The following is a 288358-nucleotide window of genomic DNA, read 5'->3' as shown; positions in this document are numbered from 1 at the left end:
AGTTATTACATTCCCTCCCTGGGAATCCCTACCTGTGAGACCTCTAAGAGGTCTCTGGGAGGTGATCAGGCTTCCCTTCCACCCTGACGATGGGTGGGCCTGTCTGGGTCCTGGGTCCCCAGGCCTTACCAGAATCCAACGTCAGGACCTGGTCCCCACCTGCCAAGTCTCCTCGAGTCCGGCAGGAACAGCAGAGCGGGGCCAGCCCGAGGCAACCGGGGTGGGAGACTGCTGAAAATTAGGCAGGGCGCACCTTCTCCGTTACGATCTCTCATTCCATCACTGCCCCGCCGTTGCCCTCAAACTGGTGGCAACAGTGGGCCAGTGTGGTTGGGTTTCCCAGTCAGGGAACCAAATGTTACAGAACCTGGACTAGATCGCCCGACGGAAGAACCAAGTGGCACCCAAGATCTTGGAGGATAGGAGGATTATTTAATGCTGGTGGGCTCAGAGGAGAGTGATCTCCAAAGGTCTGAGCCCCAAGCACAAACAAAGGGGGTAATTTATACACTTCTACTTTCGCACACTTGGCACTTTTGGCACGTGCGCAAAGCGGGGCAGGGAGAAGAACCCGGAAGAGCCCCGGGGCAAGGACTGGGACTCTTTCGCTGGCTCGGTCGGCCATCTTAGGACACAGATTTTTCCTTATCACCAGGAGAAGCTTTATGAGTTTCCTCTTTCTCCTGGCATGGAAGGGGAAGGAAGGACGTCAAGTGTGGAATCTTGGAGCTTGGGAGCCTGGAGGACACCAGTGCATTTTTCACTAAGAAGGCAATCATGCAATCCAGTTCACAAGGATAAGACAAGTAGATTCATCCAAATGGGGTGCCAAGACAGTCTAGAACTGCACTGTCCAATATGGTAGACACTAGTCACACATACCTATTCAATATAAATTCATTATGATTAAATAAAATTAAGTGTTCAGTTCTTCAGTCTCACCACATTCAGATGCTCAATGGCCATATGTGGCTGGTGGTAGCATTTTGGACAACGCAGATATTAAACATTTCCATCATTCCAGAAAGTTCTCTTGGACAGTGCAGGCCTAGAGCCAGGGAAATGTGAAGCGAGAGGCAGGATAGCCAAGCTTCAAAGAATCCTCCAAGACCACTGGCGTGTTGCTGTAGCTGGTTTCTAGATGTTTCCTGTAGCAACAAGGCATCCCAAATCCAAAAGGGATTTAATTGCTTTAACAAATATACATTGAGCCTCTGAAACAAATACATTATATGTTAATAAAAAAAATTTAAAAAACACAAATATACATTGAGGACCTACTGATACGTGGTTAGATGACATAAAGGACACAGAAGTGAATCAAGCAAATGCCAGTTGTCAGGGAGCTTAATGCTTCCCGGAGGGGAGAAAAGATGTGTACTCAAATAATCATAATGCAAACTAAAAGATGAAAAGCATCCTAAGAGAGGTACAATGAAAGCATGCAGAAGTTCAAAAAGGGGCAGATTAGTTCTATTTGGAGTTTTCAAGAAATTCTCTAAGATAGGCTTTAGAAGTTCAAATAATGGGGGTGCCTTGGCGGCTAAGTCGGTTAAGCACCTGACCTCGGCTCAGGTCATGATCTCAGGGTCCTGAGATCGAGCCCCATGTTGGGCTCCCTGCTCAGCAAGAAGCCTGCTTCTCCCTCTCTCTCTGTTGCTCTCTCTCTCTTTCTCTCTGTCAAATAAATAAATCTTAAAAAAAAGAAGAAGTTCAAATAATGAACCCTTAAAAGGCAGAGTGGGGTGTGGTGGGAAATCCCGGAAAACCAAGAGATAATCTGTAAGCTCGGTTATGCCCTCACTGTGTGACCTTGGGTAAGTCAGGGCGCAGACCTCAGTTTCTTTAGAAATTGAGCAAGAGGGAAAAAGGAGATGTTAATTTCCAGATGGAATGACCAACACAAGCAAAGGTGTGGGGACAGATGTGTGTGTGTGTAGGAAATGGAATAGTCAGACCACCTTATAACTTTTTCCAGAGGTTATGTAATTCAAAGACAACCCCTCAAAAATTTGTTTTAAAAATTAAAAGCGGGCTCCTGGGTGGCTCAGTCGGTTAAGCATCTGCCTTCAGCTCGGGTCATGATCCCAGAGTCCTGGGATCAAGTCCCACATCAGGCTCCTTGCTCAGTGGGGAGTCTGCTTTCCCTCTCCCTCTGCTGCTTCCCCTGCTTGTGTGCGCTCTCTCTCTCTCTCTCTGTCAAGTAAATAAATAAAATCTTAAAAAAAAAAAATTAAAAGCCACTGCTCCAAAAACAATAGCTAGATTTTGGTAATGACATTGCCCCTCCTCCAGCTTCACTGCCATACAACATTGTGTAAGTTAAAATCATACAATGATTTTATACACTCATCAATTGCAAAATAATCACCACCATAGTGTTAGCTAACACCTCCCATCATGTCACATAATGACCATTTCTGTTTTGTGGCGAGAACATTTCAGATCTACTCTCTTAGCCACTTTCAAGTACGTAATACAGTATTGTTAACCATAATCACCATGCTGTACATTAGATCGCCAGAACTAATTCATCTTATAGCTGGAAGTTTGCACCCTTTGACCAGTGTCTCCCCATTTCCCCATTCCCCAGTGCCAGCGCTAACCACCATTCTACTCTCTGCTTCCACGAATTTGACATTTTTAGATTCCACACATAAGTGAGATGCAGGATTTATCTTTCTCTGACATTTCTCTTAGCATATCACCTTCAAGGTCCACCCATGTTGTTGCAAATGGCAGGATTTCCTTCTTTCTCATGGTTAAATAGCATATATATGATATTATGTATCATGCGATATATATGATCATATGTCATATATTATATATCATGTATATATTGCATCTTCTGTATCCATTAATCTGTTGACGGACAATGAGGTTGTTACCATACCTTGGCTATTGGGAACAGTGCTGCACTAAACACAGGCGGGCAGATCTCTCTCAAGATTCTGTTTTCCTTTTCCTTGGATATATATCCAGAAGTGGGATTGCTGGATCATACGTTAGCTCTACTTTAATTTCTTTTCTTCAAGAAAGTTTTTCAATGATATGCAAGTTAATATCCTTTTATTTTACTTGTAGCTTCTATTACAAAGGTCTTAAAATTACTATAACCCTGAGAAAGATATTGGCATGCTTTGTAAGTCCTTCCAAGTTTTGAAATTTACCTTATATTGTGGGTAGATAAATAGGGAAGGATTCCTTTCCACTTAGGGAATACTGACTAAATGTTCCAATATTTAGCGTAGTTTTAGTTTTTACTTGTTGAACATGATTTGGGCCGTAGATATGTAAACATTTTCATCTACCGAAACAGTTTTAATGTTAGTTGCTCCGGAAGATGTTAACTTCTGTGAAGTTCACTGAGGACCCTCCCTATCTTTGTCCACGGTGGCTGCACCAATCTACATTCCCACCAACCGTACCCAAGGATCCCTTTTCTACACATCCTCGCCAACACTGTCTCTTGTCTCTTTGATGATAGCCATCTCAACAGGTATGAAATGACATCTCACTGTAGTTTCAATTTGCATTTCCCTGACGATGAGCGATGTCAAACAGCTTTTTCTGTGCCTGCTGGCCATCTGCATGTCTTCTTTGGGACAACGTCTCTTTAGTTCCTCTGACTTTTTTTTTTTTTTATTGTTTGCTATTGAGTTGTATGAGTTGTTTATAAATGTTGGATATGAACACCTTATCAGATATAAAATTGGCAAATATTTCCTCCCATTCCATAGATTGCCTTTCCATTTTGTTGCCTGTTTCTTTCATTGTGAAGAAGCTTTTTCATTTGCTATAGTCCTGCTTATTCATCTTGGCTTTTGGTGGTGGTGTTTTGCCAAAAAATTGCCAAGACCAATGTCAAGGAGATTTCCCCCTATATTTTCCTCTAGGAGTTTTATGATTTCAGATCTTACATTTAAGTCTTAATTTTGGGGAGTGGTGTAAGATAGGAGTCCAATTTCATTCTTCTGCATGTGTTAATTCAGTTTTTCCAACACCATTTATTGAAAAGACTATCCTTTCCCCATTGAGTATGCTTGGCTGCCTTGTTAAATATTACTTGACCAGATACACATGGATCTATTTCTGGGGCTTTTGATTCTGTTCCATTGGTCTATGTGTCTATTGTTATGCTAGTCCCATACTGTTTTGATTACCACAGCTTTGTAGTGTAGTTTGTAATCAGCAAGTGGGATGCCTCCCGCTTGCTTTCTTCTCAGGACTGCTTTGGCTATTCAGAGTCTTTTGTGGTTTCATTCAGTAATGTTCTGATACTTTAGATCATATATGAGAAGCAAAGCAAAAAAAAAAAAAAATGGAAGTGATCGTATTTGCATTTATGGCTTTTAGGTGGAGCTGGAGAACAACTCGAGACTAATTGGGTCCCCTTTGGGAAAAGGCTGTCATTTGTGGAAAATATGAGTGAGAACCACACTTCAGGAAACAATAAATAAAATTGCAGGACATTTCAGGGGGCGGAGAAGCAAGTCAGAGTCTGAAGCTAAGAAATCACTATTACAGCAGCTGTTGAGGGCTAAAGCTGACATGAAAAGAACAAAGCCAAGAACCCGGTAGTTAAAGTAAATTTTAGATCACATGAGGAATGTGGAGTCCCTTGTTAAGAAGCTGACAGAAAATAGAGCATAAGTGGAATACCCACTCCGCAGGCTTGCAGATCTCTATCTCAAGAGTGAATATGAATATATAGAGAATTATGTCATCTGCAGCTGTACCAAAGCATCTGTCAGTAGCCCCATTATCATTCTCTTATATGTATATTTTTATAACTACACAGAAAGATTAGAGCAGGTAAGAGTACGTGCTCCATATGTACAAGGCCACTAAAGATTTATTTATTGGTTAAAATCAAAAGTTCCTAGAAATTGTTTTTCTAACTCCACAGCCCCCCACTGGCTAAGAGTACATTTCTCCATCTCTTGCTCTTCATCTAAAAACCTGAAAATAGGGGCGCCTGGGTGGCTCAGGCAGTTGAGCATCTGACTCTTGGTTTCAGCTCAGTCATGATCTCAGGGTTGTGAGATCGAACCCCATGTTGGACTCCATGCTGGGTGTAGAGCCTGCTTAAGATTCTCTCTCTCCTTTTCCCTCTGCCCACCCCCCAACTCTCTCGAGCACGCTCTCTCTCTCTCTCAAAAGAAAAAAAAAAGTAAAATAAATAAAATTTAAAAATAAAAATAAAAGCCTGAAAATAGTGTCCAATATGAGTCAAGGGAAGAGACTTAGCTATTGTAAATAAGGATATTATATGGTCATCTACCCATCTAAGTCTTTAAAATACATTGAAATGCTACCCTGTCCAAGATTTATAGAATTGACTTTAAAAGTACATGTGAATGTGAATTGTGTATTAAGTATATGGGTGAACTTCACACCCATATTTGTGCAGGAGCCCTTAAATCCAGACCGATGTCACTTTTCCTTCACTGACCTGTTGCTACAAGACCGCTGTCATTACTGTATGAAACCAGGTAAGATGAATTGTTAGGTTAAGTAAGTGGAACTGGCTTTCACTTGACAGAATCTGTGACTCAATTGCATGTTCTTTCTGTCTTTTGCTTTATTTTCTTTTTCTAAAACATGAACTCCAGAAGAGAGCATTTAAGATCTAGTCAGGGTCGATTCAAAGGGAAAGACTGCTATAGGAACTTACACATCAAATGGGGCTCCAAATTTTTCAAATCACTAATATATATCTTCAAGAAAATGATCCATGTTTTTTAAGTTTTCAGATTGGTTGGCATGAAGTTACTCACAGTATTCGTTTTCAGGGTCCAGTGACTTGTGATTTTGTAAACCCACTCTGTGTCATGTCTGTATCTTCTTCATGACTCCTAATATTGTATATTTGTGCCTTTTTGTTTGATCAGTCTTGTATTAAAGCTAGATTTTTTTCTAATAACTTTTGGTTGTATTTATTTCTTCTATTCTGACTTGTTTTCTATTTCAGCATTTTCTGCTCTTATTTTTATCAATGCTTTCTGTGATGGGTCAAATTGTGCCCCCTTCTCCCCCCAAAATATTGAAGCTAATTCCCTGTACCTCCTAATGTGACTTTATTTGGAAATAAGGGTCATTGCAGATGTGATTAGTTAAGGTGTCATGAGGTCAAACTAGTGTAGGATGGGCCACTAATCCAGCACATGTCCTTATAAGAGGAGGGAAATTTGGACCGAGGGAAGAAGTTGTGAAGACCCACAGGGAGAAGGTCAGGTGAAGAGGACTGGAGTGATGTGTCTACAAGGCAAGGAATACCCGGGGCTACCAGAGCTAGCAGGGAGCTTGGGACAGTTCCTTCCACTGCACCTTCAGTGGGAGCATGGCCCTGCCTCCACCTGGGTCTCAGACTTCTGGTCTCCAGAACTTCGAGACAATACATTTCTGTTGCTCAGGCCAACCAGTTGGTGGTCCTTTGTTATGGCGGCCATAGGAAACTAACTAATGCACCTTTTTTCTCTACTGTTCATTTCTTACTCTATGATTTTTCTTTTTTTTTTTTAAGATCCTATTGAATAATTTGAGAGAGAGAGAGAACATGAGTAGGGGGGGCAGAGGGAGAAGGAAAAGCAGGCCCCCCACCGGGCAGGGAGCCCAACATGGGGCTCGATCCCAGGACCCTGAGATCATGACCTGAGCCGAAGGCAGACGCTTAACCAACTAAGCCACCCAGGCGCCCCCTCTATGATTTTTCTACCTCCTCTGTTGGATGGTTAACTTGTTTATTTTCAATCTTGTTTTCTTAAATACATTTAAGGATATACATTTACCACTAGATAGTTCATGATTCATTTTTGTAATTTTCATTGTGATTTCCTTTTTAACCTTGAGTTATTTGGCTGTAAATTTTTAAGCTTCAAAACATGTGGAAATTGGGGCACCTGGGTGGCTCAATCAGTTAAGTGTCTGCCTTTGACTCAGGTCATGATCCCAGGTTCCTGGGATTGAGCCCCGCATCAGGCTCCCTGCTCAGTGGAGAGTCTGCTTTTCCCTCTCCCTCTGCCCCTCCCATTGCTTGTGCTAGCTTTCTCTCAAATAAATAAATAAAATCTTCAAAACATGCAGAAATTTAAATTACATTTTTAGTGTTGATTCTGATTTATTTGAATTCTAGTCAAATTATGGCCTGTAAGATATTGATCTCTTAAAAATTTGTTGAGACTACTTTTTAAATCTAGTATTGTGATAAATTTCTTTTGTAAAAGTTCCATAGATAATCTAAAAAAATATAGTGTACATATTCTTCATTTGCTTGGTTCAGAGTATTGTATGTACTTAATATATGCATTAGATCAAATTTTAAAGTCTTATGTTCAAATATTCTGGGTAGTTGCTAATTTTTTTATTCTTCTAGAGCTATCAAAAGTGTGTTAAAACCTTTTACCATTATAATAGGCTGGTAAATTTCTCTACAATATGGTCAGTTTTTGAGGTGTCCACAGGTTTATGACTGTATGTTATGAAGCAATGTTGTGTTAATATATATTTTGTCCCTCTTTCTTGCTATTAATTTTTATGTTTTTAAATTTTATTGCATCTGATATTAAGATATCTATATCAGCTTTCTTTTTGTTAATATTTTTACTGTGAGGGGCACCTGGCTGGCTCAGTCAGTAGAGCATGTGACTCTTCATCTCAGGGTTGTAAGTTCAAGACCCATATTGGGTGTAGCAATTACTTAAAAATAAAATATTAAAAAATATATTTTTTTACTGTGAATCATTTGCTATTCCTTCATTTTTTATTTCTCTGTATTGTTTTGTTTTAGATATGTCTCTTGTATGCAGTATATAACTGATTTGGGTTTTATTCATTCTAATAATATCCTTTTTTTTTTTAAAGATTTTATTTATTTATTTGACAGAGAGAGACACAGCGAGAGAGGGAACATAAGCAGGGGGAGTGGGTGAGGGAGAAGCAGGCTTCCGGCGGAGCAGGGAGACCGATGTGGGGCTCGATCCCAGGATCCTGAGATCATGACCTGAGCTGAAGGCAGACGCTTAACGACTGAGCCACCCAGGCACCCCCTAATAATATCCTTTTTTAAAATCAATTTTTATCATCTATGGTTGCAAAGGTAATTACAATATTTGAATTTATGTTTAACTCCTTTTTTTATTTTTATTTTTATTTTTTTTAAAGATTTTATTTATTTATTTGACAGAGAGACACAGTACTGCTTCTCCAGCCAAAAAGAAGGAAAATCACGTCCCTAAAGAGGTCGTTGCCCATGCGGCCAAGGCGGGGCCCAAAGCCAAGGCTGCTGCTCTTCCCAGGGGTGGTGGGTCTAAGACAGTGCCTGAACCCCTGGCCAGGAAGACAGAGGCCCCCAAGGGCCCAAGGAGGCCGGGCATGCCCACCAAGGCCTCATTGTCCAAACTGGCCGGTAGGAAGGTGGAGGCTGAAAGCTAGAGCTGGGGTGGAGACACGGAGATCCTGCCTGAGTTTTTATTCCCCAACAAATCGTCACTCTATTTATTTCATTGTAACCTATTTATCAATAAAGGCTTTTTTTTCCCTCACAAAAAAAAAAAAAGAGAGAGAGAGAGAGAGAGGGAATACAAGCAGGGGGAGTGGGAGAGGGAGAAGCAGGCTTCCCACAGAGCAGGGAGCCCGATGCAGGGCTTGATCCCAGGACCCTGGGATCATGACCTGAGCCGAAGGCAGACGCTTAACGACCGAGCCACCCAGGCACCCTAACTCCCTTTTTTTAAAAAAAGATTTTATTTATTTATTTGACAGAAAGAGAAAGCACAAGCAGGGGGAACAGCAGGCAGAGGGAGAGGGAGAAGCAGGCTTCCCACTGAGCAAGGAGCCCAACGCGGGACTCGATCCCAGGACTCTGGGATCATGACCCGAGCCGAAGGCAGACACTTAACCAACTGAGCCACCTAGGCGCCCCAAACTTCCTTTTTTTTTACTTCATGTTTACCATCCTTTGCTTCCCCCCACACCTTTCCTGCCTTGTCTTGTATTAAAAACATTTTCTGGGGGCACCTGGGTGGCTCAGATGGTTAAGCGTCTGCCTTCAGCTCAGGTCAAGATCCAGGGTTCTGGGATCAAGCCCCGAATTGGGCTCCTTGCTTGGTGGGAAGCCTGCTTCTCCCTCTCCTTCTGCTGCTCCCTCTGCTTATCCTCTCTCGTTCTGTCAAATAAGTAAATAAAACCTTTAAAAATTTTTCTGTATTCCCCTTTTCCTCTTCTGCTGACTTAGACATGATATTTTATTTATTTTAGTGGTTGTCCTGAAATGGTTAACATACATACTTAACTAACCATTTTCTAAAAACATCTAAATTTATTCAGCATTTTTGTCCTTTTTCCTTACATGACACTGATCTTCGCATATATTAACTTCCCATTGAATAATCTTCATCTCTTCCCATCCTTAACACCCTGTAGCTTTTTTATTTTTGTCTTGAGTTGTGTCTAGAGTTCATTCTTTTTTAAAAAAGATTTATTTATTTATTTGAGAGACAGAAAGAGAGAGAACATGTGGATGGGGAGGGGCAGAGGGAGAGGGAGACAAGCAGACTCCCTGCTGAGTGGGAAGCCCAACTCAGGGCTTGATCCCAGGACCTTGATAGCATGATCTGAGCTGAAATCAAGAGTCAGATGCTCAACAGACTGAGCCACCCAGACACCCCTCCCTTTTTTTTTTTTTTTTTAAGATTTTATTTTTAAGTAATTTCTGCACCCAAGGAATGGCTAGAACTCACAACCTGGAGATCAAGAGTCGCACACTCCACCGACTGAGCCAGCCAGGCGCCCTTAGAGTCCATCCCTTCAATAAATGCAAAAATGGTGGGGTTTGTGAGAAAATCAAATTCATTAACTAGTTCATCGATTTCTGTGTTATCATTTTCAACCACTGTTTGTTTCCTTCTGTTTTTGCCAAAATACAACCCTGCTAGCTACTTTCATGAGGGCCTAGGAATTGAAATACCTCAATCACTGTATTTTTGAAAATGTCTTTAACTGCCTCTCACTATTGAATAAAAACTTAAAGAGGTATGAGATTTTTGGTTCTCAGCCACTTCCCTCGGCACACAAAGACGTTGCTTCCTTGACTTCTCTGCCCGTGAGAAGTTAGCTATCGGTCTAATTCTCATTCCTGGGAGGGTGATGCATCTTTTTTCTTTCTTCGCGTGGATTTTTTCTATGTATCTTTGATGTCACACAGTTTCACTGAGATGGGAGGATTCATGTGTCTCTTGCTTGGTACTCCCTATGACCCCCCCACCTCAGACCTCAGATGGTTAACTGTAGAAAATCCTGAGCTAGTGCCTGTTGGGAACTGCTTCCCCACCACGGAGCTCACTCTCCCCCTCGTGGACGCAGGTGGGGGCCCATCAACCCATCCCCTCTCTTATCTGCCTCCTACATTTTCATCCCCTGTCTCTGTCCCATTTTCTGGGGGAGATCCTCAGCACCCTCTCCAATTCACTAATTTTCTCTTGAACACCTTCCTGTCTAGAGCTTAGTTTATCTATTACATTTTTATTGTGCTTTTAGGTACCCATGCAGTCTGACTCCATTTATGCTGGTGTTTTTCTCATCGTGTTCTTACTCTTTTTAAAATGGAAGCTCTTCCTTCATATATCTCTGAACGTTCTAAACACATTAGAGGTTTTCCCCGATGGGTCCATAAAATTACTGTCAATGGGAATCAATTCGTGTTTTTGTTTCATTTTGTTGGCTGCCTTTCTTAGCATTGGGTTTGGGTTAAGAAGATCATTTGGAGACCAGGCTTGCATTCCCTCTGTCTCTGTTTTTCTTCTCCTCTCTACCCCCAGTGCTTTCCCCTCCCTGTCTAGTGGGTTTTTTGTTTTGGTTTGGTTTTTTTGATTGCCTACACTCTGCCTTTGGCTGCCTAGACCCCAGTTCAGACCAGTCTACTAATGGAGCTTCAGAGATGCAGCCCACAATGATACAGAGGACAGCACAGGTCCGAGTACCAAGCCAGGTGGTGGACTGACCCCTTTCCTAGTCATGTGGCAAGGTTCTGTCTGTGTCCTCTCTCCCCTAAGTCCACGGTTTGCTGAAAGCTGTAGGCCAGGCAGAAATAGCTTCTATTTTTTTTTTTCATGAGTAGGAGGAGACTGCCTCTGCCTCTGGCTTCAAGCAGGGAGCCTGGCTTCAGTCTCCGATCTCAGCATGGAACCCTTATTTTAATTTACTCTGGAAAAGCCAAATTCTGGTTAATATTGCCTGGTTCCAGACCTAGAGCCCAGGAAGCTTGTGGGTTTCGCTTTGCTCACAGCTTTGTGTTTCTGTCCCAATTCTGGGCCACAGAAGTGTTTATTTAGTTTTTAAGCTTGATAAATTTCATTTGTCATTGCTATGTGTTTGGAGTAAGACATGTCAGAGAACAAGCTTTTAGAACCGTCTGGACTAGGTCTACACGCTGACTTCTTTAGTAAATTCATGAGTCTGCAATGCATTCAGGTCAATCTTTGGTTCACTTTCACTCAAGACCAGGACTCAAGTCTGTGACTACATGTCATGGCCAAAAAATGATTTTATCTTAACACCTGAGTATCTAATAATTAGCTTGTTTACCAGATGATCTAATCCAGTTGTCATCTTATTGAAAATGTCAAACTTTTCACCTTCCAGTTAAGTTTCTTATCTATAATATTCATGGAATAGCAAGCATTTATTTTTTTTAATGAAAAACCAAGATGGGGAAAATGTCAACTCTCAGCCCCTGAATTCTGGAATCTTCTAATGATATTTCCACCAAGTAAATAAACCCAGGAGTAAATGAAATGTGGTTTACTGCTTATGCTTCCTGGAATTTCTTACGGTTAACTCAGAGTCGGAAGAAATTCCTCATATGACCACATTGAATTTTTTTCCTGTTGGTCTGCATCAAATTTGTGAAGATTAGTGACTAAAAGGCTAAGACTTTAGGGAGTCCTGAGGCAAAGGTAAAAGCTCCCTTCAAAGGAAGCTGAGACACTCAGCTGGTTTCTTGGAAGACCATTCATTTTCATGGAAACGGTTCTGAAACAGAAATGGTGCCAGAGAGAGCAGAGAAGTTTGGTTCCCCCTTCATTCTGCTAGGAATGGAGTCACAGTGCTAGGGGTGGCTTTCCCAGGAAAAAAAACCCCAATTTATTTTATTTTATTTAAAACCAATTAATTAACATGTAGTGTATTATTAGTCTCCTTGGATTTGCTCATTACAGGAAGTGCCCTCCTTCATAGTGTTTGTTAAGGTCTGAGGTGTGAGCTCTCCCACCACAGCTGACTTCAGACCAGTGTGTCAAGGCTGAGCACACAATCAGGAGATGCCCGCAGTCAGGGTTCTGGGAGGACGGGAGGAAGCTTCAGCATCCACCGTCCCAATGCCAAAGCCAGGGCTTTCAAGGTCTCCCCTGGACCCTCACTGGCATTCAGCACAGTTGCTTGCACCCGTGTTGTCAGCCTTTCTGTCAGCCATGCCTCCTCTCCCCCCACCTGCCCAGGTTCCTCAGCACCCCCACCTGCCAGCTCGTCATCCTCCCCTCCACCGCTGGCATTAGAGGCAATGGGCTCACCTCTCCTTGGTGGGTCGGGGGGGCTGTTTCCCTTCTCTCCTTACAGTCTCCCCCCCGCCCCCCACCCCGGTGATCTCACCCAGTCCCACAGCTTTAAATATCACCCCAAGGCTGTTAACTCTCATATTTTTAATCTCCAGCCCAGACCTTTCTTCTGAGCTCCAGGCTCACAAATCCAACTGCCTCCTCAGCTATCTCACACTCAACTTGTCCAAAATTGACCTCGGGAGCCTCCTCCTCCCATCCTCCTTATCTAAATAAATGGAACTACCATCTGTTCCTGTGCTGAAGTCACAAACCCAGGGGCATCTTTGCAAACTTCCTCCTCTTTTTGCTCATTAAGAGCTAACCTGTTACCAAATGCTACTGATGCCACTTTCCACGCATTTCACAGATCTGCCCATGTGTCTCCAACTCCAGGGCCCCCACCACCTCTCGACTGGAATACTGCAACATGTTCTCCTCCTGGCCCCTTTTCCTGTGCTCTCCACAGTGGCCCAGGAGGTCTTTTAAACATACTGTAAAACCATCACTGGCTTCTCCTTGTATCTAATGGAAAATAAAACATCCTTACATGGCCTACAAGGTCCTGCCTGATCAGATTTCAGTTTAATTCCGGAACCTCATTTCTTCCCATGTTCCTCTTCATGGACCACACTCTAGCCACACAAGTTGCTTTAGGCTCTTAACACACAAACTCTTGTGTGTTCTTATCTCGTGTCCTTGTAATTCTAACTATCAATCGGATGGCTTATTTCATGTCTGCCTTTCCCCAGAAGTGCGGGGACCACGTCTGCTATGCTCACTCTACACCCAAGGCTTTGCCACGGTTGGTCCTCAATATTTGCTGAAAGAAGTAATAAATCAGGGCACCTGGTTAAGTGTCTGCCTTTGGCTCAGGTCATGATCCCAGGGTCCTGGGATCAAGTCCCTCATCAGGCTCCCTGCTCAGCAGGGAGCTTGCTTCTCCCTCTACCCTTCCCCCCCCTGCTCGTGATCTCTCTCAAATAAATAAATAAAATCTTAAAAAAAAAAAGAAGTAATACATCAATGAATGAATGAAACATCAGGTTTTCAGGTAAACCTTTTTGGGTGACAAAACTGGATGTGGATCAAGGGGACATTAGAGTGGCCGTTGATAGGAAGCTTTCAGAATGCTGGGGTGGGACAAAAATTCAGTCGCTTTGAGGATGGCACTCTCAGAGCAAAGTAAAGTTGGAATAGGGAATCTGGAAAACAACCGTGGGAAGGGATGAACGGCCCTGTGTGCGATTAAAATTCCAAAATAAACGACCAAGCAATACAGTCACCAAGTATCTTTATTCCTATGCAGACAGGTGCTAGAGGGGGAGGTCTGGTGCCGAGGGTAGACCAGTTGCTCCACCGTCAGAGCAGATTCTTGTAAACCCTCGAGCCTCTCTGCCCTCATCTGTAATACAGGGACATTACCATTACGTACTTCTCGGGGTGTCCCTGAGCTGATGGATGGCAAACACATTCTATCACCAGATCTGCTCTACCCTGAATTTCCTTAATTTCTCTGAGCCCCTGTACTCTCATGTGTTAAACAATGGTTTTCTACCTAACTTCTTTTAAGCCCCTTTAGATGTAAAGACTCTGTGTTACTCTAAATAATTTTAGTGCTCTAAGGCCATCCTGACTCTCTGCAGATGTGTGGAGGAAAGGCCCTGCCCTGTGAGGGTCTGGATGGTCACGGGGGCAGGAACACTGGGCAGGTCATTGGGCGCCACTGTGAGGGGACTGCCTGGCCATGCCCCACCCAGGACACCAAGTTCTAGAATCAGCTTTAAATACATGTTTTCAAAGTAGCTCTGGGTTTTTCTCCTTCTTTTCCAGAGTAGTACATGCTAGGAAACGTGCTCCAGTAGATTAGGGTGGTAGCCATCCCTTTTGTTCTCTTTTTTTAATGTATTCATTCATTTTATTTTTTTAAAGATTTATTTATTTGAGAGAGAAACAGAGACAGAGCACGAGCAGGGTGAGTGGCAGAGGGAGAAGCAGACTCTCCCTGAGCAGGGAACCTGATCTGGGACTCGATCCCTCGACCTTGAGATCATGACCTGAACCGAAGGCAGACACTTAACCGACTGAGCCACCCAGGCGCCCCTATTCATTCATTTTAATGAGGTTTATTTTCTGCAGCAGTTTCAGGTTTATAGCAAAATTGAGCAAAAGGTACAGATTTCTATGTGTGGCTGGGTGGCTCACTGGGTAGAGCGTGTGACTCTTGATCTCAGGGTCATGAGTTCAAGCCCTCCATTGGGCGTGGAGACTAATTTTAAAAAATTAAATAAATAAGGGCGCCTGGCTGGCTCAGTCAGTTGAGCATCGGACTCTTAGTTTCAGCTCAGGTCATGATCTCAGGGTCGTGAAATAGGCCCTGTGTTGGACTCTGCACTCAGCAGGGAGTCTGCTTGAGATTCTTTCTCTCCCTCTGTCCCACCCCACTCTCTCTCTCTCAAAATAAATAAATAAATCTTTAAAAAATAAAATAAGTAAAGAAATAAATAATAAAACTTAAACAAAAGTAAAAAGGTACAGATTTCCCATATGCCCCCTGTACCCCCCACACACACAGCCTCCCCCACCAGAGCGGGACACTCTTTAAAAGTGACGAACTTACATAGACACATCATTATCACCCAAAGCCCGTAGTTGACATTAGGGTTCACTCCTGGTATTGTACATTCTGTGAGTTTTGACAAATATATAATGACATGTATTCACCATTATATTATCACATGGAGTAGTTTTACTGTGCCCCTCCCCCACCCCTGGCTGCCACTGATCTTCCACTGTCTTTGCCTTTTTCAGAATGTCACGGAGTTGGAATCATAACGTATGTAGCCTTTTCAGATTGGCTTCTTTCACTTAATAATGTGCATTTCAGGTTCCTCTGTGTTTTTTCATGGTTTCATTTCTTCTTAGCACTAAATGATAGCGCATTGTCTGGATGGACCACTGTTTATGTATCCATTCACCTGCCAAAGGACATCTTGGTTGCCTCCAGTTTGGGCACGCATGAATAAAGCTCCAATACACATCTGTGTGCACGTTTTTGTGTGGACATAAGTTCTCAACTCCTCTGGGTAAATACCAGGGAGCATGATTGCTGCATCCTACGCTAAGAGTATGTTTAATCTTGTAAGAAGCCGCCAAACTGTCTTACAAAGTAGTGGTGTCAATTTGCATCCCCACCAGCAATGAATGAGACATCTTATTGGTCCACTTCCTCACCAGCATTTGGTATTATCAGTGATCTGGAATTTTGGCCATTCTGATACGTATGTAGCAGAGTCATTATTTTAATTTGCATTTCCCTGAAGACATAGGATATGGAGCATCTTTTTATCAGCTTGTTTGCCATGTGTAGATCATCTTCAGTGAGATGTCTGTTAAGGGCTTTGGCCTATTTTTAATCTAGTTGTTCATTTTCTTATTGTTATTAGTCTTTTTCACTTTTTTCCACCTTTTCTTTTGTGGGGGGATGATTCCACCAGGACTTGAGCCCGGAACTCACATTTATTTTTATCCAAATGATGCTTGCACATACTTTTGAAAACCATCAAATGATTTATAAGGCTTATTATGAAAATCAGCATTTTTCTGAATCCACCTTTGTTTCCTACACCTTAGTAGCAACACTTTCAACTGATCCTTCTAACGATTACTTCCATATTTCTAAAAAGGAGGCTTATTTGCTACTTTGTGATTTGTAAGTTGCAGGTCTTTGTTATTAACTCCCCACTATTAATTTCCTCCAGTAATTTCATCTTCACGAAGAAGCCTTTCCTGGAAACTCCTGATCCACTTCCGTCTGGATCGGCTGCTCTGTAAGCTGTCATCTTGGGTTTTTCCTTTCCCATCTTCCAGAGGATTCCCTGAGCTTCCTCCAGGTTGGATCTTCTGTTTCAGGGATCCCATATCTTCCTCTTTGGGTTTATCTTCCTTTTTGGTGAAGAAAAATTGGGGAGCGCTTACGTGTCTGAAAATATCTTTAACCTACCTTCACACTTAACTAAGACTGTGTCTGGGTATAAGATTCTAGGTTTTAGGTTATTTCCCTCAGAATTTCGAAGACATTGTTCCATTGTGTTCTGGCTTCCAGGGAGACTGCTGAGAAGGCGGTATTGCTCTGATTCCTGATTCTTTCTGTATTACCTATTGTTTTCCCCTCGTGGAGTTTTTTCCTGTCTCTAGTCTTGAGGTTTCGTGTGGCTGTGAGTCTGTCTCCCTCCAACAGGGAGGCACTCAGTGGGCCCCTCTTATTGGCAATTCATAGCCTTATGCTCTGGAAAACTACCCTGGATGTTTCTTTCTTTTTTATTTTTTTCTAATAGTATCCTGTTCTTATTTCATGGGTTTAAAATCTTCCCTTATCACTCTGAGGATACTAATTACAGCTTTTCTTTTGAATTATTTTTCTCTTTTCATCTCTGTTTCATCCAAATTGCTTTTCCTGTTTGTTTTCTGTTTTCATATTAGAGGTTTTCCTCAAATGTCTGGGGACTTCTGGGTGTCCACTTATATGTAAGAAAAGCATACAAAGAAACAGATTGGAATCTGTATGCGCACGTGGGGCTTGTGAATGGTGGGTCTCGCTGCAGAGCCACATAGCCAGGCCACATTATTAGAAGACATGACCCTCCCCCTGCCCATATTGGGGTCATTAGCTCTTTTGGGTTCTAATGGGCTGGACAGATTCTCCAGAGAAGACATGCAATTTTCTGCTAAGCTGGCTGCTGGCAGACTAGAAGCTGATGAACAGAAGAGGTGATATATGGACCAGCATTCAGTGAGCAACATTTTACTTAGTATCTCTGGTTTTAGTGTGGTACCCCCACCCTGAACTATGTCTTGGTTCCCTAGTCCAGAAAATATTGTCTTGGGCAGCAGAGATAATAGGGACATCCAACTGCTTTATTTAAACAACTTTATTGAAATATAATTCACATACCATACAATTTCACCCATTTAAAGCGTAGTATTCAGGGACGCCTGGGAGCCTGACAGTTCAGCATCCAACTCTTGGTTTCGGCTCAGGTCATGATCTCAGGGTCCTGGGTTTGAGCCTCGCATCTGGCTCCGCACTCAGCATGAAATCTGCTTGAAGTTCTCTCTCTCCCTCTCCGTCTGCCCTCCCCCCTCCACACTCTCTGTCTCTCTCAAATAAATAAATAAATCTTTTAAAAAAGGAAACAAGAGGAGATGGTTTTAATCTGATTTTATAAAATACACAGAAATAGTATAAAAATTATCAATATCATAAAGCAACTATAAATAGTTCACTTAGAAAATATATGCGTACAACAAGCTCTAAATAATACACAGTGTGGCTCTGGTTTTCATTTTAGACAAATATGGCCGATGACAACATCCCTGGTCCTCCCTGACCTCCCATTGCCCTGGCTCGTTGTTACCCACTGATCCTTTCCTGTGTCCCACACTGCCTTCCACACCCTCCTCCATCAGGAAGTCTTCCTGGAGTCAGGAAGCATTTTGCAGAGAATTCCCAGTCTCTCAGGCCACCACTGCTCCCCTAAGTCCCCTCTTCAGTGCACTCTCTGCGTCTAGCCATGCACATTCCCTCTTTCCTCCTGAACGGTTCTACATACAACTGAGGCAGAGGGATCTGCTCACCTCCAAGATCCAGCAAAAGGGACTTTGGCATCTGCCCCCTTCCCGGGGACAGTGTGTTTTCAGTTACAGCAGGTGATCTGGCCGATTACACAGACCCTGTCCCTGCAGTGACACTCCCACTCTGTCTCAGGTCACAGGTCATACATACGTCGCCTAAGAACATGACACAGGGAATGACAGGATCAATTATCGCATAGTGGTGCCTCTCGAAGACAGCTCCCCCCAATATAATAACCACTGATTCTGTTACTTCCTGTGTCTTGTTCTTAAGTATGCGACACATGATGCATGACATGATCCTATAACATACCTTATGTTTGTCGTTTGCTGTGTAAATCTTCTCACAGCTGAGATTAGGGTTACCCATGTTCTATCTGAATTATAACATGTCCTAAATTAGAATAATCCAGGATAAAACAACTTCATGGCGACTCCACCCCAGCCAGCGATCATCATTCCACCCAGGCATTCATCCCTGTGGGGACTCGCAGTCTGGGGTCTCAGCTGCCGCCTGTGGCTCAGCACAGGTCTGCGGGCTCAGCATTTCGGAAACCATCCTTAGGAGACCAGGTTTACAGACCCGGGGAGGACGTGGGAATTCTGAGTCCCAATCCAGGCTCTTCCAGCTTGCTGTATGGCCTCCCACGAGTCATTTCCCATTCAAGCAGTCATTTGGGCATTTCAACATGGAAATCATGTCCGTTAGGTTCTCAAGGGCATCATGAGAAAGGGGCAAGTGCTGGTCAAAAAGAAAATGATCCGAAAGTACCAGGACCTCCTCGGTAGCGCTGACCTGCCTTGAGACATGAAACCAGGCAGAACCAGAAAGCCCAGCCTGGACACGGCCAAAACCAAAGGCGTGTTGTTGTTACAAAGAAAAAGGAACAATGTCTGATTTTAACATTCACACATTCCAAACCACAGTCTTCCAAGCCTGTGTCCTGCAGCCAAGCCACTTGGTGAGAGCCAGGTCTAGGGGAAAGTTTCCAGAAAGCAGATATTGGCAAAGGTTGCCTTTAAACTTGCAGAGAATACAGTTCACTCTTGTTGGGTCTGTGTGTGTGTGTGTTTAAAGAACATTTTCATTCCTTTTTGTCACAGAATTTCACAGGCTATGTTTACTTTTCCTTTTCAGGTTATAGGATATGGATTTTTCAAAGTCAGATAAGAGGAACAGACACATTTCTTTCCTTCCTGACAAAATTCTTCCGACTTGTAGGTGGAGCCAGAATCTGAGATGATATTTTAGATACTTGTTTTTCTTACGTTATCATTAAATTACTTCCAGGAAAAAAAATGAGGTATGAAAATCCATGATTCTGACTGCTTTGCAACGAGGCTAACACATGCGGAGTGAAAGGAATGATTATTGATTTTAACGATAGTCCTTGGACAAAGGGCCTATGCGGCCCAGAGTCCTGGTGCCCAGAGAGGGCAATGGGCCCTGGGTCTGTTTCCAATAGCTTCGTAAACCAAAAACGGCCACTGCAAGTGCACTGGTTTTAGAGAAATGTCCAAGAAAATTGCCCTCCTTCTACTCATAACGTGTCATTGCAGAAATATAGAAGCCCGTACACTCCAATCTGATTTGCATTTAACTCTGGAAGCCTGTAAATGTTGCCATGAGGTAAGGGGCTGATTCCAAGCTCCAGAATCATTTTGGTGCCAAAGATACTATTTTAAAGTGGATCTTCCTTTGGGTTTCTCGGCATTATTCCTCCTGGGTCATGGAATAAATGGGGCTCTCTCAGATGAGAACTCCCAGTCCTAGTAAACAAGAACAGAAGGGCCTGGTGGCCAAAGCAGCAGCCTCGGATTTTAAAACGTTCAAGTTCAAATCTCGTGGGTTTACACTTGAGTTAAAGTACACACGTCTGGTTGGAGAGGCAGTAACATTGCACGATGAAATCTGGCCTACCCACAGCTAAGTTCTGGCTACAATTAATTAAACAAAAACTTCCTATGGAATTCTTTACCTCGTAGATCCTCAACAAAGGTTCCACATTCCAGAAAGCGCAGGAAAGCTTTATTCTCCAAGCTTCCTGCCCCCTACAAGATAGACACTTGAATTCCAGCACACAGACTAGAGTTCATACTTGACACATTTAAAAATTTTTGATACACCTGTAACCCTAGGCCTTCCTTCCTCTCTTCACTTTCTTTTCTCCTGATTTTTCCAGGGAGATAATAATTTACAGATTTAAAGGCATGCTCTTGGCACTGACGACACATTGGAAATAGACGCATTGGAAGAAAATATAACCGGGGCACCTGGGTGGCTCAGTCGGTTAAGTGTCTGCCTTCGGCTCAGGTCATGATCCCAGCATCCTGGGATCGAGCCCCACATCAGGCTCCCTGTTCAGGGGAAAGCCTTCTTCTCCCTCTCCCACTCTCCCTGCTTGTGTTCCCTCTCTCGCTGTGTCTCTCTCTGTCAAATAAATAAAATCTTAAAAAAAAAAAGAAAAGAAAAGAAAGTATAACCCTGTATTAGGGTATTAGGGCCTATAATTATATTGGCCCAACCTTCATAATATCTTGTTTTTCTATAGCATTTTACCTGTTTATAAAGCACTTTACATATATGATCTCCTTTTATCCTCATAGCCATGGGTTAATGTAAATATTGTGCCCCATTTACAGACCCCAAAAAATGAGACCTGCTCCTAACCCTGACCTTTGCAGTTCTAAATGTTTTCATTACCACAGTGGAAGTGCCTCTACTAGCCAAAAATTGCTGTAGAATCACATTCATATTCTAGATTTTGTTGCTACTCCTACCCTACTGAGCTATGCTTGGCAATGCCACTGCCATCAGGTAAGGAAATATATACCCAAGTTCCCGGCAGATGCTGAACATTTATTTTTTTAAATTTTTTAAAAGATTATTTATTGGAGAGAGAGAGAGAGTGGGGAGGGGCAGAGGGAGAGTCTTAAGCCGACTCCACGCTCAGCCCAGAGCCCGACTCAGAGTTCTATCTCATGACCCCGAGATCATGACCTGAGCTGAAATCAAGAGTCAGAGGCTTAACTGACTATACGACCCGGGCACCCCCAGATGCTGAACATTCAAACAGTACCAACAGTTGAACTGATTTAATTAAATCATCCACTACCCCATTCCCTCCCATACACCCACAAAGAAAGAGAAATAACTAACTTTTTATTCTTGCTCCAAGAATACCTGAAATTAGAATTATCCCAGTACTGGGTCCTGAAGATGTTTCAATAGGAACTTCTGGTTTTTTTTGTTTTGTTTTGTTTTGTTTTGTTTTGTTTTTTTAAAGATTTTATTTATTTATTTGAGAGAGAGAATGAGATAGAGAGAGAGAGCATGAGAGGGGGGAGGGTCAGAGGGAGAAGCAGACTCCCCGCTGAGCAAGGAGCCCGATGCGGGACTCGATCCCAGGACTCCAGGATCATGACCTGAGCCGAAGGCAGTCGCTCAACCAACTGAGCCACCCAGGCGCCCAGGAACTTCTGTTTTTTAAATTCAAACTCCAGTCACTTTCTTTCCAGGGGCCCTTATTGCCAATGGGGCTTGGGACAAATAATTCCCAGGAAAGTGATCTGTGTGTATATACGGGATGAAGACAATACTGACACCTGCTCCTTACCTACCTGGCACAAGTGCTGGGAAACAACCAGATAATGTGTACTATATGCTTTGAGTGCCTAGAAAGACGGTAAGGCTTATGTGCAAAGGTGCAATTCTAGTAAGTCAACATGACAGCATCGTCCATGTTTTACATGCGTGCTTGTTGCCTAAGACACCGAGGAGCAGAATGCAGCTCTCATGTTTGATGTTCTAAGGACATGATGATGTTACAATACATTTACAGAAGAGCTAAAGTTGGGAAGGTAAGACGACCTCTTCTTTTTAAAAATCCCTGTGTGACTGGTATTGATTTTAGGCTAACTTCTCCAGCTGGTTCTACGATGGAGACAGCCCCCAAGGTCCACAAAGCACTCCTTCCATTTCATCATCAGTCACGTGATGCCATCCCTAGGAAGGGCCAGGATGCCATGGCGAGGGGTGACCTGGAGAGGAGAGAAAACCTGTCCATTTCCCCCGGGGGCCGTGCTGCCAAAATTTGAAAGCCCAAATGTTGGATTTCTATGGCCATGCTTCTAGAAAGTCTCTGCCAGTCAGGCCTGTCCCCCAGAACAGCGTCCTGCCCCGCACCTAGCAGGACCACACCAGATGACTGTCCCACAACCACCATTTGAATCTGTTTAAAAGAATAATGCCAAACATCTGTATCAGCTTCCTATTGCTGCAACATTGAATGACCACTTGCTTGGTGGCTCAAAACAACAGAAATCTATTCTCTCCCAGTTCTGGAGACTAAGAGTCTGAAGGCGGTTGCACTAGGCTGAAATGAAGGTGTTGGCTGGCCAGTGCTCCCTCCTGAGGTTTGGGGAAGAATGGGTTGCTTTCCTCTTCTTCCAGCTTCTGGATGCTGCAGGTGTTCATTGGCTTGTGGCAACATCACTCCAATCTGTTTCTCTGGTCACACTCCTTCTCCTCTTCTGTCTGCCATGCCTGCCTCTCATGCAGATGCTCAGGACTGCACCTGGAGGCCACCTGGACCATCTCTCTATCTCGAGATCTTGACCTTGACCATATCAGTGAAGTCTCCTTTTGCCATACAAGGTAATATATTCGCAGGTTCCAGGGATGAGGACATGGCTATCTTTTTTTTAGGGGGGAGCGGCAGGAGGGGTATTCAGCCGATCACACCACCCCTGTCTGAATCCCTGAGTCTCCAGAACAAGCCTGATTCATATCTCAATTGAGTCTCTCTTTCCTTTCCTTCAAGAAAGCAGAGTAACTCCTCTTCCTTCTTTAGGGGAGAGAACGATGGGAGAGAACTTTTATGGAGCCCCTACTATGTGCTCAATAATTTACAGACACTCTTCATGACAGGGGTGTGGGTAGCCATTTCACAGATGTCGTCTTGTCGCCATTTTACAGATGAGACAACGGAGGCTCATAGGGGCCAAGTAACTTGTCACAGTCTCCCAGCAAGTAAATTGTAGCAACAGAGTGGGAACATGGCTCTGTCTGGTTTCAAAGCCCATGTCCTGTCTACCCCACCAACATTCCTCAAATTCCATTCACACTGACACCTTGTAAAGGAAAAGCAACTCTCATAGACCCCAGTCAGAGAAACAACTGACTTCAAAAAACTAGAGTTTTAGTCCAAGAAAACATGAATTTACACATTCTCAAGGTCTCCCCAAATTTGGGGAGTAATGTGTGAGAAGTACTAGGAGAACCAAGGTATCCCCCATCTTGAGAGCTCCACTTTAAGGATCCTAATATTAAGACCCAGAACAGCTATATTTCTTTTTTTTTTTTTAAGATTTTATTTATTTATTTGAGAGAGAGAGAATGAGAGAGAGCACATGAGAGTGGGGAGGGTCAGAGGGAGAAGCAGACTCCCTGCCGAGCAGGGAGCCCGATGCGGGACTCGATCCCGGGACTCCAGGATCATGACCTGAGCCGAAGGCAGTCGCTTAACCAACTGAGCCACCCAGGCGCCCCAGAACAGCTGCATTTCAACCATGTCGCTCTGCTGCTTAGGAAAGGCTTTAATGCAACAAAGCCTTTACTGCTGATAAGATTTTAACACTCACAATCCCCCAGTATTCTGGGTGTAAGTTAATGATTTCCACCACAGAGACGCTCGAGGAACTTTAGTCACACGGAAGTTAGTGGCTGTGGCATTTTCTGAGCTTAATCTAAATGAAAGTTTACCTAGATGTCCCACGAAAGCTTTGTAGATTAGAAGTGTCACCCTCGTTTTGGCACAAGCTAACAGCTATAGTAACGTTGAAGCCTAATGCTTATCACACAATTACTTGATTACAATTCCTTCTGTGCCAGGGACTGCTCTAAGCACTTCACATGAATTAACATATTTAATACTCATGAAAATCCTGTGAGGCTGGTCATATTCTTCTCTTCCTTTTACAAGTGGTAAAACAGACACAGAAAGATTAGGTGATTTCTTAAAGTCACACAGCGAGTAGAAGGTGCAGAAGTAGGATGACACACAAGTCATCTGATTATAGCTGCCATGTTTTAACACAGCTAAGAATGAAGACACTCACTCTGTGCCTAAACCCATTTCCTGGGCCCAGGCCCGAGATAGGAAGTGTTACAGAGAGCATGCACACAAGCACGGTCCCTGTCCCCACCCCCACTTGTCCATGGCAGTTTTGCCATCAAACTCTTCCTTGAAGTCTTCTGCTCCCTCTTCACTGTCCAGTCACCCAAGGACACAGCTGAAGGTGAAAGGCCATTACTCTTGTATTGGACTCTAAAACTTCCAATCTGCTTTACAGAACACCTGTTCCCAACAGCCTCTACGGTGAAGGGAAAAGTGGAACGTCCCCTCCACCCTCCCACACTGTCTCCACTTCAGTCCCTCAGTCTATCTTTTGGGAAATTTTGCTTCAAAGGTTTCCTTGGAGAAATGTTGGGGTTACAGACAACTGTTGCCTTGTCTCAACCTTCCCAGAAATGAATGGGCCTCCAGTTCCAAGAGACCCCCTTGAGTTCTTAAACATTTCTTCACTTTTCATGACCCATTCGGTGTTCTTACAACGGATCATTAAATCTCGTATATGGCAGTGGGATCCAGTTCCAGGTGATCAACGACCTGCTCGCACTTATGCTGTCTAAGTATAGCACCTTCTCACACTCCTAAAGATCTCATCTTCTCTTTCTAGAATGCATTCCTAGGGAGACTCAGACCCCACTGCCAAATGTGCAAGAACTCATTCTACCCAAAGAAATGAACTGGTTTGTTTTCTTCTTTGCATTTCTGAGAGGTATATCCTTGTTCCCCATCAATGGAAGAGTCTGCTCACGTGAGGTGGGAAATGCCTTTTCTGTGAAGATATTGACAGTCCTCAAAAGGTCCCATCAACAACGGAAGCTGTGCAAGGGTCTTGACACTCGAAAGAGAAGCAACTTGCAACTTGGAAAATTATAATAATATAGACATTTTATATAAAGTCAACTTCCTGAGGTTCTCAAACTATACCTCACTTACTCCAAGGCGAGCATATCCATATTAGTTCCAAAACAAAGGGATTTTTCTCATTTTTTAATCACCGACTTCCAGTTATACTCCTAAGACTCCAAACTTGGTTGTGATCAAGCCCATCTAAGAATTTGACAGCAGCCACAGCCATGTTGACTCTCTGCCTGGACCTCATCTTTCAGTCTCTGGACTCAACCCCAATGTTTGGACGCTCACAAGCAGGAAGAGATGTTCCTGGAGGAGGAAGTCAATGAAAGACCCGTGTTCACACTGTCTACTCCTTTTCCGTTCCTGGGCTTGTAAGGTCTTTGTCTGAGGTTGTATCTATTTAATCAGCTTCCCTAAACTGTAAGTTCTTCAGAGAAAAAAAAGCAATCCTTCCACTGCTTCGTTATTCCTTCATTTCTCTTGGTTAGTGCCCTACAAACCATCCATGTGGTTGACCAACAGATAAGTCACCAACTAGCCTTGAGTCAGATAGGCATTCTATAATTGCCTCCTGGTTCCTCTGAAAAATGCTAATTCTTATTTTATTACTTAGTGTGGTTTTTATTGAGGGGTCCTTTCTTCTTGAGGGGCAACTGATTGAGAAATATGGTGAAAGCTTTCCATCTTAGGAATCCAGGTGGAAAGAAGACCATGCATCATACAGCTCCAGGAGAGTGAGATCAACTCTGAACATGGCTGGTCCCAGTTTGCCCTGTCTCTCCAAGATCCTAGCAGCTTTTACAGAATACCTAAATATTATGCGTGTTGGTCATTCTGGCTACCCAGCCTTTAAATGACCTTGCCATATGGGGGGGAACCTCAGAACAGAGGGAAGGCGGGACTCCTCTCCCTACTTTAGGAGCCAAAGAGGGGCTCCTGGGTGGCTCAGTCGCGGTCTGCCTTTGGCTCAGGTCATGATCTCAGGGTCCTGGGATCGAGCCCTATGTTGGGCTCCCTGCCAGGTGGGGGGCCTGCTTCTCCTTCTCCCTCTGCCCCTGCCTGTGTTCTCTCTCTCTCTCTGATAAATAAATAAATAAATCTTTAAAATAAATAAATAATAAAGTTTATTTTGTTTCTCACCCCAGATACAGAAATAATTCATGCTCATTGTGGAAGATATAGGGAAAACAAAAATAAGAAGAAGAAAAAAATTGCCTGTCATTCTACCAACTACCAGTAGTCACAAATGAAATTTCAGTGTTTCTTTTCTAATATTTCTTCTATGGAAACTTCTCCATAGCTATGCTCATCCTCATCTATTGCCTGCTAAAATTCTGAAAAGAGCAGAAACATTGCCATTTTATGCTGATATCTATCAGAAACATTGCCATTTCATGCTGTCCAGGTGCTAAAACCAGGACAGTAAACTTTACCTTTTGGCTGAAAGGAACATTTCTCAAAGTGTGTCCCTTGGAACACTTACTCCTTCATTTGTCATCAGATCCTGAAGATAGACTATAAAAAGAGTTTTTCTTGACCAGAAAAGTTTGGGAAATGCTGAGATCCTGAAACACTGAGAAAACACGTTTCTTTATTGCTTGAATTTCCAGAGCTCTGAACACATCGGAGACTCTCAAAGATGACAGCTTTGCCAAGCATATTGGGCCACAGGAATCCCCTTTGAAGATATTTTTCTCTGGACCAGTGTTCTAGGGAGTGCTGACCCAGAAAACTTAGAACTTTGTATCATTTTACCTTCCTCCCACACCATGAGTGAAGACCCAGTTCAGAGTCCATAGGGGAAAAGGAGAATATATCTCAGATCTATAAAAAGCACAATTTGGAAAATAAATGGCAGAATGGGACCTAGGAAGTAATTTTCCTTTGTGGAAATGTAAGACATGTAAGAACATGTCCGAGGAAATGGGGTTTACAGACAAACATCACGATTCGTGCCTGAGAGAACTAAGACCAGAACAGTGCTGAACTCTAAGGGAGCAAACTTGTCTGGGGAAATTTTACTGCATAAATGGTTTTATTCACATTTTGGTAGAAAATCCAATTAACTTACTAGAAGGCTGCATTTCCAGACTAAGGAGATTAACCTCATGTTACTCAATATCATTGTAGTATTTTCCCCCCTGAGAAAGGACAGTTCTATATGGCAAAAAAAAAAAAAAAAAATATATATATATATATATATATATATACACATATATATATATATATATACACATATATATATATATATATATTTAATGACGCTAGCAAGGACAAATGAGAAAACAAGAAAAGGCAGAGGTGTAAGACAAGGAAAACATCCTCACTGGAACAAAGCATGGTGGACCCAAGAAACTTCGGCCAGAAATCCTGTTCTTGCCCAATCACTTTCCCCAGCTTTACTAATGTCTGGTCAGACTCCACGTGGAATCTGCCACAGAATCTGGGGTTTCAGTCTCAGAGTAAGAATGAAACATGGCTTCTTCCATTAAGCCAACACATCCGAATGCCCATTGTCAGATGCAGAAACTGAGTTTTAAGGAAGTTTTTAAAAGCCCTGAAATGGGGTGATGTCTCCTAACACACACTTTATGTAACAACTTGGGGTCTGCTCTGTGAACTTGCTTTGGGCCAAAACCCAGCTGCAAGGCTCCTGCAACACTCCTGAGCTTGATGTCTGTCATTTTTGGAATAAACTACGTGTTTAGGAAAGTCTGGGAATTACCAGAGTTCAAAAGTTCCTTCTTTCTGTGAAGAAGCCTAAAGGATCTTCTAGAGCAACTTCCTGATCCTTTGCCTAAGGCTTTCGTGGTGCTTCTGTTCAGTGAGCTGCTCAGCAGACCCCCCATTACTGAGTTGGACAGTGAGAGCTCAGTGACCCTCCAGGGAGAAGCGGAATCTGAGAAGGTCAAAGCTGGAAAGGACTTTCATGATCATGTCTATTAGCCCAACCCCCTCTATTTACAGATCCCAAAACATGAAGCCTAAAACCCACCCAGAATCCAAGAGCGAATGTGCTCTCCCCCTCCTTCTATTTGTGCGCAAATAGAATGTTTCCCATGGCATCCAGCCAGAGCCTCTACATAGTAATGTCTAGAGGATTTATGAGGCCACACGATCCTCTGGGTTTCTACGCAGACCTAAACAGGAAACCCACACAAGGAAATGCTCTTTCTGTTTGCAGGCCGGATTCCCAGGATGCTTTCACCAGAGTGCCCTGGCTGGAACAAAACCAGGGCCTGGCCCCCAAAACGCCCTTAGATCCCGAGGCAGAGGTGCCGTCCCCACCCCTGTCCACCCTCACCCCCCTCCACCAGGCCTGCGATAATTTAAGGAGAACACAATTTGCTTCTCTCAGACCTCGACGTCAGGTGGCTCCATTGGTCTAGATGCCAAACAGGGGTCAGTCAGAGACACCCACCCCTCCTCCGATCTCTGGCTGAGTTCAAGACTTTGCTTCTCCTCACCTACGTGACATCAATTAACCTGGGGAAGTTAGGCACCCCGCTCACCAACCCCCATTCTGTCTGCATGTTGCATTTTGCCTCCAGAAGATGCCTCAGGGCTGAAAAACTATGTGCGTTTCCCAGCCCAGGGGCATCCAGATGCTTCTGGGTCCTTCTGAGTCATCATTGCACGTGACAGATGGACACTCAACCTAACCCAGCTCTGCTCTCCTTTGCTGCAACCTCAACCCAGTGTTCTGCCAAATCTCCTCTCCCCGGGTCATCAGTCCATCTGCCCTTGTGTCCAGCCACTCCGGCCCAGGATGGCATTTTTCATTCTTTTCAGCTCTCCATGGAAGATTTGGAACTTCGGAGGCTGCTGCTCAGGGCTGGACAGGAAGGAAGTGTGCGTTGCTGCCCCCAGAACGGAACAGCAGTGCTGGTGACCCTGCTCCCCCTCCTCAGGCGTCCCCCTCGGGGCTCACACTGAAAATAGACTCTGTTCTCCTTGGTTACCCCCCACCTCCCCCAGGAGAGAAGACACAGGCTTCTGGTGAGCTGGCGCTGTTATCGGGACTGACTGTATTTCAGGAATTACCAGATGTTGGGAGAGGATAATGTGTCACTTCCTCTAACAAACAGTCTGGGCATCTGTGCATTTCCTTTTGAGCCAGCTCTTTAGGAGACTATGATGCAGTGATGTTGAAGGACAGATCACTCTGGCCTCCGCTCTCGGGGGGCTCTCCAAACTATTTGGTCCCTATCCTTCATTAAGAAACTGTTTCTGGGGGTACCTGGGTGGCTCAGTCGGTTGAGCATCTGCCTTCCGCTCAGGTGATGATCCCAGGGGGTCCTGAGATCCAGCCCCAGGTTGGGCTCCCTGCTTAGTGGGGAGTCTACTTCTCCCTCTCCCTCTGCCCCTCCCTCCACTGTGCATGAGCTCTCTCTGTCTCTCAAATAAAAATTAATAAAATCTTTAAAAAAAAAAAGTATTTCTATCCTCTGTATGCATGGGTGACACCATGAGGGGACACCATAGGTAGTGGTTAAAGTCAAGGGCTCTGGAGGGTCACCTGGGTGGCTCAGTCAGTTAAGTGTCTGTCTTCAGCTCAGGTAATGATCTCAGGGTCCTGGGATCAAGCTCCCCATGGGGCTCTACACTCCATGGGGAGTCTGCTTGTCTCTCTCTGCCCCTCTCCCTACTTGCTCTCGCTCTCTCGCTCTCTCTCTAAAATAAATAAATCTTAAAAAAAAAAAAAAAGGCAAGGGCTCTGGAGACAAGATAAAGGTGCTAAGGGAAAAGGACAAGTAGCCAAGAACTCTAGGAGGGGACTTGGAGTAATCAAATTGTCCATCCATTGTGGTCTCAGTGGGGGACAGGCACAAGCCACGTTACTGGGGAGCTCACCCCACCACCCCAGCCAGCCCTACTGAATCTGAAACTCTGGGGATGAAGCTCAGCACCCTCTTTTGAGCCTTCCAGATGGTTCTGATGGGCCCTTGAGTTTGAGAATCCCTGACCTGGATAGATGCACATTAGGGATTTCTCAGCAGCCAAGAGAAAAAGAGATGGTTACCCAAGAAAATGCTTCAGCAACCGCACAGAGGTGGGACTTAGGGGGGAGGCTATCTTGGCAAGAGAAAGATCCTACAAATAGAAATGAAGTGAACTCAGAGAAAATAATTAAAGATGTAGTAATATCCCTCTGCTATACTGGGCTAGTTTGTAGCACTTCTAGAATATGGTTTAACGGAGAATATATTCATAGGATATTTTTCAGATTAAAGACAATGTACAATGTGGGCCCAATTATGTAAAATGTGTGTGTATATCAGTTCAATAGGAACAATATTGGAAAATTACATATGAAAATGTTAACAGCAATCAACCCCCGGTGATGGATTATGGATAGTTATTATTTTATCCCTTAAGCTTTTCTGTTTACACCCCCAACTTTTCCATAGTAAGTAGGGCTTTTTATAACCAAATTTTTTTTTTCAATACCGTGACAAGTTTGTTGGGTCAAACAGTCCTTTAAACAAATTTGTATGGCCCTCTGCAGAGGCTAGCTCGCCAAGAATTTATGTCACAGAGATAATTAGCACCACCTGTTACGCTTGGGCTAAAAGGGGGCCTTGAACAACAACAAATGAGGGGACTGTGAAACTCATCAGCTCCATTTCAGACCCTCACAGCCGGGAGAGACCCCCCACCCCACCCCACCCCCTCCCACAGCACCTGCCGCCTGGGCCCTGGGCGCCGGTGAGCGTGGCTCTGGGGGTGTTGGGCGTTGTCAGCATCCGCGGGGCGCTGCCCCTCCGCGCCGCTTTGTGCGAAAGCCCGGCGCCTCTCGGTTTTTACACCCCGATTTCCAGCTGGGGATAAGCTCGAGGCAAACACAAAGCAAAACAAAAACACTGAAAGAGCCCTTAAAAGCCTTGAAAGGAAGAAAGGACAATGAAACGTGATGTAAGAGCCTCCGCCGAACAGCCAGTGACTCAGCGCTTCTGCCCCATCAACACCAGCTGCAGCCCGCGGAGGCTCACAGAACAGTCCCCCCCCCCCTCCACGCTGTGACACACACACACACACACACACACACACACACGCTGTGCAAACACCCCACCGCCTGGAGCGGAGCAAAAATTCAGCCCTTGCACAGCACCGCAGACAAGACCCAAAAGATCTGCAGCTGCTGCAGGGCAGAATGGCTAAGGGTGTTTCTTGCACGTTAATTCCGCTATTAACATCTTTTATCCAGACTCTATCCCTAAGGAGTTGGACGCGTGTCCCTGGGAGCAGAGTCAGCAAATTGGAACCAGTACCTGCCTGCAAGCCCGGCTGTCTCTCCTCTGACACATCACAGGGTGAAATTTGGTTAGTGGGGTTGGTTGGAGTGCTGGCTTCTGCAGGAGGCTGGGCTCAGAGGGGATGGGGGAGTTGCGTGTTCAGTCCCCACCCTTTGTGAGTCAGGGAGGGGGCTGGGAGAAGATTTGCACAGACTATAGATGGGAGTGGGAATCTGTCCCGAGGGATTTTGACTCAGGCAGTGACTCTGTCTGCAAACGGATCATCTTATTAAAAGTTGCATTTTTAAACTCAGTCCTTACCACAATTCAGAGTCGGTTGAAGTAACCCCTCCCATGGAGTCGGCTTGCCTTGGCCCCGCTCTTCCCAGATGGCTCTGCTACCACAGGGCCCGCCCCAAGGAACTCTGCCCATGAGGCTGGTCCCTGAGGCCTGACGCTTCCATCCAGCACCACATCCACATTGCACCAGCCACCGCTCTCGAGATTCGATCCCAAAGCAGCTTTATTTCTGTCACCCGGGGCTCCTTCAAAATGTATTCCACAGGGAAAGCTCTCTCCTGCCGTTCGATGAAAAACCCCATGAACTCCAGAATTTTTCTGCTGGCTCAGGTATGAGATCATTCTATGGACGGACATTCAAATCACAAAACACAGTCTTGTTTCAGAAATTAGGTGTCTGGGCCAAGAATCCCAGCAAACATTGTAATGTTCATTCCAAGGTGGGGCTTCCCAGCACTTCCTGTGCCCAGTACGGTGGGAAGGAGCAGGGCTCCGGGGACGGCATGGTTCTTATCAGGCTAAGGACGTGGCAGATAGTTGAATGGACTCTCTTTCCTGGATCTGCTTTTTTGTTTGTTTTGGTCTCAGGCACCCAGATGCTATCCTCAGGCTGCTCCCCCTGCACAGATTCTCCACCCCCCCCCCCCCGACTTCCCTCATCCCCTCACCTCTCAGGCCAACTCTTGGATCAAATTCAGGATGTCACCTAGCCTGCTCTCTCCCTCCTGAGGCCCACACAGGTTGGTCCCTGCTCTCTGTGGGGTGCAGTTCTTGCTCAAATGAAGCCCTGTTTTCTCTTTCTTCTACCTCTTCCCACTGCCAGGGCTGCTGCTGGAGGTTTCTGGGCCATTCTGCAAACGCAGGTCTCAGAGTGGATCTTCTCTTGCGAGATGTGAGGGAAAGGAGGTAAGAGCCCCAGCCCCATCCCTCTTGGGGAGGCCAGTGCAGTCATGGCTTTCCTGACAAATCCCCCTCTCCTTTTTCTTGATCCTTCTATATCCCTTCATGGGTGAGGGTTTCTGAGGGCTGTGAAAACCAGTTTCTGGACATTCCCTTTGAAAATCTGCATATGGTCTGTGTGACAAATACACATGCCTCAAATGAATATACTGTTCAACCAGCCACCTGTCTGGGGCACATAAGAGTCGTCATCTATAAGGTGGGAGTAATCCTATCTGCGCTCAGGAAGGCTCCAAGCATACCAGTCTGAGTACATGGCCCTTAGGTGAAAACAGTGTTTACATTCACCTATTAATGGTGTTATGAACTCACTTCACTTTCAGCTTCTTATAATTTTGAGATCAGAAACCTTTATCATATCACATTGAGTATGGAAAACCTCTGCATATTTTTTATTTTTAATTTTTTAAAAGATTTTTATTTATTTGTCAGAGAGAGCACAAGCAGGGGGAGTGTCAGGCAGAAGGAGAAACAGTCTCCCCTCCGAGCAGGGAGCCTAACATGGGACTCGATCCCAGGATGCTTGGATCATGACCTGAGCTAAAGGCAGACACTTAACCAACTGAGCCACCCAGGCATCCCACCTCTGCCTATATTTAAGTTTGCATTTTCAAATATAAGCTATAGTTTGTAATTCTTAATATTCAACAATAAACATTATGACACCATAAAAAAAAAAAAATACTATCTGACCTCCTCACCCCCTAGACCTGTTGGGATTTGGACAAGACCAGAGAAGCTCTGGGAACTCGCATGCTGTCAGTGGTGGGTTGGAGTCGGTGCGTGTCTGTTCCCAGCTCCCAAGTTCTGGAATATCACATTGGTAGTTTGAGATTGGCCGTGGTGAGAGTCCATTTCCACCATGTATTTGAGCAAATGCTGCAAGTTAGAGCTTTCTCTCTCCCTTCCCCACCCAAAGCTGATTATTAAACACCCATATACCGCTGCATGCAATTATAATGCAATAAATTTTATTGCTATATATGGTCTATATCTGGAGGCCTCACGTGACGTGGCTGGAAGATAAGGCTCCTGGGTAGAGCCATGATAAAGAAGAGAGCATCAGAACGAAGGCTTTGCCTCCCATAGGAATATCCCTGGGAGTGGCCCCAGAGATGTGCCCAAGGGCAGGACAATAGGGTTCTCAGGGCCTGAGGAAGCACCTGCTTTCTGGGAAAAGTGATTTCCTAACAGATGGGGGAGAGGAGTGAGTGTGTGTTCCTCAGAGTGGGAAGGCAGGCTGGGATGGCTAGAGTGGCCCTGGGAAGCAGGGTGGCCCCATTTTCAGGCCTAGACCAGTCTCTACTCCTGCAGGTCCTCCCTGATGCCTGGATGCACAGAAGGCCACTCCAGCCCCACAAGCAGCATGGCCTCTGTGGCCCCAGAGCTGGGCTCCACCTCCTGGCCCTTAAAGGCAGCAGAATCTAGGATAGTGAAGGCCACCCCACGAGAAAGGAACAGAGGGGGCATCAGTAGCCATCTGGGATGACGGAAGCCTTCTGGGGAGCTGGCAAAGGTAGGCGGGGGTGGGGGGTTGGCTAGGATTTTGCTCCTCTGGCTTTGACATCTTACCTCAGGGTGGTAAGGATGGCCCAGACTCAGAGCACAAGGCCAGGGCCAGTGAGCACCCCAGGCTCAGGGTGTGGAGGGCCAGTCCCTGACAGTGACAATTATGACGCTCCCTGGAGGGGCCTCAGGAACAGAGGAAAGCCTGTCACTAACAGTGACTCGGCCTGCAGCAATGACCCAGTGAACGAGCAGTTGGGCGTGGCCAGCCTCCTAAAGGAGCATGAGTGTGCTGGGGGGAGGAGTCAGAGCCCAAACAGGTGAATGGCATCTACAGATCTACACCCCCGGGGTCCATCTGAGATGCCGTCTGTCACCCTGGTTCCTAAGGCAGGAAAACTTCTGCTCCGTTTTCTCTATTGCTGCGGATTTTGTTTTCTTCTCAGAGTATCTTTACAGAAACTGCGTCTAATTGGATTGTTGTTGTTGTTGTGTTCTACCAGCTGTGGAGAAGCCCCATTCGCTTTCTAATACTGTTCGAGAGTCTCAAGTATATGAGAAATTAAGCCATACTTGCCATTCTTCAAAATGTTTAAATTTCCATGTAGGTCCCATTGGCCTGGTTTTCTTTTGTCCTCTTGGGGCACAGAATCCCGAACAACACTACCCTCTGAGCTGTGGCAGAAGGAAGACAGCAATGTCAGAGAGCAGTGGACTGTTAATCCTGACGAGGGACAGACCAGAAAAGCCACTGCTTCCTTCCCGGTCACACGTCCTGTGGGAGAGAAGCTGCCAAACATGAGCCTTGCTTGCTTTTTAAACCTCAGCAAAGGAGAGCATAGACATAAGGAAGGGGAGATTAAATTCTAACGGAAAGATAAGCATTTATTTTTGAATGTTGGATACACAGCAGCTCCATCAGGGAGTAGTGATAAATTTTACATTTTGACATCCAAATCTTAAAAAGTAGTGAAGTCCAAACCTGTTCTGAGCCTGGGTGGCTCAGTCAGTTAAACACCTGCCTTCAGCTCCGGTCATGATCCCGGGGTCCTGGGATCGAGTCCTGACTCGGGCTTCCTGCTCAGCGGGAAGCCTGCTTCTCCCTCTCCCTCTGCCACTCCCCTTGCTTGTGAGCTCTCTCAAATAAATAAATAAAATCTTTTGAAAAATAAATACATGATAGTTATTCCAGATCTGGAGGTAACATGGCTTCCACTAGTAAGATTATGTAGCATCAGTCCCCAGTCTGACTTTCCATGGAGTCTTGCTCAGGACAGAGGTCCTGGGCCCCAGTCCACCCTGCTGGGGCTGACGAGAACCTGATGATTCTACTAAACCAGCTTACGTCTCTCTGAGTTTATTTAAAATGGGTGAAGACCCCCAAATTGTCATGTCCATTACTATACTGCCATCTAATGGCGAGGTGTATTAAAACACAAATGTCAGGGACCACTGACCACTCAAGGTTTTTTTCATAGCAAACAGTTATAATGTATCTCTTTGTCTCTCCAGATAAGTCACCAAATGGCCCCCATAGTTCACAGAAAGGAAAGTCATGAAGTCTCTAATTTGACTATCTGAAAAAAGATTGTGTAAGCATCAGTGAGGACAGGAGGATTTCTAAAACACTCCCAAAGTGTGCATGGTAAGAGAAGACTGCTCTTTTAAGAGAGTTGTTTACACTTTCCTGCATATGAGAATTTAGGAACAACAGAAGGATTTGTACAATACAGTATGTGTATAATGAATTATTATCTTACAGAAAGGAGGACAAAAATTTCAATCATAACCCCATGCACTCTCCGCTGCTCTAAAAATAAAGTCCCACGGCACAGATTAAGTTCCATTGCTATATAAGAAAACACTGATATATTACCAACCCTTTGCCCTCTGCTCCTGCTGGTCAAGATTTTAGATTACTGGTTTTCCTCAGTGCTAAATGTTGGAAGTGGATATTGGGGGAAATTTACTGAGCAATGAAAATGAAGACTGCCTCTCCCTTCCCCATGTTCCCCACTCCCCCTGCTCCTAATACACAGGACACACATATCAGGGATTTTTCCACTTCCTGAGCAATTCCATTAGTGTCACCAATAACTCAACTCTAAATCACATCAGAAGACAGCTTGAACCCCGGGAATTCCTGGGTGCAGCTAGCTGGTCCACAGTGCACAGAGGCTTGCTGCAGAACCCCCAGGACTCCAGGCTGCTGAGAGGCTGGCATAGACTAATGACAACAGACACTCGACCAGCTTCAGGGGAATGAAGGGCCATGAGAACAGCAAGCATGATGGGTAGGTAAATTAGGATACCCTGAAACTTGGCTTCAAACACCAAGTATGCTGTGTAATTTTGAGAAATACTGTTAACGAACTTAAAACAACCTAAAAATGCAACTTGCAAGTTGACTTCCAACCAGGGAACGGGGCAGGGATCACCGTTAGACCAGAGAAAATACCTTCTGGGGTGAGATCCATATTGTGTGCCCTTTCCCAAACAGCGCCCCTCCCCAGCTTTTGGAGCACAGAGTGGTAGAAAGGTGTGCTGTTAGGTTGTTTTTGTGGGTTTTTTTAAAGATTTTATTTATTTATTTATTTACTTACTTACTTATTTATTTATCAGAGAGAGAGACAGCATGAGCACAAGCAGAGGGACCGGCAGAGGCAGAGGGAGAAGCAAGCTCCCCGCTGAGCGAGGAGCCCGATGCGGGACCCGATCCCAGGACCCTGAGATCATGACCTGAGCCGAAGGCAGATGCTTAACCAACTGAGCCACCCAGGTGCCCCAGGTGTGCTGTTAGGTTATAAGCATACCTAGAAGCACAGAACTGTACAAAACTACCACATCTCCTCCCAGTACACGGATACAACAAAACTACCAGGCACATCTTATAAATCCATGATTTTCTTTTTCTTTTTATTTATTTATTTATTTGAGAGAGAGAGAATGAGTGGGAGGGCCAGAGGGAGAAGGAGAGAATCTCAAAGCAGACTCTCCGTCGACCATGGAGCTCGACTCGGGGCTCGATCTCATGGCTCTGAGATCATGATCTGACCCGAAACCAAGAGTCAGTTGCTTACCGACTGCACCACCAAGATGCCCCTAAATCTGTGATTTTCTAAGTGCTGACCCCAACCAGCAGCAGAAGCTTCACCTAGGAACTTATTAGAAATGCAAATTCTCAGAGCACCTCGGTGGCTCAGTCCATGAAGCACCAACTTCAACTCAGGTCATGATCCCAGGGTCCTTGGATCAAGCCCCACATTGGGCTCCCTGCTCAGTGGGGAGTCTGCTTCTCCCTCTCCCTCTGCATGCTGCTCCCCCAATTGTGCTTTCTCTCTCTCTCTGTGTCAAATAAATAAATCTAATAATAATAATAATAAAGAAATGCAAATTCTCCAGCCTGACACCTGACACTAGTCCTACATACAGAGTAGGAAACTCTGGGGTGGGTACAGAAGTCTGTGTTTTAACACATTCTCCGGGGGATTCTGCTACAGACATAAGCTTGAGAACCACTACCTGAAGGATGCAGTTTGTTGGTTAACAGATGGCAGGCGAGGTTGTGACCAAATAAGTTTAGCTGGAACCTGAAGCTCTGGGATCAACGTTTTGGCCCCCGTGTCCTCAGCTCCCTCAGTGTCAAGCAATGCGTCATCCTGGCCCCGAGCACCCCGGCAGTTTTAGTAGGTTCTGTCTACCTCCGGAGCCTGCTTCTTCTCCCTGGGAATGAGCGAAAGCCACTGGAGCGACGCTAGTCATCCACGTTGGAGCTCAGCAGAGACATCCCCAGGGACGCTCGATCACCTATCTTGTTGTTTAATCTTTAGCATCGGTGGTTTGCTTCCAGGTCCAGCAAGAATGGTTGGCAAGCACGGTTGTTAGGTGGGAGAACTGGAACAGGAGATCTCGCTGTGCTCAGAGGAAACCGCGCGGCCAGCCAACCGCTCCAGGGACGGAGACAGCAACAGACCCAGCATCACTTCACGAAGAGGACAGAAAGCGACGGATTTTAGGGCTTTTCTTTTTTTTTCTGATAAAGTTACAGAAACGTCTAAATACAACTTGAAAACCCACTTTCCCACCACCTAAAATGAACGACTATTAACATTGTGTCTGCAGATGAGCTGGGAGAACAGAGAGCAGTTGGAACAGGGCGAAGCAAGGAAGTTTTTCTGAAGTAATTCTTAACAAAGGACGTCCTCGTGCTTTTATCAGAAAACATTTCCACTGTGAGGTTTCCACATAGCTGCTAATAATAACTTGTAAATTTGCCTAGCTGGCGGCTGGAGCATTGGAATTTACGAATAACAAAGAGCAGAAAAAGAACTGAAGAGGAAGCCAGCTCTTTTCCTTGGGAATAAACACAACTTGCTTTTGAACAACCCTCCCCTTTCCTCCAAAGAGAGCAGGAAAGAACTCAGGCTAGTCCAAGGACAAGCAGGCTATGGATCATTAAAGTGGAAGGCTTTTCCATCCCTGTTAGTGGAATCAGAGCCAGAGGCAGGAAGCCCAGAAGCGAGAACCACCACCAAGGGCACGCCCCTCCCTGGCTCTGACCTTGAACTATGTTTGGTGTCACCCACAAACCCGAGAGGCAGTAAGAATGCGTGAAGTCAAGTTCATGAGCCCTGGTGTTTGTTCCCAGGGTGGGGAAAGGGTGGAGGTGTCACGGCTGGAGGGCTGGTCACCAGAGAGGACAAAGCCTTGCGGGGGCCTGAGCTGGCCAAGGCACAGGGCGAGGGGCTGTCATCCCCACTCTGACCCAGTTTCCCAGCAACATGGAGAACCTCCGAATGAAATCACCTGTGGCCCTGAGGACCTGTCTTCTATTCTTTGATAAGCTCACTCCACCTCTAGAGGCAAAAAATACATAGTAAAATACTCATCCTCCCACTTAACCTCGACCGGGAACCTCATTCTTGCTTGGAGAAACCTGTTTCCCGTTTCCCGTTTCCCCGGCAGGCAGAACAAAGTTGGAGGGGAGCAGAGGAGTCTTCAGTCTGTGCAAGAGGGCGGGGGTGCCTAGACCAGATACCCACTGGGCATCTCCCTTTTGTGTACCTATTGGTGAAATGAATATACTCATTGGCGAATTTAATAAAGTTAAGCGTGCAGCTCAGCTGAGCAGCCTCAGCAAACTTTCCCGCACCCCCACCCCCGGCAGGTGCACAGTTGGGTTTCTAGCACCCGGCGCCCCACTTCTCAGAGCAACGCTGCATGACCTCACGGTTCCAGGCTTTATGATGCCCGCCTGCTCCCCCACCCACCACACACACACTGGTTGTGCTTCTTCCCAGATCTCTCAGAAGCTCTTTAGAGGCAGTGGGAGCCTGTTTGCAGCTGCCAGAGCACCGTACCGAGGAAACCTGCAGAAGCATTCGGGCCCATCAAAAACCAATAACAAGAAATGGGTTTTTCACCTGGTTTCCTATGGAAAAAATAATATGGGGGGGGAGGTGAGTTTAGAATACACGCGTGGGTGGATGCATGTGCATGTTCTTACGTCGATTAGAAATTCTTTCAGCCAATAAACATTTCTTGGCACCTACCATGTACAAGACTCTGTGCTCTCTGACAACAAACGTGAGTGAGACACTGTCCCTAACTTCCAGGAGCTCACAATCTAGAGAAAAATCACCCTTACAAACTGGAAAATCATATCATAAGTCCTATGATAAAGGCTCATTCATCTATTCAACAAAGATGGACTGTGCACGATGTGCCAGCTTCAAGGATGAACAAACAGTTTTGAGAGCACAGAGGCCAAATGTAACTACCATTCCTCTTCCGAACACAAAGGATGTGATAGGAGAGCCGCCATGCACATGCTCTTCAAGGAGAGGGTCCTTCTTTTTGCACAACCATCCCACCTGGTGTGTGCCCACAAACATCCAACATATCCTGCTTCCCAAGGATGGATTTCCTGTCCTCTCATTCACTAGTCAGTTTCAACCCGATCTTTGTTGGAAAGAAGGCTTTCTGGAGGGAAGCCCGAACTGAGTCTCAGAGGATGTGTGGGAATGAAACCAAGTTGTGTGTGTCAGAGGGACCGCTCGAGAAAGACAGGAGAGATGCCATGTGGGCACGGAGACCACCATGCAATCCAGCCTCTTGAGCATAGAGATTCCAAAGCCTTGACCTTGCCGGAGTTGTTTGCAGTTTGGCAAGCTTCCGGGAGCCAACCCCATTCTTGAAGGATGGCATAGCAACTAGAAGGCCAACTTCTTAAGTCAGAGTAGCTCTGGCCGGTGGGCCATGCGGCTTTGGAATCTGGATAGATGCAGAAGGATGCTGAGTGAGCAAGAAATTGGAGCAATTTGCAAAGTCAGTGATCTTGTCATCAACTGAGGGCAGCTGCGGTCTCTTTGTGGCTCCCACCTCTGTCCCCTCCATGCAGAGCCAAGTTTCCAGGAGCTGCACTTTGCTCTGCTCCCTCAGCCCCCACAGCCCGCACCCCACCCTCCCCTGCACCTGCCTCTGCGAAGGCCACAAGTCCCTCTGGTTCAGCTGCCATTGATATGGCCTAAAAATTCCCAAATCCCCATCTACAGCTCAAATGCCTTTTTTTTTTCTTTTCAGTGTGATAAAATACATTTAACATAAATTTACCATCAGAACCATTTGGGTTTTTTAAAGTGTACAGCTCAGTGGCATGAAGCACATTCACACTGTTATGCAACCATCCTCACCATCTGTCTCCAGAACCCTTTCGCCTCACAAACCTGAAACTCTATACCTGTTGAACATTCCTCCCTCCCCCAGCCCCTGGCAACCACCGTTCTACTCTGTCTCCGTGAGTTGGATGACTCTAGATACCACATAGAAGTGGAATCACACAGTATTTGTCCTTTTGTGACTGGTTTATTTCACTCAGCGTAATGTCCTCAAGGTTCATCCGTGTTATAGCAGGTGTCAGATTTCTTTCCTTTTTAAGGCTGAATTATACACACATACAAATAGACATACTACATTTTGTTGATCCCTTCATCCATCGATGGATACTTGTGCTATTTGAATAATCCACTAACATGGGTGCACAAATAGCTTTTCGAGACCCTGTTTTCAATTCCTTGGGATAAATACCCACAAGTGGAACTGCTGGATCACATAATAATCCTATCTTTAATTTTCGGAGAAACTGTCATACTATTTTTTCCCACCACTTTACATTCCCACCAACAACGTACAAGGGTTTCAACCTTTCCCCATCCTTGTCAATGCTTGTAATTTTCTGGTTTTCTGATATTAGTCTTCTTCATGGGAGTGAGATTCCAATGGCTTCTATCAATGCTAGACTTGCATAGCCAGCTCCCTACTGGACATTTCCATCTGAATACCTCAAGGAACCTTGAACTTGACTTGTTCGAAACTAATCTTTTCCCCCCAAACCTGATCCCCTCTGGAGTTCCCTGTGGGAGCAAACCACCACTGTTCCTCCAGGTGCCAGAGCTGGACGCTGGAAGCTACTCTTGTCCATTCCACCAATCCTAGCTCCTTGGTACGTCCTGAACCTTCCCTCTTCTCCCCACTCGGTCCTAATGCTTTCATCTGAGCTGAGGTCAGGGTCACCTCCCCTGGGAATGCCCACGCCAGTCCCTGCCTTCTGTCCCGCTCCCGCTGACTTATTCTTCCCACTCCAGCCCGAGTTATCACTTTAAAATGCGAATTGGATCCCATCCTCCCGTTTAAAATCCTTCAGGGGCTCCCCAGTGTCTTCAGGATAAAGCTTGAAGTTGTTAGAATTACAACTCCGTAGCCTGGCCCTTTCAGATCTGGACAAACCTTAGCTCTTAACACTTCCCGGCTTTGTCCTTCGAGTGCATATTGAATGGCTAGCAGTGGCCCAAATGTGCTACAATTGCAATTCCTCTCCCCAAGAATCCTTACCTGGAACACCCTCCCCCACTCCAGCTTCCTCCAGTACCTAACCCTGTTGAAATGTCACCTTCTCTGGGCCTCTGGCTCCTCCAGCTGGGCTGGGACCCCGTCCCCTAGACGTAGAGCACATTGAGGTTCTGGACTATGCTCTATTTATCTTTGCATTCCAGTGTCTGGCTCAGAGTTTGGCACATACTAAACACCATCTGGGCAGCCAAAGCAGGCTTCCTGGAGGAGATGACAACTCACTTGAGTCCTAACAAATGGCGAAGAATTGGCCAGATGGAAACAGGTCAAGGAATATCTCAGGAGGTAGAGGCAACAAGCAAAAAAGCATGCAGGCGTGCGGTTCAGACCAATGCATCGGAGAAACATGGGTCGTGCAAGGTGGCTGGGTGGCTAGGTGGCTGGGGCAAAGGGAGTGGCAGAGACGAGGCCAGGCACGCTTGTCAATGGACTCACAGCAGAAACACCTTCGGGCCGTCCTGGCCAGGGCTCCAAAGCATGGAGCTATTCTGTAAGACTAGTTAGGGGTGACCTATGAGCCCTGGTATTCAGAATTAAGGCGCTGATGACAGATAAATGCATTATCCTCCCAGAGTATGCACACTTGAATTAAGTGGTGGATCGGCCATTCCCCAAATAGACCTTCATGAGGCCATTGGTTGAATTGAACTGACAAAAAGCATTAACACAAAAAAAATATTGATAATAATAACGAAATGTCTTATATCCATGAAAATATAATAAGATAGTATTAATAAAGTTATGAAATGAAATTTGGGTGCTTCCGGAAATCAGTCAGAGGCTAAGGGAGAGACATGTACGGGCTGGAGATGACAAGGCTCCTAAAATTGGGAAGCACCAGTCCTTCCCACAGTCTGAAGATCAAGAAGTCAGAGGAGGTAAGGAGTGGAAGCAGGATAGGTGGGAACAAGAGAGGAGAGGTTAAAAAGGGTCAGATGGTGAGCAGAGAACAGAACCAGTGGGTTTGGGGGACCTTGCTGTTTCTCCTACACAGCGAAGCCCTTCACACAGTGTCCCCTCAGTGACAAAGGCTCTGAACAATGGTGGACGGAGTCCTGATGTCACATATGGCCCCGGACCATTCCATGAGTCTATAGAAACCAGTCCCCAGCATTGGGTAAGATGGTTCTGGATTCTCACCTGTGATCCTCGTATAGCTGGGGTGTTGGGGGTGAGAGCACCTGGCTCCGGGGTCCCCGACAGACCAGGTTCAGCCACTCCCTGCAGACAAAATCAAAGGCGGAGAGTGGAGTGAAACAGGAAAGGAATTTATTTTAGCAAGGCCGACGCCGGGCTTTGCCACCTGCCCCTGACATGACTGGGAAGACTCGCGTAGACATGGCCTGGGATGCCCTGGCAGCACCAGGAGGAGAGAAGAACCATCCTGCGTGGCCCATCGGCTTCCCCTGGGTGCTCTGTGAGAGGCGGGAAAGGGGGACACTGAAGCCTCGGTAAAACCACGGCCCTGGCCCCACAGGAAAAGTTCCCTGGTGAGGTCACACCCTCCACGGAGGCAGCTCAGAAAGGCTGGGGAAAGAGGTCTTCTCTGGGAATTGGGCATGGGGGAAAAGGGCCACAGGGGGTCAAAAGCCAAGGCTGCAGGAAACAAAGTGCGGGTGGTGGGGCGGGGGGGGGGGGGGGGGGGAGTGACCGGCTAGTGTTCGCGTGCTGTCACCTCCCGGCGGACTTCAGAACTGCAGAGCCGCCCTGCTGGAACAGAAATGCACCAAGCGTGCATTAATGGGGCACCCGGATGTGGGCGGCGTAAGACTTGGTCCCCGACCTTGCTGACATTGCGGTTCAGGATGAGAGAGACAGTAGCAGGTCGTGTGTGGTAAGTGCGAGCGGCAGAAGAAGGTGTGCACGCCAGAATGGCGGGGTATTGCCACCTCCACCCTGTTATCCAGTCCTCCAATTCCAAGTCACAAATACTCCCTAGATCCACCCACTTCTCCCCGCTGCCACTTCTCTCCTCATCCAATTCTCATTTTTGCCTAGCCTCCTCTAAATATTCGCTTTCTTTCCCTCAATCGTCCACATCAGCCTGCTTAAAATCTTTTAGTGTTTTATGATTGCTCTTAGGATGGAGACCAGGTCAGGTGGGTGCTCACTGGGGTCCCTCCTCCTCACCCTCAGTGGGATGCTTTAACCACGGTGGCGTCTCCCTCCGAGCCTTGCAGTAAGACTCAACACTATTCCATTCTGAATGGATGGTCCCCAGGGAGGGTCACTGGCAGAGGGAGGGTGAGATTAATGGGGGTGGGGGGTGAATGTAGGGAAAGGTAGTGGAGAGAGACCATTAAAGTCAGAAGACCTCCAGGCTGATTACCCCTAAAGCATGTGAAGTGCACACATAACTTTCTCTGGGTCTCAGAGTGAATGATGTTGTGCATACATTGCGGGGAGAGTGTCCTAATCACCTACTTGGCGTCCTACCCTGGGGCTCTGGCTGGTTGGATTCATTCATTCTGCAACCTTTAGGGAATTCCTGTCATCTAAGAGGTTATACCCACCCGTGGCCCCCAGAGGGCACTGTAGAGGCGCTTCTGGGCAGCTTGTCCTGCACTCAGGTGCTGATCAACTTCAGGGTCAGTGGCCCCAGATGTGAAAGCTGCTGAGGTCAAAGCAATCTGATGATTATGGAGCAGGGTGGGTGGAGGAGTGTGGGAGAGTGAATGTCTACTCTGTGAGCTATCTGAGAGTCCTTGAACAAACATATTTTGTTGGGTTAGCTCCTTGCAACCAAGGAGCCACAACATGTTATCTGGTTCACATCTCCTGGTTGGCCAACCACAGATGGTGAGCAACACATATTGTACAAGCCTTGGATGGTAGCTGCCAGAGGAGGAGGTGGCTGGGAGCTCCTGAAATGTGCTCAGGAGTCCATCGTGGTGCTTGGGGGCTAGTCGGGAAGGGTAGACGGAATGGCTGGGAAAGAAATTACACCACCTTGCTGAAGACATCTCTTACCAGTGGGAACGAGCCAGGAGAAGATCAGCAAGAAAGGGTGAAGATGAAGCACAGAGCACACATATTCCAGGGACATTTGGGACTGGAGAACGTACTGCGATCCTCAGACCGCCCCAGGACAGAGGTCAGCGGTGGGGCCACAGTGCGGGATGTCATCAGGCAGACAATGGAGAAGAATGTCCCTTTCTAAAAGGGCCCTCTGACCCCTCTTGTGGCCAGATTCAGAGAAAAGTAGGCACAGAGGAGGCCCCCCTCTTCTGCTGGAGAAATCATTCATTCTCAACAGCGTGAAGCTAGCCCAGGTCCAGATAAGCCGGATAACAGCGGAGGTGGTGGGTACTTGGCCGTGCTGGGGACAGGAATCCGAAGTAGAACAAAAAGTAGGAGTTCTCAAAGAAATGGCTCCCCCTTTATAGGGTGCAGGGGTGGTGGGTGATACACTAAGCTCTGGACATGCTCCTCCCTGGGAGATGGATGGCGAAGGGCTCATGAGTCACACACCCTCCCCAGGGGTGGTGGCAGTATCCACCTCGCTCCAGGTGGCCCCGGGTCTTCTGGAAGCCTGTTCTGTCAGACCAAGGCTTGCTCCACAATGTCGCAGGTCCAGAAAAGCAGGGCCCTCCCCTTCCCCCCTCCACCCTCAGGGCTCCAGCAGCCTGCGGAACCCTCCTCTGGGGCCCAGCCTGCAAATGCCATCTTGTATCACCAGTGTTTCCCATGGTACCTGCCATTTAGCAAATGCAGAATAAATAAATCTTGATGGCATGAATTTGAATGGGCCTGCCGACTTTGTGCAGCACAGCCCTGAGAAAGCGCACTTCCAGATTCTTACCTGTAGCAACAGAAACCAATCCTATAGCAGGTTAGTGGGGAAAACAGATCCATTGTGAGATGTGGAGTAGCTCAGAGAGTAGCTAGGACAGGAAGGGACAGATGTGGCATAGACCAGCACAGAAATGAAGGCCCAGACCACCGCGGGAGAAATGAGGGGAGGACCCCGCTGATGCTGCCCACGTCGCGAGTGGGTGCCATGGCCTCCTTGGGGGACACTGGAGTCGGCGTGGCTGTCACCTTGTCACAACCGGAAGGACCCCTTGCTGCTTCGCTTCACTAACTCCAAATTCTGACTCTAGGGTATGCTTCAGATTGGCTGAGTCTAGAAAAAAAAAAAAAGAAAACAAAGGAATTCAGCATAACTCCCTTCTACCTCCACGTAGGCTCATTCTTTGCTTTCCTTTTATCATCCGAATTCTTCCATGCACGTGCTTCGAAGAAGAAATCTTGCCTGCCCCTCTGTTCTAGAGGCTGAAGTACCACCCAGACCCTCCTCCCAGCTGACCAGGGCCAGGGACTGACAGCTCACAGAGGCCCCTTTGCCTCCCTTACCGGGGGAGCTGCCCGGCTGAGAGTCCTGAACCTTCTTCCCCCTGAGGAAGGGGCAGTTCCAGACACTGACTGACTGGGAGGGGGGCACAAACGTTGGCCCCTGGCCTCAGGGCAGGTTATGTCCCAGAGCACTCCTCCATCAGCCTTTACCTGAGACCACTCCCCTCACCTGAGCTACTCCTTCCCTGAGATCCCATCTTCACCTGAGTTAGACCTTCCCTGAGACCCCAACTTCACCTGAGTTAGTCCTTACCTGAGATCCTATCTTCACCTGAATTAGTCCTTACCTGAGACCCCATCTTCACCTGGTTAGCCCTTACCTGAGACCCCATCTTCACCTGAGTTAGTCCTTACCTGAGACCCCCCATCTTCACCTGAGTTAGTCCTTACCTGAGACCCCATCTTCACCTGAGTTAGACTTTATCTAAGCTCACACCCTTCACCTGACTTAGACTTTCCCTGAGATTGCATTCTTCACCTGAGTTAGACTTTACCTGAGATCACATTCTTCACCTGAGTTAGACTACCTAAGATCCTATCTTCACCTGAGGTAGAATTTACCTAAGATCGCATTCTTCACTTGTCAGACTTTACCAGCGATGCTATCTTCACCTGAATCAGACCTTACCTGAGACCACACCCTTCATGTGACTAATTACCTAAGATCACGTTCTTCACCTGAGTTAGTCCTTACCTGAGACCCCATCTTCCCCTGAGTTAGACTTGACCAGAGAGCCCATCTTCCCCTGAGTTACACTTGACCTGAGATCCCATCTTTCCCTGAGTTAGACTTGACCTGAGATCCCATCTTTGTCTGAGTTAGTCCTTACCTGAGATCCCATCTCATTTGAGTTAGACCTGACCTGAGATCCCATCTTCATCTGAGTTAGTCCTTACCTGAGACCCCATCTTCACCTGAGTTAGTCCTTACCTGAGATCCCATCTCATTTGAGTTAGACCTGACCTGAGATCCCACCTTCACCTGAGTTAGTCCTTACCTGAGATCCCATCTTCACCTGAGTTAGACCTGACCTGAGACCACCTCCTCGCTTGGTGCTCCTTTTCCCTGTACCTATCTCGCTTTCCTTCCTCCCTTACAGGATTTTCCTGAGAATAACCCCAAGGTAAATCACAAGCACCTGCTACTGCTACCTGACTCAGGCTCTGCTTCCCCAACTGGCCTCAGGCACCCCTTTGCCATGGTCACCTGTCCCTCCCCTCACAGGGAGCTCTGCAGTCTAAGGGTCTCCTCTTCTGCTTCTGCACTGGAGTCACAGGAATGAGGCAGGGGCACACGGGGGGCCAGGGAACCAGGCGGACAGATTTGGGAGAACTTTATGTGTGACACTGGCAAGATTTGGTGAAGGATTTTATAGGGAGGGGAGGGAAGAGAGGGAGGTGTCAAGGATGACATCTGGGTTTCTGAATTTAATAACTGGGAGGGGTTGTAGGAATTGGGGGAGGCAGGAGGGCAGGCTCACCATAGCCTCTGCATTCCTCGAGGGTGAAGAGAGCCAGCTCCATGATACTGTTCCCACATTATCAACCAGTACATGTGGCTGGCCCTCCAACATGTTTTGTGTTACTTACCACCATTGTCTTGGGCAACAAATGGCTTCCCTCCACGATTGGCCCTGTGTATCTGGTTTGAGTCAGCATAGATGACAGGGCTGTGAGGGGGAAGGAGAGGGCAGGGCTGTGGGAAGAGGGGCAGAGGGAGGCCGGCAGTGTGGCTTCTCTATGTGGAACAGGTCTTACCTCTGCCTGTCCTGGCTCATCCTCTTTTTGTCACACGATCTGGAGAGCCTCAGGGCCTTTGCTGTCCCCTCAACCCCACATTCTCCTTCCCCCTTAATTGCCTCAGTTTCTAGAGCAGCTCTTACTGATCACTCCATCCAAATTTGTCTGCCTCTGCTTCCGCACCAACTCTGTCACCCCAGCACCCAGCCCAGCATGAAGGACACAGGGCACCAAATGCGTTTTCTAGTTTTCTCTCTGCCCACTTGCAAGCTGTCAGTTGGCCAGACTTGCCGTCCACTTGCCATCCTTATGTTCATTCCTGCCAGCAGACCTTAGTTAGAACCACCCCAGTTCATCAGAAGACTCAAAATAGAAGTAGGGTTGGGGTCGGGGTCTCCATCCTTCCTCCTTGAGGGTCTATGTCCTGACCTCGGGGTAGCTACAGAAGCAGATCCTCAGACACGAGGCTCTTCTATTTCACGCAGAGTTCCTCATTATTCTGACATGATTTCTTTCTTTCCTCAATTTCTCATTAATGCACTTTACCCAAAGCGACATGTGAGAACTTGATTTTAACGTTGGGAGATTTTGCAAGGGACTAAGTGGGGTGGACAAAGGTTTGGCAGAAGTTTGAGCAAAAGATAGTGATGGTGACTTTGATAATCTCTTAGCAACTTGCTTGAAAACATTGTTGAGAGAGAAATCAAACTCCAGCTTCTCCTGATTAAAAAAAAAATCTGTGATAAGCTCTATTCATATCAATAATTCCAAAGACTTGCAGGGGCACCTGGGTGGCTCGGTCGGTGAAGTATCTGCCTTCGGCTCAGGTCATGATCCCGGGGTCCTGGGATCGAGCCCCACATCAGGCTCCCTGCTCAGCGGAGAGTCTGCTTCTCCCTCTCCCTCGGCCACTCCCCCTGCTTGTGCTGTCTCTCTCTGACAAATAAATGAAAAAATCTTAAAAAAAAAATAGTTGATACTATAGAATGTCACTTAAATCTTGGTGTTTGCCCAGATCTTTTTGTGAAAATGAGCCCCTGGAATTGGGAGTCCTTGAATGGACTAGTCAGCTGCGAAAGATTAGGGGACACCAAATGGGGAAAGAAGACAGGAGAGCAGAGACCCAGGACATCTTGGCTCACCAGTGATGAGCTGGCAACTCTCTTGGTCGCCAGGAAGGACAGAGCTGAGAGTCAGACACCTGATCCTTGGAGCCATCTGTGTCTCACCAGGTATCCAGCACCTTGTCCCATGCATTTCCTCATGCAGATCTGTTACTTCCCAACTGTAACTCCACTTATTCATTAATTCAACAAGTATTGAGCACCAGCTGTGTACCAGAAAGCACACTAAGTGCAAACAAGCACCCTCAGCGCATGGAAGTTACATTCCAGTGAGGAAGACAGGCAATAAACAAACAGACAAAACCAAGATAATTACATATCTTAAGTGCAGTGAAGAAATACCCAGGTGATGAGATACATGAGGGGGAACAGGAGCACTTTAGAAAGAGCCATCAGGGAAGTTGTCTCTGAGTGGGTAGTATCTGAGCTCTACCTGATGATGAAGATGAGGTCACAGACACAGAGGATCTGGCCTCACTAAATTCCCAGAGGAGAGCATCCCACACAGAGCAAAAAAAAAAAGGTGCTTAAAGCCCAGGAGACAGGAAAGAGTTTCCTAGTGACAGACGTCAGGCTGGTACAGCTGAAGAGCAGTGATGGAGGAGGTGGAGGGCTGTGTTAGTGGGACTGGTAAATTCGGAGGAGGCAGATCGTGTGGGACCCTATTTTGCTCAGGGTCTTGTCGGGGGAGAAATCACACCAATTATTTTAACAGGGAGCATTTGGTGTGCAGACTCATTGACTAGGTAATTGAAGAGACAAAACCATACAGTAAGGTACCATGAAAGTAGCAAGTTCAGGAAGCAGCTAACATCCTGAGAGCTGAGGGACCAAAGGGAAGAGGTCGGTATTATTAAAATGTGTGAGTCTAGAGGAGGACCCCACCAGGTTGACACTCAGACATCCAAGAAGGGGGCACAGCTGGGTTCATGTCAATGTCTCTAAGGTCAGAAGAGCGGCCTCCTGCCTGGACCGAGAACTCTGAGGAGGAAAAAGCCAGCTAGTCCTGGTATTTCTGTGGGTCGTGATGAGGCCGGTACTGGATGCATTGGAAACACTGCAAACGGGACCCAACTATTGCTATGGGAAGAAGCTGCCATTGAGAGAGTGGAGTGATGTTTCCAGAACTCTTGCACCCTACCGGGCACTGAAAAAGAAAACAAAACTGCCAAGTGCAGAAATATAGTTCTTAAATTCCCAAGCCCAGCAAAACAAAGTTAGAAAAGAAGGATGGGTTTGGAGCTGAGAGACAATAGCCAAAGAACCAGCACAGACCGTGTATGCCACAAAATGGGAACTTCAGTTTTATTTTAAAAGCAATGGAGAGTCACTGGTTGGTTTTATGTAGAAACTTGATATAATCAGATTTCCCTCTAGAGAATATCATCCTGGCGACTGTGTAGAAATGAAAGTGGAGAAAAGGCAGGATCAACAAGATCAGTCAGGAGGTTCCCAGCATTGACTCTCAGGAGACATGGTGGTGGTTTGAGCTAGAGTTGTAGAGGAAGAGACGTGGCTGGATTAGAGATGCGGAACGGACAGGACTCACCTACAGCATGGATATGGAGCCAGGAGGGATGGCAGGAATGATGGACACCTGGCTTTCCTGAAGAGTTGGATGCTGACGTCATTTACAGAAACAAGAAGGCTTGGAGAAGTGAAGGAAGACAGGGAAATCCAGGATACCATTTTGGATCACATCCCATTTTAACATTCCCATTAGACAAGCATGTGGATAGATCAGGCAGGTAGTTTGATATGAATTAGATTATGGAGCTAAGGGGAAATGGCTGGACACTACCATGGGTGACATGACTGGGCAGAAGAGGTCCTGGGACTCTTCTGTGGGTCGTGATGAGGCTGGTACTGGATGCATTGGAAACACTGCAAACGGGACCCAACTATTGCTATGGGAAGAAGCTGTGACAGTGTCTAATCTGGGCAGAACACTGGGGGAAGCTCCTGTACTTGGTTTGTGCAATATTTTTATTATAAAACTTCATGTGTTATATAGGCTCTTCCAGTTGCAGGTAACAGATGTTTGCTCAGATTAAGTTAGATAATTAAGGTTTATTCTCATCATACCCAGGAAAATAAAGGTGAGGACTTTAGCCCATAGCTGACCTTATGGTAACCCAGGGACACACAAAACTATATTATTTTTTTTAATTTTTTTTTTAAGATTTTATTTATTTGCGAGAGAGAGAATGAGAGACAGAGAGCATGAGAGGGAAGATGGTCAGAGGGAGAAGCAGACTCCCTGCTGAGCAGGGAGCCCAATGTGGGACTTGATCCCGGGACTCCAGGATCATGACCTGAGCTGAAGGCAGTCACTTAACCAACTGAGCCACCCAGGCGCCCAAAACTATATTATTTTAATATAGTTTGGAGGAGGTTAGGAGGAGCTAAGAGGAGTAGGAGGAGGACCTAGACTTCCATGGAACACAGATAGATAAATATCAGATGATTCTGAATACCCAAGAAATTGATCTGAGGACTGACAGAACAAACCACAAAACTAGAGGGAGAAAAGAGGCCAGTCACACTGTGGAAGGTAGGAGGTGTGGAGAAGTGATTTGGGGGAGAAACGGATCATAGATGCTGTGGAGAGGAGGGGCCTCTGGTCATGGAGAGAGGAGGGGGGTGGGGGGGGAAGGGGGGAGAGAGAGAGAGAGAGAGAGAGAGAGAGGAGTACACAGGGATACGCAGAAGGAAAACACTTCCCTAAAGCCATTGACTGGGAAAATGAGAGGGGCTGATTATCATGAGTTTTTACAAAGAGTGGGGGTTCAAAGACTGGAGTTTTAGAGGTCCAAGGTGTGGTTGGTGCGTGTAGAGCCCGGTGGGCACTGTAGTGCTCCTGTGGAGAAGGAGAGCAGAGGCCCAGGAGAGGACAGCACGATCTGAGGATCCCCTGGGACACACTGGGAGACATGGTTCCCCCTTATTGAAGCCCATCTGGGAGAGGTGGCATTGCCTCTCAGGGGACAAAAGAGCCAATGGGCACCATTGCACTCCCCTGCCCCTTGGCACAGGCAGAGACACCTGCTGAGGGCAGGTAACCTGGACACTGGCCTTTTGCTGTGCATTACTCCAAACCCCACACTCCTGTGCACTGGTGTGACCACCCTTCTGGGACAAACCTGCATGAGTCCTAGCACAGCAAGACCCTCCCCCAGAGGACCAGCATGGGTCCCCCCTATGCCAGGTCCCTAAAGTTTGGAGTTTTAAAACCTGGTTGGCCTGGCTGGGATAGAATGGGGGTGCACTGCCAGGCAGGCAGACAGCCTGGACACAGACAGGGTGAAGGTAGGGACCCGAGGGTGCCCAGGACACCCAAGGGGAGATTGTTCACTCCTCTGTGAGAGTTTCCCAGGCAGTGGCAGGCAGAAATTCCCTTCTCCTGGGATGAGGGAGAGAGCTGGTGCCATTTTCCTCCCAACTCCCCCACAGCCCTGGAAGCATAAGCTAACTTCAGTAAGCAGCACAGTGCCAGCGGTGCCAGTTAAACTGCTTACACCAGGTCCCAGCTCTCTGTGCTCCGCAGGTGCTGCTTTTCTGGGGCAAGCGTGCCTGAGAACCAGAGCAGCAGCCCCCTCTCCCAGAAGACCAGCACAAAACCCCCCACACCCCACATCCACTGATCATAGGGTTGTGCAAAGCTTCAGCTCCAGTGGAAACGGCATCAGATCTCTTCTAACAAGCAGAGCAGAGCACACCTAGTTAAAACTCGCCACACACTGCCCACTGCAGGCAAGGAGGTACTCTGCAGAGGACTAACCTGAGGGAAAGCACAGTGCACACAGCATACACCAGGACACTGCCTGAAGTGCCAGGCCCTGGATGGCATATAACCTCTTCTCACTAAAGCCATTACTCTCAGGAACAAGAAACATAACAGGCCTTCCAAACCCACAGAAGACAGAAACGTAGACAAAATGACAAGAAGGAGGAATTTATCCCAAAAGAAAGAACAAGAAAAGGTCATGGTCAGGGATCTAATTGAAACAGATAGTTTAGAAACAGATAATATGCCTGAACCCAGAATTTAAAGCAACAATCATAAGGATACTAGCTGGGCTTGAGAAAAGCATAGAAGATACCAGGGAGTCATTTACCACAGAGCTAAAAGACCTAAAAACTAGTCAGGCCAAAATAAAAATGCTATAACTGAATTCAAAACTGACTGGATGTAATGACCACAAGAGAAATGAATAAGTGACATAGAAGATAAAATTATGGAAAATAGTGAAGCTGAAAAGAAGATGGAAAGAAAAATATTGGATCATGAATGTAGACTTAGGGAACTCAGTAACTCCATAAAACGTAATAACATTCGTATCATAGGAGTCTCAGAAGAAGAAAAAGAGAGGGCAAAGGGAGCAGAAGGTTTATTTGAAGAAATTATAGCTGAAAATTTTCCTAATCTGGGGAAGGAAACAGACATCCAAATCCAGGAGGCACAGAGAACTCCCAACAAAATCACAAAAGCAGGCCAACGCCAAGACATATTGCAGTTAAACTTACAAAATATAGAGACAAAGAAAAAATCCTAAAAGCAGCAAGAGAAAAGAAGTCCCTAACTTACAAGGGGAGACATATCAGGTTAGCAGCAGATCTTGCCACAGAAACTTGGCAGGCCAGAAAAAAGTGGCATGATATGTTCAACCTGCTGAATGGGAAAAATAGACAGCCAGGAATACTCCATCCGGCAAGGCTGTCATTCAGAATAGGAGAGATAAAGAGTTTCCAAGACAAACAAAAACTAAAGGAGTTCATGACCACTGAACCCGCCCTACAAGAAATATTAATGGAGACTCTGAGTGGGAAAGAAAGACCAAAAGCAACAAAGACTAAGAAGGAGCAGAAAATCTCCAGAAACAAAGACTTAACAAGTAATACAATGACACTAAATTCATATCTATCAATAATTACTCTGAATGTAAATGGACTAAATTCTCCAATCAAAGGACATAGGGTGTTAGAATGAATAAAAAAAAAACAATACCGGGCGCCTGGGTGGCTCAGTTGGTTAAGCGACTGCCTTCGGCTCAGGTCATGATCCTGGAGTCCCGGGATCGAGTCCTGCATCGGGCTCCCTGCTCAGCAGGGAGTCTGCTTCTCCCTCTCATGCTCTCTGTCTCTCATGCTCTCTGTCTCAAATAAATAAATAAATAAAATCTTTAAAAAAAAAAACAAGACCCATCTATATCTACCTACAAGAAACTCATTTTAGACCTAAATCACCTGCAGATTGAAAGCGAAGGGATGGAGAACCATTTATCATTGCTAATGGACATCAAAAGAAAGCTGGATTAGCCATCCTTATATCAGACAAACTAGATTTTAAACCAAAGACTGTAACAAGAGGTGAAGAAGGGCACTATATCATAATAAAGGGGTCTATCCAACAAGAAAATCTAAAAATTGTCAATATTTATGCCCCCAACTTGGGAGCACCCAAATATTTAAAACAATTCATAACAAACATAAAGGAACTCAATGATAAAAATACAGTAATAGATAAAAATACAGTAATAGTAGGGGACTTTAATACCCCACTTACAGCAATGGACAGATCTTCAAAGCAGAAAATCAACAAGGAAACAATGGCTCTGAATGACACACTGGACCAGATGGACTTAACAGATATATTCAGAACATTTCATCCTAAAGCAGCTGAATACACATTCTTTTTGAGTGCACATGGGACATTCCCCGGAATAGATCACATGCTGGGTCACAAGTCAGGCCTCAACAAGTATAAAAAGACTGAGATAATACCATGCATACTTTCCAACCACAACAATATAAAACTTGAAGTCAACCACAAGAAAACATTTGGAAAGACCACAAATACATGGAGGTTAAAGATCATCCTACTAAAGAATGAATGGGTTAACCAGGAAATTGAAGAAGAAATAAAAAAATACATGGAGACAAATGAAAATGAAAACACGACAGTCCACAATCCTTGGGATGCAGCAAAAGCAGTCATAAGAGGAAAGTATATAACAATACAGGCCTATCTCAAGAAGCAAGAAAAATCTCAAATACGCAACACATCCTTACACCTAAAGGAGCTAGAGAAAGAACAACAAACGAAGCCTTAAGCCAGCAGCAGAAGGAAAATAATAAAGATTAGAGCAGAAATCAATGATATAGAAACAAAACAAAACTCAGAAGAATGGATCAATGAAACCAGGAGCTGGTTCTTTGAAAGAATTAATAAAATTGATAAACCCCTAGCCAGACATATCAAAAAGAAAAGACAAAGGACCCAAATAAATAAAATCATGAATGAGAGAGGAGAGATCACAACCAACACCACAGAAATATAAACAATTATAAGAGAATATTATGAAAAATTATATGTCAAGAAATTGCATAAACTAGAAGAAGTAGATAAATTCCTAGAAACATATAAACTACCAAAACTGAAACCAGAAAACTTGAAACAGATTGATAACCAGCAAAGAAATCAAATCAGTATTCAAAAATCTCCCAACAAACAAAAGTCCAGCGCCAGATGGCTTCCCAGGGGAATTCTACCAGACATTTAAAGAAGAGTAAATACCTATTCTTCTCGAACTATTCCAAAAAATAGAAATGGAAGGAAAACTTCCAAACTCATTCTATTAAGTCAGCATTACCTTGATTCCAAAACCAGACAAAGACCCCACTAAAAGGTTGAATTACAGGCCAAGATCCCTGATGAACATGGATGAAAAATTCTCAACAAGAAGACTAGCAAATGGAATTCAACAGTACATTAAAAGAATTATTCACCATGATCAAGTGGGATTTACTCCTGGGTTGCAGGGGTGGTTCAATATCCACAAATCAATCAACATGCTATACCACATTAATAAAAGAAAGAATAAGAACCATATGATCCTCTCAATAGATGCAGAAAAAGCATTTGACAAAGTACAAAATCCATTCTTTTTTTAAATTTTATTTTATTATGTTATGTTAATCACCATACATTACATCATTAGTTTTTGATGTAGTGTTCCATGATTCATTGTTTGCGTATAACACCCAGTGCTCCATGCAATACGTGCCCTCCTTAATACCCATCACTGGGCTAACCAATCCCCCCAGCCCCCTCCCCTCTAAAACCCTCAGTTTATTTCTCAGAGTCCATAGTCTCTCATGGTTCGTCTCCCCCTCCGATTCCCTCCCCCTTCATTTACAGCATCCATTCTTGACAAAAACACTCAACAAAGTAGGGATAGATGGAATGTACCTCAACATCATAAAGGCCATATATGAAAGGCCCACAACTAATATCATCCTCAATGGGGAAAAACAGAGAGCTTTCCCTCTACAATCGGGAAAAAGACAGGGATGTCCACGTCCACCACTGTTATTTAACACAGTACTGGAAGTCCTAGCCACAGCAATCAGACAACAAAAAAGAAATGAAAGGCATCCAAATCAGCAAGGAAGAAGTCAAATTTTCACTATTTGCAGATGACATGATATTCTATGTAGAAAACCCAAAAGACTCCACCAAAAAATTGCTAGAACTGATACACAACTTCAGTAAAGTTGCAGGATACAAAATCAATATACAGATATCTGTTGCATTTCTATACACCAATAATGAAGCAGCAGAAAGAGAAATCAAGGAAATGACCCTATTTACAATTGCACCAAAAACCATAAGATACCTAGGAATAAACCTGACCAAAGAGGTAAAAGGTCTGTACTCTGAAAACTATAGAACACTAATGAAAGAAATTGAAGATGACACAGAGAAATGGAAAAACATTCCATGCTCATGGACTGGAAGAACAAATATTTTTAAATGTCTATACTTCCCAAAGCAATCTACACATTTAACGCAATCCCTATCAAAATATCACCAGCAGGGGCACCTGGGTGACTCAGTTGGTTAAGTGTCTGCCTTCAGCTCGGGTCATGATCCCAGGGTTCTGGGATCGAGCCCCGCATCGGGCTCCCTGCTGGGCGGGAAGACCGCTTCTCCCTCTCCCACTCTGCCTGCTTGTGTTCCCTCTCTCACTGTGTCTCTCTCTGTCAAATAAATAAATAAAATCTTTTAAAAAATATCACCAGCATTTTTCACAGAACTGGAACAAACAATCCTAAAATCTGTATGGAACCGCAAAAGACCTCAAGTAGCCAAAACAATCTTGAAAAAGAAAAGCAAAGCTGGAGGCATCACAATTCCAGACTTCACAGTATATTACAAAGCTGTAATCATCAAGACAGCATGGTACTGGCATAAAAATAGACACATAGATCAATACAACAGAATAGAAAACCCAGGCTGGACCCACAACTATATGGTCAAATAATCTTCGACAAAGCAGGAAAGAACATCCAATGGAAAAAAGACAGTCTCTTCAACAAATGGTGTTGGGAAAACTGGTCAGCAGCATGCAAAAGAATGAAACTGGACCACTTACACTATACACAAAAATAAACTCAAAATGAATGAAAGACCTAAACGTGAGACAGGAAACCATCAAAATCCTTGAGGAGAATGTAGGTAGCGACCTCTTTGACATGGGCCATAGCAACTTCTTACTAGATACATCTCCAGAGGCAAGGGAAATAAAAGCAAAAATAAACTATTAGGACTTCACCGAAATAAAAGTCTGCACAGCAAAGGAAACAATCAGCAAAACTAAAAGGGAACCTTTGGAATGGGAGAAGATATTTGCAAATGACATATCTAATAAAGTGTTAGTATCCAAAATCTATAAAGAACTTATCAAACTCGACACCCCAAAGACAAATAATCCAGCTAAGAAATGGACAGTAGACATGAATAGACATTTTTTCAATAAAGACATACAGATGGCCAACAGGCACATGAAAAGATGTTCAATATCACTCATCTTCAGGGAAATGCAAATCAAAACCACAATGAGATACCACCTTACACCTCTCAGAATGGCTAAAATCAACAACATAGGAAAAAACAGATGTTGAGGAGGATGCGGAGAAAGGGGAACCCTCCTACACTGTTGGTGGGAATGCAAACTGTGCAGCCACTCTGGAAACATTATGGAGGTTCCTCAAAAAGCTAAAAATAGAGCTACCCAAATGTCCATTGACTGATGAATGGATAAAGGAGTTGGACTGTACATATACAATGGAATGTTACTCAGTCATAAAAAAGAATGAAAATTTGTCATTTACAATGACGTGGATGGAGCTAGTGAGTCAGAGGAAGACAAATACCTTATGAAAATTTCACTCATGTGGAATTTAAGAAACGAAACAGGTGGGGGCGCCTAGGTGGCGCAGTTGGTTAAGCGTTAGACTCAGTTTCAGTTCAGGTCATGATCTCAGGGTCGTGAGATTGAGCCCCAAATCAGGCTCTGCCCTCAGTGCGGAGTCTGCTTGAGATTCCCTCTCCCTCCGCCCCCCGCTCATCCTCTCTGTCTATTTCAAATAAATAAACAAATCTTAAAAAAAAAAAAAAAGAAACAAAACAGATGAACATGGGGGGAAGAGAGAGAGACGAAACATAAAAGAGACTCTTTTTTAAAAAAAGATTTTATTTATTTGACAGAGAGAGCACAAGCAGGGGGAGTGGCAGGCAGAGGGAGAAGAAGGGAGCCCGATGCAGGGCTCGATCCCAGGACCCTGGGACCATGACTTGAGCAGAAGGCAGATGCTTAACACACTGAGCCACCTGGGCATCCCCATAAAATAGACTCTTAATGATAGAGAACAAACTGAGGGTTGCTGGAGGGGAGGTAGGGGCAGGGGATGGGCTAATGGGTGATGGGTATTAAGGAGGGTATTGTTGTAATGAGCACTGGGTGTTATATATAAGTGATGAATCACTAAATTCTACTCTTGAAACTAATATTACACTGTATGTGAACTAACTGGAATTTAAATAAAAACTTGAAACACAAAACTAAACAAAAATATAGTTTTGAGGAAATTTCAGTGGGTCTCTGTCCCGTGCAACCCAATGACCCTAACTAAACCATGATTGTTCTTTATAACACAGAACATAGGGCTAGCACATGGGTCACTGTGAAAAGACAAAACTATGAGGTCTGCTTAGGTTCTGCTTGGGTTCCCATGTTTACACTGCCCAGCAGTGTAAAAATTGCCTTTGAGCAGAAAGCTGGGGTGATTTAGGCTCACCTTATTTGTTTCCCTCGCCTCAGGGACCACAAGCCACGTGGCCCTATGAGGTTCTGTGCCAATTTCTGGATGTAAAATAGCCACACCGTGATCAATTTCGAGCTATCAACGTGAAGTCTCTAAGTGGTTCAGAAGAGATGAGAGAATATGAGCCAGTTCCAACACACGCTGGATACACCCCTAAATATTTCACGGGTTTTGGTGCGATTTTAAATTCCTGACATTCTAAGTGTAATGCTGTTGAGTGATGGGATTTTATCGTTTCCCTTTATGGAGTATTAAAGTCCATTTTCTTGGGCAGTTATTTGCAGATGGGGTTGATGTTTCCTTTGTTTGTTTGTTTGTTTGTTTGTTTGTTTGTTTGTTTTAGGCCTTTCCTGTCGGGCTAACTCAGCCCTCCTACTGAGGCAGTGATCCTTCTGGGGTCCTTACTCAGTACCCCGTGTGATCAACGGGGCCCTCCACTGTGCAGGGCAGGGATTCAGTCTCCCAGGCCTGCCTGAGCTTGAGGAACTGTTAGCCTGTAGAATCCCATCCATTACTCTTTCCAGGCCCTCGGGCGTTTCGCCCTATACACGCCCAGATTGGTCTCCACACAAAGTCTCGAGGGAACCCCTGTTTCTGGAGTACTTTCTTTGCATAGCTTCTTCCTCTTACATCTTCTGCCCCGCAAACTGCAAATCACCTTAGCCCTCCCCCGCCCCCTGCACTCCCCCACCCTCAATCTTTGTCTCTTTAAGAGAAGAGAAGATCTAAGATCTTCTATGATCTGCTTAGGTTTTGCTTGGGTTCCCATTTTTACACTGCCCAGCAGTGTAAAAATTGCCTTCGGGCAGAAAGCTGGGGTGATTTAGGCTCACCTTCTTTGTTTCCCTTGCCTCAGGGACCACAGGCCACATGGCCCTAGTGTCCCAATATCCAAGCACTGTCATTTCATATATTTTGACCAGTCTTCCAGTTGTTTATGCCAGAAGGGCAGGCTCTACTTCAATGACTCCTTTGCCTCTAGAACAGAAGTTACTGGTTGGCTTTCTGGTCTGAGTCAACACATACTTAATCTAAAATAGTACTTGGCCATGGTAAGCCTCAGTAAATATTACACAAATAGGTGAATGCTGAAGTAGGGGTAGAGGTGAGGTCATTAGAGAGCAATAGCCATTTGGGGATGAGGGGATGGCATGGACAAGCACTGAAGGAGGCGAGCGTGTGATGTGATCAGGAAGCTGAAATTAAGGGGATATGGCTGGAATGAAGGGTATGTGGGAATGGGGCCAAGCAGCAGGGCAGCTGGCCATGCTGGTGTGTTTGAACTTCAGCCTGAAGCAGCGGGTGGCGCTAATAGGTTCTAAGGTGGCATGGGTGACAAGGTGGGGAGTGAAATCTGAGTGTATCAGTAATTTGGTAGAAGACATTGACTTAGAGGTGGGGGTTCTGGACACAAGGAGACAAGGTTCTACGTTCAACAGCTCAGGTGATGAATGATAAGGACCTGAATTCAATCAGCGGCAGAGGTGGAATTTTTCAGGGAAGATGGTGGTGGAATAGGAGGTCCCTAGGCTTGCCTCATCCCATAATACAACTAGATACTATCAAATCATCTTAAATACCCTAGAAATTTATCTAAAGACTGGCAGAATGAACTCCACAACTAAAGGTAGAAAAGAAGCCACACTGAAGAAGGTAGGAAGTGTGGAGATGTGGTTTGGGAGAGAAATGGATCATGGCTGCTGTTGTGGGGCAGGGGCCACAGTCTCAGAGAAGAGCGAGAGACAAACTAACACACAGGGGGAGCTCACAGAGAAAATGAACCACCATAGCAATTGGCTTGGAAAGGAAGAAGAGCTGAATCTCATGAGTTCTCATAACCAGTGGAGTTAAAGCCTAGAGCTTTAAAGGTCAGCATGCTTGGCTTGGGGAGAGCTCAGGGGATATTGGGGATACTCTTGGAGAGAAGGCAGGCAAACAGCCTGCAGACATACAATGTAGAAACAGTAATCTGAAGAGCACCTGGGGCGCACAGTGGGGAGGTTAGTTGCTCATCTCAGAGCATGTCCCAGAGAGGCAGCATTCATGCATGGAGAGACCCCTCTGGGAACAAAGGAACTGGCCAGTGCCATTTCCCTCCCCCACACCCCAGCATAAGCACAGGGCCACCTGTGGGAATCAGTGCAGCACTGACACTTGCTACCTACCTTGCTTACACCAAGCCCTGCTCCCCCGACACTGTGGTGGAACCAGAGTGTCGGGGGAGTGTCACATTTGCCTCTGTCCCAGTGCAGTGGGCCCCCTCCCCCAGAAAAGCAGCCCAAAGTTCCGCCAACACCACATCTCCTTACCCAGGAGTTTTGAGAAGACTCAGTTCAGGTGGCAGCAGAGACAGAGCTCATTACACAAACAGACCAGAGCACACCTAGTGTGACCAGGATACAACAGCAGAGTGCATTAGCGCACATTGAAACACACCTGGAAGCGCCAGGCCCTGGAGAGCAGGGGACACCACACGGCAGGAGGCCATTACCCTCAGAAACAGGAAACGTAGCTGACTTTTCTAACACAGAGAAACAGGCACAAAGGCTTAGACAAAATGAGAAGACAGAGGAATTTGCCTCAAATGAAAGAACAGGACAAGGCCATGGCCAGAGATCTAAGCAAAACAGATATAAGTAACATGTCTGATGGAGAATTTTTTTTAAGTTTTATTTATTTATTATTTATTTGAGAGAGAGAGAGAATGCAGGGGCAGAAGGAGAGGAAGACGGAAAGAATCCCAAGCAGACTCCCCAACACAGGGTTCTATCTCATGACCCCAAGATTATGACCTGAGCTGAAACCAAGAGTCAGACACTTAACTGACTGAGTCACCCAGGCACCCCTGCCTGATGGAGAATTTAAAGCAATGACCATAAGAATACTCACTGGAATTGAGAAAAGAGTGGAAGACCCGAGTGAGACCCTTAACACAGAGATAAGGAATAACATAGCAAAGATAAAGGTCTCAATAAATGAAATGAGAAATACACTTGATGGAATGAGCAGCAGGCTGGAAGATGCAGAGGAATGAATTAATGACCTAGAAGACAGAGTAATGGAAAGTAATCAGCTGAACAAAAGAGAGAAAAAAGAATTATGCAAAATGAGAATAGACTTAAGGAACTCAGTGACTCCATCAAACATAACATTTGTATTATAGGAGTCCCTGAAGGAGAAGAAAGAGAAAATGGGGCAGAAAATTTACTTGAAGAAATATTAACTGAAAACTTCCTTATTCTGGGGAAGGAAACAGATACCCAGATCCAGGAACCCCCAACAAAATCAATGAAAGCAGATCCACACACCAAGACATAGTATTTGTCTGTTTTTAAAGATTTTATTTATTTATTTTAGAGAGAGAATGAGAGTGCATGTGAGTGGGGAGAGGGGCAGGGTGGAGGGAGAGGGACAAGCAGACTCTGAGCTGAGCAAGGAGCCCAACATGGGGCTCAATCTCACAACTCTAAGATCATGACCTGAGCCGAAACCAAGAGTCAGCCACTCAATTGCGCCACCCAGGTGCCCCAACACCAAGACATAGTGTAATTAAAATGGCAAAATATAGTGATAAAGAAAAAATATTAAAAGCAGTGAGACAAAAGAATATAGTTACCAACAAAGGAAACCCCATCAGGCCATCAGCAGGTTTTCAGCAGAAACATTCCAAGCCAGAAGGGAGTGATATGATATATTCAAAGTGCTGAATGGGAAAAACCTACAGCCAAGAATACGCTATTCAACAAGGCTCTAATTAAGAATAGAAGGAGAGATAAAGAGTTTCCCAGACAAAACAAAACAAACAAAACCTAAAGCAGTTCATGACCACTAAACCAGCCCTATAAGAAATATTAAAGAGGACTCTTTGAGTGGAAAGAAAAGACCAAAAAATGACAGTATGCAGGTAGGAAACACAGCAGTAAAAATATTCATTTTTACTGTAAATCAGTAAAAAAATCAGTCAAGGAACTCACAAAATAAAAGGTTATAAAATATGACACCATATACCTAAAACATGGGGAGGAGAGGAGTAAAGAATGGGTTCAAACTTAAACCATCAACTTAATATAGATGCTATTTGCAGAAGAGGTTATATATACACCTAATGATAACCATATATCAAAGCCACTAATAAATATGCAAGTAATAAAAAGAAAGAAATCCAAGTATATTACTAAAGAAAACCAGCAAACCATGAAAGAAAGACAAGAAACAATCAGAGAAAATCTTCAGAAACAAACACAGAACAAGTAATAAGATGGCAATAAATACATGTCTATCAATAATTACTTGGAGGTGATGAATCACTAAATTCTACTCCTGAAACAAATATTATACTATATGTTAACTAACTAGAATTTAAATGAAAATTTGAAAAAAAAGAATTATTTTAAGGGGCACCAGTCAGTAGAGCATGCGACTCTGGATCTCAAGGTTGTAAGTTTGAGCCCATGTTGGGTGTACAGATTACTTTAAAATAAAATCTTAAAAAATAATAATGGGGGGCGCCTGGGTGGCTCAGCTGTTAAGCGTCTGCCTTCAGCTCAGGTCATGATTCCAGGGTCCTGGGATCAAGCCCTGCATCGGGCTCCCTGCTCAGTGGGAAGCCTGCTTCTCCCTCTCCCACTCTCCCTGCTTGTGTTCCCTCTCCCGCTGTGTCTTTCTCCTGTCAAATAAATAAATAAAATCTTAAAATAATAATAATAATAGGTGGTTGCCTGGGCGGCTCAGTTGGCTAAGTGTCAGCCTTCAGCTCAGGTCATGATTCCAGAGTCCTGGGATCAAGCCCCATGTCAGGCTCCCTGTTCAGTGGGGAATCTGCTTCTCTCTCTCCCTCCACCCCTCCCCATGCTTGTGCTCTCTCTCTCTCTCGCTTGCTCTATCTCTCAAATAAATAAATAAAATCTTTAAAATAATAATAATAATAATTACTTTGAATGAAAATGGACTAAATGCTCTGATCAAAGACATAGGGTGTCAGAAGAGATTAAAAAACAAGCCCTTTCGGGCGCCTGGGTGGCTCAGTTGGTTAAGCAACTGCCTTCGGCTCAGGTCATGATCCTGGAGTCCCTGGATCGAGTCCCGCATCGGGCTCCCTGCTCAGCGGGGAGTCTGCTTCTCCCTCTCCCACTCCCCCCTCTTGTGCTCTCTCTCTCTCATTCTCTCTCTCAAATAAATAAATAAAAACAAAAACAAAAACAAAAAACAAAAAAACAAGCCCTTTCTACATGCTGCCTACAGGAGACTCATTTCAGACCTAACGACATATGGAGATTGAAAGTGAGGGAATGGAGAAACATTTTATCATGCAAATGGATGTCAAAAGAAAGCTGGAGGGGTGGCTAGGTGGCTCAGTTAAATGTCTGACTCTTGGTTTTGGCTCAGGTCATGATCTCAGGGTCATGAGATCGAGCACCGTGTCAGGCTCCGTGCTGGGTGTGGAGCCTGCTTAAGATTCTTCCCCCCACTTCCCTCCCCCTCTTCTCCTCCCCCAACTCAAGCATGCACTCTCTCTCTAAAATAAATACATAAAATCTTAAAAAAAAAAAAAAGAAAGCTGGAGTAGTAATAGTTATATTAGACAAACTGGACTTTAAAACAAAGGCTGTAACAATAGACAAAGAAGGACACTATATAACCATAGAGGGGACGATCCAACAAGAAGATATAACAATTGTAAATATTTATGCACCCAACATGGGAGCACCCAAATACATAAAACAGTTAATAACAAACAGAAAGGGGATGCCTGGGTGGCTCAGTCATTAAGCGTCTGCCTTCAGCTCAGGTCATGATCCTGGGGTCCTGGGATCGAGCCCCGCATCGGGCTCCCTGCTCGGCAGGAAGCCTGCTTCTCCTTCTCCAGTTCCCCCTGCTTGTGTTCCCTCTCTCGTTGTGTCTCTCTCTGTCAAATAAACAAATAAAATCTTTTAAAAAAAGAAAACAGAAAGGAACTCAATGATAATAATATGGTAATATTAGGGGACTTTAACACCCCATTTTCATCAATGGACAGACCATCTAAACAGAAAATCAACAAGGAAACATTGGCTTTGAATGACACAGTGGAACAGATGAACTTAACAGATATATTCAGAAAGTTCCATATTAAAAAGGCAGAATACACACTTTTCAAGTGCACATGGAACATTCTCCAGAATAGGTTACATATTACTCCACAAAACAAGCCTCAATAGATTCAAGAAGATCGAAATCATGCCATGCACCTTTTCTGACCACAGTGCTATGAAACTAGAGGTCAACCACAAGAAAAAGTCTGGAAAGAGCACAAATACATGGAGGTTAAATAACATGTTACTAAACAATGAACAGGTCAACCAGGAAATAAAGGAGAAATTAAAAAGCATATGAAAACAAATGAAAATGAAAACACAACTGTCCAAGACCTTTGGAATGCAGCCAAAGAGGTTCCAAGAGGGGAGTTTACAGCAATACAAGCCTACCTCCAGAAGTGATTCAGCGGCAGAGGCACTGAAAGGAAGAGATGGATTTGAATGGTATTTAAGAAGTGAGGCCCTCAGGACTTGGTAAATAAACTGGTCTGAGATGGGGCAGAGGAAGAGTCTAGGATGACCACCAGATTTCTAACTGGGGTCACTCAAGGGGTGGTGGTGCCATCGGCCCAATACAGATGTAAAGCGATCACATAGCATCACCAATCGTCCTCCTGCTACTGGGCCACCAGGGCCGGTGATGGTGGGCTAGACATCCAAGCCATTCATCGTATTCATCGCAGGTGGGCACCCAGCTGGTGGCAGGAAGTCTGATCTGAGCACCATTTAGTCACAGACTCCCTTCCATCATGAAAGACCAAGCCCATAATATAAATATTGCTTTAATTTGTTAGACAGGGCTTTGTGGCTTCTTGCTCCACCTCGACTGCCCTATAAAGTAACCAGAGAAGGAGATTATGCCTGAGTTTCCCTAAACAGAAGTTTAGATTTGTCTAAAGGGACAAAGGTACACAGGCGGGATCATCACACCAAAATCTGCTGTGACAGCAAATATTTATGCACAGCACAGTGCCAGACACTAACCTAAGCTCATATGCCCTTGAGGGACTACTTTATTCCTCTGCCTTCCTGTGATGATCTTTCTGTAAACTGGATGGTGAGGGGAGTGGTGAAGAAGACGCTTTGGTAACCAGCCCAGTCAACCTCGAAGTCAGTGGTCACGGTGGTCAGCTCACCATTACCACCAAGTCCAAGCTATCTGAATGTCCCTCTGAGGCTGGGACTGGCTGTCCTTCCCAGGCTGCAGGATGAGGAGCCCAGAACCAGCACCCAAGAAGAGAGTGTGAAGCATCTTTCATCTAGCAGAGGGACCAGGCCAATGGGTGAATGCTGGGTCTGAAGCAAAGGGACTCTAAGCAGAGCTGGTGGGGGGGGGGGTGAGTCAATGTAGCAGGGTAGAAAAGAAGCATCCTGGAAAGATTCCCTGAGGGTCTGGAAAAGAGAAGCAGAACCTGCCAATGAGTATGGAGAGAGATGTTTAAAGCAACTCACTTGAACACAAGCATCTTATACAGCTATGACCCTGCATTTTATGGAATGCAAGTGGTGGGCAGGGGCAATACGGGAGCATGCACTATAGGAAGGTAGAATATTTGCATTCATTTATTTTAAAAGTTTTTATTGAGTACCTACACGCACATAAAATAATAGGTAGCAACAAAAGATTGCCACATTAATGGGATAAGCAGATTAGAGGCTGGTGCCGTTTAACCCATGGTTAACTTCTAATGAAGGGTTATGCCTAATTAGAAGAATGTATATAATTTCTTTTTTAATGATACTATCAAAGATGGCAATTTCGAGTTAAGTATATATCCTAAAAGAGTTTTATCCCACAGGCTTGAAGTCGATAATTTTTCTTGAACATTAACTGACCCTACTATGAGTTTCAATAAGTGAACCAAGCCAAGAGGTTCACCTTCATGATGGTTTTAAATGATAAGGGAAATAAAAACATTTGCGCTCAAAAGATCTCCATGGATCCTTTTCTTCTGCGGCTACTTGTACTGTTCTTTGGAGAACAGTAAGCTTCCTTGAACTACTGAGAACTGACCTGAATTAGTGGACAGATGTGAAGACAAGAGCTTGTTCTGCATGGCCAAGCAGTTCTTGTGTGGCCTTCATACTCCAAATGGAAATAAATTGTACCCTGGGGCTTTAATATATATGGGAAACACAGGTGTTATTCTGTGTTACTGCGCTTACCAACCTGTCTTTGCTTTTACGTGTATGACAAATAGCACTGAAGAAAGTAGCAAGCCACTACAAAAACCCTCTCAATAGAGAGAGACAGAGACACAGAGAGAGAGATTGATCTTTTACAAAACAGTAAACATAAGACCTTGCTCGTGTACAGCAAAACACATCTGGGTCACTGAGAAATTTTAGGGTTTCAGGGTTGTTCTCTCTAAATACATTAGTGTTTCAGATAGAACCCTGGTTCCCTTTTTGCTGATATGTTTACAGTTTCCTTGATCAGAAAAGAGGAAGTATTACAATACGATTAACCTTCCTTAAATAATGACATGACAAAATGTGTGACTCTGATAGGAAACGTAAACAATTATGGGACGCCTGGGTGGCTCAGTGGGTTAAGCATCTGCCTCCAGCTCAGGTCAGGATCCCGGGGTCCTGGGATAGAGCCCTGCATTGGGCTCCCTGCTCAGTGGGAGTCTGCTTCTCCCTCTGACTCTCCCCCCTCTAGTGCTCTCTCTCTCTCTCTCTCAAATAAATAAATAAAATCTTTTTAAAAAAAGAAACATAAACAATTATGAATTCTTCATGAAATTTCTCAAACTTTCATTCTGATGGAAGAAAGAGCAAGACTTTTCAAAACTGTGTTTCTCGATGCAGCTCACGTTATTTCAAAGGGCACCTTTGTGAAATATATAATCTGATATGCTTATAGGGATCGGCTTGAGGTGAAACTATTTATTTCATGAGGACAACAACCTGCCAGAAATATCTAACCCTAGCTGTGAAAGCAAATACAGTTGTCATAGAGCTAATGGGTCAGAAACACAGGAAGGCACCTACTGTGTGCTGGGCACTGCTCCCAAGGACATAGCAGTGCCCTCAGGAGCTTATATTCCAGACAGATAATAGAAAAGAGCTGAGTTTGGAAAAGTTAACAGTGCTACGTAAATACAGGGGATTGTCACGTTAGCTTAAAGGACTGACACAAATCTTGAAAAAAAAAATCTTTTATACAAAAGAAAATGGATTTGGATAAAAATGAAACCATTTCTGTTCTTCGTAGGTGTTTGGCAAGCTCAACGAGGAGATGAGAAATGCTGAGCAGATTGACGATTTTGGAGTGTAGAGCATATCAAACGCTCTATAAAGGGGTTCTGCCTTCTAATTAAATTAGGTACTAGCATTTTGTCACATCATACTTGCTAGTTTTGACATTCTTGGTTATTATCTTTCTAACTCTTTAACAAGCAAGAAACCCATATCATGACAGAGACAGTGAGGCTCACAGGGTCATCTGATCCAGGTTCCACGCTCTGACAGATGATCTCATTAGTGACCCTTGCAGAGGGATTTGCCTGAAACTTACGGCTCTGGATACACTTGGTTTCTATGTGCAGAAGCCCAGTTCTGAAGTCCCTGCAGTTAGATAAGGCTGTTGGAATCTTGTGTTGCCTTGATCTGTGTTCCTCATCTTCCATTACGTGTATTTTTCTGACCGTCCCGTGATTGCTGAACTCGTAGGGCCACCTCAGTGTGACGGTGATGGCCAGTCTGGAGGCTGCTTTTACGCCACCGGGGGGCGGGGGGGTGGCAGACTTCTCCAGCAATCTGGGCTGAACATAAGCAAAGCTGAGCCTGAGATCATCTGGGAGCCTTTCCCCCCTGGAACAGCTGACAGATATTGTATGTATCTGCCTTTGGCCTTAAGCTGCTAGGCAATGAGGTTGGGAGTGTGCACCAGTCCTGGGGGATTTTACTCTCCCTGTTTAACAGTTCTTCGTGCTGTTGGCTCTCAGGGAAATTCAGGACAAGTTCCTTCTGTGACTTCAGGGTTAGCTTGATTGGCAAGGCAGTCTGTCTAGCTGGGCACAAATTGAAGACACTTGCTCATTCGGGGCTAACATCCCTGTTTTCAGGAACAGTTGTTCTAAGGGTAGCAAAATGGAAGACTGCAGAATTTCAGATATTGCCGACTGGCTATCCTCTTGGGACTCCTGAGGGTCTTAGCAAAGTCCCATGTGCTACACCTACCCTGAGTTACAGGTTTCTTTGTTTTTTATTACCGAGGATACTCTGCAGGTTTTCTTAAAATAAACGATCAGTTGCTAGATCCACATATCCAACTTTGATGACCTTCCAGAATTCATGAACGAATAGAACAATAGTTAGCAATGTCACATTAACCCATTTAAATCCACTGGAATCTGCCAATGTTCTCTTATGCTCCTCTCCAAAGGAGGCTTGATGTTGGAGCAAATGGTAAGGAGACATTTATTAGAGTAGAGCAAAGCCAGTACTGAACTGGGATTCTAGGAATGCGATAGAACCTGGCTATTGGGAACTGGGGAGAATTGTAGTGGGGACGTGTCCCTTCTAGTATGGCCTAGGTCTGGCCATATCCTTTTGTTAGGTTTTCTCCAGCCTGGCTGAAAAAGGGAATACTTTCCCAGAAGAAGTTACTTAATACTGTTGGGGGGAGAAGGAAAGGTGAATCACATATAGAGAATTTAAAAACCATAACATCATTTATTCAATCACTCATTCCAAAAATATTCATTAAGCATCTGGTATACACTGAAGATACAAACAGTAAACAAAACTTGAGAGAAAGCTTGAGTCCCTGCCACCAGCCCCCTAAAGCTCATAGGTTTTAATATCCTTTGCTGATTAAAAAGACAAAAACTGCATGCAAAATACAGGGAGACACATCACCTGTGCAAAATGCAGGGGAAACGAAAGAACACTTGATAAATTTTACCGGTGGTCCCTGTTCTTGTGGGGGAAATTGTCCTTGGGAAGTTAGACAGTAAACAAGTGAAGGTAACCTGCGTCAGCTGGTGCCAGGAAGACACAGCAGGTGGGGGGATAAGGAGGGGAGGGGTGTACTTAGGGGGGCCGTCCGGGAAAGCCTCTCTGAGAAGGCCTGCAGATGTCATTCTATCCCTCTCTAGTCCCAAAGTGTTGGCTCAACTTTGCAAGCACCTCCTTGCTTCCCTGACCCCACCGGCCCCACGTGAAGGACCTGCCTCATGGAAGCTGGTTTTGCAGACAACATGGATTCCTCCTGCTGAGGATTCTCCACCATTGGCCCGGGACTTGCCTTTAGGTTCTACTCTCTGGTCTAGGAGCCTGGATTAGTTTTCTAGGGCTGCTGTAACAAATGACCACAAACTGAAACTTGCTCTCTCACTGTCATGGAGGCGTCCAACATCACAGCGTCAGCAGGGCCACGCTTCCCCCAAAGCCTCTCAGGGGAGATCCTCCTGTGTGTCTTCTGGCTTCCGGTGGCCCCAGGTGTTCCTTTCTTGCGGCTGCATCAGTCCAATCTCTGCCTCCCAGGGACACCTTACCTCTGTGTCTGTGTCTCTTCTCTTCTTAAAAGACACCAGTCATGTTGATTTAAGGGGCCATCTTACTCCGGTATGATGATGGACCTCATCACATATACCTATTTCCAAATGAGGTCACATTCTGAGATACTGGGATATCTGAGATACTATGGTCTTCACCATAGCTTTAAATTTTCTTTATTATTTAAGTATAGTTGACATACAATGTTATATTGGTTTTTGCACAACAGTGTGACTCAATGATTCCATACACTACTCAGTGCTCACACAGTAAATATAGTCACCTTCTGTCACCATCCAACGTTATTGCAATCTTACTGACTGTATTCCCCATGCTGTACTTTTCATCTCCCTGACTGACTTATTTTATAAGTGGCAGTTTGCACATTTTAATCCCCTTCACCCATTTTGGCCACCTCCCCCCCGCCAGTGGCCACCAGTCTATTCTCTGTATTTATGAGTCTGTTTCTCTTTTTGTTTGCTCATTTATTTTGTTTTTTAGATTCCACATATAAGTGAAATCATATGGTATTTGTCTTTCTCTGAGCAACTTATTTCACTTAGCATAATACTCTCTAGGTCCAACCATGTTGGTGCAAATGGTAAGATTTCTTTCTTTTTTATGGTTGAGTAGTATTCTATTGTGTGTGTGTGTGTGTGTGTGTACCACATCTTTGTCCATTCATTTATCAACCGACACTTGAGTTCCTTCCAAATCTTGGCTATTATAAATAAAGCTGCAATGAACAGAGGGGTGCAGTATATCTTTTCAAATTAATGTTTTCATTTTCTCTGGGTAATACTCAGTAGTGGAAGTGTTGGATCATTTGGTATTTCTTTTCTTAATTTTTTGAGAACCCTCTATACTGTTTTGCACAGGGGTTGCACCAATGTCCATTTCCACCTACACTTTTTATCCAGATCCTCACCAATACTGGTCATTCTTTTGTCTTTTGGATACTAGCCATTCTGACAGGTCTGAGGTGATATCTCATTGTTGTTCTGATTTGCATTTCCCTGATGATGAGCACCTTTTCATGTGTCTGCTGGCCATCTGGATGCCTTCTTTGGAAAAATGTCTATAAATGTATTCTGCACATTTTTTGATTGGATTATTTGTGGGGGGTTTTTTTGTGGTGAGTTGTATCAGTTCTTTATATGTGTTGAATATTAACCCCTTATCAGATAAATCATTTGTAAATATCTCCTCCCTCCCCTTCAATAGATTGCCTTTTCATTTTGTTGATGGTTTCCTTTGCTATGCAAAAACATTTTACTTTGGGGTAGCCCTCACAGTTTGTTTTTGCTTTGTTTCCCTTGCCTGAGGACATATATCCTAAGTATGTTGCTAAGGCTGATGTCCAAGAGATTATGTCTGTTTTGTTTTAGGAGTCTCATGGTTTCAGGTCTCCCAGTTAGGTCTTCAGTTGATTTTGATTTTGAGTTTGTTGTTGTGTGTGGTGTAAGAAAGCAATCCAGTTTCATTCTTTGGCATGTGGCTGCCCAGGTTTCCCAACACCATTTATTGAAACTGTCTTTTCCCCAAAGTACATTCCTTCCTCGTTTGTCATAGATTAATGACCATATATGCATGGGTTTATGTCTGGGCTCTCTATATTGTTCCATTGCTCTGTGTCAACATATATTTTAGGGAGCACACAATTCAACCCAAAACAGAGACCAAGAGTCCAGGCAATTATTCCCCAAACAGGTGACTGGGCCAAGAGTGACTGACATCATGACTGAATGTGCACACACACTGGGAATTTCTTAGTGCCTCCATGGGAGGCCAACTGTATGACAACAAGCTTTAATTGTGTGGAAAGCACAATATTCCTACAATATGAATAACACCCTTCTGTCATAAGAGAATGATTAAGGTCAAACTCTTGGTTTATTACTAAATATATGTTGACTGGTAGTAAACAAGTGAAGGTGGAATTTGAAGAAACTAGAGGCATCTGCTTAATTTTCTTAAATGTATAGTTCTCATAGGAATAGCTAATACTTCCTGAGCACTTGTTAGGTTCCAAGTAGAGTTGACCATTGAACAACACCTGGGTTAGGAGCACAGACACAGTCGAGAATCCACATGTAACTTTTAACTCCCTCAAAACTTACATACAAATAGAGTACTATTGACTAGAAGCCTTACCAATGACACAAAGTCAATTAACACATATTTTGTATGTGTATTTTATCCTGTATTCTTACAATAAAGCTAGAGAAAAGCAAATGTTGTTAAGAAAATCATTAGAAAGGGGAGCCTGGGTGGCTCAGTTGGTTAAGCGTCAGACTCTGGATTTCAGCTCAGGTCACCATCTCAGGGTCATGGGATCAAGCCCTGCCTTGGGTTCCATGCTGAGCATGGAGCATACTTGGGATTCTCTCCCCCTCCTCCTGCCCCTTCTCCTCTGCTCTCTCTATCTCTGAAAAAAAAAGAGAGAGAGACACACACACATACACAATTGTTACTATGGACTGATGGTTATGTTATAAAATAGAGCAGTAATTAGTCTTTTCCATTACTTTGCAATGTGGAAAAGGTGTCAGCAGTCACACTGACCACACACAAGAAGGCAGGTGGAGGTGAAAAGGATCAGTCACTTGGTGGAGGTGGGAAGGATCAGTCACTCTGGGAACATGTAAGAATGAGGACATTCAGCTCAGTCAGAAAGGAAAGCCCATGGTTCATGCGAGAGAGCTCTGTAGGAGACACTAGTCCCATGCTTTCAACATGGCCGTATTGAGCCACAGTTCAGGTTCATGTGCATCTCATAGCATTAAGTTAGAGAAAAATACCACACTATGGTGTTTCTATTTTCATTCTTACCAGCAGTGTCCTTCCTCTTTGTTCCTTGCTTTAATTTTGTTTGTTCTGCAGTTGCTGTCGCCCCTGGAAAACTTTTGCATATGGTTGTTTCCCTGAATATTATGCTACCATTCTTGAAAGCATTTCTTCCCTCATTTTGACGAGGGAAGAAAACTAGTATTTATTGGACCCCTACTATGTGTTTGGCACTATCCTGAGGGTTTTACACAGGCTGTACACTTTAAGTCCCAATGACAACTCAAGCAGGGAGGCACTATTATCACCCCAGTGTCCCCATGAGGGAGTCGATGCTGAGAGAGATGCGCTGGGGCTGCAGAGTTGTGGGATGAATGACAGGTGTAAACCCTCAGCCTCCTGCTTCTCTTCCCTTCTGTGAGCCAGTTGCTGGGCTATATCACTAGAAAACTCCTCTGTCAATGCTAAACTGCAATAATACCAACAAAATAACAAAAGAGACAACTATGTGTTGTACTCCTGGCATGTATCATGTGTCATCATTAGTCTTATCCCTATAACAACAGCTCTACTTAGTTGGTTTTATTTCCCAATTTTATTGCTAAGGAGCCAGGGCTGGAAGGTAAATCAACATACTGCCTTCTTCACTGAGAAAGTTCCTCTTGAGAGAAAGTCAGTGCATTTAGTGAATGATTTCACATTCTGGTAGCAGCATCTTAGTTCCTTGAAGACCTATCTAGACTGCTTGAAGACCATGCTTGGAGTAGTGCTGCCTTTGAAAGGTCAGGTAAATCAGTTGGGGTCTCACAGGCAATGAGTTGTAGAGACAGGATTCCAGCCCAGGTCAGACTGTGCTCTCTCCCAGCATTGCGCTGTCTTCCCCGGTATTCACGGACCGAGGTGATGGCCCCAGCAAACAACCCTGGAAAATGTGCTTTGTCTCCCCCATTCCCTGCCATGATTTGACAGTAAATATATTATAGCAGGAAGAACAAGGGCTTTCATAAATGATCTGTTAGAATTATAGAAGAGTGTATGGGGCGCCTGGGTGGCGCAGTTGGTTGAGCTTCTGACTCTTGGTTTTGGCTCAAGTCATGATCTCAGAGTCATGAGATCGAGCCTTGAGTTGGGCTCCACACTGGGTTGAAGCCTGCTTAAGATTCTCTCTTTCCTTCTCTCTCTGCCCCTCCTGCTCGTGCACTCTCTCTCCCTCTGAAATAAAGAAGGTGCCTTTTTGGGGTGCCTGGGTGGCTCAGTCAGTTAAACATCTGCCTTCTGCTCAGGTCGTGATCTCCAGGTCCTGCGACTGAAACTTGCATCAGGCTCCCTGCTCAGCAGGGAGTCTGCTTCTCCCTCTCCCTCTGCCCCTCCCCCCCATTCATGCTCTCTCTCTCTCAAATGAATAAATAAAATCTTTTAAAAATAAAGCTTAAAAAAAAAAGAAGAGTGTAATATTGGTACATAGTAACTTGTAGAGGTGAGAGCAAGTTATCCCCCAAGAAAATAAGGGACATAAAATTGTCCTTTGAATGACAAATGAATGAAATTCACACATATCATGGATAGACTTGAGCATCAGTGAGAGTGAATCAAGAGACTGAATGAATACATGTGGGTGGAGAAGAGTGGAAACACCCATACATCACTGGCAGGCACCTGGAAGCAAACTCAGGGAGCCAGCCTGGTTGTAGTTGCACCAGCAAACCCCCCCTCCATTGTACTGGGCTCTTTCTGGACTAACCTTGCACTCACATTGGCGGCAGTGAACCTTTTCTCCCTGGGACAGGAAGTCAGGGGCCTGGAGCTGGCCGTGTGTATCCAGCACAGACTGTCCTCTGTTGTGAGGCAATTGTGAGTCATTGGGCTTCTCAGGCCTGGATGAAATCTCTCTCAAAACAATTCCCCCTTCAAACTCTGATTTCATGTTCATCAAGCAATCTCTTGATTATTCCATTTCCCAGGTACTTCACTATAGGAAAAGGGGGTGCTCTGGAGAGGAGTTACAGGGATCCTAGTTAAAACAAGGAAATATCCACTACTGTAAGTTAATAAATTAGAATTTGTATTTATATATAAACTTCTTACAAACGTGGTTCCTACAAGTCAATCTCCTTGAGACAGATGAGCTCTGGGAGTCCTGGCAGGACTCAGTTTCTGGACCTCCGAGGCCGAGACTGGAGCCGGGTCATGGTGCCGTCACCCCGAGGGGGTCTAAAGGGCTGCTGGCCAGATCCGTCGCTCTTAAAGCTCTTCCTCCCAACCTTCAACGACAAGTACAATGGTTGGCCATATAAATGCCAGGAAACAAGTGAAGGTCAGCAAACTCTTCAGAAGGCTAAAAAGTAAATCAGATGGCACACAAATCAAGAGATTAATAGGAACCACGTAATTCAGAAAAGTAGCAAAGGAAAGACCAAGCTTTGGAAGAGAATGAAATTAAAAGTACGTTGTAGGGAAACAGAAAATGTCACGGTGTCCACATGAGGCTCTGTCATGCAGGGATTCGTGGGCCCAGAAAACATCAGGAAGCACTCAGGTGGTCAGTGGCAGCGGCAGCGGGGTGGGGGGGTTGTCAGGAGAGTCACAGGGCTTGAAAGCAGGGACCTGAGGATGATGCCAGGACTGGCAAGTGGGGGGAAGGGTTTGCCATTTCCGCTGCTCACTCTTAGGGGAAAGAAAATGAGCTAAAACAAAAACAAACAACTGAAAACATCTGTATTTATGGAGCTATGGCGTGGCTTTAGATTTCTCTCATCTTCTGGTCATCTAAAGCTTTTCAGAGCACAAAGAATTCAAAATGGGAGTCATCAGGAAGGCTTCCCTGCTTGAAATAAATCTTCGTCTGGAAACCGTGGGGTGCTCCAGCACAACCCATACCCAAGGAGTTCCTTGGTGTAGACTGTAAGCTGCCCTAAGAGAGCCCAGCAGAGGCTGTGTCTCGGCTCCAAGGTGCACAGTACAGGGCTGGGATTGCCTGCGGCAGGTGTGTCGCCACCCCACCCCCCCCCCAGCCAAGTCCAGGGCGGCCACATCCACGTAAGATGCAAATTAAAGCACCTCTCCCCACATCTACTTCTCATTGACAGTAAAGGGAGAGCCCCCCGTGTTTGTTTTTATGCACAGATACCTCTATCTTTTTTTCTTTCTTGCTCTCCAACTCCTAGAAAGAAGAGAAAGCATATTCATTTATTTCTTTAAAAAAAGTGAACGCCTATAGATGGCAGGTTCTTCGAGGAGTGTTGCAGAAAAGTGACGGAGCCACTAACAAAGCTTGCCAGGTGGTCAGGAAGATAACTTATAAAAAAATAATCAGAATACAGTGATACGAGATGTTGTAATGCATCCCTGAACACTTCCTGTGTCAAGACAATGAATGGGCTTCCCAACCAGTGCAAATAGCAATATCGCTCATTAACTCCCTTTGTCTGGAGTGGCCCTTCCATTAACTTGCTGCCAACACACCAGATAGTAGCAGCAATAATGGATGAAGATTATTTTATTTATTTATTTATTTATTTATTTATTTATTTATTTATTTATTTATTTATTTTAATTCTGGTTCATTAGGCTGGAAACGCTTTGCTTCTCATATCTCAACTGTGTTTTGTTTCTTGTCTAATTACCCATGTTGATGTTGGAAAATGGACAGGAGAATAGACTTTATTTATTTGGTTTGCAGTTGTGTCATAAAGGGTAATTAATTTTCTTCTAGTTGAAGTAAATGGGATACAGCAACTCAGGAACACAGTGGGATGTCTGGTTTCAGTTTGCCAAAACTAAACACGACTTTGAGCAAGAATCCCATTGAAATAGGTTGGGTTAGGTCATTTCGAAGGGCCCTCTGACTCTGGTGACCCATGATTTATATATGAAATTATGTATTAGATGGGTTAACATTAAAAATCAATGACTAGCAACTTAGAAGAAAAAGCTTAATACAGCGATAGCCTGATATTCATGTAGAACAATTCATCCGAAACATCAGAGAAACATGTTCCATAACCTCACACATTGTTCTTTAAATAAGTCATCTAATGTCCAGCAAAGTGTTGGCACCAGCGAATACTTGGTAGAAGTTCAAAGTTTACTACATGTTGTTACACATAATCCTTATAACAGACACAGACACAGAGGCTTGGACAGTTTAAGGTCTTTCTCCACGGACACAGATAGCGAAGGTAACATCATCTTTGGGATGGACATCCGCTCCCTGTGAATTCAGTGCTTTTGTGTTTCAACATACTGCTTCTCAAAGTGTTTCATGTTTCCAGAAAATTCTCTGGAGAATGCTGCTTTCAACCACGTGCTGGAGACGCTGCCCCCATTGTGTTGGCGTTGCGGCTGGTCTAGAGTGGAATGTGGCTCAGGCTGTGCTGGCCTGTGGGCCTGATGGTCTGGGGGGTTGCGACGGCTGACCTGAAGTTGGGAGCCACAGTTTCAGATCTCTTGTTCTCCAGGAGGCTGACAATACACAGGTTTGAAGTGTGCCAACAAAAATAACAAAGGAAAGAAATGATTCTAATTAAATACCATTAACAAAGTCACTGGGTTCTTAAGGACCAGCCTGCAACTGTCATTGAATGACATATGGAGATTTATTATAAGTAACAAACGGTTTCCAAATCAGCTGGAATCATACCCAAGCCTGCTAAGGTTGGTTTTCATGTATCACTTTGTCTTTTCATGGTTCTGCCCCATGACTCCACCCAAGTCTTACAGTACCAGTGGGACTGTATTTGACTCTTTGAAATCTTTATGATCTTTATTTTTTAATTTTTTTAGATTTCATTTATTTATTTTAGAGATAGAAAGAGTGCACACGTCGGGGGTGGGGGCAGAAAGAGAGAGAGAGAATCTCAAGCAGACTCCCTGCTGAGTGTGGAGCCCCATGCGGGACTCAGTCTCATGATCCTGAGATCATGTCCTGAGCTGAAATCAAGAGTCGGACACTCAACCGACTGAGCCACCCAGGCACCCCCTTTATGGTCTTTATTCTTTATTTTTATTTTTTGGGGGGAAGACATTTTCATGATCTTTAAACTGAGAAACTCTTGATCATCTTCTCTAATCCTTGAACACTAACTCAAAAAGACAGGTATTCTTCTACGATGGCTTTGCTGTGTCCCTCCTCCCTCTGCTTTCGAGAAGTTAAAGTTTCCACTGTCTACCCTGCTGAGGAGATAGCTCCCCAGTCTTATTTACTAAAGATTTATCAAGTGTCTGTTTTCCAATAGCTGCTCCATTGATAAGGTAATATATGTTGTCTGACATGGGATTAAAAGATCACATGAGCGCTATGTCAATAGCCCAGAGAGTGTAAAAACCTCCCAACCGTACAAAAACGTAAATGCTGTGGGAACAATGTATTGCAAGGGGGTGTTTTTTTATTCGTACTTTAATCAAAGCACTGTATTTTGCCAAGTGTATTGAACTTTCATGTCCACAATCTGTGGCAAAGGTAATGAAGGGTAGTTATCTAACTTTAAAATTAGACCCTTTAAGGGGTGCCTGGATGGCTCAGTCAGTTGGGCATCCAACTCTTGATCTCAGCTCAGGTCTTGATCTCAGGGTCACGAGTTCAAGCCCTGCGTTGGTCTCCATGGAGACTACTTTAAAAAAAATAAAATAAAATTAGACCCTTTAAATAAGAGAATGTAGAACCATACAAACAAAAGAAATCTGGGATTATAGAGCCATCATTCAAAAACATAAAAGTGGCAGGCCTTCCTTAATTTTGCCCAACTGGTAGGAAATGAATCTGTGACCCAACCAATTCTTTTGAATACATGGCTTAACCAAAACCAGAAGGTGAAGGTAGAATAGTCCTATGACTGACTAGGACACTGAGTGTTCATTATAATTATCAATAAGATATTCAAGAAAGAGTTGTAGCTCTCTTTGATTTCAAAGGAGGGCTTAGGGGTGCCTGGGTGGCTCAGCCAGTTGAGCATCGACTACTGATTTCGGCTCAGGTCATGATCTCAGAGTCCTGGGATGAGCCTCATGTTGGACTCAGCTCATAGGGAGTCTGCTTGGAATTCTTTCTCTCTCTCTGCCCCATCCCCTGCTTGCACGCACATGCGTGCTCTCTCTCTCTCTCTCAAATAAATAAATATTAAAAAAAGGGAAGGGGTTTTATAAAAAAATATTTCAAACAAAAGGTAATTTTTCATTTTATTATGTTGTCCTCATTGCGTTGCTGAAGGACACAGATACTGGTCTTATCAAGCTTTGTATCCCCAGTGCCTTGAGTAACGACCAGCCTACTGAAAACATTCAGTAAATATTTGATGGATGGACCAACAAATGAATGAATGACAGGGAACTGAAACAAAACTATAATGAAAAATACAACTTGAGAGTTCTGATTTAGAATCTTAGGGATGTAATTTTGATTTTATTAAAGTTCTATATTGTTTTCGTTACTAAACAGGAATTCTGTGGTCTGCTAATAAATAATTCATTTCTAAACCCTACAGATCTTCTACACTTAAACTTATTTTCAGGAGAGGAATGTTCTAGGGTATGCCAAACTTTATCCTGGACATTCCATTGCCGGCTCTCCACTTAGGCATCCTAGTGAACATCTTGTTTTTATTTTCAGGGACATTTCATGCTGAAAAATGGATACCATGTCACCTACGTCCTTCTATAATCAAATCCAACAAATCTACCTGAAGTTTATTAAAAAACCATACAGAGGACCCAAGAAGAAGTAAAGATCAGAAAAAGGCAAAAGGGAAAAAAAAATCTACAGTTTATAATCTAAACCATGTAGAGCTATTGTTTTGACTAACAATTTACAACACTTTGAAAATTTAAAGCACCATGCAAACACCACAGTTCTTATAGGACATGTAAGCTCAATGGGATTCAAATAAGTTCATGAGAAAAAGTAAGGCTGAGAATCCATCGAATAAACTAGGCAGAAAGCAATTATTAAAATGGGTGACCTATTCCCTCACTGGAATATCAGACTTGGTCGTGCTCATTCCATCACTTTTCAACTGTGCAGAGCCAACTTCTCTTAGCTGGGCTTCCTTAGAGGCAGGAGCTTGGGACAAGTGAGAAATTTGTGAGTTATGAGCAATACTTGCAACACCACTGACTAAAAGAAGCTTGTAACTGTTACATGCTCTCTGAAATCTGGTATATCAACCCCCTAAGGCAATCAGGAGTCTTGAAAAGGCAAAGGTTGAAAAAAAAAATGCCATGATATGTGAGCGTGTGGCAGAATTTCAAGATCCATCATTAATGATGTTTTCTGGGCTAAGGAAGAGAGAAATCAGACCCTTGATAGTTTTAGTTAAAATATACAGATCTTTCGATGCCTGGGTAGCTCAGTCGATTAAACCTCTGCCTTCAGCTCAGGTCGTGACCCCAGAGTCCTGGGATTGGCCCAGCTTTGGGCTCCCTGCTCAGGGAGGAGTCTGCCTCTCCCTCTCCCTCTATCCCTCCCCCAACTCTTGCGCAGGCGCACTCTCTCTCCCCAATAAATAAAGTCTTTAAAATATATATATATATGTATATATATATATATACACACACACACACACACACATACAGATTTTAAGAACTAACATTGGGAGAGGAGGATGTGAAAAACAAGGAGAGGCAGAAAAGGAAATAATTTTTAAGAAGAGATTAATTGTGGTACCATGTTCATGACAAATACTATCAGTGTTCAGAGGGAAAGAAAGAAACTATGTGGCTTTTTGGGGTATCATTCATGTAAAACATTCTTACAAGGGCATAATGACATAATAAGGATGCCTGGCTGGCTCAAATGACTCTTAAACTCTAGATTTGATTTAATATCTATTTTTTTTTAAAAGAAAACAAATAAAATCCATCCCAAAGTATTTGTGGAAAATCATCTGACAATGTGTTTCCCCATCTATAAAATGACCTGTTTGGCCTGAATATCTCCAGTGTCCCTTTTAATCAAACACTGTATATTTTGCTTTGAATGGTGAAATCAAAACATATACACTAATTCACTAAACAATTATCTACTAATTTATATGTTGGCATTATGCCATCTCTGGAAGCATCGTGGGGAACAAAAAAAATAACATTCTTCAGTCACCAAGCTAATTGTCAATTGGGAAAGTCAAGGGTGGGGCACTGCTTGTTCTAACCAATAATCTCTACAAGAATAATGAAAATGTAACTGTTAGGACAAAGGATTGCCTCTATTTGAGACAGACAAGCTCCCTTTGTTGTTGTTTTGCTGTTAAAGCAGGAAAGTTCCCTGCCCCCACCAATTTCTTTGTAAAATAAACAAGATCTAAATCACAGCACTTCAGTGAGATTCTAAGATCTCTGAAATCACATGGTTGTCTGTTTGCTCCCAGGATGCTGGCATGGTCTTAAAATATTGCCTCTTAAATAAACATTCCAAATGGAAGCATGAGGGTCCCCACTAGACATGATCATTTTGTCGACTTTTTACCAAAACCAAAACCATAACCAAAAAAAACCCCAAACCTTATTGACCATATAGGTAAAAAGGGAATGAAGTTCTGAGCTGGGCACATACTTTTCTTTAATCTCTGCAAGAGCCCTGCAAGGGAAGTAAGTAACGTTCTCCCTTCTTCCCAGAGGAGAGATCAGGTTCAGAGAGGGAAGTAATTCAGTTAAAGTCAGGTTGCCAGAAAGTAGTGAAAAGGATTAAAACCCAAGTTCTTTTGACTCCAAATGACCATATTCTTTTCACGACACAATGTTTCCTCCAGTAAGGGAAAGCTTTGAGGCCATGTTTACCAAGGTCCATCCTGGGGAACACCAATGAGGCCAGATGATCCAAGAGCATAAATGGAGTCCACGGTCAAGTAACTTTGGGAAATGCCAAGCCTATTAAAGGCTGTGAGGTAATATGTAAAAGAAATGTTTGATTTTATTTAATCAGTTTTTCCCCAAACTCATTTGACTAGCAAATCCAGATTTTTTCCCTCATTTAGTACTTATTAACATCTCTTGGAACTAACAAATAATTTGCCATATGCTTAAATGACTGAAAAAGAGGAAAAAGGGTTGAACGAGAGCATTAAAGTGAAAATTCACTTTTCGAATGGAATTTAAATAAACAACTAGCAGTTATGAGGGTAGCGATACAGGGGCGCCTGGGTGGTTCAGTTGGTTAAGCGACTGACTGCCTTCAGCTCAGGTCATAATTCCAGGGTTCTGGGATCGAGCCCCGCATTGGGCTCCCTGCTCGGCCAGAAGCTGGCTTCTCCCTCTCCCATTCCCCCTGCTTGTGTTCCCTCTCATGCTGTCTCTCTCTCTCTGTCAATTAAATAAATAAATAAAATCTTAAAAAAAAAATGTGAGATATAGTCTGCTCTCAGGTTGACGGGGGTAATGGGAGGGGGATGGAGGGAGTTGGAGGCAAACAGGGAAACAGACATAAAATCACAGCATATTTTCAGGGCAAGTTCTTAGTAATGAATGTGGGTTAAAGTTGAAGAGAAGTTTTGGGAGAGAAAAGAGGCTTGAGCTGGACCCGAGGGATATTGAGATTTAGACAGGGGAGAAGCTGGGAGACACTGAAAGGCAGAAATATGTTTGGAGGATAGTTGATGTGGGATCATCGAGCACAACGGTCAAGAATTCCTGAGACCTTTTTGGTGCAAAAGGTGTTTTTATTAGAGCGCGGGGACAGGATGTGTGGGCAAAAAGACCTGCACTGTGATTGTGAGGAGTGACTGATCATATAGGGTCTTCTATCCTATGGAGGTGAAGGGGACATTAGGGCTCCAGGAAACTGAGTTTATAGGTTCCTGGAGGTCTATTATTAAGATTGTGTTTTTCTTGTAAATCATTAAGACATTACAAACTGTAGTGGAGTTTCAAGTCCTATATGACTGTGATCTTTATCAGTTGACCATTTATTTTTCCTTTGCCTTGTTCTTAGGCAGTTACTAGTGCCTGAGGAATATCTGATATATATATATCAGATGCGGGTCTGTGAGGGGTTTCAGCTCATGTTTTGCCCTCGGTTTGCCTTTTGCTTTCTCATCAGAGTGAAGAAAGGATCCTCAGAACTACGGAGGGAAATAAAATAGGACAGGTAGGATTGGTCCAGATTATAGATAACCGTACAGAAACCATTCTGCTGGTAATGATGAAAGGAAAGAATAAAATCTGATTTAGAAAGTTGATTAATCTGTAATAATAAGTATGAGGAGATAGACTTTTGAATTTTACAACTAGCAGGCCCTTAGAGAAAAGTTAACAGGCGTATGTGTAACGAGTCAATTCTCTAATCCAGTCCCCCTTGCTCTAAAGCTAACTGAAGCCCAGAGAGGTCACTTGATTTTCCTAATGTCACACAGCTTTAGGAGCAGGATACCAAAGTTAAGAACTCAAGAAGTTCAGGACTCATGGATTGAGCATAAAATGGTGCCAAAGAAAGTAAGTGTAGGATGGGAAGCAAGGCTACGACATAAATCAGCACATTTGCCAGAGGGATTTCTGTTTGAAACGGTCTATTTAAAATAATTAAGACAAACAACCAAAACCCCTTTTAACTCTGCTGCCGCAGCTTAGCCCAGTACCTTTGCAAATATGCTGTTACATTTAGATGTTGCTGTCAATAAAGAAACACAAATTACAGAAAAAAGGAAATTACATTTTAAAAGGTAGCATATCTCAAAAAAACATACGGGAGAGGGTAACAGAAAAGGACAGACCTTCCTGAAAACAGAAGCGGCCTGCTACAATCTTCCCTCTACCTTACGTTAATAATCCTTTTATTTGGTATTTACTATCAGGGACATAATTGACATCTATTTGTTTGAAACGCGTTTGGTGCTGGGACTAGCTTCAAAGATACTAACAACAAATTAAAGAAATTCCTACGGCGACCAAAATGGGAACTGATTCGGGGTAAAACTAGGAAAAAGATTCGACTAGGCGGCGTGACACCGGTGGCCACGAAAGCAAGCGCGGGTATTTAAAAATATGTAAGAGGAAGAAAAACGTTTCCCCAGTAGGCCCACCTTGGGCTCGAAGAGTCGGAGCGCAGGGAACGAAAACCACCGAGCGCACACGCGCCTGCCACGGGGACAGTGACCACCCCATGGCCGCCAGTGGACAAGGTTACAGGCTAACGTGGCGGCATTCTCCGGCACCGCCAGGCAGGCGGATCCCGGCTGCCACTGCCAGAGACTATCACCCCGGACTCCGCGCGAATACGCGCGCCCGGCCGCCACAGCGGGGTGGAGCGAAAAGCATCGCGGGACTTGTAGTTTCACCCAGCCCCGCCCCAGCAGCTCTTTGGAGACGGCGAGATTCTGTTTTATGTAAATGACCCGCCGGTGCCAAGCAGGCTTCCCTTCCCTCCCCCCACCTTCTCCTGCGAGAGTTTGAAAATTCCCGCGGAGCCGGCGCCTAGGCCCGAAAGACTCGCGAGAACTGAGGTCTCCGAGCCGCGATCTCCTTTCCGGCCGCTGCCCTCCCTCCGCGCCCTCCCTCCGCACCCCGCCCCTCCCCACCCCTCCCCCGCTTATAAGGTTGGGTCGGTCCGCCCGGGGGAATGCTTAAAGCAGGCTCGGCGCTGTCTGAGTGTGGGAGGCAGAGTCGTGGGAAGGAGGACCCGGAACCGCGGCGCAGGCAGCGGCGGCGTCGGAGTTGCCGATTTGTGCGCCGACCTGCAGCCGGCGGAGGTGCCCCGGGCGCTGTGGGTCTGCGGCGGCCGGCGAGGTCGCGGGCGGAGGCTGGAGGTGTGGCGGCAGCAGCGGCGGCGGCGTGCGCGCCCTGCCTGTGGCGGCCGTGTCTCCCGGGAGATGCTGTGACGGACCCGCGCGGGAGGAGCTCGCGTGCGGCCTTGCGACCCCTGCACTCAGCGGTCGGGGCGGTCAGCCGCCCGCCCTGCGCAGGTAGGGGAAAGGCGGTAGGGGCCGGGCGGGCGCTCGAGGGCGGGTCCGCGCGGCCTGGGCCGCAGGGCCGCGGGCCTCCACGCGCGGGGCCGGGGACCGGGGGCCGGGGCGCGCGGCGCGGGGGCGGGGGCCGGCGGCCGTGCTCGAGGGGCCGGGCGGGCGGGCGGACGCGGTTGGCGGCGGGGGTGGCGCGCTCAGGGGGGCCCCCGGGTAGAGGATTACATAACCCCCGACCGGCGGCACATGGCGGCGGAGAGGCGTTGCGGGATCCGCCTTCCGCGCCGTCGGCCCGGCCCGCGGCGTGCCCTGGGCGCCGTGCTCCGGGGCGGTGGAGACCTTGGCCGGCCTGGCGCCGGGCGAGCCCGCTGGGCGGTGGAGCCGGTCTTCGGTCGGCGTGTGCTCCACATGCTCCTGGGCCTGGCTCGGGTGAGTCCGCGTCACGGGAGGGGTCGGGCTCGGGATTGGAGAGTGCGGCGAATTGGTCAGCACGTCTTGGGGTGGCTGTTAATTCGCCTTCCCGGTCCCCCCCGGAATTTGAGGGCGATCACTTTTGTTACTAGTTGAGTGCTGGGCTGTGGGGAAGGTTAGTTTGTTCTCAGCGCCAAAGAGGTCCATGCTCGCTGTTACCTTTTTTCAAATTGGCCGTTTGAGAAGTATTTGGGAGAACCTGGACCCTTTAGGATAAAATATAGACCTCTTGGAAACTTTAAGCTTCAGTTTATTCTCAAAATATCCTAAAGAGTCAGTAGATTTTAAGAACCTTTCGTGAGCTTTGACCGACTTGGTCAGAGACCAGGGAATGACAAGCCCAGTTCAAGTTAATGCTGGAGGGATGCTCCAAGTGCGTTAAACGCTATGGGAAGTGTGCATTCTCTTCATAACTGTAATTTTTTATTCTGTTTTTCAGTAACCTATGAAAGTGTCACCAGGTCGCAAAACAGCCAAAATTATTTTAAAGATTGTTCTGTAGCAATTTGGGGATGGACACATCTTGATTTAAGAGGAAATAGAACATTGTTCCTTTCTCTCCTGCTGACCATGAAAATTTTCAGCACCTCCTAATTTTTGTTCAGAACGAAGTCTAATTCTCCTAGGGTTAGGTCAACAGTCTCCACGAGAAGTCTCTTCTGTCCGTACTCAACTACTCACAAATTTATGCTTTGCCTACCTATTCCAGAATCTTCCCCATGCCTGGGCCCATTTTTCTTGAAGATGTACTTTGGTGGTCCTTTGCTCATGGCCTTCAGCCTGGAGCGCCATCCCTGCTTTATTCAAGTTATGAAATTTCAAATCCTCCTCAGCTTAAATGCCATGTTTTCTAGTCATTCTTCCATTTCCTTTTATCCCACATTATTTATACCACTGTTGTAGCATTTATTTGTGTCTGATATTCTAAGGGTTTGATTACGTATCTCCTTCTAGAAGGTAAACTCTTTGAGGTCAGAAAGTGGGTCATCTTCGTGCCCTTGCATTCCCTGCCCAGCACAATGTTTTAAAAGTACTTGGAGATTAATAAATGTTTGAATTAAGTTTGAAAGAGCAGCTACTAAAAGGCTGGAAGTTTCCGAGTCCCCTGACAGCTTACATGTGCATCATAATTCTCAGTCTTTTTAAGAGTCACAAAAAAAGTAAAAATGCGTACAAAATATTCTGTAGAAATGTTTGTTCAATGTTGTTACAATATAGTTATTGAACAACTAGGTGAGGTTTTATTTACTGTGGTGGAATTCAGCTGCTTTCGAGGATGTGTGTAATTTCCCACAGAACTGATTCGTGGTATTCTGTGTTATAAAATCTTTCCTAGTAGTTTTGTGAATTTTGTTTTGCATCTTAGTACTGAGACAATATATATTTAAAAATAAGTTGGACCCAAAACTGGCCAGTATTGAGATTTTTCTTTTTAATAGACTTTATTTTTTAGAGCCATTTTAGGCTCACGGCAGAGTTGAGTGGTGGGTACAGAGAGCTCTAGTATACACTTTCCGCGCTCCCACTCATGCATAGCTTCCCCCCCATTATCAACATTCCCCACTAGAGAAGAATATTTGTTACAAATGTTGAACCTACATGGACACATCATTATCACCACAGTCCATAGTTTACATTAGGGTTCAGTCTTGGTGATGTGTATTCTGTGGGTTTGGACAGATGTATAATGATACATAGCTACCATTATAGTGTTATCAGAGTACTTTCACTGCCCTAGAAATCCTCTGTGCTCTGCCTAATCATCCCTTGCTTACTGCTAACCCTTGGCAACCACTGATCTTACTGTCTCCATAGTTTTGCTTTTTCCAGAATTGTCATGTAGTTGGAATCATGCAGTATGTAACCTTTTCAAATTGGCTTTTTTCACTTAGTTATAATTCTAATTCCTCCATGTTCTTTCATGGCTTAATAGTTCATTTCTTTAAAGTTTCTGTTTGTTTGTTTTAAGTAATCTCTATGCCCAATGTCAGGACCCTGAGATCAAGACACATGCTCGACTGTCTGAGCCAGCCAGGGGCCCCTCGCTCATTTCTTTTTAGAGTTGAGTAAGTATTACATTGCCTAGACGCTCTACCATTTATTTAGCCACTCACTTACAGAAGGACATGTTAGTTGTTCACAGATTTTAATAGTTATGAGGAAAAGCTGTGATAAGATCTATGTGCCGTTTTTTGTGTGGACATATTTTCAGCTCCTTTGGGTAAACACCAAAGAGTGTGATTGCTGGATTGTATGGTAAGAATATGTTTAGTTCTGAAAGAAACTGCCAACTATCTTCCAGAGTGGCTGTACCATTTTGGATTCCCACCAGCAGTGAAGGAGGGTTCCCGTTGCTCCACATCCTCACCAGCATTTGGTGGTGTCAGTGTTCCGGATTTGGGCCGTTCTAAAAGGTGTGCAGTGGTGTCTCATTGCTTTGATAATGCATTTCTCTGATGACATATGAAATGGAGCTTCTTCTCACGTGCTTATTTGCTATCTGTGTATCCTCTTAGTGTTTGCTAAGGTCTTTGGCCATTTTTTAATTGGGTTGTTTGTTTTCTTGTTGACTTTTAAGAATATTGAGTTTTTAAAAATTGATTTTATTGTTTAACATGTCTATTTCTGTTCCCTGTTAGTAGTATCTTTGCTGTCCTAATTTACCATGTTTTGGATCTATTAGTTGCAAGGCATTGTGACTCTGGAATTCACAGGAACAAGACATGATTTTTGCTTTTTAGGAATTAATACTAAAGGGGGGAAGACAGACAAACACAAGTAACAAGTTTCAAAAATAATATTTATGATTGCTAACCTAAAGGTGGAAAGGAGTGAGCTCAGAGATAAGATTAAGTGGGAAAAGATTGGTCTACCCAGGCCACACTGGGAATTTAGGGGTATTCACATTTTCTAGAAGCTTGGGTGTGACACGAAGACAGAGTAGAAAAGTACAACATTACATGTACTAGTAAGTGGTAGAACCTGGACTTAGAGCCATTTTAATTCGAAGTTCGTGCTTTTTCTAGTACTCTGGATGGAACCTGCGATTATTGTTCGACTTGCTGTTTCTCAGACACTAAGAGTTTTGAGAAGTTCTTTTTCCTCTTGAAAAAGGAACAGTTTGCAAACACTGCTCTAATTCTGGTGGAACTAAAGGGATCAATTCCTTTAGTTATGTAGAAGCTAAGTCTAATTAACTTGCAGGACCAAGAAATGAATTATAATTATTATCCTAATCCTAAGAAACAATTGAATAAAGAGGAGAGATGGGGAGATGAACACAGAGGAGCACTTATGAGGAAGCTATGGTTTCAGCATTTCATTTTTGTGCATCAAGCATTTTACCATATGATAAGCATTTAGTATTGGTTGAATGAATTAAGAAATAGACTAAGAATTAATAAACTGATTATCCGTGGAATGTAAGAGGTTAAACAGGATCACTAACGAAGTTAGCAGCTTCAAGGATTCAAAGTTCTAGAGTCTTTAAGTTTAATTTTTAAGTTTCTAAGGATAGCACTAACTTAACATCGTTATAATGTTAACCTTTTGTGGAAATACTGGTCACAGGACACTGTGTACCTGGGGTTGCTATAAAGAAGCAACTATTGGGCATGCTTGGAGGCATGGTGTTGACGTGGCTGCAAACTGTCTTATTACCGGTCTGAGGTGGAAGGCATCAGCTAGAGCAGAAGTGACAGAGCTTTGGAGATGGATGGCTGCACCCTGAATATACCTGTTCAGAAGTCTCTCTGTGTTGTGGACTTGTGACTGGGCCTAGCAGAGAGAAAATCATGGATCAATTTAGGACAAGTACTTTTATAGAGAAGTTGGACCACAAGTGTGCCTGAGAACCGGATAGTGGACCCCTTCCCCAGAAGACCAGCACAACCCGCCCCCAACCACATACACCATGTCTACTGACCACAGTGCTGCAGAGCTTCAGCTCCAGTGGAAACGGCATCAGGTCTCTTTTAACAAGCAGACCAGAGCACACCTAGTTAAAACTTGCCACACACTGCCCACTGCAGGCAAGGAGGTACTCTGCAGAGGACTAACCTGAGGGAAAGCACAGTGCACGCAGCATACGCCAGGATACTGCCTGAAGTGCCAGGCCCTGGATGGTATATGACCTCTTAATAAAACCATTACTCTTGGGAAGAAGAAACATAACAGGCCTTCCTAACACACTGAAGACAGAGACTTAGACAGAATGCCAAGATGGAGGAATTGATTCCAAAAGAAAGAACAAGAAAAGGTCACGGCCATGGATCTAATTGAAACAGAAGTACTATGCCTGAGCCAGAATTTAAAGGAACAATCATAAGGATACTACCTGGGCTTGAGAAAAGCATAGAAGACACCAGGGAGTCCTTTACTACAGAGATAAAAGACCTAAAAACTGTTCAGGCCACAATGAAAAATTCAATAACTGAGACTTGAAATTGACTGGATATAATGACAAGGATGGAAGAAACAGAGGAACGAATAAGTGACATAGAAGATAAAATTATGGAAAATAATGAAGCTGAAAATAACAGGAAAAGAAAAATTTTAGATCATGAATGTAGACTTAGGGAACTTGTGACTCTATAAAGCGTGATAACATTCCTATCATAGGAGTCTCAGAAGAAGAAGAGAGGGCAAAGGGGGCAGATGTTTGAAGAAATTATAGCCAAAAACTTTCTAATCTGGGGAAGGAAACACATCCAAATCCAGGAGGCACAGAGAACTCCCATCAGAATCAATAAAAGTGGGCCAATGCAAAGGCATATTGTAGTTAAATTTGCAAGATACAAGAAAAAGTTCTAAAAGCAGCAAGAGAAAAGATGCCTCTAACTTCCAAGGGGAGACATATCAAGTTAGCAGCAGATCTCGCCACAAAAACTTGGTAGGCCAGAAGGGAGTGGCATTGATATGTTCAACCTACTGATTGGGAAAAATAGACAGCCAGGAACACTCTATCCAGCAAGGCTGTCATTCAGAATAGGAGGGAGAAGGAATTTCCCAAAGAAATACCAAAGGAGTTCGTGACCACTGCAAGAAATATTAAAGGGGACTCTGAGTGGAAAAGACCAAAAGCAACGAAGACTAGAAAGGAGCAGAAAATCTCCAGAAACAGACTTAACAAGTAATACAGTGGTACTAAATTCATATCTATCAATAATTACTCTGAATGTAAATGGACTAAATTCTCCAAAGGACATAGGGTGTCAGAATGGATAAAAAAATAAGACCCATGTATATGCTGCCTGCAAGAGACTCATTTTAGACCTAAAGAGACCTTCAGATTGAAAGCAAGGGGATGGAGAACCATTTATCATTGCTAATGGACATCAAAAGAAAGCTGGATTAGCCATCCTTATATCAGACAAACTAGATTTTAAACCAAAGACTGTAACAAGAGGTGAAGAAGGGTACTATATCATAAGGGGTCTATCCAACAAGAAAATCTAAAAATTGTCAATATTTATGCCCCCAACTTGGGAGCACCCAAATATTTAAAACAATTCATAACAAACATAAAGGAACTCAATGATAAAAATACAGTAATAGATAAAAATACAGTAATAGTAGGGGACTTTAATACCCCACTTACAGCAATGGACAGATCTTCAAAGCAGAAAATCAACAAGGAAACAATGGCTCTGAATGACACTGGACCAGGTGGACTTAACAGATATATTCAGAACATTTCATCCTAAAGCAGCAGAATACACATTCTTTTCAAGTGTGCGTGGGACCTTCTCCAGAATAGATCACATGCTAGGTCACAAATCATGCCTCAACAAGTACGAAAAGATTGAAATCAGGGGCGCCTGGCGGGCTCAGTCGGTTAAGCATCCGACTTTTGATCTCAGCTCAGGTCTTGATCTCAGGGTTTTGAGATCAAGCCCTGCACTGGGCGTGGAGCCTGCTTAAGATTCTCCCTTTCCCTCTGCCCCTCAACCCCCACTTGTGCTCTCTCTCTCTCTCCCTCTCTTTCTCTCTCTCTTTCTTAAAAAAAAAAAAAATTGAGATCATACCATGGGTATTGTCCATCACAATGCTGTTTGTCTCCCCCCCCCCCTTTTTTTTTAAAGTAGGCTCCACACCCAACATGGGGTTTAAACTCACGACCCTGAGATCAAGAGGCACACCGACTGAGCCAGCCAGGCACCTCTCCAATCACAGCACTATGAAACTTGAAGAAAACCACAAGAAAAAAACTGGAGAGACCACAAATACATGGAGGTTAAAGAACATCTTACTAAAGAATGAATGGGTCAGCCAGGAAGTTAAAGAAGAAATAAAAAAAAATATGTGGATACAGTGTATACTTGGAACCTCTACACTTGAAAACATAAAAGGGTGGTTTACCCCACAGTCCATACAGCTCTGGGTTCTGTTTCTGATGGGTTAATGCAACAGATATTCATTTGTTGAATTTGTTTTGACATAACGTAACAGTAGTAATAAAATTCTACCCCCTGATAAATTCAAAATAGCAAATGTTTCACACAACATTCTACTTCCTTTTATTTTAGGAGGTTTCTACCCCAGACGTGGGGCTAGAACTCATGACTCCAGACTCAAGAGTCGCATGTTCTAGTGACTGAGCCAGCCAGACGCCCTTACTTCCTTTTGTTTTAGATTAATTTTGGATTTATAAATTTTACCTTTAAGGTTTTCCCTCAAATTAGGCTGCTCTTTTACACTTTAAAAATTCTTAAATTTTGGAATTTAGTGATTAAGTCAAATGGCTCTGTGCACCCTCCGAGATCATGATTCTTGTCCCTTGAGTTTTCTCTTTCTAGACCATTGAGTACCCCCCGCCCCAAAAGCTTTTTTATTTCCATATGTCAGTTTTCACCTTCAACATCATTATCTTTTGGGGTTAGCCATTGAAGCAGGGTTTTTTTCCCCCTCAAAAAACAGTGTTGTATGCTGCGCTTCTCAGAACGATAGTACCAGGGATACAAAGATGAGGCAGGGTGCCCGAAACTATAGGACAGACATGGTGTCAGTTTTACCTGAAGATTTAAAGTCTAATTAATGCCCAGTACATAGAAGTTGCTGCATAGATTATAGCTTCCTTCTCCTCACCACTCATTTTGGGGTAGGGGATGCTTTCAGATTTTTAATCCATCTATAATTTCCCATTCCTTTTGTGTTTTTTGTTTTTTTTTTTAGATTATTTATTTATTTGAGAGAGAGCGCGCACATGAGAGGAGGGAGGGTCAGAGGGAGAAGCAGACTCCCTGCTGAGCAGGGAGCCCAATGCGGGACTCGATCCAGGGACTCCAGGATCATGACCTGAGCCGAAGGCAGTGGCTTAACCAAGTGAACCACCCAGGTGCCCTATAATTTCCCATTTCTGTATCATACTGAGGAAGAGTTTTTTTTCTTCCCAGCAGGGATGGCTAAATTATCCCAGAACATTATTAAAAGTTCATAATTTTCCATCTGGTATCATTTTCATAGCGATTTGAAATGTAATTTTTGTCTTAAGTGGAATAGTTAATTCTCTGGTCTCTTGCTGTCATTGATCTATTTCTAAATACTATGTTGATTTTTTTTTTTTAAGTCTTCTTAAAGAACCAGCTTTTTGTTTTATTATTTTTAACTATGATTTTTCTGTTTTGTTTCATTAAATTCAGTTCTTTTATTTTTTCTGTTGATGGTGGGTTTGTTCCTTTTCTAGTTTCTTAAGGTGGAAGCTTAGGTTACTGATAGGAGATCTTATGGATGTTTAGTGCTATGAATTTCCCTCTAAGCACTGCTTTAAGCTGTATCACACAAATTTTGGTATGTCATATTTTCATTTTCATTCAGTTCAAAATACTCTTCTTCCTGAACATTCCTTGTACTGCATATCTGCTGGTGACCATCTTTTTCAGCTCTTGTATGTCTGAAAGTTATTTTGCCTTCATTTTTAAGTGATTTTCACAGGGTATAGAATTCTAGGTTGACACCTTTTTTTTCTTTCATAACTTAAAATATATTCCACTGTCTTCTGGCTTGCATTGTTTTCCACGAGAAGTCTCTTGTCATTCTTGTTCCTCTTTGCAGTATGATACTTTTAAGATTTTCTCTTTGTCCCTTGCATATGCTGTATTTTGTTCCAATTTTAGCATGTGTGCTGCTGAAGCGAGCACAAGTATGATGTATTTTGGTGGTGTTTCTTCATGTTTCTTGTGCTTGAGATTTATTGGCCTTTTTGATTTGTGGGTTTATAGTTCCATCAAATTTGGAAAATTTTGGCCATTAGTTTTTAAATATTTCTGTTTTTTTTTTTTTTTTTTTTGGAGATTGCTGCCCTATATTAGGGCACTTGATATTGTCCCATAGCTCACTGATGCTCTGGTCTTTTCCTTTCTGCCTCAGCCTTTTTTTTTTCTTTGTGCTTCGTTTTAGATAGTTTCTACTGTGGGTATTTAGGTTCAGTAATACTTCTGGTGTCTATGAATCCCATTCAGTATTTCTCATCTCTAGAAGTTTGATTTGGTCTTTTTTGTGTCTTCTGTGTCTTTTCTTAACATGCTATGCTTTCCTCTATGTTCTTGGACATAGGGATTATAGCTAGAATAACTGATTTAATGTCCTCATCTAGTAATTCAAACTTCTATGTCATTTCTAGGTTTGTTTTTAATGGTTGTTTTTTTCTCCCCCTTATTTTGGGTCATATTTTTCACTTGTGCATGCCTGGCAACTTTTGATTGGATGCCAGATACTACGAATGTCACTTTCTTTTTTTTTTTTTTTTTAGATTTTATTTATTTATTTGAGACAGAGGGAATGAGAGACAGAGAGCATGAGAGGGAGGAGGGTCAGAGGGAGAAGCAGACTCCCTGCCGAGCAGGGAGCCCGATGCGGGACTCGATCCCGGGACTCCAGGATCATGACCCGAGCCGAAGGCAGTCACTTAACCAACTGAGCCACCCAGGCGCCCCTGTCACTTTCTTTAATACTGAATATTTTTGCATTCCTTACATATTCTTAAGCTTTGTTCTGGGGTGCAGCTAAGTTATTTGAAAACAGCTTGATTCTTTTGAGGCTTGCTTTTTCAGACAAGACCAGAATGACCTTTAGAAAAGGGCTAATTTTGGGGCACCTAGGTGGCTCAGTCAGTTAAGCATCTGCAGGTATTTTTTGCTCCTTTTATTATTTAGTATTATACTGTGACATTTGTCCATACTGTTGCATATGCTGCAATTCTCATTACTCCATTGAGGTCTTTTCCCCGTTGAGTTCTAAATTTTACTTATTTTTCATTCCAGAAGTTCTGTTATTTTTTTTAAAAATCTACTTGACCATTTTTCATTATAATTTTTAAGGTTTCTTCCTTATTAGCAAGCTAAATCTTTGATTTATTTACCATATTAAACGTATTTTCTGTTCTCTGATCATTTTCAATATCTGAAATCTTTGATAGATTGATTCTGCTGGCTGTTGATCATAGTATTCTTGTTACAGTTTGTTATTTTGACTGTGAGTCATTTTCTTTGAGAACTCTTTGCGATTCCAGAGAATATTTGGTGGTGTCTGTGGGTTATGTGGAGCATAACCAACCTGAGAATAATTTATAAAACATTCTTCCCTGAGTGTTGTCAGATAACATAGCTTGAATTGTGGCCACCAATTTGTATGAAGGGAAATACTCTTTTTCTAAGTAGACACTTCCAGTCATGGCCAAAATGGGCAGCATTATTGCTCCCTGTCCTGCACAATGGGTGTTTCACTGATTTTTATGCTGATGGTATAGCCTTATGGAGTTGAATGGCATGGGGAGGAGGCCCGTCTTAGCTTGCCTTGGCTCTGTTAGTCCTTAGCTTTTTCTTCTGCCTCTGTGGATCTCAAGAGTCTCAAGACAAAATCAAGAGTCACCACCCCTGGATTTGGTAACAGCCCTTGAGGCCAAAGCCAGCTTAGAGGTTTCCAAAATTCCTGCTGTCTCTTCATGTTTGGCTTTATCAGTTCATTCAAAAAAGTTTTTTAACCATCATTTTTGGTTGTTTACAATAGGAGAGTCATTCCAGGAATTTAATCTGCTATATATTGGAGTGAAAGATAAATTTCAATTTTTTTTTTCCTCTATCCATTTAAAGACACATCCCAGATGTGATTCCGGAGGTTACTCTGTGTTTGGACATTTTTTATGGGCTTTCTTCCCTTTTACTGTAGCAGTAATTTTTCTAAAATGCATCAGTTCTCCCTGTTTGTGGGTGAAGAGTTCTTTGAGAGTGGGTCAGGCCATAAGATAAATTGCATTGAACCAGTTTTCAAACAAGCTAGGGAATCATGTATATCCTTAGGACATCTGGCTTAATAAATTTACACTCTCCTAAAGCTGTTGGGAAATATATTTTTAGGTGGGAATACCTCAGACCCAGAAGCACATAAAACGGGTTTTATAATCAGATTTTAGTTTGAGCTTATTTACTTTTGTGTGCTGGCTAGAGATAATCAAGTATATTATAGTACAAATATATCATAATAATGTTATCTTTTAAAAATACTTACAGTGAAAGTATGCGAGGCTTAACAGCAAAAGTGACTAGTGGTCTTCTGCCCTTGCCAGAAGTGAGTCTTCAGGCCCTGGAAGATGAAGTCACAGTGGAATCTGTGCTTCATGGAAAGATTGCTGCAGGTACAGTAATGTTGCTGAAAACTTACTGATTCGATTGATTTGTAAGCTAGTAATGAGCATGTATTGTAATTTCCTTTAATGTGGAAGAAAAAAAGAATAGTTATAGTGGTCTTATATAACTATAAAACATCTACAACTACTTATATAATAACATCTGTATACTCTCGAACACATTTTCAGTGAATCTTGGGGTGGTTATTGTTCATTTTTCCTTATTAAAAATACTGTATACTTTGTATCTTTTAGTGTTGGATATTTATATTTAGGAAGTAGAAATAATACACAGCTGTTTTTTTTTTAAGAGAGGGAGTGAGTGTGCGGGCATGCACCAGCCAAGGGGCGGGGGAGGGAGGAGCAGAGAGAGAGAGAGAGAGAGAGAGTCTCAAGCAGGCTCCACATCCAGTGCAGAGCCAGATGCAGGGCTCCATCTCACAACCGTGAGATCTTTACTGAGCCGAAATCAAGAGTTGGACACTCAACCAGCTGAGCCACCCAGGTGCCCCTGTTATTTCTTTATAATCAGTAAGTTTTATTGGTGAGGAGTTTGGATTAGAACCTAAATAGTCATTATGAGTAGAAAAATCTGATTGTAGGGCCCTGGGTAATACAAAATATTCAGAAAGTCTTGTTTCTTAATTCCACTAATGTGAACAAGATTTTAATATATAGTTTGATTATATAATGCAGCAGAAAACCATACCAGAGTAGCCATTAAATTGTGGATTTCGGTCAAGTGAAAGATCTTACAGGACACTTCTGAAAATGAATTCACAGTCATCCATCCTAGCAGGTAGACAGCAAAACTTACCAGTCATTTAAGTAGTAACAGTGCTTAGGCAGGCACTGTAACAACTTTTCATTGAGGTATTAGACCCTCATTGTTCTGTGTGGCTAAGAATCAAATATCCCAGTTACACAGATAGCAAGTGGTGAAAGTGATCTTTGAATCCGGCATGTTTGGGGTCTCCTTTGTGCCGTGCTATTTCCTTAAACTAGGTAGCCTCCCTTAGCTACAACGAGGTATAGCCAACTGTGTACTTAGATGCATGGTAGACATCACAAATTGAAAAGTTACCACCATTCATCTAGCCGCTCAAGGGAAAATTTGAGTATGTTCTTGATTCTGGTTTTACTTACCTCCCCACATCTTATTCATCAATAAGCAAATCCTTTTAGTCCTGCTCTAAGATGACTCTCCAGTCAATCCAGTTCTGTTTATTCACAGCCACTGACCAGGCAGAGGGTATTCTCTCCCCATGTGGATCCTGTGCTTCCCCTTATTGTCCATTTTCTGCTTAGCAGCTAGAGTAATATATAACAATATAAATCAGATTGCTTAAAAACCTCCAGTTACTTTATATTTTGTACATAATAAAATCCAAAAATGACTAGTAAGGGGTCAAGAAGTGCTTCTGGTATTTTTTATTGTTAAACTAGTTATGTCTTCTCAGAGTTTGAACTCTTCGGGAATAGAATCATGTGTTCCATTTTATGAGCCCCGGAGCACCTGGTTTAATTGTTGGGGTATGACACAGTGTAAGTGTGAATTTTGGAGTTAGACTTGTGATGCACTTCTGGTTCTGGTATCTGTAGGCATACATTTATTTTTTTTAAGATTTTACTTATTTATTAGAGCACGAGCAGGGTGGGTGGAAGAAGCAGAGGGAGAAGCAGACTCCCTGTGGAGCAGGGAGCCTGATGTGGGGCTCGATCCCAGGACCCTGAGATCATGACCTGAGCTGAAGGCAGACGCTTAACAAACTGAGCCACCCAGGTACCCCTGTAGCCGTTCATCTGTGAGCAAGTTATTTAACTGTATGAAAGTTAAGTTAACTGAACTTACCTCTGTGTTGTCTTTGTTGAGGTGTGACAAGGAATAAATGAGATAATCTGTTTTATAGCATATATAAAGGCACCCCATAGCATGCATAGTGACTTTACCGAATGGTTACTTTATTATTGAGGTCACAGTTGTTCAATATATTTCACTAATTTGGACCACTCTGTTCTATAAATGCTTAGATTTCCCTTTGGAGATAATACATAAAGTTATATATGTAATGAGCTACGTATTATATATGTAAAAGATCTGACTTGTATTTAGTTAGGTGGTGTACATACAGTATTAAAGTAAGCAACATTTTTGCTTTTTTTTTTCCATTTTTCTTTCCTTTCTTCTAGGGAGAAGAGGACTTGCTTGCCTGGCTTGTGGTCAACATCTGGAGGTAGTGCACTCTCTAACAGGAGAGCGGTTGTCTGCGTATAGATTCAGTGCAGTCAATCAACAGCCTCCTGTGATCCTGGCGATGAAGGAATTCTCTTGGCAGAAGAGAGTTGGATTGTTAATTGGATTAGAAGAAGCGGAAGGGAGTGTTCTCTGTCTTTATGACCTTGGCGTGTCCAGAGTGGTTAAAGCAGTTGTTCTTCCTGGAAGGGTAGGTACTGGTTAAGGCCTGTGAGCTGCAGCTTTCAGAGCCGAGCCCCCCTGCTGAGGACACAGGTGTGTTCACTTTGTGAACGTTTAGTGAGCTGCACATTCATAATTCATTTACTTTTATGACATTGTGTTAGTTGTCATTAAAAGTTCAAGATCAAAAAGAGGTTCAAGATAGTATATTATCAAAAGAACCTAACACTTAAAATAGAACTTTCTTATTCTTGGCTACAGAATTGCAGAGTGAAAGTAGGGATGACATCAAGTGTTCTAATATTCTTTTATATGAAATTATCATCTGAGTCTTGTTATCTTCAGTTGTGTTTTTTGAGGTTACTGAAAGTTTGTATTAGAATATTATGTTCATTAGTATGGCATTTTTTTGTTTGTTTTTCTTTTTAAATTTGAGACTGTAGCCTTGGAGCACTATGGAAAATATGTCCTCACTGTTGTTTAAGTTTTGAATAATATTTAAATAGCAGATTCATTTCTAATCACCATTTATTAATTCTAATATATGTATGCCTTCCATATGCCAAACATCTTAACCAGTAGTAAAGTATAGAAGTACTTTGAATTCAGGTTATTTCTTCAGTAGGTTTATTCCTACTCTTTCATATGCTAAGAAAAAGTATGTCCTTAACAAATATACGCACACATATAAATACAAAATGATGTAAGAGTAGAATTCTCTGTGTACATAGTATGGAAAAAATATGTAGCAAATATATAATAGCATATAAACAATATACAGTATAGACAATGTATAAAAATATATAACATACAGACAAATGTAGGCATGCATATAAATGTTCTGTTGTGGTCATAGAATAGCATTTTTAAAGTTAAGAGGGAGATAAATGTCAAAATACTGTTTTTGCCATTTACAGAAGCTGCCTCAGTGGGCAAATATAGGGGTCTGAAGTGGTTTATAGCCAATGCAGATTTTAAAGGCAGAATTAATTTAGCAGTTTATTGAGTGCTTACTCTAGATCAAACTATGTGCTAGATTTTGGAGATGAGTAGATAAGTAGAACTTGGTCCACACTGTTAAAAGCTGGTACTCTAGTGGGAGAAGACAGGTCATAAGTTTACAGCATAAATATAATGAGTATTTTGGTAAACTCAAGCACAGGGAACATGGAAACGAAACAGGTGGATAATTTCTATTCATAGAGGTTGGACGTTTCAGGCAAAGAGACCAGCATGTAAAAAGTCATAGTATTTAGAACATTTGGGAACTGACCTTATTTGGAATGGCTGTGGGAGAGGGGAAGGCGGAGGTGGGGTCTAGAAGTGCTCAGCGTTCAGATAGTAAATGGCCTTGTTTGCAGTTTGTGGCCACTGCCTGAAGTCTCTGGCGAAGTCATTTTAAGTTTAAAGCAGAACTCTATAGTGTAAAAAACTCATTGGATTGGAGTAGTTCGGGCAGATAATGATGGTGAGCCAAACCAGGGAAATGACTCTGGAAACGGAGATGATGGGGCAGATTCAGAGTATACTCAGGAGGTGACATGGGTAGGACCTGTTCATCATTTGGTTAAGAGTAAATGAAAGGGGGGCGCCTGGGTGGCTCAGTTGGTTAAGCGACTGCCTTCGGCTCAGGTCATGATCCTGGAGTCCCGGGATCGAGTCCTGCATCGGGCTCCCTGCTCAGCAGGGAGTCTGGTTCTCCCTCTGACCCTCCCCCCTCTCATGCTCTCTCTATCTCATTCTCTCTCTCAAATAAATAAATAAAATCTTAAAAAAAAAAAGTAAATGAAAAAGAACAAGACTTATTTTTTTTATTTTTTAAAGATTTTTATTTAGGGCGCCTGGGTGGCTCAGTTGGTTGAGCGACTGCCTTCGGCTCAGGTCATGATCCTGGAGTCCCGGGATCGAGTCCCGCATCGGGAGCCTGCTTCTCCCTCTGACCCTCCCCCCTCTCATGTGCTCTCTGTCTCTCTCATTCTCTCTGTCTCAAATAAATAAATAAAATCTTAAAAAAAATAAAATAAATAAAATAAAGATTTTTATTTATTTGAGGGAGAGAGAGCGAGCACGCGCGTGCACACATGAGCAGGAGGGAGGGGCAGAGGGAGAAGGAGAAGCAGACTCCCTGGCTGTGCATGGACCCCAACTTGGGGCTCCATCCCAGGACCCCAAGGTCATGACCTGAGCTGAAGGCAGACTATTTTGTTTTGTTTTGTTTTGTTTTAAGATCTTATTTATTTGACACAGAGAGACACAGCGAGAGAGGGAACACAAGCAGGGGGAGTGGGAGAGAGAAGCAGGCTTCCAGCCGAGCGGGGAGCCTGATGCGGGGCTCAGTCCCAGGATCCTGGGATCATGACCTGAGCCGAAGGCAGACGCTTAACGAGTGAGCCACCCAGGTGCCCCAAAACAAGAGTTCTAGATAAGTTCCTGGTCGCTCAGTTGTGTGGATGGCTGGCATCCCATGGAAGAGGGAGAAGGGAAAGATGAAGAGACTAGTGATAGATAACCTTCCATACAAGTTTGGTTAACTAGTTGTTTTTTGGCTAGGGCACAGTATCCCCTGTTAAATTTGTTTGCTTTTAACTGCCTTACTAATTAAGGTACCATTGTCAATTAATTCAGAGTATTTGTATGGGGAATGCAAACAGATAGAGTTCTTAATTCCTATCTGAGGGAATTGAAGAGACGGTGCTCTAGTATTTATAGACATTATTGCCATAATTTAGAAAAGGAAGACAGTCCATGAAATTACAGCTTTCAGAATTAGAAACACTGTAGAATGTTTTGTGTACCAATGAAATATAGACAGAGCCAGGCTTTAGTCTGTGATAATAGATTACAGCCCGAAACAAACTTTACTTGTATTAATGCATAAATCATTGATAATAAATTTCCTCCTTTCTAGGACTCATCAGTATCATAATAGAAGTCATAATAGAAGTCACTAAATACTTAATTATCATATATCATACTTAATTCTTGTGAATTAATAGGAAACAGAAGGAAAGCTGAGTATAAAATACAGACTATTTATTTAGGTACAGACATTTAAAATTTGACTCATGAGAGGAAGAGGTAAAAACATAACTGTAATGTAGCTATAGTATGATATTTTTTAATTTTAATTTTTTATTTTATTTTATTTTTTTTAAGATTTTATTTATTTATTTGAGAGAGAGAATGAGATAGCGCATGAGAGGGGGGAGGGTCAGAGGGCGAAGCAGGCTCCCCGCTGAGCAGGGAGCCCGATGCAGGACTCGGTCTCGGGACTCCAGGATCATGACCTGAGCTGAAGGCAGTGGCTTAACCAACTGAGCCACCCAGGCGCCCAATTTTAATTTTTTAAAAAAAATATTTGACAGAGAGAGGGAATACAAGCAGGGGGAGTGGGAGAGGGAGAAGCAGGCTTCCTGCGGAGCAGGGAGCCTGATGCGGGGCTCGATCCCAGGACCTGGGACCATGACCTGAGCCGAAGGCAGACGCTTAACGACTGAGCCACCCAGGCACCCCTACAGTATGATTTTTTTAAAAATAATTTAAGTTCTTGTTAAATGTCAGTGATCCAGTCACTGCCGAAGCTTAGTGTGAAGTCCATTGTAATATGGCCCTTTTAAAGAAGGTTAGACCTCTTCAGGCTAAGGCATAAGCAAGACTTTTATTTTAAAGAGTAAACAGTAAATTTTTTTTGAATGATTTAATTTTACTCTTCCTTAGGAAAAGAGGCTATCTAATCATGGAGTAGCTGGTTGAGAGCTTTGAAGAGAAAAATCTAGATTTGAGTTTTACACTTAATGTCTGTGTGACTTGAATAACCACAGCTAAACTTTCTAAGTTTCAGGGTGGTTTCATCTTTGAACAGGTAGAATTATATATGATCCAATATCCAGGGTTATCATGAACATTACATGAACCAATTAGCACAAGGCCTGGCATATAGTAAGCTTTCAATAAACATCAGTTATTTCAGTGGCATGATTTGTTATATATTGAAATAATGGTGTCATTTCTGTTTTTTCTGAAGATTTCATTATGTTATTCAGATTCACAAGTATCAAATGCAAATTTATAATTCTCTAATAGAAAATGTTTAAATCCATGGTAACTAATAACCTGCTTTAACATCCAAATTTGTTTACTGTGTTTTTTAATTGTATTTTCTCACTTTGTATAAGAAAAACAAATGCTGTATTCTGCTTTCTAGGTGACCGCGATTGAACCCATAATTAGTCACGGAGGAGCCAGTGCCAGCACTCAGCATTTGCACCCAAGCCTCCGATGGCTTTTTGGTGTGGCTGCAGTGGTGACTGATGTTGGACAGATCCTTCTTATTGACCTGTGTTTGGATGACATGTCATGCAGTCAGAATGAATTAGAGGCCTCAGGTAATTGTTTCAAACCCAAAACTGAGCACCTGAATACTCTGAGGCAATGGATTGGGTTTTTTCCCCTAAATATTGAAAATTTTTTATATAGAAGCTTCTCTTCATGTGTCTTTGTTTCTTTTATTATTTGGACTTGTATTATTGTTTTGAGCACTGGATACTTTTTGCATGAGTTACTCTATTTTATTGATGAGTTATTCATATACTTAAAGTAGGTATTGACAGAAATGGAGATTTTGATTTGTTTTTCCATATACACTTGAAAAATAGCTGTTATTAAGTATATGCCAGAAGAAGGGCTGAAGGTATAAAATCTTGATCTTTATCAGACAGTATAAAACTGTCCAGCTGTGTAGGATCTGTTTTTGGCACGCTAGTTATGTGCCTACGGTAAGGCCAAGTTAGAAATAGGGTAGTGTAATAGGAAATAAAATAGTAATCGAAGGTTTTCTTTCACAAAATAACATCCTAAGATAGAACTAATGCTTACTCATATTTTTATAAATTGAGGAGAATTTTCTTCCTTTAACACTAATAACTTAATGTTTATAAATCTTCTCATCAAATGCTTTCCGTTCTTTGATTTTTATTTATGGGACATTTAAATGATTGATTTATACAGGGAGGAGAACTAACCTAAAAATCTTAAAAAATGTATGTGTAAAAAGTTTCAGGAAAGGACCATTTGATCTTGAGACCTTCTTAATAGTTAAAGCAGTCCTGTACTATTAGGGCAGATCGGTTTCTCTGTGGATCAGCTAAGAAACAAATAATTATTTTATCCCAATTTATAATGAGCATAACTAATAAAAATTGTCAGTGCGTAGTAAAACTAATTAAAACTGCAAGTAGTAAAAATTGTATTTAACCAGAAATTTAAGAACCAAATCAAATTTCTGAGCAAAATTTTAAATCTGTAAAATACGACTTGAAAGAACTTGATTTGGCAGAAATAATGGCCACATGGACACTTAAGAAAAAAAAAAAGAAGAAAAATTCTCACAGTGATAGAAACGAAATTTGATATGTCCAAAGATCTGATTAACCCTGGGTAAAGTTTAAAAGAAAAGAATTGACTAGCAGAAATAACAGTAATTAAAAATGTATTTATAGAATATTAAGAAGTGTTTGAACTGCTCTTTATAGAAAATTGATAGAGGACTTCAGTAGTCTTTTTTTTTTTTTTTAAAGATTTTATTTACTTATTTGAGAGAGAGAATGAGATAGAGCATGAGAGGAGGGAGGGTCAGAGGGAGAAGCAGACTCCCTGCTCAGCAGGGAACCCGATGCGGGACTCGATCCAGGGACTCCAGGATCATGACCTGAGCCGAAGGCAGTCGCTTAACCAACTGAGCCACCCAGGCACCCGAGGACTTCAGTAGTCTTGATGGAATTTTGTTCCAGAGTTTTGTAGACAGTATCATTCTACATGTAAGGCTAATTAAGATGCTTGTATTCATAATTAAAACTCTCTTCAGGGGCGCCTGGGTGGCTCACTCGTTAAGCGTCTGCCTTCGGCTCAGGTCATGATCTCAGGGTCCTGGGATCGAGCTCCGCATTGGGCTCCCTGCTCGGCTGGAAGCCTGCTTCTCCCTCTCCCACTCCCCCTGCTTGTGTTCCCTCTCTTGCTGTGTCTCTCTCTGTCAAATAAATAAAATCTTAAAAATAAACAAACCTCTCTTCAGACCAAAATAGTGGAGTTAAAAGATCCTTTATTTCAGAGATCAGCAATCAGTAGTTGAATTCAGCACAAGGATGATTTTATAATGGAACTCTTTGGATTGTGATCAGAGATCAAAATCCTTTCTCAATTATAAGATTTACAAAGCCATTGAATAAAAAATTGGGGTTTAATGCAAAAGGTTTTTTTTTTTTTATAATTTTTTTTTTTTTTAAAGATTTTATTTATTTATTTGACATAGAGAGACACGGTGAGAGAGGGAACACAAGCAAGGGGGAGTGGGAGAGGGAGAAGCAGGCCTCCCGCAGAGGAGAGAGCCCGATATGGGACTCGATCCCAGGACCCTGGGACCATGACCTGAGCCGAAGGCAGTTGCTTAACAACTGAGCCACCCAGGCGCCCTAATGCAAAAGTTTTTGTTTACAAAAGTAATTTATGATTACAGCTATTTGGACTTTGCTGTAATACACGTAATATAGAAAGTGAAGTTCCGGGGCGCCTGGGTGGCTCAGTCAGTTAAGTGTCTGCCTTTGGCTCAGGTCATGATCCCAGCGTCCTGGGATCGAGTCCCACATTGGGCTCCCTGCTCAGTGTTTCTCCTCCTTCTGCCCCTCCCACGCTTGTGCATGCGTGCTCTCACTCTAATAAATAAAATCTTTTTTTTAAAAAAAAGTGAAATTCCTAATATTTATCGTACTATATACTGTTTTACAACTTTTCTAAACCTAATGGTATTGTACATCTTTCCACAATACAGCTAGAGCCTACCTTACTCTCTTGAATAAGTGTACGTTATTCCGTTGTTTGAAGTACTTATTTTGGCAAAGTTTAATCCTTGCTCTTTGGAAAAATAATCAGAAGCAGAAGGGATTAGGAGAGTAATTGTTCAAGTACAATGTATGATTTTTCCCTTCTTCATAACAGCATTGAGGGAATCTGCCCTTGGCTCGTGGTTATATCAATATATGGGCCTGAGTATTTTTCCTTTTATTGAAGATTTCAGAGATCTTCAGGTAGACAGAAGAATATAAGAACTCCCACATATCCGTCACCTAAATTGTTTTCAGAACTTACCATATGTGCATCTTTTTTCTTTCTTTTCCCTCTTCCTCCTTTTGCCTCTGCATTAATTTAAAGCAAATATTGGCTGTCCTGTATAATCGTAATGCCATTATCAGTCCTAACTATATTAATAATTCCTTGCTATAGTCTAATAACTGGTCCGTAATTACATGGCTCTAGAGCATCTTTTTGCATTTGTATTGTTTGAATCCGGATCCGAACAAGGTCCACACATGACATTTGAGTTGTCTCCTGTCTCCTTGAATGTAGAGCAGACCTCCCTCTAACTTCTCCTTTCCTATTTATTTTTAGTTCTACTGACTTGTTGGAGAAGTTAGTTTATCTGATAGAATGCCCCACATTTTGGAATTAGTGGAGTGTTTTCATGTGGTGTCATTTACATTTTGTATTTTCTGCAAATATAAGTTAGCTCTGATTAGGTTCAAATGTGACATTTGGCAAGGACACTTCCAGAAGTGCTGGATATTTCCTACTGTATCATATCGGGAGGACATGATGTCTTGTTTCACCTTTAGTGATCAGTGGGTCCAGATGATAACACTGCAGTCCTTCCTTGTTAAAGTTTCCCATCTGCCTTTGTACCAGTGATTCTCAGCCAGGGGTGACATTTGCCTTCTAGGGGATCTTTGATAATGTCCTGGGGACATTTTTGGTTGTTGCTCCTGGAGGGAGATGGTGCTACTGCCATCTAATAGACAGGCCTGGGGATGCAGTTCACCATCCTGCAGTGCGTAGGACTGTTCCCCTCGGCAAAGATTTATCTGACCCAGAGTGTCCGTGGAGCCAAGCTTGAAAAACCCAATTTAAATTAATTGTTTCATCCATTGAGATTGTTACCTTAAATCTCTTGATTCAGTAGGGGATACAAAAATGATGATTTTAAAATTCTGTTAATCTAAAGAAGAATTTTCTCATTATAACTACGGCTATTTGTTTACCCTGAAATACAGTTTGTACGGAAGAGGCAGGATGAATGCTTACTATTTTTTTAAGTACTAATTTTCAGAGTAAGGAGCTGGTACCCAGTTACTTAAAATGGTTCAGTAAGGTCTTTTGTTGGTGAGGACAGGAACTCAGGAGGTTTTGCATACTTCATGTGTTTCATTCATTTACTTTCATTATTGTTTACTGATGTTCAAAAGAAATTTTTTTTTAAACTCATGAGCACCCCTTATGTAGTCTCACAGATCCCCTTTAGACTTTGATAATCAGTTTCCTAGATTTCTGGCACAAGATGTCCTAGGCTCATCTTAACATATTTTCTGCCCCAGGCCTGGAACCGGCCATTTCTCCAAGGGGAATATTTAGGTTCTTAGTTCTAAATTTGAATAAGGAAACCCATCAGCTTTTTGTTTAAAAAAAGAAAAAAGAGGGGCGCTGGGTAGCTCAGTTGGTTCAGTGTCTGCCTTCGGCTCAGGTCACGATCCCAGAGTCCTAGGATCGAGCTCCGCACTGGGCTCCCTGCTTAGCCGGGAGCCTGCTTCTCTCTCTGCCCCTTTCCCCTGCTTGTGCTCGCTCGCTCGCTCTCTCTGTCTAAAATGAATAAATAAAATCTAGGGAAAAAAAAAGAAAACCCTGTCAGCTTTGTTTACGATTATTAAGGAAATTGTGTAATCCTTTTTTAAAAAAGTGTACTTCAGATATTTGAGATGTATCCTAAGGTTTTTTTAAAAATTACACGGTTAAACGTATTTTGAAAATTAGAGCATTTAACCTAGGTATGGTTGGCTGTTTTATAGTTCAGCATGCTTTGTTATCACTGATCTGATTTTAATTGACCACAGTAGTCCTCAGTTGAAGCTTGAATAGTGGGTGACACATTTGCTTTTATGGTTGTTATGATCTGTTAATCTTACTTGTCTTGTTTTTCTAGACCTTGAAGTTGTAACCGGCATCCCGGCCGAGGTTCCACACATCAGGGAGACCGTGATGCGCGAGGGCCGCCACCTGTGTTTCCAGCTGGTGAGCCCGTCGGGCACTCCCGTATCAGCCCTTCGCTACATCAGCAGGACGAACCAGCTTGCCGTGGGCTTCTCTGATGGCTACCTAGCTCTTTGGAATATGAAGAGCATGAAAAGAGAGTAAGTATGACTTTCTTCTCTCGGTTATTGGTAGTTTTTTTCTGAATATAATTTGTACTTAATTATTACTATTTTAAAATTAGCATAAAGAGAAAAGGGTATGGTTAAAAATAAGACTTTTTTTTTTTTTAAGTTTTATTTATTTAAGTAATCTCTGCACACTATCTGAGGCTCGAACTCATGACTCCAAGATCAAGAGTTCCATGCTCTTCTGACTGAGCCAGCCAGGTGCCCCTCTTTTTTTTTTTTTTTAAATAAAAAATCTTTTTAAAAAATTGCTGCAAAATTAACCCTTTATTGAGGGAAGTGCCCTTAATTGAGGGAGGTAGCAGATCGGCATTATAGACTTTTAATCTCTCTGAAGAGTTAAGTAGATGCCTGTTTTTCTCATAAGTTGTCAATTTAATATTCATTTTTTTTCAAGGCATATTGGATTTTTTTTTTTTTTTTTTTAACCACATACTAGTGATGAAGTGGTAGTGCTGTTGCCTAGTAGCTCCCTAGGGCAAGTCCACCTCAACTCTCTTTGCTTGAGAACTTTTTACCAGCTCTTGTCTTGGAATTGCTGCTCAGTGAATGCCTGGAGAACCTGGCTTCCACAGTCTTTCCCCTGGCACTGTTCTCTCTTGGCGAACTGTGCTTTCCAAGTGGTTTGTGGGAATTCTTCAGATTCTCCCTCACTGGGGTGTCGTGGTGAGGAAACTAAGCACAGGCAGCTGAGGTGGAGTGTTGTGTCCGTGTTCATCTTTCCTAGGGGGCCTCTAGCTGGGAGCAGCCCACAGTGGCGCATCCTCACCTGACAGGAGGCATGAGTTCCCACATGCGCGTATGTGGGCACACTAGTAGTTTTGGCCCTTCCCCCGGCCATGCCTGTTGCCTCACTGTCCTGTGCCCTGTGCATGAAGATCAGATGATCGTGTTAACAGTAGTTGCTCCAACCCAGATTTTCACATAAGACCCAGTATGAACTGTCCTATTTTTTGTGCCTGTTGTAGATACTACACACAGCTGGAAGGTGGAAGAGTTCCCGTGTATGCGGTCACTTTTCAGGAACCTGAGAATGATCCGCGTAATTGCTGTTACTTGTGGGCTGTTCAGTCGACACAAGATAGGTAAGTGTGATGTGTGTGGTTTTTAAAAACACTTGTCAAAGATGAGGCAGCAGGTCATTTCTTTTGGAAAGTCTTGTAGTATTTGTCTTTTTAGTGAAAACAGCATAGTTCAGTGAATTAATGAGTGGTAGTTGAAATGATTTTGAAAGTTAAATGATTGTTTCGACATGGTTGAGTAAATTCTGGGGTATCAGTAAGAAATGGTGCTTGTTTGACTTGTTTGAATGCTGTTTCTAAGAGTAAGCCAATATAGGGGAGTGAGCAGCCTCTTAATGCCTTAGACAATTTTTATGGCCTTCTGTGTTCTTACACTTTTATAATCTCATTTCTTCTCTTTGTTGTGTATGCCTCTCTCGTTTTTATTTACCCTTACTCTGTTCCCTGGTCCTCCTGTTTGCCTTTTTCAGTATATTCTTAGCATTAACTTGGTTCATTTTTCTATCATAAGGTCTAATTTTGTCTCAATTACAGTTAGTGAGAAATCTTTCAACTGAATTCTAACCAGTTAAATTTGTTCAACTAGAATAGTGTAAGTATTGATTTTCTCTTATTTTTCTTTGGTGTTTTGTTCTTTCTTGGATGATCAGTGAAACAGTTGAGCTTGTGGTATAAATGTCTTGATGGTGACAATGTGCGCTTCCCAGTACTTTTCTCTTCCCAAGTCCATCCTGCCTTGGGCTCTAGGTAACCTGCATTGTGGTCACTTGGGGTTTTGTGTTCTTATGTCTCCACTTGGTGGTTTGGTCTTGCCTTACTCTGTAGTAAGTCAGGAAATGGAGAATTGATTTGCCACTTTGAAATTTGTCAATCCTGGAAAAATACTGAAATGAAAATACAGAGCCTGCTGTTAGGCTACCCCTCCATGAGTCAAACCCCTATTTCCATTCATCTGAGGGGGGGGCAGCAATTGGAGGGATGTGACCTGTGAGGGCTCTGGGTGGTGGGGAATGTGAGGGGACTTTCATCTAAACAGTTGTTGTATTCTGCTTATTTTTCCTCCTAGGACTGTCTCTTAGGATAAGTTCTATTTTTTATTCTTTATGTGGGTTTTTGTATTTTACTTTTTCTGAATTTCTCACACTAAACTCTAGAGTGCTTTCCTCTTATTTTGGAACTTGGTGAATAAATCTAACTTCTTTTTTACCATACCACTCTTGATTCTTTTGATGTTATCTGTAAGTGATGCCCACTCTATTCTTATAATCATGAAGCTATCTGAATATTCTCTGTTCCTGATTTTCTTTTGTAAAATCCTTGTGAAATGTATGCGCTTCCTTTGTCCTTTTTTGAGGTAGTTTTCAGAGCTCTCTACAGCTGATTCTTGAACAAGGTGGGAGCTGGGGCTCTGACCCCTCTGTGAAGTCAGAAATCCATGAAAACTTTTGACACCTGCCCCCTCCCAAATTTAGCTACTAATAGCCTGCTGTTGACTGGAAGCCCTACCAATAAACATCAATAATTAGCATGTATTCTGTGTGTTAAATGTGTTACATACTGTATTCTTTAATGCCTTTTTGCTTAATTTTTTCAGTATATCTATGCTATGTGGTTCATCTGCAAGGTTTTTCAAATTGTCACAAATCTCCAAAAAACTTCCCACTGTATTTATTGAAAAAAATCTGCATACAGATGGACCACACAGTTGAAACTTGTGTTGTTCAAGGGTCACATGTATTTGCATTTGAAGCACAAATGAATCATAGTTTAAAATATGGGCAGAATATACTTTTCAGTTTCTCTTAACAAGGTGATGCCCTGTATTTACTTGTCTTCATTATTCACAACACACCGAGGAAGTAACCCATAGGAACAATTCTCTAATGACTTGTAAACCACTTTCTAGTACTGTATATAATATTCTTTTAATAGGACAGGGTTAATTTAATTGGTAAGTTGGGTTATTTATTTCTGCATGATTTACTTTGCGTTTGTCACTATAACTGATGTGAGATATTTTTGAGAGTGGTATTTTTGTGGACTTCTAGTCTTTGATTTGGGCCCTTAAATTAGTATGTCATGGGCCTCTTTGAGAATCTGATGAAGACTGTGATATATATTGGTATGTGTATGTAATATGATTTAAAGCAGAATTCCTGACCTGTGGTCTGTGTGTAGACATAGAGCAGTCTGTGAGCTCCCGGAAATGATATATAAAATTATTTACATTTGTTCATATATGTCTATGAACAATATGTAATAAAAATATATTTGTGTACACATATACAAATAGTATGTATATACATGTATAAATAATACTTGTATACTGGAAACAACACTTACATATATAAGTGATACTTACATATTGGTATATTTAAGTGGATGTTATTGGTATTATAAGTAAATGAAAATAATATAAACTTAGATTATAAGTCTAAATTAAGAAAGACAATGATGTGCTCCTTCCTTTTCCCCATCAGAGTGATTATTTAAACAATAAAAAAGGAAAAAAAAATCACCGTAGAGTGATTATATCACCACAGAATTACATGGGTATAGATCTTAAATTGTTGCCATAGTGCTCATCAATTATAATAAAAGCCACATTAAATTTTTAAAACTTATTTTTATTTAAATTCAGTTAATTAACATATAATGTATTATTGGTTTCAGAGGTAGAGGTCAGTGATTCATCAATCAAGCCACATTAATTTTGTAATATGGAAAAGTGACTGGTGTTCCCTTTAATGTTGGTTGTATGCAGTTTGTCTTATTTAATATTTGGTCTTTTAGAGGTTATTTGTCTTTGTTTCATGTCCATGTGTTTATTCATTCCACAAAATCATTGAGTGTTTATATGTGCTAGTGACTGTTGTCGAAAATGTAACAATGCGTAGCACCAATAAATTTCTATTCTTCTAGATGTTCTATTTCAGCGAGTATATTTCATAAATATACTAGTGCATGTATTTCATATAATTTCAGTTAGTGATGTTAAATACAGAAAAAGCTGGGAGAGGAGATATGGAATGTGTGGTATAGGGAACTGCTCTTTTAGATAGTGTGGTTGGGGAGATTTGAACGAAGTCAGTTGGGGCAGGTAGGTAGGAGAGCCATGGGGGAGATCTGGGGGAAAGAATGCAAAGGCCTTAGAAAAATGTTTCAAGGAAAAGGAAGAAGAGCGGTAAAGGGTAGAATGCAGACTGGTCATAGATGAGGTCAGAAGAGTAGAACTAGTTTATATAGGGCCATGGAGGCCAGGATAAGGTAAGTATATGAATTTGGTCTGGTCTAAATTAGTTTCTGATGGGAGGGTCTGAGCATTAGTATTTTGTCAAAGCTTCTTTGATGATTGTAATAATAAGCAACCAAGATGGGGAACCACTAGCCCAGAGTGAGAACAGTAGAGAAGAGAGCTGGGAATCCTTCTGCACGTGGAGATAATTGATGGTGGAGAAGCAGAGGGTAGAACAGCCAGCAGAGGACTATGGATAGTGTAGTGTGAGGAACATGAAGATCATGTGGTATCCTGGAGGCCAAGTAGAATATGTGTTCTAAGATCAGCCAGAAAGAATAAGAATTCACATTTAGACAATATGGAAATCTGTGCTCTTAATACTTACTGCACGCTGTCCTTGAGCAGTGAGGAGTTGATTTGGGATCTTTGCTTTATATTCATACTGTATAGCCCTCATCCTGTGGTCCCGGGCAGCAAGATCTTCATTTTAGGTAGAAGCATAACGAGATGGTGGAAGAAGGAACAAAGGACGTGCAGTCCCCTAAGGACAGTTTTCTGTAGTTGCCATGGGATAATTCTGTATACATCTTGTTGGCCAGAACGTGGGCCTCCTGCACCCAGCTCAGAGCACACCTGTTAAAGACGGGGAGAAGCAGTGTTGGGTACACCGCTGTAGTCTCTGCCACATAAGGGGTCACCTAAAGTGTCCAAATAACATCAGCTTAAGTTAATTAGAATCTGTTAAAAATAAAAATCAGTTATTGTTTCAAAGGACTGCATTTTGTGAAAACTAAATCACAGTAAGTTCTTCATGTTGACCTTAGTTTTGTCCTGTGCACTCAGTATTGTATACTAGACAGAAAGAGCTGCTTGATATATTAGTAGGATCTTGAGTGTTTCTTCTCAGCTCGTTTCTGTTTCTTTCAGTGAAGGGGATGTGTTGAGTTTACATCTACTTCAGCTGGCCTTTGGTGATAGAAAGTGTTTGGCATCAGGACAAGTCTTGTATGAGGTAAATGGTACTGGGAATATGGGTTCATTATGACCATTTTATCATTGTTTTGCCTTTTTTAGTCTTTAAGATATTAACATATTGAAAAGTTATTCTTCTATTCAAGTTAATACTGTATCACAATGTAATGAAAAAAGTGTTAGATTAGGGATCAGAATACTAGCAGTTTTACCAACATAGCCTTCTTAACTTCCCCACGTATCATTTTCATCTAAAATGAGGGGATTGGACACAACTCATCTTGTGACCTAATTGGTACACAGGAAAATATGCCGCATTTTGTTGCTCTAATATATCAAGCAGTAAGCCATGGGGTGACTTTATAAACAGTCTTGGGGCACCCGACTGGCTCAGTCAGTGGAGCATGCAACCCTTGATCTCGGGGTTGTGAGTTTGAGCCTCACGTTGGGTGTAGAGATTACTTAAAAATGTTTTTTGTTTTGTTTTGTTTTTTTTGAAAAAGTGCAAGTGGGGTAGGTGGCAGGGAGAGGGAGAGAGGATCTTAAGCAGGCTCCACGTTCAGCACGGAGCCTGATGTGGGGCTTTTGATCTCACAACCCTGAGATCATGACCTGAGCCAAAATCAAGAGTCAGATGCTCAACTGGCTGAGCCAACCAGGCGCCCCACTTAAAAATAAAAATCTTAAAAAAATACACATTTTTTTTTAATTAAAAAAATGGTCTTGCCACTTACAAAAGAGGATGAATGCATTAGCCTTTCAGATGACTGTTTCTCCAGCTGAATTTGAAGAAAAGGTGGTGTGCTGCTAATAGCTACGTGGTCAGCCCCTACATTCCTTTCTGTAGAACAATCTTTCTTAACCTAGTGTTTGAAGTTATGTGGATGGGCTTTAAAGAATCCATGAAGTCTGTGAATTATGTGTGACATTTTTATGATTATGCATTTTTCTGGGGGAGTTTAATAGCTTTCTTAGATTCTTTTCTTTTTTTTCCACACTAAAGATTTATTTATTTGAGAGAGCGAGAGCAGGCATGCACAAGTGGGAGGGGTAGGGAGAAGAAGAGAGGATCCCAAGCAGACTCTGCTGAGCATGGAGCCCATTGTGGGGCTAAATCTTACCATGACCCTGAGACCACGACCTGAGCTGAAACCAAGAGTCAGACACTCACCTGACTGCACCACCCAGGCGCCCCAGCTTCTTAAAGAGATTGATGAACAAAAAAAAATGTATGGGCTGCTGTTCTAGAGCAAGAATTTCTCTGAGAACAGAGGAGCAGGTTTGCTGGCCTGGAGTATCTTTGTAGAGAATAGTGATGGTTAGTCCAGTTCACACTCCAGCCAAAAGTGCCTGAAGGTTCCCGTGGTTGATAACTGCTTTAGAAGGTTTGTTGGTCACTGTTTTCAAGAGACTAAGTTTAGCCTTTTATCTGTGTTTTATGCTATATAAAATTTCAGAGCCCTTTTCAGTGATTTGCTCTCTTTCCTCTTTAACTTTTTTGTGTTTTCTTTGTATCATGTAAAAACTCTTTAAATACAGAGAACATTTAATTTTTGAATGATTTCTGGCTTAGAATTCCATTAAGATAGAGATTTTCTGTTTCAGGGGTTAGAGTACTGTGAAGAAAGATACACACTGGACCTCACGGGTGGCATGTTTCCTTTGAGGGGACAGACTAGTAATACCAAACTGTTGGGATGCCAGAGTATAGAGAAATATCGGTATCATGGCGACAGAGAGGAAGGTATGAATGAAGGTTGCTTAAAAGCACTCTTATTATATGTCATGTGGAATGCTTGATTTTAATAGTTATCTTGATGTAAGATTTGACAGCCTGCTTTTTAGAGTTCATACTCCTGGCAGTTAAAAAATTGGAATATTCTTTAGGTCTGTATCAGATTGTCAGTATTCTCACTCTCCAGTTTGCTATGCAGAACTCAAGAGTCCAATAGATTAAGGGATCCTTGTATTTTAATCCAGCTCTCTAAACAGGCAAGAATGGTCTCTAGTTTTGACTAGTATGAATAGTTTATGAGTAATGGTTCCTTCTGTGTATTTTTTGAGACCTATGGCAAACAGGCCTTGGTTGTCTTTAATTTTTCTCTTTCCTTTAGTATCATCCCTTCTTCCTGGTAAACAACCCTTGCACAGGAAAAATGGCATCGATTTGGAATCCATCATGGCTTCAGATCTCTGCTCTGTTACTAGTTGTGACCTTTGACAAATTATTTCACATTTCTGAGCCTCCCTTTCCCCATCTGTGAATGGAAAAATACAGTTGTACCTTTTGCAAAGGGTGGCGGTGAGAAATAAATGTGATACCTGCATAGGTTCGTTCAGCTGTGGACATGCTCCCTAGGGCCCTGCTTGTGTGTGTTCTTACTGGGATTCATCCTCATGGTTCACTCCTCCGTCCTGGGCATGTCCTCTGTGCTTGTTCCACGTCTGTATTTGTGGTCCAGTCTTCACGTCCAACTAAACATGCCCCAAACACAACTCTTCAAACGCTTATCTTTTCTCATTCCCCACTCCCCTCTTTTTTGTTTCCCATTGTTTACTTTTTCAGATGTTTACTTTTTTCTCTCATTGGTGCCTCTTACTTTGTTCCTATCTTTCCATTCCCCACGACCACCATCCAGGTCCTTGTCTTCCCCCCCTTTCCCAAAGAGCTGGATTAGCCCTTCTCAACTAGAATTCCTCCAAAGAATTAAATGCCTCAAAGTGTCCGTTTTCAGTATTGATATTCTCTGGTACTGGCTGTGTTCCCTTGTTGGGAGAATATGCATTCAAATAATTCTCTACTTTTACGTCCAACATCTCAAAGTTGCCAAAGTGTTAAGTGAAAACAAACCAGGATATAACTTTTCTGATGAGTACTTTTTAATAAAATCTTGAAATGGAGAAATAGTAAAGATATAAGTGAATGAAACCCTTCTTACAGAATGAAACCCTTCTTATAGAATGAGCGATAGAACTGTACTTTGAAATATCAAATATGATTAAAACTTCTTAATTTATGTCAAAATGTTGCTAAAATTTTATTTGGGCTAGTTTTACTTTGTGATTATTTATTCAATTTATAAAAATGATATTCTTTTCTTTTAGCTCTGTCTCCTGACACTAGTGTTTCAGTCTTTACCTGGCAGGTGAATATATATGGACAAGGAAAGCCTTCTATGTATTTGGGGCTTTTTGACATAAATCGTTGGTATCATGCACAGATGCCAGATTCGTTAAGGTATGATTTCGCCCTCTCTTCTTTTTCGTGTTTGTATGTGTAGCAGCTCAGTCATTTAATGATTTTGTAACATTTTCTTTTAGATCAGGAGAATATCTGCATAATTGCTCTTATTTTGCATTGTGGTCACTGGATTCTCTTGTGAACAAGACTTACCCACATTACATCTTGGATATACTAGTAAATGAGAGAAGCTTAAGTCGAGGAATTCCTCCTTCATATCCACCTCCTGAGCAGTTTTTTAATGCAAATATTTACAATTTTGGTATGTATTTCCTTAACATTAGCTTTTGAGAAAAATAACATGCACGAGTATGTATGCATGTGTGTAATATATATTTGTATAGTATATGTGTGGTATGTATATAGTGTGTAGTATACATGTATATATAGTTACCTGTTCATGTCTCATTACTGTTAATATATGGGTAACTTAGGAAATTAATTTGATATGTACATGAGAAATTTAATACTGAGGTATTTTATAAAGATATTATCACTATTATGAATTTGCTAGAAAAGGTAACTATTATTTATGTTGAAGTTTGGTATCTTGTCAGGATGGAAATACCTGGAAAAATTATTTTAAAATTTATTATATGTAATAATTTTGATATCTTGCCTAGCAATCTCTTGTTAGGATAAATTTTGGTGTGTTAATGCCATCTACAGTATAATATGTAAGCACATTTTTTTTTTACATCTTTTTTTTAGATGCCACTTGTTTGTTAAACTCAGGAATTGTTCATATAACTTGTAATGGCTTTCAAAAGGAGGTAGGTAACTAACAATGTGGACAGAGTGTGCCTTATTGAACTGAAGTCAGATCATGGATTTAAACTTTCTTTAGTGTTAATTATATAAACTGTTGTTTCAGCTTAAATGGTAGCTTCTGCTAGGTTTGTGATATGAGCAGTTAGTAGCATCAGTTACTGATGGCAGCCTGCCAGAAGAAGTATTGGGGTTGTGTAGATGTTAGCTACTTGAACGTTAAGGAAAAGAGTGGAAGTAGGTCAGTGCCTTCACCATATCCCTTTGTATCCGTACTCTTAATTCTCCTCTTTCTTCTCAGGAAGCTTATGAATAAGTGAAGTAACACAAAGAAGGTGCCTAGCACAGTGCCTGGCACAAGTGGGGATGACTATATGTTGAAAAAGACTTTCCCAGGAAAACACAAAATGGCAGATTTCAAAATTGATAATCGGCTAGATGTGCCTGAATGCCATATTTATATTCATATTAGATCTCTCTTACATTAGATCAGAAGGGATAAACGGCAGGGGTGTGTGTGTGTGTGTGTGTGTGTGTGTGTATGTACATTAAGATCTGTCACCAGCTCTGTCAGCTTTGGAGAAGGTAACAGGGTTACCCGTCATAAAAACAAAAAGCCACCCAAAGTACCCTTATCAGTAATATTATTTGTAACTAGCAAGCATTGGTTTAGCTCAAGAACCTATAAACCCTTTTCCTTGCAAGAAGTGTAAAAATGGAGTCTTACAATTTCTATTCCGTGTCTTTTAGCTTTATTCTCAAAATATTAAGTATAAAGTAGGGTGATAAGTTTATTATTCTTAAATTTGGTTATTTGAAATTGTGTCTTGATTGATATTTATTCATCGATCTTTACAGACTTTGAGGTTTTTAAAGAAATCAGGAGCATCCCTCAGTGAATTCATACCTGATGGCTATAATAGATGTCTTATGGCTGGCCTTCTGTCACCGAGACTTACTGATACTCACCCTTCCAGTTTAAGTCAGGTGAGATGATTTCTAACGCTGTTGTTTCTTTTGAACTGTTTTCTTAGCTTTCTATTATAATAAAAGTCTACTAGATAATTTCTGCAAAAGTAGATTCAGTAGATGCACTCTGCATGATCACTAGTTATGGTCTTGGGTTTGGCTTAAAATACAAACTCCCAGGACTTAGTAGGCCATAACTTGGCACCAGGTTCACTTAGCTGTATAGAAGGATATAGGGCAGGAGGCCCATCATGGCATGTCATGAGTAGAAGCTGTTATAACAGGCCTGGGGCCATTTTCCAGCCCCTGTGGGAACTGCATGGGTGCAAGAAAATGAGACCTCTGTGAGTGGAAATCATCTTGACTTAGGTAGATCTCATGGTCTAGAACAAAAGCATGTGATCACTGGCATGAGCGTCACTGGGAACTTGTTCATGGTTTCTATCATAGCGCTGTTTAATCAGAAATTCTAGGGAGTGGAGCCCAGCACTCAGTGTTTTAATAAGCCCTTGATGTGGGGGGCGCCTGGGTGGCACAGTCGGTTAAGTATCTGACTCTTCATTTCGGCTTGGGTCATGATCCCGGGGTCCTGGGATCGAGCCCTGCATGGGGCTCCCTGCTCAGCGGGGAGTCTCCTTCTCCCTCTCCCTCAGCCCCTCTGCCTGCTTGTGCTCACACTCTTAACTCTCTCACTAAATCTTTAAAAAAAGCCCTTGCTGTGATTCTGATGCAGTGTTTTATAGAAACCAGTATCTTCTGAGAGCGTGTGAGAAGATTCGAGATTCCTGCAAAACAGGGCCGTTGGTTCTTGAGGTCAGACTCACTCGTGGAAGCCAGAACCTTAACTTCCGAGTGGAGGTTTATAATCCATTCACAGTTTTCCTGGTCCCAGTACAGTTTACCTGCCAGGACACATTCTAGCAGTAAACAGTGTTGCCTGGGGACAGCTCATAATTCACCTTTATTTTAACTCATTATTTGTTAGTAAAACATGCTAAATGAAGTAAGCTCCATTTCCCATGGAGAAAGAGAAAATGTTAACTCTCCCCAGGTAGTGTTTGGATAAAGTTATTTAAAAATTACAGTTGTGAAACATAATGAATTGCTGGAAAAAGAGCCTTTTAAACATCTGAAGGAATATAAATATTGCCACTGTGGTTTAACACTTATGGTTGGATTTTAATACTTAATTTCATGAAGTGAAGAGAAATATTTGATTCTGTTATCGTTGGGAGATTTCCTCTCCTCATTCCCCCTCCTTTTATATTTTTGTATCTGTGTTTACCACATGGTCATGTCGTGATCAATGTTAATGTTCTTATTATGTAGCTTGTTTTTTCCTGGAGTTTCCAAGTGACCTTTAAAAAACAAAACAAGGGCGCCTGGGTGGCTCATTTGGTTAAGCGACTGCCTTCGGCTCAGGTCATGATCCTGGAGTCCTGGGATCGAGTCCCACATCAGGCTCCCTGCTCAGCAGGGAGTCTGCTTCTCCCTCTGACCCTCCCCCCTCTCAGGCTCTCTCTCTCTCATTCTCTTTCCCAAATAAAATCTTTAAAATAAATAAATAAATAAAAAACAAAACAAAACCTTGCCCATCTCACACAAGCTTAATTTTTTTCTTCTCAGTTTGTTTTTGCTCTTTGTGGAGCCTCTTTAGATGAAGGGTGTGACCTTCTGTTAGATTACCTTCGTTGCCCAGTGTTTTGTCACCTTTACCTCTGGTTCTATTTTTGGGGAGATTTCTTCATCATCTCCCTGTCTTCCTATTAGCTTTTTAAAGATTTGACCCTCATTTAAAATTTTTGGAGTACTTCTTCTTTGCTCAGTCTTTTGTTCATAGTATTCTCTTTTATGGATGAACCAGCTCCTGTCCGTGTGTGTTCACAGTCTTACTTGGTTCTCTGCGTTAGCTCTGTTTCCTCTGCAGTTGGTTTTCTTCCTTTAGTCTCTTTGATGCCGGTGGCTCTCCTTACGTGTTTGGTGGCCCTTGGTCATCTGTTCATATGTAAAGTGGGTGAGTAACAGATGATACACTCTCTTTTGCGTAGGTATAGTTCATGTAGAGGCATCCTTTTCTTGGGGATAGTAGATGGGACGTGCACCATTACAGTGGAGAAAGCCCATACTTTGGTTGGGGCCATCCCATTTTTCCAAAGATCTGTGAGGCAGGCATCCATGGTTCTTTGCTGTGGGATCAGTGACTGGCTGTTCCATAGACTAAGTGTCCACCAGTTGCCTGTTTTCAGCCCTGGGTCTGACCACTCTTGCCCCCCACTTTCCTCTGTACCTGGTTTCTCCAAGGACTTAGCCTGAGGGCTCAGAGAGCTAACCCGATTCCATTCTCATCTGTAGCTCCCCTCTGTGAGGACCTAAGGACGTGGTTTCCCTCACACTGCTGGGTCTGTCACCTTTCCTCATGACTGCTGTTCACGGATTTTGTTGAGCTGTCTTACCCCATGATGCCTTCTCTTTTCTTTGCCCTTGCTGATTGATACCTATCTCTGCTCTTTACGATTATTCACTGGGGTCTGGTGATGATCCAGATGCAGGAAGTAAATGGCTGTGCATTGATGTTCCATCTTTATCCACAGGTAACAATTTTCTTTTGTTCAGAAAAGGTTAAAAGCAGTTAATGATAAGGTTTCTTTTGTTCATTGTGAGTAATATGGTCTTTTTAACCCATCTACCTTGTGAGAGTTATGGAAGAATTGCTAATAGGTTGTGTAGAAGAGATCTATTCTTTCTGTCTAATGGCCCAAGAATACTGTTGAGGGTTTGATAAAACAGCATCATCTAACTATGGGCTGTTGATTTCCAACCATATACATATTCAAAGGACACCTTTGATCAGTCTTTTGTCTGTTTTGTGGTGTCCATTCCCCTGCCCTCAACAAGACAAGGAGAAAAAGCACCAAATTCAAGATGGCTTTCTGCAGCTCTTGATTGGGTTCATTGAAAGACCTTAGGAAACTTTGGCCCTAGTGGCCCTGCCCATCCTCCCGTCAGGGACTGGAACTGCCTTTCCCGCCTGGTGCTTCAACTTCTGATGGCAGAGAACTCATTGCTCATCCTTGTCCTCAGGGCCTTGGGTGCTCCAAGTGCTCCATTTAACTTTCTCACTTTAAGGAATTTAGTACAGATTATTGTTTTCTGATTACATACTGTCAAATTTATTTAAAGCAATAATATCTTAAAAATGTGAAACAAGAAAAAATTACCTGTAATTCAGCCACGTGAATAAAACAGCATTTAGTGTTTTCTGTGATTAAACCTGGTATTCCAACCCGTTTAGGTTTTTTTCCAATTACATCAATAATACATGAATAATTTGGATTTAGAAAATTGGCTAAAGTGTTTGGAGGCATATAAGTATTGGCATTTTGTTAACCATTCTTCATGTACCTTTCTTTTTATTTTTTAAACTCCATTCCTAGAACAGGCCAAGTTAAACTGTATTCTTTAGTGATGCACATGTAGAGTTAAAGCAAAAAGAAAGCAAGAAAGTGATGACTTCAGAAGGCAGGAGAGGGTCGTGGTTGCCATGGGAGATGGGAGGGGAGGGTGGGATTTGCTTTTGGTCAGGTCAGAGCAGACACAGCTTCCAGGTTACTGCCAAATATTCTCAGTCTAAACCTGGGTGGGGTGTTGTCAATGTCCACTTTGTTAATTATTTGTTTGTATACGTGGTACATGGACTTTATACTTTTCTTTCATGCATTTCTTTATATATCCCTTCTTCATATACATGAAAAGGATGATACAGATGCAATTTCATATTTTTATTGACTGGTCAGTATTCTGTTAATTACATATTTATAGGGTTTACCCTTTTTTTACTGGGTTATCTATGGAAATTCTTTATGATACATATTTATCCTTTTTGTCGTAAATCTTCTAGATCCTCCCCCTACTGTTTTCCTCTTGATTTGTTTTATGGTATCTTTTGCTACATACAAATTAGTATTTTTGTAGTCAGATGTATTTTATAGCTCTGGCTTAATAAGTCTAACACTTAAATGTTTCTTTAACATTTAAGGGTTCAGTTCATCTTTGTGTATCACATCAGGTAAAGGTTGATTTTCTTTCTCCCGGATGATGATGAGTCCAGCTGTGCTACACCACTTATAAAATAGAACGCAGAATATCCTTTGCTCATGCTACTGAGATACACCACATTCATTTGATTTCCTTTGTGTGTACTGGGTTCTGTTTCTGGATTTTTATTTCTTCCCATTAATCTGATCTATTTCTATGCCATTCATAGATTTCTTTGATATTCAGTGTGATTTATAATGATTTTAAGTAACAGACATACTAAGACACGGCTATATCTTACAGCCACCTGCTTACAGTGTCTAATTCAGTGGTTTTTAATAAATCCATGGAATTGTGCACCTATCCCCACATTCAATTTGAGAACATTTTTATCACCCCCACAAAAAACCCATATTCTCCCCCTCACGCCCTGGCTTTTGATAACCACTCCTCTGCTTTCAGTCTTCATAGACTTCCTTGTTCCTTATATGAATCCACAGTTTATTTATGTGGTAGCATACATCAGTCCCTTGTCCCGTTTAATGTCTGTGTCACGTAATTTCTGTATAAGGAGCGTACCACAGTTCATTTATCCATTCTTTCGTTGATGGGCTTGTTTCCAGTTTGGGTCTATTATGAATAATGTTGTTCCATGTAGAGTTTTGGTGTGGGCATGTGTTTTCATTTCTTTTGGGTGTGGAGTTGGCTGGGTCATGCGGTAACTCCGTATTTAAGTTTCCCAAAGTGGCTTTACCATTTTACATTCCCACCATCAGTGTATAAGGATTCCAGTTACTTCATGTCACCACCAATGCTTGTTACTGTGTTTGTGTTTATAGCCACCTAGTGAGCTATGAATTTTTTTTTTTAAGATTTTTTATTTATTTCTTTGACAGAGAGCGTGAGAGAGGGAACACAAGCAGGGGTAGTGGGAGAGGGAGAAGCAGGCTTCCCGCTGAGCAGGGAGCCCAACATGGGGCTTGATCCCAGGACTGGGATCATGGCCTGAACTGAAGGCAGACGCCCAACGACTAAGCCGTCCAGGCACACCTGAAATGTTTTATTTCTAACCCTTGAAGTGTTTGTATTCTTTCTTTTAAGATTTGTTTATTTTAGAGTGCATGTGGGGGGAGGGGCATAGGGAGAGAGAATCCTCAAGCAGACTCCCTGCTGAGCACAGAGCCCCTTGTGGGGCTCGATTCCAGGACCCTGAGATCATGACCTGAGTCAGAATCAGCAGTTGGATGCTTAACCGAATGAACCACCCAGGTGCCCCTAAATGTTTGAATTCTTATAGAATTTGCTGTCTCTGAGTCTGTGATCAGATATCCTTTATCTTCACTTCTTACTCTTTTTCCTTCTTTTTTTAATGCCTGGTTCAGGAAGAACAGTTAGAAGCTATATTGTCAGCAGCGATCCACACAAGTTGCCTGGGACTTTTGACTGGATGTATCAAAAAGTGGACAAAAGAAGGTAAGATTGTAGTTTTTAATGAATAAAAAATTACTTTTGTATTTTAAATTGTTTAAATGATTAATTCATTTGGGGTTTTAGTTAAACCTTATTTTGAGATAATTATAGGTTCACATTGCTATTTTAAGACATTATTTAGAGAGATCCTGTGTACCCTTTTATCACCACCTTCCCCCCTGCCAGACAGTAGTAGCTCAGTCAGGATCCCCATGTTGTCCTTTTTTATAGCCACACCTACCTCCTCCCACCTCTAACCCCCGGGAGCCACCAGTCTATTCTCTACTTCTGTAATTTTGTCATTGCAAAAATGTTCCAAAATGAAATGATATAGTATGTAACCTTTGGGATCGACTCTTGGGCAAAATTCTTTGGGATTCATCCCAGCTGTTGTGTATACCCCTCTTTAAAAACACACACACCCACATTATTTTTGTTGAGTCATTTGACAATAAGTTGAGGACATCAACGTTTCTGTACTTGTATTATCAGTATTCTTTCCAAGAACAGTCATTACAAAACCACTGTGTACTTAGAAAAATCAGAAAAACATTGAATATGCTATTATCTGATCTCAGACCTTACTGGAATCTTACTGATCATGCCAATAATGTCCTTGGTAGCATTTATAGGGATAGGGAATCCAGGGTGTAATCCAGAATATACTTTGTGTTTAGTTTTTATGTCCCTTTAATCTCTCTTAATCTCATGTAATTCCTAAGCTTTTATCTTTCAAGAAATTGGCGTTTTTAAAGATTTAAGCCTATCATTTTGCAGACAGCCTTTCAATGTGTGTGTGTTAACCTTTCCTCATGATCACATTTTACATTTTTCACAGCAGTGCTACATAAAATGATGTGCTCCTTGCTGTGTTTTCGTACCAGTTTGTTTCTGTTGTGTTGATGTTCACATTGCTCACTTGATCAGCGTAGTCTCTGTCAGGGTTCCCCACTGAAGTTACTAATTTTTTGTTTGTAATTGAGAATTCTTTTTTTTTTTTCATTGATATTTACAAATAAGAACAACCAAATTCTGCGGCTAATCTGCGCTTTGTTCTTGAATGGACATGGAATAAAGTGGTTTTTACAAAAGAGGAATTTGACAGACTGTGTAAGTATTGTATTAAAAAATTAACCTTGGTCTAGGTTTTAAGTACATGACAATTTTAATCATTTTGAAGTTGTAAACTTTTTTTTTTAAGATTTATTTATTTGAGAGAGCGAGAGAGGATGAGCCTTAGGGAGGAGCAGCAGAGGTAGAGGGAGAAGCAGGCTCCCAGCGGGGAGCCCGTTGCGGGGCTCGATCATGACCTGAGATCATGACCTGAGCTGAAGGCAGACGCTTAACCGACTGAGCCACCCAGGTGCCCCTGAACTTGTAATGTAAACTCTTTAAAGAAGTCTCAGAAGAAAACCATTTCTTTTAATATTGGGGTGGCAAAATTGTATTATTTTTGTTTTTAAAGATTTTATTTAAGTGATGGCTACACCTGGCGTGGGGCTCAAACTTATAACCTCAAGATTAAGAGTCACCTGCTCCACCACTGAGCCTGTCAGGCGCTCTAACAGAATTATTTTTTGAGCGAGATTTTGCAGTAGATTGTTAAACGGGCAACATGTTAATATGTCTACAGTACCAAGTTTCAGAGCTATACCTTATCTTTGATCTTAAGAGATTAATTTATGAAGTTTGCTGATGATGGTGTCAGGAGAGTATGGCAGTTGACCTCAGAAGCTCGCCTACTTGCTCATTTTCTATTTAAAATATTTATGAGTATAAAAAAGCTGAAGAGGAGGGCAAAAACTCATTCACCTCTTTCTTCTACTAGCAGATGTCATTATCAGTCATTCAAAGTCATTTTTCTTCTTGACAGTCTTACTTATTCATCTGTTGTCCACTTTGAGTCTTGAGGTGTCCTATAAATATCAAAAACCCATTATGTGCAAAAATAATCGGGGTATAATACGTGATTGCTCTGTACGTGAAAGTATAATTTGTTTATTTAGAAGTATATGTTTTTGTAATTTCTATCATTGTGTCAATGATGAATGAATAAGTGGACTTTTTAAATAAGTTATTCTTAGTAGAGAATCTACTACTATAGACATAGGGTTCTATGGTAGTTTTAGGCCATACTTACGAAACTTATAAACATGAAATAATTTAAAATATTTAATCACTTAATACAGTTGAAGTGAGAAACAAACACCTGGTAATTCAGAGTCAGGGCAAAAAAAATGTATTTTTTTGAGTGGAAAATATTTTCAGGACTGGTAATGTAATTCATGTAAGAAAAGAAAAATACTCAGATCAGTTCATAAATTGTATGCCTTTGTTATACTTTGAGCCATAATGTGGTACTTCAGGTTTGGACCTGGTAACTCAGCCACTCTTGCTGCCTTGAGCTTCGTTACTGGTTAATGGAGTTTCTTTTAAAAAACCTAAATGTAATTAAAATTCAAAGCATAGTATTTTAAATGTATTGGAAGTAAAACAAATCCATTTGGTTGAGGAAGGATTTCTAATTATGTTTTCTGGTTTCCAATTACCCATTAAATATTAATGTGATTAAATCTTACCCAAAAGATGTAACCAGTAGCAACTAAAATACCCATTTTTTCCGGAAAAATGAATTTGTAAACTCATTGTTGAATTTAAATGAAAGGACAACCAAGTCTACAATGAATTGTAACAAGCATGCAGTTTTATTATCATAAGTCTTTATCTGGGTCTTAATTTTTAATGTCTCACTTTGAAGGCTGGGGGTGGAAAAAGTGCTCTTATAAAATCATGACAAGACAACATGGCACATAAAAGATCTGGTATGAAAGATTTTTATTTGAGGGAGAAGCATTTAATGAATAGACCTCATTTCTAGTCAGCCTGAAGTGGACTCCATATTCCCTTCCTCTGCTCACATTGTTTACCTCGTTCTGCATCTTAAAAAACTAGGATAGGGATTTGTATTTGTCCCTTCTTGGTTTCTTGAGGTTATTTGCCATTTCTACCGTGTTTTTGTAAATCTCATAATGTAGAGTCTGATTCTGTAGTTAATAAGAGTTTGAGAAATTTTGCATTTATGATTTTAACTAATTCAGATTTATTGTGTCAGAACTAACCTAGTATTTCCTCCCGGAAAGGTACACCGTTATTTGATGGCTCGTGTCGTTTCGCCGACCCGCAGACCATCCAGGCGCTCCAGCAGTGCTACTTGCTCCTCAGCAACCTTAATTCCGTCTTAAACTGTTTTACCACAGAGGCCCAAGAGATCACGGAGAGAGGTGTGCTCTTTATGTGATAGGAATGAGCTTTTATTTAAATTTTACTTCGAGAAACAATAAACTTCCATGTCTTAGATGCATCACTATGCAGAGAGGCCTTTTTAATTTTAACTTTTTAAATGGAAACTAGAGAATGTTATTAGATACGCCATGAGCCCATGCTGAAGCAAGCTTGGGAAATTTGCGGGTTAAACTGCCAGTGAACGTAGTATACGTACTTCCAGTGGAGTTTCACATTCTGAAAGTTTATGTAAGTTTTTATTCACAGAAGTCATTGTAAGTGTTTGTCTCTGTTTTGCCATTTAAACAAAAGAGGCAGTTTCACTTAAAGGCCCGGTTTGAACAACCTATATTGATATATTATCGTGCTAGTTTGTGTTAATGTCTACATTTGACTTCTGAAACTAGCTAAATGGAAATGTAGCTTAGGTGGAAGCATATTTACCTAAAATACCTACTTAGTGAGTTACTTTAGCATTTTGGAGGTTATTTGTTCAGGCTAAGTGTGTTTAAAAATACACATAATGCTGTTAAAAGTCGCCAAATAATTCGATTTTGGGAACTGTCCAGGGTCTTGATTTTTCATGTGTGGTTAATAAATTGAATGTTACACAACTGGTGTTTCATCCTCACAGGCCTCATGGACTTGCACAAAAAGTGCCTGGTTACCCGGCTCATCTGCCAGTACACACAAGTGGTGCTTTGGTTCTGTCATTCTGGGCTTTTACCGGAGGGCGTAGGTAAAACATTTACTTAATCTGTAGATATTAGTGGAAACATTCTCAAATCTCTGTCATTTGGGGTTTCTCATTTTCGGATTTCCTTTCTTCCACCATCCCTCTTACATTTTCTTCTAGTCTTACATTCTTTCTCACGTTGTATCTCTAGTTTCCTGCTCCACACCCGATGCACAGGTGTTCCATACATGCATATTGGGCCGAATGACATAAAAGGAAAGAATATTTAACAAAACATGGTTCTGAAAAAGGGTTCAATGATACCATCAGCTATAAATTAGATCCATTCAACTGTGGGTTTTATAATCTAGTTTGCCGATCTTTTTCTCCTTAAGAGTTCTTTTAATATGCTTATTAACCAAGATTATTTGCCATCAGTTGGAATACCTCTTTTCATCTAATAATTTGTGCCAATACCAAGAATTAGGGAATTTGACTTTTGCTCTGCTTATGTAGAACACTTCTAAGGCCTCTAACTTCTTGCATTTCCAGGGCACATGTTACATTCTATTGAGAAGCACTTCTGTCCCTTTGCTAATTGCCGTTAACCTTACTTTTTCATTATTCTCTTTGATTTTTACTTAAATAGTGAATACTGCTTGCTTTTTAATTATCATTTGAAATTAAGGAAGTGACTAAGGATTAAGGGGGTAGAATCATTTCTGGAATAGCTTTTCCAGAGTTTTAAGCCAGCATCCTTGTTTTTACCGACTGTTGTGAGAGACTCTGTTTTCTCGTTTGTATATCTATTAATAAAGTTTTCTCGTTTGTATATCGTTTGTATATCTATTAATAAATAATCTAAAATAAATTAATAAAAGTAAATAATTAAATTTAGGAAGCCTGCAGACTAAACAACATCATGCAATTATAGTAAAATATTAATGTGGGTGACCTTAGGTATTGTTGAGATATTTCAGAAATATTACTGACTTTTTTCCCGACTCTTAAAAAATTCTAGATGATGCTGTGCAGTTGTCCAGGTTGTACTACAACTACCCTGTAATTCAGAACTACTATACCAGTCGTCGACAGAAGTGTGAGCGTCTGGCAAGGTACCTTACAGAACCTTCCAAAACCTCTTAGAAGTTACTTTTTTAAGAAGTCATCGCTTTCTCAGAATTCATCATGCTACAGAAAGATGAAATGCGTGGAATTCTTAAGTGACAGAATCTGTTAACAGCATTATTATTTTAGTTGTAACGTTTGTCTGTTTGCCTTGACCTAATGGTTACACCTTTATTTGATAAGTTGAGTGTGGCTACTCAGTATTTCCTAATTAAGAGTAGTTACCACAGTTGATTTATTAGAGGAGATTCTGTCACTTAAGCACATATTTTTCCTGAGGATTCTTATTCAGAAAAGGACTAAAAGCTCCAATTCATTAGAAAACCATGAAGCATACCACCAGTTAGGCTTTTTACGTTCTTTCCATTAACAGTTGCATTTCAGGCCCTTCAACCACTGTTTTCTTGTTTTCTTTGTCTTAATTCCTCTATGTCTCCTTTTTAAAATAAATAAATAAAATACACGAATGTTAACCTCATTGGTTCCTTTGAAATAAAGAAGCAGAGATAATAGAAGAAAGAGCAGTGATTAGTCATCTTCCTCAGGTGGGAATTGATGCTTGTAGAACAGCGTGCAGCATTGACAGTAGTGGTTCACGAGCGTGGACGTCAGGCATGTTGTAAGAATCCCCCAGAAATCAGTACTTAAAAGGCTGTGCTGGCTATAATTTGGTGTGTGGCAAGTTTGGGGTCCAGTGCTTTAGAAGAAGTAATCTCAGAGACTGAGCACAGACTTGGGAGATTTATTAGGCATTATTTATTTTTTAAAGATTTTATTTATTTGAGAGAGAGTATGCATGCAAGCAGAGGGAGGAGGAGAGAGAGACTCTGAAGCAGACTCTCTGCTGAGTGCGGAGCCCGACGCAGGGCTCCATCTCACGACCCTCAGATCATGACCCTAGCCAAAATCAAGAGTTGGACGCTTCCTGGGTGGAGCCACCCAGGCGCCCTATCAGGCATAATTTAAAATTATAGATCTGTTATTTCCTAAGTGTGTGTCCCTGAATGGGTTTGCTAAGCTTTCTAGTCCTGCTTGTCACATAAGTTACGCAGTCCATATAAATAAAGACGGAGCAGTGGATGCGGTACCTGACTCAGGAAGTAGGAACTGCCGCCGCCTGGTGGTTAGTAGATGAGGAGGCAGGGACAGTATCTGCTGACCACCGTGTAGGCGCTCGGTGATACGTTCTTGAAGGAATCACTGGGTCAGAAGACTTAGGTGGTGAAAGGGAAATCATAGCTCTTTGACTTTGCACTGTAGCATATTTATACCCGACTGGCTGCCACGCTCTTGGGCTTTTGCTCCAGAAGGTAAAACTGAGTGTCGCCTCAGGAATCTGGCAGCTGGACCATGCTCTCCCTGGGGACCTGACCTGCGCGCATGGGCTTGCTGATGACCAAGCCTGAGGCCTCTGCAGGGTTCATCTAATTCTTATTGGTGACTGGACTTCACATGATGCTAACTGGGGTCCTATTCTCAACTCTCTTCTCCTTTGGATTGTGGAGATCAGTAAGAGTTTGGAATTAACACGAATAATGAATAATCCCGAATGTCACCCTTTCTGCAGAGGGAAGTGGAGCCCTGATTGCTTGATGATTGACGAAATGGTGTCTCAGTTAGGAGATGGCGTTGAGAGGTTGTGGAAGCGCGATGAAGGAGGCACGGGAAAATACCCTCCGTCTAGTCTGCATGTATGTTCGTGACCACACGCTCCCCCATGAAGACCCTGCAGGGTTGCCAGGGGCAGTGGGGACATGGTTAGCGGTATTGTTCCCACCCGGCACAGGCTTGGGGAAAATGGGGAGCGTGAATGAACGAACATATAAAACACACTGAATTTTTTATCCCTTTTACAGGCATTGCTTGACATATACCTACTGGACGACGTCACTGAAACAAGCAAACATGCTGTTGTATCCTTTAAAACACTCAAATAATTCATGTATTACCGACATCATAAAATTTGAGAGTAATAGGAACCTCGCACTAATTAATCTAATCTCAGTTGCACATTTGCAGTTTTTTTAAAGGAAGGTTAACCTAGGGTCTGTTGGTTGGGTTCAGATGGTCTATGGCAAACCTGAAACTATGCAGAATTTAGTTTTAGGTTTAATTTTCTAGGGATAGGATCCACAGCTCTCATCAGATTCTTGTGTGTGTACAGGACATCATCAGAGTTACCAACAGCAGTTCTGAAACATTGGCCAAATGGTCTTTCTTTTTCTTTTCTTTTTTTTTTTTTACGATTTTATTTATTGATTTGTCAGAGTGAGCACAAGCAGGGAAAGTGGCAGGCAGAGGGAAAAGCAGGCTCCCCACTGAGCAGGGAGCCCGACATGGGACTCGATCCCAGGACCCTGAGATCATGATCTGAGCTAAAGGCAGATGTTTAACCCACGGAGCCACCCAAGCGTCAGATGGTCTTTCTTAATGAGGTTAACTTATGTGTTCAATACGAATACATGGTAAGTTAGTTTAGTATTACCTTAGGCATCGGGTCTGACCCAGTGGTATTTGCAATAATATTTTTGTACTGATGGTCAGTTTTTTAATTTAAAAATGTAGTTCCAGGGAGCTGGGTGGCTTAGTCGATTAAGCATCTGCCTTTGGCTCAGGTCATGATCCCGGGGTCCTGGGATAGAGTCCTGCATCAGGCTCCCTACTCAGCGGGAGTCTGCTTCTCCTCTCTGTGTCAAATAAATAAATAAAATCTTTTTAAAAACTATGTAGTTCCATTCATAATTTATAAGATACGTGATGTGTTTGCTTAAGCTGTTAGGTTTTGCTGATAACTGGAATTTTGTCTGTAGCTCTGTCTCTTCAGTTTGCTAATAAGCTACTGACTTCATGAAGAAAGTAGGCTTTTGTTCATCTCTTGTGGTGGTACTTACTGTTGAGAGTGAATGAAGTTGCTTGTAGGACTGGCTGGACCTGCATTTAATAAAATTACCATACTTGGATATCCATTCTGGCTTATAGAATCCTAAAAGCAGTCTCTTCAAGCCTCTTTGCTGCTCTAGTCTGTTGCTACCTAATATAAGTAGATATATGTAGGAGATTTTCTTCTTGTTATTGTCCTTAATCCTCTTTCTTAAAGACCATTTATTTGTTGCTTGATATTATGTATTCCTTCCCAAACAAAACAGATACTTGCATTGAATCATTTCCCACTGCCTTTGCCATTCCTTGGGGCCAGGTGAAACTTATTCAAGGGTTTTGGCTGATAGATCATAATGACTATGGGGTAAGTCTGTTCACTTAGAATGTAAACTTTCATAAACAGATTTCAGAAAGAAGTACATAGCTGGGTTAAATGTGGTATTAAAGATATGATACAGTCTACTTCTGGAGTAATTTACGGACTCAGTTCAGTCATTAACCTTTACCAAGCGCTATCGTAGGCAGCAAGAATACGAAGATGAAACAGTTCAGGACTCCAGATCCCGTCCTGTCTAAAGAAGAAAATAAATAATAAACAATTACTAATAGTGCAAATACGGCGATTGTTCTGTTAGAGACACGTTTGGTGTGTTGCTGTTAGAAGGCAGGGCTTGGCGCTGATGTATGACGTTGGTGGGCAGAAAGATATTACATCATAGCCCAACAAAGCCTCAGAAGAATGGGGCTTTTGATAAGGCTTTTATTTAAAATCAAACATACCATGGATTAAAGAAGATCTTTACAGGTTATGTTTAAATCGTTGTTTGTGGCTTTAGTGTTGCCCGTCTTTAAAGGCTGGTTACTTTGTCAAAGTGCAGGAAATTATATTTGCATTTAGCAGTTTTTGTGTCCTTTTGCAGAGTGGCTTGGATCTCCTGTTTCACCCAGCTACTGTGAAACCTGTGTCGTGGCAACATTCAAAGATTATTCAGGCCTTTATGAGTCAGGGTGAACACAAACAAGCCCTCAGATACATTCAGACGATGAAGCCAACCGTGTCCAGCGGTGATGATGTTACCCTTCACCTCACCGTTTTGCTTTCTAATAAGTAAGTACCTGTTTTGAAAATACGATCAAATTCTTGATCGTATATGTTAAATAAAGTGCAATTGATGAAACAGCAATATATAATATTTTGCTTTGGTTGCATTACATAATATTCTTAGGATTCTTTATCTGTCAATGTGAGGAAAAACATAAAAAACCTTTTATCCTAGAATAGGATGAAGAAGGAGTACCCTTGAATAAAAGGGGAAAGCAAACTGAGACTTGAAAATTATATCTGTTGCTAATTGGCAATGTGGACAGTCTCCCATGTGGGCGGTTGAGGTTTGAGTATGCTGAAAAGGAGCTAAAGATAATAGGGAAAGGATAAAATCCTATTGAGTTGTAAAATCAGGTTTTGTATCTTAAATACTTGAACCAGATTTGAGCAGGTCCTGTCTTTACATTGCTTTTTTTCCCTATGCCATATTTTAATGTTCTCTAATCAGCATGATATATTTCCATTTATATTATAGCAGTATATATATTACTGCAGTTATTTGTCATATATGTGACAGCTATGACGAGTTAAATGTCATGATTGGAAATACAGTGGTCTGTTTACTGGGTTTTTTGTTAACCTAATTAGTTGGGGAAATTGCTTGGAACTAATGCTTCTTACTAGATTGTAACTTTTATACAACTCACTGTTTTTTGGTCAGTTCTGTTAGTTGGTCACTTTTATAATTTTTAGAAATTGGTTGCTTTTCTCACCCCAGATTGTCGTTTATGAACCAACACCATTTCAGCGTCAGCACTCTGGAAGTTTAGCTTTCTTTGTTCTTTTAATGTATTTCTGAGAGGAGAAGGTTGAATCTCCCAAATTTCAGCTAGAAGAGGAGTTATGTAGTATGGTAATGGGTTGGCTAGACAGGTAGGACATTGCCAGTGTCCTCAAAAGTAATCAGTTAGGAAGTACTTGTTGAAATGAAATAACTTGGATTAGCCACAAGTGTTTGGCTAGCTGAATAAATCTGGAATGAACATAACAGCAAAACAAAATTTAAAGATGCTAGTGGTGATAGAGATTTAATAAATGGATTAAGAGTCCCAGTACTGGGTAGTCAGGCAGCATGTAAACTATTTTGAGTTGTCTATAAGCTGCTCACTCTACTGACTTGAAACAGGTGGTACTTGATCACTGATGCTTACATCAAAAAAACAGATGTTGGAACCTTGGAAAAACACCTTTGAAAGGTTGCTGGTTTTTCCTCTACAATCCTGTTGTCCTTCGATTCATGCACAACACATTTCTCTGGTTTGCTAGATCCTCATTCCCTCTCCTTTAGCTATAGCGAACATTATATATTAACGTTTACGATAACAGAAACATACTGCGTGATTTCTAAACCTGATTTGTCTTAAGTAAAGGCTCAGTTACCTAGTCTTGAAGTGTCCTGTAGAGGACACACAGAAGTAAAACCACAGGGCCACCTAAAATGGTGTTTGTTGAGATGATGTGGGTTCAGACTCGGTACAGGGGCTGTTTCAGACCACTGCAGCCAAGTGAGTCAGAGGAGTTTTGTTTCCTAGAGCATATGAAAGTTACACTTTTGGAGTATGTTGATGTTTACACAGGAACGTACGTCAGCCTGTCTCTGCTGCTGTATTACCGAGAACCCCTGTGCACTCCTTAATGAAAGGACTTTTACTGCCAGCACACTAGTCTAGCCTTTTATCAGTTGAAATAATTTTCTTATTGCTCTTCCCACCACCATGGTTTTCTACCATAGGAAGCAGTAGAGTAATGGGAATTTGGGGGCTTTCTTATTTTTAAAATTTATGTTAGTGTTGGCAGTGGAACAGCCTTGCTTGAAGTTGGAGATAGCTGTATCTCCTACTGGAGGGGAAATGGGGAAAAACATTATCATTTGCCCTTTGCCTTCAAGTATACTCTCCTGGTAGATTAATATTTGATAAGTCATAAATAAATCTATCTTACTCTTACTGTTATATTTGTTCAGCATCATACTTTAAAGTGGAAAATGTCCATGGACTGGTGGGCAGAGGAGGGTCAGGAATTTGGTTTTTTGTTTTTTGTTTTTTTTTTTTCAATAGTAAGATATTTACATGCTTCAGAAAGGTTCAGAAGGATACACCGTGCATTTCCAGCCTCCTATGCTGCTTCTTGGTACCCAGTCAGTGTTAAATAATTTCTCGTGTATCCTGCCTAAGAAGTTGTGTACATATGTAAGCAAATGCATCTATGTTTCTTCCCACCCCTACTTAAAACCCTTCCCCCCACATTTTGAAAAGCACTTGCTAGCATTTAATGAACCTCCCTCCATGTGGCTTCAAGCTACTGGGACACAGCCAGTCGTCACCCCCACCCCCCCCACGTCCCCCCTTACAACGACCTTCATCTCCTCAGCTCTTCTCCTGAAGAATTTGCCCCTCACGATAGCAGGCTGCTTGGGGAGCTTTCCTTCCCCAAAACTTTGTAGGAGTCCGATCACAGCACATCAGTGATGGGAGCAGCTCCAGGCTTGTTTCTGGCAGCATTTACCCTTCAACATCCACCCCCCCCCCGCCACACACACACACACACACACACACACACACACTTAAAATACAACAGCACATCTATGTCTTGCTGCAGTGTACTTTTTTCTTCTATTTAATTTGGATTTGATTTCATAATAGGACAAAAAGAGCTTCCCTACTGTTGACTATTGCGTAGTAGTTCCTCGTGATGTGTCTGTATTTATCGAACTAGCTCCCCTTCGTGAACATTTAGGTGTTTTCCAGTCTGTTGCCATTTTAACCACTGCCGTGAGTAATCACACATTTTGCTCAGGTGCAGATTTAGTTTGTAAGACATAAAACTCTAAAAGTGGAATTACTGGGTGAAGGGACATTTACAATTGTCATTTTGATAGATCACGGCACACGGCCCTCGTGAGGGTTAGGCCACTTCGCCCCCATCACCTGTGCCGTTCAGGTGGTGTTTATTTATCTGATGGGTGAAGGTGGTAATAGTCATAGGTTTCGTCTCACCATAATAATAATCTTTTCATAAAGATGCTATTTCCTTCTTGTGACCTGCCCATTGTTTCTTTGTGTGTTGTTGAGATTATTCTTCCTAACTTGTTAGAGCTCTTTATGTTACAAATACTAATCCTGAGATTTTTTTTTTCCTCTTGTTTGTCATTTGTCTTTTTACTTTGTTTTAGAATGGATTTTACTATGCTGAAAATCATGAAGTCAGAATTATCAGTATTTTCATTTGGCTTTATGTCTTTTTTTTCACTTTAATGTCATTATTTTTTAGTTTTCTCATGGTATCTGCTACCACTTTTATGGTTTTTGTTTTATCCTTTAGGTATTGATTGATCTGAAATTTATTTTGGTGAAGGCATTTTAAAAGAAGATTTCAGTGTACACTACAGAAAACTAGAATAGTATGGTGAAGGTTCCATATACCTGTCCTATGTCAGATTCAACAAATAGTGAGATTATGTCATAACTACTTCATCTATACGTATGTTCATATGGTTTCTTTTTAATTTATGGTGATATAGTATTTATCCTTCTTATCTATTTTTCTATCTATAAAAATGTTGTGCTCCTTTTAATACTCCCATATTCCTTATGTAGGAACAAAATTACCCCCTAAGACACTCAGGTTTATAACAACCATACTCTCCTGCCTGTTCTGGTATGGGGTGAAGAACAAGGCAATTTTAGATTTTTAGGGATACCCGTAAATGTGTTACTTATTTGGGTTCTTGACCTTAGTAAGTCCTGTAGAATATGTTAAAATACTCTAGTCCCAAGACAATAAAATGAACAGCTGGCCCCGCCTGGCCTGTCAGCAGAGGGAGCCCTTTTCTTCTCTGAGGAACTTGGTATCCACAGGAAGTCCAGGTCGGTGCTGCGAGAATTTCCTTCCATGCATTTTCATGCTGAATATTAATTGGTGTGATTTTGTTCACATATTCTGTGTTTCTTATATGTGTGTTAGTTATTTATTAACAAGTCTTTATGTCAGTGTTTGTGACTATTTCAGTAACCATAGCTAAAGCTTTTTTATGAAGATGTCCATTGAAATCAAAATTGTGTGTTAACTTAGAATTAGATAAAAGATGATTTTTTTAAGAAAATTATTTCCCTGATGCTCGTATGTAGGTGCCATGTTTTTATTCTACCCTCCACTTCAGCCCTAAAGTTATCAGCCCCTCCAAAAATTCTGACAATTTTAGTGTCTTTCAAGACATTTTGTTATCTAATTAAGTAAATAAGCACATAAACATTTATAGGCTTTGTTTGGTTAAGTTTTTACAATTATAGTCACTGTTGATAATTTGAAGCTTGCTTTTTTTTTTTTTCTTAACAGTATGTCATGAGAAACACTGCTTTGTTTGATGTCTTACTGCCCGCAGAAGACAGCATCTCATGGTCCCCACATGGTGTCTAAAACTCCCTAATTTAACCCGTGTTCTCCAATCAGATCTTGCTTATAGATCAGTCAGAATATTCTTTGAGCTCAGCCTGTCGCCATCCCATAAACACAATGTTGCTTGTGTAGGTCTTTGCTCACTGCCCCTTACACTGCTCTCCCACTGGGCGTGCATACGTAAGGGCCTGGCTTTCTCCGCCACACCACACCACAAACGTTCGTTTGTGTCTTCTCACTCCCGTGTATGCTCTGTGCTTTCCTGTCGCACACTCCACTAATGATCCAGAACTGCCTCACACAAACTCTGCTCATTGAGATCAGCAAACGTCATGATGCCATGATGCGTGTTTAAGAAAAGCTCAGAGTACTTCTGGATCACACAGAGTGTCATTGCGATTCTGTAGGTCGATCACTCATTTTGAATGCCTCCAACAGCTTTTCTAACACTAGGCCTTGTGGACACTGTTTCAGGTACATGGTGGAGGCCTGGACGTTCCTGCGGCAGCACTCCACCAGTCTGAACGTCGAGCAGCTCCTGACACACACGTACAAGGTCTGCCAGGAGACGGGCCTCATGGAGGACTTGCTGAAGCTGCCTTTCACAGACCTCGAGCAGGTAATGACGCCCCAGCATCCACTTGGTGGAAATGCAGCGGAAGTGAGTAGCTGATGAGTGTTTTTCGTTCTTCTTAGGACTGCCTGGTGAAATTTTTGCAGTCCAGCACCAACATTCGGAATCACGAATTCCTTCTCGTTCACTATCTGCAGCGTGCCAATTACGTTTCTGCCCTGAGGCTGAACCAAACTCTGAAGACCAATTTTTCGGTATAGTGAAACATGTTTCATTACGGGGGACAAGAGAGTAAGGAGAGGTGCTACTTTTGTTGTGTGAGAGTTTCTAGTTCAGTAACCACTGGGTTCTTCGTACCCTCTTGAGCTTGGAGAACCCTCGTCTGACCTTCTTTAGCACGTTGGGAACAGGGCATTATTATTACTTAACCTAATTCTTTTACATATGCCATTTCTATTTAGACAACTGCCCACAGTCTTGCCAGACTAACCACTTCACTCAGGGGGAACGAGAAGAAGAGGTAGAGGAGCAGTGGGAGTTACATAGTGCTCAGACGGATTCTTTTTTGTGCTTTGCTCTTGGAACACATTCTCTGAGCCTTGGTTCTTCATCAGTAAAATGACAGTATCTCTTTGTGGGGATGCGCACAGGTGTTTCTGAGGTGATCTGTCGCCTGAACCGTGTAGATGCTTGGTACATGATGATCATTGTTGCTAGTCGTGGTGAAGACTCGAGCCTGGGGGGAAGAGGGGGAACTTACGGATGGATGAGGACTGATAATGCAGTCAGGTGTGTGTAGGAGGTCCTTGGTGTGGAAGAATGAATATGTAGGGAGAAAGAAGATAGTCTTAGGTATTCAGAATTATGTTTTAAATGGTAAATACATAAACATAGCGCTTTTGAAGATTAAATTTTTACCAATGACGGCATGTTCAATAGAATGATCGTGATCCTCGTTTGCGGGAGAGATCAGAGGTTCGAAATGCTATAGTAGAGCAATATGGGAAAGTCCTTCCTAAAATCCAGCGAAGATTAGCCATTGAGCAAGCTAAGCCTTACCATCTGTCCACATCACCTGTTCTTCGAGAAGGTAAGATTTGATTGAAGACTATCATAAAGTACTGGGTGAGAAAGGACATCAAGTGATTACCCCCTGAAACCATTGTTCTTTTATATTTAGCTCACTTTTGCTTTGATTCATTACTATGGTGCCTTTTTTTTTTTTTTTTTTTTACTGGGCCACTCCCACCAAATGTAATGCTTTCTTGGAGGATTTTATAGTTGATTTAGCAATGTAGTACAGAATAAAAAACTCATTTTATTTCACTTGGACACTCCTGTCCAACTGTTAGAGAACATGTACAGTAATTTTTTCACTGCCTCCAAAAGCCCCAAGTTGTTACACTTCTGCATAGATGTTGCTGAACTAAGTATAACCTGTAACTGCTTATCTTGTAAGCCCTGTGTCCCAGTCCCTCTTTCATATTCATCTTCTAGTAAAATCCTGGTGTTAGGAAATTAAACCCTGCATTCTTCACCTTACAGTTTCTAGACCCCAACCATTGTCCACTGTTACAAAGCAAGCTGCAACAGGGGCTGTGTTAACAAGATCTGCTTTCATCAGTAATGTGTTGTCTAAAATTGGAGAGATTTGGGCATGTACTGAACCTAAAGGTGGCACCTCAGCCCACAAGAGGTACGCTTTCCTTACACCTGTTAATGGTCTTGCCACTCATTAATCTTTCCCCGGTATCAGAAGCGGTCATCAACCATCCAGCCTTGGAGTTTATTAGTCTGTGTAAAAAGGAAAAACTCCTCTATGTTGACTTTTTATTGTAAGAAGAATTTTTTTTTGTCTTTAACTTTAAAAGCAATTATATTTATTGTAATTTGTAAATAAGCAGAAATGTACAAAGTAAAAAGTGAAAGCACTCCTCTCCAACCTAATCCCACCTTCTTAAAACGTATTTTAATACTCTTCGTAGTACATGCTGAAAAGTTACATTTTTATTTTCTTTGTAGTCCTAGAAGAGAACCATCTCCTCTTCCACATCCACAAGTGCCTGAGGCATTTGTTGGAACACCAATTTTAAAAGCATCACAAAAGGTTTCTAGGTAAGACTTAGTTAAATCATTTTAAAATCACAATGTTAGACAATTACACTGTCATTTTTAATTATCTTTAAAATGTTACAGTATTTTAAATTCTTGAGTGAGTTTTTAATGATTTTTTAATGCTTTTATTTATTTTTTTTATACAATTTGGGAAGTAGTGTAGTAATTTTAGCACCAGCTGCTAACCTACTTAGAATTTTGGCTTAATGATTTCAGACTGCTTAGAGAAAAGAAGCAAACTTTGTTTTATTAAAAATCATGAGCAAAGTAAACTATTAACTTGCTGCTTTTCATATCACTTCCTTGTTGATTGATCCCTGAATGGAGGTTATTTTTAGAATTCGTAACTAATCTTGGTCAGCTCATTGAAATTTTCTCCTGTACAAGAGAGCCCACTAAAATGCCTTCCGTGGCTTCAGATCAGTAATACTTGCACGACTTAAACTGTGGTATTAGAAAAGTAAATAATTAAGTCAAAGTTTTCCATCCAAGATGAAATTGTGATTATATTTCATTTAAGAATATTGGATAGTTGAAATAGGTGTTCATATTCTCAATATTAGAGAACAAACAACTGTCTCCTAATGTTTGCTTCCTTGTCTTTAATAGCATGCTCCTGATTATTATAAATTTCAAGAATAAAATTGCATTACTTTTGAGAATAAAATGATCTGAATTTATGATAGAATAAGGTACTCAGAATAAGTTAATATTTACAAACAGTTGGAGCCAAAGCTGTTTAGAGTGGGCATATTTTGAAAGCATGAAAGGGTTTTCTGTTTGGGGGATTTGGATTTAATTAGATTGATGTTGTTTTCCTTTAATTATCAGGAAGATTATTTCAAATAAGAGTCATTATTATTATCATTCTGTTTTCCTAGCAGTAGTGTTCCAGTTTTTCCCCACAAGTCACTTTTTCTCAGTCCCTTTGTACTTTAATAGATCTGGGGTTCAAGAAGGGAGCAATAATAAAAGTTTTCAGATTCATGACTAATGGCCTAAGGACCTAAAGAAAAAGAAGTATTATGAGAATCCTACAAAGCTATGATTAACTCAGATGGAAGAAAGTCAATTGAGGTGTGAATATTTATTTTTATAGAAATCATTCCATTCCCTAATGCTGTTTTTCAAACTGGTTTGCATTAGTGGGTAGTAAGTAAACTTGATTGTGACTAGCATATCTTTCAGTGGAATAGCAGAGGTGACATCACTGGGCACTGCGTATAGTAAGGCTACGTGCTGTTTGTGCAGTGTATGTTTTGTGTAACGCATTACTAATGTGTATCATGCTCAAAGATTTGTGGAAATCCTAAGATCTGATGCAGTATTTAACATTTTTAAAGAAAATATAATAAAAAATACTTTTCCTGATAATTGTTTTAGTATTTAGTGTTTAGAAGTATTTTATTAGTATAAGAATTTTGTTTTTACTCAGTAGGTACCTTTGTTGGACAGGCCCTGCTTTTGAGAAGCAGTCATTCATAAATGATTGAACACCTTGAACATGAATACCAACACAGTGCGAGGCAATTAACAAAATTCCAATTTGGGATAGTTCAGTATAAAAGTGAGCACACGGTTTACAAATACAGATTTTGAATACAAATGAGGTAGAGAAGGAAAAGAAGAATTAGAACAGACAATAAAGAAACAAATGTTAGTGGCCTGATGGGATATTTTTGGTTTGGTGGAAATCTAAAGCTGTGTTTAGTACAGAATAACAAGCAGTAAGGATTAAGGAAATGCTTCCTATAAATATTTCCCACTGGGCACCAGATTGGGTCTTAAAGCACCCATTTCTGCTTATTTACAAATTACAAATGCCATCCCATTTGTGAGGAAGGACAAGGAAGGTACAGCCATGGGGGGTTTTTATTCCTGGGCACCGGGACATGCTGGACCTTTCTGGTCATTTTCAGCTGAACCACAGAGCACAGAGTCATTTGGGGGAAGTAAAAATGTATTGTTTGTATTGCTAGGAAATAGACCATTATTCATTAGGAAATTGCCTATGCAAAGGATCCATCAGAAATTGTAACCTGAAAATTTCACTTTCAAGTTTAAATTCTTTATCTGCGAATTAAGTTTTTAAACTCTTGGGACTATGCATGCTTAATACAAGTTATCAATGAGATTAGTTTTATCATTTGTATGAACTACATCCAGGACATTACAGAAAACCATTCAGCAGAATCTGGAGATTCCATTTTGTCACTGACCTCATTAATTTGAAAAAATTAACTTTTTGTGTGTGTTCGTGCTCAGTTTTTTTGCAATAAAAACCATAAAGGTAAAGCAAACCAGTATTATGTACGTCACATGTAGATAAAAGGAATTTTTATGTGTTCGTAAAGAATTACAGCAAATGAATTTATTTTATCAGTGAATATTGGTGAGAGGGAGGGCGGGGGACTAGAGCTTTTTTTTTTTAATTGTTATCTAGAATTCCTAATTCTCAGTTTTAATACTGAATTAATTTTCTGACTTTTTGAAGTAATGGCATTATATTAATATCCTGACTGAACTTATAATTTCATGTGGTTACCATACTTGCCAGTGAATATAGAAGTCTAATTACATGGCATGATAAATTTTGGGGGGTTTTTTTCACCATAACTCGATAAGTTAGTTACCTGGGTCTTTCTGTGTACTGTGTGTGTGTACTGTGATTACAGACCGCTGGATCTGGTTGTTCATCCTGTGCGCCAGCCTTGTCAGCGTTTGGGATTTATTCAGCAAACCCCCAAAAGATCTCCTTTATACCCGGCGTCCAGTTCATTGTTCAAAGGATCACATCACAGTCCCTCCAGGACTATAGAATTACGTGTACTTGAAACTCCTTTCGTGGTGAAGGTGAGTATTGTATAGCTCACGTTCATAGTGAAGCTAGGAAGTTCTCACGTGTCAAGCAGCAGAGAGAAAAAAGCTATCTCTAACTGATATCTCTGGGTAATGGACAGCATTAAGCCTGTTTGGGGGGAGTTACCTTTGCATAATGTTTATTGTATCTTTACATCTTCTTAAATAGGATTTTACTACATTTACCTTTTGTGCTTACCTGATGTACTCAAGGTTAACAATTACATCATTGTTCTGAGGGTAATCCAAGTCTCTGTGGTTATTACAAGTTGAAACCTTAAATTAAAACCTTTGAAAAAAAGCTTTCACATTCTTGGGTTTGCCCCCCCCCCCCGCCATTTCTGCTACCATTTTGCTGTTTCTTCTTCCTTCTGTCATATGCTTTTATTTTTTTTTTATTGTTTTAAAGATTTTATTTTTTATTTATTTGACAGAGAGAGATATAGCTAGAGAGGGAACACAAGCAGGGGGAGTAGGAGAGGGAGAAGCAGGCCTCCCGCGGAGCAGGAAGCTGGATGCGGGGCTCAATCCCAGGACCCCGGGATCATGACCTGAGCCGAAGGCAGACGCTCAACCGACTAAGCCACCCAGGCGCCCCTCTGTCATATGCCTTTAGTTCTCTGGTTTCTTTTTTTATTTATTTAAATTCTCTCCTTTGATGAAACTGCACTCTGTTACTCCTTCTTACTAGCAGTGTATCTGTCTTAATTCGTTTTCCTCCACCATCTCTGATAAATCATTAGCTGAGAAACCACAAAACTAGACTTGAGGTGGCGGGGAGTGGGCGCCTTTTCCCATCCTGTTGTCAGAATGGTTTCACAGCACTTGTGCGCTGGCAACTTGCCCAGCATCCTGGATTGAGTCCCGGAAGTGCCCTACCTTCATTTCTTTCCATTGTTTCTGGATATTCAGCATGGAGAGGGAAGCCAGGGGATTCTTAATTTTTTTTTTTAATTGTATTTATGAGAGAGAGAGAGAACAAGCAGGGGAGGAGGAGCAGAGGGAGAGGGAGAAGCAGGCTCCCCACTGAGGGAGCCTGACATGGGACTTGATCCCAGGACCCCGGGATCATGACCTGAGCTAAAGGCAGACACTTAACCAACTGAGCCACCCAGGCGCCCTGATTCTTACCTTACAAGGTGAATAAAAGTTCAACAAATGTCAGTCCTAAAATAGTTATTAAAACAAGTGGAAAAGAAGATTGGTGAGCTTTTTAAATGCCTGATATTTACTCTCCAGGGCTAATTCCTGGTGATTCCTGTTTCTATCCATTAAAAAAATTATATTTTGTATTCTCTAAATCAAGGAATAATTTTGTGTCTGCTACCAAAAACAATCTTGAAAAAAAAAATCAGTATAATATTGTAACAGATCTAATGGAATTTAATGATCTAATGGGATACAACCATCTGCTTGCTAATCCTTTAGAGGAGAAGTGAAGGAATTATTGCTGCTGAATAGTTTCTGTGCTAATTATTTTTATTAATTCTGGTAAATCTTCAGGATTCTCATTAGTCATCAGTTACTGTTGGATTCATGAGATGAAATTATATTTCTTATAAAACATTCTTAAAGTGAGGTTTATCATTTGTATTAATTTACTATAATTAAGCTTGGTTCTTTTCTACACACACTGTCCTGACTCTTTATCTAACTAAAGTTTTGTAGGCACCCATTAAATAATTTATCTCTACACTCTCTCTTTTATTAAACTGGGAATAACCAAGACCTTAAAAGAATGATTGTGGATGTAGTTTTATGTTTTGTAGCCTTATGTATAGAAACCTCTTGAGTAGAATTTTGTAGTTTCTTTCCAGTAATCCATAAAAAAACTTTTTATTGATGTGTCTGTTGGAGTTGAGTATGTTGTGACTCAGTTGACCTTGTCTGTCCTTATGTAAGCAGCTTTTACAGACACTAATGGTGGAATTTCGTTCGTTCTTTGTTGCAGAGAGCTAAAACTTTGGCCATGTCAGTTACTTCCTCTGGATTTGCCGAGTTCACTCCTCAGTCCATCTTAAGGTCTGGTCTTCGAACACCACCTTTACCCTCTCCCTCTCTGTCACCTGGAAGGTCCGTTACCCCTCCTTTACGACTTAAGGAAACTAGAATTTCATTTATGGAAGAAGGCATGGCCACAAAACGGATTCCTGGAGTAAGTTTGATAATAGTTGGTACAAATTAAGAATATATTAGCTTTTATAAGTAAAAAGTCAGATAAACCAATTTTTTTTTGAGAGAGAATGAGCCGGAGGAGGGGCAGAGGGAGAGGCGGACTCCCCACTGAGCAGGGAGCCTGACTTGGGGCTCAGTCCCAGGACCCTGAGATCATGACCTGACCCAAAATCAGACGCTTAACTGACTGAGCCACCCAGATGCCCCACATAAATCAGTATGACTGTAGATTTTTATATATAGTCTCACAGATAGGCATGAAATCAGAAAACACTGGTTCAGTAAAAATCTCATGGCACTGACTGGCCAAGCAAAACCGATCATTTGCAACTGAAGTTTTAAAATAGGGCCCAGAAGCACCAAGCAAATTGCCTGTAATCAAATGGCTATTTGGTGGCAGAAATGGACTACAGTCAAGACCTCCAAATGTCTTAGTCCATGTTGTTGTTTTTTTTTTAAACCTTATATTGTGTTGGCTCTCTTACTAAGTTCCTAATTGGGTGTCTATTGAGACAGTATGTGGTCAGAGCTCCATTGTGGGTTAATAGGAAACCATTTGGTAGTGGTCATCTTGCCTATTCTGTGTTTTAGTCTTTTGGAAATACCGTTTTATTCCCAATCAGGGAAACATTAACAACCATTAACTTTCATGTATCTGGAGAGAATGGATTTAGAATAAATGAGTTTTGACTGAGAAGAGAATCTAGAGAAATACCAAACATGAAAAGGAAGTAAGTAATCAGTTACTGTTGATTGGAGATGGAGAGCTTAGACTCTACTGATTTCTCCTAGTAAATTTTTTTTTTCCCCAAAACCTTTTACTTGACAGGCTGCAGATGACAGCAAAACAAGACTATCTGTTACTACACCTCTCCATAAATGTGGAGGTCCAGCAAAAAGCGAATGGCTAAAGAGCAAAGCCAAGACAACAGCTTTTTCCCTGAGTAGTCCTGAAAAGGACCATCAGGAAGTGGAAGTGAGGTCCCAGGATACCCCTTCCCAGAGTCTGGAGAAACTGGATATGAGCCGAGAAAGTAGCGGTGCCTCCACCAGGTCAGACCAGACTACCTTGGAGTATCAGGATGCGCCATCACCAGGAGACTTGGAAGATATTTTCGTGGCCTCAAAGCCAGAGAGCTCTTCCACAGAACTCATTAATTTAACTGAACCGACTGAGAAGGACAGTGATAAAGATGTGCCTGAATCAGAAGTGACTCCTCCAGACCTAGAGAAACAAACGGGTAAGACCTCCTTTCCAGATACTCAAAAAATGTGTAGAATTCTTTCCACCGTAAGAAGAGCATCAGGATTAAGTAATTACACGATCCCAGTGTACTAGGTTCTAGACACAGCGCACACATCTGCCTTAAGGCCATATTGTAGCTGTGAGAAGTAATAATACTAATCCTCCAGTCTGGGTTGTTATTACAGTTTCTACCTTGTCCAGCAGCCTCAGCTTTCTAGAAAGCTGCTCAGAAACCAGGTCGGTCATTCTTTTCACCATCCCTATCTCCAGAATAATCACTGGACAATCCAAACAGATATCCAGAGGCCCATGAATTTAGAGTCTTTATGTTTACTTCTATATTAAAAAGATTTTGAGCCCCTAATGTCTGTGGAGAACGGGTAGGCTCCCCTTGTGTGTGTGCTCCGTGTTGAGGAGGCTGCCCCTGCCTGCGAGTAATTTAGAGCCTCGTGGACTAGATACATAAACAAGCACTTACAGTGTAGTTGGAAAAGTGTTCCTATAGGAGGCATGGAAGGAGCCAGGGAAACACCAGAGAGAGGGGAGAGACTTGGCTTAGAATCGGATGAGAAGGGGCATCTGGGTGGCCCAGTCGGTTAAGCAGCTGCCTTCGGCTCAGGTCATGATCCCAGGGTCCTGGGATTGAGTCCCGCATCAGGCTCCTTGCTCAGTGGAAAGCCTGCTTCTCCCTCTCCCTCTGCCTGCCTCTCTGCCTACTTGTGCTATCTCTCTGTCAAATAAATAAATAAAATCTTAAAAAAAAAAAAAAAATTGGATCAGAAAATTTAGTCTATTTTTGGTTTCGTAGCCCTGCACGGTTTTAACAAGCATATTTAAAGGTAATTCCTATATTCAAATCTGTAAAACTAAATACTTCAATAAAAATCTGTCATACTGGTTTCTTTGGGCTGTGATGTCTTTGTATAATAAACACAAGCATTATTGCTCTAAGAGCCTAGGACTGTCCTCATGAATAGCGTCTGTCTACAAGTGTACATCAGTCCAGATGTGCTCTGTTCCACCAAAATAGTTGAATGATAAAACATGAGGATGTTCATGGCAGTATCTTCATTGATTATTCCTAAAAAGATGAGGCAGTCTCAAATAGAAACTTGTATTGTTTTCGTGGGGGATTATATAGCACAAACTATAGGGTGAAACAGGCTAGCTGTGAATTTCAGCTACTTACGCAGCCTGGGATAAGCAGTGTAACTGTGCTTCTGTGTCCTCGTTTGTAAAATGGGGATAATGATCCCCCCACTTGGATTGTCGAGGACTGAGTCACTCTCTGTACAGCACTTGCATGTTAAGTCTCAAGTGAGGGAAGCGGTAGGGTACGGGGGCTCCCGGGCTGGGCTTGGGCTATTCGAAAGACCTGTTGGCATTCTGAGGCCAACGGAGTAAATCTAAAAGTACAAAAGAGCAGATCCAACAAGCTTGTTAAAAAGTAGTCATCCAAGAAAGATCATGAGTACTCGCTAAACAGTTGGCATAAATGATGGTAAGTATCCTTCCCACTGATTCATAGGCACTGTAGACGGCACGAAGACAAAGGACCTCTTGGTTGCAGAGGAGGTGCTTGCAGACTTCAGTCCCTTGCGCCCCATTCCAGGAGGTGGAGCTTCCCGCTGTGCTCCGCCAGCCCACGACGGGTAAGCTAGCAGGGAGAGCTGCTCGTGCTCAAAGTGTGAGGAGATGGTGAGCCGGAAGCTTCCTATTCTGTGCGTAGATGAGCTTTTTTTTCAGACCTTGGGCATTCCCGCTTTGGTACTGGTTTCTGTTGTGAAGGACGTTCATTTGTACAAGTGTGTGTTACGTAGTAGTTATTGTGAAGTCTTAGAACAATACTAGATACTTCCTGAATGTACAAAGTCATGAAGTGAGGCAGATCTCCTTTTATATTCTTTGGTGACTCTATTTGTTGAAGCCCTCCTGGTTTCGGGTTGATGAAGTGGGTCTCCTACGGCATCAAGATGGAGTATAGGGGACATGGCTCAGAGGCAGTTGTGTTCCCTACCATGTGGTGAATACAAGACTCCAGCAAAGGTTTTCATTTGTAATGACTGCTTGAACTGATATGCTCTTGGTTCTTTTCAGTGTTTGTACATTCAGGCACTGTACTAGACGATGTGGGGTCTACCAGCCTGATGCTGCTTGGTGGGGTCTAAGAGCTTGAGGTCAGGCCCCAAATGGTTTGTGGTTGCAACACATGACAGGCAGCTTGTATTAGACTCTAAACTAGTACATCACTTCCTTTCCTGAAAGTCAGCTCAACTCATCAGTGAAGTGATTGCCGTTCTGGCAAAATCTCCTTCTCTTGTTGCAAGGCTGGACGCCTTGCGCTTCAGGACTTGGAGCAACGCTGTTGTAGAGGATACCAAAAAGTTGCAACTTTAATTATCGTGAAGTAGTAAGGGTGATTTAGTAAGATTAATCCTTATAAAACATGGTCATTTAAGATACCGTAAGTGGTTCATTGCTTTCTAAGTCCTGAGGGAGTTCACACACCACCCACAAAAGTCACTATCGTAATAGTCACATCTCCTACATTGAACCCAATCATATGCTTCACTTCTGAGAGGAGAAATCCTGATTAGCTGCAATCTTTGCCAGGCCTCCATAGAAAAAGTGGGAGGAAACTATAAAAGGATTATCTAGATTGTTTATTTAATTCTAATATTTCTTGAACTTTAATGAAAATAGGATTGCAGTGGGGTTGATGGAGAATTGGCAACAGTTGCAAAGGAAAAAGTAATCACATGACAAGAAACGTTGTGGTTACTGGTAATCTAGGCGAATCGTCACCATCATGACAAGCCTGTCTTTTTTAAATATAAATTTATTAGTTGTTGCTTCTTGGTTATCCTAACATTGCGAGATGGAGATAAGTCTTAAAAATACATCTATAAGGGACGCCTGGGTGGCTCAGTTAAGTGTCTGCCTTCAGCTCAGGTCATGATCTCAGGGTCCTGGGATTGAGCCCCTTGTCAAGCTCCCTGCTCAGCGGGGAGTCTGCTTCTCCCTTTCCCCTCCCCCCACATTCATGCTCTCTCAAAATCTTTTTAAAAAAATCATTTATAAAATAGGTATATATTCCAAATGCATGTTTTTTCTTGAATTTATTATTTGTCCCATTTTTTAAAAATCACACTTCTGTTGGGTTTTGGGAAAGGCCCTATTCAGAATAGGAAGGGATCACTGTCCCCATATTTCCAGAACTTAATTTCACCAAGTGGCTTAATACAGGTCCCATTGGTCTCCTACTGTGAGTCTTTTTTCATACTCTTTCCAGATAATACTAAAATATTGAACCTGATTTTAGTGAGTATATAGGAAATACTCCGTAATACCTGATAGACTTACAAATGTGCCCACAGATAATTAAAAACTGGTGTAAGTGTAATTTATACTGACCAGCATTTTAAAATAATTTTATTTGTAGTTTAAAGCCATGCATATTAGAAAGTGGGAATACCAAATACAGCATTACTTGTTTCTAAATTCACTTAAAAATTTTATAGTGTTATTTAAAATAAACTCGGGTGGTATTAAGTTCTCCGAACCTCAGGATTTATTACCAAAATGACATGTAGCAGAGAAGAGCAGGTGGGACCTTCTTAAACACTAATGCATATATTTCTTTTTCTAAAGGAAAATCCTCACCCTGAAATCCCAGGTACCAGTTTTAGACGAAGGACTAGTATCTGTTGAGACCTGCACCTCTGCGTTTAGAGCAGGTAACAGTCAATGTGTGTATTATTTTGACTTTAGAATTATTTCATTTTAGGGGCGCCAGAGTGGCTCAGTCGGTTAAGCATCTGACTCTTGATTTGGGCTCAGGTCATGACCTCAGGGGGGTGGGGTGGTGCCCTGCATCAGGCTCTGTGCTCAGCATGGAGTCTGCTTGGGATTCTTCCTCTCCCTTGCCAACCCCCAACCCCCTCTCCGGCTCACACATGAGTGCATGCGCGCTCTCCCCCTCCCCCCCGCCCCCCCAAAAAACAACAAAAAAGAATTATTTCATTTTAGTGTTTTAAGAGTGTTCTTATCTCAGTTCTTCCTCTTTGGTCAGGTTCTGTAGCTGTAAGTAGCCTTGTGTTCTCAAGAGATGTATCAGAGCAGTGAGTTGCTTGTAAGGTGCTCTGTGGTCTAAAAGCAGACGTCTTAGAATGGTTTTTGTGGACCTATTTTCCTTCAGAACATCAAAGAAGAGTAAAATCAATTACCAGTCCCCAGCCAGGCAGTATATCTGCTTTTCTGTCTTCTGGGACTCCAATATCTACATGGGGCAACTTCTGTTTTTTAATTTAAGGCCAAGATTGGCTTTTTATTAGTGGAAAATAATTACAAATGACTGCATTTGCTCTAGGGAAATTAACAAATATGTAGAATTCATTTGATTTTTTTTTCAATCCAGTGACTTCTTTTCTTTCACATACTGATAATTGGAAGGTAAAGTGCTTATTTTCCCATTCCTCTTTGCCAAACGGACAGGTGAAAAACTTTCCTCATTTTGTTTTATAAGCTATCTTTGTATTTTAGGGATACCAGCCCCATTATCTGTTGAAAGCATGCAAATATTTTTTCCTTGGTTTTTTTGTTTTGTTTTGTTTTTACTTTTTTATGGGGGTGCTTGGATGGCTTAGTCGGTTAAGCATCCAACTCTTAATCTCAGCTCAGGTCTTGATCTTAGGGTCACTTAAATAAACCCCAAAAACCTTTTTACTGATTTTTATTAAACACTAAAGGGTTTTGATTTAGTCAGATTCTACCCCCCCCACCCCAAAATGCTTTGGGTGTCGTTCACAAACCCAAATGACATAAAACTATGCGTGCTAATGACATAGAAAACTTAGTCAAAGAGGAAGGTAAAAGATGAGGATTTATTTTTTCTAATGAGCTGTCACCCTCCCTCAGCTCCCCTCTAGGTTTTTTGTTGTTGTTTTTTTAAATGGTAGAGTATATTTTTGGCCATTTGGATGCTTTCTGCCAAAAGAGAGATACCTAGTCCTTTTCACAGTGAGATACAGCCCAGACTGCAGGTCCCTCTTGTCATTATACTGAAGTTTCACGGTAAGGGCCGGAATTCTACCTAAGTTGGAAAAAAACAAAAAAAAACTCACCATTGTCATTTTAAGTGTAAAATTTATCTTCCATGTGTGTAGAAAGCAGATACGTATTGTTTAAACTGGATACTGAGATGGGATTCATATGTAAACTCTCATAAGGCTTTTCCCCTTTAAGAAGTTAGAAACTATTGGGCAATAGGACAGTTTTTCAAGGAAATATTCTCAAGTGCAATACAGCCTTTGCCTTTCTCTTGCTTCTCAAACTGTGTGTGTGTCTTTTTTTGTTTTTCTTTCAGCTCTGGCCGATGTGCATGGTGATAGTGGAGACTCTGGGCTTGCTATCCCTGAAAGTCCTGTGATCTCCGAACATAAGCCTGACCAGGAAATAACATTGAACTTACAGGAAGATCACAAAGTAGAACTTGATGTCCTGAAAGCAGGTGTTGACTTAGCGGAAGAAAAGCCTCCCGTTTCTGACGATCCTCCTGATCCTCAAGAAATTCATGTAAAAAATTAATTTTTTACTTTGTTGTTAGTTTTGGTTTAGATTTCAAATCATAGTTTAAACCTAATGTATTCATTTATTTGACTGTTGTATAAAAACCTCTTTTTAATGTGCATTAGAAAAAAGCATGTAAATATTTTGTGGATTATAAAAGAACACATCCTTTAAGTGAGAAATTGTTTTTCGTGACCACCAAAAAGCTATGTTAAAGAAGTCAGAATTCTAACAGTTTAATTTTTGCTTAGTATCTGGTTCAAATGAAAGTTCTTTTAGCCATGAGAAAACAGATACTGGCTACTCCAGAGAAAAGTATGACAACTAAACTATTCAGAGCATTTGAAAATAACTGAATACAGTTAGATAGGATTGTTCCCCCATGCATACTTGTAGGAGAGTGCTCATTAGCTGGCTGGGGTTTAACTTCTATAACACGAGAAAGGATTTCTTTTCTGTCTTTCTTTCTTTCCTTTCCTTTTTTTTGTACTTAATACGATTTATGGTTTCTAAAAATTCCACCACGTTTCTTTTAATACCAACAGGCAACTTTATATGATAAATGAGTGTAAGATTAAAAAAAACAAACCTCTTCTAATTTATAGAAATGTGATTGTATAGTATTTGGGAAGTTTCTTAAATCATAAAAGTGTCATGGTTGTCCATATTCATTTTCATGAGTATTCTCACTATAAAATAGATGGATAAAGTCCCCTTACTTCAGCCGGGAAGCTAATAAAAATTGTGGGCGTGGTATGAGTGAGAATCCTCATTTCTGGGTATTTCCAGTCTTCATCTCACTGAATGTGTGGGGAGTGGGAAAATGTCATTGTCTAGGTGGGTGGTAATGTTCTACCTTCTTGGTCAGGAGATCTCTCTGTTACTTTCTACCTCCTCCTTTTTCTCCCCCTCCCTTACCAAAAGGTAAATGCAAGGACCATTCCTTCTTCCACCAAACCCTTGCAGGAGAGGTACTGAACTTGAAAGCCTTAGGAATTTCATGGTTTATGCAGCCCCAGCAAAGGGAAGAGGATTGAGTCTAGCCCAAGGGAGCTTATGTAGGTGAATTCTTCTTCAACCTTATGGGGATCATGCTGTTTAGAAAAAGTGTGGTTAGTTAGGGATTTTGGGGATTACCATTAAAACACAATTTGGGGGTTGTGTCTTTTTCTCCAGTTAATGTTTTTTTCCGGGTGAGAACAGAATAAGTCCTTAAATTAGCATCATAGTAATTTTCAAGGTTTTGTAAAGACTGTCTTTTTTAGCTAAGGAAATGCGGAATTTCTATTTTAATTCCATTCAGAATCTCAAAATCTTTTTCTGTCTAGTTATTTTGACCAAGTAATAATCTCTGATTGCTTAAATAGATATTTTTATAAAATAAACCCATAAGTATATGCCATATCAAACGTAGTTTAACAATTCATATACCAGGGGTGAGATGATTATTAAAAAACTGTATGCTTTAGGCTAAAATAAATGTACACATTAAAATTCTTTAACCAGTCTCTTATCTTTAATTCATTGTAGGTGACTGAACATGAAACGCTCGGAGTTCAAGATTCAGAACATGAGGCTAGGAGTCTTTCATTTAATGAGTTGTACCCCTCAGGGACTCTTAAACTCCAATATAATTTTGATACCATTGAGCAACAATTTTGTGACTTACCTGATAATAAAGACTCTGCTGAGTGTGACGTTGCCGAAGTAGACGGGGAACTTTTTGGGGCTCAGAGCAACTTTACCTTGATATTAGAAGGTGAAGAAGGAGAATTAGAGACAGGTGATTCTGCAGCATCTAATGTGTTAGCTCCAGCGGCAAACACAGTAGCTGAGGAAAAACATGTATGCAGTGAGGAAAATGGTGGACACGACGCAGAGTTGCCAGCGGTCCTGACTAGTGATCAGGAGTCCCAGAAGGTAGAGACTTTACCATATGTGCCTGAACCAATTAAAGTAGCAATCGCAGAAAATTTACTAGATATAATTAAAGACACAAGAAGTAAAGAAATTACTTCAGATACAGCAGAACAGCAGTCCATTCATGAAAACATACCTTTAATAAGCCAGCAGGTCACCAAGGTAGTCAAATCTACGTTGAAGACTGTTCAGGAGACAAGTACAGTGACTATAAACGTGAGCCAGCTTGATGACACGATTTCCTCCAGAACTCGCAGGAGAGGACGTGTCCAAAACCCGAGTGTCCAATCAGCACAACAGGAAGAGTCTGTAGCTGTTGCTACTCCTGACAGGCTGGGCCTTTTGGATAGGAGGACTCGGAAAAGGAAAGAAATGTCTGGGTCTTTTGAAGGTGCCTGTTCTGATGTCAAAGTTATATCTCAGAACCTGCAAATACCTCAAAATTCTGTGACTCCTAGGAGAGGAAGGAAAAGGACAGAAGATAATCAGGACATGTTAGAAAGTGATCGTCCTATGGAACAGGACTTAGGGGTTACTCCAGATAGCAGACTAAGGAGGGTAAAACCCTCTCAGCTCTTGGAACCAGCTACTGGAAAAACTAAGCTTTCGTCTGTTACAAAAAAGACTCCAAAAGGAATTAAAAAATCTGTGGAATACCCGGAAAGTGTTGAAATGGTAGATCTAGATCTGAAAGTTAGTAAAGTAGCACATCCCAGTGGAAGTACCCGAAAATTGAGAAGTGCCACTCTAGAAACTTCTAAAAAGCCAGATGGAGAAACTAAGCTTTCGTCTGTTACCAAGAAGACTCCTAAAGGAATTAAAAAATCCGTAGACTATCCAGAAAGTGTTGAAATGGTAGATCTAGATCTAGATCTAAAAGTTAATAAAGTAGCACGTCCCAGTGGAAGTACCCGAAAACTGAGAAGTGCTAATCTAGAAGCTGCTGAAAGTAGAGGACGTAAACCAGATGGAAAGCCCATGGATGAGCCACCGCCTGTCAAGCCTGACAAAAGTCCTAAAAAGAGGGAAAGTAGCACACTCGATGTTACAGAAGACTCCAAACTGGATTCATCGCAGCTGAGTCTTCAGGCAGAGTTTGGTAGACCTAGGAAACGTGGTAGACCAAGAAAAGTTAATCCATCTGAAGATGTCAGATCCAAGGCTGCCAAGGAAGTGAAAAGTCCCAAGAGGAAGTCAGGAACTTTAAGCAGCCAGAGGAGGTCGACAAGAAAGACCCCGGCCAAAAGAAAGACTGATGTTGCAAAAACAGCCTTAGAAAAATCCGCTTTAGTGCCAAATGAACTTGCTGTGGTGACTGGCTCTAAGAAAAAGCTTACGAAAAGGACTGAAGATCCAAACGAAACATGTGCATTATGTCCAGTATCAGAAAAATACACTGATGAAGAAATGACAGCTATGGAAACTGACAACCCGGAAGAGAGGGGGCTTGCCCCAGCCACTCCGCCAAAATCGTCCCGCAGCACAAGGACTCGATCTAGCAAAGCCATCTCATTTCCCGACCTCTCTGAACCAAAAAATGAGTTTGTGTTCTCTACTCCCGTGTCAAAGGTTCCAAGGAAAGAGAAAGGTACTTTTACTTATATTCAGAGCACAGTTTTCATCTCGCTCAAAGTCTTCAGCTTAAAATTCTGTTGTGTAAAGTGCAATTTGATTTAAGACTGTAATTATTTCTCCTAAAAATGATTAGTAGTTACAGGAAATTCCTCTCCCCCTCCAAAAAAGAAAACACACTTTATCTTTAAATAGTAAAGTTTAAAGATTCTAAATTTCGAAGTATCTTTAGATTCAGGAATTTTCTGTTTCACTGTGACTCTTGAACCCTATAATTCACTTGACACAGGTTTAATCTTCTAGAATAGTATCATTTCTCTTCATTCTGCCCTAAGTGACTTAATTTTTCCTCAAATAGAATCAGCATTTTTAATCTTAAGTGCCGCTGTGTTTGGCTCATGTCCCAGCAGACATCCGCAACCTCAAATTGTTTTGAAGGGAAGGAGCAGTAGAATTTTATTGATTAGGATACAGAAATTATTTCAGTTCCTCCTCCCTGTTGCCCATAAATTGGCGTGGCTGCACGTCCAGCCTCCCTCATTGCCCCTCATGAGCTCTGTATTGTTGGGTTGGTATAGCTCATACCTTCCCAGCGGGGGTGATGTGTCTCCCCAAAGAATGAGAATATCTTAGTCTTTATCTGTGCTATTAGGATTTGGAGGGGGGATATTTCGGTGAAGCAGCCAATTAAGAGAAAGGGTCTAAAAGGTGATGATGATGATGAAGGAAATGTTGAGACACTGGTGTAGCTGAACAGAACGTGTTAGGGTCGTTCTTGGCAAATGTGATAAAAATGGTTAGGTGAGCAAAATGTAGTTGTTCACTTAAGGTTGAAGATCTGAATTTCAGCAAAGCAGCTCAGGGACTCGTAAGTAAAGTAGGTGCCTTTGTTGTATTTATTTAACCTTTCAGAACTGTTGTGTGTACTTTTAAAAGCATTAGTGAACATCCTGTAGAGTTAGTTGCCTTATGACTTGAGGAAGGCCACACGAAAGATAAGCCATTTAGAAATATGCAAACTGAAAATTTTCTGTATTCAGCATTCACTCTGCAAACACTGTTTAAATGTGTTGGTTTATGCAGTCATTTATTTTAGATACATAGTCTGAGCCCAGGAAGGGCCCTTTGCCATCAGATTGATCATTTGTTTTACAAAATAACTTGTAGTTGCGGGAGGTCTGTCTCCCTCCCCCAACCTCCAGTTTTTAAAAATAGATCTTTGATTTTGTGGTACTGTAGGATTCAGTTTTTTACGGTTTGAGGAAAGGGAGGTCACGCCCATACTTTCCTTGGAGCAGGACGCAATGACCAGAGTGTGTCCGATTTTAGCTCACTTGACTAAGCTGCTAGATCAGATAAATTTTAAATGTTGCAGCGTGGGTAGCAGAAGGTCATTAACACAATTCTTTTACTCTTTCCTTGTGACTTAGAAAAGTGTAGCAAACACCCAAATTGTATGGTATTTTGGCAAATGTCTCAGTAGTTCTGATCTTCGTCATTTTTACATACTTGTCACCTATATACCCACGAACTACAGCTTGTTTCTGTAATAAAATACATGCCTGCCATAGAAAATTAGAAATTCAGTGTATATCCTCTCATTATCTGAAGGACCGATAACCAGAGTTCACATTTTTGTGTGTCTCGTGGCTTCCCCACCGATAGGCTTCCCGGCTGGCACTGCATCTTGCCGATGGGCCACACATGCTTGTACCTTCTTCTGTTACGTATTTGAACCGTTGTCAGATTCTCTAGTGTTAAAAACAGGCACCTTCTCGCATTATAGAAGTGGTGAGAAATTGGGGACTGAGATCTCTCCTTTCTGCCACTTAGTAGCTGGGCAGCCAGTCCTTTCACTTTTCTGAATCTGGCTTTCTCGCTTTGACAACGAAGAGGACAGCGCCTGCCCCGCAGCCTTCTGACAAGGCAGTCACCAGCATCCAGGGCCTCCTTGCATCTCTTGCCCTCCGGCTAGAGTTCCCTCTCTCCTCCTCTGCCCATTCATGTTATCTTCTTAAAGCTCTTTAGGAAGGGCAGGAAGCACAGAGGAGCGGGCCCAGAAATATTATCATATGACCCGAAGGCAGAGAAACAGCCGTCTTAGAATTTAGTTAGAGGCATTTCGCTGGTCAGAAAAACATGAAGCTTGACATCTCCGTGGAGTCTAATTTCTGTTACTCAGCAGCAGGTGTTTAAGGGCCTGCCAAGGGCCTGAGGCTGAACTGGGGTAGATGTTCGTCAGGTGATTGGATTCCCACTCCAGCGCAGTGAAGTGTAGCTACTGTTCTTCCTTCCTTCCACAGTGAGGGGAGGTTGAAGTTCAGGGAGACTGAGCCCCCCATGCCACCCAGGCTGCGAGGTGGTGTCCGGAGCCCACCTGCTGGCTGCTCAGAGCATTGACCAGTACGTTCCTGGCCTTGAAGCCGGCACTTTGGGACACCTTACGCCTTCGGTAGCGCTGGCATCAAAACTTCCCCTCAGGAAACAGAGGTGGGTGAGGAATGAATATGCCAAGAAGTATCATAAAATCTTGTTTGGCTTAGTAGAAGCACGTGGAAGAAATGGGGGAGGCCGAACATTTTTGCACACAATAGTGGGTGTTCATATTTCCTTACTTCTTTGAATTGTAGGGGGAGATGGAGGGGAAGAATGTGAGCTGGTCTTTGAAAAGCCAGGGCAGTTGTTGCTCCAGGTAGCCTAGAAAGAGAAAAACAGCATGTTTTCATTTCCTGGAAAGACCCTAGATAGGTTTCTTCTTAACGACAAAAGGGGAAGGTCACCACCAGCACCCCCACTGTTGCTGGCTCTGCCCCTAGTCCTCTGGCAGCAGAGAGAACTCTGATTTCTGACCTCACCTCGGTTTTTTCTTAACAATCATGTGCTTTAAAAGCAGAATTTGATGTCTTATAGAAGTCCTGACTGTCCAGGTGGGTGAAATAATGCTGAACTAGACTTGGAGAATTTTATTTCAGGACTGTAAATTCTTGAAATAGTAAGCACCTACTGTGGGCCACCCACGCTGTTCGATCCTCTCATCTTCACGATGACTTGATAGGTCCTGTTATTAATCCCATTTTGTAGAAACTGAGGCACAGAGGGGTCTTATTTGCCAAGTGCAGGAGCTGGGATTTAACCGGTGGCAGACGGCTTCAGCGGCTGCTTCCGTAACATGGCTACTGGCCATGAATACGGAGATCCTGTGGTAAAAACAAAATCTGAGATACAGTCTGTGATATTTTTAATTACGTATTTTGAACCAGTTCTTAATTAAACCATTTTTATTTATCTATGGCATTTCTTCCGATCAGCCTGTTCTTCCACATTCATTACTTTCTCTGCTTACTTTTACCCTTTATGGTGGGGACTTTTCTGTTGTTGCTTTGACCCGAACAGCTAGCTCAGAATGAGCTGGAAGGAAAGAACTTTTGAGTCTTCTTTGAAGATAAAATTACTTTTGTAAATGAAAACCTCGTCTCTGGAATAGGAAGGTTTACAAAGCAGTCTAGCTCAGCTTATGTACAAGATTGACGCTTTCCTCCCTGAGAACATTTGAGGAGCAGTAAAGATTAGAATTAGTGGAATGATACAGTTCTGAGCTTTTTAGGTCTTATTTTTCTGTTGTGTTACTTAGTTTGAGGCATTAGATGTTCCTGAACTTGGGATTTGCCCTGTCGTTCCTCTCCTCCTGGTGCAGCTGCCATGTTCAGATGCTCGTGTCTTCCAGGTTGTCTTCCAGGTTGCCTTCCCAATGTGCGTCGTTTGTTCCAAGCTTTAAAAAAACATAGATACTGATACATATATAGATGGACATGGATACAGTGTGTTTTTCCTCCCTGCCTTGCTTTAGGGAAAAAAATAGAGGCTCGCGCACAGCTGCAAGAATTAGTTTCAGATTTACCTTCTCGGTTTGTCTTCTCATCTCCTGCGTCACGGACCAGGCGGAAAACCACATCTAACACATCCAGAGCTGGAGATGAACTGGTAAGAAATGAATTGTATTCATATGCTTATTTAAACATGCTCTTTACTTGTTTAGGCAGTGTTTCCTAAATAAACTTCATTTATACTGAAAGCCCCAGATCACCTTGTCTGCACTTGGGCGGGGGGGGGGGGGGGGGGTGGCCCTTCCCTTGGACACAGTATGTCACCAATGGTGTGTTCCTGGCAGCTACGGTTTAGATGACCCATTAGGGGAAAGGCTTTTAGCTTTTAGGGTCTCATCAGAATGATCTGGATGTGTTTCTCTTGATTAGAGGTCCCTGAACCCCCAGGGTGTCTTGCACAGTCACACTTGGAGAGAGAGTGTTTCAGAGTTGACTGTATCACCTGATGGCACATAACCCTAAAATCAAAGCAGTTCCGGGATTGAGAGGGAGACAGACCCTTGTTTTAACAACATTAATTCATAAGCATTTTTTGAACTATCTGCTATGAGCCAGTTACTATTCAAGGACAAAGACTTACAGAGAAATCTTGGGCAGATTCATGGTCTTTCAGGAGCTCAGTTTAATTGAAGAGGCTAAAACACACATAATTACTTCACGGTATGTTAAGAATCATTTATGCCCAAATAACCGTATAGACGGAAGGTAAAGCAAACAGGCACCACTGGAAGAGAAAACCGTGGATCACAGAGGCACAGAGGCCTGGCAGTGCTCAGGGGTGGGGGGCTGCTTACAAACGGGTGAACAGCCATGTGCACATTAAAGGAAACGTGAAATAAATTCTAGGGAGGAAAACTGCTCTCTGGTGGCCAGTTCCTTTACAAGATGACGAGAGCCCGGTTGTGGACAGAGGCAGTGGGAACAGGAGTGCAGCAGACAAGGACACGTTCCACGTGAAACATTCGTGCCTTGGAGATGAACTGGATGTGTGGGGGTAGGGATAAAGAGCGGCCCTAGATGACCAGAGTTCCTACTAAAGATAAAAGGGGTCCATTTGGGACTTGTGGGGTCTGAATTCACTAGCCCTCTTTGGCCATATTCCTTGATGCAGGATAGAACTAATACAACTCGGATTTCAAGTATTTACTTACGATTTACCTTCTAAAATTTTTAACCCCTAGAAAGATAGTGCTCCATTAGTAGAAACTGTGGGAAGGCCAAAAGTGAAAACAACCAGGACGGCCAAGACAAAACAAGCAAGCAGGTATGAACTTTTTTATGCTGTAATTTTTATCCATTTTGTTTTGTAGATTAGATTTGAGAAGAGTCATAACTTAGAGAAATGAAGCTCTTCAGGAAAGGGTCATTCTTAGGGGCATTGTGCACACTGGCTTGTGGCAACGGCTGGGTCTCCCCACACAGCAGTGAAAGCCAATCTGTCCTTTTTAAAGAAGGGTCACGGGGGTCTTGTTTTTGGCAGTGGGAGGTTTCACCCTTTCCTTAGTAAAGGTAGATAACTATTAATAAAAATAAACTTAAAAATCTTGTACTTATTTTACTAGTAGCAATAAAACTTCCATTCACGAGGACATTTGTCCAGGTATATTGGCGCTTAGGCATGGTTGAATTTCATAAAAGTACAAAGTAAATCCATTTGATATCTTCCTTTAAAAATGGACGTCATGAGACTTTGGACCATAACTCATAACACCGTTCACACATCATTTAGCTTTATATATATATATTTGGACCATAACCCATAACACCGTTCACACATCTATATATATATGGGAAACGTTCATCGACGGAGGTATACCCGTACTTGCTGATTGCTGGCGTGCGAGAGTTGCTGTTTCTCACACACTTCACGGGCCTGCTGGGCTCTCAGCCCACCGACGTCACGTGAAGCTTTTACGCAGCCTCCAGGTACCCTATGTGACCAAAACCTTTGCTTCACTTCTAAAATCAAAGCACCAGGAAAGGGTACTGCTCCTACAGGTTTTTTTCCCCCAAGGTAATTGGGAAGTGGATTCTAGTTGATATTTTAATGTATTTATTCTTACTTGAATTGTGTTTTGTTTTCAGAAGCAAAGAAGATAATTGGTCACCTCCTCCTGTGAAAATCCAGCTGATTTCTCCTTTGGCAAGCCCGGTTGACGGAGTCCAGAGCAAGCCTCGAAGAGCAACAGCAGTAGCGGGAAGAGCTCCGGGAAGGAGCAGGAAGAAACTGTCTTCCCTTCCAAAGCAAGTTTTACGCAGAAAAATGCTATAATTTTTTTTCAAGTTTTTAATGAACACCAATTTGTAAAATCATCAGAATTGTGTGGATTATTAAAAATCACCTAATTTGGAAGAAAATAATTTGTATAAATTACTGTAAATTTTTGTAAACAGAAGGTCTTCAATAAGTACAATAACTCCGTAAGGAGTGTGATTCTTTTACTCGGGGCAGTTTTTCTATTTTATATTGACTTCATACATTTATATAATATGTAAATATGGCTTCTTACTGGAATGTTAAATAAAGTGTGTACTTCACAGTAGTTTGTGTCTGTTAGATTTTTGAGAGGGGATTTCTGTTTTAATAATGATTTTATAATGCTAGGAGGTATTGGTCCCATTTTCTTTCGCTACAGTTAAAAGGTATTAGACCAGCCTTAAAACGAAGATAATTGAAGAACTGTTGTTTTTTTTTAAAGTTGCTATTTTATAATTTATGCACTTTGCTCCTATGATTGAGATTTCTAATCATAAAATGTATATATATATTTTTTTGCCTGTTACTATGTTGAAATCGAATTATGGGCATGTAATTTTGCCGCTTTTTGTAGTTTAACAAATTTTGTATATTCTACCTCAAATTTGTCATTTTCCAAGTAATGCATTGGTTAAATACAATGTTGGCATTTCTTGTTCAGCAAGCTTAAAGGCTCTTTACCTTTAAAGTCTCTTCATTCTTCAGAGACTAATCATCCAGGTTAGACTGACCGGTTCACTGCTCACTAGCCTCCTGGAAAGGTTTGAGAAGAAAGGGAAATGTCAAACAAAACTATTTCATGGCTGCTCGATACACCTCGTGTGTGCCTAGTATCGACAGAATGAGAAGTCTGAACAAATTTTATAATATTCTTGCTGTGAAGGAGCTTGCTGTAAAATCACAGAAATCCCTTAATATTCAGGTTTGAAAACTCATTTTGATAGGACCTCAGGCACAGACTATTTGAGGATGGGGAACGAGTGTGAGGTGGGAAGGGAAAAAGAAAGACACTGTTGTCTGCAGTACAACTGTGTAGTTCAGTGGGGACGCTTGATGTAGCCTGTGAAACTCATCAATAAGTGAGTGCTGTAAAATATAACAGGTCATGGGTAGTGTGTAACGAATGGACCATTAATAATTGATTGTCTAGAAACAAACTGCTTGTGTTGGCTAAGCTTGTAATGTGTTAGTGTGAAGCAGAAGCACTGTGCTTTCCACCTTATTTTTCTACCAAATAAATCCACGGGAGATGGGAAATGATGACAGCACCTCTGCCAAGTACGGACGGTGTGCGAGTAGCGGTGCGCGTGCGGCCTTTCACTCAGGTTGGTGACGGAGGCGACGCCGCCTGCTTGAAACTCTGACTAGGACTTGCATTTTATTCCTTTTGCTAATGATCGTTATCAAACATGTATTCAAGCTGCTTGTCATTGATGGAATATTAAACTTGCTTTAAATGAACTTGTTAAACGAGTCATTTAACGATCTCTACGTAATTAGTAAACACGTAACCTCATTCCTTTGTGCAAGTAGCTCAATAAAAAAATTGATGAGAGAAACGTACTGTCAAGTTAGTAATTCTTTAAACCGATGCGGGTTGGTGACTATAGATACATGCTGTTTTTAATAAATGTACTTTTCCCCCCAGCTGCTCATTCAGCTGTGTTGCTACAACACTGTAGGATAAAACAGAGGTGATACTTGTTCTGGGACCCTGTAGCAATCTCTGATTATCAAGGCATTAGTTACAAATTTTAAGATAATTCTGAACAATTGACCCATTCAGTGAACTTTTGACTGCTTGAATCAAACGCAGTACTAGAGAAATGGGATACAAAGCAGCTTGCTATCTCATGTAAGTAAGTAAGTGGTGGCAGAACGCACCACAGTGGTAAGGCAGACAGCCCCCAGAGACTGATCAGGTCTAGTTCATTCTACCTGGCTTGGTCATGAAGACTCTGGAGATGGAGGCATTTCAGATGACCCAAGGGCCGAGTAAGATTCAGACAAGGATATGCTAGAATGACGAGCAAGGACATATTGGACAATAGTCCTAAATGGCATCCGATGAGTGTAATGGAGACCATATATGATATAAGGTCTTCCTTCCCATTTGGACCTTGTTCAACCTGACGCTCTTCTCTGTGGTCCATCAGTATTCAAGATTGTTTTGCACGTTTTCAGTTGGTGTCCATGATTTCCTGCCCCCTAGCTTTCATCTGTATCCCAGAAAATACTTCAGCAACCAGGCGACATATCATTGGATAGCGCTTTATGTGAATAACAACCACTTCAAGTGTAGCAGCTCATGGGGGCTTCTAAAGGGGCATGGCTTTTCAGCAACCTGATAATAAAGTCAAAGAATTGTGAGGAGCAATGTAATGTTTTAACCAAGAAAAAGGAAATAAAACTATTTTATAACCTAATCCGTCAATACGCTATAAAGTAATTATTCCAGGGTATTTTTCGCTGGCCTTTAATACTGCTAGAGTAGCTACAAGTTTTAAACAGTAAGGAGGTAGAAAGTAGGCGCTAAGTTAATTACATGGCTTTGGGACCTCTCATCAAAAAGATTGCATTTGATAGCATTCTACCACCACCGTTGGCTAGCTTATACTAGAACAGTAGCAAGGAGGAGAGTAGACCAATTCAAGAGGTGACTTGAGGGTGAACGGATATGGGGCATGCCTGGACAACTGGAGCCTGTCTGGGTAACCTGGGCTCTAATTCTCTGACTTCCGGTCTCAATCCTCGTGGTGGGGTCGGAGGACCAGCTTGGTGAGACTGACTGTGTTAGAAGAGGTAGCACTTTCTCAGGAACCTTTGAAGTCAGATGAACTTGGGTTCAAGACCTGACTTTATCACTCACCCACTGTGTGACCTTGAAGAAGGTTTTAATCTCTCTCAGCCTTGGTTTCCTTCTGTGCAAAATGGAGATGTTGATACTTCACAGGCTTACTATTTCAAAAGCTAGATGAAAATAATGTGTAAATCAACACAGTGCCTGACAAATAAGCAGCGTTGATATTAGCCACTATAATTATTTCTTATTTGAGAGACCAAGACCATATGTTGGGGGGGGGGAGGTGCGCGCGGGGGAGGGGCAGAGAGAGTCCAGCAGACTGTGCACTGAGCGCTGAGCTCAATCTTACAACACCAAGATCATGACCGGAGCCCAAACTGAGAGTCTAGACGCCCAACCAAATGAGCCACCCAGGTGCCCCTGCTATAATTTTTTATAAACATTTTCATTGAGATAGTTCACCTACTGTAAGGTTCCCTCACTTAAAGTCTACAATTCAGTGATTTTTAATACATTCACAGATAGGTACAACTATCACCAGTTTCAGAACTAAAATTTTTATGACGTCAAGAATCTGTGCCGTTTAGCTCTATCATCCTTATCCCTCTAGTTCTAAGCAACCCTTAATCTAACCTCAGTCTCTATATTTCCCTGTTCTGTACAAGTCATGTGAATGGGATTAGTCTTTTGTGACTGGCTTCTTCAATTTAGCATAATGTTTTCAAGGTCCATCCATGTTGTAGCATACACCAAAATTTCATTTCTTTGTGAATGGTTACTATCGCATTGTATGGATATACACATTTTGTTTAATCCATTGCTCAGTGGATGTTTGAGTCGTTCTGGCTTTCTCCACAGCCTTGTCCGCAGGATATAAAGCTGCTAGAGACACTCGCGTGTAAGTTTCTGTGTGGACGTATGGTTTTATTTCTCTTGGTTTACACCCAGGCTGAGACATAATAGTAACTAGTTTAATCGTTGGAGAAACTGACTTCCAAAGCCAGCTGTACCGTCTTCTGCTCCCCCTAGCCAGTGTACGACGGTTCCACTTTCTCCAATCCAATCCAGTTACCTGACTTTACTATAGCTGTTCTGGGTGTGACGTGGTGCCATATGGTTTTGAATTGCAGTTCCCTGATGACTAAGGACGTCATGTATCTTTTTTCGTATTATTATCCATGAATGTATCCTCCTTAAATGTCTATTCAGATCTCTTACTCATTTTTTAAATTGGATTATCTTTTTACATTGAGTTCTTCTGGATACCGTTCCTTATTAGATGTATGATTTGCAAATTTTCTCTCATTCTATGGGCTGTCTTTTCACTTTCTTGATGGTGTCCTTTGAAGAACGAACATTTTTAATTTTAATGAAGTCTTACTTTTTTTTTTTTTTTTTTTAAACTCATGCTTTTGGTGTTCTGAGACTTCTTTGCCCAATCCAAGGTCAGGGATGTCTACTCCTGTGTGTTCTCTTGTACTAATAGCTCTTACATTTAGGTCTTTGGTCCATTTTGTGTTAATTTTTGCATATGGTATGAGGCAAGGGTCCAAGTTCATTGTTTTTGCATGTAGCTATCAAGTTTTTCCAGGACCGCTTCTTGCAAAGGCTATTTTTTCCCCATTTTGGCAGCCTTGATGAAAATCAGTTGGCCACGGAGGCCTGGGATGAGTTCTAGACTCTCCATTTCATTACATACATCTGTATGTCTATCATTGTGCCCATATCACGCTGCCTTGGTCACTGTTTGGTTTGCACTAAGTTGTGAGATTGGGAATTGTGAATCCTTTGTTCTTTTTCAAGATGGTTTTGGCTATTCTGGGTGCCTTCTAGTTGCATGGACATTTTACCATCAGCTTGTCAATTTCTACAGAGAATCAGGTAGGATTCTGATAGAGATTTCACTGAATTTGTACATCAGTTTGGTGATTGTTACCATCATAACAATGCTAAGTCTTCTGATCTATGAATGTAGGGTGTTTTCCAATTTTTAGATAATCTTTAGTTTCATTCAACAATGTTTTGTAGTATTCAGAAGATATATTTTGTACTCCTTTTGTTAACTATTCCTGAGTATTTTGTTCCTTTTGATACTATCAGAAATTGAATTTTTCCATTTCATTTTCAGATTGTTCAAGTGTATATAATTGATTTTTGTGTATTGATCTTGTATTTTACAACCTTACTGAACTAATTTATCAGTTCTGATAGTTTTTTTTAGTGAATTCCTTAGGATTTTCTATATACTAGATCATGTCATCTGCAAAGAGATCATTTTATTTCTTCTTTTCCTATCTAGATGCTTTTTATTTCTTTTTTCCTACCTATTTGTCCTGGCTAGACCCTCCAATACAATACTGAATAGAAGTGTTGAGAGTAGAAATCTCTAGGATATTAATTATGGGTTTTTCGTAGATGCCCTTTATCTGAAGAAGTTCCATTCTATTTCTTGATTTCTTACGTGTTTTTATCATGAAAAGGTGTTGGATTTTGTTAAGTGCATTTTCTACATCTATTGAGATGATATGTGATTTTGGTTTTCATTCTCTTATTACATGAAGTCATTATTTTAAAGTATACTTGAGATTTATTTTAATCGAGTATAGTAAGGTGATAGACACAGAAACAACTGCCTTAAAATTTCCAAGAGAATGGAGCATGACACACAGAGCCCCATGGGGAAGTATTAAGGTCAGTCAGAAGTCAGAAGGAGCACAGCCCACAGCCTTGGTTTCTGCAGGAAGGAATGGGCAAGGCATAGTGGGTGAGTTTGAGCACTTTTAGAATTAAATAGTTTGAGTAATTCCAGGGCTCTGGGCTAGAGAGGTGGTCTCTAATTGTCAGGTACCTGGCCCTGGGGTGATTTTGGGCGAGGGAAATAATTGGCTTGGTGTGTGAGAGTTAAGTAAAGGAGGTGCCTGGGAGATGGACTTGGGATATGGACTTTGGGTGGTTGGTTTACATGAAAGGCAAGTTGTTTACTATCTCTAGGGATTCATTAGCCCTGGAGGGCCAGTCTCTCTAGGCCCCAGGATGTCAATACATTATCAAATATAGCAAATAGAAAATATGATTAATACAATCATTTTCAGATGTTAAACCAACCTTACATCCTTGGGATAAATCCCGATCGGTCAGGGTGGACAATTCTTTTTACATGTTGCTGGATTTGGTTTGCTAATAATTTATTGAGGATTCTTGCATCCATATTCATAAGAGATATTGGTCTGCATTTCCATTTTCTTGTGATGTCTTTGTCTGGATTTGGTATCAGGGTAACACTGCCTTCATAAAAGCAGGTTTGAGTATTCCCTCTTCTATTTTTGGCAGAGTTTATGAAGAATTGGTATTCTTTAAATTTTTGGTAGAATCAGCCTTCACACCAAACCCTCTAGTCTTTTTTCTTTTTTCTTTTTCTTTTTTTTTCTACTTCAATCTCTTCACTTGTTATAGGTCAATTCAGATTGTCTATTTCTTGAGTCAGTTTCAGGAATTCTGTATCTAAGAATTTGCCCATTTAACCTAAATTATCTAATTTATTGGTACCCAACTGTCCATCGTCTCCATTATAATCCTTTTTTTTTTCTCTAATCATGGTCCCTGGGTCCGGGGGCAGGGACAGTGCAAGCTGCTTCCTGTTTTAGAAGCCCAGCATTTGGTGAGTGTGGAAAAGCAGCCTGAGATCCTCTCAGCTTATCTGCCCTGGCATGGACACCCCCCAGGGGCTGGAGCAAGCACGGCCAGCAGCCTCGTATTCTCAGTGGGATGCACCCGAAGTAGAGCCTCCACTGCATGCGTGGGTGCTGGGTAGAAGAAGGAATCCCACCTCTCACCAAGTCTCTCGCAGGAGGTGAGGGTAGGATGTGAAATGCTGGTATCCTGCTCCTGGAATCTGGGGAGAGAGGCAGCCTTGCGGCATTGGCTGCAGCAGGCTGGAGTAGTCTCCACCTGGCTGAGTGGGCAGGAGAGGGGAAGGGAATGGTCTTGCTTCAAATACCAGACTCGACTCTCTAAACAACTGTGGTACTTTTCCTTGAAGAGATGTTTTGTCATTGGCTGTCTGCCCGGAGGACCTTTTCCAGAGTACTGAAATGGTTGGTTGTTTTTCCATTTTCATTTTTTTCATGAATAATTTTCACCAGTTCCACTGGGGAGCGAAACAGGGAAGTTCTCTGTTGCTATAGCTATTGCTATTAGCATAGCTGGGTGTTAGGCTATTCTCAGAAAATTAACATCACTAGAGACAAGCCTTTCAACAATTCTGAGGGGGTACAAGAGCCACTGCTTGTCATTAACAGCTGCTAAGAATAACAGAGAACAAAATGAATAAATGGTAAGTACCCGACTTAATTTTTTATGAGGTATGTCTCAAGACTTGCAAAATAACTTGGATGACAAAGAAAAACTACAATGATTAACTCTGAATTTGCAATTTGACTATAGAGAGAGAAGACTTCTGGGAGCAAATGTGTGATTTCCATGCATTCCAGGACCACCACAACCATACAAGACCCTAAGAATCCAGAATATAGGAAGACATTTATTTTTGACCTGGCATATTGGTCTCACGATGGATTTCAAAAGGATCAAGATGGTGTGTTTATTTCAGCTGATCCTAGCAGTCAATTTGCAAGCCAGGTAAATTGCCTTAAAACACAACTTGAAAGGAAAGGTGTTTGTTTTTTTTTTAATGAAGTGTTACCAGTAGAACAGTACAACTTTTTAATGCAGGCATGCTATGATATATACTTCCATTTGAGAGTTTGATTTTAAATTTATTCCTTTTTCATGTTAAACATGAGGTCCCAAAGTACAGCTATTGCCTAAATAATTTTTAGGAACTCAGATCAATTGATTTGCCAATATACTGCCATATTTTGAAAAAGAAGTGTCAGTCAAATCAATTATATTTTCCCTTTCTGAAATAAGCAAAATTTGTGACGCACGCAGCCTTTGAGAACTCTTGTTTTCTCAAGTATTTGTCACATGCCAAGCATTATTCCATCTTAAAGTTGCCCACAACTTGGTATGGGGGGACAGGCAAGTAAGTGCATTCAGAAATGTTCCATATTCTGGGATAAGAATACAGGAAATGATGGAGTACAGTGGAGAGGAGGTCATTGCAATCTGGACAAAGCTCATTAAGTTTCTTGGATCTGGGTGTGTATAGTTTCAATAAAATTTGGAAAAATTTCAATCATCATTTCTTCAAATATCTTTTGCCCCCTCCCCATCTTATTCATTCTGTGATTCCAACTGATCTCGTCCCACAGGTCACTGAGGCTCTGTTCATTTCCCCCAAAACTTTTCTCAATATTCTTCTTGTCTGCCTATTTGTCCTCCAAACTCAGCTGAAAACTTACAGCTTTTATTAAACCACTCCTAAAAATACCCCCTGTCAAATAGTTCTGACTTCACAAACTCACTAAAAGGATCTCACGGACCCTGTAATGCACTTTGATAACCACCGTCCCAGAGTAATCAATTTAAAAAATCAAACAAAATTGTAACTCATCAGTCAATTGTGGGAAAATGGGAAAAGACGGGAAAAGTAAAAAGGAGACGGGAGAAGTAGAATACAAATAGCGAGCTGGTAAATTTCATGCCAGCAACGTCAGTTAGTACAGCAAATGTTAAATAGACGTGCCAACTACAAGTCAGAAATGATCAGATATCATCGGAAAAGCGTGACCCAACTCCGTCTGTCTAGGAAACCCAATTTAAATATGGACACTTCGTGTAAACCCTATGAAAAAAAAAAACTAGAGAAGCCATATTTACATCACATAAAGTAGACTTCAGCACAAGAAACATTCCATAATGATAATTTATTAAGGAAACATACCATCCTAAATGAGTATGTACATAATAATAGAATTTCAAAGTACATGAAGCAGAAACTACTAGAAATTGAGGAAGAAATAGACAAATCTACAACTGTCATTAGTGATTTCATCACTCCTCTCTGAGTAATGGATAGAGCAAATAATCAGTACTATATAGAAAACTAGATCCACACCATCAGCCTGACCACTGTGTAATAGAGAACACTTTTGCTGCCCACCACCCAACCATAGCACAACACATCCTTTATATGTGAACGTGAAACTTCCATTACAATAGACCATATTCCAGATCATAAAACTAGTCTCAATAATGTGAAATAACCGAAATCATACAAAGTATGTTCTCTGACCACCAAACTAGAAAGAAATGAAAGATCTTTGGAAAATCCACAAATATTTAGAAAATAACAGACTTCTAAATAATCCATAGGTCAAGGAATAAACCATAAACAAAATTAGTAAATACTTTGAATAAGAAATTTAGGGGAGGCTGGGCAGCTCAGTTGGTGAAGCGTCTGCCTTTGACTTGGGTCATGATCTCAGGGCCCTGGGATTGAGCCCCACCGTGGGCTCCCTGCTCAACGGGGAGTCTGCTTCTCCCTCTCCCTCTCCCCGCCCCCATAATCTCTCTCTCAAATAAATAAATAAAATCTTAAAAACAAAAATTTAAAAATTTACCAAAATTTGTGGGCCACAGCTAAAGGAGAGGCTTAGAGAAATTATATAGCATTAAGTTATTGGAGAAGCACAGTCTCAAGTCAACATTCTAGTCTTCCATCTAAGAATTTAGAAAAAGAGAGCAAATTAACACAAAGCAAGCAGAGGAAGAAATAAGAAAGAACAATAATTAATGCAAAATAGTAAAATAATAGGAAAATTGATGAAACTCAAAGCTAAATTCTTTCAAAAGATCAATGAAATTGAACCTCTAGCCAAATCAATCAGGAAAAAAAGATACAAAGTACAAAAATAAGAAATGAGCCATCACGGCAGAGTTTATAGACATTTAAAAAAAACAAAAAACAAAAAATAAATAAATAAAAAGAAGGGAAAATTATGAAAAACTTATCGCTGATACATTCAACAGGTTAGATGAAATGACACAGTTACTGAAGGTCACAGCAAAACAGAGATAATTCAAGTAGCCCAAAAGAAGTTGAATTTATAGTTAAAAACCTTCTCACAAAGAAAACTCTAGGCCCAGATGCCTTTGCTGTGAATTCTATCAAAGGAAGAAATAATGAGAATTCTTAAAAAAAAAAAAAAAATCCTAGAGCTGAGAGAAGAAGGAACATTCATTTTTTGAGGCCAATATTACACCAAAACCAGCCAAAGATTATAAAAACACTACAGACCAATATCCATCATGAACATAGACAAAAAAATTAGCAAAATTTCAGCAAATAAATTCCAACAATATATTTTAAAAACAATAAATTTCTATCAAGTGGGACTTTTCCTGGGAATGTAAGATTGGTTTAATATTTGAATATCTATGTAATTCATCATATGATCAGAATCTGGGGGGGGCATATATGGTCAGAAAAAGCATGTGACAAAATTCAACACCCAATCAAAATTAAAACTCTCAGCAAACTTAAAATACGAGAGAACTTCCTGAAATACATGGGTAAAATCATATTTGATAGTGAAAGGCTGAATGTGTTCCCCCTAAGACTGGGAACAAGGTAAGAAGGGCCGATCTCACCATCTCTATACAACATTTACTGCAGGTCCTAGCCAGGGCAAGAAGGTAATTAATAGAAAATGAATGATATGCAGATAAAAAAAGGAATAAGTAAAACTATTTGTACATGCCATCATTATCTATGTAAAAAATCCTGAGAAATCAACAACAAAAAGGCCACTACAGTTCATGAGTGTGTTAGCAAAGTCAATATACAAAAATCAATAGTATTTCTCAATACTAGCAGTCAACAATTGGAAATTGAAACTGTGAAACATTTACAACACCAAAAATATGAAATACTTTAAGAATAAATTTAACGAAACACATGCAAAAGCTGTCCACTATAAAACATTACTGAAAGGAAGACATTCATGCATTAGAAGGCTCAATATTATTATTTTTTTTAAAGATTTTATTTATTTATTTGAGAGAGAGAGCATGAGAGGGGGGAGGGTCAGAGGGAGAAGCAGACTCCCTGCCGAGCAGGGAGCCCAATGCGGGACTCGATCCTGGGACTCCAGGATCATGACCTGAGCCGAAGGCAGTCGCTTAACCAACTGAGCCACCCAGGCGCCCGAAGGCTCAATATTATTAAGAATTCAAATTTATCAATCAATTCAAAGCAATCCCAACCAAAATCCCAGCAGTAAGGTTTTGAAGCATTGATAAGCTATTTCGATAATTTACATGGAATTGTAAGGGACTTAGAATAGCAAAAATTATTATTTTTTAAAAGATTTATTTATTTACTTACTTAACCTACTTATGAGAGAGAGAGAAAGTGGGGAGGGGAGCAGAGGGAGAGGGACAAGCAGACTCCATGCACTGAGTGCAGAGCCCAATGTGGGGCTCGATTCCACCACCCTGACATCATGACCTGAGCCAAAATCAAGAGTTGGACACTCAACTGACTGAGCCACCCAGGCCCCCCAACAGCCAAAATTAATTTGAAAGACCCTGAAACCTGAATAATTTAAAACCCACTAGACAGCTTCAGTAGTCAAGACAGAGTGGTATTGGCTAAAAGATAGAGATACAGATCAATGGAACAGAATGAAATATCTAGAAATCGATCTTCGTATATTGTCATTTTTTTTTATGATGGTACTGTAATGTGCAAAATCTATATCCACTTAATACCTTAGAATGTAACCATATTTGGAAATAAGATATTTGCAGAAGTAATTAGGTAATAATGAGGCCATACTGGATTAGAGTGGACCCAAAATCCAATTCTTGTAAGATGAGGGAAATTTGGACATACAGGGAGAATGCCATGTGACTATGAAAGTAGAGATTGGAGTGATATTGCTATGAGCCAAGGAATGCCAAGGAATGCTGGGAGTCACCAGAAGCTGGGAAGAGGTAGGAAGGATTCTTCCCTAGAGCCTTCAGAGAGAGTGTAGCCTTGCCAGCAGCTTGATTTTGGACTTTCAGCCTTCGGAATCATGAGAGAATAATCTTCTATTGTTTTTAGTCACCCATTTTGTAGTAATTTGCTATGGCAGTCCTAGAAAACTAATACTGGTGACAAGGTTCTTCAAATTAAAGCCTTTCAACAAATGATGCTGGAGTAATTAGATATCCATGCGGAAAAGCATGACTTTTTATCCTTTCCTCACACCATATAAAAATGAAGTCAGAATGGATCATAGACCTAACTGTTAGAGCTAAAATTATAAAACCTCTAAAAGAAAGAAGAAAATGTCGGTGATAGCTGATTTGAAAGATATCTTACGCAAGACACAAACCTTAAAAAAATATTTTTTAAGTTCAAGTACAATTATAATAAAAGAAAATAATAAATGAGACTCATAAAAAAAAAAAGCTTTTGCTTTTTAAGACATCCCAGGAAGAGCATGAAAAGGCAAGCCACAAAGAAGGAAAATATTTACAAAACCGAAAAATATCTAAAATATACAATGAATTCTTATACTTAATATTAAAAAGGAAAATCAAGTTTTTAAGGGAAAAGATTTGATCAGAGGCTTCATTAATATAGATATGAAAAACCAATGAAAAACTGTCAAACTTTATTTATTTAGTTATTAGGGAAATGCAAGTTAATACCACAATGACAAAAATGACAAAGATGACAGAGAATGACAAAAATTAAAAACTGACAATATCAAGTGTTGACAGGCATGTGGAACACCTGGAACTCTAATACGGTACTTATGGCAGTGCAAAAAATGTTGAGTTATCTTGGAAGACAGGCAGGTTCTTTAAAAGTTATGCATACACTTGACCATACAACCCAGGAATTCCAGAAGAAATAAAACATATGCCCTCACAAACAACTATCTGCAAGTGTCCTTAGCAACTTTATATATCATAGCCTCGAACTAGGAACTCACATTGAGAAAGGTAAGAGGGGCAGAGACACACTGGGGAAACAAACCTCAGGCACAGCAACCCTCACATAAGAAGGAAATCACAGGTGCAGAAGTTCTCCCCAAGGATTGAAAGGAGGAGTCCCGCAGTGGACATCCCCAGCCCTGGGGACCTGAGCAGCAAGAATGAGCCCCCATAACACCTGGCTTTGAAAATCAGCAGGCCTTAACTCTGGGAGAGCCGGAGGGCTGTAAGAAACCGAGACTCCACTGCTAAAGGTCCCGCACACAGGGGCACACAGTGTGAGACCCCGCACAGGAGCAGTTGTGTGAAAAGCACTATATGCAAAGGTTTATTGACTGGTTTTAGGTGATGTGTCAGAGGGTCATGTATCTATAGGAATTTTATCCAGGAATGAGAATGCTGGCAGGTGCCATTCTTCTTGCTTTCCTTCAGCCTAGCTGGCCGAATGCTTGCAGAAGCCAGTTCTGATGCTTTCTATCTACCGTGTTAGCACTGTTTGCCCTGACCCAGCATTCCCCAGTAGACACAGCCACCCAGACTGCAGCTACTGCAGGCAATCCCTCCAAAGCAGCTCTTTCCTCACCAGGCGTGGCTGGGCCTGGAACCTCCCCAAAGAGGCTCCTGCGCTGGGTAAGCAGCCCGCCATCCAGTTCCCCGGTACAACTACAGCCAGGCCTATTAGTCAGCCATGCCAGGGACCAGCCCTAACTCACCAGCGCAACCACAGCAGCCAGTCACAACAGGAGGGCACATGCAGCCCACACAACAGCCATCTCTAGACCACATGGTTCTGCTGCTGGGCCCTACAGGACACCTTTTATATAAAGCCATCGTTTCAAGTCCAGGAGACATAGCTCACCTACCTAATAAACAAAAACGAACACAAAGGGTAAGACAAAATGAAGACATAGACAAACGTTTCAAATGAAAGAATGAGACAAAACCTCAGGGAAAAAAACTAAATGAAATGGAGATAAGCAATCCACCTGATAAAAAGTTCAAAGTACTGGTCCTAAAGATGCTCACCAAACTCAGGAGAATGGATGAACACAGGGAGAATGTCAAAAAAGAGATAGAAAATATTTTAAAAATCAGTCATAGCTGAAGACTATAATAACTGAAATGAAAAAGACACTAGGAGGGATCAACAGCAGATTGGAGGATGCAAACAACAGATCAGCAATCTGGAAAACAGGGTGGTGGAAAGCACCCAGCTGAACAGCAATCATTAAAAAAAAAGAAAAGAAAAGAAATTTTAAAATGAGCATAGGTTGTAAAACCTCTGGGACAACATCCAGCAGATTAACATTTGCATTATCAGGGTCCCAGAAAGAGAAGAAAGAAAGGGGCAAAACACTTATTTGAAGAAATAATAGCTAAAAACTTCCCTAACCCTTGGGAAGAAAATAGATATCCAGGTCCAGGAATCACAGAGAGCCCCAAACAAGATGAACCCAAGGAAGCCCACATCAAGACACTTAAAAACCAACAGGTAAAAAAATAATGATAAAGAATCTAAAGAACAACAAAAAGAAAGCAAAATGGTTTATACAAGGGAAACCCCAAAAGGCTATCAGCTTGTTTTTCAGCAGAAACTGCAAGCCTGAAGTGAGTGGCATGATATATTCAAAATGCAGAAAGGAAAAACCCTACAACTAAGAATACTCTACCTGGCAAGATTATCATTTAGAACTGAAGGAGAGTTAGTTTTCCAGACAAAAATTAAAAATTAAAAAAGCTGATCAGCACTTAACCAGCCTTACAAGAAATGTTAAAAGGACTTCTTTAAGTGGAAAAGGAAATGCCATAAATAGAAGAAAATTATGAAGGGAAAAATTTCACTGTAAAAGCAAATATATAACAAAGGTAGTAGATCAATTATTTATAAAGCCAGTATAAAATTTAAAAAAAAGTAGTGAAATCATATTTTAAATCAGTTAAGGGAAACACAACATTTAAAAAATGTAAAATATGGTATCTGTATATAAAATATACGGGGAGGGAGTAAAATCGTAGAGCTTTTAGAATGTGTTTAAACATAGGCAACCATCAACTTAATATAGACTGCTATATACAGCAAATATTACGTGATTCTCATGTAACCACAAACCAAAATCTCATCATAGATATACAAAAACTAAAGAGAAAGTGATCCAAGCATAACACTAAAGAAAGTTATCAAATCACAAGAAAAAAGAACAAGAAAGGAACAGAGAAGAATTAGAAAACAATGCCCAAAATAACAAGAAGTACATACCAATCAATAATTACTTTAAACATAAATAGACTAAATGCTCCAATCAAAAGACACAGGGTGACTAGATGGGTGAAAAAAGCAAGACCCACGTATATGCTGCCTCCAAGGGACTCCACTGTAGACCCAAAATCAAATACAGACTGAAAGCACAAAGATGGAAAAAATATTCCATGCAAATGGAAGTGAAAAGAAAAGCTAGGGTAACAATATTTCTATCAGACAAAATGGACTTTATATATATATTTTTAAGATTTATTTATTTTAGAGAGAAAGAGTATGCACAAGTGGGGGAAGGGACAGAGGGGGAGAGAGAATCCTCAAGCAGACTCCCCACTGATTATGGAGCCCTACTCGGGGCTCGATCCCAGGACCCTGAGATCATGACCTCAGCCAAATCAATGCTCAATGGACTGAGCCACCTAGGCATCCCAAACAAAATAGACTTTAGAACAAATACTGTAAGAAGAGACAAGGGCATTATGTAATGATAAAGCAAACAATCCAACAAGAGGTTATAACAATTGTAAATCTCTATGCACCCAATATAGGAGCACCTAAATTTATAACGCCAATATTAAGAGATATAAAGGAAGAAACTGACAGTAATATAGTAATAGAAGGGGGCTTTAACACCCCACTTATGTCAGTGGACAGATCATCCAGACAGAAAATCAATAAGGAAACAGTGACTTTGAATGACCCATGAGAACAGGTGGACTTAACAGCTACATTCAGAACATTTTATCCTAAAGCAGCAGAATACACATTTTTCTCAAGTGTACATGGAACATTCTCCAGGATAGATTTCATGTTGGGCCACAAAACAAACCTCAATAAATGTAAGGAGTTTGAAATCATATTAAGCATCTTTTCTTTTTAAAGATTTTATTTATTTATTTGACAGAGAGAGGGAGCATGCTCACAAGCAGTGGGGAGGGGCAGAGAGAGAGAGCATGAGTCGTAGTGGGGAGAGGGACAAGCAGACTCCCCCACCGAGCAAGGAGCCGGATACGGGGTTTGATCCCAGGACCCCAGGATCATGACCTGAGCTGAAGGCAGATGCTTAACTGACTGAGCCACCCAGGCATCCTCAAGCATCTTTTCTGACCACAATGGTATGAAACTAGAAATCAATTACAAGAATAAAACTGGAAAAAAAACACAAACAAGTGGAAGCTAAACAACCGGCTACTAACCAACCAATGGGTCAATAAAAACATCAGAGAGGAAATCAAAAAATACGTGGAGACAAATGAAAATGGAAACACAAAGGGTCAAAATCTTTGGGATGCAGCAAAAGCAGTTCTAAGAGGGAAGTTTATAGTGACACAAGCCTACCACAAGGAACAAGAAAAATATTAAATAAACCTAAACTTACTCCTAAAGGAATTAGAAAAAGAACAAACAAAAGCCAAATTTAGTAGAAGGAGGAAATAATAAAGATCAGAGCCAAAATAAATGGAGACTTAAGAAAATAGAAAATAACTATGAAACTAAAAGCTGGTTCTTTGAAAAGATAGACAAAATTGATAGAGCTTTAGCCAGACTCATCAAGAAAAGGAGACAGGACTCAAATACATAAAATCAGAAAGAGGGAAGTTACAACAGACATCACAGAAATACAAAGGATTATAAGAGACTATTACAAGAAATTATAAGCCAACAAATTGGACAACCTATAAGAAATGAATCTGTAGAAACATATGACCTTCCAGACTGAATCAGAAAGAAAGAAAAAATCTGAAAAGACCGAACACTAGTAACACAATTGGATTAATAATCAAAGAACTCCCAACAAAGTACACAACCAAATGGCTTCCCAGGGGAATTCTTCCAAATATTTAAAGAAGAGTTAATATCCATCCTCCTCAAATTACAAATACACAAAGATCAAAGGCACAGAGTAGAGAGCCAGAAATAAGCCCGTGTTTATATGGTCAGTTCAATGGGGAAAACAGTCTCTTCAGTAAATGGCACTGAGAAACTGGACAGCTACATGGAAAAGAATGAAGCTGAACCACTTTCTTATATCATACAGAAAAATCAAGTCGAAATGGGTTAAAGACGTAAAAGTGATAACTGAATCTATAAAAATCCTAAAAGAAAACATAGGCAGTAAACTCTTAGACAATGGTCTTAGCAATATTTTTCAGACAAGGGAAACCAAGGCAAAAATAAACAATTTTCCATCAAGAAAATGGAAAGGCAACCTCCATAGATCAGTGGAACAGATAGAGAGCTCAGAAATAAACCCATGTGTATATGGTCAATAATCTATGACAAAGGAGCCAAAAGTAGACAATGGGAAAAAGACAGTGTTTTCAGTAAATGGTGTTGGGGAAACTGGACAGCTATATGCAGAAGAATGAAACTGGACCCCTACCTCAAACCACTCACAAAAATTAGCTTGAAATGTATTAAAAACTTGAACATAAGGGCTGAAACCATAAAACTTCTAGAAGAAAACATAGGTGGTCAGGTTCTACACATCAGTCATGGCAATGATGTTTTGGCTTTGACACCAAAACCAAAGTAAATAAGTAGGACTATATCAAAACAAAAAGCTTCTGTACATTAAAGGAAATCATCAACAAAATGAAAAGGCAACATATGAAATAGAAAATATTTGCACATTATGTATCTGGTCAGGGGTTAATATCTAAAATGGATGAAGAACTCATACAAGTCAATAACAAAAAGCAAAAACAAAACCCATCCAAAAACAAACACACACAAAAAACAATCCAATTAAAAAATGGGCAGGGGAACTGAATAGACAGTTTTTCCAAAAGAAGAAATGCAAATAGCCAACAGGTACACGAAGCACTCCTTAGGCTTAGCTAATAGCTCCTAAGGTAGAGTAGATATCCTTTATGTGAGTACATTTTTCTGGGAAAAGTATGGTCATGATGTTTTCAGAAACCACGGGTCAAATTCTGTATTTTAGGCCTGAAGCTCCCCTAACCCTGTAGTATAATAATTTCTATTCCTTTCTTATGAGAAATGAACAGTAAGATTGGCTACTGTCTGTTGTCCATATATAAATCATACTATGTTGGTATGTGCATCTTTCCTAGAAGTAAAAATTATATAGATGATACAAATGTACCTATTACAGGGGCGCCTGGGTGGGTCAATCAGTTAAGCGTCTGCCTTCGGCTGAGATCATGATCCCAGGGTCCTGGGATCAAGCCCTGCGTCAGGGTCCCTGCTTGGCGGGGAGTCTGCTTCTCCCTCTCCCTCTGCCCCTCCCCCCACTTGTGCTCTTTGAAATAAATAAATAAAATCTTTTAAAAAAACAAAAACAAATGTACCTGTTTCAATGGAGAGATCACGTAAAACTTACTTACTATTTTATTGATATTAGAGACCAGAGAAGAATGTCTTCAGATAAGAGAATATTGCTGGCTTTGACCATGACCCAGATACTGAAAGAGCCAGACCACATCCTCTCTTTCAAGCATTTGAGGGCACAGGCATCTGTGTATCCCACTTAAAAGGGGGGGGGGGGCGCGGTGAACATGTATGTGTGCATATTGTAGAAATGCTCCAGAACCGCTGGGTCTTGTGGCAAAAAAAAAAAAATGTTCACCAGTGGAGGACTAAAATTAGTTTGGGCATTTGACTGATCTCTATCCCCTGACTCCTTGAAATTGTTTCTATTTGCTGAATATTAAAGACTGAGCCAGGCTAGGTTTGGGCCAGGCTATGAGATTCACGGATTTGCTATTGGATACCAGCTAGTTGAAGATCCATGGTGATCAGTGTCTTCCAAATTGCCAACTCCCTTTTTGGTCTCCAGCTTTGTTCCACTGGTTCTAAGTATCAGAGTTTTCTAAATAGGTCGTATGATACTAATTAAGCAATTGGTCGAAACCAGAATATTTACTATATGTTAAGGGTATTGTGGAAAGCATGTACTGAACGTGGTGTCTGTGATCTTCTTTCCAGAAGGATGTTTTCCATGATCTCGGCAGGCAGATTCTGGACAGCGCTTGGCAAGGCTATAATGCCACCCTCCTAGCCTATGGCCAAACTGGCTCTGGAAAAAGCTATTCCATGGTTGGGTTTGGTGCAAACAAGGGTATTATTCCAAATGTGTGCGAGGAGCTCTTTGAAGCAATTGAGAAGCGGGAGGGGAATGAAGAATACCAGGTATGCATTATCCGAAAATCCCTTCTTCCAGGAATTTCTTTTTTTCATTTTGGAAATTCCTGGCTCCAAATGAACAGCATCTCTATTTCAGGATAATGTTAATTTTCCATACCAAAATCTTCTCAGGATTGCAAAATCAAGTTGCAGCTAACTAGAATGCTGACCTTTTCTGGTTCTATGGAGGCAAACCCAAAGGCACTTCGAGTATCCTAGAAGCAGATGTCTTAAAGCTAACACTCATGAGAGACTGTTGTTGAGGCTGATAGAACAAGACCCTTGCTGACTTGCCGATGGCTTCCTTTACTCCCCTCTTCTACCAAGGCTGTGGGTGTGTGCTCATTTTCATTTCTTTCTTTTTTTTTTTAAAGTAGGCTCCACACCTGTGGAGCCCAGTGTGGGGCTCGATCCTGAGATCGAGACCTGAGCTGAGATAAAGAGTTGGATGCTTTACTGACTGAGCCACCCAGGCACCCTGTGGCATCCTGTTTTTTCATGGAGAGCATTCTTTCTCTCTCCGAAGCTATGAGTTATAGGACTTTAAAGAACGTTTCTTCTACTCCATGCATCATCTGCTTTCTCGGAGTTCCTTTTTTCTACTGTTTGTTTGATCTCTCATATTGGAGCCTTTCCTTGTCTGCTAATCTTAGGCCATTGGTTTAAAACATGTGACACTCAAGCTCGTTGGAAGCTCTGGGGACATTCGAGGTGACTGGGAAGACCCACCACTGGGAAACGAAACCCACAAGCCCGCCTGCTCATGGGTGGCGGTGGCAAATGTCCGTATCTTAGGGCCTTTACTCTATGCTAGAGCCATTCTGATTCCTCTAGCCTCCCACATACAGAGTGTCGGCTTGTCCAGAAATATTCCAGAAGGAATACACAGTAGGATAAAGACCAGTCTTTTTCTCTACATATGTTCAGATTGGGAGTGAGTAATAAAGAATAACCTTTTTCTGTTGCCAAGCAAGACCGAAATACATACACACAGGGTTGTGTATATGTTTTTAATTTATATTAAGAACTTCTTCCATATCATTAAAATTATGTGAGAATCATTTATTGCATGTGAATTAGCATTACTATATTTTTAAAAGATTTTATTTATTTATTTAAGAGAGAGAGAGCACAAGCAGGGTGAGGGGCAGAGGGAGAGGGAGACTCCCCGTGAGCAGGGAGCCGGACACAGGGCTTGATCCCAGGACCCTGGGATCATGACCTGAACCAAATGCAAGACGCTTCACCTACTGAGCCACCCAGGTGCCCCAAGCACTACTATATTCAATATTAGCTTCTCCCTTTGTTGGAAATTTATATTGTTCCTATATGACTTTTTTCCCCAAAGATGAGGTTCCAGAGAATATTAACTTTATGCTCTTTTCTTATACAGGTTATGTTCAGTATGCTGGAAATTTACAACGAGCAGGTAACAGTGATTGTATTCTCTGACACACACACCTGAGGGACTCTGCAGCCAGAGTCTCCCCCTCCCCCACTACAGCTAGAGTCCCAACTCCGTAGCCCACCGTGGGCTACAGCCCTGTCCTACCTCTCCGGCTCCACTTCTTGCCCTTTTAACTCCACACAGTCTATGCTTCTGCCACATAAATGTCTTCCTCTCCGGAACATGTCATTCTTCCCAACATCTACCCTTCTCTGCTCTTCCAGGGTCCACTCCCCTACCCATCCAGTTGACCTCAGTCAGCATGTGGGGCAGAGGAATGGCAAACTTTGTTTTCAAAGGGCCAGATGGTTTGTGCTGCAACTATTCACCTCCCCCCCACCCAGCACAATGGAGTACGGGGCGGGGTGGGGGGAGGGTTCCAATGGGGCACAGTTCTTGGACACTGAAACTTGAATTTCACATAATTTTTGATGTCCGGCTGAGAGCCAGTGGTCAAGAAAGAATTCTTGAGATGCTTTCGGTGCAAAGAGGTGCTTTTGTTAGAGTAAGGCAACAGGACTCTTGGGCAGAAAAAGCTGCCCCAGGGTTATGAGGAGTGGCTGATTATGGACTTCTGTTAGCGGGGTTTAGGGACAGGTAAGTTTCTAAGGAATTTGTGCATGTTAGAAGCAAGGCCTCCAGGACGCTGGATGTGTTAAGGTTGCTTAAATCTTTAAAGATACATCAACATTAAGGCAGCCATGATTTCCTTGCGGAATGCCACACTTTGCAACTTAGGCTGCAAGTTGTAAGGAAATTTAATTTCAGCTGCATTTCTCTTGCCTTTGTTCTTCTCATCAATTTTCACATGTCACAAAATTTTTTTTTTTTTAAAGATTTTGTCAGAGAGAGAGTGCATGAGCAGGGGGAGAGGCAGAGGGAAAAGCAGACTCCGTGCTGAGCAAAGAGGCCCATGTGGGACTCGATCCCAGGACCCTGGGATCATGACCGACCCGAAGGCAGACGTTTAACCAGGCATCCCCAAAATATTTTTCTTTTGATTTTTTTCAGTCACTTAAAAATGTGGAAACCATTCTTATATCAAGGATCCTACAAAAACAGGTGGCTGGCTGAATTTAGTGCCCACACCATGGTATGCCTGTCCCTGGGGTGGTTGGAAAGAGCATGATCTCAGACCCCACCTCTCTCATTGAGTAGCCATGTGACTTTGGAAAATCACTTTATCTCAGAGCTCAGTTTTGTCATTTATAGAGAATTTAAAATAAGACACCACACATTGAGGTGCACTGTTTTAAATTTCTAACTCAGAGCTTAGAAAATACCAGATATTCATTGCCCTTTCCCCCTGAATTGATCATACTATACTGTGAAATTTTATTTACATATTTGTGTCTCCAGAACAGATCATGTCCTTGTGAACATCTTTCAATATGAAATACCCTCTCAATACTCAGTGCACTTGTAGGTTTAGAATGGGTGCTCCTGAATATTTACTGAGTGGATGAATTGACAAAGGCATCTAAAACTGTAAGTTTCTTATAGGAGACCATATCCTAATAGTTTTTGTGTAACCCCAAGCACTATCCAAAGCCTTGTACTTAATCATTCCTAAATAAATATTAAAGGAATTAATCTGTCAGTGTTTTTCTCTTTATATTAAAGAAAGAAAATATCCAATTTGTTTCTTACACTCTTTCATGAGTGTAAGGTTACCATTGAAGGTTGATAGTAAATTCAATGGGTTCTTTTTTTAAAAGATTTTAAATTCCAATTAGTTAACATATTAGCTTCAGGTATACAATATCGTGATTCAACACTTCCCTACATCAACCGGTGCTCATCACGACAGGTGCACTCCTTAATCCCCATCACCTGATTCACCCATCTCCCCACCCATCTCCCCATCTCCCCTCTGGTGACCAGCAGTTTGTTCTCTAGAGTTTAAGAGTCTGTTTTTTTGTTTCTCTCTCTTTATTTTCCCTTTGCTCATCTGTTTTGTTTCTTAAGTTCCACATGAGTGAAATCATATGGTATTTGTCCTTCTCTGAATGGCTATTTTGCTTAGCATAATACTTTCTAGCTCCATCCATGTCATTGCAAATGGCAAGATTTCATTCTTTTTTATGGCTGAGTAATGTTCCATTGTGTATATATTCATACACCACTTCTTCTTTACCCAATCATCAGTCAGTGGACACTTGGGGTTTCCATATTTTGGCTATTGTAGATAACGCTGCTATAAACATTGGGGTGCATGTATCCCTTTTTATTAATTTTTTGTATTCTTTGGGTTAAACACCCAGTGGTGCAATTGTTGGATCATAGGGTAGTTCTATTTTTAACTTTTTGAGGAACCTCCGTACTGCCCTCCACAGTGGCTTACCCAACAAGGTAAGAGGGTTCCCCTTTCTCCACTTCCTCATCAACATCTGTTGTTTTTTGTGTTTTTGATTTTAGCCATTCTGACAGGTGTGATGTGATATCTCATTGTGGTTTTTATTTGCATTTCCTTGATGATGAGTGATGTTGAGCATCTTTTCATGTGTCTGTTGGCCATCTGTGTGTCTTCTTTGGAGAACTGTTCATGTCTTCTGCCCTTTTTAAATTTGGATTATTCATTTTTGGGTGTGTTGAGTTTTATCAGTTCTTTATATATTTTGGATAATAACCCTTTTAAATATCTTCTCCCATTCAGTAGGTTGACTTTTAATTTTATTGATTGTTTCCTTTGCTGTGCAGAAACTTTTTATTTTGATGAAGTCCCAGTAATTTCTTTTTGCTTTTGTTTCCCTTGCCTCAGGAGACGTATCTGGAAAGAAGTTGTTATGGCCTATGTCAAAGAGGTTATTGCCTGTGTTCTCCTCTAGGACTTTTATGGTTTCCTGTCTCACGTTTACGTCTTTAATCCATTTTGAATTTATTTTTGTGTACTGTGTAAGAAAGTGGTCCAGTTTCATTCTTCTGCATATCGCTGTCCAATTTTCCCAACACCATTTGTTGAAGAGACTGTCTTTTTCCCATTGGATATTCTTTCCTACTTTGTCGAAGATTAATTGACCATATAGTTGTGGGTTCCAAATGGGTTCTTCTGTTAAGGTCACTGATCAAGTTTCTATTTCTTTCAAGTTGCTAAGGCTTGGAAGACAGTGTGACTCCTTTATTTTGTACCAATGACTTTGGGAGGACAATTTAATTTCCTTTGTTACCAAGTTCTGGTGGGCCTCTCACTGTGGTCTCCCTTCTGAAATCTGTTTATGATGATGGTCTGTATGGAATTCTGTTTCCTCATCTCTAAAATAAGAACACTGGACATCCTGGGGTGACTGGGTGGCTCAGTTGGTTAAGTGTCTGCCTTGGGCTCAGGTCGTGATCCCGGGGTCCTGGGATAGAGCCCCGTGTAGGGCTCCCTGCTCATCTGAGGATGAGTTAATCCTTGGACTTAATTCCCACCATGGAGGAGTCTAGTTGGAGCTACAATACCCTCTCCAGACAGTGATGTATGACATGTGCGCCATGAATGGCGAAGAGCAAGGGGCAGAGAGGACAGAGTACATGACTACCTGGGATGTTTGGCAGCAATGGTCAATGCTGGACTTAGACAGGACCTCGAAAAATGTGTAGGAGTTTGGTGAGGCAGCCAGAGGGTTGGGGACACAGACAGGGGCACTTTAGGCAGGATTAGTTTTTGGGGGTTTTTTTAAAGATTTTATTTATTTTTATTTATTTGAGAGAGAGAGAGAGAGAAACAGCATGAGAGGGGATAGGGTCAGAGGCAGAAGCAGGCTCCCCGCCGAGCTGGGAGCCCGACGCGGGACTCGATCCCAGGACTCTGGGATCATGACCTGAGCCGAAGGCAGTCGCTTAACCAACTGAGCCACCCAGGCACCCTAGGCAGGATTAGTTTTAACAAGTCCAAAAATACATGAAAGTGCATGGCATTTAAAGGAACAGTCAGTACCCTGTGTAGCCAGAGTTGGATACATGGTGGGGGTCTGCCAGAAGTAAAGGGACTTTGTCCCAGAGGCAGTAGAGAATCCGTGGAGGGTTTTATAGGGAAATCAGATAATCAGATTGGGATTCTAGAAGAGTTCTCTAGCAGCAAAGTGAAGTTGGATTTGAAGTGTGTCAAAAAGAGGCACAGTTAGGGGATTCTCAGGAAAGCCCAGATGAGTGAAGGTCTTGTGACAATCACCAATTTTGATCTCCAGGCACAACATGGAGGGTCCCGGCACCAGGATCCACCCTTGTCTCTGGGTGCCCATACTTCCACTCCACCCAGATGAATCTACTTAGCTTTTTTCTAATAAGCCTTACTCAGTCCTATCTTCAGCCTTAGATGCCCCTTCCAACAATTTGTATGTTAGAGGAAAGGCTTCCTAGCTACACCAGAAGTGGTCTCTGTTTTTATATCTCCTTATCTCTGTCACCTTATGTCCACTGTCTTAGTTTGGCTTGCCCAAACTTCAATCTGTGATCTTGCCTTGGCTCTAGGACGAAAAGCTGTAGAATACCAGAGCTGGGGGATTTCTTGGAGATAATTTAATCCACCTCTACCATTATGAATACTGGGAAAGTAAGAGATTTTCCAAAGCACTCCCAGGTTAGAGGCAGAACCAGGACTGATAACCCAGGTCTTCAGGCTCCCAGTCCAGACATCTCTGCACCATATAACACTGGCCACCCCTCTGGGGCCTCTGGCTCTACCAGAATCCCACAGTAGGACCTAGTTGGCCTTGTCAGGGGTGACTTTTCTTGGATGAGAGGCAACATGGGCTTTCACCCAAAGCCATGGTCTATGTGTGACATCTCACAATTCTCCAATAATAAGATTCAAAGAATCACCCATATTCTCCTGTTAGGTTTGACTGTAGCAAATACTGTTTGGATTGAATTAGTTTCCGTTGGAAGTAGAGAGTTCAGGGTGGTGGCATTTGTGGGCACATGATCTCACCTAGGCAGACCATGCCTTCTGCTTTCATTAGGTACTTAGAAAGTTACTATCTACTATTTATTTTTATTTTCATTTATCACTGTTTTGGTAAAATAAGACCGAGATTACAAAATTACTTTGTAATAGAGAATTTGTGATAATTCAGAGAGGGGCTAGGATAGTGTATTTTTATATTATCCACAAAGGAATTGCTAATCAAATAAAACAATAAGATTTCTAGGCAAATGTTTGTCAATAAGAGAATAAGAGTTTCAAGCACAAATGTTTTAGAAGCACCTGCTAAAAGCCAGACACCTGTGCATACCTATTCCAATATTTTATCCTGCTGCAGAAGCAGATCTGCAGCATCCTACATGTGATGTATTAAACTTTATTTGTTAGCCTAGCTCTGGTTACACTGTTCTGTCAAAAATCATTCACTGAGTGCCTCTTCTACAATCCTATGTCAGGATCTACTAGTAAAAAGCCCTGGTCCCGGTAAGAAGATCTGGATCTCTACAAACAAAATATCACAGGCGGTTGGTTTTGAGGTAGGAAGTGGAGAGCCGTGATTCTGCGGGCAGATATCGGAGGATAAACGGCAGTGGGAGGGAGCCTGGCCCTGGGGATCCTACACCACCAGTGAGTGACAGCCTCGCGCGCTGCGGACGGGGCACAGACTCGCAGACTGGTAGCGTTGGGAAAGGACTTTAGGGCAGCCCCCGGGGTGGAAAAGCAGTGCGGCGGGGTCACGCGCACGCGAACTGCAGCCTCTGAGCAGGAAACCTGGTGTGCCGGGTCCGCGGGTGAACTGCAACCTTCGGGATGGAAACCCCCAGTGTCGGAGTCGCGCGCACGCGAACTGGGAGCGGCTGGCGGTTTTAGAAGCACAAAGGGCAGAGACGTGCTCCAACCTGGAGGCAGGACTGGGGGCACTACAGAGGGGCGCACAACCCAGGCCGCTGCAGTTTATAGCAGCACGAACAGAAACGGAGACGGTGTGGCCTGGAGAGCTCACTGAAGAACAGACTGCGGTCTCTCTGCTCTGAGGCAGAGGGTTGGAAACGGTCTCTTCTGCTCTGACTCGCAGAAGAGATGCAGAAAGCCGCCAGGGAAAGGCGCCAGAGAACAAAAGCCCCAAAGACTGATTCCCACTGAGCCCATCCCCCGCCACAGGGGTGCAGGGCAACTCCGCCCAAACAGGGTTGCCTGAGGAACAGTGTGGCAGGCCCCTCCCGCAGAAGACAGGCTGGGAAAACAAGAGGCCAGCAACTCTAAGGTCCCAAGAAAACAGGTGCATCTTGCTTGGGTTCTGGTCAATAATTTGGACTCTATACATTCCCTCAACCACCCCTCAACAGAATGACTAGGAGGAGGAGCCCCCAAAACAGAAAAGACTCAGAGATTATGACTTATGCTGCAGATTTACAAATGGATGCAGATATAACCAAGATGTCGGAGATGGAATTCAGGCCAGCAATTGTGAAGACAATGGCTAGAATGGAGAAATCAATTAATGGCAACATAGAGTCTCTAAGGGCAGAAATAAAAGGGGAATTGGCAGAATTTAAAAATGCTATCAATGAGATCCAATCCAATCTAGATAATCTAACAACTAGGGTAACTGAGACAGAAGAGAGAATAAGCGATCTGGAAGACAGTATAATAGATAAAAAAGGAAAAGAGGAGGCCAGGGAAAAACAACTCAGAATCCATGAAAATAGAATCAGAGAAATAAGTGACACGATGAGGCGTTCCAATGTCAGAATAATTGGAATCCCGGAGGGAGTGGAGAGAGAGAGAGGGCTAGAAGATGTATTTGAGCAAATCGTAGCTGAGAACTTCCCTAATCTGGGGAATGAAACAAACATTCGAGTCCTAGAGGCAGAGAGGACCCCTCCTAAGATCAAGGAAAACAGGCCAACACCCTGGCATGTAATAGTAAAACTTGCAAATCTTAGAACCAAGGAAACTATCTTAAGGGCAGTTAGGGGGAAGAGATTCCTTACATACAGAGGGAGGAACATCAGAATAATGTCAGACCTATCCGCAGAGACCTGGCAAGCCAGAAAGGCCTGGCAAGACATATTCAGGGTACTAAATGAGAAGAACATGCAGCCAAGAATACTTTATCCGGCAAGGCTTTCATTTAGAATGGAGGGAGAGATGCAGAGCTTCTATGACTGGCAGAAGTTGAAAGAATATGTGACCACTAAGCCGGCCCTGCAAGAAATATTAAGGGGGGTTCTATAAAAGGAGAAAGACCCCAAGGGTGATCTACAACAGAAATTTACAGGGACAATCTATAAAAACAACGTCTTCACAGGCAACATGATGACAATTAATTCATATCTTTCAATAATCACTCTCAACGTGAATGGCCTAAACGCTCCCATAAAACGGCACAGGGTTGCAGATTGGATAAAAAGACAGGACCCATCCATATGCTGTCTACAAGAGACTCATTTTGAACCTAAAGATACATCGAGACTGAAAGTGAAGGGATGGAGATCTATCTTCCATGCCAGCGGACCTCAAAAGAAAGCTGGGGTAGCAATTCTTATATCAGACAAATTAGACTTTAAACTAAAGTCTGTAATAAGAGACACAGAAGGACACTATATCATTCTTAAAGGGTCTATCCAACAAGATCTCACAATTGTAAATATCTATGCCCCCAACATGGGAGCAGCCATCTACATAAGCCAACTGTTAACCAAAATAAAGAGTCATATTGATAACAATACGTTAATTGTAGGAGACCTCAATACTCCACTCTCGGCAATGGACAGATGCTCTAAGCAGAAAATCAACAAGGAAACAAGAGCTTTGAATGATACATTGGACCAGATGGACTTCATAGATATTTACAGAACATTCCACCCTAAAACAACAGAATACTCATTCTTCTCAAGCGCACATGGAACTTTCTCCAGAATAGACCATATACTGGGTCACAAATCAGGTCTCAACCGATACCAAAAGATTGAGATTATTCCCTGCATATTCTCAGACCACAATGCTCTAAAACTGGAACTCAATCACAAGAAAAAGTTTGGCAGAAATTCAAACACTTGGAAGCTAAAGACCACTCTGCTCAAGAATGTTAGGGTCAACCAAAAATCAAAGAAGAACTTAAACAATTCATGGAAATCAATGAGAACAACAACACATCGGTCCAAAACCTATGGGATACTGCAAAGGCGGTCCTAAGGGGGAAATACATAGCCATCCAAGCCTCACTCAAAAAAATAGAAAAATCCCGAATTCACCAACTAACTCTACACCTTAAAGAACTAGAGAAAAAGCAACAAACGACGCCTAAGCCACGCATTAGAAGAGAAATAATTAAAATTAGAGCAGAAATCAATGAATTAGAAACCAGAAACACAGTAGATCAGATCAATGAAACTAGAAGTTGGTTCTTTGGAAGAATTAATAAGATTGATAAACCACTGGCCAGACTTATCCAAAAGAAGAGAGAAAAGACCCAAATTAATAAAATTATGAATGAAAGGGGAGAGATCACGACTAACACCAAGGAAATAGAAACAATTATTAGAAATTATTATCAACAACTATATGCCAATAAACTGAGCAATCTGGATGAAATGGATGCCTTCCTGGGAACCTATAAGCTGCCAAGACTGAAAAAGGAAAAAAGAGAACCCAGAAGAAAGTGACAACCTGAATAAGCCAATAACCAGTAACGAGATTGAAGCAGTGATCAAAAACCTCCCAAAAAACAAGAGTCCGGGGCCTGATGGATTCCCTGGGGAAGTCTACCAAACATTCAAAGAAGAAATAATACCTATTCTACTGAAGCGGTTTCAAAAAATAGAACAGAAGGAAAACTTCCAAACTCATTCTATGAGGCCAGCATTACCTTAAGCCCCAAACCAGGCAAAGGCCCCATCAAAAAGGAGAATTTCAGACCAATATCCCTGATGAATATGGATTCCAAAATCCTCAACAAAATCCTAGCTAATAGGATCCAACAATACATTAAAAGGATCACCCACCATGACCAAGTGGGATTTATCCCCGGATGCAAGGGTGGTTCAACATTCGCAAATCAATCAATGTGATAGAACACATTAATAAAAGGAGGGAGAAGAACCATATGGTCCTCTCAATTGATGCAGAAAAAGCATTTGACAAAATACAACATCCTTTCCTGATTAAAACTCTCCAGAGTATAGGCATAGAGGGAACATTTCTCAAGCTCATAAAATCCACCTATGAAAAACCCACAGCGAATATCATCCTCAATGGGGAAAAGCTGAGAGCCTTTCCCTTAAGATCAGGAACTTTATGTGGAAAACTCAAAAGACTCCACCTCAGCAAATTACTAGAACTCATCCAGCAATTCAGTAATGTGGCAGGATACAAAATCAATGCACAGAAATCAGTTGCTTTCTTATACACTAACAACGCAACTGTAGAAAGAGAAATTACAGAAACGATTCCGTTTACAATAGCACCAAAAACCATAAGATACCTCAGAATAAACCTAACCAAAGAGGTAAAGGATCTATACTCTAGGAACTACAAAACACTCATGAAAGAAATTGAAGAAGACACAAAAAGATGGAAAAATATTCCATGCTCATGGATCAGAAGAATAAACATTGTTAAAATGTCTATGCTACCCAGAGCAGTCTATACCTTCAATGCCATCCTGATCAAAATTCCAATGACATTTTTCAAAGTGCTGGAACAAACAATCCTAAAATTTGTATGGAATCAGAAAAGACCCCAAATCGCCAAGGAGATGTTGAAAAAGAAAAACAAAGCTGGGGGCATCATGTTGCCCAATTTCAAGCTATATTACAAAGCTGTGATCACCAAGACAGCATGGTACTGGCACAAAAACAGACACATAGATCAATGGAACAGAATAGAGAACCCAGATATGGACCCTCAACTCTATGGTCAAATAGTCTTCGACAAAGCAGGAAAAAACATGCAATGGAAAAAAGACCGTCTCTTCAATAAATGGTGCTGGGAAAATTGGACAACCACATGCAGAAGAATGAAACTCGACCATTCTCTAACACCATTTACAAAGATAAATTCAAAGTGGACGAAAGACCTCAATGTGAGACAGGAATCCATCAAAAGCCTAGAAGAGAACATAGGCAGTAACCTCTTTGACATCGGCCACAGCAACTTCTTTCAAGATACATCTCAAAAGCTAGTGAAACAAAAGCAAAAATGAACTTTTGGGACTTCATCAAGATAAAAAGCTTCTGCACAGCAAAGGAAACAGTCAACAAAACAAAGAGGCAACCCACAGAATGGGAGAAGATATTTGCAAATGACACTATAGATAAAGGGCTGGTATCCAAGATCTATAAAGAACTTCTCAAACTCAACACCCAAAAAACAAATAATCAAGTCAAAAAGTGGGCAGAAGAGATGAACAGACACTTCTCTGAAGAAGACATACAAATGGCTAACAGACACATGAAAAAATGTTCATCATCATTAGCCATCAGGGAAATCCAAATCAAAACCACACTGAGATACCACCTTACACCAGTTAGAATGGCAAAAATGGACAGGGAAAGAAACAACAAATGTTGGAGAGGTTGTGGAGAAAGGGGAACCCTCTTACACTGTTGGTGGGAATGCAAGTTGGTACAGCCACTTTGGAGAACAGTGTGGAGGTTCCTCAAAAATTTAAAAATAGAGCTACCCTATGACCCAGCAATTGCACTACTGGGTATTTACCCCAAAGACACAGATGTGAAAAGAAGGGCCATATGCACCCCAATGTTCAGAGCAGCAATGTCCGCAATAGCCAAACTGTGGAAAGAGCCGAGATGCCCTTCAACAGATGAATGGATAAAGAAGTTGTGGTCCATATATACAATGGAATATGACTCAGCCATCAGAAAAGATGAATACCCAACTTTTACATCAACATGGATGGGACTGGAGGAGATTATGCTAAGTGAAGTAAGCCAAGCAGAGAAAGTCAATTATCATATGGTTCACTTATTTGTGGAACATAAGGAATAACATGGAGGACATTAGGAGAAGGAAGGGAAAAATGGGCGGGGGGAATTGGAGGGAGAGATGAACCATGAGAGACTATGGACCTGAGAAACAAACAGGGTTTTAGAGGGGAGGGGGGAGGGGGGATTGGTTAGTCCGGTGATGGGTATTAAGGAGGGCACGTACTGCATGGAGCACTGGGTGTTATACGAAAACAATGGATTATGGATCACTACATCAAAAAGTAATGATGTATTGTATGGTGACTAACATAACATAATAAAATTAAAAAAAAAAAAAAAAGCCCTGGTCCCACCCAAAGGGCGTTCACAGGCTGGTTGAAGTGCTCTAGGTACTAGAAAATACTAGAACTGAGTTTTTTAAAAATTATGTTTACGTCACTTATTACAACAGGTTTCCCTCCAGTTTGCCATTCCCCTATTTCTTATTTACCTAAATAATGAGCTTGTCTGGTGCCTACAGAAATTTAACATTTATTCATTCATCTAATAAGTTTTTATTGAGCACTTAATATATTCTAGGCAGAGGTGTAGGTGTTAGGTATAACAGTGAAGTAAATAGAAATCTCTGCCTTCCTGAAGTTTACATTATTTATTCTTTTTTCCACAGATAAGAGACTTGCTATCTAGAACAAAGAAACCTGGGGGACTAAAAGTAAGGGAAGACCAACAGCTGGGCTTTTATGTGGATGGCCTGAAGTCAGTGCCCTGTGAGAACTATGTACAGATTGAAAGGCTGATGGAACAAGGGACAAAAATAAGGACCACAGCATCGACCAACATGAATGCCAGCAGCAGCCGGTCTCATATGGGTTATCATCATTCAGTTCAAGCAGGTGAGACTCATGGGAAGGCTGCTGTCCCAGTTTCCCACTAAGTGTGATCCATGGGAAGGGTTCCCAGTGGCATGAGTTGGTAAGTACTATGGAATCCTTTCAGATTTGACCTATGGATTAAGGTGGTTACTTCCAACCATGGGCTATGGGGTCAGAAACAGAAGAAAGTGAGGCACTTTCTCTTTTCCTACTTCCCCATATCCCTGCTCCACACAGTCTCCCCAGGATGATGATGACCAGCTTTCAGATCCATGAGCCTAGAGAACCACCAGATACTGAACTACCTTTCCAATACTTGGAAGTAGCAAGATAAGGTCTTTGAAACTAGCTAATCCATGTAACTCTCCACCAACTAGAATTTTTGAAAAAACTGAGCACATTTTTCTCCTCCATACTTCTTGGTAGATATCAGAGAGTAAACTCTAGATCATCATCAGTTTGATTGTAAATAGTTATTTACAAAGCCTGGGTAAGCATTACAGTTAACTATGATTTCACCATCTCTGTTCCCTAAGCCACATCCCTAGTAATAGACAGAATGGTAAAAATGAAGATTACCTTGCTCTAACCAGGAATAGTGGGAAAACACTGGACTATATCTAACTCTCTGTTTACCAGCTTTGAAACTTTGGGAAATAACTTACTCGTCCTTAGTCTCAGTTTCCTATTCTGTAAAATGAGACAAATAGCTATCCTGCAGGAGTGCTGGGATGCTTAAAGAAGAACCTGCATTTTAAAGAACTTTGAAGGATGACTGGGAAGAAGGCAGAGAGGGCTCTGAGCTCACCTCCTTCCACAGAGACAACAACTATGCATAATCCAGCTCGCTCTGGAAACGACCTGAAGACTGGCAGAACAGCTCTTCCACAGCTAAAGACATAAAAAGAAACCCACAATGAGAAGGGTAGGAGGGGCAGAGGTCTAGATGGAAACCAGTGCCCAGGCACAGCGACCCTCAAGCAAGAAGTATAACACAGGCACCAAGGCATTTCTTGAGGAGCCAGGGTATCAAGCTTTACATCAGGCACCCCCTGCCCTGGAGAGCTGCATCAGAAAGACAAGCCTTATAACATTGGGCTTTGAAAATTAGTGGACTCAACTCTGGGAGAGGTGGAAGCCTCTAAGAAACTGAGAGTCCACTCCTAAAGGGTCAGCACACTACATCACGCACTGTGAGACCCAGCACAGAAACAGTAGTTTAAAAGTGCCTGGGTTATACATGAAGAAGATATAGTGACTAATTTTAGGGCATGTGCCAGAGGATCAGAGATATGTAGGAGCTCTTGTAGGAACAAGAGTGCTGGAAGGCGCTATTTTTCTTAACCTTCTTGTGCCTAGCTGGTCAGTCCTTGTGGGAGCCAGTTCTGACATTCTCCATCCACCTTCTTAACACTGTTTGCCCTGCCCGGTGTTTCCCTGTGGACATGCCTCACCCACCCACCCCTGAAGGCACCCCTCCAAAGAGATTCCTTCCCCAAGGAGGAGGGGAGCCAGCCTTGACCACCAGCACACCTGTAGCAGCTACAGTCGGGCCTCTCAGCAAGCTGTCTTGGGGGCCAGCTCTGTCCATCAGCACACCCACAGCAGGTGCAGCCAGTCACACAGCGGGTGCACACAGCCCACACAATAGATATCCCTGAAGCACCTGGTTCTGATGACCAGGGGGATTGTGCTGCTGGGCCCCCCATAGGATGCCTTCTACACAAGGCCACTACGGTCAGGACCAGGAGATATAGTTAACCTACATAGTACACAGAAAGAAAGGAAGGGTCAGACAAAATCAGGAGACCGGAAAATATGTTCCAAACAAAAGAACAAGACAAAACATCAGTAAAAGAACTAAACAAAATGGAAATAAGCAATCTGCCTGATAAAGAGTTCCAAGTGAGACAGGTGCTCCACAGACTAGAGAGATGAGTGGATGAGCTCAGCGAGAACTTCAACAAAAAGATAGAAATATAAAAAGAACCAATCATAGCTAAGTAATTTGCATTATCAGGGTCCCAGAAAGAGAGAGAGAGAGAAAGGGGCAGAAAATGTATTTCAAGAACTAATACCTGAAAACTTCCCTAACCTTGGTGGAAAAAACACAGACATCCAGGTCCAGGAATCACAGAGAGCCCCAAACAAGATGAACCCAAGGGACTCCACACTAAGACACATAATAATTAAAATATTGAAAATTAATAATAAAAGGAGAATCTAAAGGACAGCAATATTAGAAAAGCAAATTGCTATATACAAGGGAAACCCCATAAGGCTATCAGCTGATTTTTCAGCAGAAACTTGACCAGAAAGGAATGCCATGATATATTCAAAGAGCAGAAAGGAGAAAACCTATAATGAAGAATTCTCTACCCATTAAGGTTATGATTCAGAATTGAAGGAGAGATAAAGAGTTTCCAAGACAGGGGCGCCTGGGTGGCTCAGGTGGTTAAGCATCTGCCTTCACCTCAGGTCATGATCTCGAGGTCCTGGGATCAAGGCCTGTGTCAGACTCTCTGCTCAGCAGGGAGTCTTCTTCTCCCTCTCTCTCTGTGGCTCCCCCCACTTGTGCTCTCTCTCTCTCTCTCAAATAAATAAATAAAAAATCTTAAAAAAAAAAAAAAAAGTTTCCAGGACAAACAAAATTAAAGATCATTACCACTACATTAGCCCCTTACAAGAAATGTTAAAGCAACTTTAAGTGGAAAAGAAAAGGCTCTAACAAGAAGAAAATTGTGCAAGGAAAAAATGTCACTGGCAAAAGCAAACATATAGTAAAGGTGATAAATCAATCACTTCTAAAGCTAGTATGAAGGTTACAAAGCAAAGTAATAAAATTAATTATATATACAAAAATCAGTTAAGGGATACATAACAAAAAATGTAAAATATGACACCATATACATAAAACATGCTGGGGGAGGAAAAATGTAGAGCTTTTAGAATGTTTTTGAACTTCAGCAGTCATCAACTTAATATAGACCCTTATTTACATTGAAAGTTACATGTGAACCTCATGGTGACCACAAACCAAAAACTTATAAGATACACAAAAAATAAAGAGAAAGGAATCCAAGCATAACAGTAAAGAAAATCATCAAATCACAAAGGAAGACAACAAGAGAAGAACAGAACAGAGAACCAGAAAAACATCCAGAACACAATTAACAAAATAGCAAGTATATACCTATCAGTAATTACTTTAAATGTATGGACTAAATGTTCCAATCAAAAGACATAGGGTGGGAGGGTGTGTGCTCTGGTAAGCGCTGTGAATTGTGCAGGACTGTTGAATCTCAGATCTGTACCTCTGAAACAAATAATGCAATATATGTTAAAAAAAAAAAAAGAAGAAGAAGAAGAAGGTAGCGGGAGGGGAAGAATGAAGCGGGGGAAATCGGAGGGGGAGACGAACCATGAGAGACGATAGACTCTGAAAAACAAACTGAGGGTTCTAGAGGGGAGGGGGGTGGGAGGATGGGTTAGCCTGGTGGTGGGTATTGAGGAGGGCACATTCTGCATGGAGCACTGGGTGTTGTGCACAAACAATGAATCATGGAACACTTCATCTAAAACTAATGATGTAATGTATGGGGATTAACATAAGAATAAAAAAAAAAAGACATAGGGTGACTGAATGGATTAAAAAAAAAAAAAAAAACCCACAAGACCCACATATATGCTGCCTACAGGGATTCACTTCAGACATAAAGACACATACAGACTGAAAGGGAAAAGATATTCCATGCAATTGGAAGCAAAAAAAATGCTAGGGTGGACAAACTGACTTTAAAACAAAGACTGTGGGGTGCCAGGGTGGCTCAGTTGGTTACGTATCTGCCTTTGGCTCAGGTCATGATCTCGGGGTCCTGGGATTGACATCTGCATCAGGCTCCCTGCTCAGCAGGGAGTCTGCTGCTCCCTCTCCCCCACAACCACCTACGTGCTCTCTCTGTCTCTCTCAAATAAATAAATAAAATCTTAAAAAAATAAAACAAAGACTGTAACAAGAGACAAAGAAGAGCATTACATAATGATAAAGGGATCAATCTAACAAGAGGATATAACAACTGTAAATCTCTATGCACCCAATATAGGAGCGCCTAAATATATAAAGCCAATACTAAGAGACATAAAGGGAAAAGTGACAGTAATATAATAATAGAAGGGGACTCTAACACCCCACTCATGTCAGTGGACAGATCATCCAGACAGAAAATCAACAGGGAAATGGTGGCTTTGAATGACATGTGCGAACAGATGGACTTAACAGCTACATTCAGAACATTTCATCCTAAAGCAGCAGAATACACATTTTTCTCAAGTGTACATGGAACATTCTCCAGGATAGATTTCAGGTTAGGCCACCAAACAAACCTCAATAAACATAAGGAGTGTGAAATCATATCAAGCATCTTTTCTGACCACAATGGTATGAAACTAGAAATCAATTACAAGAATAAAACTGGAAAAAAACACAAACAAGTGGATGCTAAACAACAAGCTACTAACCAACCAATGGGCCAACAAAGACGTCAGAGAGGAAATAAAATAATACATGGAGACTGGGGCGCCTGAGCGGCTCAGTCAGTGAAGAATTTGACTCTTGGTTTCAGCTAAGGTCATGATCTCAGGGTCATGAGATCGAGCCCCATGTCGGGCTCTGTGCTCAGCAGGGAGCTTGCATGAGATTCTCTCTCTTCCTCTCCCTCCTTCCTCTCCCCACTTGCACTCTCTTTCTCCTTCCCTCTCTCTCTTAAATAAACAAATAAATACCTTAAAAAATTCATGGAGACAAATGAAAATGGAAACATAATGGTTCAAAATCTTTGGGATGCAGGGGCACCTGGGTGGCTCAGTTGGTTAAGCATCTTACTCTTGTTTTTGGCCCACGTCATGATCTCAGGGCCCTGAGATCAAGCCCCGCATCAGGCTCTGCACTCACCTGGAAGTCTGCTTGTCCTTCTCTCTCTGCTCCTCCCCTGCTCGTGTGCTCTCTCTCTCTCTCTCTCTCTCTCTCTCTCTCTCAGATAAATAAAATCTTTTAAAAAAATCTTTGGGATGGAGCAAAAGCTCTTCTAAGAGGGAAGTTTATAGTGACACAAGCCTACCTCAAGAAACAAGAAAAATATTAAATAAACAACTTAACCTTATACCTAAAGGAACTAAAAAAAGAACAAAAGCCAAACTTAGTAGAAGGAAGGAAATAATAAAGATCAAAGTCAAAATAAATGAAATAGAGCCTAAAAAAAAAGAAAATATCTATGAAATTAAGAGCTGATTCTTTGAAAAGATAAAAAAATTGATAAGCCTTTAGCCAGACTCATCAAGAAAGAAAGAGAGAATACCCATATACATAAAATCAGAAATTAAAGAGAAGTTCAAGAGACATCACAGAAATACAAAGGATCAGGGCACCTGGGTGGCTCAGTCGGTTAAGCATCTGCCTTCGGCCCAGGTCATGTTCCCAGGGTCTTGGGATCAAGTCCCGCTTTGGGCTCCCTGCTCAGCAGGGAGTCTGCTTCTTTCTCTACCCTTCCCCCTTCTCGTGCTCTCTTTCTCACTCTCTCTCAAATGAATAAAAAAACTTTAAAAAAAAGAAATACAAAGGATTATAAGAGACAACTACAAAAGATTATGCACCAACAAATTGGACAACCTAGAATAAATTGATAAATTCCTAGAAACATATAATCTTCCAAGTCTGAATCAGGAAGAAATAGAAAATCTGAACAGACCAATTACTAGTAACAAAAGTGAATTGGGAATCAAAGAACTCCCAACAAACAAAAGTACAGGACCAGATGACTTCCCAGATGAATTCTACCAAACATTTTATTTTTTAAAAAAAGATTTATTTATTTTAGAGAGAGAGAGTGTGTGCATGAGAGCAAGCATGATTTGGGGGAGGGGCAGAGGGAGAGGGAGAGAATTTCAAGCAGACTCTCCTCCGAGCACAGAACCCAACTCAGGGCTTGATCTCACAACCCTGAGTCATGACCTGAGCCGAAATCAAGAGTCAGACACTCAACCAACTGAGCCACCCAGGTATCCCTCAACAAACATTTAAAGCAGTGTTAATTCCTTTTCAAACTATTCCAAAAATTAGGAGAGGAAAGAAAGCTTCCAAATTCACACTATGAGGCCAGCATTACCCTGATGCAAACAATAAATAAATAAATAATTGCAGATCAATATCCCTGATGAATATAGATGCAAATGTCTTCAACAAACTAAATTCAGCAATACATTAAAAGTATCATTCCCCATAAATCAAGTGGGATTTATTGCAGAGATGCAAGGATCGTTCAATATTTGCAAATCAATGTGATATACCACATTAACAAAATGAAGGCTAAAAATCACATGATTATTTTAATAGATGCAGAAAAAAGCATTTGACAAAACTTAACATATGTTCACAATGAAAAGTCTCAACAAAGTGGATTTAAGGAGAACAACTCAATGTACATAATAAAGTCCTTATGTGCCAAACCCACAGCTAGCATCATACTCAATGGTGAAAAACTAAAGGCTTTTCCTTTAAGATCAGGAACAAGGCAAGGATGTCCACTCTTGCCACTTTTATTCAACAGAGTACTGGAAGTCCTAGCCAAAGGAATCAGATAATCAGATGTGAAAAAGAATAAAAGGCATCCAAATAAGCATAAAAGAATTAAAATTTTCATTATTTGTAGGTAAGATGATACTATACATAGAATAAAGACTACAAAAAACTATTAGAATTAATAAATGAAATCAATAAAGTTTCAGGATAAAAAATTAATACACAAAAATCTATAGACTTTTATTTCTATACATTGATAATGAACTAGCAGGAAAAGAAATTAAGAAAACAATTCCATTTACAATTCTATCAGAAAGAATAAAATACCCAGCAATAAATTTAACCAAGGAAGTAAAAGAAATGTCTTCTGACAACTATAAGACATTGATAAGAGAAACTGAAGAAGACACAAATAAATGGAAGGACATTCCATGCTCATGGATTGGAAGAACAAATACTGTTAAAATGTCTATACTATCCAAAGCGAGCTACAGATTCAATGCAATCCCCATCAAAATACCAATACTATTTTTTATAGAACTAATAATCCTAAAATTTATATGGAACCACAGAAGACTCCAAATAGCCAAAGCAATCTTGAGAAAGAGGAATAAAGCTGGAGGAATTACAATCCCAAATTTCAAACTATACTACAAAGCTACAGTAATGAAGAGTATGGAACTGGCACAAAAACAGACACATAGATCAATGGAACAGAATAGAGGGCCCAGAAATAAACCCACACTTTTATGGTCAGTTAATCTATAAAAAAAGAAGGCAAGAATATACAGTGGGAGAAAAGACAATCTCTTCAATATATAGTGTTGGGAAAATTGGCCAGCTATGTGCAAAATAACAAAACTGAACCACTTTCTAACACCATACACAACAATAAATTCAAAATGATTAAAGACCAAAAGTGATAACTGAATCTATATAAAGAAAAAAGAAAACATAGGCATTAAATGCTCAGATAGTCTTAGCAATATTTTTTTGGCTATATCTCCTTAGACAAGGGAAACAAAAGCAAAAATAAACAGTTGGAACTACATCAAAATAAAAAGGTTTTGTACAGCAAAGGAACCCATCAACAAAAATGGAAAGGCAACCTACAGAACGGGAGAAGGTATTTGCAAACGACATATCCAATAAGGGGTTAGTATTCAAAATACATAAAGAATTTATACAAATCAACATCAAAATCAAAACAAGGAACAGTCTGATTTAAAAATTGGACAGAGGCTCTGAATAGACATTGTTCCAAAGACTGATACACACACATGAAAAGATGCTCAACATCAAAAAAAAAAAAAAAAAAAAAAAAAGATGCTCAACATCACTTATCACCAGGGAAATGCAAATCAAAACCACAATGAAATATCATCTCCCACCTGTCAGAATGGCTTAAATCAAAAACACAAGAAATAACAAGTGTTGGCGAGAATGTGGAGAAAGGGGAACCCTCGTGCACTGTTGGTGGGAATGCAAACTGGTGCAGCCACTGTGGAAAACGGTACGGAGGTTCTTCAAAAAATTAAAAATAGAAATACCATGACAATCCAGTAATTCCACTGCTGAATACTTACCCAAAGAAAATGACAACACTATGTGAAAAATATATATGCACCTCTGTATTTATTGCAGCACCATTTACCATAGCCAAGATATAGAAATAACCTAAGTGCCCACTGATACCATATGGTATATATACTCAATGGAATATTACTTAGCTTTAAAAAAGAATGAAATCTTGCCTTTCAGGACAACATAGATGGACCTAGAGGGTATTAGGCTAAGTGAAATAAGTCAGAAAAAGAAAAATACCATATGACTTCACTTGTATGTGGAATCTTAAAACACAAGGCAAATGAACAAACAGATACAAATAGAAAGAGACTCATAAATACAGAAAGCTGGTGGTTGCCAGTGGGAGAGTTTAGAGGAGTGGGTGAAATAGGTGAAGGGGATTAAGATGTATCTACTTCTAGTTAAAAAATAAGTCACAGGGATGAAAAGTACAGCATAGAGAATACAGTCAGTAATATTGTAATGACATTGTATGGAGACATTTGTTAACTCCACTCATCACGGTGAGCATTTTGTAACATATGTAATTGTCAAATCACTATGTTGTACACCTGAAACTAATGTAATGTTGCATGTCAACTGTACTTCGATTAAAAGTAAAAAAAAATAGGAGCCCCTGGGTGGCTCAGTTGGTTAAGCGTCTGACTCCTGGTTTCGGCTCAGGTCATGATCTCAGGGTCATGAGATCGAGCCACAGGTGGGGCTCCACACTCAGTGGGGAGTCTGCTTGAGATTCTCTCTCTCTCTGCTCCTCCCACCCCGCTCATGCGTGCATGTGCACACTCTCTCAAATAAATACATCTTTTTTTTTTAAAGTAAAAGAATAAAGTAAAAGAACTTTATAAACTTTAAGTACTATTCAGATTATTTTACATTAGTAACATTCATAAATTTTATATATGGTTTGCCCTTTTTTAGCTTGATGTTTTAGAGGCAAGGGAAGAAATCCACTGAAAAAATATGTGTAGAGATCTAGCATTACACTCTGCGTATTAGTGTCAGTAATGGTATTAACACCTGTTACTGTATGCTGGGCATGGTGAGAACCATTACTTCTCTTATCTGTTACCCTCCTAACACCCCAATAATATGCTGTGATCCCTGTTTTCCAACTAAGTTGCAATTCTGAAAAGCTAGTTCTCAGTCATGTAACCAGCAAGGGGATCTGTCACATTCTAAAATCTACGTTCTTTTCCCCTCCCTGCATGACCACACTGTTCCAAACATTTCCTTATTTTACAGATTTCCCAGTATTTTCTACTTAAAACATTTGATCACAGAAATACTAGAGCAGTAATTGGTACCTAATATACCACTGGAAATAGCTTTGCAAAATTGAGAAGGAGCAACTGAGACATTTGGGCCTGATGATGTATTAATGTGAAATGTCATTGTAAAGAAGATGGCCATTTTTTTTTGAGAGAGAGAGAGAGAGGAGAGGAGAGTAAGCAGGGGTGGAGGGTCAGAGGTAGAAAAAGAGAATCTTAAGCAGGCTCCTTCACCAGCAGGTAGTCTGACATAGGGCTGGATCTCACAACCCTGAGATCATGACCTGAGCCGAAAGCAAGAATCGGGTGCTTAACCGACTGAGCCATCCAGGTGGCCCGAAGGTAGCCTTTTAATTTGTAAATTTTAATATATAATTTTGAGTGTGATGTACAGTTAGAAAAAATGTTTTAAAGTGTGAACTAGATTGACTTCATATGTAGCCTGCTACCACTCTAATAGCATGACTTGTGGCGATTTCCTATAGGTTTTCCCAGACAGCGACCTCACCAAGCACTCCAGTATTAATTTGGTGGATTTAGCAGGAAGTGAAAGGCAGAAATCTTCAGGATCTGAAGGAGACAGACTGAAGGAAGGATCACGAGTTAAGTTTAACCAATTTAGGAAATGTTATCAGGTAAATAATCGGTGCATGGGTATTTATTTCTGCCGTAAAAATGACCTCAGAAATTTTTTAAAAATCAGATTAATCTTAGCCCTTGGTTCATGACCCACTCATGAATTCATTGGCTCATACCTGGTCCTCCTATATATTTTATTTTAAACTTACTGCTTTTTAATAAAACTAAAAACACCAGTAAATTCACCACCCAACCCAAGAAATAGTTGGTATTTCTGTGCTATGCTCCCCTTGGAGGTAGCCACCATCTTGAATTTTGCTTATCCCCTCTCTGTCCCTTGCTCCCTTTCTTTTTTCACCCTTTCTTGTTTTATCACTTGTGAATATTATTAGTTAGTGGCACTCATTTTTGAAATGTACAAAAAGGGTAAAATATTATACTATCTTTAGGATCTTGTTCTTTTTTAAGTGATCAAAGTATAAATTATATAAAGTATACAAATCTTAAATGTTCAGCTTGGTGAATTTTTATATGTATATATCTATGTAATTACCACCCAGCTCAAGATATAGAACATTTCCAAAACCCAGAAAGCTCCCTTGTACCCTCCTCCTAGCTTTTATACCCACCAAAAGAAGTTGACCTTTGCCACTAGAAATTGGTTTTGCCTAACTATATTGATTTTCATCTAAATAACTGTGTCTATGAGACTAAGCCATGTTTCTCATGTATCAGCTCTTTTTCATTGCTATGTAGGATTCCATTGTAGAAAATATACCACAGTTCATTTATCCATTCTCCTACTGATGGACATTTCGTTTGTATCCAGGTTTTGACTATGAATAATGTTGCTATGTTGCTATGAACATTCTTGTGCATATGCTTTGGGGAAAACAATTTCTCATTCCCCTCAAGGATACACCCAGGAGTAGAATTGTTGGGATTGGCCTTTTAATCCAACATTATTAACAATATGTATCCATGTTATGTGTGGCTTTGGTTAATTTGCCCTCTCTTCTGTCACTAAACATTGTGTTTATGAGATCCCCTGTTGTAGTAGAAGTTGTTACTTCTTTTTCATTATGATGTAGTGGGGAATTCCACTGTGGGCATATGCCACAATTTATTCATTTGTTCTCCTGTTGGATTGGCATTTTGGTTGTTTCCAGGTTTTGGTTATTTGCTATTATAAACAGTGCTATTATGAACATTCTTGTACAAATCACTGGGTATCACTATATTAAAGTTTCTCTTGAGTATAGACAAAGGACCGAAATTGTTGAATTATTTGTAAGGTGTATGCAATACCTATTTTTTTTTTTTTTTTTGGCAATACCTAACTTTTGACAGTAGGGACAAATTATTTTCCAAGTGTTTGAGCCAATTTATACTCTCAGCAGCAATAAATATCCCATTGATCCACATCTTTTCTAAGGCTTAATATTGTCACATTTCTTGATATTTACTAATTAAATGGTCTTGCCATGGTCTTGATATTCCTGGTTACTAGAAATTTTGAGCATCTTACCATGGTCTTGATATTCCTGGTTATTAGCAAGTTTGAGCATCATTTGATACATTTACTGGCAATATGTCTCCTCTCAAAATAACTGTTATGTTTTGCCTCTTAGTCTATTCAGTTACTGTCTTTTTATTGACTTTTAGGTGTTCTTTATATTTTTTGTATTACTCTTTCCTCAGGTATATAATAAATATCTTCTCCCAGCAGGTAGCTTGTCTTTTCACTTTAAGGTATCTATTGATGAGCAGAAATCATGGTAATGGTTTTGTTTTGCATATCTTGTGTCTTGTTTAAGGAAAGTAGAGTCCAAAAGTTATCTCCCTACATTTCACTTAATTTCCTATCCATCTGGAGTTGACGTCTGTGCGTAGTGTAGGGTAGGCATCCTTTTCATTATTTTTTCCTTATAGATTACCAATTTTTCCAGTTACACTTGTTGAATAGTCTCTCCTTTCCACAGTGGATTTTCTGCATACCTCTGTCATAGACCAAAATTCAATATATTTGACTTTCTAATCTGTTCAACTGGTCAAAGTCTAAATATTAATAAATGCTTCATCCTCTTCCTGAATAATACAAGGATCTCCATCCTACATTTGTAATTGTTGATATGTATGTTAATTCTATTCTTCTTTAACCCCAAATACATTATTATTTCTATTTTACACAGTGTTCATTTTTTTTAAAGATTTTATTTATTTATTTGACAGAGAGGGAACACAAGCAGGGGGAGTGGGAGGAGCAGGCCTCCCGTAGAGCAGGGAGCCCTATGTGGGGCTTGATCCCAGGACCCTGGGATCATGACCTGAGCAGAAGGCAGATGCTTAACGACTGAGCCACCCAGGTGCCCCCACAGTGTTCATTTTTTTAAATTATTCACTCCTTCTTGAACCTCAGAGCTGCTAAGATCAGTTTCCTCCTGGTGGAAATATATTCTATAGAATTTCCTTCAGTGATCACTTGCTGATGGCAAATTCTGCTTTTGTTCGGTTGAAATGTATTTCACCTCATTCTTGAAAGGTAATTTTGCTGGGTATATAATTCCAGATGTGTAGAATTTTCTTTCAACTCATTATGGTTACAGTCTCCTGTTTCCTGCTGGTGGTCTAATTGCTATTTCCTTGAGGATAATCTATCTTTCCCCCTCGCTGCTTTTAAACTCTTTTGTTTTGATTTTTTCCAATTTCATTGTGTTGCATTTGAGTGTGAATTTATTTATTCTGCTTGGAATTCCCTGGCCCCCAAAGCTCTGTAGATTAGTGATTTTCATCAGGACTGGAAAGTTCTCAGCCATTACTTCTCATGTACTGTCTGTGCCCATTTATTTTCTCTCTTCTCTTCTGGAACTTCAATTAAACCATTTAAATATTCTCACACTGTCCTCCATGATTCTTAACCTTCCTCGCTTGTTTCCCATCTCGTGTCTCCAGGCTGCAATCTGGTTAATCTCTTTTGAACTATCTAGTTCACTAATTCCAATTATAGCAGTGTCTAACTTGCTGTTAAACCTGTCCATTGTATTTTTCATTTCAATTACTGTATTTCTTTCTTTCTAGAAGATCATTTTGTCTCTTTTCCAAACCTGCTAGATTAACTCTATAAATTCCTTATCATTGTTTGTGATTATAATTTCCCATCGATGGGATTGCCTCCCTCCTCCTCCCTGCTCCAGTCAGTGACAACACCACTGTGTTTGCGGTCCCCTGGAGTTGGGTGGGGATTGGCCCATTTGCTTATTCACACTTTCTCTGGTGCCTTGTTATACGGGGTCCTAACTTTATGGGCTCTTCTGAAGGCAGTAGGAGAGAAAAGCAAGAAGAGGACTTAAACCTACTCCCCATTCTCCCCTACTCCACCGCTAGCTGGCTGCCCTCTTCCTCAGATTGAACTCTTCTTTATACACAGATTTACAATAGCCTGCAGGCTCCCCGGGTTTTCCTCACATGATTAAGCATGTTTGTTCCTCAGATCTAAACTTCCCTCTGTCTGTCATGGTCTCTCCAGGGTTGAGGGCAGGGAAGGAGCCTGTGGCTCATGCGGGTAGCCGTCTTGCTGCAGCATCCTCGTACAGAAGGTGTCTCAACTAATTGATATTAGTTAGAGTCATGCCTCAGGTTTATGGGGTCAACGAGGGGATGGGTGGGGTGTTTCTGACTTATTCCCAGGGAGGCAGATTTCTTCTTGACATATTTTTTTATCTGTTGTTTTGTATTTTCTTTTTCATTCAGTGCTCTGGCTGATGCAGCCATGGGGAAGAGAGTCTTGCATGTTCCCTATAGAGATTCTGTTCTGACTAAACTGCTCCAGCCAGCTCTGGGCGGGAACAGCAGAATGACTTTGGTAAAGTGACTCTCTTACAGCATGTGACACCAATTTAACTGTTGCTGTTGTTGTCGCTGTTACTGTTACAATTATGCTTAGTGTGCTATGGTGTCACACTTTGCATTTACATAGCGCATTCTTACCTAGCTTGTGACTCCTGGAACTCTTTCTATTACGATGTTCAAATATTATTCATTTTCATTTTTTATTTCTTTTCTGTAGTGTTCAGGCTCTCTACAAGGAACATACTATTATTATCAGGAAAAAACATCAGATTTTTCAAATCACACTGATAAGGTCATACTATTCTAAATCAGGGGTTCAGGGCAAGACTGGAAATCAGTTTGACCATGTGTGAGACACAAGGCAGGTGTTTAACCTGGAGAGGAGCTGAACTGTGTCACCTTAGCAAAGACTCCAGACTCTTACTACTGAAGGTTTGCCAAGTGGGTACAATGTAGAATGTGTTAAAATCAGGATTCTCTGCTCTTTGGCTTCAGGTGTGGGAAGGAACAAAGCCGGGCAAACTCTGCCTGCCTCCTGCTTGCTGTGGATTGGGAGAGAAATGCTCACTGCCTGGCCTGTTCTGTGCATGCTCTCCCAAATTCACAGAAGACATCCTTGTTCTCTATCGCCGAATCTTGCCTACGCATTTAAAAATATTTCAAAGTTCTTTTGGTTGTCTGTTTGCCCGTGGGCCACAGTGGGCACATCCCCCAAGAACCTGGACTAAAAAAAGGGGCCCATAAGATGCTCAGAATGTTAGACTACAAAGTCAAGTGTAACAGGTCTGCAGGGCAAGGCCCTGACTTGGGCGCTACGACGCTTTAACAGAGAAAGATGTGGTTTGGGAGGAGGTTGGGCGTCACTTCAAAGAGTATCTGCAAAGCCAACATCCAAGCGCCAGATCCTCTGTGGCTCCAACCCTATTTCCGGCACAGTTATCTTAACACCTCCTTTGTTTTATTTCTAAAGTGGATATGCTAACAGTATTCCCTTGGAAGTGTTGCTGTGTGTGTTGTGAATTTGTGTCGTGTGTTTGTGTTGTGTATCTGAGGTGTCTGTGAGCTGCGTGCGTCATGTGTGTGGGGGGGGTATATGTGGGGTCAGCATATGCTATAAATGTGTGTCACATGCGTTTTCCGACTTGTAAAGCTTGAACAATACTGTAAATTACAAGATATTCTATGAACATTAGCTGTACAATATCTACAACAAAAAAACCCTCTAAAATCGCACAAGCTGAAAGGGCTATTTTTTTACAGATAGCAGCCATAAGCCCCGCTGACATCTGCTATGAAGAAACTTTGTCCACATTAAGATACGCTGAGAGGTACAGGTATGAATATTTACTATCCCTAGTAGCTCTCGGTTCTAAATCTGCCAGATTCTTCTGGTATCCTCTACCCGATGGGTTGGCAGTTGGGAAAGAGGTGCGGGAGGAGACAAGACAGAATGCTTCCTGGGAACTGGGGCCCTCCTGAACCTGTCACTCGGTCGCTCCAGCTCTGCATGGGAGAGACACCGGGGGCGCAAACTGATGGGGAAGGGCTTGCCAATCCCCCGATGTGATTGGCATTGTCCTCCCTGTATTTTCCTGCCAAATAGCATGGCCATTCATACATTTCTTCCCTTGTCACATGGCCCACGGGGAGCGCGGAGTGGCAGGCAGAGGACTTTTATGCTAATAATGTGGGAGGCAACTCCCCAGGCTGGCACCCACTTTCTCGCTCCACAGCTTTCCCCCCACGCTCATTCTCATTTCTCCAGGCCCCACACATACAGATTATACTCTCGGAGTAGGCCTGGCGGTCATCGGCATCTCCTCCTGGGGAGGGTTCATCATCGCCAGTTTCCTTCTGTCCAATGGGGCTGGGAAGCAAGTCTACACACTTAGCCTGGGGAGGAGGCTGCAGCCCAGACAGGTTCCTGATTTTCAAGGCAGGTATCTGGATCCTGCTTCTCCGGACCCTTTTAAGAAAGTTGAGGGTACGGGGCGAGGGATACTCTAAGGAGGGTAGAAGCCACAGGCTGCCACCCCTCCTCCTTTCCTTTATGTGGCGGACATTGAGAATCTACCACCGAGACCCACCTATCGGGTTCAGATGGGACCTTGGGATTCTGGGCCTCCCCAGCCCTCAGCTGCATCCCATATGGAGGGAGGTGATTTCTCATCAGAGTTGGGGTGAAGAACACAGGCGATCAGTGCCAGACACATGGCAGATGCTCCAAACCATAGTTGTTACTGTGCCACCAAGTAGTGGCCACTCGTCGGGGGCTTCCCTGTGGCCTGGGCTCAGGGAGGGAGCCTTGCATTTCAGGGGCACAGACTAGTGTCCTCCTGCCTCGTGCAGCCTCAAGACCGTGTTACATCATTAGACATTTCTTCCAGCATCTGCACCACAAGCTCAGATCTTTGGGTCAGTTTTGTCTCTCTGCTTACCAGGTGCAAATCTGCTGCCAGCAGATTTCACGTGAGAGACTATGTGATGCAGAGGAAGGAGAAAACAGTAGCCAAAAGTCCCGGGCTCTGAGCCCGGATGTGCCACGGGCTGTGTGACTTAGGGGCCAAGCCTTGGAGATCCTCTCCTCCTCAGTGAAAGGAGTAAGGTGGCCAGAGTTAGTAAATAAAAACACAGGATCCCCAGTTAAGCTCAAATTTCAGATGCAGAGCAAGTCAGTTTGTTAGTGTAAGTATGTCCCATGCAATACACTAGAGGCAGTGAAAAAGTTAACCCCCAGGACCCCCACCAGCCTGGGGCACATGCAGAGCAGTGTGGACAGCTTCCAGGGTTGAGTTAGGACAGTTGCAGCCGCCCTGACTGTAGACTCTTCCACTAGTGGAGTCAGCCCAGTCGGCCAAGTGCATTCAGGACCCAGGACGTGTCAGGGCCGGGCTGTGGGCCCAGCTGAGCTGCTCATGTTTATTTGAGCGGGTGGACATCACTCAAGTTCCTTCTGGCCTTAACGATTCACTGGAACCCAACACAGTGGAACCAGCTGGGCTGAAAGGCTCCTGTTCCGCCAGTTGCCGGCCAGTGCTCTGCAAAGGGGCCCAGGGCCTGAGTGTGTGTTCATGTTTGCACATGGAAGGGCTAAAAAGATCCAGAACAAAGCCGTGGTCAACACCTCGACGCTGATGAGAGAGTCAAAGGCAGAGAACAACAAAGTACTGCTCACACGTGGAAATTCCAGGATGGCAGGTAAACTGAGTCTGGAGTCAGTGCCCGGTCCAGGTCAGGCTGGGAGCAGGATGGAGGGAGGGACCGGCTGCAGCCTCAGCATGAGGCTTGGGGGGTTGGCGAACACCTGCCTGGAATCGCTGGAGCCCTAGCCCAGGCCAGGGCAGCCTCTAGGAATATTTTGGCCCTGGCCTCGGGGAAGCACACTTTATTTTGAGGTAAACGCAGAGTTGCATGCAGTTGTAAGAAATAACGGCCCTGCCCTTCCTGGAGAGTCATTTTCAGTCTCATTTTTATTGCCATTTTTATTCCGAAGTCATGGTTTCTACCGAGACTACACTTTCCTTCCCAGAATTGCATGGCGGCCATCTGTCATTTATTCTACTAATGGTCTCATGCAGTTAAATGATGTTCGACTTTCCAGAACCCTTAGTGGCAGCACCCCAACCTCACCATTAATCCCTGGGGGGGGCAGCAGAAGAGCTCACGATGCCCCAGCTGGTTATTAGTTATTCTTCTCCACCCCCTTGACATTGCACACCCGTTGCTGAAAATGCCTCCCCCTTCCAGAGCGGCCAGCCTACCCGCTGGCAGAACCAGGGCCCGGGGCCACAGACTGGTCAGCCGACCTGGGTGCACCAGCTGGAGCAGGCTCGGGAGGAGTGGCATCAGCAGTATCTGGCCATCACCCAGGTGAGCCTCACTGCCTCCACCTGCAGAGGCCAGGCCCCACGGGAAGCTGCGGCCAGGTGGATTATGGGAGTAGCTTCTGTTTTCAGTGAACATGTAGTATGGGAGATGTGACAATGATTTACATTAATGCTATCGGCAGGGACAAGAGGGAAGGAAGCCAAGAAGCTTGATGAGTGAGGTTGAGGGTAGATTCGAGGCTGTTGATAATTACCGTTCAGGGAGAATTTGAGGACTACGACTGTGGGGACATATTGTGCCTACCCTGTCATTCACAGGCAGTATCAGATCCTAAATGGGCTGCGATGTGAATTTCGTATGTGGGTCAGGGAGATGCCCTCTTGGTCCCCCATCCACAGCACACTCCCGCCATGACCTGGCCCCCCAAAGCCACAGGTTCTGCATGAACCCCAAGTCAGGGGCCAGATGTGGAGCACTTTGGGAGTGGTGGCAGAGGTCCAGCCAGGCTTCTGAAAGGCTCGTGAGGCCTGGAAGAGGGGTGAGCCTCAGGCCAGGGGAGCCTAGTGCAGGCAGGGTCTGCAGCACCAGGAGGCCAGGCTGAGTTAGGGCCCAAGGATTCTAGAGGTGTGGACAGTAACAACGGCAAAGCTTCTTACCCTCTTTACTCTTTATCAGAATTCCAAGATTTAAAAGCTTTCCTTGTGCCTGCACCATATAGTCTGGTTCTCATTGACTATTGATCCTCTAGAAGTCCAAGACCAATCTGTACTATACTCAGGGATGAAACATGTTCAGGTGACCAAGAGAGAGTCCTACAGCACGTCCCATTTTGTCATCAATGTCTGATGACCAGTGAGCTCACCAGCAGGACGGGGGAGCATGAGATGTAGGGGAGAAGGCTTAGTGGAGGCCCAGGGAAGGATGAGCCAGGTGAGGCACTAGCCTGGGGCATCGGGACGGCGGGGGACTCGGGGGGGAAGTAGAAGTCAGCATGGAAGGGGTCGATGCAGGGCAGCCAGGAAGGGGGAACAGAGTTGGAGACGGGCTACACTTTGCAACACTCCTGTCCAGATAAACTCAGGCCCCCGATGGCCGACCTGCCAAAGGGGCTCACCCCTGCTCAGTTGAGCCCCCAGCCCCACTCAGTCTTCCTCGTCCGGGTTCGCTTTACTGGGCGATTTGACAGGATGTATAGACAAATGGCTTTGGTGCGAAGTGGATAGGACAGGAATGCTGCTCTCCCCTGAGCATGCAGGTCCTAGGACCTCTCCATGTCTCCTCCAGGAGCGGCAGATGACCGAGACCTTCCCTCACCTTCTCAACGTCAACAAGGACCCACAGCTCACGGGTGTTCTCAAGTACTTCATTCAGGCTGGTACTCACCCCTCTTGATTCACTCTGCACCTGCCCCTGCTTCTTGCTTCACAAGCATGTTTCTGGTTCTTTTGAATCTCTGTTTTTGCGGTAAATATATGTAACATAGAGTTCACCATGCTGACTATTTTTAAGTATACAATTCAGGGACATTAGTGTGTTCACAATGCTATGCAACCATCACCCCGATCCATCTCCAGAACCTTCCTTCTTCCCAAACTGAAACTCTGTCCCGATTCAACAATAACCCCCTGCCCTTGCCAGTTTCAGATCGTAAGTGGGCTGCACTTATGACTGTTCTAGGCAGCCCATATAATTGGAATCATACAATATCTGTCCTTTGTGACTAGCATGTTTCACTGAGCATCATGTCCTCAAGGTTCATTTATGTTGTAGCAGGTGTCAGATCTCCTTCCTTCCTTTTTAAGGCTGGATAATAGTCTAGTATATGTGTATACCACATTTTTTTTTTTATCTATTCAAACTTTGGAAAATGGCATCGGTATTATAGTAACTTCTGGCTTTCTGCACCCTGGCCTTATACACACCCCCGGACAGGAGAGGGTTCATGCGGGATGGAAGTGGGGGGCAGCCCCCCAGGAGGGCCGGCGTGGTGCTCTGGGCCCTGTCTGGGGGTCAGTGACAGGACTGAAACAGAGCTTCACAGACCAGGACCTTCCCCGTGGCCAGGCTTCATTGCATCTCCCAAGGCCCAGACGAAACAGTTTCTTCCTCCAGAATTCCCACCAATAAGGTGGAATTTGAAAAAAGCTAGGAATCCCACCAGAACAGCGCAGAACGTAAAACAGTTATCCCTAAGGCAGGGTGGTGTCCAAGGACTTATGACTGAAAATCCTAGCAGCAAAATCCCCTCGCACGATCCTCTTGGAGACCAAATAGCACTGCCCAAACGTGAGACATGATCCCTGTCCAGGTCAAATCCTGACAAACTTTGAAGACCAATTATCCCAATTCTTTTCAAGGTTTGTGTGATGCTGGTCGGGCTGCGTCAAATGCCATCCTTCTTCAAGGTTTAGGGTAAGTCTACACAAACCATCTTTGTCCAGCATGCATGAGCTGTGACCAGTCAGTCAGCCCACGGGAGAATCTCAGTGTTTGTCTGGTTGTCGCCGGGCCAGGCCACAAAGCCTGCTGGACAACCCCGAACAAGAAAGTACCAGACTGTCCTCAGGATCCACTCCAGGGCTTAGGGAAGAAAGCCTTGGAAGGGCTTTCAAGCTCTCACTGGAATCCCTCCTGCTGCACCCACCTTGTCTCCTTGGCTGTGATGTGGGGAGAAAGGGGAAGGCCAGTGGCTAGACACTGTATGAGAATTTAGCACACGGGGACATAAGTAGATGAGGCCAAAGAGTGAAAAGAGAGCCCACCACAAGTGGTTCACGTCTTTCGTGGTCTTAACCACCGAAGCAACAGCATCCTCAGATCTCTGTGCTCAGAGCCCTCCCTCACCAACTGGACTAAGATGAAGCCCAGCCTCTGAGGTGATTCCCCCCTATGAAGGGAGGCCCCCACGAACTCGCAGCTGTCCCGTACCTCTGTGGCCTGCCCACAGATTTCCAGCCAGGAGGCTCAATCAGCTCATACAGAGGCTTGACCGACCCATCCCCCTGGTGTAACTCAGCCCTCCTGAACTAAAGTGCAGGGAGAGGAGGGGAGGGGGCCTGTGCTGACCCTGCCCTACCAGCCTCTAGGTCCCTTCTCCTGACTCGTCCTGGGGACCCCCCTCCTCTCCCTTTCCAGACCACTCCCTGTGGGGACCCTATACAGATCTGTAAATGGCTGAACTCAAGAGGAGCCGAGGTTAAAACCTTTCCCACAGCATCCCTGGGCACCAAGCAAACAGTATGGATGGACATGTGTCTCGATACTCAGAACATTCCATGACAGCCAAGGAGTTGAGGAACATTCTAGAAGAGTTAAGAAGCTGGTCATTCAGGGCACACAGATAATGTCTAGGGGGCAGCCAATTTCTGACACCTCTGACATCGATCCCCCAAATCTTTAGCGTATAAAGTCTGGATTTGTATAATAAGACCCAGAAATGGATCTAAACTTCTCTGTGGTATGGACACTATTATCAGTCATTAGTAGCCGCCTGCCCCGGCATCCCTTTGCAAACATCTTTGCTTTTCATTCCCCCCCGCCCCTCAATCCTGCTGGCCTGTGAGTTCTTGAGGACTCTAGCCATGACCCAGCCTGTCCGGGCTCCTTGTGGCTCTCAGCCCTCAGCCCATGTGGTTCTGTTGGTAAAAGAATTGCTTTGTTGTCCTTCTGCACCTGCTTCTCCACCTGCAGCCCCGGGAGCCACAGCCCCAGACTGCTTCCTGCCACTCGGCGGCCGCGGGAGGTCTTACTGAAGCAGGAAAAAGGGCAAACAATCAGAACTGTTCGCTAAAGTCATCATTATTGTGGCTCCTTAGACAAACTCTTGTCTTTCTAGAATTTCAGATAAACATGCTTCCTTCACCAATCTGGATGGGAAAGTGACGGTCATGCCACACAGCAAATGCAAAGTTGTCGTTAATGGGGTGCCCATCGTGACCAAGACGAAGCTGCAGCACCTGGTGAACTTTCCTGCCTGGTCACAGAATTCCCTAAGCCCAACCCGAGAGCTAGGATGGGGGTCCTCGACAGGTGCCAACCACCCCGTGTCCTTCTGCTATGGTCACGACAGACACGGTCACAGCCTGGGGTTGGGAGATCTAATATTAACTCGCTGTGTGTTCTTGGGCAAGTCACTTCACTTCTCTGGACTTCATCTACAAAACAGAGAGGTGTGAACTAGAAGTTCACCAAGACCCTTTCCAGCTCTAATGTTTTGTGATAGCTTAGACTTCTTTAAAAACCTGCCACAGGGAGAGACTATAGCACCTCGAAAAGCCTGGGCTCCCCATCTCCTCCCCAGGCCCCAGCCTGAGTCCCCAGCACCATAGGGCCCAATCCCCTCTTCAACACATTCCCCACACTGTAGCCACAGAGAACCTTCTAGACAAGCTCTTTGGGGTAGACCCCGCCCTCCTGGAAATCCTCAGTGACCACACCTTTTCTCTTCTTCAACCCATTCCCCACACTGTAGCCACAGAGAACCTTCTAGACAAGCTCTTTGGGATAGACCCCGCCCTCCTGGAAATCCTCAGTGACCACACCTGTGTGAGCGGCCCCATCGCTCCGCCTCCTCCAGCCTCACTGCTCCACACGAAGGTCACACTGACCTTCTCTTGATTGTTCAAAACATCCCAGGCTCTGTTCAGCAGCAGTCTTCTCTGCCTTGGTGAAACTTACCACCCCTGATGTCTTAGCTTAAATAGTGCACCTCGGGAGAGGATTGCTCGGATCCCCAGTACATATTAGGCCCCTCGTCCCTTCTGCAGAAGCACACCCTTTCATTCAGGCATCTCTCTCAGGCTATTACACTATTTGTCTATAAAGTCCTAGAGGGGAGGGCCCAGGTCTGTTTGGTCCCCACTGGGATTCCCGAGTCAGAGCTCGATGTGGGATACCAAAGAAAAAATGAAAGCATACACACAAAAGCAAGATGCCAACCTCTTCCTCCCTGTTCATGGGTCTCTTCCCTGTCTGGGGAACTCGTGAAGGTCTTGTGATTGAACACAGTCGGACTGGGCATGGGGCCTTGGCCTCCCCTGGGGCAGGCTGATCCCACACCTCTGGCCTCCATTCTTCCCCTGAGCCACCTGTCTCCTCCCTAGGACCGCATTATCTTGGGATCCAACAGCTCCTACCTCTACATTGGGTTTCCTTCAGAGAGAGGCAATGAAGACTTGAACAGGTTTGACTATGACTTTTTCCAGCTGGAGAGAGCGGCTGCAGAAGGAGTGAGCGTGGACAAGCTCGGTGAGCAGCCCAGGGCCCTGCCTTCCCAGCATATTCCACGTGCTGATCTGAAAGCAACGGCTTTCTCTGTGTGCGCTCCTGCCTTCCTTAAGAAAATCATCTTTTACTGTTTCAAAGGGCAATGTTTGGAAAGTTAAAATAGATTTCCATGTAGATGTAGAAATGAGGGCATGTCAAAGATTTAATTCATTAAACTGTTTCTTTAGGGCACCTGGGTGGCTCAGATGGTTAAGCGTCTGCCTTCAGCTCAGGTTGTGATCCCCGAGTCCTGGGATCGAGTCCCCACATCGGGCTCCTGGCTCGGCGGAGAGCCTGCCTCTCCCCCTGCTCATGCTCTATCTCTGTGTCTCAAATGAATAAATAAAATCTTAAAAAAAATAAAAAATAAACAGTTTCTTTAATAAATGGAGTAGAGAAGAGAGTGGTATATCCAGTTGACCCTTGAACAACACGGGTTTGAACTGCATGGGTCCACTTATATGTGGATTTTTTTAAAAAATAAATACAGCATAGTTCTGTAAATGTATTTTCTCTTCCTTAGGATTTTCTTCTCTCTAGTGTACTTTGTTGTAAGAACACAGCATATAATACATAGAACAGACAAAATGTGTATTCATCAATTGCTTCTTGGTGAGTCTTCCAGCCAACAACAGGCTACTAGTAGGTACAATTTGGGGGAGTCAAAAGTTGAGTGGATTTTTGACTCTAAGGGGGGTCAGGGCCCCAACCAATAGTTTAGTGAGTGGACACTGGGACATCCCCTTAGGGGATCAGAATCCCTACACAAGGCTCTGCTAGGACATTTAAAGGACAGTCATCCCTTTTGCCTTATTTCCGTGTTCTGGAGGTTCTTCTCCAGAGCCTCCCCTGCACTTCACAGCCGCCATGTGGCTCTCACATACAATTCCCACTGCATCGTGGCCAGTCCACCTGTCCTCAGTGCCTGGACACGTTCCACCCTCCTTCCCCAGAGCCGCTTGCCATGGTGGGGAAGCAGTGTGTGGGCAATGCTCAATTTTGAAGCAATTTCTTGAGACGTACAGAAAAGTTTCAAGAGTCATGCATAGGACTCTCATACACACCTGAGTTCCTGTGTCAACATTTCCTATACTTGCTTTATTATATATCTGTAATGTGTGTATATATATGTAAATATGTGTATACATCATCTTTAAATATATATATAATTTTTTCCTAATCATTTGAGAGTAAGTGGGTTGAGAGTAATCATTGAGAGTAATTGAGAGTAATATGGACTTGATGCATATTTAACTAATTGTTCATGTCAACAGTGTCCTTTATAACAACAACAAATTCAAGTCCAACATCCAAATAAGGACCACATTCAGTTGTCACGTCTTTGGTCTCCTTAAACCTGGTAAAGGTCTTTGTCTTTCATGACCTTGATGTTTTTAAAGAGTAAAGGCCAGTTGTTTAGCAAAATGTTCCTTAATTTATCTTTTTGGTGGCTGCCCAGTTTCTCCACTGTGAAGTTACTAATTCTTTTTAATTAATATATTTTTTAAGATTTCATTTTTATTTATTTGACAGAGAGACAGCGAGAGAAGTGGGAGAGGGAGAAGCAGGCTTCCCGCTGAGCAGGGAGCCCATTGCGGGGCTCGATCCCAGGACCCTGGGATCATGACCTGAGCTGAAGGCAGATGCTTAATGACTGAGCCACTCAGGCACCCCTTTAATTAATATTTTATGAGAGACTTAGATATGTAGATACCCTACATCTCATCATACTTTCATCCATTAGTTTTATCATCCTTTGATCATTCTTGGCTTGGATTATGATGATGACTTTTGTCAAATGGTGAATTTCTAGCTGGACCCTTTCTTCTACATTCAGTTGAAAAAATCCACTGTGAAGAAGAAATGGTCTCTATTTGCTTATTCACTTATTTATGTCAATGTGATCTCACAGAATCCAATTTTACACAATGGGTTTTAATCTGTTGCTTTCAGGGGTTTTTTTGATGCACAAACTGTCCTAGATATGGCCTGAGGAGTCCCTTCAAGCTGACTTCCATGTCTTCCTGACATGTCCCCATCATTCCTTGAACACCAGCTTCCTTTATGGCAGAAGAACATATTCTAGGTTCATCTGTGGACTCTCAGTCCCAGCACTGGAGTTAGGCACTTCTCCCAGCATCCTGACTCCTTTTGGTTGAGAATTGCATTTATAAATCAAGATCTGAGGCTGGGTATGCAGACCGCTGTATTGATATAAAGATATGTCTCTATGGACAGAGAGATGTACATCTCCCACACACATATGGAGAGCTTTGTCTATATCCACAAAACCATGAGTTCATATATGATAACTTCCAATTCCAGTTCAATGCCCCAGGAGTTAGTCTAGTTTTCCCTTGGTGCGGAAAACTTTTAATATAATATTTATGTTCCATTTTTCTCCATCTGTCCTCTGGATTCCATCCCCCAGAGCAGAGGGAGAGGGAGAAGCAGATGCCACGATGAGCAGGAAGCCCCACGCGGGACTCGGCCCCAGCACCCTGAGATCATGACCTGAGTCGAAGGCAGACCCTTAACCAAGCCACCCAGGCGCCCCCACCCCAGCACCTTCTTTATCATTTGTCCCTGCAGAGTCCCCTCCCCTGCATCATCAAATGCTCTCTATGGGTCGTTCCCATCACACAAACATGCTCCACTATCTTCCATCAGAAAACTAAACAAACCCCTACCTTGACCCACGCCCCCCTTTAGCTATGCCATATTGCTTTTTATTCCCTTTGATAGAAAACTAGTCAGCTATTCCCACTTTCTCATCTCTCAGGCACGGCCTGGCCTCCTTCAGCCGGCCTCCGTCCCGACCATTCCTAGACGCTGTGCACTCTGTGTTCTAGATCAGTAGACACCTGTCCACGCCCATCTCACTGAGGTCTGGGCAACGTTTTGCACTGTTGAGTACTCTCTCCCGTATGAAATATTTTCCTCTTGGAACAACACGCCCTCTTGGTTTCCTTCCAGGCTGCTGCTCCCACATCCCCTTTCCTGGCTCCCCCTCATCTGAGCCATGTTGAGCTTGGACCTTGGGACTCTTCTCCAGATGGATGCTCCCCCAGGTCCTCATCCAGCCTCAGTGGCGCTCAGCACCATCTTATGGAAACGACCCTCAGCAACCATTTCTTGCTATCTACTTGCGCTCTGCTTGGCATCTTCATCCAGCTGCCTTCCCGATAGTTCCACCTGCACGTCCCACAGACGTCTCAACCACTCACTGCACCCTATTTTCACACCCAAATTTACCACATTGGCCTCCTCCCTTCCCTCACTTCATGATCCAATCCACCTTTCCTCCATCGGCTTGCACTGCCATTTCTGTGCAAGCCACCTTCTTCTCTTGCCTGTTACTCTCGGGCTGAAAATTATTCATCAACTTCTCAGTATAAGAATAAAATCCAAACTCCTTACCATGGCCTTGAAGGCCCTATATGACCCACCACGGCCTCATCTCACACCACTCTCTCCTTACCTCACTTTGAAACTTCCTGGTCTCCTTGTGCTCCTGCAGTACACACCAAGCCCTGTTCTGCCTCAGGGCCTTTGTACTTGTTGCTTGTTTTCCTTTGCCTCTTCAGCTCATTCTCAGCTTTCAACCCTCAGTTGAAATCTTACCTTTCAGATAGATCTTCCCCTTTCTTGGTCTCATCCAGTTACTCTCTCTTACATAATTCTATTTCCTTCTAACATTTATCACATTTAAAATTTTACTTATTGCTTTACTTGATTATTTTCTATTCATCCATGTGAGAATATCAGCTCTAACTGGGATTTTTTTCTCTTGTTCATCCATTTATTTATATCTTCTTTCATTAAGTATTAGCTGAGCTCCTACTATGTGCTAGATGTGGTTTTAAGTCCTGGGGATCCTTCCCTGCTTTACAGAGCTGACAGGAGTATGTTCACTCCCTAATCTCCAGAGGGCCCTCAGTGAGTATTTGTTGTATGAATGATGAATGAGATAAATTGAATCAGTCCCCACACAGAAGCTTAGTTATGCATGTGTGTGACCAAGGGCCCAAATGCGGGCACCTCCCTGCTCTGTCTGGGAACACAGCCACCCCAGGAGCGTCATGCCCCGGACATCAGGTCCCTCCCAGGCGAGGGCAGACTGGGATGTGAGCTCCCCACTCACCTCCTAGCCCCACCTAGCGGCCTTCTGAGCCTACAGAAGCTGTAACCCAATAACTAGAGAGACTCAGTGTGAGGCTGGACAGATGGTTGGAGAGATGGTGATGGACAGAGTCCAGGCCCTGGACTAGAGAAAATCCAGCCTTGGGTTTCTGAGTCTAAGATGTTCCTTCTGCTCTCAACCTGCCTTCCACCCCCCAGCACTAATCTGGGATTCCTCAGAGTCAAGAGCATCCAAAGCTCTGACACTGCCCTTCCTTGCATCAGGGAGGCTCCGGAGCACCTTCCCTGTCTCCCACACCCAGGCCTGGGTGGCTTTGCTCAGGGCTCTCCTGGGGTCTGGGCGAACTGGCACTCCACGGAAAGCTTTGTGCTGTGCTGGGCCCCTGGGTGGAGGAGCGGCCCATACGTGCCAGGGCCAGCCCTTTCCTGGAGAACACTAGCTTGCCTGAACTTGCCTGAAAACCATGAGTGGAGGGCACTGGGATGCACCCACACGCGTGCAAAACAGTCTCTCCCTTTTCCCTATACCAGTTTTTTCCTCCAAATTTCAGCAAAATAAACGGATGCGAAATTCACCTCCTTACTCCTTTTCTGCTGCAGTTCCTGACCCAAACAAACAAGGCTCTGGAGCACCAAGCCTACATACTCCATTTACTCATGCACACCTTCTTCCCCAGCCCAGGGCTAGTGGCGCAACGAGGTGCAACAAGCGCCAGACCCTTGGTTGAAAGCACTCGGCATCTGTGAAGACTGCGGGTCCTCAACAAGGCAGTAGTGGACAGTTCTGCGGAGCCAGACCTCAGGGCCACAGGGCACGGTGTGGACCCGTGGGCAGGAAATCCCTAGAGTTGAGAGTCCCTGACACAAGGCAGCACCAGCCTGGGTCTGGCAGGGGGACTGGCTGTCCCACCATCTCCAGGACCCCCAGATGCAAACTACCCAAGGGACAGAAGTAAGAACCGGTTACCTGCTGCTCAAGAGGAATCCCCAGACCTTCATGTAGCCAACCATGCTTTATGCTCCCCACCCTCCTCCCAGGACAATCTGCAGCTGCTTTGATCAAGGACCCTGAGACCACAAATGGGAACCAGAGGCAGGGATCCTCCTGTCGTGACACTGCCGAGATTCATGGGTTGAGATGAGTAGCTATTTAAGAGAGAGTCGGGTAGTGGTTTTTCTCCACACTTACTTGGTTTGGGTTTTTTTTTTCAAGATTTCATTTATTTGAGAGAGAGAGAGAGAGAGAGCACGTGCATGAGTGGGGGGGGCAGAGGGAGGGGGAGAGGCAGGCTCCCCGCTGAGCAGGGAGCCCCACACGGGACTCGATTCCGGGACTCTAGGATCATGACCTGAGTCGAAGGCAGATGCTTAGCCCACTGAGCCACACAGACACCCCTGGGTTTTTTTTGTTTTGTTTTTTTAATTACATGCTTATAATTTTTAAATGCAGACATTTGATGAACAATCAAATGAATGAGCGAGCATATGAATTCCCTTGTGGCTGACAAGTGTCCCAGAACAGGTGGCCAGCGCTCAGGAGCACTGTGCTGTCTTCCTAGGGGCCGCAGGCCACGGGGAGGGGAACGCAGACCCCAGCGTGCTGGCCGTGTTCCAGGACTATGTCAAACTGATGCCGCTGGTGGCGGAAGCAAATCAGATGCGCGAAGAGCTGGAGAAGGTAAGAGCTAGGAGACGATACAGCGCCAGGTCCAGGAAAGGCCCCGGGGAACAAGGTCCACGGCCCCTCACGCCACTGCTCCAGCTGTCTCCGTGGTATGGACGGGGACATCGGGGCCTGGAGAGGTCAGGACCCGGGACCCCACCATGAGCCAGTGACAGAACCCAGGTCAACACCCAGACTCACCAGTCCCAGCCGCTAGCGCCATTCCTTCCACCTCTGGCCACTGAGGCTGCCACGGCCACCAGGGCCCCAGACCCCAGGGCCCCAGACCAATGCTTGCCTGCCAAACCACCCCATCCCAGATTGCCCTCCAGTGGGGTTTCTCTGGGCCCAGCACCCCGAAGCCTTCTAGGCCACAGAGAGGACCTGAGCGGGGGTTGGCCCCCTGGATACAGGATCCCAATCCTCAGGAAACTTGCAAGAGACTTACACGTTTGGGAGTGTCAGAGAAAGGGAAAGACAGGCAGGGTGACTTAGGGTAAAGTGTTTCTCTTGCTAGGGACTCAGAATGGAACTGAAGGTGAAGAATTTAGCGTCGTCAGACTCTAGGGGCTACGACCTACAGAAAGAGGTCATGGTGAAAGTGACCCACCAAAGGACTCATGAGGTGAGGACGCCTCTGGGGACGGGGTTTCTGAGGCACTCTCCCAGGGACAGAGTTCAGTTCACCCCTACAGCCTGTGGAGACCCAGTGAAAGGACACCATGTGTTCTGAGTGTGAGCTGGGACTCTGTGGACAGTGTCTGGGGACAGAAGACCCCTCCTCTGTGTTTCCCTCCTGGGCCTCTCTCCCACACGGCACCAAGTCCTGGGAATGGTCCCGATCACCAGCACTGAATACTTTCTGTTGTTTTTTTTTCTCTTTTTATTTATTTATTTGAGAGAGAAAGAGCATGAGCAGGAGAGGGTGAAGCAGGCTTCCCGCGGAGCAGGGAGCCCAATACGGGACTCGACCCCAGGACCCTGGGATCATGACCTGAGCCGAAGGCAGACGCTTAACCAACTGAGCCACCCAGGTGCCCTATTTTTAACATGACTTAAAGGCTTGAGTACCAGAAGGGAGCCTGAGAGTTTATCCAACTGATGGTAGTGTCTGTGTGCAAGCAAGACAGAGACAGAGAGACGAGCCCGTCTGGAGCAATGAGAAAATCTGCACTCCTGTTAAGATTGCAGAAAAGGCCGTGGCTGATCCATTCCTATGTTTGCCTTTGCTCACTGGCAGGAGGGTCCCCTTCAGGTACCTAAGACCCCTTGCCTTTCCCTCTGCCCAACAGAAAAGACTGGGGCGCTCTTTGGGTGTCCTTTATGTATTTTTGCCTTTGGAGCATGCCCCGGACCTCTGGCTCCAGCCCAACACACTCTCCTTAGCCCATCTTCTGAGATGAGCCCCGAATTCTCTGGGGGCCTCCGGGTGGGCTGCTCCCTCCCAAATCCACGGCCGGAGTTGGCAAATGTGCCACTGGCGAAGGGGACCATCCGTCACTAGATGATCTGCTCTACCGAGCAACGAGCTGTTCCTTCTCTGGGTTTCACACTTCCGCTCGTTCCCCCAAAGTTGTCGAAATCTTCTGGGTCAAGCCCGCTGTGTAAAATCTTCTTAAAATTGTGAAATGCGACACACAGGGAAAGATAGGGGCCTGTGTGTGTGTTTTCTGCCAGGTGCTGGGGTCACAAGGTCACGGCTCGAGTTTAACGGGCCCCCAGGCTGGGAGGGCCCAGGGAGCAAACCTGAGCCAGGCCAGTCTCCACCCCGAACTTCTGAGACATGTTCCTGTTCTTTTCAGTCTCTTCATCTGACCAGCGCCACAGTGGCCTCCTCTGAATCTCCTGGGGTGAGGAGAGAGGGGAGACATGTTCCATCCCTTCACGTCACTGTAGCAAAGTCCCTCACCGCCGGGGAGGCTCGAGCAACAAAGCTTTATCTCTCACAGCTCTTGAGGCTGGAAGCCCAAAATCGTGGCACGGGCAGATTTGCTATCCAGTGAGGGACGGCTTCATGGGTCAGAGCGGACATCTTCTTGCTGGGTCCTCGCATGATGTTAGGGCCCTGGGAGGGTTCTGGGGCTGCCTTCGTAAGGGCGCTAACTCCATTCATGAGGGCTCCACCCTCATGAGCTGGTCACTTTGCATATGCTCCGCTTCCTCATCCCATCACATCGGGGGTTAGGTTCCAACGTATGGATTTGGGGGGACCTAACATTCAGTCCAGAGCAGCAGGCTTGATGCCGGCTCACCGCACACCCCCAGGGCAGCTCTCGGGGGTCTCGGTCTGAGACACCCACCCTGGGAGTCAACCTGGACTTCTGTGAGGCCTTCGGAGCTGAATCCTCAATGTGTGTGTGATTATGCTTTTGTTTCTTGTGTTTTCTAGAAGGTGCCATGAGGACAGAGAAGCTTTGGTGATCCAGTGTTCCACATGCCTCTCTGGGGCCAGGCATGCCCCCCGAGTTGGGGTTGGCAGTTTCCTACTGTCTTGTCAGACCTTGTTTCAAGGAGATTTTTAGTTTTTAAAAACTGTTTTTCATGTGATTCTGTGTTCCAAGGCTTATTGTTTATTATGGTTTAAGGTGATTTGAAAACACTTTATTCAGCCTCTTCTATTATTAGCAGGAAGGTTACCTGAATCACACAGGCTGCCCTGGCCAGAAATAGAAGGCAAAGCCGTGTTTTTGCACCTTAGGGTTAAGCGTATCCTGGGGGAGAGCACTGGCCGGCTTCTGTAGAAACCACACTGGGCTCCCTTGTAAGGGGCTGGGTGCTAACAGATTTTATGGTGATTTTGTTTCTATTTTTCTTTCTTCTCAGAGGCTAATCTTACTGATCTGTCATCTTCAAGCCTGTCCATTTCACCTTTTAAAAGTACCAGTGACCTTTCCTCGAAAGAAGGTACTCCTTCCCCAGGAGCCCACCTGAAATGTTGGCGGTTGGTCGTTCTGGGAATGCTCTGTGGGTCTGGTTCTGAAGGCTCGAAGAACAGCCTGGTGCAGAGCGGCAATGTGGAGAGACACACTCGGCACGTTTTTGGTGGCTGGTCTTGCAAACGTTCGCCTCAGACTGCGAACCATGAATGCCACTGGGAGGAGACAGGACCCACGGGCTGCTCGTGTGACCATCAGAGTCACATCCCAGACAATTCAGGAGCTGGCCAGGGCCACGGGAGGAGAGGGAGGTTGTCTACACTGGAAAGGCTAGCCGCACTCACTTTTTAGGAGTTCCTGTGCAAAAGCTTCCAGCCAGGGAGTCTGTGCCCAGGGTCACACCTGCTGGTCCCACAGAGCCTCGCTGACCTGTCACAGGGCCCGAAGTCTGCTCTCCGCAAGGAGGGATGCAGCGGACTGATGATCTGGGTTCCCATGATCTTAGCTCCTTAGCCTAAAGGTCTTGAAAAAGCCCACACTCTCTGGAACTTGTGTTGTGCTCTGTCCACATAGCATTTGCCACGGCCACATTCGCAGGGACTCTTGGAGGACAGGGCTGTGCCTCACTGTATTCGAGGCAGACAAGAAAAGAAAAAAGTCTTTTAGTGTCTTTTTTCTTAGGGAAGTAAGGTTGAATCAGGTTCCAATTTGATGAGGCCAAATCATGACTAAATGAGCTTTGCTTTAACGCTGTTGTGTTGCCTCTTACCCTCCTTCTAGGGAGGCTCCTCTGTTCTCTCTTCAGGCTGTAGGCAGTTCAGGCAGTTTACACAAAAGCCCAAGTCTCTTAGCAATCCTAAGCAAAGAGGCAGGCAGGCAGGGGCTCTGGCCTGGGGGCTCAATCCCCTTGGGTACCCACAGCAACCTTTTTGTCTTTCTGAAGAGGTAACAGGCTCAGGAAGGGGGCAAGAGGACTGCAAGGTCCTATGACCCAGGGACCAAGCTGACCATCAACTCACTGTCTTTGTTGGGACTCGACAAAAGTTTCCGGTCACTGGGCCACCTCGGGCTTCTGGGCTACTGGATGGTTGATCTCTCATGGCAAGTTAGTAAGGCAGCATTTTAGTTTCTAGGCTTTGGTCTTTGTGAACTTGATGGGAGTTGATGTGAGAAACACATCACAGTTGATGTGAGAGACACATCACAGTTGATGTGAGAGACACATTGGAAAGCGGTCCAAATTGGTTTGCAAACTTGTAGGCTTGGAGTTGACTCTGGACTGTGAAGATTTCACCAAGGAAAATGGCACCTTGGGGAGGCCGTGTCTGGGCAGCCAGCTGGCTCTCCCTGGGTAGGAGCCCCTCTCCCCCCTGGGAACCTACCTAGGTCTCCACCACTAGCTCAATTATCGCATGAACCAGTTATATTGCTGTCTCCTCCTCAAGAAGATTGTGAGCTCCTTGAATGTCTCTTGAATGAATGAATTCCACAGCTGGTAACATCCCCTGTCTTTTCTTCAGAGAAGTTGGCCATCTCTTGAGGAGTCTCAATGATCCCCTTTGATGACACAATCCTAACTTGCTTCGGTCCCAGCTAACACCTGTGGTCCATGTTCTCTTTCTCTGTTTGCAGAGCATGTGGTGAGGAGGATGTGGTATTTGACCCTTCAGAGTTGCTGGGCAAGGGGATGGATTTCTAGATTGGCCTCATGCAGTGCCTTGGCATCAAGTGGCTCAAGGAAGGCGCAGAGCGGGGGCATTCAGATGGGGTACCAGCCTGCCCCATGGAGCTGTGTGCATACACCACCCCCCTTGTGGGCCCTGGTGGGAGGGAGTCTTTCCTTAAGTTTCAAAAATGAGTGTATCATGAAATTTTCTTAAGTTTCTCTGCTTGCTCAACCCCAACATGAGTATTTCCCCGTCTGTTTAATGGAAGCCCCCCTTCTTCTAGGTTGCTGGACTGTAAGCCATGTGTGCTGAGAAGAGTGAAGCAGAAGAGATTTTAATTATCTGATAGAATACCCAGTAAAGCTGTATTATCTACATGGAATAGTTTGGGGTTTTTTTGAGTTGGAAACAAAAGGACTATATTACAATATGGTGGAAGCACTAGATAGGCTTAATTAGGCTAAAAAGATTTTAAGCGATAAAGGGAAGGTTTAAAGGACAAAAACCAAACCACCACCTCACATGGAAAATTAACACTTTTTGATTATTGAAGTAGAAAGTATTTATCAAAGTGTTTATCCATTTCCTTCCATTTCATTTTCCTTTTTGTTAGACATGTAATACTCTCCATATAGTGATGCTTCTCACAGTAAGTAGCTGAAACGTTGGGGGTAGCACTCGCGAGAAGCAATTACAGGTCACCCTGTATCGACTGACCAATGCAGGCCATTGTTCTTGGGCTCATCTGATCCTTTTCTTTATAAATGTGTCCCTTCTGGTTTTAAATCGTGTTTTCTGTTCTTTTCTCAGGTACAGAATTTATGATCTTTCAAGCACTTTCTATACCAAGCCTGTATGGAAAATTGTGAATCCCCAAATAGAAGAAACTGTCTAATTTACAGCTTTAAATGCATCTCAGGAGTTTCTGAATTATTTACAAACAAATGCTCTCATTGTTGATTTTAAGGGTCTTCAAGGTACCCTGTTTACTTCCTCTTTGGCATGATGCCTTCTTCCATCAGATATCATGTCAGTGTATCTAGGGCTGCCAAGGGAGGGATGGAGGGACGGAGGGGGTCAGGGTCTTAACAGTCAAGAGTCATCTTCTCCTGGGTCCCTAGGCTCTAGTCCATGGGGGATTATATGGTTTAAATCTCTTCATACGACACTGGGGCCAGACAGCAGAGGTTTCTTTCCTTGATGGTGTCCCCCCACCAACATTGCAGAAGGCTGCGCCCAACTGAGCTGCTCTCAACCGGACCCCATGGTCACAAGTGAAGGCCACATCATGGTGGACACCAAGAAAATTTCCACAGTGATGGATACAGGCCAGGTGTGCACATTTATGTGGCAAATAGACATGGCAGATGATGAAATCCCAGGTGATAGCCGCTTAGGGATCATCAGTGTTCCTTCCACTTGACAAGTGTTTTCTTGATTTACTCCTGTGTTTGAGGGGCTTAAACCCTGCTCACCAACCCCCACCCCCATCTAGTTGTCCCCTGGTAATAAAAACTGCCCGTCCCAAAGGGTACACAAAAAATCCAGCAAAAGGCTAAACGGACATGTTTTTTGTAGACCACCTCAAATCAGACATCAGAACTTTATATGAAGTTGCTCAAGTTAGAACAGGAGATGGAACTGCTCAGAAACATTAACAGAGCCTTGAGAGAGGAAAATGTGCTGCTCAAACACTCACTTGAGAAAGCTGGTTCTGCTCAACAAGGTGAGAGGCAACCCAAGTCTTGGTTGTTTACTTTCTAAACTCCTACATCTGAGAGGTGTGTTTGTATTTCTAAGAAATTTACTTTTTAATGAGTTGGCCTAGATCTTATTTCATTAAAAAATGCAGAATTTTTTTTTTCCTTCTGCCGGGTAAGAGTTCTCTGGAGGAGTCTCCATCAGTGTTTGATAAATGCTGCTGGTGGAATGCCACCAAAGTAAATACCCAGACACTTGGAGGAACAGATGATTAAATAAATATTATCTTTTCCCGCTACCTCAGCACAGAAGCCTTCAGATAGCGGGAAGGTCACTCAGACGCCAGCACAACTCCCCGCAGCCGGAGAGATTCATCACACGTCCGCTCAGCGAGCCAGCTCTGACAGAGAGTTGGCCAAAGCTCTGAAGGTCTTCTACCAAAGCCTGAATGCGGCAAGAGGACAGTTTCTCAGACTGAGACATTATAAACCTCCTGTGAGTAACCAGAATCCTGGGAGCAAAAGCAATCTTTCTCCATTAAATTCAGGCATTTGAGGGAACGGCATTGCTTGAGCTTGGAGAGGGGTGTGTGTGTTTCAGCAAAAGCAGGGTTGGGGGCCTGAACCGTGTGTCCCCTGCTTTCTTGGGCAGCCATCTTTACTCTTGCTTTTTTATTCCAGTGGGACATCTGGCTGCTTCCAGGTATTGGCATTCATTGACTTTGTGATTAACAGAGTATCCCCGAAATGCAAATTGGGTTTATTGTTATAAACCAAATAAGATACTTTAGGAGAAAAATCATGATTACTTCAAGAGATTCAGAAAAAGCATATGATAAAATTCAGCATCTTACCATGATAAAAACTCTTAGCATATTAGGAATAAAATGTGCATTCCTTAATTTGATGAAGGCCATCTTAAACACAGAGCAAGCATGAGGCTGAATGGCGAATCGCTGAATGCTCTCCCTTTTACATCAGGAAGAAGTCCAAGATGCTAGCAAAATTTACTTGTTTCCCACTGTACCTGAGGCTCTAGCCAGTGCCACAAGGCAAGAAATACAAGGTAGAAAGATTGAAAGGGGGAAAAAAAGTCATAGGAACAATAGCACATATTTATACATTATTTACTAAGTGTTTTACAGTTACTACCTCAATTCTACAACAACTTGATGCAGTAGGAACTAGGATTAGCCTTATTTTACAGTTCAGGGGTCTCAGGCACAAGAAGGGTTAAGTAACTTGTGTAAGGATACATGACTAGTTAAGTAGCAGGCCCAACCTCCAAACCCAGCAAGGGGCACTTCACAGTCTATATTCCTTCCTACTACCCCAGGCTGCCTCTGTTTTTATTCCCAGATGATATGTTTATGTAAATTAAAAATCCAGAAGAATCTAGAAATTAACTAATAGAATTGTAAAGTTGCTGGAAAGAAAATCAGTATTTAAAAATTAACTGCATTTGAATATAACAGCATCAACCAGAACTGCCTTGTATAAGAGATGCCATTTATAATTGTGTCAAATATATAAAGTACTCAGGCCTACAACTAACATAAAACTATGTTTAAAAAGCCCATAAAACTATGGACTTCTATGGAGAGCATTTTAAAACTCGCTTGAGAGATGTTAAGGAAGATCTAAATAAAGGACGAAACATGCCACATCTGCATGGTTGGGAAGATTTGCTCTTGCAAATCTGTCACGTCTCCCTGAGATTCCGTATAATCCCAATCAAATGGAATGGGGTCTGACAAGATGATTCTATAATTTAGATGGAATCACAAAAGCAAAGAATGGCCAAGACCAAGACCCCAAAACAGCATGGGAAGATTGGCCACCTAACACCAAGGTCTGTTTTAATGCTACTCTACCAGATGGTAACACATCAGCCCCGATACACATAAAGTAACCAAAGGAAAAGGACAGAGGCCCAGAAATAGATTCACTCAGGACTAGAGACTTGATAGGTGACTGATGAGGAGCCGCAGTGGATGTGGTGAGGATGGATTTTTCAACAAACGGTGCTAGAATACATACACAAAAGGAAAAACGAAACTGGAGTCTCACCTAAGACGATACCCAGAAATCACTTTCAGTTGACAACCAAGGACCCAACCACAGAAGGAAAGAGCCTGGACACACCCATGAGCTCACAGTGGGACAGGACAGGAAAGCAGCCGCTGTCAAGAAAAACACTGATGGACGCACCTACATTAAAATGGTAAACTTTGACCCAGATACCCAAATAAAGCCAAAAGAAGTTCGGAAGGGTTATTTACAACACATTTAACATATAGCAAACTAATATCCAAAGTAGGGAACTACACAAATCAAAAAGAGAAACAGCCCAGCGGAAACAAGAATTTAAAAAAAAAGGGATCAAAAAACCGAAACAGGAATTTCACAAAAGAAACAAAAAAACCTATAAATATACGGAAAAGTGCTTAACATCATTAGAAGTTTGGAAAACACTACCTGAAACCACAATGAAACAGTACCATAAACCCAACCATACTGGCAAAATTTAGAAGTCTCAAAATCTCGAGTTGTGGCGATGGTCTGGAAAGAATGGAAATTGGAACAACCACTTAAAACACTTTTTTGTCATTTACCCTATAAAAGTTGAAGCTGCACCTACCCCAGAAGCCTGCCACTCTCCTCCAGAGTCTGCTGGTCCTGCAGAGGATTCAGCCCCAGTGCCCTGAAGCAGAGGTTCTCAAAGTGTGGTCCCCGGCCAACAGCTCCCAAACCATCGGGGTCTCAGAAATACAAACCCAGGGCCCCTGCCAGCCCTCCTAAGCCACACCCCTGATGTGCAGCCCCGGAGTCCGTGCTTTCACCAGCCCTCCAGGTGACTCTGCCTTAAACTGAAGTTTGAGAACCATCTCGCGAGGCATTCAATGTATGGAATGAATTCATTTCTCTCTTTTGCGTCCAGAATGGTACTCGTTATGCACCATTCTTGAGAGAATTGAGAAAACAGTCACGCAGATCATTTCCTGGTCTGTGGTTCAATGAGGAACCGGCTGAAAAACTCTGCAGACACCCACACCTATGCGCACTGGCTGTTCTTACCACCACCCCCAAAGTAGCCCCAAACTGGAAACGTCCCAATGCACACCCAGCGAAGACAGGTAAAGTACCGCACCCTCCATACCACGGAACTCCATCCTGCTGTGAAAGCAAACATACAACACAGGGAGTCTCAGCCCCGACCATGCTGACCTGCAAGTCACGAAAGGTATCACCCAATAGGATTCCATAAATGATCAAGAAACAGGCAAAATAGACTGTTTAAGGGTGCACTGCGGGTAGCGAGTCAGGCTAGCAGTTGTGCCTGGGGGGAGAGTAGGGGGTGCGACCAGGAGGGGCTTGAGGGGCAGAGCTCTTTCTGGAGTAGGTGAATTCACTCTAACACATTACAGGTACTTGTTTGTGTGTTTATCTCACAATAAAAAGAAAGAAAAGCTTTTAGGTGAAAAGCTAAAAATAAGCCACTGCCTGTTTGTATTATTTCTCATCAAATAGTATTCAGAATATATAAACAAATACCTTTAAGAGAATGAGGTGGTCAGAAAACACATTGGAGAAAATGGCTAAGGTACCTGAGCATCCATTTCATGAGTGATCCAGGAGACAGAAACCAAAAGGCCCCGCGGGGATGGGCTGGGCGCCCGCTGCCCCCTCCCATCTCAGCACTGCCACCCTCCAGCCCGCCCGCACCCCGGCAGCCTCTTCTCGGGCACCTGCTTCCCTGGGCGGGGGGACATAGCAGCCCACCCTCCCCCACCCACGGGAGAACCCCCAGCCCCACAGCGTCCTTGGCAGACCTCAGAACTTCTCCAATATTGGAGGAATGTTGATGATTCCAACCTGAGAAACTTTCATCAGCTCCACATGTCTCCCTATTAGCAGCATCTTCTAGAGGCTGAGTGACTCACCACCTCCACCAGCAGCTCTCAGCCGCAGCGCCGGGAGAACTTCCTGGGCACCCCACTCACGCCCGCACACGTTTTCACTCTAATCACGTGAGGCGACTGTCCTTTTTCATTTTCAGGAAGACGATGGATTGCTTCGACCGTTTGTACACCAACAGTCACGGAGGTTAAAGGACTTTGGGGAGCTGCTCGAATCCAGCTTGTGGAGACTGAAAAGCGATGTTGCTCGTATAGTGAAAGAAAAGAGAGCGTGCTCGCTGCATCCTGGATAGTGTGGGCTCGCCGACCGAAAACACCTGAGCTGTGGGAGAAGCTGGCTTGTGCAGCCCCCGAGCTTGATGAACTTGGCTCTCAGCTGAGCTGTGCACTCAACGTACCCAACCCATTTCTCGTACTGTTTCTGTCCTTGAGTTTGATTTCAAAACATGTAAAAATGAATCCACATCCAGGGTGAAGATGAGCTGGGACTGGACTGTCTCGGGCTAAATCCTGTTTAATCGGTCACTTCCCAACTGCAGTTTGAGGGAAGTGCCTTCCCCTCACAACTAAGCCTCTGGTTCCTTATTATAAGGGAATGACAACAGTACTAATTGCAGACGGTTAACGAACATAAAGAAATACAGGGGCGCCTGGGTGGCTCAGTTGGTTAAGCGTCTGCCTTCGGCTCAGGTCATGATCTCGGGGTCCTGGGATCAAGCCCCACATCGGGCTCCCTGCTCAGGGGAGGCCTGCTTCTTCCTCTCCCTCTGCCCTTCCCCTGCTCATGCTCTCTCACTCTGACTTGCTCTCTCTCAAATAAATAAAATCTTTTAAAAGTTCATAAAGGAATATAAAGCACTTAGAACAGTGCCTGGCACACTGAAGCAATTGAGAAGCATCGGTATCTTTACAGTAAACAGTCTGAAAGTTCAAATAAAGCTGTTTTGATACATTTCTTGCTGTCAGACCTGGAAACAAATGGTTATTTCAAGCCTCTCATTTTGTATCCTTGCTCGGGACAGAGTTGATATGAGTTGATATTCTGTCTCCGCGAGTTTATCTGCAAACTGTCCCGCGCACCGCACCGGTCTGCTGGTGTCAGTCAGGCCCAGGTGATCTTGGTTCCACACACAGCTCCCTGCCCGGGCTCCGCGGGGCCAACGAGCACCGAGCACCAGGCGCTCTGGGAAAGGCTGCAGAGAGCCCCTGATAGGGACGGCAGGAGTACTAATACCGAGGTTCCGCGAGCACAACATGGCAGCTCACATGTCCTTTGTTACAGTCCCATGAGTATGGCACAGTTACCTCCATGTTGAGGCTTTAAAGGATAAATGAACAAGGCCTGCCCTGGCCTCTGTGAGTGAGCGGTGGGCTGACTCAGGGGATGGTGTTCCTGCGGCAGAACTGCCCTGGGGGGCGGGGGGTGTGTGGCGCTGGGCTGATTTGCATAAGAACCAGGAAGGAGGAAACAGAGACAACAAGCCCAGTCCTTGCTCCCTAAAGAGTAAAGTTAGGGAGATCAAACAGGACACGGAAACTCCACTGGCAGGACGGGCTAGCGAGTCTCCCTAGGAAGGCGGGGAATCTGGTGATTTCTGCTAAATAACAGGTCCCAAGGGCTTATCAGGGAGGCTTGGGTTTTCCCTGCAGCTCAGGCTCGGGACTAGGACACACATCAGCTAAAAAATAACCTGAAAGCTTGCAGCCCAAGTGTGGAGCTCCGCATGGGGACGGTGGGGGTCCGGGATCTGCCAAGCCTCACGGAGTCCCTGAGAGCCTGTCAGTGAGGCAGACCAGCAGTGAGGCCCCAGGAAGCAGGAAAGGCTTCTACCCCTTGGACTGAGCTTCGAAGTTCTCTAATAATTTGCAGAAATAACTGCAGAAGGAATGTACTTCCAACTGGAGGAGACTTGGGGGGTTACAACGAAAATCTGGAGGAGACACACTTGTACACAGGTTGTATACACATCAGTGTCCACTTTATAGAGCCGGACACGGCAGACATCACCAAGCTGCAAAGAACACTGACACAGCATGCAGCTTCACCCAAGTGGCTCCCAAATGCACATCTAAACCACTGACTCCTGCAGGCCACGGGGGCCCACTGGGGAGCCCACTGTTGCATTAGGATTCTGCCATGTGGCTAGTCGTGAGATCTGCTGCTCCCGTACACCTTCCTGATTTTAAAGAGGATAAGAACTTTTCTAAGGGCCCACCAATGAGGGCACAGCTGAGCCTAGTTCCCAACCAGGCCGGGCAGAGGATGGACGAGACCCCAACACCACCACCACCATGAACCTCCCTCTTCAAGTTAGATCCCCCCTCAGTACAGGCAGCACAGAAGGGTCCCTCCACACGAATAAGGTTTCTATCTACGTCACGCTTCTCATTGAAGAGTAGAAATTTCATAAAGGCAGTGGCCAACCTCTTTATGTAATGAATGGCACAGAAGACTATGTATGTGTTTATCATATGCTTATTACAAAAGGAAAAGTCCTTTGCCTTATTTTAGGGCTTCAGTGGAAAACCTAGTTTTCTAGGAAAACCTAGTTAAAATACAAAAAATTTGTGTTTGGGGGGACCTGTTTGGGACCTGTTATTTAGCAGAAATCACCAGACTGTTTTCTAGGAAAACCTAGTTAAAATACAAAAAGTAAATTAGAGAAAAATTCTGGTCAGGCAGTGAAAATCAATAGAAACTGGCCAGCTAGATCTTTAAAACCAATCTCAAGTACAGAACCAGAGAAAAGAAATGACAGGCCCAATTCTAGCAATACCCGGGCCAGACTCCAACTCAAATACCTATGCAGGTCCAAACACAAAACCACTGTTCAAGTGACAACCCTTTATTATTCAACTTAGGTAATAGTCAAAAAATCAGTGTCTATGGGTGAAAAACTAGGCTAAAATAGCAAAAAAATGCAGTTTCATTTGGCAAAGTCCCGAAGAGTATGTAGAGAAACTTAGAAGGTGAGGTCCCGTTCAACACCATGGCAAAAGGAGAGTGGCGGTTACCGCCTCCCAAGACCACCAGCCTGAGCACCTCATCTGGGGCCTGTCAGCAGCACAGAGGGAGACCCCCACCCCAGCCTCTGATCTGCCAGCTCATGTTTAAAAATTGACCATGAATTCTTCAGTGAAAAAGTCAAAGATTAGTTCTCTCTCACGAGCAATAAAATCACGAAATCAGCTAAGATTTGAAATTTAGGGTAAGCTAGTACAATTTCCTGCTTTTAATGTGTACATATTTTATATTTGACAATCTTTAACATATAGTCAGGATATAGAAGAATTTAAAATTTTAAATTTAAAAAAGCCGTTAATTCATGCATTTTATGCCTTCAGGTAATTCTTCAACTGTTTAGACTTCAGAGCTGCTAATGACACTAAATTCAATGCCGCGTTGGTTGAGTCTGTCAATCAACTTTGTTCTGGAGAAGGCTGCTCCAGGGGTGAAGACCCCGCCCCTGTAAGACGAGAACAAGGTCAAACCGTGCACAAAGCAAGCTCCAGCCCTCTCCTCTGGGAGTGTGATTCGCTGGAGGACTAGCCATCAAGCCATGCAGAGAACTCATGAAAACTTTCATTCCATCATGGACTACTTTGGGTTCCTTTCTTAAAATAAGCTAAATGAGCAAAGGAGCTATAAGCCAGGAAGAAACTAGCACCCAGCAAACCCATCTAGAAGGGCTCAGCTCCCAGGGAGATTGTCTCCGTGGACTGCTGAGTGTTCGACTGAGGGTCATCAACCTAAGGGGCTGCTGCTGTTGGTAGAGACAGTCCTCAGACTCAGGAGAACAAAAAAGGACCTGAGTGAAATAAATTTAGGCAAAAAATTATATGAAAGCATAAATAAGACAAAGTGGATGAAAAAGAAGTTTCTTTAAATCTACTGACTAACATTTATAAAATGCTAAGTATTTTCAAAGGGTATACAGTTGACTCGAACAATATGGGTTTGAACTGCATGGGTCCACTTATATGTGATTTTTTTACAGTACTATAAATGTATTTTCTCTTATGATTTAACATTTTCTTTTCTTTAGCTTACTTTATTATAAGAATACAGTATATAATATATATGTCAACAGTAAGCTATTATTTAAATGTGGGGGGAGTTAAACATTACACATGGGTTTTCGACTACGCAGGGGGTCAACTGTAGAATTATTTGGAAAAATTTAATTAGGTTTCACTTTATACCATTTTTATGTTTGTTACTTAATATTGTTTCAGGTCATGTCTATATTTATTTGTTTCTAAGCCTGCAGGCCTAGGACTCATCTGTAAAGTTGGCCTATTTTTACAGTAACAGCTAAATGCTCCAGTAACTGAGTCCACTTGATAATCCTCTAGCTGAGATGCCATGCATCAGTTCACACTTGGTATCACAGCTTCCCACTGCTGGCTGGGTGTCATCATTACTGACTAGAGGCTCCTGATAATACTATTTAACAACAGGGACCTTTTCTGAGTAGCTGACTCCGGCCCTGCACTACTTTTACAAGGAACGAAAGTCAGCCTACATAACGCTCAAACTTCTCTGTCTCTTATTTATCTGTGCATTGTTCTCAGAGGCCAGTAAGAAACTGCCCTCCTCACAATTTTAATTTACCTTTATCTTTGGATCAGAGGTACTGTAATTGCTTATGTGCAGACCCAATGTCTGAAAACTGAATCAAAATAAGCTAAAATATAGATGAAAACGACATCTTCGAATTAGAAGAAAACCAGACTCACGTCTTCGGAAGATCAGAGATATCATTTAGAAGAGTCATGGCTGCCTGGACCATGGCTATGGAGGTGGCCACATAGCCAGCCTCTGTAGAAGATAGGTGATCAAAGAAAACTATTAATGAAGTGTGCATTTGACAACACCCAAAAACCAAATGGTCGGTTTGATATCTAACTCTAGGTATATAGAATTTTCTCAATAAATACTCTGTTCACTTAAAACTAATAATATTCATATAGTACTTACTAAGTTAGGATCTGTTAGTGTTTTAATTTTATTAACCTCATTTAATTCTCCCAGCAATGACATGAAGTTAGTCCTATTTTTTAATCCCCATTTTACAGGGGAGGACACTGAGGCACAGACTCGAAGTCAGGCAGTGGCTGAGCTGGGAGCACACGGAGCTGCCGCGGGTCCATGGCTTGTGCCCTCTGCACTGCCCCTGGGCAACAACTGAAGCCAATGATCCTCATTTCTTGTTTCTCTATTCACACACCAGTCTCCACTTAAAAAAAAAATTCAATTTCTTTAAGAAAAACAACTGAGTAACTTTAAAAGTCTAATTTTAAGAAGTAGCTTTAAAAGAAGTCTATATGCAAGTGGAACTTCAGTGTTTACAATTCTGTCAAATAATAAAAATATGGTGAATTTATCTTAAAAAGCCTGGTGGGAATCTGAAAAGAAGGCAAGATACAAAGATATCTTTGCCATCTGGCTTGACTGAAACTGCAAAACAAGATCCCCTCTGATCTATCAGAGGTGATGGTAATTAAACTGGTAATTATACTAGAATTCACAAGTAGGACTGTCTCTGTAGAGTTCTGTAAAATTTATACCAAAAGTTCTTGAACTTTTTTGGGTGACAGATCCTTTCAACCACCTATCAAAACTCCTTTACCCTCTCCAGAAAAATGCACATAGGCACACACATTTTACAAACAATGTCAGCATGTTCACTTGGCCCACAGCTTTGTTATAACTTCACTGCTTTAAAGTGACCCTTGAGTATGAGAATGTCAACCAGCCCCTTTTCTTATTAATATTAAAATATGCTACTCAGAATTACTAAATCATCCTAAAAAACAAAACCAGGGCGATGGATGTAATAATAAAATTAGATTATAACAATTTCAATCCTTCCTTTAACAGAATATATTATTAAATAATTTGTGCAAGTTTATTTCTAAAACAATGAAGCTTTAGAAAAAAACCTCGCAATACTGCTTTATACCTTAAGACAATGAAAAACTCCCCAGCAATCTTAAGTCATATGTGAAATACCTGGTCCTTTCACCTGAGTACAAATTCTCATGTTCGGTTTGTTCTTCTCAGGACTAAAGCCTTGGCTGTATCCTTGACCAAAGAATGTCAAAGTAAATGATGAGGCATCAATCTGAGAAGAAAGCAAAGGCCTTATTTAATAAATATGTCATTTCCTCCCTGAACATGGTAAAACCTACTACTCTACTTAATATGAGACATTTTCAAATAGATGAAAACACCACTATTCTGCCAGAACACCCTATCATCCTTTAAGCATGGGGCAAAAATCAATTCTTGGAAGATGCAAGTTTTGATGCCTGGTTGGTGCTGGGGGAGGGAGGTGGTGACGAAGAGGGGTGCAAGACAGACGGTCCTTAGCCGTGAAAACAGCAGTTCCAGAGGAAAAGCTAGGATGGTGGTGGTGGTAGATTGTGGTAATCAGGTATCTGAGGATACAAGACCAAACTAGCCAACAAGAAATGGAAACACAGGCCAGACAGAATTGCTCCATTGGAGATATAAAAACCTGATTCAAAACATTCAATTCTAGAAGACTTATCCGAGCATCTTTCACAATCACTAAATTCAGAAATAAGATAATGAAGAATTCAGTTGTGGTAAAAAAAATTGTTAATGAGACCACTAAAATACGGTTCCTGTTTTTCTGGAGCTGACAGCTTAGTGGGGGATACAAATATGTATGTGTGTAAATATACACATGTAGATCTAATAACAATGTGAGACATGAATTAAAAGATGCCAGACTAGTTCAAAGGAGGGTATTATTAAATCTGTTCGGTAGGATGGGGCAGGGTTTTGAAATGTGTACACACACACACACACACACTCTAAGTGTACTACACAGAAAAGTGGGGTGGGCACCAGAAAGGAGACACCATCATGGAAAGGCAAGAAGGGATGCAATATCACAGTGGACCAGGGAACAGGGTGGTACTTGCGTATTAAAGGTGCAGACAAGGTCAGACGCACTTGTCCCCACCCTGCCTGCCTGGGGCACATGGGCTAGCTGAGCATAACCCTCTCAGGCTGGGCACATATTCAGCTTTAGAACAAATGTCTTTTTTTTTTTTTTTAAGATTTTATTTATTTGAGCGAGAGAGTGAGTGAGAGAGAGAGAGAACGTGCACAAGCTGTGGCAGAGGGAGAGAGAGAGAAGCAGGTTTCCCACCAAGCAGGGAGCCCGATGCGGGACTCAATCCCAGGACCCTGGAATCATGACCTGAGCTGCAGGCAGACGCTTCACCGACTGACCCACCCAGGCGCCCCTAGAAAAATTTTCAACATGATCTCCAGGCTGCTACTACCAACTAATCAGAGTTGGCATGAAAACTGAAACCTATCTGCCACCCAGGACTAGATCATGAAGGACCTCGCTCCTCTGGAGATAGACTTCCAGCCAGTGGGACTCTCGGGGTGTGAATCAAAATCACCCAAACCAGACTTGGAGCTTGCCCACCTCCACAACAGGGATCACAGCGTTGGCAACACATTAACACAACTGGTTTGTAAAGAAAGCCCAATATTCAGGCCACATTCCAGACCAATCACACTTGAATCTCTGGTCATCAGTTTTAGGCTCTTGTCAAAGTTGAGAACCACAGCTCTGTACTTCCAGGCCCTACTCCACACCTACTGCATCAGAATGTCCAGACTCAGGGTCGGGACGTGTATATGGAAAAGCTTCCTGGGGCATTCTGATACACAAACTCCCAGGTAAGAATCACTGCCCATGCAGTACGTCAGGGAACCAGGTTATGAAGATGACGACCAGGTCAGATCTGTCTTCCATCTTGGACAGCGGTGGGAAGAAATATTTGCAAATTACATACCTGATAAGGGATTAATATCCATTTACAGAGAACCCCTAAAACTCAACAAGAAAAACACAAACCACCAATTCAAAAATGGGCAAAGGACTTGAATAGACATTCTCCAAATAAGACCTACAAATGGTCAATAAGCACATGAAAAGATGCTCCACACCACGAATCACTGAGAAGTACAGATCAAAACACAAGGAGATATCACTTCACACCTGTGAGAAGAACTACTATAAAAAATAACAGGGTGCAGCTGGCTGGCTCCATTGGTGGAGCATGTGACTCTTGATCTCAGGGTCATGGATTTGAGCCCCACCCTGGGTATAGAGATTACTAAAAAATAAACCTTAAAAAAGGCCTGGGAAACAAGTGTTGGCAAGGACATGGAGCAATGAGCACACTCGTGCACTGCTGGTGGGAAAATAACATGGTGGGGAGCCGTGGAAGAGTCTGGTGGCTCCTCAAAAAATTACAAATAGAATTCCCATAGGATCCAGCAATTGCACTTCAGGATATTTATCCCAAAGAATTCAAAGGAGGATCCTGAAGATGTATTTGCACCCATGTTCACAGCAGCACTATTCAAAATAGCTGAAAGGTGGAAGTAACCCAAGGATGGATGGATGGATGGATGGAGATGGGGGATGTATGAATGAGGGGGTTGTGTGCGTGTGTGTGTGTCTGCGGGTGTCTGTGCATGTGTGGTGTGTGTGTATAAGTGTGTGAAAAGGAACTACTATTCAGCCTTAAAAAGGCATGAAGTCTGACACCTGCTACAACACGGAGGAACCTTGAAGACAAAGTGCTCAGTGACATAAGCCAGTCACAGAAGGACAAATACTGCCTGACCACTTGTATGAGGCACCCAGAGTGGACACATTCATAGAGACAGAGAGAACGATGGTGGCCAGGGGCAGGGGGAAGAGGGGAAAGGCGAGTTATTGTTTAATGGGGACAGAGTTTCAGTTTTGTGAAAGGAAAAAGACCTGGAGGTGGATGGTGGGGATAGTTGCACAAATGTGCTGCAGACCAACGTGAATTTGTATAAAACGAATGTTTTGAGTAACAATATGGTATTGATACCACCGAACACTTAAAAATGGTTAAGATGGTACATTTTATGTTATGTGCACAATTTCGGGAAGAGAGGGAAAAGAAAAGGAGAGCGGGGCAAGAGCCTTGGCTAAGGTGGGTATGATGGGTTTGGAGAAAAATCTAGAATGATGCCTACGTTCATGACTGGGCAGATGACAATGCCACCAACTGAGATGGAAAACAAAGGAAGAGGAGTGTTTGAGGGAAAGAAGTTCAGATCATGACGTGTGCAATTTCAAGTACCCAAGGGACATCCAGGTCAAGATGTCCAGGAAAACAGGACAGGTAATCAGCAGATCTAAGCAGGTCTGCTGAGAACACTGCCGAGATCGCTTGGGGACAGTGGGAGGGAAGCGGACCCTCAGAAGTGCAGGGACGGCAGAGGAAGAGAGTGGACACTTGGAAGAGCGTTGGTCTCAGAAGCCAAGGGAGCGAGTATTTCAAGAAGGACAATAATGTCAGAGGGCGCCTGGGTGGCTCAGTTGGTTAAGCGACTGCCTTCGGCTCACGTCATGATCCTGGAGTCCCAGGATCGAGTCCCACATCGGGCTCCCTGCTCAGCAGGGAGTCTGCTCCTCCCTCTGACCCTCCTCCCTCTCGTGCTCTCATTCTCTCTCTTGCAAATAAAAAAAAAAAAATTAAAAAAAAAAAGGACAGTAATGTCAGAGATAACAGACTGAATAGGGACTCACAGCATTCAAAGCACTTAGCAGTATTAAGACCAACGTCAACTCTAGTGAGGGGAAGACAGGGTGAAGGAGGGTCGAGGACTCCTCTCTGGGTTGGCATGTGCACAGGATGAGGAAAGGCAGGAGGAGAATGGCAGGAGAGACCACAAGGAAGTCCGCAGTAAAGGTTAAGGCTCAGGCCGGTGTGGTTCTTGGGTCCACCGCATTCTAGCCACATGAACTTGGGCAGGTAACACCTGCTCTGATGACCTCCTCAGCTGGAAAAAGTGGCTAATACCTTTACCTACATGATCACGGGAGGACTAAATGTGACGTAAAGCACTTAGCTCTGCGCCTGCCACACAAGAAGTGCTTGATTTTTAAAGAGCACAGGTGGCGGGATTTGTCTTGTACAGAATCCTTCCCTGAGAAGCGGAGAAGGTGGAGATGAGAGCAGTTGGACAGCAGGACTCCGCGGGGTGCACAACCCACGTTCTCAACTCCCATCAGTGAAGCAGGAGTTGAAACTGCAGGGGGGTGGGTTTAGATCGTGAGGAAAGCCCGTGAGAGGAGATGGACAGATGGGTACATTAAAAGCAATAGGATCAGCAAATGCTGCTCAAGTTCCAGCGAGAGGGGAAGCTCATGGTTGGTGGGGGGGCCTCATGCAAGCGGGCGGAGCTCCTGACCCGGGCCTGGGCCTGACTCGGGGTCTGTGAACCACCACATGGCAGGAAGGAGGCGCCAGCATGTGTGGAAGGGGAGGGGAAGCGCTGGGAAGGAGGGGGTACAGAGGAGAAAAATGAAGACTAAATGTTTCTGAGATCTCTATGAAGTAAGGAGAATAAAACTTCAGAGCCAGATGACTGGGCCCTCTCCCCAGCTATTTACTCGCTGTAGGACCCTGGGCAAGTTACTTAGCCTCTGTGCCTCAGGCTCCTCACTGGTCAAGTGGAGAGAATACCAAGTTAAGGGTGTTGGGAAAAGACAGAGTCACCTAATTTACATAAAGAACATAAAAGCCCATCTGAAACATAGTAAGTGCTCCATCAAGTTTTACCTGTTCTAGTAAATGCACTGAGGAAAAGTAAAAACAAAATAAAGAAAATTATTTAAGAGCTGTATACTAAAGAAAGGGTTACCTGTTTCTGTGTTGGACCTTGTTTTGAAAAATAACCAAAGGAGAAGAGCCATGGGAACTAAAGGAAAAAATAAAAAAAACCTCAGTGATATTTTTAAAAACTCATGGAAAATACTTCTAAAGACCTAATTTCATAAAAATACCACTTACTTTTATGAGAAGCTGCCTTCCAATGCCAAACTTCACAAAGAATAAAAAGAAAAGTCCCGCAAACATCAGCTTAATAACAGAGGTGATGCCTCCCACCGTCATATAAGCGGCGTACTGGACCTAGATGAGGACGTAAAGTCAGAATGTTACTCCCTACTTCTGTAGACTACGTAATACAAGAATGTTAGCTATTTAGAACTTCCTCTGTGGTCATAAACAGTGCGCAAAAGCAGTTTCCACTTTATGAACGTGTTATGTTCTAAAAGTTTGTTCAGAAACCAGGCATTGGGAGCCTGTTTTTTTAAAGAAATTGTTGCAAATGGTAATTAGCTTCCTTGAGCTGAACACAAAAGTCCCCATGATCCATACATAAAAAGCCCACAAGAATGTACCTAAATTTAGTAACTACACATTGTAAGATACAGATTATACTTACAACCTCTTCTATGAGAAAATGATCTTTTAAATTGAGATACAGTTTCCTCTTTTTCCCCCCTGTGGCATGCTTTAGCTCTGGTCCTGCTTTCTTTCTTTTTCTTTCTTTCATTTTTTAAATTTAAATTCAATATATTAACATATAATGTATTATTAGTTTCAGAAGTAGAGGTCAGTGATTCATCATCTTATATAATACCCAGGGCTCATATAACACATACCCTCGTTAATGTCCATCACCCAGTTACCGTATCCCCCCACCCCTCCAGCAACCCTCAGTTTGTTTCCTATGATTAAGAGTCTCTTGTGGTTTATCTCCCTCTCTGATTTTGCCTTGTTTTAATTTTTCCTCTCTTCCCCTATGATCCTCTGTTTTGTTTCCACAAATGAATGAGATCATATGATAGCTGTCTTTCTCTGAATGATTTATTTCACTCAGCATAATACCCTCTAGTTTCATCCACATTGTTGCAAATGGCAAGATTTCATTCTTTTTAATGGCTGTGTAATACTCCACTGTATATATTTACCACATCTTCTTTAACCATTCATCTGTTGATGGACATCTAGGCTCTTTCCATAGTTTGGCTATTGTGGACATTGCTGCTGTAAACAGTGGGGTGCAGGTGCCCCTTCGGATCATTATATTTGTATCTTTGCGGTAAATACCTAGTAGTGCAATTGCTGGGTCGTAGGGTAGCTCTATTTTCAACTTTTTGAGGAATACAGTTTCCTCTTCAAGTCTCAGAAGTGGGAGCAGTTATTTCCCACACCAAAAGGAATAAGATGTTACTCCAGAGATCGGAGGTCGCAAGGAGAGGCAAACCCAGACATCTCACAAGCAACAGAGTACCCTAGCAGCTAAAGCGTGCAGTAGGGGTTGCTGGGTGTTTATGACACCAGCATTCCCTGGACTAAATTTGCTTCTGTTCTGTTTCATTAACAAGGTATGCAGCTGGCCAGATGTGAATTATGGGGGAGGCTATCTCTAGCCCCATAAAATGCAAAATGCTTTATGCTACTGATTCTTACCCTTCCAGAAACTGAACCCTGCATTATTTAGCCTGCTTTTTTTTTTTTTTTGCTTTGTAAACATAAAAACCCTACATTAAACAGGTATGGGAACGATAATGAACAGTATACTCTTCATTAAAAATTAAATAGCATGCACTTACAGGTGATTGCTCTAAATTCTCGAGCAAGTAACGCTGAGTCCGCCTCACAACAGACACATCTGATCCCAAGAAAGGAATAGAATAGCTGTTCAGTTCTCTGCAGTAAGAAATCGGCCACCTGCAAGACAGACCCACAGACCCAAGAATATGCTGCATTTTCTCCACTTAGTTAACTCGGCAAAGTTCTGAATAAAAAATGTAATTTTCTTGAGGCAGTAATGACAACAAAGATGGCAGATCTGCTCTCAGTTAAAATTCATCTATCTGTCCTGTGTTCTCCACACCTACCTAAACAAGTGACGACTGGGAGAGCAGTATTCTTCACGCCAAGGGCACTTAACACATATGTTCTACCCCCTCCATCTCCCTAGACAGTACACTCATTTCAACAGCCAAGCCCTAGTATGAGTTTAGAGTTCTCACATAAAAAAAGTTTTCACATAAAAGTGCTATTAATAGGGGCGCCTGGGTGGCTCAATCGTCTGCCTTCAGCTCACGTCATGATCCCAGAGTCCTGGGATCGAGCCCCGCATCAGGATCCCTGCTCAGCAGCAAGTCGGCTTCTCTCTACTTCTGTACCTCCCACTCCCCTGCTTGTGTTCCCTCTCTTGCTGTGTCCCTCTCTGTCAAATAAATAAATAAAATCTTAAAAAAAAAAGTACTAATTATAGATAATCTACATAAGATCACCACACTTATTAAAATGGTCGTTTTACTGCACAAAACTTAACTGATGTTTGATTTTGATAATGATAGTAAAAAGGCAAAAAATTCATTTTCTCCCAGAGTCCAAATATGTTATTATATATGAAGTACTTAAGCTTAAGATAATATATTAATTATATTTTATTTAGCTAGGAAGACAACCCTGAATTCACTACAAAACAGTCTCAGGCTTTTCTAAGTCGCATACTTTATAAACCACATCACCAGCAATATACTTAGACTTGATATACTAAAGAATAGATTTTGAGGCACCTGGGTGGCTCAGTTGGTTGGGCATCTACCTTCAGCTCAGGTCATCATCTCGGGTCCTGGGATTGAGTCCCGCATCAGGCTCTCTGCTCAGCAGGGAGTCTGCTTCTCCCTCTCTCTCGGCCCCTCCCCCTGCTTGTGCTCTCTCACTCTCTCTCTCAAATAAATAAATAAAATCTTAAAAAAAAAGAATAGATTTTAAGTTACTATACCTTCTTTTCAATTTTGAACCAACAATTGGGACAGGTTTCAGATTTGACTCATTTCTCAGTTTTTTCAAATTACTTTGATCTCCAAAACCATAAACTGCAGACTTCCAGGTACCATCGTGAATGCACAACCCCTAATAAAAATTCAAAAGGTAAAGAAACATGACTTAAGGGATAATTACTAAAATGTAAAACCAAGAAATTTATAATTGTTTACAAAGAACATTTCGCCTCTATTTGAGCTAGCCATAATCCCTTACTTAATAATCTTGAGATGAATTTTCAGGCAGGACTAACACTCATTAGCTTGATCATATGCGATATTTATACCCACGTATGCTCTTTCTTCTTCCTTCCTACCATCATTTATGCTCCTTTTAAATGCCACTGAGTTTTACCTCTGCATTTTCACTCAACTAACTGACCATATTCCTTCAAATTAACCCTTCTAATTCCTATCCCTATGCTGATTCCTCAAAATCTCAAGATGTGTTCCTGGGCACGTTTACGCAACAGACACAACGTACATACCTATCCCAGCCCCAGCGTACCTGTTACCCCACCACCCCCAACGCCCCTTACTCTAGCCCCAAGTTATATAAATGCCTTCCACATAAGTCTTGTTAAAATATTTTTTTAATTTTAAGGCTCATTAATATGATTTATATTTCAATTTCTTTCCCCACTTCTTCAATTTCTTTCTGGAACTGTAGCCAGCATAGAATCCTTGCTTGATCTTGACCAGACTCATCCGTTCTCTTATTTCTCATCCTTCAGTGCTTTCCATTCTTCCAACATAATTACACCCTCCATGACCCTCACCTCCAATGCCCATTAGACGTGAGCAGCAGAAAGGAGAACACAGGCAAGGATATAACCTCGGAACTCAATGTCTTAGTGCTGACTCTTCTTTACCTAACTTCTAGATGGGCCTTTTAATTCTCTGTTATGTAAATATTTTAAACTTCATTTATAATTCTGATTGTATTTAGCTGTTTTAAGTCCTGCCTTACATGTAGTTTACCTTGTTTGAATGAACAAAGTTATTTAGAAATATTCAAAACCAACTTTGTCACAAGATTTTGAAAGAGGAATATCAGTAAAGCTGATGTGAAGATACTGTTGCTTGTTAATAAGCACAGTAAGAGAAACAAGAAAACCATCAGAAGATTCAGGTGTTTATATCAGAGCTTTGATGACACTGGAAGGCAGAGAGACACCAAACTTAATTTCCATTTTGATATATATTAGTATCTTCTATAGTGTTAAAACAAACAGAGCTACAAGTCTGAGGGTTAAAACAAACAGAGCTACAAGTCTGAGTAGTTTCACATACTCTAAATCTGGGCCCAGTCAATGTGACCTATTTGCAAATATAAAGATTCCCAGGGGCACCTCGCTGGCTCTGTCGGCAGAGCACGTGACTCTTAATCTTGGGTATAGAAATTCCTTGAAAATAAAAGCTTTAAATAAAAATAAAAAAATAAAAGATTTCCAAATACCAGGAGAAAACAGCTTTTTGAAAACCTAAGAATATCTTCTTATACAAATAAGCCATCAAAAAGGCACAAATCACATTCCATTTTTAAAAACTGTTTATCTTATTGAAAAACATAAAGTACACACAACATAAATATATAATTTAATGAAATTATGAAACAAATCCCTGTAGCACAGAAGGCCCTCCTTCTGTCCTGCTTCATGGTAATAAAGACAAATACTTGCTTTCCTTAGAGTTTTACCACCTAAGTATTCATTCCTAAATTCACTTATTGTGAATTTTGCCTGTTTCTAAACTTTACAGAAATGGAAGCACACAGCCTTTGAGTTCGCCCTTTTATGCTCAAAACTGTGATGTTAAGATTCATCATGTGTTAGAAATAACTCCTACTTTGGAAATCAAAAATTACCTGGAAAAATATGAAAATGAAAACATGACAGTCCAAAACCTTTGGGACACAGCAAAAGCAGTTCTAAGAGGGAAGTTCATAGCAATACAGGCCCACCTCAAGAAGCAAGAAAAATCTCAAATACACAACCTAACCTTACTCCTAAAGGAGCTAGAAAAAGAACAAACAAAATCCAAAACCAGCAGAAGGAAGGAAATAATAAAAATTAGAGCAGAAACAAATGATACAGAAACTAAAAAGCAATAGAAGCGATTGATGAAACCAGGAACTGGTTCTTTGAAAAGATCAACAAAATTGATAAATCTCTAGCCAGAACCATAAAAAGAAAGGACTCAAACAAAATCACAAAAGAAAGAAGATAAATAATAACCAACACCACAAAAATACAAACAATTGTAAGAGAATATTATGAAAAACTTGGGATGCCTGGGTGGCTCAATTGGTTAAGCGTCTGCCCTCAGCTCAGGTCATGATCCCAGGGTCCTGGGATGAAGTCCCGCATCGGAATCCTTGCTCAGTGGGGAGCCTGCTTCTCCCTCTGCCTGCAGCTCCCCCCTGCTTGTGCTCTCTCTCTCTCTCTGACAAATTTTTTAAAAAAGATTATTATGAAAAACTATATGCCAACAAACTGGACAACCTAGATGAAATGGATAAATTCCTAGAAACATATAACCTACCAAAACTGAAACAGGAAGAAACAGAAAATTTGAACAGACTCATTACCAGCAATTAAATTGATCAGTAATCAAAACACTCCCAACAAACAAAAGTCCAGGACCAGACGGCTTCACAGGTGAATTCCACCAAACACCCATTCTTCTCAAACTATTGCAAAAAAATGGAAAAGAAAGGAAAACTTACAAATTCATTCTGAGGCCAGCATTACCCCGATACCAAAGCCAGATAAAGACTACACACACAAAAAAGAACTACAGGCCAGGGGCGCCTGGGTGGCTCAGTCGTTAAGCGTCTGCCTTCGGCTCAGGTCATGATCCCGGGGTCCTGGGATCAAGTCCCGCATCGGAATCCTTGCTCCACAGGAAGCCTGCTTCTCCCTCTCCCACTCCCCTATTTGTGTTCCCTCTCTGGCTGTCTTTCTCTCTGTCAAATAAATAAAACCTTAAAAAAAAAAAAGAACTACAGGCCAGTAGCTCCGATGAACATAGATGCAAAATCCTCAACAAAATACTAGCAAACCAAATCCAACAACACATTAGAAAGTCATTCCCCACAATCAAGTGGGATTTATTCCTGGGATGCAAGGGTGGTTCAATATTCACAAATCAATCATGATATATCACATCAATAAGAGAAAGGATAAAACCATATGATCATTTCAACAGATGCAGAAAACACACTTGATAAGGTACAACATCCATTCATGATAAAAACCCTCAATAAAGTAGGCTTAGAAGGAACATACCTCAAAATAATAAAGACCATCTATGAAAAACCCACAGCTAACATCATCCATAACAAGGAAAAACTGAGAGCTCTTCCCCTAAGATCAGGAACAAGACAAAGATGTCCACTCTCATCAGTTTTATTCAACTTAGTACTGGAAGTCCTGTCCTAGCCACAGCAATCAGACAACAAAAAGAAATAAAAGGCATCCCAACTGGTAAGGAAGAAGTAAAACATCTACTATTTGCAGAGGACATGATACACTACGTAGAAAACCTGAAAGACTCCACCAAAACACTGCTGGAACTGATAAAAGAATTCAGTTAAGGGGTGCCTGGCTGGCTCAGTCAGTTAAGCAGCAGCTCTTGATTTCGGCTCAGGTCATGATCTCAGGATCCTGGGATCGAGCCCCGTGTGAGGCTCTGTGCTCAGTGCAGAGTATGCTTGAGGATTCCCTCTCTCCCTCTGCCCCTCCCCCTGCCCTCTCCCTCTCTCTCTCAAATTAAAACAAAACAAAAACAAAAAAAATGTATTCAGTTAAAGTCTCAGGACCCAAAATCAGTTATGCAGAAAGAGAAATCAAGGAATTGATCCTATTTATAATTGTACCAAAAATAATAAAATACCTAGGAATAAACTTAACCAAAGAGGTTAAACACCTGTACTCTGAAAACTATAAAACACCAAGGAAAGAGACTGAAGATGACACAAAGAAATGGAAAGACATTCTATGCTCATGGGTTTGAAGAACAAATATTGTTAAAATCTCTATACTACCCAAAGCAATCTACAGATTTAATGCAATTCCTATCGAAATAGCAACAGCATTTTTCAGAGAACTGGAACAAACAATCCTAAAATTTGTATGGAATCTCTGGGGCGCCTGGGTGGCTCAGTCGGTTAAGCATCCAACTCTTGGTTTCAGCTCAGTCATGAGCTCAGGATCCTGGGATTGAGCCCAGTGTTCGGCTCCACGCTGAGCATGGAGTCTGCTTGAGATTCTCTCTCTCCCTCCCCCTCTGTCCCTCTCTGCTCGCACTCACTCTCTCTCAAAACTTAAAATTACAATTAAAATTAAAAAATAAAATTTGTACGAAATCTCGAAAGACACTGAATAGCCAAAGCAATCTTGAAAAAGAAAAACAAAACTGGAGATATCACAATTCCAGACTTCAAGTTATATAACAAAGCTATAGTAATCAAAACAGTATGGTACTGGCACAAAAATAGACACAGATCAGGGGAACAGAATAGAAAACCCAGAAATAAACCCACAGTTATACGGTCAATTAATCTTTGACAAAGCAGGAAAGTATCCAGTGGAAAAACAGTCTCTTCAACAATGGTATTGGGAAAACTGCACAGCTACATGCAAAAGAATGAAACTGGACCACTTTCTTACACCATACACAAAAATAAACTCAAAATGGATGAAAGACCAAAATGTGACACCTGAAACCATAAAACTCCTAGAAGAGAGCACAGGGAATAATGTCTCTGACATCGGCCGTAGCAACATTTTTCTAGATATGTCTCCCAAGGAAAGGGAAATAAAAGCAAAAATAAACTATTGGGACTGCATCAAAATAAAAGGCTTCTGCACAGTAAAGGAAACAATCAACAAAACCAAAAGACAACCTACTGAATGGGAGAAGATATTTGCCAATGACATATGCATTAGGGGGTTAGTATCCAAAATACACAAAAAAATTGACACAACTCAGCACAAATAATGCAATTAAAAAATGGGCAGAAGACATGAACAGACATTTCTCCAAAGAAGACACACAGATGGCCAATAGACAAACTCATAAAAAGATGCTCATTATCACTCATCATCAGGAATATGCAAATCAAGGGGCACCTTGGGGCCTCAGTTGGTTAAGCCATCTGCCTTTAGCTCAGGTCATGATCCTGGAGTGCCAGGATCGAGTTCCACATCGGACTCCCTGCTCAACGGGTATCCTGCTTCTCCCTCTGACCCTCCCCATTCTCGTGCTCCCTCTTTCTCATTCTTTCTCTCTCAAATGAATAAAATCTTAAAAAAAAAAAAAAAAGGAAAATGCAAATCAAAATTACAATGAGATATCATTTCACACCTGGCAGAATGGCCAAAATCAACAACACAAGAAACAAGTGTTGGCGAGGATGTAGAGAAAGGGGAACCCACATGCTCTGTTGGTAGGAATGCAAACTGGTGCAGTCACTGTGGAAAACAGTATGGAGGTTCCTCAAAAAGTTAAAAATAGAACTAACATACGATCCAGCAATTGCACCACTGCATATCTACCCAAAGAATACAAAGACACTAATTCAAAGGGATACATGGACCCCGATGTTTATTGCAGCATTATCTGCAATAGTCAAATTATGGAAGCAGCCCAAGTGTCCACTGATAGATGAATGGATAAAGAAGACACACACACTGGAGTATTACTCAGCCATAAAAAAGAATGAAATCTTGCCATTTACAACAACATGGATGGAGCTAGAGGGTATTATGCTAAGCTAAATAAGTCAGAGAAAGACAAATACCATATGATTTCACTCACAGGTGGAATTTAAGAAAGAAAACAAACAAGCAAAGGAAAAAAAAAGAGAGACAAACTAAGAAACAGACTTTTGAATTACTATATTGTATTGAATCACTATATTGTACACCTGAAACTAATATAACACTGTATGTTAACTATACTGGAAAATTTTTTAAAAAAAGAAAGAAAGAATTCCTGCTCTACAGCTGCTCTTTCCATTTTCTAAATGGTATCTTTTGATAAACATTCTCAATTTTAAATGTATACAAATTTACCACTTTTTCTTTATATCTAATGCCTTCTATGTCTCTTTTAACAAACCATTCCCTAAACAGCCTGGTGACTACAGTTAATACTGTATTCCCTATGTGAAAGTTGCTAAGAGAGATCTTAAAAGTTTTTATCACAAGGGGAACCTGGGTGGCTCAGCTGGTTAAACATCAGACTCTTGGTTTCAGCTCAAGTCTTGATCTTAGGGTCATGAGTTCAAGCCCCATGTTGGGCTCCACACTGGGCATGGAGTCTACTTAAAAAAAGAAAAATTCATCACAAGAAAAATAAATTTGCAAGTATGTATGGAGATGGATGTTACCTAGACTTATTGTGGTAACCGTTTTGCAATATACTACAGTATATACAAATATCAAATCATTATGTTGTACACCCGAAACTAATGTTATGTCAATTATACTTCATTAAAAAAATAATAAAATATATGTGTGGGGGAAAAAAAAAGAAGCCATTCCCAACCCTGAGGCCATGAAATACACATCATCTTCAAGAAGCTTCACTATGTTGCCTTTCACACTTAGGTCTATAATCCACCTAAACTTGACTTTTTGTACACAGTGAAAGTACGAATTCAATTTCATTTCTCTCCATCTGGATACCCAGTTGTCCCAGCATCACCTCCTGAAAAGCCCCTCTCCCATAAATCAAGTGCTCACACACGCATGAATTACTCTGAGCTCTTTACTCTGTTCCAGGCCTACTGATGTCCCACTGCCAATGTAATGCACTGAATTAATAATAAGTCTTGATACCCAAGAGCATCTTTCTATCTTTTTCTCCTTCAAGAATGTCTTGGTTATTCTCAGCCCTCTGCATTTCCATATATATTTTAGAATTAGCTTGTCAAGTTGCACACCAAAACAAAGCAAAACAAACAAAAACCTGTTTCAGATTTTTATTGGAATTACATGGGATTATAAATCAATTTGAGGACATCTTAACAAAATTGAGTCCTCCAATCCATGAATATGGTGGATCCTTCTATTTATTTGTCTTCCTTAAGGTGTCCAATCATGTGTTATAGTTTTCGTCACAGAAATATTGCACATTTTTCTATTACTATTTGCAGGTACTTAATTTTTTCTATGCTATTAAAAATGGTCCTTTTAAAAAAATTCATTTTCTAACTGTAGCTGGTATATAGAAATGCAACTAATTTTTATATTAATTCTGTCCAGCAACAATAAAGACTAGAATGGAAATAAATGAAACAGAGAATAGAAAAATAGAGAAAATCAATGAAACCAAATTTTTTTTTTTAAGATTTTTTATTTATTTATTTGACAGAGAGAGACACAGCGAGAGAGGGAACACAAGCAGGGGGAGTGGGAGAGGGAGAAGCAGGCTTCCTGCCAAGCAGGGAGCCCGATGTGGGGCTCGATCCCAGGACCCTGGGATCATGACCCGAGCCGAAGGCAGACGCCTAACGACTGAGCCACCCAGGCGCCCCCCAAATTTCTTTCTTTTAAGAAATCAACCAAATTGACAAACTTTTAGCCAGACTGATAAAAAGAAGGAAAGAGAAAAAGAACAAGCACTCAAATTACTAAAATCAGGAATGAAAGAAGGAACATTACTACCAACCTTACAGAAACAAAAAGGAGTATAAGGGAATACCATGAACAACTGCATGCCAACAAATGAGACAACCTAGATGAAATGGACAAACTCCTAGAAAGACACTATTACGAATTGAACTGTGTCTCCCCAAATTCATAGGCTGAAGTCCTAACCGCTAATACCTTAAAATGTGACCTTATTTGAAAACAGGGTTGTTGTAAACTTAATTAGTTGATATGAGGTCATACTGGAGTAGGTAAGCCCCTGTCCTTAAGAGACAGGTGAAATGTGGACACAGCATGCCCAGAGGGAGCAGAGATCAGAGCGCAGCATCTACATGCCCCAGATGCCCAAGACAGCCAGCAAACCACCAGAAGCCAGAAGAGAACTATGGAGCAGATTCTCCTCAAAGTCTCTGAAGGAACCAACTCTACCAACACCTTCATCTCCAACTTCTAGCCTCCAGAACTGTGAGAATAATAAATTTCTGTTTTTTAAGCAACCAGTTTGCTATGGCAGAAAACTAATGCAGATGCAAACTACCAAAACTGACTAAAGAGGAAATAGAAAATCCTAGTCAACCTATAAGAAGTAAAGAGATTGAATTAATAATCAAAAAACTTCCCACAAAGAAAAGCCCAGACCCAGATGATCTCATTGATGAATTCTACCAAACATTTAAAGAATTAATACCAATTCTTTGCAAACTCTTCCTAAAAGGCCAGTACTAATTGCCCTGATAACAAAACCAGACAAAAGACATCACCAGAAGACTACAGACCAATATTCCTTAGGAACATAGATGCAAAAATCATCAACAAAATACTAGCAAACTAAATCCAGCAATATATAAAAAGGATTATATACTATGACCAAGTGGGATTTACCCCAGCAATGTAAGGTTGGTTCAACTATGAAAATCAATCTTAAGTAATACAATGTATGAAGAGAAGAAAAAACAAAAACCACATGATCATCTCAATAGATACAGAAAAGGCATTTGATCAAATATAACACCCTTCAGGTTAAAAACACTCAACAAACTAGGAATAGAAGGAAATTTCCTCAACCTGATAAAGAGCATCTATAAAAACCCACAGCTACACAAGGATGTCAGCTCTCGCCACTTCTACTGCCCATTGTACTGGAGGGTCCAGCCAAGGAAATCAGGTAAGAAAAAGAATTTTTCCAGTAATCTATGAAACTCATTTATTAATTCTAATAATATTGCCTATAGATTTCTTTGGAATTTCCTACACTCACAATTACATCATCTGCTGAAAATAGTTTTGTTTCTTCCTTTCTTTTCTTTTAATAAAGATTTTATTTATTTATTTGAGAGACAGAGATAGCAAGAGAGAGCACGAGTGAGTAGAAGGAGAAGCAGGCTCCCCGCTGAGCAGGGAGCCCGACTCGGGACTCCATTCCAGAATCCCAGGATCATGACCTGAGCCAAAGGCGGACGCTTAACCGACTAAGCCACCCAGGCACCCCTTGTTTCTTCCTTTCTAACCTATATACAGTTTCTTTTTTCCTGCATTACTGCTCTGGCTACAATCTGGCTGAAGTAATGGGCACCCAGGTCTTATTCCTGAACTGAGAGCAATAAGTTTTCAATGTTAAACACTGGGTATCATCTTTATTATAGCTTTTTTAAAAAAAGATAATCTTCCCTTCTACTCCTGGCTTGCCGTTAAGTTTTAATGAGTAGAGGGCGCCTGGGTGGCTCAGTTGGTTAAGCGACTGCCTTCGGCTCAGGTCATGATCCCGGAGTCCTGGGATCGAGTCCCGCATGGGGCTCCCTGCTCTGCAGGGAGTCTGCTTCTCCCTCTGACCCTCCCCCCTCTCATGTGCTCGCTCTCTCTCATTCTCTCTCTCTCAAATAAATAAATAAAATCTTTTTAAAAAAAAAGTTTTAATGAGTAGATAGTACATTTTACCACACTTTTTCTCTCTTTATCAAGATGATCATAAGACTGTCCTCCTTTAACCTGTTAGTGAGGTGGATTATAGCGATTACATAATATTAACCCTTCCATTCCTCTCTAAAACTAACTTGGTCAAAATGTATTCTTCTTGGGACACCTGGGTGGCTCAGTCATTAAGCGTCTGCCTTTGGCTCAGGTCATGATCCCAGGGTCCTGGGATCAAGCCCCGCATTGGGCTCCCTACTCAACGGGAGGCCTGCTTCTCCCTCTCCCACTCCCCCTGCTTGTGTTCCCTGTCTGTAAAAAAATAAATAAAATCTTTAAAAAAAAAAGTGTATTCTTATGTATTACTGCTTTTAATTTGCTAATATTTTATTTAGGATTTTTTACATCTATGTTCCTAGAACATGAAACTGGACTGGACTTTTGCCTTCTGGAATTGTTCTTGTAGGGTTTTAGAATTAAGGTTAAGTTAGCCTTGTCCACTCAAGTCAGCCAACAAACACTTACTGAGCTCCTACTATGTGACCAGCACTATTCTGGGTGCTTGGTAAATTAAATAGACAAAAATCCTTCTTTTTGTGGTGCTCACATTCCAGAGCGGGTGACAAACTCAATAAAAAATACAATACATAGGATTTAGAAAGTGCAAAGTACTATAGGAAAAAAGAAAAAGAGTAGATATGATGAACTGAAAATGATGGGCAAAGGAATTAAGTTTGCAGTTTTAAATGGGACTTCATCAGGAAAATGGCATTTGAGAAAAGACTTGAGGGAGATGAGGGTGTCAGTCATGCAAACATCTCTGAGAAGTGTTTTCAGGAAAAGGAGAGAGCCAGCACAAAAGCAGACAGGCTGCAGTGTGCTGGCGTGTTCGAGGAGGGCACAAAGGTCAGTGTAAATGAGGGAGAATGCACAGACGTGTGGGAGAGGAGGCTGGAGAGGGGACAGGGGCCACGTCACTTATATTCTTGCACACGACTGGAAGGACAAGATCCGAGTGAGGTCTGAAAAGGATCATCCTGGCTGTCGAGCATGGACTCTACAGGAACAGGTGGTAGCAAGAATAAGGTGGGAGAAAGAGAAATGGTGAAGAGTGATCAGATTCTCACATATTGTAAAGGCAGAATCAACAGGATTTCCTGACAGACAGGATCTAGGTTTCAGAGAACAGAGATAGCAATGCCCACACTGTTTGATCTGTGTGGAAGGACACGCTACTACCAACTGAAATGGATACAAATGACCCGAGGCTGGAGCACATTTGGAAAGGAGAAACAAGAGGTCAGTATGGACAAGACACAGTCTGAGAGATCTATCGAGTGTTCAAGTGGAGATGTCAGCTAGGTGATTGGATGTTTTAAGTCTGAGTTTAGAAAAAAAGGTCTGGGTTAATGACATAAATTTAAAATACATTTCATCATATGCAAATATACAGAGATTTTCATGTTATCTCTTCATTGATTTCTAGTATAATTGCACTGTAGTCTAAAACACACTCCAGGGGCGCCTGGGTGGCTCAGTCGTTAAGCGTCTGCCTTCGGCTCAGGTCATGATCCCAGGCTCCAGGGATCAAGCCCCCCATCGGGCTCCCTGCTCGGTGGGAGGCCTGCTTCTCCCTCTCCCACTCCCCCTGCTTGTGCTCTCTCTCTCGCTGTCTCTCTCTCTGTCAAAAAATAAATAAAAAGTCTCTAAAAAAGAAAAAATAAAGCACACTCTAGGACAGGTTGGCAAACGGTCTCTGAAAGGTCCAACTTGTAGGTTTTACAGGCACAGATGGTCTCTACTACATATTCATCTTTGTGTTTCTACTATAGCCCTTTAAAAATGTAAAACCATCCTTAGCTCATGGACATATAAAAAAGGCCATGGGCTCGGGGCACCTGGGTGGATCAATCGGTTAAACATCCAGCTCTTGGTTTCTGCTCAGGTCGTGATCTCAGGGTCGTGAGAGCGAGCCCCGTGTTGGGCTCCACGCTCAGCACGGAGTCTGCTTGAGATTCTCTTTCCCTCTCCCTCTGCCCCTCCCACTCATGCTTGCTCTCTAATAAATAAATCTTAAAAAAAAAAAAAAAAAAGGCCACAGGCTGACCTGCTCTAGAGCCGCAACAGCCACGATGTAATAAGCCCCCACACAGCACACACAGGACATTTCCATCACTGTGGGAAGGCCGGCCGGACTGACAGGACTATTCTACAGTGTATGATTTCAATCCTCTGAAATTCAAGCATGTGGTCTGTGGTACAATTTTGTGTGTAAAATAAAAACCTCCAGGGGAAAAGAAAGATAAGGAGGGGCAGGACAATTCAGTGACTAGGGATACACAGAATCTGTCCCATCAAATTCAGACTGTGGATTTTGCTTTCAGGGGAATGAGAGAGGGAGCTGCACTCGTATGGATGCTTCAACTCTCTTGTCCTGAGTTAAGCCCCAACTTTAAGTTTGAATAATGTTAACAAAAATAATACTTAATAACACTCACTGAGCAATCTGCTAACTGCCCACCTCTGTTCTGATTTATACTCATTGACCCAGTGACCATATGAAGTAGATACTATTACCATCTCCTTTTACAGATGGAGGAAGTAAGGCACCATGAGGATAGTGTGCTACTTGCCCACGCTCATGTCACTGGTAAGTGGCAGAGCCAGAATTTGAGGCCAGGCAGTCCTGCTTCAAAATCTGGCTCGACTCAGTAAGAACCATCAGGGGCTCTTCTATCCCTCTAGTAAAGGACAGACACTTTCCCTACATCAGCTCATCTTTCCAATTGCATCTCCTGCTGCTCTTTCAAAAGCAGCCTCTTTTCTCCTCTACCAATTTTCTCACAATCTCCCTGTTGTGACATCTGGGTTTTGTCGGTCCTGCAGCAATTCCCTGCAACCCTCTACCTCATCTTCTGCTTATAAAACTCTCCTTCCTATCTGGAACATGTTCCATGTTCGAGAGATGGGCCTGACTCTGTGGTCCCCCCTCCAGAGGCCTGTGACCCAGGCCTAGGCAATCTGCCTGCACCGTTATACCAGGTCATACTGATGGGCTCAAGAATAGCTGAACGGCCCAATACTTGACTGATCTTTCCTACCATGTGATAAATCAACTCTGCTAGCTGTTCCCAGGAAATGAGGAACTTTAAGGACAATGTACCCCTGACCGCCAGCACCTTCCATGCCATGCTGAGAGGCACACAAAGGGACCCAGCAGAAATGAATGCAGACATCAGTAAATTCCACACTATCCACCTGCAGAATCAGTCAGCTCCTTTTCGTGTTGCTGGTTTAAACTGGGTGGAGCTGGGTTTCTACCCATGCTCCCCAGATTCAAGTACGTATCTCATTCTTGCTTCTGAGCCTATGTTCAGGTGACTGCCTCTGATCTTCCAAATGCTATTCCCTTCTCACAGCTAAAATCTGCAAGGCCTCTAGGAGGCCTTCCCCAGTTACTCAGGCCCTCTGTCACTTCCCTTTATTCTGATTCTCCAGTGGGCATTCTCTGTAACCACGGATTTTAGCATGTGTTATATAGCTCTTTGTGTTTATTAACCTGATCCCACAATCTGGACGACTAGAACCATTACTCTTACCTGCACATGCTCCATACCTCCCATAGCTATGTCCTGAAAATGCTACTCCCTCCCCCTTAGCCCAGCTCCATGGCACCAACCTCCAAAACTCAGTCCATGCCCAGCTTCTCCAGACAGCTCTTACCTCTGGCCTCCTAGCTGGATTTACTCTCCATTCTCAAAAAATACAGTATTTTATCTGATCTCTTTAACATCTCTCTCTCCTGCCAAGCTACGTTATTATCTCTTTCAGGACAGGTTTGCATCTTCTTCATTTCTGTGTCACACTACCTTGCACTCCTATATATATTTGCACCACCACAGAAGACTTGCTGGATGAATGGAATTTATTTTATTTTATTTTTTTTAAAGATTTTATTTATTTATTTGACAGAGAGAGAGACAGCGAGAGCAGGAACACAAGCAGGGCGAGTGGGAGAGGGAGAAGCAGGCCTCCCGCCGAACAGGAGCCCGATGTGGGACTCGATCCCAGGACCCTGGGATCATGACCTGAGCCGAAGGCAGACGCTTAACGACTGAGCCACCCAGACGCCCGGATGAATGGATTTTAAAGAGAACCTTAAGTGTAGACCTAGAATTGGGTCAAACACTACTGATGATAAAAGTCCTATCGTAAACATGGGCCTCTGGGAACGCAGCCACCTCAGGTCTCATGTCCCAAACAGGCTGGACAGTCGGTGATGACATCATCCATCTCTTTACGGCCACGACAGCACTGGGCTGTGAGTGAGGTGCACAACACAAGTGCACAGACTTGGACTAAGGTGAGGACTGAAATGGCTGACAGCGTTTATTACACAACAATGAGAGAGATTTTGGTGCTGGGATCATGGTAACTCATTCTAATGCAGTGACCTGTGCAGCTGTTTTTAACAAAATTCTATTTTGAGTCTAATTCCCAGCAAGCTACCATCTTTACTTTTTAAAATCAAACATAGTGACTCTCACACCCTAAAAATTACAAATATATATGAAATTTAATTCATCTAAATCTTTTTAGGAGGCATGTGTCATTTCCAAAATGTTTTTATTAATTTTAAAAAACACCAGAGAAACAGAAAAACTAACCTCAGGTCCGGAATGTAGAGTCAGGAAACTTTCCACAGCAGTCAGAGTGCCTACGAGAGCAGCAGAACAGGAAAGCCAAATCAGATAAAATCCATGTGACTAAGGCATGCAGTAATAAATTATTCCTATTTTTTAAAGATTTTATTTATTTATTAGAGAGAGAGCATCAGCAGGGGGAGGGGCAGAGAGAGACGCAGACTCCCCGCTGAGCAGGGAGCCCGATGCAAGGCTCGATCCCAGGACCCCAAGATCATGACCTGAGCTGAAGGCAGATGCTTAACTGACTGAGCCACCCAGGTGCCCCAAATTATTCCTATTTATTTAGGGACCACTTTTACCAAGACTACAGCAGATACAGTCAGAAAATCTGTACTGGTAATAGGTTCATTATGTGACTGAAAACAGACTTACGAAGCAGCTGAAGCGAGGTAAGTTGTCAGAAAGAGCAGTTTAGAATAAAGTCTAAGTGCTAATACTGGCAAAATCTTTTCTAGTATTCAAACTGCCACCAAAGATCTCTTCCAACAAGGCAACAATTTAGTTCACTCATTCGCTGGAAGGCCATCAGCACACAGTTCTCAAAATTATATCTGTGGGATGAATTCTGTTTTCCAGTATGACTGCTTTCAAGGTGGCTTCATAGTAGTGATTTATAATGAATGTGCAGAAAACCTATCGAAATGGCCTCTGTGATGGCTTATAAAATACTTAAAATAAGGCTGTTAAAATGAAATAAAAAGGGGTGCCTGGGTGGCTCAGTCATTAAGCGTCTGCCTTCGGCTCAGGTCATGATCCCAGGGCCCTGGGATCGAGCCCCGCATCGGGCTCCCTGCTTGGCAGGAAGCCTGCTTCTCCCTCTGCCACTCCCCCTGCTTGTGTTCCCTCTCTCGCTGTGTCTCGCTCTTCAAATAAATAAATAAAATCTTAAAAAAAAAAAAAAGAAAGAAAAATATAATAATACAAATAATAATAGAAAACCAAAGCCAGAAAAAGAGGGAGATATCAACTACATAACTACAAGGGCTAAAACACAGGCATAGTGGTTAATTAATCACTGAGTTTCTCAAGAGCAGTAAGACAAAAGAAAAACCTAATAGACTAAATCTCAAAATCTGATAAAATGAAATATAGCAATTTCTTTTTTTTTTATTTGAGAGAGAGAGAGCACAGAGGGAGAGGGAGATGGAGAAGCAGATGGCCCACTGAGCAGGGAGCATGATGCAGGGCTTGATCCCAGGACCCCGAGATCATGACCTGAGCTAGAAGCAGACACTTAAGTGACTGAGCCACCCAGGTGCCCCAAAATATAGCAATTTCTTAAGATTGGTGTTCCTAGTTTTAATACCAAGAGAAAATGAAATCATGGAGCCTTTAGAAAGCTGACCCTGAGAAAGAGAATGAACAACCACATCATCAACAATGATGAGAACCATAGTCATCTAAATGTCGCTAGGTGACCACTGACAAACACCTAGATCATGAAGTATAACGCCCTGGGATGATTCTGAGGTTTGCTAAGAGAAGGCAGCCTGGGTTTATGGCTCCATGATCTATCCTAGCCACAGAAAGAACGTGGACCGCCTAAGGCCACACGCAGTTAACATGTGGACCACTTGCACCAAACAATCAGTGGGGATACTTGTTGAAATGCTCCCTCTTAGGGTTCAGTATCTGAAAACAAAGTTTTTAAACAAGGTTTAAAGTATTATTTCTCCCTTAAAAGAAAAAAAAAGAACTATTCAAAATAACAGAAACTATTAAATATTTTAAAACCTTAGTAAAAAATACGTATAACTACCATGAAGAAAATGTCTGGACTTTAGAGACTTAAAAGTATTTTTTTGATAAATGGAGACCTACCAGGTCCATGATGTTCAATTGGAGGCACCTGGATGGCTCAGTCAGTTAAGCAACCCACTCTTGGTTTCATTTCAGTTCAGGTCATGATCTCAGGGTCCTGGGACCAAGCCCCACGTCGGACTCCACACTTAGCATGGAGTTTGCTTGGGACTCTCTCTCCCTCCCCCTCTGTCCCTCCTCCCCAACCACTCATGCGCTCTCTCTCTAAAGTAAATAAATAAACCTTTAAAAAAAAAAAGATGTTCATGTTCTTTTTATTTGGAATGGTTCTAGCATTTCATCACTGAGTATGATACTGGCTATTGCCTTCCGACATTAATTATGTTAATAAAGTATTCTATTCTTAAATTCCTAAAAATCTGCAATCAGTAAATGGCATGAATTTTCAAATCATTTACTGCGATGGCCATCTAGCTTTTTACCTTCGATATTCTGATGTGATTACATAACTTTGTAATAAGCCTTTGTCTTGATATATTATTCTTTTAAAATGCCATTGAAGATTTATTAAAATTTATTTAGCATTTTTTTGACTACTAATTTCACAAAGCAAGACTGATTTGTAGTTTTCTTTTTTTTTGGTGCTATCTTTTTTGGTGCTATCTATCTGGGGCTTTGGCTTGAGTTATGTTAACTTTTCAATATAAATTGAAACACTTGCCATCTTTTTAAGCTCTAGAACAGTTTATATGACACTGGAGTTACCTGTTTCATGTCATTTTCTAAATGGATCCTTTTAAAACATGCATGGCATTAGGAACTTCCATTATTTTACCATAATATTGATTTTTCTTTTTTTTTTTTTTTTAAGATAAAGGGTTTTTAGTTCTAAACTGGTATTATTTACATCAAAAAGCTTTCAAGAGCATAATAGGGCACCTGGGAGACTCAGTCAGTTAAGTGTCTGCCCTCGGCTCTGGTCATGATCTCAGGGATCTCAGGGTCCTGGGATCGAGCCCCATATTGGGCTCCCTGCTCAGTGGGAGTCTGTCTCTCCCTCTCCTTTTGCCTCTCCCCTAGTTCATGCTCTCTTTCTCTCTCTCGCTCGCTCTCTCTCAAATAAATAAAATCTTTAAAAAAAGTTAAACCTTTAATAGCTTCAAAAATTATATTCTTAAATGTGTTAGTTCCTAAACCAAGCAAGTTTGAATTATAATGGCTGTCAGAAATTCTTTTTCCAGAAATTTTACTGTTTTAACCATAACTAAGTTGAGACAATGGATAATTCCTCACTTTGGAATACACACAGTACTAACCACATCTCAAAAAATTGTGTCAATAGGATTTTATAACAAGTATAGCTGTATTAAACACTAAAGCATGTGGAGTTTTTTTATTTTAAAATTTTTTTAATTTTAATTTTTTTTTTAGAGAGGGAGAGTGGGGGTAGGAGGAGAAAGAGTCCTAAGCAGGCTCCACACCCAGCGCAGAGCCTGACACAGGGCTTGATCCCACAACCCTGAGATCACAACCCAGACGAAATCAAAATTTGGATGCCTAACCCACTGAGCCACCCAGATGCCCTGAACAAATCATGTGTTTAACATTACCCATTTATAGTTATGTTTCTCTTCCCAACTAGTTTTTAGTTCATCACAGTTATAAACATGAAGATTTTCTATTGTTAAATTCAATTACTGCTTAGTGATTGATAGTTACCGTTCATCTTATTTCTGGTATATATTACGCCCAGATCTGCTGGAATGGAGTCAAAACCACTGCTTCCAATGATATAAGACCCTTTTTCTGCAGCTTTCTCATGATACTTCCAATACATTAATTCCAGAAACTAAAAAATTCAGGACAAAAATCTGAATCAGAGCTATACAGAAATATTTAAATCAGCATTAAATGATAGACCTTAAAAGACAAAGGAATTACATTTTGAAAATGCTAACCAATGTGGCTTTTAGTGAAATATTAACTGTGGAAATGTTTTTCACTTATTTGGCAAATATTTACTGTATATCTACCACGTGCCAAGCAGTGTGGGGCACAGGCTGATCTGACTTAATGACACTAGTAACTTTTTCAGAATGAGTTTTAAATGCAGAAGTAATATTATGAAAACCTGAATTAATATACAAAAAAATACAAAGACAGCAAGAAAACATCACCCAAATCGTATTCCTCAGAGGGACATTATTAGAGACATGCATCGGCACACATATATTTAGTTAGGATGAAGAAAGTGGTAGGAGAGGAGGGGATGGAAAAGGAGAATAATGTCTGTTCAAGTCCTCTGTTTTTAGAAATTACTTTTACAACAGTTTTAGATTCACAGAAAAGATTCACAGAAAATTTGAGTAGTGGAGAGTTCCCATGTACCCCGACCCAGTTTCTCCTATTGTTAGAGCTTTTCCATTAACATCTGCTACACTTAATGAATATTGATAACATTATCATTAGCTAAAGACCATACTTTATCCAGATTTCCCTAGTCTTTACCTAATGTCCTTTTTCTCCACCAGGATGCCACATTACATTTAGCTGTCATGTGTCCCAAGGCTCCTCTTGGGAGCTGTGACAGTCTCCTCGGACTCTCAGGGCCCTGATAGTTTTGAGAACTTTGATCAGGTATTTTGTAGCGTGCCCCTCTACTGGAATTTTTCTCCTTACTAGCGTGGAATTACTGCTTTGAGGAGGGAGGGGAGACCGCAGGGGTCAAGTGCATTTCGTGACATTCTATCAAGGGTACATACCATCACCGTGACTTATCAGTGTGGATGGTGGCCCTAAACACCCGGCTGAGGTAGTATTTTTCAGGTTTCGCCACCATAAAGTTATTCTCTTCTTCCCTCCCATCCGTACTGTTCTTTTGGGGAGGGAGTGACCATGTGTGGTGCCCAAAGAAGGGGTGATGAGTCATGCTCCTCTCCTCGAGGGTGGAGTAGTTACACAAGCTTTTTGGGATTCTTCTGCACAGAACATTTGTCTCTACTCATCCCTTTTCCCATTTTTAATTGGGTGATTTGAATTTGTATTATTGCCTTTTAAGAGTCCTTTATATAGTCTGGATCTTTACTAGGTTTTGATATCACTTTTATTGTAGTTTATAGGATACCTTAGAAATGTTTCATCATTTTCTTTGCTCTGGGATTTTTTTTTTTTTTTTTTTTAATTAGGCCGGAATTGGTTTCTGTTTCATTCAGGTTTCCTACCTCTTCTTGAATCACTTTTGGTAATTCACATTTTCCTAGTATTTTCCAGTACATTACTATATTGGCATATTGGTGATGATAACAGCAGAGACCACAGGGACAGATGAGGTGACGGTTTTCAAGGAGCTGGGGTAGCTTGGTGCTTACTAACATCCACTTCCTGCAATCAGGCAAACCTCAGTTGGAGTCCTGTTCTTCTACTGAGTGGTGGCAGGACTCTGAGCTGCATGACTTAACCCCCCTCAGCTTCAGTTTCCTCATCCACAAAATAGGCAAGACGATACCGACTTTATGGGAATGTGGAACATTCAAATGACATAAAATGCTGTATTAGCAGAGTGTCGGGTGTGGGGTGAGCACTCAAGTGTGAATATCTAAAATGTTTACGTTTGGAGGATTTTACACTTCCTTTTCTGCATTGTTATAAAGGTGTCTGACTACAAAAACGGAATTCATAAGAAAAAGTGAGATTCAAAGAATTTACACATAGCGCACCATTTTAATTAAACCCTTTCACAGCATGCGGCAGCCACAGAAACCAGCACATCCTACATACAAAAGACCTGGAATAAATGAGGTGGTAAGGAAGAAAAAACTTCAAGAAAACAGAAGAAAAGACCTGACTATCGCACTCTCCTTCAAGCCATCAGCACAAGGGAGGAGTCACCAACTTCTAAAATAGTCTGCAAGGCGGCACTAAATATTTTCCACTCTAACAGAAAGTTGTGTTGTTAATGCCATTCTTTCTTCTCCATTTTACATACCTGAGGTTCTCCACAGATGTCAATACAGCTGGTTCCATTTTCGATACATGCTTTTACTACAGGTTCTCCATAAAATCGATACTGGGGGGAATAAAGAAAACCAACTGTTTACTCTTACTTAGCAAGCTTGAAGATTTATTTATTTGAGAGAGAGAATGCATGCACATAGTGGGGCAGGGCAGAAGGAGAGAGAGAATCTCACACAGACTCTGGGCTGAGCGCAGAGCCCAACTTGGGGCTCAATCCCATGACCCTGAGATCATGACCTGAGCCTAAATCAAGAGTCGGACACAGAACTAACTGAGCCACCCAGGCGCCCCTTACTTAACTTAGCAATCTTGAATGAAATACCACTGAGTTTTGCAAGTACAGTCTTGGTTATTAAGAATCAAATATTAATAAAGGAGCCAAAAGATAAATTGAGGAAAATCACGTAACAGCGCCATGCCACTTTTCAGAGTAAAGGAAGGCACAATGGAATTAAAGGAACATGTGCTAACCTCTAACTGAAAACCAAATGGTAAGTTTTATAGAACAAGTGATTCATTTGAGTTGAATTCTGAAGAATAAGGATTTGCCAGGAAAAAGAAAAATCCAGAAAAGGGAAAAGTATATGTGAAGGTGTGAGAAAGGGTAAAGGCACCCAAAGCTCAGAGTAGTTGAAAGGGAAGTGACGAGAGATGGGCCTGGAAAGGAACGCCGGGGCCAGATCAGGATTACTAGGCTCTCCTGGAGAATTTTAAATAGGACAGTGGTGTAAGACTTCTAGAAAACACACGTCACTCTGCCCACACTACCAGAAATTGAAACCCATGGCTGGAAGAAATGACAAAGGGCTAAACGAAGAAGGGGATGGATACACCAAGGATGAGATTATTAAAGAGGTAGAAATGACTGGGCTTGCTGATTAGACAGACAACGGGGCCAACGGACACGGGGCTACTGGTCCTATTAGCCAAAATGAAGACTAACAGGAAGAGAAGAACGTTTCTTTGTTGCTGTGAATGGCGTCACTCTCCACAAAATTCTCAAGTGAGAAACGCAGAAGCTGTTTTGACTCCACCTACCCTGGAAGTCACCAAGTTTTATCGAATTAGTTCCCTAAAAATCTCAGATCAGTTCCCTCCCCTCTACACATCCAAATCTGAGTTCACACCCTTACCACCTCTCATGCAATTTACTACACACAGTAACTGGCTTCCCTGCAGCCAAGGTAGCTCCATGTCCAAAGAAACACCAAATTATTATTCTAAAATAACAATCTGATGTCATCTTTGCTTCTATCACGTACACACACACACACACACACACACACACACAGGCACGCACGTGCATATGTACACATGTATACCTCTTAAAATCCTTCGCTAGCTCTGCAGTGCCTGTATTTACTATAGTGTGAAGTCCAAATGTCTTAGCATGTCACAAAAAGCATCAGGTCACACCACAACCCCTTCATCCCCATATTCTAGCAGCTTGCAACTCCCTATAGTTTCCTAATCGTGCTATTTCTTCACCCTCCACTACCTGGAGCCCCCTCCTCTGCTCTAGCTGCCAGGTTAGCTCCTGACCCCTCCAGTATCAGCCTTCTGGCCTTGGGTTAACTCCCCATGCTCAGATAGTGAGCTACAGCCTGTCAGCTACCGGGTTCATCTAGAAGTACTGGTGAGCTGCAGTAAAGCATTAATGAGCTTTTTGAAATAGTAACAGCTCCTTCTGCAAAGAGTATGCACCTCCCTATTCACCACAATCCCCCCACTCCCCACATTGTATTCCGTCTCAACTGGCCCACCTTCTCTCTCCTCCAGGCAATCTGAGGTTGAGACTTCGGCACTAATGTCCTTATGTTGATACATTTTTTTGTTGTTTTTTCTCTACTTTCTACCCTTGTGCTTTTATGAGATAAATGGACAAACGGTAACAATCCTTGATCTCAGAGGAGACATTTCTCCCCAGCAAAGCCAATTTAGCTTACAGATCAAAACCGAATACTGTTCTCAGCATTCCATGTTCTAACACGGGGGTCTCCTACGTGGGCAGGCTTGCATCAAGGGGCCCACAGACCCATTCCCTCAGTTATGGAAATAAATATCAGTATGTTTATTCATGCTACTTCTTATAGGAAACACAAAGAAAAAAATGAAGTTTTATTAACAGTTAATACATGAATTGACTTGGGCACGTTCCTTGGGCCACGTGATGTGGTCCCTTGTTGAATGAAAGCTACACAAGGGACTCTGAGGGCAGCGTGGGAGCGTCCCACATGCAGAGGGGCCCACAGCAACTCCCTCATTCATTCATTCATTTTAGGTATATTTCAACCTAATGCTTGTTTACATATGCCTAAGTAGTTTTACAGATATCATCTGTTTTTTAACTAAATAAATCATCACAAAATGGACAAAGAAGTAAAAACAAAGAAAAACCTGCAAAGAAACCGGTAATGATCCCAAACTGGCAAAGTGAAAAATGCCAATCCCAGGAGAGCCTAGGAAGGAGCAGGTTTGGGGGCAAAAACCTAGAGACTCATGCCCATAAACCATCCAAGTGGAAACATCAAGAAGGTAGCTGGATCTACCAATCTGGAGTTTAGGGGGCAGTCCTCACTGGAAGTAATGTTGGCATCATCAGCATACAAATGGCATTCAAAACCTTTTTGACCACAACCCACGCTGAGAAATCCACTTCACGTGGCAGCCTATATATACACAAATATATCAAACTGAAACGCAAGTTTCATGAACCAGCACTTACCCATATTATGTATAATCCACGCTACTTTCTATTCTAGGCTATCTGATCGTCTTCTTTTTAATGCTTGAGTCTCACTCACTACACTACGCTGTTCAAAAATGCTGGCCCAAAATAGTCAGGTAGGAAGCACCAAAGATCTCTCTTCAAAAAAAACACAAATGAAAACAAAACTGACCCAGTTAGTTTCTGTCTGGGATGATGACAAATTCTGGAGATAAGATGGTGAGGGTTACACAACACTGTCAATGTACCAAATGCCACTGATTTGTACACTGAGAAATGGCTAAAATAGTCATTTTGGTTATGTGTATTTTATTACAATACTAATAATATACTTTTTAAAAGCCTGGCTCCGGGAGTGTAAACAGAGAAGAGTTTGTAAGGTTCGAGCTCTGAGCCTCTGATACTTAGAGGAAGATGAGAAGATCCAACAGAAGGGATGGGGACAGAGCTGGCGGAAAACCAGGGAAGGGCCAGACCTCAGAAGCCAAAAGCAGGAGGACGTGACCGAGGGGGACAAATGCTGAGAGCTCGGATTAAGGGGAGCGTGAGGAGCTGGTGAGGGCGAAGCAGAGCAGGCTCCCTGAAGCAGGGAGGCTTACAGAGGCCTGGCAAGAGTGGCTTAGGATAGAGTGGGAGCTGAGCAAGTGGATATAGAAGGAGAGAGAACGATTTCAAGGAGTTTAGCTGAAAAAGGGGCAAAGAAACAGCCCAGTAGAAGGGAAAATGTGATAAAAATGTCAACATGAGGTCCTCAAATCCTGCACCCATGAGGAGCAGGGACAGTTTTTCCTCAAAACAGGTAGGGCAGAGTCAGGGTAATGCAGGTGTGCAGGTGAAGAAATTCTCCTTCAACAGCTTCTAATGTCATAGTAAAAAAAAAAAAAAAAGGAAATAAAATCATCAGATGAGTGAGGAAAGAGGGATGGGAGGCTAAAAACGTGAAGAAAAAGGACACAGAGCTGCTGATTCACACAGCAGGAGAGAGAACAGTCTGGGCAAGTGGAGCAGGGTTGCTGGACGTGCTGAGGCCCCACGTGAGGTTTGTCACCACATATTTAAAGCAGGACCATCAGCAAGGGAATACATGTTTCTCCAGACACGCAGAGCTATTGGATTACTGGCTAACAGAGGGTATAAGTTCAGGTAAGGTACACGAAGCTGGAATAGCTGGAAAAATCAGTTTGGGTGATTCAAAGGGGCACCTGCACCCCAATGTTTATAGCAGCAATGTCCACAATAGACAAACTGTGGAAGGAGCCCAGATGTCCACCGACAGATGAATGGTGGTATATACATATGTGTGTGTGTATATATACACACACACACACACAATGGAATATTACTCAACCATCCAAAAGAATGAAATCTTGCCATTTACAACGACATGGATGGAACTAGAGGGTATTAATCTAAGCGAAATAAGTCAGTCAGAGAAAGACAAATACCGTATGATTTCACTCACATGTGGAATTTAAGAAACAAAACAGAGGCTTATAGGGGAAGGGAAGGAAAAATAAGATGAAAATGGAAAGGGAGGCAAACCATAAGAGATGCTGAACTCTAGGGAACAAACTGAGGGTTGCTGGAGGGGAGGTGGGTAGAGGAATGGGGTAACTGGGTGATGGGCATTAAGGAGGGCACATGATGTAATGAGCAAGGGTGTTATATGCAACTGATGAATCACTGAACTCTACCTCTGAAACTAACTTAAAAAATAAATAATAAATAAAATACATACACACACACACACACACACACACACAAATACCAGTTTTGGGTCTCTCCAGAGCACTGGGGTGGGAAGGGCAAGGAGGCTGGCCGAGGATATACATAAGAGAATGGTTGCAGCAAGAGAGCACAGAACCAAAGCTAATTAGGAATAATTAGGAATGAGATTAATCTAAACAATTTAAATACATTTTTACTGGATAATCAAAAAACCTTTCTGCTTTCATTTAAAACATTATTATCAATCTCCTAGATGCTTAGTTTTCAAATGTTTTGGCAATTGTGATGGCTTCCTCAGATCAGTAAATGTCACCAACACTCACCCTGTGACACGGACCAAAAGTGTGTTCTCCACGTCCAGAACAGCAAAAGCTGCTGGTTTTCCTCTCAAAGCATCCTCTGACTCCAAAAGCTCTCACCACCCTTCCAAACCCCCATCCTGTGCTCCACTTGCCTAGACCACTCCCCTGCGGGTCTCCCACTTCCCCTTTTTCCTCTCTCAGAAGACAAAGAACTACAAAACTGTAAATCAGCTCATGCTCTTGCTTTCAACCATTCAAAGACTCTGCGATACTTCAAACCCTCTGACCTAACTCTTGGGTTCCTCTCCCACCTACCTTCCATCCTCTGCCCTCTCTCAAACACATGTTCATCTCAGAATGTCTGTAGCTGCCCTTCCCTGGAGCAACTTTCTCCTCAACTACCCCTGCACCTCACCCCCTCACCTCACTCAGGGCTCGACACAAATGTCAGGTCCTGACCATCCACCTCACAGAGACTCATGCGCCAATCTCTCTGTCTCCTTACCCTGCTTGATTTTTCTTCAAAGCGCTTATCACTACCTACAATTATAACCTTATTTTTCTGTCTCACCCACTGGACTGTAAGCTCCATGAGAGATTTTCAGTTTTGTTCGCCCTTATGTCCCAGGTACCCACACTAGAGCAGTTTACATGTAATAAACATTCAATGAATATGTATTGAATAAATAATACAGGAATATCATTCATCAGTAAGTAAAAAATATATTAGGGATATATGCTCAAGCATTTTTTACTTAAGAAGCATTCTGTAAGAAAAAAAAAGCTGGCAGTTATAGCTGTAACCAATGAAGGACCCAGCACCCAGTCCCTGAGGTGGTGTCACAGAGAGCCTGTCTCTCTCTCAGGAGACTTTGGTCACATCCACTGGCTCCTCACGAGGAGTGAAAACTCCCCCACACAGGGTTGAAGCCCTGAACCAACTCTTCTGTCCCCTGTCCTTATGTTCCTCTGGAATATCAAATACCAGATTCTGCTGGAAATGAATACATTGTTTGTTCCGACACAAAACGGGGTGGATGACTTACTGGTCCCACACAATTGAGGACAACTGCTGCCTGTTTAGCCATTTCATCTAGTGAGGCTGGATTCGTGATATCACAAATTATTATTCCAACTTCAGATGGGAGTGTTGGTCTTCCTGAAATAAGAAATAACTGTTTGAAGCAAATCCTGATACAGTATTATATCTTCCAGATTGTGTTTTTATAGTAATCAGGGATGGCAGATTTACTAAATATACTGACAAGAGATAAAACTTTTTAAAATTAGGTAATAAAAAAGAAAAAGCTATGAGGAAAATGGAGTTAACACTACGGATTGCTAGAAAAAAAAATCATTAAACTTAAAAAAAAAAATCTAACTTAAGCAACGTGCAAATGATAACCCTGTGTAAAATGACAATTTTACAATCATTTAGATACTGAATAGATGACAGTCGTGATTTCCTCTCTGCCAAGAATCCATTATAAAAAGTTGCTCATCAATTACTAACCAATTATATATGACAAAATACGGGGGTAAAAAGGGGTTCTTAACATCAACATGAGAACAAAAAAGACTCTAAGGTAGAAAGCACAGTCTAGGTAAGAACACTCATTATAGGCTTATAATAAGTAAATCACTGGAATTAGCGGAATGCAAGTTTGATGGATCAAAGTGTATGTCCCACAATAACTGAACCTGGGCATTACAGATGCTAGGTAGGTAGGCTGCACCTGTACAGTCTTGTTGAGCAGGAAAAAGAAATGGAAGAATATATTTTAACAGTGAAATTATTTCTTCTGAAAAAGTAAAACAAACAAAAAACACCAAAAAGCTCTTTGATCAAGACTGTACATTGGTGGTGGCAGCAAAAGGGCTCAGTGTGGACTCAGCAGTGAGATGAAGATGAAACAGAAGAATGCAGGTGCACCTGTCTGTATGAGGGACACTCGGGTGGGCAGGAGCCACAGTTAAAGGCTCCTGAGTCCTAAATGTGTGTGTGCGGTCTCGCTCCGTCACATCCGTATCCCCAGCACTTAGGACAGGACCCGGCACAGAAAAGACCACGCAGTAAAACTATGTTGAACGAATGCTAAAAGAGTAAGTAAACGCAGCAAAGAGTAAGCCCGCTGGCGAATTCTTACAAGCAAAAAAGAAATTGAAAAACGAAGGCCACAACGTTACCAAAACCTGGGAAGCTTCCTCGCCCGCCGCCAAAACCCAAGGCGAGGGGAGAGGACAAACAGTCCCGAGGAAACCAATGTCCTCCTTTCCCGTCCGACCCCATGACCAAGAGCCGTCCAGCCCCACCAGGGACCCCTGCCCAAGAGGGAGACGGGGCCGGCCAGGGAAGAACTGAAGTCCTCGGCTGCTTGGCCAGCGGGACCCGCCAAGCCAATGAGGGAATTCAACAGAGGAGACATGCATTTATTGCTGTGCTTCGTGTGGGGAGTGGCACAAAGCCACATCCCCAAGCACCGCTCCTGACGTCCGGCGGGCCCAGGCAGCCCTCGGGGTGCCCCCCCCCAAGGACAAACTCTCGCTGCGGACGACCCGAACCCCTGGACCGAGCGGGAAGCCGCACCCCCGCCCCTTACCCAGCTTCAGGGCAGCCCTCTCCAGCACTCGCTGCAGCTTCTCCCGGGAGCGGCCCGCCACGGCCCATGGCAGGCGGGGGCTCTGCTCCGGGACCACCTGCTCCCGGGCCACCTCCTGGGCCACGAACTGGCCGGTGAAGCCAGACGCGCCCAACACCACCAGGTGGAAGGGCCTCGCCTCTGTCGCCATGACGAGCCCACAGCGAGCCGAAGCCCGGGGAGGGCTGAGTCCACCGCGCCTGCGCCTCACGCAGCGACCTCAGTACCGGGCGCAGCAACTGCCTCTGCCGTGGCCGCCGCCGCCGCCGTAGCAGCCGCAGCCAGCACGCCGCGCTCCCGACATCCCGCGCGCGCCGCCGCGCCCGCGCCCGCGCCTGTTGCGCCCGGGAGGGCGTTGCACAAGGGAGGAGTTGGCAGCAATTACTGATGTGTGGAGGGACCCCGCACCCCAGAACTGTTTTCCAAGCGCCACGGCCGAGGAGTGTTCGCGAAGCCAGAGCAGGTGGAGGGCGAGTGGGTTCTGGGGCCCAAGGCCGCAGCGCCCTGGTGCCCCTCCGCCCTCCGCCCAGGGACTTGGGGCCCCCTTCATGGTTGTCACTGCCCTGCCGCTCCCTGGGGAAAAGCAACTCCCAGCGCTAGCCTGCCTTTGAGCTGAGAGGTTAGAGAGATCCTCCAAAGGCAAAAGAAATAAGTTTCTGGAGCTGTGTTATTCATATATCCGGAAACATTTTAATACACATAAATGAATTAGTAAATGCATGGAGGGAGAAGAGACATCTCCCAGCACAGAAGAATTCCAAATAATTGGATAGTTACTACCTCCTCCAGGAGAGGAGCTTACCTCCTCCCCTTTGGATATAGGGTTTGCTTAGTGACTTGTGCCAGCTATTTCAGTAGCAAAAATGGGTTTATTCGGAAATAGCAGAGAATTGCAATCCCGGACAAATGAGCTATGGCAAAATCAGATGCAAGTCTCCAAAACAAAGGAGGGGAGGCCTTATTTATAGAAGAAAAGGGGAGACCAGGAAGGATTTTATAAACAAAAAGTTCTTTGGAATAAACTGGGAGCTCAGAGTGTAATAGCTTCTCATTGGCTGAGCGTGACAGTCTTTCACTGGCTGGCCTTTTCCAGGGAAGTCTATCTTCCTCCCGTTGGGATAGCAACCACCGCAAAGGTCCTTCTGTCCCTGTTGGGTCTGCAGTTGACAAGAGTGGCAGGGAGTGAGACCTCCCCCTGCTGGCCTCCCCCCATTCCATTCTAGAGGAGGTTTCCTTTTATTAATGTTCACACTTGTTCCAAAGAGTAGAATATGGAAAGAGGAGGGAGAGGATAGCTTTACAATGGGGAAACCTGGTAAACATTTCTCCAGCCAAATGATCAAGGTTAACATCATCAATGATGAGGCATGTTAATGGCACGTATTTTTGATATGATGTGATAAGACTTCATCTCTGTGAGCTTCCTTCCAAAAACCCATAACCACAGTCTAAGCATGATGAATATTCTACAAAATACCTAACCAGTGCTCCTCAAAACTGCCAGGGCCATCCAAAACAAGGACTATCTGAGAAGACATCACAGACTCAAGGAGCCTCAAGAGACACGACAAAATGTAATGTGGTATCCTGGATGGGACGCTGCCACGGAAAAAGGACATCAGAGGAAAGCTAGTGAAATCCGAACAAAGTGGGGCATGTAATTAATAAGTGTACCAATACTGGTTTCTTAGATGTGACAAATGTACCAAAGTAGTGTAAGATGTTAACAATGGGGAAAACTAGTGAGGGATAAAAGGGAACACTCTGTACTAGCTTTTTAACTTTTCTGTAAATCTAAAACTACTCAAATAACAAAAAATATTTTTAAAACTATTTGTATGCCTTTGTATCAGACACATGGAAATACCTTGTTTCATTCAGTGCTGTTCAGCAAGCATTTCCAGGGAACCTGCTATGTGTCAAGACTTCAAATAGACACAGTGATTAATAAGACAAGGTCCTTGCCCTCCCTAGTTGGGAGATAGTTTAATTGCAGAACACGTGGTAAATGAGGAAAGGAACTATCTCTGGGGCAGAAGAAATAAGAAAAGACTCTTGTCCTCGGTTACAGCCTATTGGTCATGTCTAACACTCCTCTCAAAGAGGGAGTCTTCAGGAGGAAGTTGGCCTAGACTCTAATTAGTAGGGCTTCGATGTAGAAAGATTGAGAGAGACAGGTATTCATTTATTCAACCAACATTTATTGTGTGTACATCAGGTGCAGAAACCATGGCCAGATTTTAAAGTAAAGTGATACTTTTTTTTTTTTTTAAGATTTTATTTAGTCATCTGAGATACAGAGAGATAGAGAGAGCATGAGCAGGGGGAGAGGCAGAGGGAGAAGCAGGCTCCCCGCCGAGCCAGGAGCCGGATGTGGGGCTTGATCCCAGGACCCTGGGATCATGACCTGAGCTAAAGGCAGATGCTTAACTATCTGAGCCACCCAGGCGTCCCAGTAAAGTGATACATTTTTTAAAGGTTTTATTTATTTGTCGGAGAGAGAGAGCAAGCGAGCACACGAGCAGGGGAAGTGGCAGGGGGCAGAGGGAGAAGCAGACTCCCCGCTGAGCAAGGAGCCCAATGCAGGACTCAATTCCAGGACCCCGGGATCATGACCTGAGCCAAAGACAGATGCCTAACCGACTGAGCCACCCAGGCATCCCGTAAAGTGGTATTTTAATAAACACCAAGAAGTCACTTGATGAGACTTAACATGCTGCCTCAGTTTTTTAAAAAAGATTTTATTTATTTATTTGACACAGAGAGAGAGAGTGAGAAGGGGGGGCACAAGCAGGGGGAGCAACGGAGGGAGAAGCAGACTCCCCGCTGAGCAGGGAGCCCCATATGGGGCTCGATCCCAGGACCCTGAGATCACAATCCAAGCTGAAGGCAGACACTTAACCCACTGAACCACCCAGGTGCCCCCAGAGAACTTGTTTAGTAAAATACGGTTTCATATCCATTCAATACCAACTATGCAAGTGAAGAGGAATGAGGGAGGCATACATGTCGTGACACGGAAATTGTCCAAGATACACTGTAAGTGAAAAGAACAAGTTCACTAACAATATGAGAGCATAAACCCTTTAAGATGAAAAGGATATGTGTATATCCCTATAAGAGCTTAGGAAGAACACATAACAAATCTTCATAAAACAATCGCTGTAAAATGCTTGGGAACATGCCTGACACATAGGAACTCCTCAATAAATGTACCCTATCATTTAGCAGCAGAGCCAGTGATTATGACTGGGAAGTGGATTTGCATGAATTATGCAAGCAGAAAGGGACTTCTACTTTAAAATTTTTACCTTTCTATACTGTTGAAAGTTTTGGGCTTTTTAAACAAGTATGTGTTAGTTTTAGAATCATAATCTGTAAAGAGGGGCAGAGACTGGCTTTGCAGAAGGGCCAGAGGAGCAGCTGTGGGGATGATGCATCACCATCAGCAGTCCTGCCCCTGATGCCAGGTTCCTGTGGCCCCCAGGGCACATGTTGGGGTCCATTTCAACACACAACAATATGCATAAATCTCACAAACGCTCATCTGAGCAGGGAAAATCCAGGAAAGAAAGAGTAAATCTGCACAACTCCATTTATTCAAACTCCAAGAGCAGGCCTGATCTACGGTGACAGGTGTCTTGGAAGAATTTGCTTTTGCGGGTGCCTGGGTGGCTCAGTTGTTTAAGCGACTGCCTTTGGCTCAGGTCATGATCCCAGAGTCCCGGGATCGAGTCCCGCATCGGGCTCCCTGCTCAGCGGGGAGCCTGCTTCTCCCTCTGACCCTACCCCCTCTTGTGCTCTCTCTCCCTCTCTCTCAAATAAATAAAATAAAATCTTAAAAAAAAAAAAAAGAATTTGCTTTTGCGTGGAGCAGTCCCAGAAGGTGAGGCTCTTCCTGAAGGACTCTTCCACCCGAAGCATTGCCAAAGGATACGGTCTCCCCCAGGGATCAGCACAGAGGGTCATTTCAGCTCTAAGGGTAGCACCAAGGAGAAGGAAAACCCCCTTGTCCTACAAGAGAAGACAAGTTTGGCTTGTGGACAAGGCCGCTGGCCACCATCATCATGAAGTCAGAGACCCAGCCCTCTGTGACTTGGGGCCTGAAAAGAGAGGAGAATGCCTGGACTATCAGCTCGAATGTTTGCCAGGTGACACGGCTTCTCCAGCCAGGCCCCTCTGAGTCCTCCCCTCAACAAGGCCTCAACCTTGGCCTCTAAAGACTTGAACAAACACTGATACAGTTTATTTATTTATTTATTTTAAATTTTATTTATTTATTTGAGACGGAGAGAATGAGAGACAGAGAGTATGAGAGGGAGGAGAGTCAGAGGGAGAAGTGGACCCCCTGCCAAGCAGGGAGCCCGATGCGGGACTCGATCCCGGGACTCCAGGATCATGACCTGAGCCGAAGGCAGTCGCTTAACCAACTGAGCCACCCAGGCGCCCCACTGATACAGTTTATAACAACTCAAGGCCGCCTTCCAAGGATGATGCTGGACTCCCTTAAAGTGCCTGCCTGAGAAAACTCAAGGCTGCCAAAAGAATACACTGCTTGTTCCAACCAACTCTGAAGATAGGGCCCCAGATTCCCAGCCTCTGCAGGAGGGTAGTAAGCTCTAATTAGCAAGCCCCGATGAGCTTCACACAGACCAACCCCTTCGTCCCACTTTTTGTCATTCTTCACTTCCCTGACTCTACGGAGCTCCCTATTCCTTCACAGGCCACCTCGGTTGAGTTCAGTTCACACTGGACTCTTTCCCTAGTGCAATAATGTATTACTGATTAAAATCTGCCCTTACCACTTCACCTAGTGTCTGGCTTTATCTTTTTCTTAAAGTAGGCTCTACACCCAACATGGAGCTTGAACTCAAGACCCTGAGATCAAGAGTCACACGTTCTACTGACTGAGCCAGCCAGGTGCCCCCGGGCTTTGTGTATCTTTGACACAGCACATCAGAAAGAGAGAAATAAAGGAACACAGAGGTGGTTCTAAGGCTATTCCAGAAGAGAACTATACTTTCGAGGTGGGGGCTGTAGGAAGGAGGCAGAAAGCAGATGTAGGTAGGACCCATACTTGAGAACCACTATGACAGTTATGGCTGAATGTGAAGGGAAGAAGGAAAGGAAAGTCACCTCTAAGTTGCCTTGATTGCCAGAATCATTTGTTAATCTTCAGTGGATAAAGCCATGCTCCCAAATGTAAACAGAAGGCAGGCAAAGTAGCCAATACAATCAGAAAATCCTTCATGTGCAACCCCATTTTAGAACAGGTGTTCTCAACACACAAGAAGTTGCTAAATAGTACAACACAGGCCCATCTCTAAATACCCACTGTCTCTACCAGCCTCCGCCCATCATGCTAAAAATGACTCAGTGAAAAGAAATTAGTCTGGGTTGATCTTTTAGGAAAGTCCTTTTTTTTTAATCAATTAGGTGCTATTTCTATCTTTTTCTTTCCCTTTTACATATCACTTTCTCTTTTTTCTAACTAAAAATCTGTTAACCAAAAGGTCTCTGTGCAAATCCTCAGACATTTATTCTTTATCATCTTTAATGCTTTTATTTTTAATAAACTATGTCTCCAATGGTACGATGAGGCCATTCATACTGGCTCATGAGAGCCAACTGTTCGATTTTCAGGAATTTTATGAGCCAGTTGAAGTCACATTGGCAACTTGAACCCCACCATGGTGGGAGTCTTAGTAGCACAGACCCCACAGGTGCTCAGTCCCCAAGATGGCCCCCACTTCAGATGCCTGTCATCAGCCCTGGGCCATCCATACTTGTGACTCACTGGCTGTAAACCCCCTTCTCAGGTTTGATCATTTGCTATAAAGGCTCACAGAATATCAAGGAAACACCTTACTTATTATTCCAGGTTTATTATCAAGGATATTTTAAAGGATACAAATGAACGTCCAGATGAAGAGGTACATGGAACGAGGTCCAAAAGGGTCCCAAGCACAGAGCTTCTATTCCTGTGGAGTTGGGTGTCTCGTGCTCCCAGCATGTGGATACGTTCACCAACCAGCCTGGAAGCATGATCGATAAAATCACTGGCGATGGGTGGTGGAACCCAAAATTCCAACTCTCTGGCGACATGGTTGTTTTCTCTGGAGTGGGGGGTGGGAGGTGGGGGACCAGGCCCCACCCAGCAGCTCTCTAGGGACCCTCCAAGACTCAGCTCATTAGCATAAACTCAGGTACCTTTGAAAGGTGCTTATTATGAATAACAAAAGATGCTCCTCTCATTTCTTTCATTCAGGAAATTACAAGAGTTTAAGGGTCTCTGTGCCAGGAACCAGCGATGAAGGCCAATTATTATTTCTCATTACATCAAAAGATCACATGTCACAGGCACTCTTAAAAGTGCCAAGGCCAGGACTAGGGGGCCTCTCTGGGCCTTGAGTACAAAATTTAAGGAGCCATCAAAAAAAAAAAAACCCTCAATAATCAAGATAAATAATATTTTTTAAAAATCAGTGCAGGGTCACCTGGCTGGCTCAGTCGGTAGAGCATGGGGCTCTTGATCTCAGGGTTGTGAGTTCAAGCCCATGTTGGGCATAGAGCTTACTTAAAAATAAATTAATTCGTTAAAAATAATTTTAAAGAATGTAAAATATCCATAATGAACAAAATATGAAAATCTCAAATAAGGATAGGAGCAGGGTTATTGATTTTTACTTTGACCTCAAACTCCAGTCGGCTCAGCACAGCTCTGCCACCGACGCAGCATCCAAAACATACTTGATGACCCAAGTGTCACGGGTTTGATCCCCCTACGAGTGTCCTTCCTGCCTGCCTGCCTGCATTTTCTCAACACTGACTCATCGAGACCCTACTCTGTGCCATACACTGCTCTGGGCACCAGGGATCTAGCAGTAGAAAAAGAAAAAAAGGGCGCCTGGGTGGCTCAGTTGGTTAAGCAACTGCCTTCGGCTCAGGTCATGATCCTGGAGTCCCTGGATCGAGTCCCGCATCGGGCTCCCTGCTCGGCAGGGAGCCTGCTTCTCCCTCTGACCCTCCCCCCTCTCATGTGCTCTCTCTCTCTCTCATTCTCTCTGTCTCAAATAAATAAATAAAATCTTTAAAAAAAAAAAGAAAAAGAAAAAAAGATGAAATTCTCTGCCCTCATGAAGCTCACATTCTAGTAAGGAAGACGTAATAAGATAATGGAATAGGACATACAGAATGGTAGGTAGTTGGTGGAGGAAATAAAAGCAGGGAAGGGAGATGTGAACAGTCAAGGTGGGGTTGTGCGTGAGATCTTGGACGGAATGGCCAGAGAAGACCTCAATCAGAAGGTGGTGTGGAGAGAAGCCCGGAAGGAGAGGAGGGAGCTGGCTGTGCAGAGATCTGGAAGAACATTCCAGACTGATGATGCAACAAGGGCCCTAAGGTGGGAACTCGCCAGGTGCATTGGAGGAACTATGAGAAGACTAGTTTGAGCAGATGGATGAGGGGACAATGGGAGTTTATGAGGTCAGACAAAAGACAGGAGGACACAGCACATAGGAGCTTTAGATCACAGTAAGGACCCTGACTTTTCCTCTGAGTGAGACGGGGGTCCCTTTGGGGCAGAAAAGGCACTCTACTTTTTTTTCAAACCCCCTTTTTCAAACCCCCATTCTGACTCCTTTGTCGGGAACAGACTACAGAGAGACCAAGAGCAGACTTTAGGAAATGTTAAGAGGTTTGGCCATCATGTAGGTGAGAGGTGTTGGTTTGCTTCAGGGTGTGGACAGCGAAAGCGCTGGGAAGTAGTCAGCATCCAGATTTCTTTGCAGGTGGAGTGAACAGGATTTTCTGATGGATCAGGTGGGGAAGGGAACATGAAGAGAAAGAGCAGTCCGGGGTGACTCCAAGACATTTGTCCTGAGCAAAGTTTGAGTGGTCATTAACTAATGCGTGAAAGACTGAGAAGGCCTCAAGGTTTTTGTTGGCTTGGGGTGGTGGTGGACATCAGGGGTTCCATTTTGGACATGGTAAGTTTGGATGTCCAAGACATCCAAGTAGGCATTGTCAGGTAGGCAATTTGATCTTCTCTTTTGGAGTTCAGTGGTAGGATCTGGCTAGAGGTAAACATTTGGGGTTCTTGGTATACGGGTGGTAATTACAGCCATGTGGCTGGGTAATATTAGCAAGAGCATGAGCGTAAGCAGACAAAAGAAAAGGTCCAAGGGTAACAGCACTCCAGCCAGTGTTAACAGTTAACGTACTCCAAAGTAACACACTCCCTGCTTGCTGATGTAAGGCCCTTGATCCATAACAGAACTAATTTCATCTCTTTGAGATTTGCAGACCTCTGGCCTTGGGGAATAAGATACCAGAACGTTCCCAGGCTACGGAGGCCAGAGCCTGTTTGAAGTCACCTTGGCTTTCTGATGAGCCCAGCAATCGTTTAGCAAAATGTTTTTCTTCTTTAAGGCCACACAAAGGACTTTATTAACCAACCTTTGCACATCCGTAGACCTTTCCCTCCTTTTCAGAAAGAACAGACTACTCTTGCATCATCCCCAGGTACCAAGGAACCAGACCTTCATACACAACCACCTCCAGGTACCCAGGAACCAGACCTTCTTACACAACCACCCCCAGGTACCAAGGAACCAGACCTTCTTGGTCAAACCCTCCCTGGGCACCAAGAAATTAGAATTTCTTGCACAACCTCCAAGCCCCAAGATTACTCTGTAGCTGGCGTCATTGAGGCTGCAAGTAACCAAGAAATGTCACAGACCACAACACAATGCCCCTTAGGGGTGCCTGGGTTGTGCAGTCAATTAAGCATCCAACTCTTGGTTTCAACTCAGGTTGTGATCTCAGGGTCATGAGATTGAGCCCCTCATGGGGTTCCACACTCAGCGGGGAGTCTGCTGGAGATTCTCTCTCCCTTTCCCTCTGCCCCTCCCACTCTCTCTCTTTCTCTCTCTCTAAAATAAATAAGTAAATCTTAAAAAAAAATAAAGCCCTTTAAAAATGTCTGGGCCAGGCAGAAAACTCAGAGTTGGCCTTTGGACAAGGGTCCACCTTCTCCCCAGGTGACTAGCCTCCTGAATAAAGCTCATATTCTTTTCCAATCAAAACTCTCTTGAGTCTTGGCCTTTGGAGAGCAATGGGTGGCCAAACTTGGATATAGGTAACACAAGAACTGAGTCCTGTGACATTCCCATATCTAGAGCTACACTGTTCAGTCCAATAGTCTCTGGCCACATGTGGTTATTACAATTAAATTTTAAACTAAATTAAATCTCAAATTCAGTTCCTCAAGCACACTAGCCACATTTTAAGTGGTTAACAGCCACACAGGCCTACAATACTGGAGAGTGCAGATACAGAACATCTCCATCGGTGCAGAAAGTTCCATCAGACAGCGAGGAAGGTGAGAGGAATCAGCAAAGGAGAATCACAAAGAACTAGAAAGGTACAGATGAAACCAGGGGAGTGTGGTATCTTGGAAGCCAACTAAAGAACAATATTTCTAGAAGAAGACACTTCATGGGGACAAATGCTCTGAGGACTGAGAATGACCACTGGCTCAGCAACGCAGTGGCCACTGGGGATCTCGACATGGGCAGTTCCTGTAGAACAGAGGGGGCGAAAATATCACAGTGAATTCAAGCAGTTTTATTGTCAAGGGGGAAAGAGATCAAGGGCAATAGCTGGAGGGGGAAAGGGGATCTGAAGAGATTTTTTTGGTTTGTTTCCTTGGTTGGTTGGTTGGCTGGCTAGTAGGACAATCCAGTGGAGAGAAACTGATGATACGGGAGAGAAAGGGGAAGTACCGGGGAATGACCTTGAATCAAAGACAGGATGGAGGTTAGTGCACCCCAGGCACCCCAGACAGTGTGTCAGAGATGGTGGGGGGCAATAATAGCATTGGGGCATAGACGCAGGTGTACGGATAGGTGTATGAGCTTATGAAAATACCCGTCTGATTATGTGACTTTTTGCAGTGATGTCTGAAGCCAAGTCTCCACCTGGGAGGGAGACTTGAGGAAACAGAAGCAGGAAAGAAGGTATCATCTAGGAGGGAAGGGGCACTCCCGCTGGGCTGGGGTAAGACAGCGTGACCAGCCTCCCGAGGTGAGGGTTCACACATTTACGGCAAGCGTCATCCCGCCACTGCTGTTTCTCTCAGCCAAGTTCAGCTGCACACGTGTGGAGTTGGGTCGGCCAAGTGCTGGATCCCTGCAGGATTCAGGCCCCACAGGTGGTGTCTCAGGGTTATGATCACAAACATGTGCTTGTCTTCTGCTTCACAAAAGTGGGGTGAGGCTTTCTTTTTTGCCTGTTGCTCCCAACAGTAAGTACAGAGAAATTTTATTTTTGTTTAATGGGGAGCCTGGCAAAACATCAAAATTTGAAATAACACAGGGCAAATGTTATCATGTGTTTGGAGAAAGAAATGTATATGTAAATTAAATAAGGAGGCTGGGGCTCCAGCTCTTTAAAAAGAAAGACAGAGGGACGCCCAGGAGGCTCAGTGGGTTAAGCGTCCGACTCTCGCTTTTGGCTCAGGTCATGACCTCAGGGTTGTTGAATCAAGCTCCATGTTGGGCTCCGCGCTCAGCACGGAGTCTGCTTCTCCCTCTCTCCCTCCCCCCACCCACGTTCTTCCCCCCAAATAAATAATAAAATCTTTTTTAAAAAATCTCAGAACAGTCCACTACCTGGTGCCCAAAAGCCTAATGACTATCAATAGAAAATGTACAGAAAACAGATTGCTTCTCAGGGCAGGGGTGTGTGATGCTACTTGAGGAGGCATATTTAGAAACCAGAGACTCTCAAAATGCAGCATGCATCAGAACCACCTGAAGGTTTTGTTGAGGCACAGACTGCTGGCCCAACCCATAGTTTCTGATTCAGTAGGTGTGGGGAGAGTTTGAGATTCTGCATTTCCAGCAGGCTTGCAGGTGACGTTCCTGCTTCCAGACCACCCATTGAGGACTGCTGGTAGAGTAGACTGCTTCAAGAGAAAAACCAGAGAGAACAGGATCAGAGACCATCTGCCTGCTGGCTATCTCTAGCACTCACCAGGAACCCTCATGTCAAGGTGCTAAATTATTTCAGTACACTGATCATTTATTGAGCATCAGCTAGGTACAAGTGGTAAGCTGGAGTATATTAAAAATATCAGCGCAAGGCCTGCCTTCTCCCTCTGATTACCCCTCCTCACTTGACAGGGGAATGTAGACTGTTATTGGATCCCCAGTGGGTGTACACCACCCTCCATAACCTGACCCCCAAGTACAATGCCACCCCTTCCACCCTGGCACTTTATAATATCAAAATGCTTCCAGTTCCCAAGCTCACGAAGTTATTTCATGCCTTCATGATTACATCCATATTTTTCCTTCTGAGAAAAGGTCCCTTCTGTTTCTTCTTGCCTGAATAAAACTCACCTCAAAACTTACCTCAGGCTTCCTGGAACCACCGGGTTGGCGCCCAGGTGCCCCACAAGACGCTGTACCCACCTTGCTCCACGTCATCAGGGAAGCACCTCTTGCCCATGCTCTGAAGCTTCCGTGTGGAGAGGGCTCCCCAGAGCACCACTCCTGGCCTCCTTTCCCACCTCCCTCCCAGCAGAGGAGAACGCTTACCTGACTGGTGAGTCAGGAGAAGGAACGGGTCTTCCCCTCTCTTTGCAGATGTCCGTGCACAGAGTTGGTTCTGCTCTGCTCTCCGCCATGTCTAACTGTGTCAGTGCCCGGATAGCAACACCTGTCTAACTCAGGGGTGAAGGATCAGCTAGCCCACTGTGGCCATACATCCGGCCCTCAGCAGAGAGCTGATCATTGCGACCTCCACCTGTCTGACTCCATCCCTTAATTAGCCCAGTTTGGGCTGGGAAGAGCCAGGTTTCTCCAATGCTAACATACATTATCAGCCCATTACACATTCATCAAGCTCATTAAGACCAATATCTTATTCAATCCCTGTCAAAATACCAACAGCATTTTTCATAAAAGTAGAACAAATAATACTAAAATTTGTATAGAACCACAAAAGACTCCAAATGGGTTAGGCAATCTTGAGAAAGAAGAGCAAAGCTGGAGGCATCACAATTCCAGATTTCAAGATATACTACAAAGCTGTAGTAACCAAAACAGTATGGTGCTGGCACAAAAATAGACACACAGATCAATGGTACAGAACAGAGAGCCCAGAAATAAACCCACGACTATGTTGTCAATCTATGACAAAGGAGGCAAGAATATACAATGTGGAAAAGACCGTCTCTTCAGTAAATGGTGTTGGGAAACTGGACAGCCACATGCTGAATTCTTGCTGAATCATTTGGAAGTAAGTGGCAGACATAATAACTTTTGCCCCTAAATTTTCCAGCATTTTTTCCCAGAGAACAAAGACATTCTCCTACATAACCATATACCATTATCACACCCAAGAAATTTTACATTTACAATGTAATAATTTATAATATTAGCTAATATTTGGGGCATATTTAAATTTGAGATTTAAATATGTCTCCAAAATGTCTCAATAGGGACCCAATTGATGATCATGCACTGCATTTGGCTGTTAAATCTCTTTAATCTCCTTGAATCTAGAAGAGTCACCTCACCTTTTTTTTAATCTTTCATGACATTGACATCTTTGAAGAATTCAAGTCAGTGGTCATGTAGAATGTCACATAATCCAGGGTGCCTGGGTGGCTCAGTTGGTTAAGCGACTGCCTTCGGCTCAGGTCATGATCCTGGAGTCCCGGGATCGAGTCCCACGTCAGGCTCCCTGCTCGGCAGGGAGTCTGCTTCTCCCTCTGACCCTACCCCCCTCTCATGTGCTCTCTCTCTCTCTCAAATAAATAAATAAAATCTTAAAAAAAAAAAAAAAGAATGTCACATAATCTGGATCTGTCTGATGATATACTCAGGACTGGAATCAGGTTAAACATTTTTGGTGAGTTATACTACTTTGGTGATTCTGGTAGGATTTCTCAGCAACCGTTGCAGTTGCGTAATTCCCTCCCTTTGAGTGTAAGCAGAATTCGTGACTATGATGAGCTATCACTCCTTTCTTATACGGCAACAGGGATTTTGCAGATGTAATTAAGGTGCCAAATCACTGGACTTTAAGATAGAGATCATCCAAGTGGGCCTGACCTCATCACATGAGAGCTTTAAATCAGAAATGGGGGGACCCAAAGATTTGAATTACTAGAGTTTAGAAGCAGATTTTCCCCAGAGGCACCAGACAAAATCTCACCCTGGTTCATACATTGATTTCAGTCTCCTAATGTCCTGAACAGAGCACCCAGGCAAGCTGGGCCTTTGAGTGCTGAGCTAACAGGTGGGTATTGCCTTAAGCCGCTAAATGTGTGAAACTTTGTTCCACAGCCACAGAGAACTAGTCCAGCATTGTTGCATGCCTCTGTGGTGCTCTGCAGCACCCCAAAGGGACACAATGTCAGCTTGTCTCAATGCTGGGGATATCCAGACTTCAGGATCTGAATGTCCTCATTGTTATTGGGATATCAGTGTTTCTAAGCCTTTTCAATGGACAGAATCAGGAAACAACAAACTTACAGAAAAGCTAGAAGAACATTACAAAACCAACTGAAAATAAGCAGCTGACCTGATGTTGCGCCGCCCTGAATACATGCATACACATAGTGTATACATTATCAGTATCAGTCTGGACTCGTGTATTTTTATTTGATTCAATGGCTTATGAGCTTTTACTAGCATTATTTATGCTGATATTCAAATTGTTCCATATTTAGCCAGTGGGAGCCTTTCATACTGGCTCCTGTATCAATAAGGAATTTTTAAAATCTTTTTTAAAAAGATTTATTTATTTGTTTGTTATTTGTTTGAGAGAGAGAGCACATGAGCAGTGGGAGGGGCAGAGGAAGAGGAAGAGGGAGAGAATCTCAAGTAAACTCCCCACTAAGCACAGAGCCCCATGCAGGGCTCAATCCCATGACCCCAAGATCATGACCTGAGGCAAAATCGAGTCAGACACCCAACCGACTGAACCACCCAGGCGCCTCTTTTTGAAAAAATCTTAAGCCCCAGGGTGCCTGGGTGGTTTCAGTCAGTTAAGTGTCTCAGATTCTTGATCTCAGGGTGTGAGTTCAAGCCCCGC

General features: G+C 42.6%; 3 protein-coding genes and 1 long non-coding RNA gene across 12 annotated transcripts; 3 read left to right on the top strand and 1 right to left on the bottom strand.

Annotated features, from left to right (window-relative positions):
- The first annotated feature begins 31704 nt into the window (after positions 1-31704).
- LOC123846316 (uncharacterized) lies at positions 31705-42829 on the top strand. The gene is made up of 3 exons (XR_006791245.3): positions 31705-32076; positions 32570-32652; positions 38063-42829. It is a non-coding gene; the product is annotated as an uncharacterized LOC123846316 (long non-coding RNA).
- A 42574-nt stretch (positions 42830-85403) lies between these two features.
- On the top strand, positions 85404-163433 carry AHCTF1 (AT-hook containing transcription factor 1). 8 transcript variants are annotated; one of them, XR_010412378.1, is made up of 38 exons: positions 85404-85761; positions 88532-88643; positions 96735-96859; positions 99041-99294; positions 103471-103651; positions 108289-108496; positions 109492-109608; positions 113711-113795; positions 115361-115499; positions 116861-116993; positions 117077-117258; positions 117708-117769; positions 118623-118751; positions 124151-124241; positions 125259-125348; positions 127379-127519; positions 128155-128259; positions 129218-129311; positions 130892-131015; positions 131181-131237; positions 132422-132568; positions 133125-133312; positions 138179-138323; positions 138401-138532; positions 139218-139368; positions 139824-139974; positions 140301-140393; positions 143069-143246; positions 145204-145407; positions 146257-146668; positions 148202-148325; positions 150325-150410; positions 152039-152247; positions 153772-155749; positions 159581-159714; positions 160464-160611; positions 160799-160881; positions 161703-161774. XR_010412378.1 is itself a non-coding variant. In XM_054508104.2 (38 exons), the coding sequence occupies exons 4-38, from the start codon at positions 96742-96744 to the stop codon at positions 161887-161889; spliced, it is 6912 nt and encodes a 2303-aa protein (XP_054364079.2). In that variant the 5' UTR covers positions 86167-86187; positions 88532-88643; positions 93403-93565; positions 96735-96741; the 3' UTR covers positions 161890-163433. The 8 variants fall into 8 exon arrangements, 6 of the variants coding, with proteins under 6 accessions (XP_064450508.1, XP_045733560.3, XP_045733562.2 ...); XM_054508104.2 differs by lacking the exons at positions 85404-85761; positions 160464-160611 and adding exons at positions 86167-86187; positions 93403-93565 and having other exon boundaries at positions 161703-163433; XM_045877605.3 differs by lacking the exons at positions 85404-85761; positions 160464-160611 and adding exons at positions 86168-86187; positions 92313-92463 and having other exon boundaries at positions 161703-163433.
- LOC123847014 (kinesin-like protein KIF28P) lies at positions 163131-233365 on the top strand. Its single transcript, XM_064595529.1, is given in 26 exon segments — positions 163131-163199; positions 169121-169315; positions 180780-180983; positions 182371-182406; positions 193949-194149; positions 194151-194174; positions 204068-204183; positions 204185-204217; positions 207912-208023; positions 209271-209338; positions 211099-211174; positions 211758-211880; positions 213123-213213; positions 214196-214250; positions 215674-215797; positions 216941-217085; positions 222806-222924; positions 223427-223618; positions 224712-224908; positions 227418-227538; positions 227540-227553; positions 228263-228429; positions 228679-228785; positions 229031-229178; positions 229458-229648; positions 233213-233365. Coding segments are annotated over 26 exon segments (3081 nt in total).
- A 2917-nt stretch (positions 233366-236282) lies between these two features.
- On the bottom strand, positions 236283-274515 carry SCCPDH (saccharopine dehydrogenase (putative)). 2 transcript variants are annotated; one of them, XM_045877603.3, is made up of 12 exons: positions 274211-274513; positions 272657-272769; positions 266824-266904; positions 264558-264687; positions 261039-261088; positions 246763-246893; positions 245576-245693; positions 243966-244085; positions 243817-243873; positions 239089-239200; positions 237813-237894; positions 236283-236539 (listed from the first exon to the last, which is right to left on the bottom strand). In XM_045877603.3, exons 1-12 carry the CDS (start codon positions 274398-274400, stop codon positions 236434-236436), a joined length of 1290 nt encoding a protein of 429 aa, XP_045733559.1. In that variant the 5' UTR covers positions 274401-274513; the 3' UTR covers positions 236283-236433. The 2 variants fall into 2 exon arrangements, with proteins under 2 accessions (XP_045733559.1, XP_064450510.1); XM_064594440.1 differs by lacking the exon at positions 237813-237894 and having other exon boundaries at positions 274211-274515.
- Between the last annotated feature and the right edge of the window lie 13843 nt (positions 274516-288358).

Source organism: Mirounga angustirostris, unplaced genomic scaffold, assembly GCF_029215605.1.
Source record: "Mirounga angustirostris isolate CCGP_5_RB_7025 unplaced genomic scaffold, mMirAng1.0.hap1 SCAF_6, whole genome shotgun sequence".
Classification (NCBI taxonomy): Eukaryota; Metazoa; Chordata; class Mammalia; order Carnivora; family Phocidae; genus Mirounga; species Mirounga angustirostris.
Note: the sequence above shows the minus strand (reverse complement) of the source record. Positions and strands in the feature narration are given on the sequence as shown.

Bases quoted from the DNA above. Each gene is read 5' to 3' on its own strand.
- AHCTF1 (XM_045877604.3), top strand. From the start codon at position 85,419: ATGCTTAAAGCAGGCTCGGCGCTGTCTGAGTGTGGGAGGCAGAGTCGT. The intron at 118,752-124,150 runs GTGAGATGATTT...TGCCTGGTTCAG, and splicing joins ACCCTTCCAGTTTAAGTCAG to GAAGAACAGTTAGAAGCTAT. The intron at 145,408-146,256 runs GTAAGTTTGATA...TTTACTTGACAG, and splicing joins CCACAAAACGGATTCCTGGA to GCTGCAGATGACAGCAAAAC.
- SCCPDH (XM_045877603.3), bottom strand. From the start codon at position 274,400: ATGGCGACAGAGGCGAGGCCCTTCCACCTGGTGGTGTTGGGCGCGTCT. The intron at 272,770-274,210 runs GTAAGGGGCGGG...TTCTTATTTCAG, and splicing joins GAGGGCTGCCCTGAAGCTGG to GAAGACCAACACTCCCATCT. The intron at 246,894-261,038 runs GTTAGTTTTTCT...AATTTTTATTAG, and splicing joins CTCTACATTCCGGACCTGAG to GGGTTGTGCATTCACGATGG.